This window comes from Dicentrarchus labrax, unplaced genomic scaffold (genome assembly GCF_905237075.1).
Source record: "Dicentrarchus labrax unplaced genomic scaffold, dlabrax2021, whole genome shotgun sequence".
In the NCBI taxonomy this organism is placed as follows: Eukaryota; Metazoa; Chordata; class Actinopteri; family Moronidae; genus Dicentrarchus; species Dicentrarchus labrax.
In genome coordinates, this window is record NW_026136711.1 from 25,198,036 (window position 1) to 25,484,954 (window position 286,919).

The window sequence follows — 286,919 nt, forward strand, 5'->3', positions numbered from 1 at the left end:
TCTTCTTTAATAATTGTTATCATTTCACTGTGTATTGACAGGTGAGACAAGCGGAATTTAGGGAATCTTGGTGATGAAGGGTTCCGATTATTTCTTATTTTTATTTCATATTATTGGATTATAAACACAACCCCCCCCCCCCCCCCACCCCCACACACACACACCGTATTATAGTATACTATAAAACATATTAATACATACGGATCAACTATGATCCATTGCACCACTAACCGACACATACAGCGATACTGATGCTGATATTGACTGATATCTGCTGGCCAATTTATTGGCCTATACCAATAGGCTGATCATTTGGTTCTGTCATGACAAATGTGGTTAACCATCCATCCCTGAAATCAATCAATCCCGGAGAGTTGTAACACAGGGGCAATAGTTCATGAAATATATCAAGTATATCAAAAATATGTAAATTATATAAAAAATATCTATATGATATTAAATATATGTAAAATGTTCAAAGAAATGTAAATATTTATTATTGTACAAAACAAAAAGGATTTATTAAAATTATATCTAATTTCTAAATCAAAATGTTGAAGAAATGCATTACTTCAGTACATTTGACAAGAGGGAATGATTTTAAATGTATTTGTGTTTCTCTGTGTTTTATGTGTCAATGATAGGATGAGTATGTGGATTGTGTGTGTGTGTGTGAGCACACCTGTACGTGTACATATGTGTGTGTAATGGTATCTTTGTATGTCCAAGACAGATGTGAATTGCTGACATCAGGTGGTCCTTACTAATACATTCAGGTGTGCTGATGTTTGAGTAGCCAAACAAACATGCTCATATGCACAGGCATGCTAATACTAGCTTACAAAAGACATACAGACTGAGTGCTGGCACTCTGGCCCCTGTCCTGTTCCAGCTGGGATCTTATCAGTGTGTGTGGTGGGTGGTAATCAGAAGATATAATAGATCAGGCAGCTGGCCGTCCAACCACAATGGAGGGAGCACTGGTACAGCAACACTGCAATCACACTCTGAGCAGCCAATGTGCCCTTGAAATAGAAAATGAGACTGAGGTGGAAAAATTAGTCCAGTCCTGTTACCAAATAATGATGAGTTTGGCCAACCCTGTCCACACGCACCCTGATCTCACTCTTTCTTTTTTCTCTGCCTCTTTTTCATGTTCAGATTGGATTCCACATGGGGTCATTGTCTACTTTAAGGCTTGTATGACTGCCAAACATCTGAAATAGCTGAACTATTGCGTATTCTACCGGACAGCTACAATTTTTAAGATTTCCATTATATCAATCAAACCATTTTTCTTGCTATTTATTTCTGACATATTTAGTTATATTTACTTTAGTTATATTTTAATATATTTACACTCTGTAATTGCCTCTCTATAAAATACTGTAGTGTTCGTTGTTACTCGCGGTGTGCGTGGCCATGCTAAAAGGATTCACAGAAAACAAGTATGGAAGACGGAAGAATGCGGAAGACAACATTATATCGTGACTAACGTGTTGGGAGTTGACTGTCTTCCTGAAACAGTTGCAGTGACAACAACTTTTCTAAACAGAAATTGCTCTTCTTCTGTTGCATTTCTGACAAAAAAGCTGCTTATGGTGTGTTTACTGTCCATGTCCAGTGGTGGACTATTGGAACATTTAATACTAAAATACTATATTAAATGGGCCCATGGGGTAAACAATTAGATAATAATTAGAGCCCACACAGAGTTAACTAAATTATACACAGAAAAATAATCAGTTGATTGTTGAGGTATAAACATACAGTAGGTGAGTTCATAAATCAAAATTTTAAATGCTCAGAGCATCTTTGGAGAGGTCACGACAGATAGTTTGCAAGAATTACAGGCTATCAGTAACCAAGTATATAAATAGTTTTGATCTGTGTCTCTGTTTTATTTATTATTACAAATTGAATATCTTTCTTGGACAGTTGTGAATGAAAAGAACAAGCAAATTGAAGACTTCACCTCAGGCTTTGGGAAATTGCGGTAAGTTATTTTTACTATTTTAAAAATAATTTAGAGAGATAAATAAATAATTAAAATGCTTTAGCTGCATCCTTCCTTATTAGTATGCAGTTTTCTGTTACCCTAAAAAAAACATCTTAAAAAAGCACCATATCAGAGGAATTATGTTCTTTCCTACCAAATCCTTCAGGTACTGGAGTCTAACATCACCTCTAATAAGAGGACAGGAGCAACATGGTGACATTGTGCATTGTGGGATTGTTTCATCTAAATTCTCTTATTCCATCTGCTACAGTGCCTCTCTCCAGGGGTCCACGACTCTGGTGCTGGCTGTCACTGCTTTGCTCCCTGCCTGCCTAAATGAACAGCCCTGCTTGTTACTCAGGGTCACCTTCCCAAGCTACAAGCCTCCACTACCACTGCCTCATTTTACCCTCCGTCTTTTCCTCTGTGTTTTTACTCCTTGTGTTTTCCATCCTTTCTTCACTGTCACACACTTTATCCCTAATACTCTTCATTTCACTTTGACCATGTAATCATCCAAGACTTGAAGGCTGGCTACAAAAACAGCATTACAATAACTGCCTAATATGTTATCACACAATCAAAGCATTGATTGTTTGCATTATCCATCCTTAGAAAGCCAAGAAAAGCTAAATTAACCCAGGCTATGGCAGCCTCTTATTTTGTTTTTTGCAGGAAGGAACAGTAAATTATCTATTGCAACATTACAGCACAGCTCTTGAGGAGAATTTGACAAAACTTTTAGCTGGCGTTAACTCGACAAAAAATGTACTTTATGGGCGCCCGGTTGGCTCGGTGGGTGGAGCTAGCGACCCATGTGCCGGGGCTGGGTCCTTGCTGCAGCGGCCCAGGGTTCGAATCTGACCTGCGACCCTTTGCTGCGTGTCATCCCCTCTCTCTGTCCCCCTTTCCTGTCTATCTTCAGCTGTCTCTATCATAAAGGCAATAAAAAGCCCCAAAAAATACTTAAAAAATAAATAAAATTACATTATGGCAATTAGGGCAGACTGCATAATTCTGAGGTAACAGACAGTTGCAATTTGTTTTGACTCCTGTGTTACCAAAATCTCTCACCTGGTTGCACGACAGGTTTGATAATGCTCAATCCAATTATTGAGGTACCTGTGGGTTTATGTAATTGACTTTAGTTTCCAAGCCATGTCATAAAGTGTGGAGTTGAGTTATGTTGTACTAAAAACAAATAGTATCGAAGTAAATTGTTCCAAATATTCTGATTATATCCCCACCTTTTTATAATATTTAGAATTGTTGTAAGAATTTATTCACACACCATTCAGTTATTTAAATTTTTTATTTCAACAAATTCTACTACAAAAGTTCAGACAAACATACAACAAATTAGAAACACATTTTCACCAAAATGACCCCAGAATCCAATTAAACTCCTAATATTCCCAGTAATTACTAGGATTTCAATTTCTTCCCGAGAGCCGTTTGATTGATCAATGGATCAATACAGCAATTAATCACCTCATTAATTACATCAGGTGCTGATTGTGATCAGGTTGAAGGTCAAACTGCAATGGGAGACAGGACAATGGACACCCAAGTTTCTGGGTCAAGGTTTCCTTAAATTATAATAGTTATTTGTGTTTTTTCCACATAATAGGTGAAGATCGTGTAATGCATTCACTACAGTGTTAAGTGCTTCAGGATACTCAGCCTGTATCACTCACCAAAAATAACACAGTATTCTCATGTAATGGTTAAATAACATATTCTAAATTTTAAATTCATGTGCTGATCAACACCTCACTAATGCACTGAACTACTGGAAAATGTCACATAAAGCACTGTATGAATATGCACTGTATGTATGTATATGTATATAATAAAAGTATTATATTTCCTGGTCCAAGCAACACAAATTGCTTTGCAGTTTGTTTTATGGTGTCTGACTTTAAAAAGAAAATATAAAATTAATATTAAATATGCAAAAACACATAAATGTAGTTCAGCCATTATTGAATGCTGCAGCAAAAAAAAGAAAAAGAAGAGAAAAAATTGTTCTTCCTGAAGCAGAAAAACCATACGATTTCTCAGCTCTTTATCTAGTCGTTGTGCTTGTGTGGCAGGAAGAAACACTTTTACTGGTGCCATATCTCTGGCAGTGTGAGCACTTCATAACTATGGTGGAGTGTTCCTCAGATATAGAGCACTGATATGAAGGCAAAACTGACTGAATTTCACTGAGATAAGGTCCTATCCCATGCTGATATCACACTTTTCACCTTTCTTTCTCTTTCACCCTAACCTCACACTGATGACTTGATAACACCAAGGCTGCATCATAACATCACTCTCCTCCCCCTCCTTCCCTATTCCCCTTTTGTGAAGACCTCATTGTTTATCAAGCACAGACCCGAACGGTGTTCATTTCCTCTGGGCAGCACTCATTGCTTGTGTAAGTTATATGGTTGTTGGCTACTAATTGCATTAGCCCAGCGGGTTATTGAAGCTTTGCTTCACAACTTGTGGTCAGCGCAGAAAAAGATGACCTCAGTCACCAACCCAATCAGTAGGTTGAGCATCATTGAGCACACACAGGCAGGGCGGTGAGTTGTGTGACACAGCGTGGTTCCCATTAGTGTCAGCCACACAGGGAAATATGGAGGTTATTTAGCTCCAACACAGAGATGCAGAGCCAGGATCTTAACATTGAACTGTCGTGGTTAAGAGGCCCCCTGCTCTGTCGACTCTGGATGCTTCCAGGAATGTAGCTTTGATGATGACTTGTCTCTAAAGTTACATAAAAAGCTTTCTTTTTGTATTAACTTATTATTGTTTTATATTTACATAATGTTGTTTTTTTTCTCTGTACTCATCACATCAGCATGGAGTGAAATGGCTTTATAATACATGGGCAGTTTATAGCAAAATGTTTATTTTGTAATTTTGTTTCATAAATGAAAATTCATTGACTCTAAATCTACCAATTTCACCAATGCAAAATAAAATCAGATCAGAGTCTGGTAGGGGCATTTGTGATTATTTTTAATAATAACATTGGTGGGCAGCTAATTAAATTGTATGACTGCACATGGAGGAGGCTGATTAAGAGTGGGGATTCAGAGGGCATGGAGATGACAGCAGGTCATTATTTAAGCCTCAGGCACTCTATCTAGATATCTTAAAATGTGTGAATTTGAAACCACATGGGCACACACTAACACATATAGGTCCACGAGTATTTCATTTACAGAAATATACAGTAACTCATCACGTACAGACACTCTCATTACATCCTTCTTGTTCACAACTCTTTGAATTTGCAATAAAACTTGGGTCAAGCTTCAGAAAAGTGTCTCACTTCAAATGTACAAGTGGGAGTTAGCGATGCCTAATGAGTTCAAAAACACCCTGCTGGAGGCTGGATTTCAAGGCAGTTACAGCTACGCAGCGCATTTATCAGAGATGTTTTTGATTTTAACAGAGCATTTGTTTTCATCCTTTCTGTTCAAAGTAACTAACTGTCACTGGGTTATTGGAGGCAGGAGACCATTCACAGTAAGTAAGAGAACATACTTAGTACCTGATATATGAGAATATGAATTGAAAGCAATAAATATCGTTGTAGCTAGATTCAAAGGAAAACTGAACTTTGGGTTAACAGTGTTGTATAGCATTAGAGATTAAATAAAAGGTGTCAGTTAACATATATATTAATAGAAAGCAAATCACTGTACTGGATGCACCAGAACCTTACGAGGTATATAAGGCCCCCTAAAGAAAAGGAGTAAGGTTATTTTTTAACATGAACTCAGGTATGACCGCGAGACAGTAGATTACAAGGGAATGGATATAATCTTTATTTTCACAGGACTCACTACAGAAGAGCTAGAAGAGACTGAGTCAGGGTGCCGAGGCAATTCCAATTTGTCGGGAGGGTGTCGCTCGTTGGACACAGAGAGTTAATGAGGCGAGGCCCCAAGTTCTAAGTCATCCTGCCACCGCTGCCGATCCCAGACCTGATTACTGTAATGAAAGGAGATTATTAATCAAACACCACTATATATCCACACACACTCATGCACACACACACGCACACACACACACACACACACACACGCACAGATTGAAACTCAGGCATACACGAACAATACAAACACGTATAATAGAGAAAACAAGTGACAAACGAGTGATAGAGAAAATACATAGCACCAAAATAACTAGAGCACACACTGGAACATGACTGAATTGTTCCAAACATCCGTAAAGACTGATAGACTGGAAGTAGTTATGCTAAGAAATACTTTTTTTAGAGTGTGCAGGAAAATGCTTGAGTGTTACACGACTGCCCACTGCAGTCAGGATTTGTTTCCCATGATGCCACAGAATGTAAATAAAGTATTTTTGGGTTCATGTGTCTTTTGTTCCCAAGTCATGGTTTACAGTATGAATACACTGTGGTTTGGATAAAAGATTATTATAATAATTATAATATAATAATAAAAAAAAATGTATTCCTTGTCTAAATGCCATGTTCAGTATGCAGTCATCTTGTGTTTGGTTGAGTTGTAGGTTCATATTTTTAGGTTCACATGATCGGTGTTCTTCTTTGTTTTGCCTGGCTGGTAGAGGGCAGGTGTATTCAGTGCTCATGTGTAGCAGCATTGAAGGCATGGACTAGAGAAAACTCTACACCTGTTCTCCTACTTGTCTTTGGCTGAGAACTGTTAGACGGACTAGCTTCATTTTTGTTTCTTATTGACCCACCACAAACACTTGAATCTTTGACCAACACTGTTGACCAATCGTTAGGCATGTAGTTGAACTAGTTGCTGATGCTAACCTTAGGCCACAGGCCTACGGTGCAGAGTGATCACAGCCTAAACATTAATAAAAAGCTGATTGGCAGTCATGTGGTAACAGTGGTTAACACTACTGGCCTGCAGACATTTCCACCAATTCATACACACATATACCTTATAAAACAAATGTTAATCTATCTTGGATAAAAATATGTTATGTTTGGATAAACTGACTAACAGTCATTTTCTAATTTAAAACCAGGCTGAAGAGCAGTAGTTTACTGCCCTAACTGGGTAAAGTGTTGACCAGCTGTTCTAATCGCCATCACTGATGTAACCACACCAAACGATGATGTCCTGGTGTACCGAGACACCCTGTAGTACACTTCTACATCACTGCAGCTAGTTATGACTAAATAGGCAACAATCAAAGTTAGAAAACACACCAGCTTTTTCCTACTGAATCCTGACAAAAACAGATCTGTTGTGAAATAACCAAAACTCTTCGCAACTTTGGCAAATAGCTTGTTAATGTAAAATTGTATTCCTCATTGTAAAAAGCTGATGAAGAAAATAGTTTTTCACAGCCTTTAACATGCTTTTAAAATATGTGTCTACACAAGCTCACGGCAGAGCTGCACAATTAGTCAAAATATTATAAATAAAATCGTAATATGGCCAAGAGCAATATGCAAATAGCAGAAGCTTTTTGATAAAGGTAAAATGTGTGACAAAACAGCATTATTTGTATTGTAGTTTTGCAGAAATGACATGGCCTAAATCTTGTTCTCCAGATGTAAGAAAATTGGTACAGACCCCAACATGTGTCACATCATTGTGATTTAGTAGTCTTTTTTGTAAAAATAAATATTGTGATGCAAAAATAACCATTCCCACTAATTGTGAATCATATCGCAATTGCAATATCTGCCCAAACAATTAACTTTTTAACCATATCGTGCAGCCCTAGCTCATAGGATATGTTTATCTGGTTTACTGTCCTTCTCCTTGGGGAAAGGATTTACAGTTTTTTGCTGGCTAGGAGGAAGGTCAAGCTAGTTTAAAGATGAAATCTGTTGAAGCCTGATGAAGTCTTCTTGCTCAACAATAATACTGGACAATATTATTCTATATTTGAATGAATGTCTTGTGAAAGTCAGATGCATGAAGCCTTTTTAACCTGGGTAGTTAGGCCTTCTGTGACACGGGAGAGGAATTGGCCTGTGTACAGAGCAGACCGTTCGTCCGTCTGCTGCTTTGCTGCTCCCACAGAGTGCAGAGTTATTTTTCACTGAATTATCTCCCCTTAATGACCAAGGGATTCTAATTAAAGGCATGATTAGGGATCGCACTTAAGCACCTTATTGGAAATTAAGTACAATCCATTCTGCCTGACAGCGAGTTTCTAGAGATACACTTTTGCTGATCACCGTGTGAACAGCAGGGGGGAAGATGCTAAGTCTTGCTTTTTTTGTTTACACTGGCACAACAGGCCAGGCTTGTGGCCAGTTTTTAACCACAGATGTATTGTTGGGATATGTATCTTCACATAAGATAAATGAGACCCCCTCCTCCCCTTCCCACAGAACCATAGAATGGATTATAATACCTTTTTCGCTCTCCATTTCCTTAATTTTCCCTATCCTCCTTGGTAATAAGGATCATGCTTCATGTCTCATCTACGTTATTTCACACAGTGGGTGCAGTCCTTTTTTTTAAAGGTGCAAGTTAAAGTTGTTCAGTTTAGCATCTTCTTTAACTCTTAAAGACCATTTATGCTGACCTGACTCATCAAGTCCTCAATGAATGGCGAACAAGGGTGTAAAAAATAATTTTCAGAACAGAAAAGGGATGAAGATGAACTCTTGATTATGTATTTGGATTATATGCGGAAAAAAGAATATACTTTATTTTAAGTATGCGTGCAGGTTTATGTGTTAAATTCATTCTGAATATCATGCAAGACTGTCTTGGATAGTCTACCTTGCATTTTCTTTTCATGTTCGTGTCCTCTGGCTACTGCACAAAGCCTGATCCATGTACATACTGTACAAACACACACACACACACACACACACACACACACACACACACACACACACACACACACACACACACACACAATGGCTTAAATGAACCTCCAGCTATCATCTAAACACACAACAAAAACAATTGTATTACTGTCTATTGATCTGCTCCATGCAGCAATAACAACTGTAGAGTATTGAGCCACCCTAATTCAGCGATACATTATTTGAAATGTAATAGTTGAGGTATAAAAATGCTTAAAACTCATCTTTTCCAAAAAGATGAGTTTTATGTGTATAACATAAACCTTTTATGGCCATGTACAGCTGTACAATGTACAACATTAATGCTTTAAATATTATTATATTTTATTATATATTTATAACATTTATAATAAGTTGAAAAGATAGAAAATTACTTTTTATTCCAGTGGTCAGTACAGTGAAACAATGGTAACCGTTTACCTGAATCAGTCTTGATGAACATGAGGGCCCTCTGTCATTATTTTCCTTATTTCATGAAAATGTCAAGAAATAAGGACATTGTCTTGATTGACCCCTAACCCTAACCCTCCTGCCAAACAAGGGACTACATACTCAGAATTTTAAAGATGCATGCTCTGCAATTACTGCATCCCTCACTATTCTGACAAAGTTTCTTGAAAAGGTCACTTCTATTCTGTTAGAAATGAAAATCCTATAGGAGAAGATTCTCTACCCTTTTGTAACCTTTACACAAGAAATCCCATTGGGTTGACTCATTGTGCAGTGGAGGGGCTCATAAATCTATATCCTATGGAATGGATGTCTCTAATCAATGGCTTTGGGTGCTTGTCTTGTCTAATCACCTGGTCACACCCATTGATCATGACAGCCGGGTCAGAAGTAGGGAAGCAATTACCAATCACAATGCATGCCAGTAGTGAGCCGTGCGTGCATGTGTGTATGTGTAATTATGTGCATATTTGAAAGGCTGCATTACCAGAAGTACTAGCTGTATGTGTTAATTAAGCTGTGGAAGTAAATGGATTGTGTGGCATTGGCTTTATCAGCTGAAGTGTGGAGAGTGTGTGCGAGTTTGCAAGTGTGTGACAGGAAGGGTCAAATGTTCCCTGAGGGCCACAGGCACTTCTGACCCTCCTACCAATACCAATTTAACCATCGGTTTGTCCATGTGTGGCATGGGGTGGGCTGTCGATGGTGGGCTGTCGCCATGTCTGAGGCTTGTGGATGTGTTCAGGTGACATCTTAACTAAGTCTGCTCCTATCAATTAGAGTGAAGAGGCAAGAGAACACGGCACCAAGGGGAGGCCAGAGGTGAGAGAGGGAAAGAAGAGAAATACAGCGAAGAAACAAAGAAGCAAGACACAGAGCTGCTGAGAAAGAGGTGGGTGTTCAGTGAAACTCTGGACTAACTACATTGGAATTAAAGTGTTACTTCAGTGAGTTGAAGGGAAAAAGTGGCTGCACAAATAATTATTAAACTATGATCTACATTCACTTCACTTGAGATAGTTTGTCTACCAGAGAGCCCTGACAAGTTTCTTTTTTTAACTGTTACATGTCACGCTCAGTACATATCTTGGTCACAGTTCTTTGAAAAGAAAATTGAAGGAATCCTTATCAGAAATGTTTGTTTATGTTATGTGTTTGTGTCAAAAAAGAAATTGTCTGACATACCGTTATCTGGCTTTTAAAGAGTGTCTTCAAACTCACTGATAATCTTGTTTTGGTACATTCATAGCTGAAAACTCACCACCCTTTCTTTGCCATTTTTTACAAACAGTTTTTGGTTGCTGTTATCTAAAATTTAGTTGTTTAACTTTTCCATAGTAACCTTGAGTTGCCCAAACTGAGCTAACTTTACCTCAGGTTGGCTCAGTGAAAGTGGTGTGATGCAAAGTTCTTTATTCATTATTTGTGGAATGCAAGTACTTCACTAGTATTATTGTACAGTCTGTACAGCACAGTCTGTGATGCACATCACGCACCGAGGCCTATTGTTTTCTATGTACAGTCACACACCCTAGCGGTGTTGTGACACATCAGCACATCTCGGCTTCTGTACCCTGACTACTGCTGTATTTGTCTGTCTGGTCGGTTCAGTGTGAGCTACAGGCATCAATAAACGACTCCACCCTCCACAAAGAGGTCGGTGGAATTTCACTGCGGCCGCCTGCAATTGCAGGAGAGAGAGAAGTAGTTGAGGAAGAAAAGTGTTCAGTGGTCACTTTTTTTTATCCCGTTTGAGTTTGTAGGCCTGTGCAGTGAGGTAGAAGTGAACTGTAGGTTGTGTTTGTACAATCTGACATCACTTTTGTGTGGTAATAATAGGTGTAAAAAAGCCCACTTTTGACCAGAGAAAAAAACAATAAATAAAACAGAGTGACAAACAATTTTTTTTAGGCTTTTTAACTTTTCTTACCTTACTCTTCTAACTCTCAAATGTTGATATCAGAATTGGCCTTGAAAACCCAGTGTTGGTTGGGTTATGGTTTATACCAAAGTAGGCCCACATTGCCTCTAGATAAATCCCTGTGGGAGTCATTTTACAAAACAGAAACATTTAATAATATTCTGTAATTGATGTGAATATGGCTGATGAAAACCTTCATTAAATGGTCATTACGGCCCTGCAATGTGAAATCCATGCAGGGTCGTATGATAATGAGAAGACCCTCAAGGGCTCCTTTTGCTCTTCTATGGCAGTTTTTAGCACTTTTAGCACACCATTTCTCCCCTCCTTACCCTCCCACAGCCCTCCAAATGTTGCACTCCATGCTTAGAGTCAAAACATGCTGTTCTTCATCTTGTGAGTCTGCAAAGATGCATGGACATCATGCAGAGAATTTCACTGTAAACATTTGCCCACACACTTGTACATAATGTGAATGTTTGCACAAGACAGCAGTGTCAGATTTTCCAAACAAATTATTTTTAAAGAACAAGAAGACACTTTTTATACTGATTCCTTTTCTCTACAGTACGTCCCGTCTTTGTTCTTCTCCCTTTTTGCACTATAGCCCTGCTTGCAAAGACGCTATTAGCGCGGCTGCTTCTTGGCAAACAAATATGCTTACATGCAAAAGAGAGTGAAAAAAACCTTCATAAATGAAATAAAATATGAATAAACAGACCAACACAGCTTATAATATAAAAGTTGACATCTTAATACATACTGGCCATTCAATGGGTGTTCCATCACAATCAGCCTCAGATATAGATGTAGTGGGCTTCTTGTATATCAGACAGTGCCTCATCAATCTTAGCGGCGCTGTTCCCACAACAAAAAGGAGAGGAAAGCAAATTGCTGTATTTAATTAATGCACTGCCTCCTTTGTTACACTGCTGCTCAGCATCTTTCAGTCCACAGTAGGAGAGAAGAAACAAGAGAAACTCATTCACACCGCGCTGCACACACACAGAGAGCGCAAAAGGGAGAGTGAGAGGTAAAAAGATGGAGATGGAAAGAGGGATTGGAGAGAGAGAAAGAGAGAGAAGGTCTAAAAATGAATGGCCGGGCAGAACGGGCTACATCCATCGGCAAACTTTATAATGAATGTCTAAGTTTGGCAAGCATGATGGATGAGTCGGGAATGGTGTTTGTCACAAATGCAATCTTCTTTGAATCGCTCTGCTGTTTCCCAGTTCAGGGCGAGGCCTTGTGTGCTGTACTGAACCAGCTAGAGCGTTGCCTTAATCATGTCATTAACATTTAATGATCTGACAATTAACTCAATGACTACAGAGCACATATGTGTAAGACATTTCTCATATCAGAGTGTGTAAATGTTAATCTCGTTAGACTTGTTTACAGTAACATATTGTACAATTAAGGCAAAGCCGCAGCATATTCATTTACCTTTGAGTGATGTGTTGTAGCTGTGGAGCTGAAGTGACATAAAGCTTAGATGATGGTCATTTAGCGCCGAAGCACACAGCTGGGCTGAGTGAGCTCACTGTGTTTAGACAGTAACCAGGTCAGTTCAGTCAAAGATTCCTTGATGCTTGAATGGAGACCAAAAATACATATTTTCTTCTAACCTCAACAACACAGTAGATAGAAGTGAATCTCATGTTACTTTGCAGTGAAAGTCATGTGTAGCTAACAACAAAGGGATCTTCAACATGGGTTTAACATACATGGTCCGACCACATGTAAAGACATACACAAAGGCTGAGAATCTTTAATGCATCAATGAGTAAAAATACAGTATGCTAATTATTGCTTCAATTGATTTTAGCATTGAGATGGACTTGATTGGCTGTGTGTCCTGTGGAGTCTGTAGATCAGCTCATTCTAAGGTAATAACATTTCTTATATTCCAATAAGGTGCTTAAAGATTCCTATATTCAGATTATACACTAATGAAAACATACCTATTTCTGCCAATAGATCCTCCTCAATGTTAAACACTGGACCTTTAACTTACAATACTTTGGACTTTTGTTTGACTACACTTTTTTTACAGTTGACTTGGGCTTGATTGAGATAGATTTGACCTGTAAACGTGTGATGTAAAATATTTTAGCAATAAAAAACATCTACTTTCTATATTACGCTAAACACAGATAAGCTTGGATTCATTAGATACGATGAAGCTTAAAAATTGGATTCAAACTATTTCAGCCAGTATCTTTGCAAATGTGAAATGGCATCAAGGAATATTGTTGGTCATCATACTTTCTATCTGAACTGCCCACTGCCACTGAAGAATACGATCTCCCACAGTTTGCTCGGTCTGAAGGACGAACAGCAGGGTCCATTTCTCAGAGATGTGGGTGGCCGGCTGCTTGCGTACCCATCAATATCATGCAAGTATGTTGCTGTGACCTGCCATGCGTGTCCCCTCAGCTTAGATCAATAACACGAACAGATTGTACACCCCCTCAAACCCCCCATCCCCACCTTCGCTCTCTGAGGGATTAGTGTGTGCCTTTTCAACATCATTATCATATATCCCCTCTTTGAAAGGGCAGTGTCAGCTAGACTGTTGGAACACTACAGAAATTCAATTGGCAGGATAAGCTCTATGGGATATAACTGGATAGATAGTAGTTTAGTGTAACTGATAATGAAGCAGTCATTCTAATACATAGTTTTCTAATATATTTCTGTATAATATTGTGACACATTTGTGGGAAAAGACTCTTGTTTCATCATAGTACACAGAGCAGCGCTACAAAAACGAGTATATGAATACAAACAGCAAAAACCAAGAAATAGGAAGTGTTGCTCACACACACTGGGTCAAAAACAACCAAAGGAGATGGGCCACAAACGGCAAGTCTCAGTGGAAAAGAGGACACGCGGGATGAAGGGGGGAGAGAAAAGAGAGGAAGGAGAGGTGTTCACCTTGAGAGTGCTCATCCATTACAGGAAGGCTGAGGCCCGCTCTGTCACACTGTCACAGTGATGCCACCTCTACACCACCCGAAAGGTCACCCAGCACTTCGCTGCACTGCTTCAAACACAAAATACACACACTCCATTTGTGCATTTACAAAAACGCAGATGGACACACTCCCATCTGTCGTCCTATCACTGACAAGTCACTGCTGCTGGCGTGCACACACAAATAAGCACAAATATGCATACACTTTTGTGAGAGGAAGATAGTGTTTAGCTCACTTTTAAACAAAAATTACTCACCACACTTTCTCTGGACCTAGAGTTTGAAAATGTGCTTATAGTTATAGTACTTACAGTTACATATCTCCTCATACTACCACTATTTTATATGTGTTAACTCAGTTAACTCATATAAATGCTGCCTTTTGTTGTTTGTTAAGTTTCAGCTCTGCAATGAGCAATTAGCGCATACTGTATAATGATACTTCTTTATTTGCAATCACACCTTATGAAGATACAGTGAATTTCTATTGATGGAGTTTTGTGTGAATTCCCAGTTTACCAGATTTTACAGCGATCTTAAATATTCCTTTTACACTGAAGTAAACAACAGGGAAAAACTATGTTTGGTATTTGGATTGAATAGCAGGAACAATGGTGCAGCACCACAACACTATGCTGTACATCAACTCCAAATAAATACTGGTGTTTCAGTTTTATATGTCTGTTTTAACTTAAAGCACTAAGAATGCACATTTTGTGTTCAAATGTTTGTTTTTTTCTCCATTGGGTCTAATTACTAGATAGATGCAAACAGTATAAATCTGACAACCATCGCAGGACAGTAACTGGACACAGGACAGGAAATAGCATACCAGAATCAGGACATAAGCAGAAGAAGAAAAGACACATGCTTGAGATGACATCTGGAAGACAGTAATGTTATTGTTAAATGTGTTGTTTATAAAATGTCTGAGGCTACTGTTTACTTAGACAACAAGTAACTAAAGGGATCACAAAAGGTGACATGTCATCAGCATTTGTCATCTTTTCTGACACATAATTTGTGATAAATACAGAATATCTATGTATCTCAGTCCCAAAAATAATACTGTATGAATCCGAACAAACCATTTGTTCAAGACCTGACAACTGTCGCTGTTTATTTTGCATTTCTGTGTAAGTGTTTAGGAATAACTAACACTATTGATTTGTTGGCACCTCTGAATCATAGCTGTCGGTAACAATCAGGTGCTCCTTTCTCACAGACTGTAGTGGCCACACCAATTTGTAACTTTAGTATCACTGCTACAGTAATGGCACAGACACACTAGATTCATTGACTGATGTCCAGGTCCATGGATCCTATTCATTTTCTATGGAGAGCAGGAGATCGGGTAGCATATGAGTGGACTGACATTCATCTTATCTGAATTTGCATAAACACGACCTGACTTTAACTTTATGCAGAGGAAGTCCATCAAGGGCAACACAGCAGGCTCGCAAAACTAAGATTAAACTGTAAAACTAGGGAGTGCTGATCAATTTAGCTGTAATATGTAAAAGTTTATTGACCAGCCGCTATGTTGAAAGCGGCAGATACAAAACCAAGCACCGCCCAAACTAGCAGTTTCGTCACCCACCAGCTGGAGTGCTCAGTGGTCGGATGCATCCAGATGCGTTCTCTGTGTGTCTGCACCATAATTCTGTGGACTGTGCAACTCATAGCTACATTTTTTCCCCCTCTATAATTCACTTTATCATTCATACTCAACTATCACATCAAGATAAAAGCAGATGTTTACAACCACACTTACCTATAATATGTGCAAAAGTGCAAAAGGCAGTTTTAACTGAGAGGTGTAAATTAAACCAACTTGTGCGTATATGTGCTGTTTGTTCCTGTTAAGTTTATACAGTATGTGGATATGTGGAATGTGTGTTGTGACCATATGTGCAACATTATGAAGGCGTGGGTGTGTGTGTTGAGATTTACCACATACTGTCCATGCATCTCTGTTGGCCAGATCACAAATCTGATCACATTCTGTCTTGTTCTTTGGGAGTTGGGGGGGCTACATGCAAATCAGAGGTTGGTGATGATGTACTTAATGAAACTATTTGGTAACTAAACACCAGAAGAAGAATAACATATTGTATATATATAAATGTATTTATGAAAGACTGCACAAGTGAGATAACAAACTTAATGTGACCCCGTCAGAGAAGAGATCACAATATTTTTTTTGGAGACTTTGACTCAACAAATGGAGGCATATACCTATTACATTACCTCCCTCTGCAACTCTTTCACTTTTACAGATTACAGAGACGAGAACATTAGAAACTAAAGTACAGAGAGGGAAGTGGAGGGTTGGAGAAGGAGGTGTGAAGGAGTGCAAGTGAGTTAGAGAGGTGAGAGAGGCTATGACAGACTCACTGCTTCTTTAGGATCTGGAGAGAACAGGTGGTGTTATGATATCAGCGCGGTGCTTTAGAGGCTGCCTAGCACAAATGTTCATCTAAGCGGCCAGTTAGTGGTTACCACAGCATCTGCTTGCAGAGAAAAGCCTCACAGCAGGACATTTAAGATCATCAATAACCCAGTAAACCTGCAGGCTTTCTGCAGTAAGGGGTTCAACGGACTGCATTTTAGGGGTGGTAGGTCCTAGATCAGTGGGAAACCAGTACATTACCAGTAGTCTATTCCTGAATAATGGGAATTTCAATAGTCTAGTTGCCTATACAGTTTGCATTAATTTAAAGGCCATCTGATTATTTATTTTATTATTAATTCTTTCAGATGTTTTATAAATTTAACCTTTGAGGTTTATGATATTGAGGTGTTCCAGTTTCTAGTGGATATCTTTAATGCATCACAGCAAAGTATTACATTTATTATGAAGGAGAGAAGTGGAAGAAGTGGGAATCATGTTTCTTAACAAAATACAAAACAACAACAACAACAACAAAAACCTCCACAATGCCCCCAGTAATCATCTGTTTTGCTGGAAATCACAGATATGTCTATTTTCTCTGCTCTGATTCATATCAAACCTCTCTGGTAACTTGCATCATGATGTCCTCCAGGCAGTGATCAATAGGTTTGTGTGCAGACAGTTTCCATCAGCATCATTAATTATCCATCCAATAACAGTAAATGCTGCCAAGGGTATTACAGTTACAGCCTCACTTTTCCTACGAAAGAGTGGGCATAGATAACACATCACTGATTAGCTCACTGATTAACACAAGAGTTTCCATAGCAACTAATAAATCACTGCTTCAAAAGCCATGCCTTATGGAAATTCATGGCACAGTTGGAATTGACTTTGAACAATGTGACTGTCTGGGTAAAAATATGTATTGAAGGCATATGAAACATTCACATACATGAAACAGTGTCAGCTGTCCATTATAGTTATGAGCCTCTTAAAATGCATGTAGTGTACAGAGTTTCTGAAGGAGCAGTTTATTTTTGAAAGTGTCAAATGCCAAGGTTTCTTTTCTGTCTTCCTACAATATCTGCGCATGGCAACTACGGTATGATGGAAGTTCGGGAAAGATCATGGTTATGTCACAGGTATAGTGAAGGTTTGACAATTACAACATTTGTATCAGAGGTACTGACTTGTCAGATATGGATTTAATTTTTGATACTGGCCAGGGCTGGGATGAACTGATTGTTCTGTATGTCAACCCTAATTTACTTTTCAGTTCCCAGATTTTCCACCAAGAGTAAAGTATTCACCTCAAGCACAGTTTTTGTTACTCGGACACTTGAAGAGTCACAGAGTCTGACTTACTATAACCCTGAAATGTTTTTATGTGTTAACAAGTATGAATGTTTAGAGAGAGACACCAGTTGTCTGTTTTGTAGCTATTCTAGATTCTCTCATCCAGGAGAATGACAATAGCATCAATCAAACAGTCCCTGTTATTTATGATTTTAATGACAAAATCCAACATTTGGTCGACTTAAAATTCTCTCCGTTGCCCCTTAGACAAATTGTCTGGTGCAATCACAACCACTTCCACTGCTTTGCCAAAACCACTCAATTGTATGTCTCGATCATCACCGTCCATAAACCATCCTGCCCTCACCAACTGGGCTGTCAACATAAAATGCCAAGTGCACTAAACCGCCCTGAAATGAAATGTGATAACCTTGAAATCTTGATTGTTTGCCCTACATGTAAATCATAAACACCTGGTCACCTATACCTAAATAAATAACGTGTCCAATTATTTAAGACCAGGTTGACTTATTACCTCTGAATGGCACCAGTACACCTGTTTACTGCCCTGTGGTCGTTTCATTCTGTAGCTGTTTGTGCAACCATGCAACTTCTCTAGTTGATGCATTATGAGGCCTTTAACTTGTTACTGGGCCTCCGGGGAGGATTGGATTGTGAGGACGACTTCATCTTGCATTCCTAACTTGAAGGTCTTGGTAGATTGCCCGTGCACTCTGGTCGAATAGTTTGGAAGTTAAGTTACAGCAAAGGCGAAGAATTCTCCATCCACGGGTTCACACTTAAGTCGACTTCAGTCATTCATGTAATTAAATATCAAAAACATTTTGTATGAGGAATACTTTGTGTTTAAACAGAAACACTTCATTTAAAGTACTTCAGTTAAAATCTGATGAAGATGTACCTGTCATGAAAATTAGGTGATAATTAGGTGAAGAATCTCTTATCAAAATAACACAGAGCTTATTAGATTTTTTTTTAATGAGTTGACTACAGTGTCGTGTTTGTGAGGTTTTGGTTCCTTTTCACTAAACTTGTGTATAGAACAGGATTTAAATTCGCAACTCTTAGGTAAAATCAAATTAAAACACAAAAGACATTTTTGGAGACATACAGATTTACAATAGAACAAACTATAATAGCGTCTGGATGTGGCATGTGTTACACTACAAAAAAGACTTTTTCACGAGTTTTGAAATTGGTCTCATTGTGTTGAAAGAACGGACAGCTTCCGATTTTGTCTGCAAATTAGAGAGAAAAATATTCCGCACTAGCACAGGTCACTTCATAGTGCCAAGCCCAGTCACTGAAAGAGAGACAATGAAATGAATGAAAAAAAGGGAAGAGGAGAGAAATCAAAAACTGTAAGATTACCACCTAATAAATGTCAGGGAACAGCAATTACTGACAGCCCCAGTCAGTGAGACCTGGAGCACCAGAGCTGCAGAGTGAGAGAAGGGAAAAGAGAGAGGAAGAGAGGAGCACTGAGAGAAGGAAAAGGTTAATTGTATCTAAGAATACTTACGACTGTTTGCATTTTCCATCATTCGCCAAGGCCCACCTTAAGGTTCCCTGACCTTTTGTTTGCTGCCTAATGAAACCAATGTAATAAATCACACCGTGACACACCTCTCCCTTCTCTTCTACTCCTACTTGTGTATTTACTGCTGCAGGAAGTCCATGTGCCACCTCTCTGTCTCTCCCTAGTCCTTCTCTCTCTCTCTCTCTCTCTCTCTCTCTCTCTCTCTCTCTCTCTCTCTCTCTCTCTTATTCTCTCTCCCTCTCTGTGTCTCTCTCCCTTTTGTGGACCCTAGGCCTGCATTAATAATGCTGACACTCCAAACGGGGGAGATAAAGGGAAGTGAAGATGGGAACCAGAGTCTCTCAATATGTGCACTTCATCATATACCAGACAGCCTCTGAAACAAGAGGAAGGGGGATGCGATGGATTGGGGAGGAAAGAGGAGAGGGAGGTGTTGAAGGAAATGGAGAGGCTAAGAGATGGAGGGAAATGAAAGGGAAAAGGGGTAAGGTCAGAATGTGGGTGGGTTGGCTGGAAGGGAAGAATGGGACGCCTTGGGGTAAAAAGGTTGATAGGATTATTATAAGAAATGGTAGGTTGTTGGAAAGGTCCTGTTTAGGTGTCATGAGATTAAAGATGGTCACCAGAGCAGTTGGAAAAATGCCAGTTTAAGTCTGCATGTTCCTTAAGGTTACCAGTGATCACAGATACACATGAAGAGGCAGAAGAATTAAAAACCAAGCGGAAGGATACAAAACACACATGTCGCGCTGTTTGTGCGTTTTCATGCAAGCTGTTTTTTAATCATCTGATCTTAAGATTTAACTTTTATTTTCATCAGCTTATCATGACATTAGCCACAGTCACTTCTGTATAATTGGCACCATATTCGCACTGTCAAATGATGGTGGTAAAGATTAATGATGGTGTACTGCTAACAGGCATAAAAATAGACTGGTAGAGCTGCTACACACATCCTTTTTACTTTCTAGGGACATGAGTGGTCATTTATACAGACTGTATTTATCATGTACAAAGTCATACACCGTCAGAATATTAATTGTATAACATTGGCGGTGTGCTTTTGTGCTAGTCAACCAGTGTGTCGTTTAAAAGGTCACATTTTTATTATTGTCACATTATTTTTGTTGCCTTCCTGTGAAAACATTTCACCGAAAGTGTCAACTTTTCACAAGATAAAAAGAGAAGCATTGTTTTAAACCTCATGGCAATCAATTATTGAGATAATCCAATGGGTTTAAATGATTTTATAAGCCTAAGAAGTATTATCTCATAATCAATATTTTAATATCAACAGAGGATCACTACTAGTAGAATGGTTGCTTGTACTGATAAACTCACAGGGAAGTATCACCCAACTCCCAGTTCCTTTATAGCGACTTTCAGCTCAGTGTTTGTAGAACTGTGAAGATATATTGCCAAACAGTTAAATGGCAATGTGAAGATTCAAATAATTGAGATGACAAAATAAATCATGATATCAATCGTGACATCAATACTTTTACAAAACACTTTTACAAATAAAAGGAAATATGCATTGTTTTGCACAGTTTATACCCTACCTCAGAAATAAAAAAATATTATATAATTTGATAAAGAAAATACATTCTGTAGATTTTTGTAAAGAGAAATAAAGGAATCCTTTTCAATAATAATTTATCTTCAATCTCATTTTGTTTAAAAAAATCATGACAAAATCATATTGTGAACCCAGTTTTGTGAACTGTATCGTACCGTGAGTCGAGTGTATCATTACATCTCTGTTTTGGTTTTCTGGCCTACAACTTTACTGTTGATAATATGTCAGTGCTGTGTTCACATCTTGTTTCTGCTGCACTCAAGAGGCCAAAAATCAGTTAATGCAGTTTTTAAAAAATTTAATGCTTCAGTTCAGTTTGAAAGCCAGAATATCTGAAGATCTGGATGAGGACTTAGTTTAGTCTTTTATTATAGTTTCCAAAGATAATCCATTGTCTGCGGAACAGAACTTTGATTGGTTCATAGTATGAATCTTAAATACATGCCAGTGATTTAGTTTTCTGTCCAGCTGTTTTACAATATAATTACTTCAGAAACAATGAACGTACTCTGAGAAACTTTGATAGGAATGAACATGACTTTCTGTAGTGAGGCAGAGTAATCTGTAGAAAGACAACTTGTTGCAGTCGTGAACAAAGACGCAGGGCCATCTGACAGCATTACCCCTGTCATCATCAGCCTCATCACCATCCCCCCTTACAGGGTGTCACGAAGTTTTAACAAACATTTCTACATTTTCCATCTCCTACCCTCCCCTTTCCACAGACACCAAAGGCAGATCTCCAATAAATCTGTTGCATAAAAAAAAAAAGCAGACACTTTGTTTTCAGAAGCAGATTGTTCAGAACTCCCACCAGTAATTAACAAGCAGAGAGACATAGGGAGAGCGAGAGGCAAAGAGAAAGACAGATCCTCAGTGGCTTTAATTGGAACAACATCTCACACCACACAGAAGTGTCGTACCGTTCCCATCAACAGCAGCCCCGTTTCCCTTCGTGCCTCCCTGTGCTCGGCTTTTTCCCACTTCTTTGCTCTGTATGTGCTCGCCTTCAATTAGCACTGGCCAATCAGTAGCCCAATTAAGTACTTTTGTGACTTCCTGCCTCTCTCCTCTCAAGCTGATCAACATTCAGCCATCTCCCAATTAGAGGGATATTAATTAGGATTAATGCGCAAGGGGTCACCGGCCTCCTTTGCATTCATACCTTTGGGAGCGTCTTTCTTATGAAATAGATTTATTGACCTTTAGTGAGAGACACAAAAAAGGACAGATAGTGGGTGGATTGTACACATGTCATCAATTATATTATTTGGTCTCTTTTGTTATTTTTTTTTTTAAATCACCACAAATTTCACCAGAAGTGCTTGTAGCAAAACGGCCTTGACAACCAATGTAAAAGGATTCTCCTCGAGCCAATCCCAGCCAAACCCTCCCTCTTCCTGTCCCTCCTTTTGTGTGCCGCGTTCCTTCACAAGCAGACAAAGTAGAAGCAATGAGTCAAGGCAGCCATGCATGGCTCCTGTGTGCGGCTCTGTGAGCTTTGTTTGAGCTTGAGGATGCTCAATGAGACGCAGAGAGTGTCATTTCTCAGGCCTGTCCCACAGGCTTGCCGAGAGGGCGGAGAGGGGAAAATGGAAGTGTAACAAACAGACTGTTCAATTAGGGGCGGAATGGTGTGAAATTGCCTCCAAATGATAAGCCTCTATTATAGCTGTGGCTGTATACTTGCCTGGTAGGTGAGTAGTTATGTATTATGTATCTCGGGGGAAAAAAACACAAATTTTGGAGACGGTGTCCGCACATGCATCTTTATGGTTATGACAAAACAAACATTATAGATATGGAACATTGTGCAAGTCAGAAAATGTGGTAAATACAGACATTATTTAGTTAGCGTGAGGAGCTCAGTACAGTACAGTATCTTATTGCAGAAGGAATCATAGTGTGTGAGAGTATAAAACCGTGCCATCCTCTATATCATTGAAACTACACACTTGCCATTCTATAGGTACACCAACCTAAAACGAATGCAGTCTACAACAGTACTGCAATAAATCCTACCTTCATGAAGGTTATAATGTTCAGTTTTTTGTTGAAACTGTTATTAAGAGGTGTTGATTCAACTTGAATGGTCATATTAGAGACTGCAGTTGATGGTGTTGCTGAATTGTATTGTGCCATACAGTGAGGTGTTTCTCTTATTGAGACTTCCCTCGTTGATATAAAGGGGGTGGACAAAATAATAGACCTGTCAGTATAACACAATACAACTCAACAACACCACCAACTGCAGCCTCTAAAATGACCACACAGTTGAATCACCTCTAAAACAGTTTCATCTAAAACTGAACATTATGACCTTCATGAAGGTGGGATTTATTGCTGGACCGTTGCCTGTTGACTGCATTTGTTAAAGTCAGGTGTGCCTAATAAACTGGCAGTATATTTAGTTTAAATAAATACAGATGGTTCATGTCATAAGTCCTATCTTACACCACTGTTTATGTGCTGATTTGAGAATGAGAAAGATACCAGGAATTGTTTTTTATTTTCATTATGTTAATCTAATGCTTATATTTTTTTTTACTGAACTTAGTCTATAAAACATGAAATATGCACAGCACAATTTCAGAGAACCCTGGGTGACATTTTCAAATTACCTATTTTGTCCAACCAACAGTCTTAAACCCAAAGATATTTAATATGAAATTATGTAAAACAGATAAAAGCCGAAAATTCCCACATTGGGGAAGAAAATCTGGAAGTTAGGGTGAGAAGGGTTGCGTGTTTAAATTTTTTTTTTAATTATTTAAAGCCAATTACAAAGATAACAGCCCTGTTTATGGTTTCCTCACTCCTCCTGTGCCATACTCAACTTGGGTCTGACATTATGGATGCACAGGCCTGCAGCCACTCCTCTACGCTCATATATCATTGGATAAAGGTTAGGGAACAGAACTCTTCTCAGACAATGGACCCAGGAAAGGGCGCATGTAAGTAATTGTGCAAGGTTTTCTATTTTTCTCACAATGAAGAGGTTAAAATCAAGTACACGACAACTGCGAAGTACTTCTACCTTGAGATAAACAGGCTCATTAACTATGAAATCCGGAGGAGACGCAGCAGTGATTCCTGTGGCCCCTCTTTCCCCCATATCCTGATAGGAAGGTCAGCACTCATGCATCAAGGTTCAACTAACAAGAGTTGCTGAGGGATTACTGCAGAGGCAAGAGAGGAGGTGTAGAGAATGGCAAACTAGTCTTTTAGTTTGCTTTTCAAAATGCTACTAGTTGGATGACATGACAAAAATGTCAGTACCAGAAAGACATAATTTTAAAGCCAGTTTAGCTTTTGTTCATCCATTTATATATTACAGTCAAATAAGCATTAGTTATAAAGTTTTGTTTTTTTAACCCCCTCCTTAGTACAGTTGGATGTTTGACCTTCACTTTGCAGAGTTTGACTAGTTTTCACATTCATCTGCTGAAGGGGGAAGGTTTCCCTGTGGTTACCTTAAATCTGAGTTGTGTACAGATGAGCTGGACTTTGTATAATCACAACTTTTTTTTGGAGTCGATTGTTGTTCAGTATGCAATTGAGATGTGGAAACTTAAAGCCTCCGGTGAACATTTTACACTTTAAAATGGGATTTTCACTGAGGAAGAAGACATCTTGTGTGCAGTAGTTAAACATTTGAAATTAACATATTTACATATTGATATATTCTGGATAAGGGAGGAGGAGAAGAGGTAATTTTAAGAGTTTTTAAATGTTTAATGGAAGTTTTTTTTATAGAAAAGCCATATCAGACAAAAATATTTTACTTTATTATGAATGTAATATTGTTATTATTATTATTATTATTATTATTATTATTATTATTATTATTATTATTATTATATTATGTATTATAATAGGTATTCTTTTATGTCTGAAATTTTTTTCCATTGACTATGGATGTCTAAAAGGATATTATTAAATGTTTGAGTTTAGACCTCTAGTAGCACTATGGAGCTGATTTTCTATGAGTGGATGTCCGTTTTGTATAAGAGGACACACACACACATACACCAACACACAAGACGCCATACATAGTCACACTGTTCTACAACAGGTGGCAGTAACACGCCAAGAAAAGCAGCAGTAAAGACGGGGAAGAAGACAGCAAGCTAGTAAACACTGATATAAATATATTCATATTACTATGAATAGGTGTCCTATATTGTGTGATAAATGCAAATATAAAAGTGTTGTCGATTGCAATTTGTCTATTATACATTACAAAAAAATCTAAATTCTAATTCAACAATTATTTTGTTATTTATTTTTCATGACGATAATGAGTATGATATCATCATGATGCAATTCAACTGAAAGTACATCAGCAGTAATACTAAATTTTTACCCAGCCATATTTTGAAGAATAAATTAAGCTGTGAAGTAATTTACACATCATCACACACAAAGATGTACCTTAAATACCCTCCCCCTTTTTTTTTTTTTGCTGGCACTAAGTGGCCACAGGAGGTGTATCTTAACGCATGTTCACATTGACTTATCCATTCAGCTGTGGTGGTTGCTGCTTGTACTTGACCCAAGTCTTATCTACAAATGTAACAGGGTCAATGTGGTTTATCCCCAGTCAGTTCAAGCACTGTGGGGATTTGGGCTCCACTGCCCTTTTGATATCTTCACCACTAGAGCCTAGCATCAGCTGCCAGAACCCAGAAAAAGAATAATTACATTTTTATGGATGACTTTATCGAGCAGAGTAAAGAGGCTCCCACAGTTACAATGCCATGCAGGTATGATGTTTAAATCCCTATCCTGCTGAAATCAGCAGACCTTACCATTGGTGTTTTTCCTCAAGCAGGTTTCTGACAGTGAAAAATGTCCGTATTCTCAAGCTCAGACTGAGGGAGTGAAAGATGTGTGTGTGTGTGTGTGTGTGCGTGTGTGTGTGCGTGTGTGTGTGTGTGTGTGGGAGAGCTGGAGACAGTTACAGGGAGAGAGGAGGATGTGGATAAAGAGCATCAGAGTGTATGCATGAACCCATAAGCAAGTTGCAACTGTGTACAGCTGCTTACTGTGGTATAAAGACCTGCACAGTGAATTTGTCCAGTTACTGAGCTCCCTGCTTCTGTTATCCTTGATCAATAGCATGTGGTGACTGGATGGGTCCCTGCACAGTGTGTTGGGGGGCCTATCTTCGTCCCCTTACCAGCTGGCCCTCGCAACCCCACCTAAGACTGATAGAAACACTACACATGTATATGTGTATTGACCTGCACACACACATACACACTCCGACACATTGCCACCCGCACCTATCCCACCACACCAGACAGGCTTTTAACAGATGGGGAGGAAGGGGTAAAGCCCCCTGCAACCATTCTGCAGCCACTCGATTGGGTAAGGAGTCCTATGATTTATGGCTGACAGGGTCTTAGTAGTTTTTTTTATGCATTCCTTCACCATCTTTCTCCCCTTCTCCTTTCTCTCACTTGCCATTCCTTTTGTTGATCGTGCTGACATAAGCTGAAAAACCTCATTGTGGTGTTCAGGTTTCTCGCCTGTCTGTGTTGGTGTCCTGATTAAACTCCTCTCATGAGAACTGTGACCCTCCACAGAAACTTATGGAGAAAGAGGCAAGGTGCATCTAAAAAAATTTTTTAATAATGTATTTAATACTTGAGGAAATAAAAATGAGACATAGTGGTTTAAGAGGGAGGCACGTGGTTGGGGATATTTCCTGATGATGAACAACCATTTTATTCATCTGTTCAGTGCCTCTGCGCAGCGTTTCCTTCTACAGCAGGTGTTCGTACGCTTGATGAGCATTAAAGATCAGCATGTTACTGTGTGTGAGGAACGTGATTCAATAAAAAAGCTTATAGCTATGATTACATACATAATACATAGATACATAAATGTCAGATAATTCATAACTTTACAAATGTTGCTGCAGGTGTACTATAATGTGCAATAATTGCTGACTTCACTTGAGGTTTATTTTTGAAAATACTCCACATGTTCCTTTAAAACTGTACTTTCAAGAATGCAGAAATAGCTACATCGCTTGAGTGAGAATTTATGAGTTGAGAACAATTGCGTATCCAATAATTGTGTTTTTCTTTCCAGTCTGCTTCTCTGAATGTTTCACCAAGGTGACATTTTGTCTAGGATTTCATGTAATAATAAAGTACATTGTTACTTTCACTTAATCGATAGGTACAGAAATTGCTTACAGATGTGGAGGCAACATAATCCAAAGGTAACAAACCTAAAGTGCAAGAAAGAGCGAGCCAGGAGTTCAGAGCCATTGCACTGAGCAGCTAATCACAGACATGCGATTGTGCAGTAATAAATGTAACTCTCCAAACTCTGATTACCAGTTGGATGACAAGGGTAAAATCTCAAGGGCAGTAAAGAGGAACGATGATGATGAGGTAAGCCATAAATTGGAATATGTGGCCTATCTTTCTGTCTGGTGCCGCAGATGAGATGGAGGAATAGAGCATTATAGGTCTATCCCCCCTGGAGCTGGAAGGATCAGAGATGACTGTCCACTCCTGTCTATCAGTGTCTGCCAGGCACTGCTGTTTTTGATTCACCTCCCAGAACTTTTCTTTTGCTTCGACTCTCTGGCTTTAATTATGCCTTAGGCACTACTAGGCAGCCTCTCTCCGAGCATAAATACATAAATACATGAGTACAGATAGAAAAACCTACAGACAGGTGGACAGAAAGGCACACTAAGTCATGGGCGACACACGAGCAGGTAAACACAATAAAATGCATCACTGGAGCTGCAAAGAAGAGCGCATTAACGTAAGTCATTTGAATGTAACACAGGAACTGTCAGCTGAGGTCCCAAGGTTCCTCAGTCCAGCCAGTCAGTTAGTCGTTGTCTGGGCTCCACCGCTTCTGAATACCAAGCGTCATAGTGGCTGTCTGTCTTGCCGTACATCTCCCCATTATGAGCTCAGCAACATGTATAGCATACATATGTGGGGAGCACTATATGTATGGGCCATTAACCAGGGACAAGGATCACAATATGATTCGATGGGCAGTGTAGGGAACACGATTCCAACACAGGCATGCAGCGTTACACAATAAATTTTAGATGGCAGGTATTGTGCCAGCACAACTCTCACTGACAAGCAGAGGGAAGAATGCTCCAAGACTACATTATAACCCCCGATCAGACACCGCCAGTGTTTCCAACACCTTCAGACTCCATCATTACCTATTCAGAGCCTATTCCACCCGACTGTCATGGGACTCATTACTCCATTGCTTTGTGAGGCTGCAGACAGTCGCGCGGCTGTGCGGTGGGTAAGAGGGAGGAGGCGTACGCTGACCCAGGGCACAGGCACTGACATGGGGTGTCTATCAACACACACGTAGGGTACACAGGGTTTGACCGCACTGAGGGAGGTTTAGAGGTAGAGTAGTAGCTGTGGACAGTCCACCAACTGTTCAGGGCCCTGCTGGGATCCATGCAAGCGGCATGCATGTGGAGATGTTGTAAAAGGGAGCGGCACTGGTGAGGGGAAATGCAAATGCTTTTCCCAGTAAATAATGAGATAGACAATATTAAAGGATAAGTTATTGGTGGTGACATTTTTCCTTGTGGTAAGATTCCTTTGTCGTGAATATAATGTAAGCAATCTGGAATAGTCAAATCAAGTGGGTATCTACCAAAGTTAGTAATTTATGTACAGAATGTCGTCTACTTGATGAACTATAAACTATAAACACAGTTTGGAAGACCCACTTAATGTATCTTTAAGAGTGTTTCTACAGTAGCCCAGAATGGACAAACCAAACACTGGCTCTAGATAGGGCCTTTAGCGTTTTTCACAACTTTTCTGGCCACCATAGTTTCTCCTACACACTTCGCAGTCCATTGTCGTCCCAGCCCAGGTCGTCAAATACATACGCCAGTGGTGCACTTAGTTGAAATATGAAACTTCACCTCTAGATGCCACAAAATCCTACACACTGGTGTGAAATGTGTGGCTCTTTAATAATGTAACACTGCTTCCTCTTTTGCTCTTAATTCCTAAGACCACAAAAGGGCATTCTCACTTGAATGTAAACATACTATATGTTGTTTTTACTGCTGCTGACATTATTCTTTATGGGGACACTCTCCTCCCCATCACTCACATTTAAATCGTTCCACAGCCAGTATGGACAGGAGGAATGATTACAGCCACCTCTTTAAATGTACATATGTGAGTATTGTTTTAAGAGAGACTTGAAAAAAATTGCGTATCTGTTTTTCCAGTGTGTTCGCATGCACATCTCAATGAACCTGTCTTCCTCTGTGTCTGACAGTGTGTGACTGTCTGAGTGCAGAGTAAAGAGGAAAACAACTGTGGTGTGACAATGTAGCATCAGATAACGAATGAAAAGATTCTCTGATCTTGCTTCTTTCACCTCACTCTTCCTGTGTTCCTCTGCTACTCCTTCTCTCTCCTCCCACAAAGTTCTCAAGACTTGGGGCACTCGGTAAATTAATATCAAACAGCACACGCCTGTCATTGGCCTCAGTTGGTAGAACAAACCAGATATTAACAGTAATAAAAAGAAAGCTTCAAAAGAACAGGACTGGACAGGAGACGAGAGAAGAGCAAAACATTTACAGGGACTTGGTGAGAATAATGTGAACGTGCACACTCCTTATATACAGTACACACGTGCAGGCAACCACAGCCAAACACAAGCTGGCTGCCTGCACACACACACACACACACACACACACACACACACACACACACACACACACACACACACACACACACACAAACGCACACAGTCACAGCCCTGTGTTATATGATCCAGAAAGAGTGGGATAATGGAAAAGCCCTGGAGGTGTGAGAGGATTGTGTCTTCTCCTTAGCTACAACTCTCCACTGTCCGCTGCTTTACAATCCTTCAGACCACTCCACTGAAACCTTCAGCCGAGCTTTAAAACGTTGCTCATTACAGCAGTAAAATGCAGCTAAAAAACATAACAACAACAAAAAAATCATAAAAAGCTTATAAAAGCTTATTTATTTAATCTGACACGTATCTAAGGAGTGGCTGATCAGTTGAGTTTTGCAGTGATCATGTTAAGCAACATCTTCTAATGCTGAATATGAATTTTAAAAAAATGATAAGCTGTTTGATGGTAATCAAAAGAATGCTGCATTGCAAATCCTTGGGCTCAGAGAGGCTTGTGTGATTCAAGGAGGTGATAAGGGATCCAGCTAGCCTCAGTTTAAGCCAGAGGCAATCTATTTTCTGTGCCATGGATCCAATTCCTTTGGTGCTGTATATGACGAGTTCATGATGACATAAAATTAGCCCACCTCAATTAGTGGCACCATTAGTGGCTCATTAAACAGGTGTGCCATTCCTCCATCAGAGACCTCTTTGGAAATGTCACAATATATACACACAGATCAGCTCTGTGCATGGTGGAGACCCCTCTGTCCCCTCTGTTTTTCTGCTTTTTTCTCTCTCTTTTCCAGTCTCTCTTCCTCTAATAGAGATAAAGAGAAAAAAATTAACATCAGCCACGGCCACATCTCAGCCAAATCTCAATCAAATAAAGAGCTAAAACTGCTGTGTTCAGTAGCTAAATACATTAATGAGCTTTTACCACAAGGTGTTAACATGGTAACACATTGAATGCCATAGTCATATTAAATACTCAGGACTGAATGCTTGTTCACAAATAGGTGATTACAAGTAACATTTCTCTCTCAATTTACAAAATAGAAAGAAATCAGGTTGTTATTGAGAACTTTTCAGGCCACCATAACATATTTATGCAATATATGGGCAAAGATACTCTTTTGAACTAGCACATTAAACATTTTTGCACCAGCTGAACATTAAACCAAATATGAAAGAAGAAATGTATGCAAAAAGTAAAGGAGCATTTTAATCAAATTTGCTGTGTTGTACTGTGGTGGTGCCTCTTGTCGTTCTCACTGTTTACATTTATCGCTATAGCCCAATATCACATATAATGTCCCAGTGGTCTTAAGAGGCCAACAGCAACCCAAAACAGTCCCCAAAAGGTAAAAGGTAAAAATAGATAAATGATGGTAGAGGCAAACAAAAGTCACCTTCCTCTGATGGCTGAGTGTGTAGTAGAAGCTGTTGGTTGGAAACAGTTTATTTTTGTGTGTTTTTTTAACTTGAACAATGGGATTATCATAAATACAATATTGATACATACAAATTTGCATAAACTACAAAAAAGATCTTACTCTTCTTAGATTCTGGATTGGGTGTAGCCGCTTCTCAAAATACTCCTCCTGAGCATGTTTATAAGCACGAGTTAGAGTGAGCAAATTCTGGCTTTCTCACTGAAGCAGTTTTATTTGGAAATCTTTTGCTTTCAGGCACTTTTATGATCATCAGTAGTCCGTAAAGTTTCACATTAAGGGTGTTGAGATGTTTTCAATGTCAAACAGAAAAGCTGGGCTGCATTAACACTTTTCATCCCACAACTTGTTAATGGTCACCCCCTTGCTCTCCATTAACATCCTCACACAGCTCATGGAGTTGATGCCACAGCTTTAATAGTCGGCCTACCCCTGTGTAAAAAAAGCACAACTTGAAATACAAGAGGCTTTTGTGGTAAGTAACACAGAAGCAAAGTACTCAGTTTTCCAACTACCATACTTCGTTTTCCACAGCATCAACCCTGAGCTATCTTTAAAAACTGTTAGACAACATACAGATTAAGTACAACCTAAGGACAAATGGTAAAACGTGTGGTAATTGTTTTCTGAGAGTGTTCCTCTCATGTTGGTTTTGTTTCTGAATGTGTGTTTGAGAAGGTGTAATGAGCACGCAGGATACAGTAGTTTGTGTGTTTTCATTTTACTTACATTTAATTTAACATATTTCTCTTCTCTCACGTCCTCTCTGATTTCTCTTAACTCATCACCAACATTCATAATATGCAGCTGTTGCACATTGGCAGGTCTCATCTCGAAGGAAAATCATAGGGCTATGATAGGACCAGCAAAAGTAAATAGTTACCTTCCAATAACTCAAACATAGTATCTTCTATATTCAACAGAAAGGAGACTGCTGTTTACCAGACAACCAGCTCAAGGTTTGCAGGTATTTAGTGACCATTAACAACTAGCTAACTCAGCACTTCTGAAATCCGCACAGTTCACATACAGTACCTCCAACTCTGAACAAACCTAGGTAGTCTTATCAGTCAGCCAGATGGACAAAACATCCTTCACCTCCAGCCTCATCCTCAAACTGCCACAGCCCGTCCACTGAGACGAAAATTATATCAACCCTCCCATCCAACGCCTGGTGTGACAGCAGAATAGCAGATAAAATAGCAGAATGTTAACTGGGGTGTGTAACTGTTATTACTAGTGTAATCTCTTTGCACTACTTGTGAATGAAAAACATCGTTCGTATGGTGTTTTACTTATGGAATATTATATCATTCAAAAAGGTGTACTTTAAAATCTTTTAAAAAAAAGTTTTATAAACTTGTACATTTAAATTTGTATTTTGCATACATTTTTTTTATTTTTGCGTATTCTGAAAGCTGGGTGTGTGGCAATCATCGTCTGAGTATTCTTATGTCAACCGAGAGTTTCATGTTAGCTTCCACCTTCTGTCCACCTTTAATCATTCTAAGGTTTCTACAGATTCACAAAATAGTAATACATTAGATGTTGACTTGTTCTGACTTATTCATTTTACCTGGTTGTGTAAAGTCATTAGCAAGGCAGAATCTTTAAGTTAGCAGCTTGCTAGCTGTCTTGTTATTGGTTGTAGTAGCTCCAAAATACTGATTATTCATAAGTTAAATTTCCTACTCAGTTTCTTGAAAATGTTCTTTATGAAGCTCTGTGTATAAAACCATACGACGTAGTACACCTGTCAAAAGTCTGTGATAACACACACACAATGTCTTGCTGCATAGTTTGTAAAATTAATTTTTCAAGCCTGAAACTAAATAAAAAAACATAAAAAACAGTTTATAACCAGGACACTAAAAGTCCGGACTTGAAAAAGGAAGCCTGCTAAAGCTGCAAGCACAGACGCTAATATACAAACTTTCAACACAGAGTACAAATACAGTACAACTGTGAAAAATGAAAAAGATTTCCATTACAGTGATGTTCACATATAACTTACTCCCTATATTTGTGGAGAGATATCCTCCTTAATACAAACCCTAAATGCAGAATAGTAGCATATGAATAGAATTTTTTGATGTTGGATAAAGACTTTGCCTTTTAGTCAGAAGTTAAATGTCCTACTCAATTTCTGGAGTAAAGTTTTCTTTATAAAGCTCTGTGTACAAAACCATACTATATAGTAGAACATCCAATTCTCTGTTTTACCCTTATTTGCAAAAACATTATGGCTACCTACTTTATTTCTTCTCCACTACCTCCATCTCTTACTGCCTCTCAGCAGTAGAGATGCATACTGTATATACCTCCTGCTGCATTTCAGCCTGCTTGCTTCCCTCCTCTACTCCCTGTCATTCTGATCCCTCTTAAACATGTCAGACTCTGGATCTGCTCTCCAGGGAATCCACCGCTACCAATCTGAATACTGAGCAAAATGCCTGAGTAACAGATGTGGATGTAGGGAGGAGATGGTAAAACGCGTGGTGAAAGGAGCTCCACGTTACAGGGGTGAAAGAAACAGAGTAAGGATGAGGGAGTGAGAAATATAAAGCGTGACATATGATAACTTTGAAAATATGGACACAGAAACAGGGAGGGGATGATTGCTGGCAGGTGATTGTTTTAAAGGGAATGCCTCTTAACAAGCTCCCAGGACGCCATGTAAGGAGAACCCAACCCTGCGCTGATGGGAAGGCACCAAGGAGCTCATTAAGAGCCACAGCCCATCCCTGCTAACCTGCCATCTCCTGCCCTACCTTGCTTCCATCCACTTCTCAAAATGAAGGACAGGACCTGAGCATTGCATACCACTTTGGACAATGCATGCTAATGAACTGCACACATGCTGCGAGGGAGTGTTTGGGCAGACGGTTCTTGGTAGGTTGGTGGTGTCTGTATGTAATCGCTCTTGCTGTAGAAAAGCTGCACTGTTGGTTGTTAGCACTTTGACATTTTGAGTGAGCTTCCATCTCAGGTCGATCATGATAAATTCATGGTCCTTGCAGTGTAAGGCTCTGCCATGGACATGGACTTCATTGACTACATTGTTCAAGGTGGAAGCTGACAGCTGACTGCAGCCCTCAGATTTAAACGAAGAACAAAAATAAGATTTAATTCATAACTGTACCTAAAACAAATAAAAGAAGAATCTTCTTCTTTTTCCTCTTTCCTTACTTTGTTTCCTGTTTTTCTTTCTTTGGTCTTTCTGTAGGCTGTACAGTTCATGGTGTAAAAAATATCTTCTCCAGTCAAAGGCTTCTCTCCACTCATGACTTGCAAACACATTTAATTGCTTGTGCCATATGATGTTGAGGGCTCAAAGCCTTTGTTGTAAATAGTGATGAGAAAAATGCTGGACCATCGTTAGCTGCATTTTGTGTCGTAAATGTGCAATGGGTGTTTTTTTACCCCCTTTAACCACAATACATCAGACAGCCTAGGACCCCTTGTACAGAAGTTGTTATCACATGGACCTTTCAGCAAGTACGCTGTCATGCAGAGGTCAAATCTGCTTTTCTGAAGCTGTTGATTAGTTTTACCAGAAGTAGTGTGACCAACTATTGTTACATGAACTCTTAACTTTAGTCTGTTTCACTTGCATTATTTTCTTCTTATTATTGAGAAAATGTAACCATCATGTGTATATTTAATGAGTATGGTGTGGTTAAGGCACCATTATGCAAGAACTGGTATTTTATGCAATTTGGCGCCTTACAGTTTGAGAGTCTAATTCACTTATGCACCACTGTCGTATGGATACCTGTACTCGGGCATTTGTTATGATTACACTACTTATGGTCAAAAAGTTGACAACTTTGCTAACACAGTCATCAAGCAAGTGAAACAATACAAGACATAGCAAGCCAGCTAAAATTACTGACTAGTCCAACAGCAAGAAGACCAGTTCGCTGTCTGTCTGCAGCCTTTTATTTTGCAAAGCTCCCGCCAACGACTAAAAGCCACTCTAAGATTTACTCTTCTCTGGCAGCCTCTTGCTTGGTCACTTCCTCTTTTTGTCTTCTTAGCGACGTTTCATCAATGTTCTCTGCGGTCTCTTCACAGTGATGTTCTTAGAGGCTGCTGAGCCCAGTTACACTGCACTTGCCCGACTTATGCGCCCGGTTATGGCACAACATCTGTGCCGCTCCACGCCAGCAATCATGGGGCTCCCAGTCCTAACTGAGCTAGCTAGCTGACAGCAGTTAGCAGTAAAGCTATCTGGAAATTCGGGAAATCACTGAAAGTTGATGTGGAGCAGTCAGACTTGCTAACTTACAAAAAGAGCACAAGGATTTAGGCTGTATGAGCTGATGTTTCTGCAACAGTAGAGCCCAAAGAAAAAAGGAATAGAATAGCGGATGTGTATCTGTATATGAAGTCATTAATCAATTGAATTAAAATAACTCATGAAAAATAGTCAGTACGCTCCATCTTTAAATCATTTGAGTCGCCAAGTGCACACAGCTAGACTCGACTGATAAATTGGCTAGGCAGATATATCAGCTGTAAATTGCTTATTGCAGATGCATTGATGTATATGTCAGCCGATAAGTAACAAGAAATGTCGGTACAGAATCTCCATTAGTGTAGTGTGTTTTTCATTACATTGTCTGTCCACCAGAGAGAACTGAAACATGGACTTTTGCACTGTAAAATGTCCCAATCAGTATGTATCTTGATCACAACAAAGAACAAGAATATATCCAGAGGATCTATATCAACACTGTTTGTTTATGTTCAAGAAAATTACTATTGCCTGATAAATTGTTATTGTTTTTTAAAACTCCAGTATCAGTCGGTCCATAATTTACAGGTTATTTTCAAGCACCATAAATTCTTGCTCATGGTTAAATATGGCTCCAGCTTGCTGTTTTGGCATAGCATATAAAATATTTGACTTGGCATGTATTTTCACAGAAATCCTCTGGAAGCTAAACCAGCTTAACTGGCAGCAAAAATACCAAAACATGGGAAAGGTTTCAAACAAACAATGAGTCATGGCTCAGCTCTCATTGTGATGTTCATCAATCCAAAGACATTATAGCTTTGAGCAGTCTGCTTTTATAAGGACAGTCATTAAAACACAAATTTTATTCAATGTCACAACAGTTATATATTCTAAAGCAATTAAGTGCAGTATGTACAGTACAGTTAAACCCCACCAAAGTAACTAAAGTAACCTAAGCAGTGTATAAGTAGTACATTTAGATGGTGGAAAAAAAGGTTAAAGAAATAGTCAGTCTCTTTTCTCCCTGCTTGAAGAGTAATAATGAGGGCCAAGTTGGCACCTAGGCCTGCTTCTGGCTGGCAGCCTAGGGGAGGTTCACACTAATCAGCCTGGTGTGAAGGTATTAGCCTTGCCTGTCTGCTTGGACCGCCTCATTAAACACCTCACCTGATGGGTGCCACCAACCAGAACCTTATCTTAAGTCCCTCAGTTTGGCCTTCTTCTACGCTGAATGTCCCTGACAACATTAGCTCCCTGCAGCATTCACAACCCCTCTAGTCCCAAAGAACTGGAGCCTACAATTGATACATTCCTCCAAAGAAGAGTAGAGTGATATATAGTTCACTTCAGCACTATCGTGTCCTATCTTTATTGAGGCCAGTTTTATTGCAAGTGTGTTAATGAAAGTTTAGATGTATGCATCACAAAATTAAAATGATTTTCTTACACAGCTGTAGAGGAAGTTTGAACATGGGGGGAAAATATAATATTCAAACTGTAATGATGTATTTCATTGCACTACTGCATTGCGTTTGGACTCATTTGAACAAATCATGTGTTAGTTTGGCAGAACATGACGTATATAAAGTCTGCGTGCACTTTCCTGAAGCCAGCTTGTCTGGTGAAACAGTTTAATTAAACTGCAAGAAATATGTGAGTGTGTGACTTTAAGTCCTTGTGTCTGCAGACAAATGTTCACTACTTTGTGTTCGGCGCCATCAGGAGTATTCTCTACCACGAGCATCACTGCAAAGATAGCTCCTGATGTCTCTGTGTCATAGACTTCAGGCAGTCATTGACAGCAAAGGACTTAAATCATAAGTATCATGACTTAAAGTTTATGTAAAAGGTAAATTTGTCTTGTTCTTATTTTTGTAGTATGTCCATCATTCTTTTTGCAGCTTTAAAAATGAAAATGAGCAATAAAATATATAATCAAACTGTCTGTTGTAAACATTCACCACAGTTGACAGACTAGCTTTGACTTATTGTACCATAGGCACTCCTGCACTGAAGGATTATAATAGACATTTTAGATGTGATCACTTTCAGTAAAGTGGTTTAGATAATCCAGGAGCTAAACTGTTGGCTTGTCTACAACCTGTCAGATTTTTGACAGCTCATTTCCTGCCCCGTCAATGTTGCTGCATACAATGTTATCATAACCCATAGACATGAAGTGTAAAATTGGACTACAGAGTCAACACTGTCCTAATACTCTCTGTTTGCCCTGTGTTATTGCTATTAGCAGACATACACAACTGATTTAGTAGTATCAAAGGCAAGAATTGCCTTCATTGGCTCTTCTGTGGTAGTTACAATAAGGAAATCTACATGGGAGGCAAAATCTTTCGAACATCTAAAAGTGTGGAAGTTGAATGATCAAAGGCTTCACCGTAAAATATGGTTGGAAATAATAAAGCAAACACAATGGCAGCCAAGCTCCTGTGGAAGATAAACAAAGAGGGAACTTTCTACCTCTTACAAAATGGTACAATCTAAGGGGAACAAGAATAAGTGCAATCTTTGCCCCCCCATATGGCTGCTGTGGGGAGCTGAGTATTTGCTTTAACAGCATGGCGGATCAGGAGTCAAGTGGCTAGATTCATTTGTTGGAGTGCAGAGGGAGTACTCAGAGTTAGGAGTGCCACAGAGAGAGGAGGAGGGGGAATGAGTGTTAGAGGATAAAGAGAATGGCAAGCCGTAGGTGGTGAGAGGTATATAAGCCTGGAGAGAAAAGAGACAGACAAACAGAAAGAGAGCAAGAGCAACACAGGTAGTAAGAGGACGAGAGAGCAGGAAAGAGAGGCTTCACTTCCCAGTGCTCTCAGACAGGCACTCTTCCCCAGAGACTTCTTATCTACAGGGGGCATCTTTGACTTGATAATCCTCCTCCTCGTCACTTACAACCCTGAACTCCCCATAACACACACACACACACACACACCAACAAACACACTCTCACACTCACACTCACACACCTCTCAACCTCTGCACCCCTGCCCAGGGCCCAGGGGAGTGAAGAGCTACCTGTCATTGTGCCTATACCTCCAGGCAGCTTGTGGGGCAGGGTGGTGAGGAGTGGGGGGTTGTCACTGTGCCCGACTAAGAAGTCACCTTTCGGGGATATGAATCTTAATGAGGTGGGGATGAAGGGGGGCTAGAGGAGGTGGGAGCAGATACATGCTGCTGCTGTTACAGTGTGTGTGTGTGTGTGTGTGTGTGTGTGTGTGTGTGTATTCATGTCTGTGTATGTGTATGTTTGTGTGTGTGTGTGTGTGACAGATGGGGAGTTGTGGAGTGCTGACAGGCCCTGTATGCTTCCTGGCTGCCAGATTATTTTTGGTAATTTATAACCATTGTTGCTTAAAGGGGTTTTATCGTCAATGGTTACTGATACAACAACACTCCGACAACAGCAATGCAACTGGCTCCAGTTGACTCTGGTTATTTGTGTGTTTTTTTCTTGCATTTGTGTAGTCTGGGGTTTGAATTGTATGTGGTAGAGCATAGAAATTATAGGCTTTGTGAGAAGGTGCTGAAAATGTTTTATACCACTGGTTCAAACTATGGTACGTGTACCACTGGTGAAACGCGAGATGCCTCTAGTGGTACACAGGAGAATCTCTGTAAATGTAATAATTTAAGTATAAAATGTACACTATAAAAATACTACATTTTAAATGAAAATATTTGTGTTTCATCTTTTAAATCTTTTCTAAAAACACACTTTTGTGATCTGGCTTTTATGTTAATTTAATTATTTTACTTAATTTTGGCATTTTATAATTATAATAATGGTTATTATTATGTAATTTAAAATAAATTGTGAATTTTCTGTAATATTTTTGTTTCAATATCAGCCTGCTATGTAGTCCCATTCAAGAATGTAGTGCATGCATGCATCCATTACATGTCTCAGACTGAATTGTGCAGTTTGTGTTTGGCACATGGCATCTTTCACATTCCCTTTGACAAATAGTTTTACAGCTCTGAGCACAGATGACCTGGCCACTTTAGAGCTCTGCTTTATATTGCCTTTAACACTCACCAGATTCAGATTAATTCTTTAATGTCCTCCATAGAGGAAACTCACACATCAAAGAGCTGTTTGCCAGACATCTTTATTAGCTGAATTATTAGAACGTGCAAACACATACCTATCTATGTACTCACAATGGATGACAGCTGACTATTAGCTGTCTTGAGGCGTGACTGTCAAGTGAACAGCGCCGTGAATGTGACGGTAAATGAAGACAGCTTAACACACGACTGTTGCTCGGAAATAGCAGACAGCGATTCTATTAGACAATAATGGTCCTGTAGCACCAGACATTCATAGAATCACGGTTTTATTTGAGAAAAGGACAACATGCACCTAAAACAATTCAAATCAAATATGGGCTCTGTAGAAACTGGAGCAATGGCAGGGTCAGACAGGGGAATCTGATTATGTTTGATCAAAGTGATTTTTAGATTTATTTATCTGAGATGTTTTGTCTACTGCCTAGATGGATTACGGGAATGTTATCAGGTGAGTTTGATGTTGTACATCATCTGATGCATTTGGACACATCAGCAATGTAACCTGAGGTCACAGAGTGTTTAGGGTCTTTCAACATTAGATGCACTCACCCATGCCTCCAGGCTAGAATCGACCAGTTCCCAGCTTGTATCCAAGTCTTATCTTTAGTTCACGCATTCCATCTTCATTATTCATGGCAATCCTAGGGACTTTTATATAACTTCTGATGGAATCAGTGGTAAATAAGGTAAATTCAAAGCTAATTTTGGTACGTGTCAGAGGAAAATTGAAGTGAATCACAGCAACATTCATGAAACTGACAGAAGATGCAAAGTTGTATTCAAAGCCAGAAGTACTGTACAGGCATTTTTCACTTCAACTCAAATGTAACAACACTAGAGCCCCATTCAGAGTAGCCTTAGCTCTGCATGTAAAAACTCAGGCCTCTCATTGATGTGAATTAGGCCAGTCAGTGACGCAGCATGGTGCCAACGCAGGGGGCTGCAGAAAAAAACAACAACACAGGATCATCCTGCAAAAAAGTTGAACCAAGCTCAAGACTGCTACAGATTTCTGGGTTTGTGTATCATATCTCATCTATAACTGAAGCAAAGCTCCCACCAACAAAGCCCTTGTGCTGTTTTAACATGGCTGTGGCTCAGGAGGTAGATCGTGTCTTCCACTAATCAGAAAGTTGGCGATTCAATCCCTGGCTCCGCCCCATTGCATGTCGTAGTGTCCTTGAGCAAGATACTGAACCCCAAATTGCTTCCTGTCAACGTGATTGAAAGTTTCTGTTTGTGATGAGCCTTCATTGTATGAATGGGTAAATGTGGCATGTAGTGTAAAAGCGCTTTGAGTGGTTAGTCTAGAAGACTAGAAAGGCGCTATACAAGTACAATCAATTTATCTAGAGGTCAAACTAGAGGAAAAGTCAGGGGAACACCATGGTCATCAGGAGTGTTACCATGTCATCTGTACATTTTCATGGTAATCCAACCAATACTTGTTGAGATATTTCTGTCTGGACCAAACTGGTGGACTGACCAACTGACAGACAGATCCCATCCCATCCCTAGAGTCATGCTGATAGCGGGGCTTCAAATCTCACACCAGACAATTCACATTCTTAACATCGGACCAACTTCACAAAGAGTCATCCACATTGTGACACTGTCAAAATAATTCCAGCCGCATATTAAGTCCTGTCAGACAGACGTAATCAAATCCAATTATACCACTTCTCCCTTTGCTCCCCATTAGTGCTCATCTCCCATTCTCCTCTCAAATTCCCTTCCTGCAACAAAACATTTGAATGACAATGGTATAGTCCTAACACCCGCAACAGGCACACTGCTCATGCTCTTCTCCTGTGCAGCTCTCACCCTCTCTCCTTTCCACACGTTCTCCTTTCTGAAATCGATAGAAAGGAAAACAAAATGACAGGGTTTCATATCACTGCTGTGATACCCAGAGACTACACAGGGAAATGACTATTTCCACACACAAAAGGCTCCATTACTGCCAGGTGACCTCCCGTCATTGTGTTCCTTAACCTCCGAGTTAGACACCCCAGCATCGGCGCTTCAATGTATGTGTTATCACGTGTGTGTCTGTGTGTGTATATGTGACTGAGCGGTGTAATTTTGTATGTACCAGAGTTCCTCATGCAATAGGAAGGAATCTGTCATTCATACTGAGTTTGCTGTCGTGTTTGCAATGACTGCACAGCAGTCTGTTTTTAGCATTAAAATTTCCAGCTTTCAAAAAATGTCAAAAGCATGGCTAATTATATTTTCCTTTGTACATTTAGGCATGCTTGCAATTACTCATAATTTAATAGATGGTTCACCTTATTGAGAAGATAAGGGACTTCATTCTGTAGATTAATTTGAGTGTTTTCCAGCTATGCAATTGTATCTAATTTTGCTTAATTACTGGAGTGTATTTACTGCCTGAGTGTAAGTGCACTAACACACGTGCATGCCTCCACAGACAGAATGTTTTTCTCGGTTGTGTGAACATGTTTTAATTGGCACTGATATTGGGTTGAAGTACTCTAATAAGTAGTGTTTCAGGTCGACTGGTCAGGCTGATTTTGATATTCTTCCTCCATCTTCCTTCTGTTAGACCATGTTTGAGTGGATTTATATTGTGTGTTATGGGGTTATGGTACAGCCTTGGGGCCTATGCCGTAGGCTATACTGTAGCTGACTTGTGCCTCATCAAAAATGTAACTACACGTCAGGACTACGGGGGAAACCATGTGGAGAACATAATAACTGTGACTAGTCAGCTTGGGCTGCTTGTGTTTTTACCCCAAAGTTTCTGATTCAGGTACATACAATGAATTTAAATTTGTCCTCTGCATTTGACCCATCCTATACTCCAGGTGCAGTGGGCAGCTGTGGGCACCTTGGCGGCAACTTAGGGTTAAGTGTCAGTGTTCACTTCGACACATGGACTGGGGGAGCTGGGGAGTCAAACCAACCGTGCAGTTGGTGGACGATAGCTCTACTGAGCCACAGACATCCCTATATAATCTGCCACAGTAAATGAAAGAAAATAAACAAGGAGATTATTCAGTAATGAGACAAAGTGAAATAGAAGTGACCTAGATGTAACTTAAAAGTACATGCATAGCCTAACGTTGTTGTACACATCACAAAAATCCAATTTACATGTAGTTACTTCATGCGTCTTGGTAGATATCAGATATCAGAAAAGCTTAAATGCAATCAAGGAGCATTTAAGACGGACTCCAATCAACTGATTGCTCAAACCACAGTGTGTAAATAAGTGTAAATAGGGCCAATGTAATTAAAGCATGATATGGCCTGGTTATGTGCTGTATATATCTGTTTAATGTTGCAGTGATGCTTGGTGAAATATTATACTGAATTATAAATCAAATCCCAGGCTGTGGATGTCTATAGTGGGGCTTTACTTTGAAATTCTCAGAACCACTTCCTCTTTATTTACTTTTCTCCCCTTCCTCCATCCTTCTGTCCCTCCATCTGCTTATCATCCTTGTTTTTCTGACTTTACCACCTTGTTTTCATGTGCCACCACCTCCTATTTGTCCTGCCCATTTGCTGGTTCTCCTCTACTAACTGCTTCATCCTCCTCCGTTATACTCACACTCGTCTTCCTTACTCATCCTTCTTTACCACCTTCTTCTCCACTTCCGTGTGCTTTTCTCTTCATGGTAAATTGCTTTAAGGCTGGTTAATGGTTAAATGTGTGTGGGCTTCTAGATGCACTTAGTCTTGACTGTAATTTGTTGTCTTTAATGATACATATTACCTCTAATTTGTTTACAAACATGAAGATGATAAACACGGGAAGCCTTTAAGTGTGCAGTTTTGGAGATGATAAAACTTTCTCCTGACATTTGGGGAGGAAAAAGAGGAATAATGATGTGAGGATGATATTTGTGAAAGTAGATGCACTGGGCTCTTGCTCAGAGCATGTTCATTCATTTACTATAACCATGCGGCGACCGAGTGACTCGGAACAGGAGCGTCGCTGCTAAGTGGAACAGAGAAGGAGAGCAGCTGGGCGAAATTCACCTGCCACTTCCAATGTGGATCAGAAATTGCACTCACACCAGCAACCCCTCTCCGACAGTGGGGAAACAAATTTAGGGGAAACAGGAGGACAGAGTGTGCTGTGGCCATACAAATCACAGACAGTTGAATGTAGGGCAGTGATGGAAATGGGAAATGGTCACATTGTTTGAGACCTGCTGTGTTTGATAGACAAGGTTTCATGGTCTACTGAAGATGAAGCAATAGGTGTAACACGCTCAGAAACCAAAGGAGTAACTTACTGTGACGGTCTTTGATGGCCACAATGAAGTATTTTATTTTGTATAATTGAGGAAACATTAAGTAGCATTAGTTTCCCATCTGAGTAAGATTCTGTGTCTCAAATTCCAACCTATTATTCCAATTCTACTTATTTAGTTTTGAGGGAAATGTCATTTCTACCCAAATTACATTAAGGCAACACATTCTTGGTTTTGTGCCACACCCAAGTTGTATGTCGATGGTCTGGGTAGGTAGTGGGAATGAAAGTCAATGCCAGATCTGGCGTTTGCACATTTAGTTTTAAAAATGTTGGTTCCTAAACACAACCATAAAAACAATTGTGCATCAGATACTACAGTAAGTGCAGATATTGTGGGGGAAAAAGGGAAATATGTAATCAGCGAACACTTGCACATACATTCAGTATTAACAGTTTTGCAACTTCGCAGATCTGTTAATTAAAATGTTTTCTCATTATGTTGATTAATTTGGGTGACATGTTTCTTATTTTAATTTTAATTTTTTTCCTGTAGAGTTGATCTCCTTAGTTCGCCTTAGCTGAACCTGGAGTCTAGTCTCTATAGTCTTACCAGATTATGTAAATGATTACATTGGCCAAACAACACTTTCAGCAAGATGGTTGCATTCTAGACATTTTGCTTTGACAGGTACGACCACCTCATTGTGATCATCCAGTCAGCTGCAGACTTACTGTACGTCATACTGTAATTATCAGACACTCCATCAGTCCCTTGTGAAAACTCCCCTTCTCATTACTAATGTTTCCTCTGCATGCAATGACTCTTTGCCTCGCAGGGAGGCAGTGCTGTGTCACTCTCACACTGATAAAAAAAACCACAGAGACTGCAAAAAGCATGCATTTCAAAGAGTGATAACAGATTGCTAGTATACAACATAGAGTCGCACATGAACACGAAGCGGCTCTTTCTACACAGACACTCCTCTCCATCTGTGACAGGGTGCAACAGAGCAGGCCACACAACTCCACCACCTCTGAGCCCATCAGCATTATGTGCCGTTTGGCCAGCAGTCCCAAAAACTGACCAGAAGTATGAGAACATGCCACAGGTGACGCAGAATGTCCGATATCTGAAGGAGAAAGCGCTGCAATGTCTGTGTTTTGATCTGTGGATCAACTGGGCCTCATAGTGTTGTTGGGAGAGATACAGTGAAAAGTAATTCAATTTGGTGTACTGAATAGTGTATACATGCTGTAAATATTTTGACATATATACAGATAGACAAACAGATTAACAATAAGACAGACAAGTAGACAAAGAGCCACTGGGGAACACAAAAAGACAGTTAGCCGGTCAGTCATTCAGACAGACAGTTATCCAGAAGGGACATACTCCATCATACACAGACAGAAAGTCGAGACAGACATTATGCTTATACAGAAGAGACGTTCGCCAGTCACTCAGTCAGATATGTATGACTGATTGACAGTATTATATATAAGGCTACACAGACAGACACAATCCGGCAGACAGACACGCTGATCTCCAAAAAGACAAACCCGCGAGATAGGCGAGCAAACATTGTGCATCCCAGATCAGTTCATTTTAAAGGTCCACAATCAGGCAAGCAGCAGCTGGGACTGGCCATCAGGGAGAGATGTGGGGCCACGCTGCCCCAATATACCCATGCAACATTAATATTTCAAAATTGTTTTTCTGGGAATTTATAGTCTGGCCAGCTTGTGCAGTTGGCCTCCATCACACACAGTCACTTAAATGAAGCAGTCAAGTTCATGTGTTTGCGTAAGATAATGATTGTTTTCCATTTGCTGGTGTATATAGAGTTTAAACTGTGCTGCCTGTATTCCAGTTGAAGAAGTAGTTTGTAATAGTGTCTATGTCTCTGTGTCTGTCTGTCTGTCTGCCTGTCTGTCTGTCTGCATACTGTTATGTTGGTCTTCCTTGTGTGTTTGAATGCAGATAGAGTGAAAATGTATGCGTGACAAAGACACAGGTGTGGTGAACTTGATTTACTTTCTATTAACAACCGGGATAATAAAGCCAATATTATATAAATGATCCAGAATGAAGCAGAATTCACAATGAAATGTAAAATGAGGGCTGCAAATAATGACCATTATTTTCATTACATGTCACACAAACAATTGGTTGTTTTGTCCAACCATCAATGAAACCCCAAATATATTCAATGTACCATCGTATATACGAAAAGAAAATCAGTAAATCCTCACATTTGTGAAGCTGGAAGCAGGAAATTAAAAAAATTAAAATTAAAATTAAAATTTTAGCTTGAATTGATTAGTAATGAAAATAATTGCTAATAAGTTTCCTCTAGATCCAGTAATAGTTAATACTTAAACAATGAATGCATCTAAAAGTCATATTTTGAGCCAACCATTTACTTTCCCTGGTTACAGACTAACTTTAAAGAGTCTGAAACATAATTCTTTACGTCCTCTCTGATTACTTAGAGGAGAACAGTGACCTCATTATCTAAACATTGACAGGACAACATTTTATACATACAGTTGCGGTCAGTGTGGTTGCCAATAAAGGAGAGCTGCTGTGCGCCGTGACGCGCGCATGGACAGAGAGAAAGAGAGAGAGAGAGAGAGAGAGAGAGAGGGGAGGGGAGTTAGAGAAAGAGAGAGAGGGAAATCTCATCTCTCTAAATCAACCAGTCAGTATCCCAAAACACAAGAAGCGCTGATGATCTTCACTGAAATCCCCTCTTTGCTTCCAGCCTTCAAACTGACTTCGTCTCCGCGCAAACTTCCAGCAAACGTCCAGCATGAGCGGAGGCAGACAGCATGGATGTGCCACCTGAGGCGGACCAGAGAAACTGATGCCACCGCTCAAAGTTTCCCTACAGAAACCACTGTGACACTGACTGAACAAACACACAACTTTACGCGTGTTTTCCTGCTTTCCTAATACTTTTTACTTGTCGCCTGCCTGCTTGCTTGGATCTTGCTTGGATTCCGCGGTGTGTCTTTATATGTTCAGCCGGGGAGACGTGTAGTTTTTCGGGGTGGTCCGCTATAAGGAAGGTGACATGCAGGTTCTCGGTTGGACCATAGTTCTCCTCTGCCAGTGGATCCTACAGAAGGTGAGTTTATTATCATCCTGAGGGGGAAAAAACCCTTAATAAAAACCTTATTATTTCCAACCAACCGAGATGTGTGGGCGCTGCGCTTGGAGAGAAACACCTGCCTTCTCCCTTTCAGAGGGTCAGTTTCCTAGAAATCACTAATTTGAAAAGAATGTCCAATAACGTTTTTATCTGGTCACATAAAGATTTTTTAAAATCGATATCAGACGCAGCGGGACCTGGAGATTTCCTTTCCTTTTGATTGTGCCGTATTTCAACTGTATTTGCGGGATTTCGATAAAATCTGGAACTTGATTTAAAGTTCAGAACAGCGGTTTAGACTACAAACAAACCGCAGTAGGCGTATTTTTTTGACTTAATCTTGTTTTGTTAGTTTGAATAAACGGCTGGGCGACTTTTGCCTGATCTCCAAGCGCGCAGATTTCTGCTGTCGGAGCGTTTCCCCTTTACTCCCAGTTAAGCACCCCCCCCTTTATCTATTTATCTATTTGCGCTCCCAGCAACTTCCTCTAATTTTTCTTCAGAAGTTAAACACGCCCGTGGCTTGTTTTATTATCTCGGCATCGCTATGGCAAAGAGTTTGTACGCCTAGTTTGGCTCTGATGCTGCTGCAGCTGCTGATTGTGTGTGGTTAAATGCGTGCGTACGTGCGTGCATGTATGTATGTGCGCGCACATTCATCTTTTGGCTGTTTGCGCATTATATTAGAGTGTATTCCTGATTGCTTTACACTGACAGTAATAATGTAGTTATTATATACAAACATCCACACATAACAGAATACAATGCAATACAATGCAACAGAATACAATAGAGGGCTGTCTGTCCCAGCAGATACACACCATCTGTACTCAGTATGTCTTCAGCCTCAGCAAGAAATGAAAGGGAATAAAAACATGCCCTTTCACCATGATCCTCCTCTTCCTCACCTCTGACTCCTTCATTTTCCTCCTCCTTCCTGTTCCTTTCCTCTCTTTTGTCCTCCTCTTCCATTATGGATCAGTTTACCCTCACTGCTTTTTATTAAAACCACTTACAATATCTACAAATACCCAAAAAAAAAAAAGGAGAAAAAAAAACCCTGACACTGTTAAAGCCAGAGGTTTGAAAGACTTTTTAATTTGCCATTTTTACAAGTCCCAGAAATCAGCCCAGAGGGCGTAAAACAAGTGTTCGTAGCAGAGGAACATCACTTGATGCAAGTGACAAACTGTAGTGTTTGGACTGTACAGAGCTGAGGGAGTGGACGGGAACCTTCACTGCTATCCGATTTGCTTAGTGGCCCACAGTATCCGGCAGTCTCTCAAAAACAAAAGAAATGGTGACAGGGGCGGGAGGGAGTTTGGCATGTGTTTTTAAAAACACCCTGTTGGCTGCTGGCAGATTGGGGTTAGGTTACATTGTGACAGGTAATAACATCCACGCTTCTTTTGAAGATTGAATGCAAATCATTCCTCCTCCAAAGTGGAACCGCTCTGCTCCTCATGAGAGTGCAACTCAGGTTCAAGTATTAGGATCGACTTGGTATTAGATTATATCAGCCACGCTTTTCAGTAATGTGCCATTTGAAATTGTGTTGGATGGTGTTTCTTTTCTTTTTTTTCTGAGGAGTAAGGGGGGATGCAAGTTTGTTTATAACAACTGTGCAGCGTAGATGACACAGTGATTTTGCTGACATAATATGACAAGTTACATCCTTGGGAGAACTATTAGCTTGAGAGATTAGTGGTAAAAGAGGCGGTGAAGAAGTGAAGGCAGGTGAAATATTCACTGAACAGAGAGGAGGAAAGAGAGGAGAGGAAGTCAGCGGAGCGGAAGGAAGAAAAGGTAACATTAACCATCCTCTAACTTAATTTCATGGTCTCCTTGAACAAAACCCACCCTTTAGTAGCCATTTACAGTAACTTAGAGGCCTGTTTAAGTACATGTGTAAGTGCATAAGTGAGAGAAGAGGAGGAGACGGGGAGACAAAGTGAGAAAGGATGAGAATCCTTGCACGATATCTTCAAACTCATTTATATTTTCTGTCCGCATTAAAAACTTAAAACGTATTTTACAGATTATTGTCAAACTGTTCTGAAAAATGAATCTGTGTTTACACGCTTGGATAAGAACATTTTGTGGGTGGGTTCTTACATTTGTGTAAAAATAAATAATAATTGCGTTTCTTGCATATGATGTCCAAAGCTGCAATATTATAATTTTTTCCACCTTGTGCTTTGAAATGATATCTACAGTAACAGCACTACAAAAGAAGAAAAGATGTGTGAAAAGCTTCTTTGCTGTTTTATGCTCCCAGTAGGAACAATAGCATTAGCCGGCATCTCAACCTGACAAAATCCTCTTATCTCCCCCCATAAAACAACTAGCTATATACCCCAGGGATATTACAGCAACTGAGTCACTTTAATTTCATTATGTATAGTCCTACTTCCTTTGCAATCATGTCTTATATATTCTGCATAGCTTTGCATTTCAGTACAGTCTCTGTCCTGGTAAAAATGTGTGTGAGAAACACAACTGAGTGTGTCTTCTTGCCTCTTCGTGCCCACACGTTATGCACTTATTTGCGCTATTGCGGGGGGGGGATACAGAAAAAAAATCAAAGCCATCAGGATCAGCAGGATCGGATGTTTGTTCCACCACAGATTAAACCAGGTGGTTGGTGGTTTCTCTCCCACTCGCTGTCCATCCATCTGTCCATCTGTGGATCATCTAAACTGTCAAACGGCCCAGTTTCAACAGGCAGGAGACACCACTGGTCTGTAATCTCTGCAAATGATATTCTCTGTTCACAAACTGATTAGATATGTAATCTGTTGAATCATGATGACAGAAGCAATCACATTACTGTATATCTATTGCCTCTGAAATTGTTCCCAGAGATCAAAGCATTCTTTAACCTAAAAAAAAAGCTTGGATTCATGCAGTATTTTAATGGATTCTAACATGGTTTGCTTAAGGTTAAGCAACGATCCATTTTTATTTAATTTGTTTTCTCCCCTTTCAACAGCCCTATGCCCCATTTTTGACAAGCCATTACTTTTAAAATGAGTTATCACTTGCTTGGTGCAGTGAATAGTTCCACCTCAGGCTTTGTATTAGCCTTAAGGAGAGGGAAATTTAATTTAACGGTGTGAAGATGTCACATATTTTAGACTAATGTAAAATAAAACATCATTATAGACATGTAGGCTCTGCTTTGCACAACCATCTGTCACCACTGTTCATGTTATAGAGCTCATGTAGGTCTGTGGACTTTCACATAATTCTTGGTGGTTTGAAATTAAAACTTTATTATTATTTAAAACAAAGTTGGGTATCTATAATAACTGCAGAATAATATTATAATTCTCCAGTTTTAAGATCCAGTTCAATCCAGTTCCAGTTATAATAAAAGAGGCAAAAAACAGGCAGAAAAATGAACACTGTGGTGCACAAAGCTCAATTACAAACAATGTGTGCACCCTCTGTTTGACTGACAGCTCAACTACACTTGAAGTTTCAAGAAAGGTAGCATTATGTCTGAAATTATTGATAAGGCGATGGTATTATTTTTAAAGCACAAAGGAAGAGAAACCTATTCAGGAGCGTGAACATGCTGCTGCTGCTGCTCTTACTAGTGAACAGGCCTGTTGAGGGTGTTTGGTTCTCTTCCTGTTGGAGCCACCTGTTCATGTTTGATATGCGGAAGTTAAAGGTGTTCCTGGGTCAGAGATTCAGCTACTATTCATGCATAGCAAATGCACGCTCATCTCTACTTATTTATTTATTTTAAATTGCTCTCGATCGTGATTTCAAAATGTGTGGTGGAAGTTAGATGCTTAAGTAAAAATTTATGCCACACTGTATTGTAATGCAGACAACGTACCCCCTGTGAGTGTTACTTTATTATATGTGTTTTGATTATTTTTACTGATGCATTCATGTGTACGTAGGATTTTACTTCTGTAGTTGTTTGAGGAAAAGATGATTTTAAACATTTTATGTACAGTTGGGTAGTTGTATGTTGTTACATTCCACCACTGATTGCCACAGAGCTACAGTAGGGACAGTAGGCACATACAGTACCTAGTACTTAAACATTGTGCTGTGTGAGTCCTATCTTTTGTATTATTTTGTGTGATGGCCTTCTACTGTAACCACAGCATTGGAATTTGCATTCAAACTGTGTAACTCAACAGTTCTCTAATTAATTTCAAGGGTTTTGTATTTTCTGTCACTTTCAGTGCAGAGGAAACAACATGTAAGTTTAATAAAACGTATTCTGGCCCCGTATCAACCTCCTCTCATTCTGGCCCTGTGCCTCATTGCTATTAACCTAATAGTTGCTGGGAGAAAGACAAGAGGAGAGTGAATAAGGGGTATAGGATCAATTTCATGTCTAAAATAGATTTAATTCAAATAAATCTCAAAGTGCTATCGGAAGTGTTCAAAAAGCACAAAATATATTAGAGGACGAGGTGAGGTAAATAAAGGAGCAGACTTTTCATGTCCAGCCACTTGAAAGTAAATATGCTACACACATTAACTCATTCACTCATTTACTGAAGTCGCTTCTTCACGTTTTTTCTCCAACCAGCTCCTTCCTAATCAGTCTGGAGCAGAGCAGATGTGTCTCAGGTTTAAATGCTGAGACACATCACACTTCTTTAGGCACACAGGAAACAGCTGAAAAGAGAAACTGTGGTGTTTTCACTGTCACATGTAAGTGACTTTGGAACTAATTTAAGGGTTGCTTCCTTAAACTTCTTAAAATCAAGACCCAAATTAGAACTAGGTCCAAATCTGGGCCTACTGATCCGTCAAAAGTCCATCAGTCTGTGCTACATTTTGGATGTAGTTCAGTTTATTGGGAGCAGAATACAAAGATTCAATCTAGAATTTGAGTCCTTCACGTATTAGTTCAGTGCCATTTGCTGAGATTATGAAATTACACTGTTTGTGAAATGCACACAGGAGCTTTTCCTGTGTTCCTGTCTCATTTTGGCCCTTTGGTATTTATTTAGTTTTTGTAGCGCCACCATCAGGGAAATTATTGCAACAATTTCATGAAACTCAGCACAGTTAAATGATCTGTTGGCAGCCTCCACTCACCCTGTTGGTACCATCTCCTGTTATGCACAGTTGTACGGTGGAATAATTGATGTTATTGCTGATTTCCCGCAGTCTGTCAGTCAGTCTGGAGATATTTGCTCTCCTCTTATCCCTGGTCTTAGCTGTTTTTCATAGTTATTTTGAAAGAAATGCTTTTTTAAACAGGACAAGGTACTCACAGTAAGAAAAGAAAGGATTTTGTTAAAAATAAAGTACATTTTTCTGTTTAATTTTACAAACTAGCCTCCAGCTGTCAGAAGAGTCTTGCTTTGGTTTGGATTGAACTAAGTTGTGAATGCCAGATGGTGGGCTTTCACATAACTGCAAATAACATTGGCGATTGGTAGAAGCTTTTATGTTGGAAAGAAAATGGAAATCAGAAGAGCAGAAGCAACCAACTTGAATAAAAACGTGCCCTCCTGTCTCATTTGGGCTCTTGTGGTGTTCCACAAAGCTTAATATAAAACGGTAAACAGTATTTATTTTATACAGTAACAGTTGACAGCAAGATGGCAGTGTTCAGATACAACAAAATATGTTTCCATTGATTTTGTATACGATTTATTACCTTTACTGGCTGAATTAAAGTCAATGAAGTTCTGTGTAATTTTGAAATCGGTGGAACAAAAGGAAAGTTCTTGCGAAGAAAAAAGCTCTTATCAAGGTGCCTGCATATAAAACTTGTCACATTTAACTGTCAGGATGAAAAATCTAAATTATGCAGAAACTGGAGCATTTAAGTGGCTGCACATAGTTGAGAATTGGGTAGTTACTTTAGTTATATAAAGCCTAATCAAAACACTGCAATGTCAAATTATTTTTTTCCACCTTATTTTTGCCCAACCAAATAAGTATACAAAATATCTGTGTACAATGTCAAGGCTGCCAAACTGTGATGTGAATACATTTTGTGTCTTTCAGAAGGTAAAAGTGACGCTTTAGCTGAAGAATATAAAACCAATGTGTAGCACTGTTTTAAAATGATTTGGTTGGTAGGGGAAGCTGAATCTAGTTAATAAATAAATCTTAAACTCTCAACACATCAAATATTATAACAATGTGTGGTGCCACTCGTTTAACAAATAATAATTAAAAGACAGTGGTATAAGGAGTATTTAGATCTTTAATAACTTGCTGTAAAATTAACTTAGTGGCAATATTTGCTGTAACATGTAGTGATGTAGTGTAGAATTATAAACTAGCTACAGTAATGTATAAATGTATATATAAGTATAGTATAGTAAATGTGATCAGATATTTTCAAGTATTGCTAAAAGAGACAATCAATGAAGGCTTTAAGTTGTACTCTACTTTAAATCTTAACATTTTTGAAGTGAATTGAACAATATTAAGCACTCATAATGAATTAGGTGCCAAATGTATAGCAGACATAACTGTGGTTATAGTTTTTAATAGTGAATATTCCCACTACTCTATTTTTGAATAAAGCGCTACAAATATAAATCAGTTATTTCTACCATCCTGAACTTGGCTCAGGCAGCAGCTGAGATGATTACGTGTCAAAATGCATTTACAGTACAGGCTGGTCGTCCATCAGTGTTTCAACAGCACAAGCTTTAACATAAGGACAAACAAACCCTGACCTGTTGCAAGAATTAGAGCTACAGTGAAAACACGGCCAGACAGAGAAAGAAGCAGAACACTGGGCTCCACATCAGACCATGCAACCCGGGTTTCGCTGCCAGGATAATCTGGAGACGAAGGCCTGTGCACAGCTGTTGCCTCAATCCCAAGAGGGTCTCACATCTCAGCGCCTGATCCACCGTCCAGCCTCCGACACAGCTCTCTATGTAACTGCCAGCTTGCGAGGTGAAGGAGGAGGTGGTGATGACGGAGATTGTTGGGAGATTTTTGGTGGGTTGGGATGATAGAACGTGAGCAGGAAGTCTGTGAGAATTTCTCATTGTTCTAGTTTTCGTATCCTTGTAGGCCTTTATTCTGACTCTGTGTCTTCTCTGTATCCTCTGTTTGCTCTCTGTCTTACTGTCTCTCCTGAAGGGAAGGGAAGGAGGATGAGGGCAAAGCAGGCAAAGCATAATATGGAGGTCCAGGTCAAGATAACCACACCTGATCTGTCTTGAGCTGAGCTCTACTCACACTGCAGAACACACACTCACACAGCATTTTAATGCTTCTCCGCCTACCTCAATAGATGTGCTACCATTATTACAATAGTACTGTGTATGACTCACCAAGCCTTATGGAGCGACTATAGAAAATTGCTCCCTGAGAGGAGTTGTGGGGGGCAAAAAAAGGGAATGTCTGAAAAAACGATAACGCCTGAAAAGGAATCAATTTGAAGATATTACTCGTAATCTGTTTGCTGCAAAGATATGTGACATAGACGTGCAAGCATAGTCTGGAGCTATGATAAAAATTGCCCCCAAGTACAGGCATACATGCACGTATACATTCAAGAGGCAAAATTAAGAAATGCATGGTACCCGATCGTTCATGTTGTCAGGACCAAGGTGTGATAGACGAAGAGCTTATCTTAGCTCTTTTACACAACAATTACCATTGAGGTGGAGGGGAGAAAATGAACACTTAGCTGAAGCCGATAAGCGGACATTACAACTGGGTGTGTCATGGCCCTGTAATGCTGTCTGCTCAGAGGGCAGACATCCATCACTGCACCATGTCCTGAACAGAGGGGAAGGGCAGGGGGAAGCTCCACAACTTCATCCATCACTTTTTCAATTTTAACTCAGAGTGAGACCAAAATGTTTGAATTCATTGTTTTGAATATTTGGGCTTCTTGATGTTTTGTGCAGGAGTTATTTACTAGATAGGGCTGAGTGTCCAACCTTTGGTACCAACTCCAATGCACTGTAATTATAACTGAATGTCAGATTTATAATATTGTTTAGTAACTGTTTGGTCAGATAGTTAATGAGTTAGATATTTCTCTTCCAGTTTCAGGCTGTATTTTATTTAGGCAATGTGTGACTGCTTGTTTTTATCCATGGCAGTGGCAGAGCTCTATGGATGGCAATGTCAGTCAGTTGGTCCTCCACTTTCATCCAGACCAAATGTCTCAAGAACTACTGGAAGGATTTGAGCTTACATTTCATACACATATTCATGATCCCATAACTTTTGGTGATCCACTAACTTTTCCTCAGAGGAAATGAAAATATTTGGTGTTTGGTGAAATATCTCGACAGCCTTTAGATAAATTTGGTACAAACATTTATATCCTGTCGGAATTAATTGTTATAGTATTGGTGATGCCTTAACTTTTCATATGGTGCCATCATCAGATCAAAATTGTTTCAAGTACTGTGATTTATGACCGAATACCTGCAAAACTTTGTGTTTGGTGCTGATTAGGAAACGTTAGCATGTCAAGTCATGTCAAACTAAGACAATGAACATATTGCGAGCAATAGCTTCTAGCTCAAAGTAAGTACAGCGCTACTGACACTCAGGTCTCCGACTGGCACTGCTTTGAAAAAAATATTGCCAATCAAAACACTGCTGCTTCAGAGGCGGTGTTTTTTGTTTCTTTTCTTTAGTAATGTATTCAACTATCGGTTTGCCTGAACCTCCACTGGGGTTTTGTTGTTGTTGTCCTCTTTTGCATGACTTAATAAATAAAGCAGAAGAGGGCGACTCTGGGTGTGAAGTGGTCAGCCCTACTTTAGATTGCTCTACTGGTGTTGTTCCACTTTGAGAGGTCCCCAGTCATCTTCGTGATGTGAGCAGTGTGTTAATCTCGCTCTCTCTCTCTTTTTCTGGCTGCGAGGAGCAGAGTCAAGCTTTGGAAATAAATCACATCAGAATGGACGCTTGGCTCCTGATGATGGGCACTGTGTTTGTTTCATACATACATGATGAGTAGCTCGGTTCTCGGCGGGGGCCACCAGTTACGGCATAACGCTGCTGCCCGTGGTCAACACGTTGCAGCCCCCCCTGGGAGAAAACACACACTGTGCTTCATACTTTAGCTATTTAATATAGCAGTGTGTATTCTGATACGTTCACGTGTGTTTACTGATGCAAGAGACAAGCATGTGAACTGAACGTGGTCTCACACAGAGCGCTGAAATGTTGCAGAATCTTAAGAAAACAACAGTTTGTGTGTGTGTGTGTGTGTGTATGTTGTGACGGGTGTACGTCTATATATAATGCACAAAATATTTGTATTTGAGTGTAGCACACATAGTTAGAAGGTATTAGACAGCCTTGGGTTTTCACAATGTCTTATGATTAATAGTGACACACCTAGGGGAGATATATAGAAACGGATTTTGTGCATGTAATGAAATATTAAAGTGTAATCCAAGCGACACCAAATATCATAACTCATAGTGCAGACGGGAGAGAACGCTCAGGGTCAGCTCAGTGTGAGGACCCTGCCACAGATGGGACTGTGGAGAAGGGATTAGTTTTTATCATTTTTTAATATCTCCACCATGGCTTGTAATGCATTAATTCAGACATGCATTGAATTTATTGGAGAACTGAAGCAGGGTGAGAGAATAAAAAAAAGGAAAAGACGTAGGTAACCTAGCTAGAACGGTGACCCCTTTGGTAAGCCTCAGTATGCACTAAACCCTCGGCAATCCCGCTGTATTAATAAATAACACATCCTGCGGAAATCCACTGGAAATACAAGAATCTTGGGGATTTGATGTTGTTTTTTAAGAAGACATGTAATAAAGGAGTCTCGTTTGCATTCTTGTTTGTTCCTTTCAGGATCTCGGGAGCTACATGGGATGCATTATTAAGATGAAAGCAGGACAATGTATTTGCACAAGCTGTTATTTTTGGGGATTTCTTCCCTGTGGACTGTTTGCTCACGTCAAAACTTTCTTTATATATTGGGACTGGAGCTTAATGGAGAGTGGTCAGGAGATTTCGGTGGAAAAGCGAGCACTCCCCAGAACCACTTGGTCACAGATCCCTCGCATTTCTCTCAGTCATTTCTCTGTCTTTCTCTCTCTCACTGTCTTTCATCTTACACCTCTCTCACCTGCCACCTGCCCGTCAAAACCTTCACAATCGAGGCTCTATCTTTCAGTCCATCGCCCCATTTCTCTTCTCACATGCTCTTTCCTCTTCCTCCTCTCCCCTGCTCCCCCCGCCTTGATACTGGTCATGCCCGGCCCACAACTACTTTGCCAGTGTGTCTGATTAAAATGTAGCCCTGGAAGAAATAAAATATGTGAGGAGAATTTCATAGTTTCAGCTTCCAGCTCCTTGTGTGCTCTCATAGCTTGTGCTGGTGGTTTATTTTTCCTTTTTCCTCTCCTGGTGGTTTCTGGCTCAAGTCACCATGTTTCTCTCTGGGTGTTTCTGGATCAAGACATGGCAGTTCTCGCTGCTGAATTATATAAAATCTCTGCTTGGTTTTTAGTTAATTAGCCTGAGCAATGAAGAAGCAGGGGGGATGGGGAGATTGATGGCAAGAGGGAAGGCCTGGTGCGTGCGGAGGCAGCGAGGGTAGACTTTCCCTCCTTTAACTTGGTCCAAATTGGCCCAAAGGAGGTTGCTGGGGAGGGAGTCTAGGTCAGGGCTAAGGAAGGAGAGGAGTACAGAGCAAACTGAACTCGAGGCTGTGTGGGCAAATAGGAACATCAGAAAATCATCTCACATCTCAACTCCCCTCACTTTGGCAAATTTCATTATACTCCTCATGCAGAGCTTAACTGTCAGCGTGTGTTAGAGGACCTTGACATGCATGTTACTACTTTATGCCTTTGATGTTATTACTGATTCTGAACAAGGGCATTATATATTTTGAAGGCTTGTAGCTGCCTGTGAGGATGTTACTAATGTGTGAGTAGGCTTGTAGAAACTAATTTTGTTCACTCACTGCAGTCTGACAGGGCTCGCTATGTGTTTGTTTTGGTTAGAGTCTGCTGGTTGCGGATGATTGGATCCACCTTAAACAATGGATAGATAATTTGCAACCTTAATGGATGAACACATCACTCAGTTGGTGTTTGGCTAGTCAGAACATTCACTTTTCTGAAAACTGAATTGTAGATATATATAATTAGTTTCTCCATACAACTCAATGGTTCATTCGAACTAGTCAGAATAAAAGTAAAGATATTAGAAGGTCCTGTCATATCAGACAAGATTGATTGTTCTGACACTTAAAACAATCGCAGTTTTACATTTTCCTGACAAGCAACCTTTAATGTTTATGCAAGTAATAACTATTCTTTCTTGGAATCAATCACATAAGTAGTGTGATGTTGTTTTAGCGCCTCAAAACCTCTGAAGGAAGAGGATGGGGTGGATTGTTAAGGTGTAGAAACTGCAGTTTGCATCCTCTCTCCATGATCACTATCTTTCCCATTACCTTAACCAATGACCTTTAGGTGAAATTGTTTTTTAAAAGAAAAGCCAACATTGACAAAAAGTCCCAGAAAAATTAAGATTTGTAACATTTACAAGTACATGACCCTCCTGAGCTTCCTGTGATACGATTGAAAGCTCCAGAACTAAATTAAACTTGAGATTATTTTTGTAAAGCACTGACATACAATGTCATGATGCCAATAGATCAGAAAACATATAGGTTGTTTTTAAAATGACAAAACATTTTCATTTTTGTTCAGAGAATTTCTTGGTTTTGTTTAAGCTAAAAATATGGTCCCAATTTACCTCAGCAATTCACCAAAACTGTCATCTGGATAAATATGTGGGGATTAAAATACAGGCAATGCAGTCACTGAATCATGTTTGATTTTACACCTGCACCGCTGTTTAAATTCGGGAGCTGGGGGTGGGAAAGTGGTGCTCAGAATCAAAATATAGCTCTACTTGTCACCATAATATTCTCTTAGGTCACTGATTAGTCCAGGGCCCAGACTCAAAATGGAGCTCGTGAGATTTAGGCTGGAATAACAACTGCCTGTAAATTGGGAAGATTTTTTATAACTGCTGACAACGAAAATTACAGTGTCATCATTTCATTGTAGCTAAAAATTACTTTCCATTTTAAAACCTTTATTTACCACCGGAACTACCTAGCTAACATCAAACAACAACTCAACATTTTTTAATCAATTCCAGTGGAAGCCTTAAAAAAAGATAGCTGGAACTGCAGTCCTCATCACTCATTCTTAGTCACAGCTGGATCACACATGCCCATATCCAAAAAGAAAAAGCTTTCTCTCTGTGTCCTGGTTAGAAAACCGCAGATGGAAACAGTTTCCTGAAGCCTCAGTTCACTTCGCTCACCAGATGTCACCCTCCCCTCGGCAAACACTTGGACCAGACCCCAACCTGCATGTAGCGACATGACCAGTCAGTGACAGTGACATAATGTGGCACCCATAGAAACACACAGACAGAGAATGAAGGTCTAGGAAGTGACAGACAGTGAGACATGCGGAGAAACAGACACATATGTTCCACCAGCGAGAGGCCGATCACCTCACTGCAGAGCGCTGTGCTTCTGTATGTTCAGCCAAGGAGAGTGTGAACAATGTAATGCAGCATAAACAAGGAGGGCAACAGCAGAACAGCGCAACCCCTGAAGGACCAACCAGGGAATGCTGATCAAACTCTTCTTCCTCTCCTTATGACTTTGGGCAGAGAAGTTGGCAACAGTATAACCTTAAGTGCATGTCTGCTGTAGTAAAATATGTTGCATGAGTGACTGCGTGAAGTTAAACTAACTACAGTTTAGGGATGAAAAGACTAATCGCTTGAATGAATCAAGTTAATTTTCAAGCTCTGTGATCCATTTGACTCGTCTTATACACACTGCAGGATTTTACACGTCCTCATTTCTTTCATTCTATTTTTTTAACAAACTTTTCAGTCCAATTTTTTATGTTTAGTGAATTTTAAGTCCAACTGAAAATAAATTGTGTGGATTTTTTCTGCTACAGGATACAGATCTGTTTTTTTCCCCCCAAAAAAGGGAATATATATATTATATTATAGGTGTATAAAGTGTGTTCAGTTCAGTCTGTTCAGTAAGAATACTGCTGTTACTTTATAATAATTTGCATATAACCAACCAAACCAAACCAAGCATTCGTCACTACTCTATCATCTGATGACAGGGACACTTATCAATGGGAAAAGTGATATTTGCACAGGTGTGTTCAGGCAAATGTGTAGAAGAATTAGTGAGTCCAAGTAATTTACTAAATTTATTAAATAGATACTTTAGTCAAGCAACCTTTGTCAGGCATTTCCTATAACAAATAACAATAAGACTGCATAATTATATACAAAGTACATTCCTACAAAGAACAACCAATACAAGTGTGGTGGCAATTTGTTAAATAAAGCATACAAAGTATGATCTTGTCTTTCTATAAGGTTTTATTCAAGTCATCCATGAATGGTCTCAACGCAACCATCACACACTCTTGTATGTGAAAGCACGAAAGAGCCAAGAGTTGAAGAAGCAGTATGGTTGTATCCCTGTTGGAGCGTCACTCTAACACAGTTACACATTCCTGAGTTCTGGGACAGTAAACAGACAAATAGTGTGGTGAGATGATCATGTCCTTGGCTTTCTTCTGAAGTCTCGACATCCCGCTGTTTACTTGGACATAGAGTGCAGTTAGAAACAAGGTTACAAAGGTTATATGCATATAATAGCCTCTTTAACAGTTGAGTTTGGTTTTACAATGACCAGGTCAAAGGGTTGTATAGGTTCTTAAAAACTGCCATTACAACAAGCAATCAAGCATTCCTAAAAAACAACACCAGAGTTAGAGTGGGAAGACAAAACAATGCCCAATTCACAAAAACAAAAATGTCAAAAAACCACAAACACACTTTTTTTACATACCACAAAAAGAGCCAGACTTTTAACCAAACCCCACAATAGCTTTCTAGCTTATGTCTCCTTGTTCTCTTGTGTTAGACCTCAGCTTGCTGAACGAGCTACCAAGCAAACGCCACAAGAAGAAAACTCCTTTTGCATGTTAGACAGTTGATTGAACAGTTTACAAGCAAATGTCAACTTTGGTAAGTTTGGAGGCTAAATGGTGTCCATATTCTTCAGTATCATTGCTGGCTAAACACTGTCTGTTCTTAGCTTGTAAGCAACAGCACGTTTGCTCAGCTGTCAATCGAACACCTACTCAGCGGTCTGATGGTTAAAAGAACATTTATGATGTTCTCCAAAGACATTTTTAGCTTTGTTTTACTATTATTTATTCTTTCTTTGGATCCCCTATAACTCCCACGACTTGATTGACATATCTTCCTTTCACCAATAAAAACAATACATTTGAAAATCATTATTAATTTTAGCCTTAAGTTGACTTTCCTTATGTAGCTCTAGCATATTTTAAACAAAGACAGGCATGTCGGCTGGTCCGCCTCTTTCAGACTGAATATCTGAACAATAACTCGATGGATTGCCATGACATTTGTGCAGATCCATGATGCCCAGATGATTAATTGTTATGACTTTTCTAATCTCCTGACTTTTTCTCTAATGCTACCATGAGGTTGACTCTTGTGGGTTTTTTTAGTGGTGTTTCAGCAACTTTTAGATAAATTGCCATTCAATTTGGTACACTTCACACGTTTGCATTCGCCTCAAGATGAATTGTAATAATTTTGTTGATCCCCTAACTCTTTATTTAGAACACCATCTGGTCAACATTTCAGTTTGTCCGCACTGCATGTTTAGTGTTTAATAGCCAATTAATGTGTGCTAACACTGTAAACTAAGACTGTGAAAATGGTAAACATTAAACTAAATATCAGCAAGTTAACATTGTTAATGTAAGCATGGTGCCATGCTCGTGTATTTGTGGCATTTAGCTCAAAGCACCAGCTTCGCCACAGCCTCACAGAGGCACTAATGTCTTGTTTAGTTCTCCCTTCAGTCCCTCACCACCTTTACTACTACCTCTTAAATGTTTTCCCAACTCTTCTTGTTTTCTAGGTATTCATTTCCTTTATATTTCCTTCTATCAGTCTGTGTGCTTGGATGTTTTCATGTAGTATAGATAAGGAGGCCAGCGTGAGCTCATGTCTTGCAACATCAGACAGAGGAGTATTGAGAGGCCAGCGTCGTGTCCTGATGGCCTGCTGAGCCACATAAATCAAACACATGCACACACAAGGACAGAAAGAAAGAGATTAAAAAGATATCTGTGAGAGATTGACTACCTGCTTGCCTTGTAAAATAGAACTGGCAAAAGGTTAGAAAAAAAAACATACTAGTGTATATACGTACCTGTGCAGTAGTCTGGTATCAAAAATTCCCGTGTAGACCTTGAATGAGTAAACCCTCGCTTCGTGGGCGACGCACAATCAGGATTTATGGCGTAGTTTAGTAGCTGAACATCATTCTTGAGATCGACTTGAGGACTTAACCTTAGAGTAATATCAAAAATGATGTGTCCACAAATTTTGCTCCTACATTATTGTGTGCCTCAAGGTTTATCACATCTTACAAAATCTCATCAGGCAAAGCAATTTGTATTTAACTGGATGTGCATTATTTGGAGATTGCCACATGGAGATTAAAATGAGATTTACAAATGAATGTTGCTGATAAATGTTTTTTGTAATTTTCTCTGATGTTTAATCCACGAGGTCAGTGCTTCCCACAAGCCCCCCTGTGACACCCATATCAATTCTGTAATTCACATTCCTCCCCCACCATTTTTTGCATTTCTATATCAGATACACTACCTGCTACCAGTTATTATCTTTTACAGGACACAGATTACAAAAGGCTTTGAAATGTAATGTGTGTTCTCAAATACTCTGTTTTTGAAGGTCTTAAACCATGCTTTTTGTACCCCTCCTACCAGCGAAACTGCTGCACTAAACATCTCTGGTGTCTTTATGCACATTGCCTCTACAATGATTTCTATTTTGGTAAGAATTGATTTTCATCTGTAATAACAAATGTTCTTTGTTGAGATATCAACACACCCTCCCATTTTCATTTACCACATCTGATGTAGCAGAGATTGGATTTTGTTGCCAAATGGTTTAGTTAATGATTTCATTCTTGTTCTTCATTGATATATCTAACCCCAGTGTCTCCTTCTCATTGTGAAGAAGAAGATTACAATCTGTTACCAAATAATTTTATACTTGTTTTATAGATCACACTGATTGTCATGTTTGATAAAAAGATGTCAATTCTTCAGGTGTCAGATGTTATTTTACTTGTATGTGCAGTAGTAGATTTGTGCTACACTTTTACTTTATATGTTTTGGGGATCCTTGGATACATGTGTTTGTTTTTGTAGGATTTTTTTAAACCACTGCTAATTTTTAAATATTGTGGTTTATGATTATTGGCAAGCACTCGCTATATTTGGGCTTTATATACACAATATAGTTACTGTTAAAATCCATCATTGTTTTTTGTAAACTCTCCATGATACTTTTGAACTCACCAGTAATTTTAGAAAATATTCTGCAGCGTTCTGTGAGTTTGTGTAAAATTAGCTTGTCATCACAAGTGGTTTCATTAATATTATGCAGCGAGAGGCTCTGCTGACAGTTTTCTCAGAGATCTTTGTCATTCATTTTAATTTATTAATCTCCTTTTTTTTTCATTTTTGTTGTTATGTGCCTTGTGCGTCTTTATGGAATAAGGTGATATTTTTTATTCATAGCATTTTAGACTGATGTTTATGCCATATAAAGGATTCATTCTAAAATAGCCACTCGATATATACATATATTAAAGGAAAACTTTTATTTTTAGCTTAGTAGATGAACTCTCCTTATTTTCTTTTCCACTGTTTTTTTCTGTGCATTATTATCATCTAAAATGCTAAATAACTGAAAGCAGTTTGCCACAAGAGGCTGTGATTTACTTTTATAGTACAAGTTTTTCTCTACAAAAGTGGAGGAAAACATAACCAATAATAATAACAACAACAGTTTTCTTCTGCCCAGCAATACAGATTCAGTATTTATTGATTATTATTTGTACAGTACATTTACTGTATCTTACTTTCTAACAGCTTAGAATGAGGTTTGTCCAATCAGGACTATTGTATGTACTGTATTGTATTTAAGAAAGCCAGCTAGAAGTTACAATATTTGGATGACTCCAAGATTTATCAGTTTCTTCTCAACATCAAAGGAAAAGGCTGAGGTGGTGCAACAGCAGTAGAGGTCACTGTAGAAAAAAATCCACACTGCATTTTATTCTGCAGAAGTCTCTAATCTCTATTTTAGGATGATACATGCAGCAGCTTGCACATACAGTAGTGTGAATTATAATTTTATAGTACATTGACTTTGTGAGGATTTGAAATAATTCTGGCACTATCAAGAAATCATCATATTAGTCTAATTTTCAATTGCCAGCTAATTGGGATAGTCCAAGGAGGCCTGTGAACAACTTTACCAAGACCAAAAACAAACTGCAGTGCCAAAGCCAACTGTAATGAGATGATCTGAAAAGCTTAGTTGCGCTTCCTACAGTGGTCATTCTGACACTGCTGGAATGGCAACAGGTTTTAGATTCATATGGGACAGAACACAATATGGTCTACAACATTAAAATGATGTGTACATGTTAAAAGGTTAGTATTTTACCACCTTATTTTCGCCATGTATTTGTGTTTTACAGTTAATTAATTAGGTCCGGTGTTGAGGGAGAATGCTAGGCTACAACGTAATCCTTGCAAGCAACTGCACACTGTCAAATTACATCCATTAAAAGTGCTTGTTTTTGCTACTGCCCGGCTCAGATTGTTATTGTTAAGTATCTGAGAACATTATGAAAAGAACTCTAGAGAGAAATAAAATGTTTTCTGTACCTTTAGCTTGATCCGGTCTATGAAATCTCCTCTGTGGGGTCACAGCATAGGGTCACGGCACCCACAGGGACACCACCATTCTCCTGAGCTTCACAGCCTTGCAGAAGCAGGTTCACCCACCTCTAACTGGTGCCTCTCTCTATCTCTCCTCAAACGCACTTGTAGGAGACCTTCATCTTTATACTCCGGCTCAAATAAATAGGCAACAAATTCAAAGGCCTATCCACATTGTCAAAATCAGCTAAGTATTCAGCCATGACATTGAAAACCTTTTATATAACACTCAGCTGCGCTTTCTGTAATCTAACACAACAAACTCTTCCCGGCTGGCATTACTAGGGTCAGTCTGGTGCAGAGCCGTGTTGTTCCTTCTAAACTAATAAAATCATTTTGAAATTGATACAAAAACAAGTAACTAGGACAAATACTTTAATGTGTGCTCTGCTTTTGGTCTTAGTCAGCACTCGTTCAGCATAATTTTGCATTGACTGTAGCTGATTTATTGTGTTCTTCTTTAAACCAGAAAGGAGAGTGTTACATTAGTCTAGCCTGGTAGTTATAAAAGCATGCATCAGTCACTTTGGAGATGTTCTTCAAATAATAAAATCCTGTTTTTGTGACACCCCACACATGAGCCTTGAAATTAGTTATTGTGTTTACTATGGAGGCCAGTTTCTCTTTCTGAGCCTTTGAACGGATGATCAGTACTTCTGTTTTATCCTGGTTGAGCTGTAAAAAACTTCTGACATCCAGGCCTTTATATCTAAAATGCAGTTAACAAGTGAGTCAGTCAGCCCAGGGTCACCTGGAGACATGGCAATATAGAGCTGAGTATCATAAGCATAGCTGTGGAAAGAGATGACACTGCCCAGGGGTAGCATGTACAGATTAAAAAGTAATGTTTCTAAAATTGATCCTTGTGGTACCCCACAGGTAACCTCATAGTGTTTGGAGTAGTCATCTATAGATACAAAAAAGATTTCTTCCATGAAGATATTAGGTAAACCTGTTTCCAATTCCAATTCAAGACAGGCCAACATCCTCACTTAATCTTTCTTAAGAAGTCAACAGTATCAAAGGAAGCACGCAGGTCAAGTTGCACTAGAAGCAGTTAGCAGTTTTAAAATCAGCGGGAAACATATCAAGCTCTCAGGAGTGATTTTTTACGACAAGAGTGTCTTCAGAGTTACTACTACTATTACTACTATTTACTATTATTATTTCTTAGATTATTTTGACATCATGTTTGCAATATAATTCACAATGAGTGGGAATAATAATTTTTGCATTGCAATTTTAATTTTTGCTGAAAAAAACTATTAACACCATGATGATGTGACATTTGTTGGCGTCTGTACCAAGCACACGTTTTCTTATATCTAGAGAACCAGATTTGTAGTCCAGGCCATCTCTGCAGCACAGCTTTATTTTTCTGTAATGCTGTTTTGTCACACATTTGACCTTTTACAAATAAATGCTGTTACAATTTTCCTGAGAGTTTAGACATCAACCAGGTAAAAAGTTCCAACCTGACATCATCTGTACACGGATATAGGCAAAAGTACAGTGTGCTTGTTCTGCTGGCAGATTTTCTCCCTGAGGAAGCCAGCAAACTCTTTACATTTAGAACCTGGAAGCTTGATACTGTAATTAGTTGTGGGATTTACCAGAGAATCTCCTGCACTAAAAAGCAGTCTAGCAGTGTGGATGTTTGTTTATCAGGTTTGAGAAATATATTTGCAGATGCATATAATTGTCTTTTTGTAATTTATATTTTTATGTATTACTATGTTTTTTTTCATTGTCTGAACTATTCTGCAGTTTCTTTTTAGTTCCATGGTTTGACTATTTTTCCATGGGGCAAGCGTTGTAGTTAGTTATTTTTTGGTTTAATTGAAGCAACTTCATCAACAACTATTTTCATTTTATGGTTAAAATCATTAAATAAGTCTTCACAGGATGCAGCAGTTTTTGGCAGAGAAAACTGTTGAAAAACACATTGTGGTGGACAGACAGAGCCAGACAATACATATAATATATTGATGTTAACATCATATGATATAATTAAATCCAAGGTGTCCACATGTTTATGAGTTGGTATTCAAACAAACAAACAAACTCTTCGGCTCTGATATCTCAGTGGACAGATCATTTAGGAAATATATATACTGTCACTGCAAGAAAACAGGTTAAAAAGGAGCATTATATTCAAAGCCATGAAATGTGCCTAGGTCTACATCTCTCTGTAGATTGCAGCTGTCCCTCCACCCTTCTTTCCCTCTCAACAAATAAGAAAAAGTGTTGCTGGGTGCACCGGCCCCAATCAGCGTGGCAGGTGCATCTGTGCCCAGCTAGGTCTCGGTATAAAAAAAGAGAGTCCAGATTGTGGTCACTGATGATGTCACTGACACAAAAAGATTTGTTTTTTTACGCCCTCATATTAAGAGAACCATGTTTATTTCTGTCTGTTTTGCAGGCAAAAATTAATTTCTGTTTATGGGAACTATAACTAAGTTATTTATGTCTGGCCCCTTTGTAGCTCTGTTGGCAGTGTTGTGTCAATTTGAGGTGATGGGTTTTATTAAATCAACAAGGGTGGTTGGGGTAGGTAGTCATCGTGAAATACATTTTATGTTGTGGGCGAGCACCTGAGAGTGCCTACAGAATGGCCCCATTATATGTCCCTTTTGTAAGTTGGTAGAAAAGTTTCGGACTCACAGTGAAAAGTGCCTTTGCTGCCAATTTGTGCCACCACAGTACTCAACGTGTTTTCCAAGCATGGCTGGAAGCTGTGTGTTGAGGTCCAACACACGCGTGCTGGGAAATGGTGAACCGCTGCAGTGGTTCTGTGGGAGGAGAGCAAGAACTCCAGAATGATCACCAATGGAGGGACGGTGGTCGAGGAACAAGTCCAGGCTTAGCACCATAAAACTGTTTTCCAGCCTCAGCTCAAGATGAGAGGGCGGAGGATTTCCCTCTGTCTTCCCTGCCTGCCTTTGTCACCCATCCGTTTCCACTGATGTCCCCTTGGGTGTGATGCTCCCATTCCAGCTGCTCCCATTTCACAGTTAAAACCGTGGAGTTGTTATAATTATGATTAAAAACATGTCACAGAGTTCAAATTTTAGGCCGTCTTGTTCTCAAGCGTAGCTGAACCGTCCATTTCTTATGAAAATGTCCAGAGGAGCAGCTTGTCCTCAAGTGACTCAGGCAAAAAATCATGTTCACACACAGAGAATGTGTGAAAGTGTTATTTACATTACGCTTAGTCACTTTCACCATCTTCCTTACTTACTCTCTGATATACCCTGCGTGTCCTGTGATTCCCCAGAGGGTATAGCAATGAGAGGCAAGCAGGAAACTCACCGTTACCTTGAATAAAATCACAGATTTCTCTGGGTGTGAACACTGTTGGAAACATTTGGGATAATGTAAGTACACAACTCAACAAACTGTATAACATAGATGAAGCATTTTTAGGCATTTTAATGCAAAAATGTTACATATTATATCTTTAAATGTTATGGTATTTGGTTTAAAATAATATTAAAACTGGTTTGAGAGTAATTGACCAAGCATTATGAGTCCATTTAGTACTTTTATGCTGTCAATTTAGCTGATAATACTTTTATTTAATTACAGTTTTGAATGCAGGACTTTTACTTGTAATAGAGTATTTGTGCTATTTCTACTTTTACTAAGGATGTGAATACTTCTTTAAAGGGTCAGTTCACCCTTATTACAAAAATAAAGTATTCCAAAACATATGTAACTTTGTGATATCAGGATTGCTTCTATTTACCAAAGAAATTGTTACTAGAACACTGTTTCTGAAAAGACACTTTCAGCAGTCAGGCTTTGAGCACTTCCAACATAATTAATTTAGCTCCATTATAATGGTTAAGTGTGAGACATCTCAGCAGCAGAAATCTCAAAATAAGCAAATAAAACCAAAACTGTTTGCATGGTTAAATCTTATTAGGAGCAACCACATTTTTGTGATTTGGGTGAACTGGCCCTAAATGAATATCACACCTTCCTTCAATTTTCCAATTAACTGTAATTTCTAAATTGCATTTGTGCTTATAGATTAAAGATGTAAGTTGCTGAATGGCTAGTTTGTAGAGTTTTGCTCATTGTGCAGAGAAAAACTGAGCATTGGTGTTTTTCCCTTTCCAGGCTTGGTGCAGAAATCAGATTGCTGGAAGTTAGTGTTTGCTCTGCTGAGAGCTTCAGAGTGCAAGATGCATAATGTCATTACTGATTCAGTCAGCAGAGGGGGTTGTCAGGTATAGGGAGGGAGTGCAGTAGGAGGAGGAGAAAGGTGCAAAAAAAAAATCTCAGCTAAAATTAAAAAATGCCACAAAATGAAATAAAGATGAGTGCTCCACTGAGCCACAGACTGAATATAAAAGACAATCCTGTGAAATATACATGGCTGGTAGGAGAGTTGAGCAGAATGCTAAGCTCCAAACTCTACCTGTAACCCACAATACTGGCCCTGATCCTGAGCCCGCTGATCATCCCAGAACATTTAGGGATCAAGTCAACCGCTGCGTCAGTTTCCTGCTCACCTAGGCAACAACAGACAGGAAGACATAGAAGGGAAGGAACCATCTCCCATATTTAATAAGATTTGGTGTTATTTTTCCTTGTCTGTAATGCCTTTATTATTGCAGATTGGCTTAGCAGTGAAAGGTATTGATTGCGAGCCAGAGCCCCAACAGGGACTGAAGAGAAGGAAACGAAAATGGAGGGTGTGGGCTGTTACCAGCAGGTGATTTGTGTGCGTTAAAAAAAAACATGTTCTTTCCCCTGTCATGTAAGGTGTTATTTTCCAGCGTACTTTACTCAAACGAGCGGGGTGCATTTATTTATTTGAATATATCAAAGTGGTTGTACTTCAGTCCCTGACAAACTACCTCAGGCACATTTTTTTCTGTAACAAGACCTGGCATGTAGAGACAATCTATCAGTAACAATTGGTGTATGGTGCATCTAGCAACATGACCAGTGAATGCTAGAAAAATACACATCTATATGTAATATAATCTAGAAGAGGCAGCCTGAGAAGGACAGAAAAGGGAAAGGGAGTCCTTTTTGAGTTTTAATGAAAAAGGAGACATGTTCCATATTGGTTTGGCAGTGTAGATGGTGTTCCTAGTTTAATTATGCTTAATTCAGAGCTGTTCTATCACACCTAGACCCATGTGTGCTACAGTCGGATATTGTTTTAGGCTTTCCAGAAAACCTGGACCAAAAATAATGAATTGGAGAAAGAAAAAAGCAAGACGGGAAGATATATGGAGATGATGAGTGAGTGATTGTGTTTGTGTTCCTATTCTTAGCCTTGCAGTAGGGAAGCAGGACTAATGATGCTTCCTGACCTTAATGCCTAGCACTCAAGGTCAGCCCTCCACTGATGCATCGTGGGCAAGGTGTCCTGGACCGCTGAGGAGCACTGCCAGATTGAGTTTGTTGTTGTTGTGGTTTACTGTGACTTTGCCCCTGAATTTATCACTGTTCTTCCTGAAAGAATAACAGATACAATCACCGAACAAGCAATTTATTCGCCATTGCAGCTCTGGGGAACTACCAGTGCTTGTTCTGCAAGTTACAGAGCTGATTTTTCACAGTTTCTTCAAGCTATGCACTGATAATTTCACACTTATGCTGATGGGAAAATAATGTAAGACAAAGGATGCAGGATTTCCAAAGTAACAGAGTAAGATGTGATTTGACTACCTGGCTAGCTTTACTTATGGTTTTTTCTTGCATGACTTCATCATGAAAATGTACTCTAGATGTACAGACAAATCCAGCAGCTAATTTCTGTTTCTGTTGAAGGTAGTGGAACTTATTCAGTCTCAAAGCACGAGTGTGAAATTAATTATGTCGCAGCATTTGTTAAAAAATAACATGAACATAACTTTATGGCTTCTGTCTGACCTTCCCTGTCTGGATGTCAAAGTGCTGTATGAAGTAGCTAGTTAAAAGAGATAAGAGATATGCGGAGTGGCGGCTCACCACCGCCCCTATGTAGGTAGACCGTTCAGTCATTAGGTGCCCCTGGTCTGCATGGTGATGATTTAATGGAGATTTATAAAAGTAGAATTGTTTCATGGAAGAGAGGCTTGTGACTTTTACATTACTTTTTTTCCCCAAAGTTTGTTGAAACTGGACTAAAAATTTTTTTTGATCAATTATAACCTTTATTTTAATGGCATTTTATGGTGATATTCTCAACATGTAAAAGTTTCTACAGAATGTCCTGAACAGATTTATTGACCAAAGAGCTTAAAAAGTAAAATCCTTCACATTCATTATATGCCCGGCTTGTTATATGCAGATTTACAAGTGAGGTGTGACTGAAGTAATGGGTTGTTTACTTCTGCCTACAACTTGGATTTTAACAAAACCTCAGTATGCAAATGTTAGGTTTCTTCTCAATTGATAAATTTGAAGCAGGTTGTGTTTGCACAACATTCCCTGAGTGTTTCTCTCACCTGTCTTGGAAGAAGGGAAAGTGCATAAAAAAGAAAAAGGGAGAAGGATTTCTAAAAAAGAGAAAACAAAGGAGAAGAAGAATAAGAATGAGGAGCCAGCGCAGAAGAAGATGCAACCGGAGGAAGGCTAAATGTTGACTAGAGGGAGGGAGAGTCAGCCTGTCTCACTTGCTTGGATCATTAATTTGTGTTCTAATTAGCAGGAATGCCACAGTTGGAATGTGACGCCTGCATGAGGACGAGGAGCGGGCGTGTGTGTGTGTGTGTGTGTGTGTGTGCGCTGGTGTGTCTTTGACCTGCCCCGGCTCCAAGTCTCCTGGCTTGTTAGAAATGACAGATTGACGCTCTCCTGCACCCCACACCCACCAGGCCTACCCCACTCCCCTTCCCAACCCACCCATCTGCTCTGGAAGCACGCCAGCTCCTTAGACCCGTCTTGTGTTTGCGCCGTATGGGCGTTTGTGCGCACGCGTGTCAGTCAATTCAGTTTTGTCACTGTAGGTTTGGTTGGACCAGTGGGGGAGCTGGAGAGATTTCTAGTCATGCTTTTATTGCATGCATCGTTTTTTTGCTACTGTGAATGCCAAGGCCGAGCTGGTTTTGTTGATATAAGCTGTTTTGCCTTTTAAGCGCATATTGTCCAAACTGAGGCTTTGCAACACAGAACATAATGTCTTTGACATCTTTCAGTAAATCGTTTGTTTGCTTAAGATGCACATTACGAGTCCTTGGATTCAAACTTACAAAAGACCATTTGCAAGCCAAGCGAAACTATGTATTCAGCTGAAACTGGTTAAGATTCCCACCCACTAACAGTCAAAAGAGTTCTGTGAAAGTGCTGGAATTGACTTCATAGGTCACTATTCATTTCCTGTGTTTTCTCTCTCATTGTGGATAAACTGCTTCACCCAAGCTTTTCATCAGCTGTCCCCTGATTTTTAAAGACCCAGACGGTGCAGTGAGCCTTGCCTCCCCAGGGCCTGAAAACATTCATTTAGATAGTGCCAATATCCAATCTTCCAATACGTTTCTTCTGGACATATCTTTAAAGAAAAAAGGAGGGAGAGAAATGTATCAGTGTTGATATCCTTTGGTCAGTGACATCACATTTATAAAGGCTGTGTGTGCGTGAGGTTCTGGCGTGTGTGTGTGTGTGTGTGTGTGTATGTGTGTGTGTGTGTGTGTGTTTACTGAAGCTATTCCAGTAAAGCATCTAGCCCAGGGACAGAGGAGAGCTGCCCCACACGGTAATTGAACCACAGATCCTGCTGGACTATTAGTCACAAGTCTCAGTCTGTCCAGAGCCTTTTATCGCTGTTGAATCAACACAAGCCGTGTGAATGAGAGCAGGTCAGTAATACAAATGTAGCCATCATAGCAGTGCCACAATTTTCCTTTATACAAATATTCTCCTGCAGGTTCTGTGTACCTGAGAAAAACTGATTTCTTTTTGCAGAAATCACACAGAGCTAGGGTTCGCTAATGTTGAAAAAATATGAGACGATAACAATACCAGATTTTACATTATCATTATTTTTGTAAATTTGGCCATTGTTTGCTATTGTTTTTGAGAAAATTTTACTTCGCTGGTTAATATCCAAGATCTGGGTACACAGACAGACATACACTGCTTCAGAAGGCAAGAAATGAGCAGTCAGATGATTAGACTTTGTTTTAAACTAAAATTTACTTGGTTAAACTTTAATCTACCTTGCTTCCTATGACACACACAGTTTTCCTGTGTAGAAAGGGATAGTTTATTAAAAGAAAAACAAAACTTTTATCTAGATAAAGTGGTTTAACTTGGCTTGTTTACAATGTGCCTGATCATCTGACTGCTCATGTTTCTTGCAAAATTGAACTTTGTTGTTCCACCGTTGTCTCCTGACATTTCATAGTCCATCGAGAAAACAATCTGCAGATTAATCTGTAATGAAAATAACCTTTATGCAGCCATATGGGCATCACAATGATAAGTAGCTTAATTTTCAGATATTTAATTCACTGGTTTCAACATTTAAAGAATAGGCTTCAGCATTAACACCAGATATACTGAGTCATGTACGGTAAGCCTCTCTCTACAGGGTGCACAGATGTTTTTCTTTGAATGTAAGCATATAAGCATCTACGGTCAAGGATGATGTGCATGTGTGTGTCCCTACGCGTGTGTGTGCACATCTGGGTGTTGATATTGACCAAGTGATCAGCCGACGGGCAGCATCCTGCAGGTGGGATGACCTGAGCTAAAACAAAGCGACTGTCGTATCAGGTAGAGAGGGAGGAAAAGAGGAATATTGCCGTCCTCTGTAATGTTTTCTGCCTGATGGAAAGAGAGCAGGCAGGCACACAGGCAGGCCAGAGAGATATAGGCCTACCTACACCAGTGGATAGCATGACACAAATAACCGCAGTGGACACAATTGTCTGTGGAAAGACAATCCTGTGTTTCTCATTTCTGTTCATATCTACTTTGATATTGGGTCTTGGAGTGTGAAACCAAGTTGAATGATGGAAGGACACGTCTCTGGAGGAGGGCAAGCAAAGAGGAAAGAGAGAGGGAGGGAGTGTGTGAATGAATACTTCGGACAGTTCTGGATGAGAGGAGGCACTGACAGTAAGGCACTGACTTTTTGTGTGTCCCAACCTCTGTCTTTCTCTTTTTTCCCCTCTCAAAATATCATTACTGCTCTGTTCAACTCCTCTTGAAGGTTCTACAGAGAGGATTTTCTATGAAGTTCAGTATACTCTAAGCAGTCGTTGGATTGATTAGGTTTCTATCTACACCCGCCCCTCTCTTCTTGCGGCTCGTCCTGAGGAACAGAATGAGAGCAGGGCTGCTGGTCAGCACTCTGGTTTTCTGCGTCCAGATGGTGGATGTGAAAGATCCCAGTTAGGGGTCCCAACGCTGCGTCCTTGAAGCCGGGTGATTTATACACTGGCAAAGGCATCCAAAAGGCAGGAGAGGAGAAAACTTCATATACATTGTGTGCTCAAATGTGTATGTGTTTTCTATCTTATCCATTGTGTAATTTACAGTTTCTTTTAATCAAATTACTCTTCCAGAAATACATAGTGGAGCTAATCTTGTGCGTTCTATGCAAATAATACTACAGTAGTCTTGTCGCTTCAGCCTCAGTAGCAGGTGTGTGTGTTTGTGTGTGTGCATAACCTTGAAGTGAACAGGGGAATGTCGCTGTGCCCTGCTGCCAGCATCTCTGAGGGGTTTTATTCATGGGCACCTCCCACTGTTTTCTCTCCAATTAACTCTGCCATCATCCCTGGTGAAGACACTCTGCCCCAAGCCGGAGAGCCATGTATCCCCTCGCAGGTTTGAGCTTTGCCCCCTAACAGCCCCACTCATCCCCCACTTGGCTGAGGCCCCAAACGCATGAAGAGCATCCTTCACAGCAGGGAAGGAGCAGACATGGAAACACTTAGTCTTTTCATCTTTGTCTAATCATGCTATTACATCCGAAATATCGGCTGACTCCCAAACCAGGGAAAGGGACTGGGAGGCTTGGGGTCTGGCAGAAGGATGAAAGGAAAGTGGGAAGGAAGGATGACTAGAGGGATGGAATAAAGGATCAGGGGTTGAAGAAATTAAGGAAGGAATAATCAGGAGCTGGTCACAGTTCATGGATCGTTGGACGGACAAATGTATGGATGCATGCGTGAAAATAAGGATGGAGGAAATAAGGGAAGCAAGAAAGGAAAGATAAAATGAAGGAGGAAATGGATAGGAGAGAGATAAGTGATGTTGGCCAGATGAGAGATGGAAAATTTGGGAAGGAATGAAGTGTCAGGGTGAGGTCATAATTCCAGTTATGTCATAAATGGGTTGTTGGATGGCTAAAGGGATGGAGAAAAGAAAGGATGCAGCAGGAAATAAATGAAGGAGGGAGAGATGGATGAAGAAAGAGGTAAGAATTAAGGAATGAAAAATCCAGAGCTTGTCATAATTCCAGTCATGTTATGGTTGGATGAACGATGACATGAAAGGATGCAAGAAATGGGAAATATGGAGGGATGGAAAACAGATCAGATATGAATAAAGGAAGGATGGATAAATTGAGGGGTGAAGGAAGACACAAACAAAGGCAGATTGAAATGAAATGAAATGGGTTGTAAGCAGTGAGACCGCAGGTGGCTGGAAAAAAGGGAAGCGAATAGAAGGAAAAAGAGCAGGTCTTTATTATGGTGAGTAACTTTGACACGCTCGCGTTGCGCCCAGTGCCAGTCCATCCGTCATCCAGCTCTCCTACTGATGAGCACTGGAAACAAATCTGAGGAAGCCGGGCTTTATTTTGCCGCCTGGGTGACTTGTCGGAGTCGTCACAGGCCCATGTGTCCCTGTATCCCCCACCCCCCTCCCAACTGAAGTCTCCCAGGCTCAGTTTCACCCGCTGGGAGTCTCTGCCTCTCTTCTCCGTCCTTCTTTCCATCTCGTCTATTCATTATGCACATTTTTTTTCCTTCTTCTTCTTTGCCAGTCCCTCGTGTTTATTTGATTCTTTATTTATCGCAAATGTTTCTGCTGTTTATCAGTTTGACGAGTGAGGGTGTATGTGCGCCTGATAAGTTGCGAAACACAGAGGGTATCAATCACTGTCACTTAGCTGCTCAACACGTCGCTCATGCTGCCAGAGCCCGAGTACCCTGCATCTCCTCCGAACCTTTCTTGCTTAGTCTAACCTCAATGAATTTCAAACTATTTCACTATATAAATCTACGAGAGAGAGAAAGAGTGAAGAGAGAAGGGGGTGGGGGGATGTGGGGCGAGGACAAGTGCTTTTGTGTTTTTGCAATCTGAGTCAAATATATGTTTACACGTTTACAAATGAGAAATCCAGAAGCGCAACGTCAGTTTTTATATTCCCCTATGCCCATGGCAGCAGGCCTGGAGCTACGGCCCCCTCCGGTAGCAGACTTCTGGAACAGTTATTTAGATGAATGATTAAAGTTAAGGCACAGCCAGCAAGAGTCTCACCACTCTTATTTAAGGAAGAATGGGATAGCTGTCATCTTTTGATGCATTGCCTGCCATCCCACATGCAAACGAGACACCCTCACTCCACTGATGCCTCTTCGCTCTTTCGTCCCTCCCTTTTTTCTCCGATCGGTCCCCAAAGAGTTGCCTTGGGTGATTGATCAGGTGCCATGGCATCACTGGAGACATGTGGGAAGTCTGCCCACCCACCTAGCCAGGCAAAATCACTCCAGCATGCTGATCTGATGTGATCAGTGAGATAGGAGGAACAAGAGAGGACTACTGCACACAATTGATCTATGGCCACTGAAGTCCGGCTCCTGAGAGCAAAATCTTCGAATGACTTTATAGATAAAACATAGTGCAGTTTGTAGTCACTCCTTTCGTTGGCTGCCATTCAGCTGATGGCATAGGGAGATGTTAGAGAAGTTGGAGACAGGATATGAGACACCAGCTGTGTTTTCACAGTCCTGTTTTCTAACTGATTTAAAAAAATATATTATAGAATGTAAAATACTTTTCATTCAAGTTGTGAGACTACAATTGACAAGAATCAATAGTTCACTATGATTTTTTTGCAATTTTATTTTGCATTTTGACTCATTTTATTTTGTTTTAATATATTAATATAATACTATTTAATATTCAAGTTGTTCTTAGTTTTGTCATTAATACTGATATATAATGTTGATTTTCTCCACTAATAATTTCCCCACATAATGGCTGAGGGAGTTATTTAAACGAAATGAGTGACCATAACCTCATTTACAGATCATCTTAATTTAACATTTTCTGTGCGGCATAGGATTTCACCGTTATTGACTTTCCTAAGGTCATGTTTTCTCATTTCCAGTTTTATAAAACGTCCATATGAGTCTTTCTTTCAAAGGCCAAGATAGACAGTCAGCATTGTGAGGTATCAGTGCCTAGAAATCCTTAATTACATACAGCATACCTGCCCATGCTCGCTTTCTCGAACAAGTCTTTACAAAGAAATGCATGCATGTTAAAAAGTAAATGATTTATAATAATTGTAGAGTTGTAGTACATAAAAAAAGTATCAAGTCAGACTGGAATTTCAGCAGTCCTTCTTGCTGGCAGTTTTACATGCAAAGCCTTCATGTTCACATAGATTTCCTCTTAGGAACTTTGCTAGCTGCTAGCAAAGTAGAATGGTGGCTTCAGCAACAAGTCTCTTTTTAATCGCATTGTTGCACTGCTGGTTTGAAGGTTTGTGGGATAACATGTATGCTGGCTTGTTTGAGATTTTTGGCTGATTTCCCCCCAGTTCAGTGGATCCTCTGCAGATTTCATTGTATCCTGGTACCTGGTTGGTAACATAATACCTATCATTAGATGGGATTTTATGTTTTGTGAGATTAACATAGCCTACCTTGCCACAGGCATTACTGTATGCACTGAGAGTGGCAATCCGGCCACAAGATGTAAGTTGTTATATCCAGTAAAAGATAAACACCCTACCCCATATTTAGTTCACCCAAAAATGCGCCACTAGTATTTGCACACACTGTCACTTAACTTCTGCTTTAAGGATCAATATGTAATAAACATTAGCCACAGAAGAGGTGCCATCAATACTGGCCCACAGACGGGGGAAACAACTACATAAAAAAAACAAAAACAGATTGCACAACGCTACTGAATGATGCGCATCGGAGGGGATTTAGAAGTGGATATACCCAATGCTGAGTGAAAACTGACTGCGTGTTTGTGTGTGTACACCATTGCCTGACTTATCTGTTTAAAGGGTTGTTGTTGCATTTTAATTTCTTAGTTTTTGGAGGACTGTAGCAGTTTTGTTTAGACTATTACATTTGGGACACAAGTGCTTTCACTGATTTGGCTGTGGAGGCATTGTTTAAACATACATGAATTACAACTCCCACACACAATGCTGACATTGATGCCCAATGTTTTGTAAGCATTGTATGATTATTTGGCAGTGGTTCATACTCACTGGGTGATTGTGATTGTCCCCTGGGTAAATATCTTGTAGGCCTATAGTTTCATAATCCCATCTTGTTTCACAAAATATGGTGTTAACAAGAGCAGTATGGTCTATTTAGGGCAGTTAATCTATGTGAGTATTTAACCTTATTCCTTGTGCTATGGAGGCAGTAGGTCTGTAGTTTTTTCAAAACATTGTGAAAAAACAATGTTTTTGTTTGTGGCAGGCAATTTTGGATTCACTGTGATCGAAATGTTCATTGGAGCCATTTACAGCAAAGTGTGACAGTTGGTTCGGGTTAAGACTAAATTGTGTAAAGTCTGACTTATTTGATCTGAATGAGTAATGGTAAAATAGATTGTTAAATTATGACAATGTGTTTCCGAACACACTATAGCTGTGCTGTATGCTGTATGGGATCTGCAACAATATGTGACCTGACTAGTTACCAAGAAAAGAAGGCAGCGTTTTAAGGAAATATGCTAATTTCCTTTTGTGCCGAGAGAAGATTCATACCAGAATAATAAATATATGGCTACTGTTATGGCCAGTTATCTGAGACAAGCATAAAGAATAGAAACACTGGGAAACCATGTTTTGTTGTCACCATGAGGTTGCCAGGCAACCAGCGGAGACTTCAGTAAGTCATTGCTCCCGGCCAAAAAATCGAGCACATACGTAACCGCCCATCGACTGCAACTACTGTTTTTATATACTGTTCTTGTGCAGAATAAACAGACGTAATATAACATTAATGAGTGAGTTCTAGAGACGCTAGTAGGTCAGTTACCTGGATGAAATATGTAAGTACAGAAAAACATAAAACCCTAATGGGACTACAAACTGGAAAATGACACATTTTTAATTTCTTACTGAATAAGTGTTACCTGGCGTGCCACAATCAGGGATTTCTACATTACCTCCCAGTCCAATCCTCATGGCATCTGCAATATTTTGCAATATTGTCATCATATAACACATAAGCTTTCACACAATACCTTCATAAACCCTCTTATGTAGACATCAAATGGCAGCGTACTCTTTTTCCTTTCTTTCTTTCTTTCTTTCTTTGATGCTTGATCCAAACAGCTCTTTATAGCTTTAGTTGCTGTACTGTATGCTATATTATTCTAAACTTCTTCCTCAAGATCAACCAGAATAGTTTTTAAATTTTGCCACATACATGTGGGGGGGGGGACTTCATCCCTTCTTTAACTGAAAATAATTTCAGAGCTGAGCTGGTCTTCTTGAAACAATATTACAGATATTACTTCTCAAGAAACCTCTGATTATTCTCTATGGGGTGAAGTGATTCTCATTTTTGGCTTATTGCACTCATAATCTCACTGCTTGGCGTATATATATTGTCTTTTTACCTTTTCTCTCTTTCTTCGCACTTTCTTTTCATATTGTCTTACAGACCTCTCTGCTTTCTCTACACTAGTTCTCTTATTCGTTTTCTTCTTCTCCCTTACTGTTATCTGTCTCAGCTCCATTTCCTTGCTCCCTGATACTCCCTGACTCAGTAGCTTTCATTTTCATGATAATCCAGCGACGCCACTGGACTGCGAAATCGCTTTTACTGCCTTTTCTTTTTCTCCTATTCCCTCTCCCTCTCTCTCTCTCTCTCTCTCTCTCTCTCTCTCTCTCTCTCTCTCTCTCTCTCCCCATTTTTCCCCTACTGGTTTATCTTTTTCCCTCCTGGCTTTATTTTGCTTTTTGTAATTAAATGTCATTTTCAGTTCTCCCTTTTTTTGGAAGAAGAAAGAAAAGTTTCTTTTTTTTATTATATGACCATTGTCAAAACAGAGTGGAGTCACTGCTGGTAAAATTGAACATGTTTGAGCCACAGTACCACACTACCGGCACCTAAATATCTTCAGTTGAGCTTTCGCTGTCTTATTTCCCTCCGGAATTAGTTCTATTATTAAAGCAGCAATGGACACTTTGTAAAATTATGAAATGTCTATAGGTTCAACTTTTGTATCTCTCTCAGAGACATCCATCCATCCATCCATCCATTTTCATCGCTTATTCAGCTCCAGCTCCAGCTAAGCAAAGTAGCCCAGACATTCTTCTTTACAGTCACGTCCTTTAACATTTCTACGGGATCTTGCCGTGTTCATAAAGATGGGATATGTATTCCCTGTGAGGAGACCTATGGGTCTGCCCAGGGGTGCCAGGGACACGTCTATGATGTTACAACAACTGCAAATGCCTAAAGCACCCCTTTCAATGTGAATAGCTGTGCCTGTATCCCTCATCCCAAGGGTGAGCCCGGATACCCTGTGATGTTCTGATAACTCCAACTAACCCTCAGACACTCAAACATATACATACATTATGAAATTCTGCTCTTCCCCCTTTAGATCACCTATCAAGCTATATCTTATCAGTGTCAGTTTATCTAAAGTGCTGCTTGCTCTTCATTTTGCACTGAGGCCAAATTGTCTGCCTTGCCTTTGTGTCTTAAAAGCCTTTCCGACCAACCGGTTGCATGTACCTGTTACCTGCTACCTACCTGAAACCAGTTTTCCTGATTTGACTAACTATTGCAGATGTCCTGCTGCTGTTTTTCACCAGTTTCAAACCTGCTTGTCTGTTGCCAACTCGTCACAGCCCAGTGAAGCCAACAGAACTACATCAGGGAGAGAAAGCAGAGATGAAGTCCTATTCCCCTAAATCATTCAAATTTCAGGTTCTGACAACACAACTCATACCTCAGTATGAATGGTTAAAAACTTTAAGTTCAAAACTACAATAAGATAGCTTTTTTATACTTCAAGACGTTAAGCTTTCCACCAGCACATTGAACAGATTTATGGCATTTACCTCTTTCAGAAATGGTGAAGGAGCATTTAAGGTAAATGGTAACTTCAAAGTAAAAGCTGAAGTGAATTCAGCTTTAAAACATCCTATTTTGAAGTAGTGTTCTCCGACTGTTCACAAATAGTTTGCGGCTTCTCTGACTCTTCTAGAAGAAATATTAAGTACCTAAAAAGGCCTCAAACTTCTAATGACAACAAGCAGTAAAGTAATAGAAACAAAAAAAAAACTATCAGTAGCTGGCGTCAGAATCTGTGGTTTATAGTGCGGTGGGAGTGGAAATGTACATTTGACTCTTCTCTGTGACAGCAGATCAATGCAGCCTGGAGCAGAGATAGAAATGAATTGATTGTCACCAATAAAACTCCAATTAAACAAAAGAACAAGCCTGGGAGAGAGCTCCGAGACAAGCAGCTCTCATCTTCTCATCAGTCCTCGTGGGGGGAGGAGGGAGTGGGAGGGTGAGAGGCAGGAGGGGGAGTCGGACGTGTGCTGGGGAGCTGGTGAGCGAGGTCCATTTCCTCTGAACACTCTCGCTATCAAGGAGGTGTGGAAGTTATGGATGAATGTGAGAGTGAGCGAACCGCCGACGGAGGCTCAGACACTCGATAGACAGAGAGAGTGTGAGAGAAAGGGAGAGCAGAGACAGAGGTGCCGCCATTGATCCAAAGCTTCCTTAATGATGAAAAGAGATCTTAATTGTGGTTGCATGTGATAGATCAGGTTTCAGCCTTCAACTCTCGAATTCACCTGACCTTCTCTTATTTAATAAGTTCATGTGAAGCCCTTCAACCGCGCAGTCTCTAAACCACTCTCTATCTGCCAGTATGTGTGTCTCGTCTTCTTTTTCTGTCACTTATGGTCTCTCGCTGTCTGAGCTACACACATAATCTCCTCATTGAACAATCCCTACATTTCATTCTTGCATGTACTTCCAGGTAGGTTATAGGCCTCCCATATAAGCAGTAACTACAGATTCTTTTTGCCTCCAAATGAAGTTAAAGATGATCAATGGTCCCCATTCCTCGAAAATGTACAAGATCTCCTTACTCTCTCCTCTCCTCATCTCACTTCTTCACTAATAACATTTTCTTCACTATCTCCCTCTATCTCCCAAGCTCTGTAATCTGATTGTTCTTTCTATGATTGTGCTGTTATTGAGTTGCCTGTATCATACATATGTATAAGTCCAGCACAATACTTATTCCATCTTCTGCTATGATTTCCCCCAGCATCCCATCAAACAGGAATGTCATTCCTAAATGGAGAAAACACTAATGCCATGTTGAAACAAATAAAGCTTCACTATGTGGGGAACTGTGCAGACTGGGAGTCCCAAATAGCAACAAAAGGGAACCCATAGCACCAAGTAAAGGTCAAGTTTCTTTCTGACTTTTACTTTTAAGTTATTTCTAGTGTGCTGAATGGGTTAAAAGTTACACATTCTGGAAATGATTTTGTATTGTTAAAGGAGCTGTTTTCCGTTGCTTCATACTGAATGTGATAGTAGAGAGTGGGAAGGTAAAGCCTTGGTGTTATGTAGCTTCTTTTGGGGAGCATGACAGGTTACATCTGTGTTTCCCATAAAGTTCAGCATTAAGCTGTGCTTATTAGCCATGCTAGCACTGTGGGTTTCAAAGGATGGCAATGTCAGTTGGGTCCACCACTTTGGTCCAGACTGAAATATCTCAACAAACATTTGATGGGTTGTTATGGAATTTGGTACGGACATTCTTGGTGCTTAGAGGAAGAATCCCAATTACTTTCATGATTCCCTGAAGTTTCCTCTAGTACCACCACATGGTTCACTTTTGTGGCTTTGAATGAAATGTTGCGATGGCGCCACCATGACTTTATTATATTAAGCTATCCTGAACTTCTTATTTATCCACTACTTTGATTCATGAAAGAAAATAACTAAGCACTGTTTATTGCTAATTAGCAAATGTTAACAATTGCTAGATATCAGCATGTTAACGTTGTCGTTGTGAGCATGCTGTGCCTAAGTACAGCCTCACAGAGGCGCTAATGAAATTACCAGATATGGGGCAAAATATTCCTCTCTGTAATTTTAGTTTTTATGCGAATGATACAGAACTTTGTAATTACTTTGATACTTTACGTTCTTTAATTTAATATAAAGATCAATGTCAAACATGGACAGATGTCTGATTATGAACCCCTACAGTAGAGTAGAAGACCAATAAACATAAGCATAAAATGGATGAAATATATACATAATATAGCAGAGGGTAAAATACAGCAGAAGTGATTTACCTGCTAATCGAAGCTTTCATTGAATTACAGTACATTAAAGTTAAAAATGTGCTTTGGGTGACACCATCCACTAAGGCATGTATCATAATGTGTATTACTGTTATTAGTTATCTTATGATTATGTTAGTGACAACATTTTATTTACTCTAGGTGTGTTCCTTTTAACTGTTGGGTCACATAGTGTGAAAATATAATGTGTGTTTGTGTATGCGTGCACCTGTGTGTACTTAGCTCCGTCACCCCAGTTATACCCCTCTGGCTATTACTCTGGAAGTTTCTTCTCACTCATTGTAACCTAACTGAAAAGAGGCCGAGGAGGAAGAAAAACATGGAGCTTTATCTTTCAAGCCGTCTATCTTTCACTGGTTGCGGCAGCCTGATATGACCTTATAGCAAACATCCACTGTTCTGCAAAAAGTCTATAGCTTATTGATTTCATGTCAAGAGAAAATATCTGATATTTCTTCTAACAAATCCTCACCCTTTAAATGGATTTACTGTCGAGCACAAAAAATTTCATATTTATGCTAATAGTAAGTCCATCTATTTATTGGTTTCTGTTGGCATTTTATTACTTTCGTGCCATAGACGAAGAAACCCCCTCTCCATACGCATCTCTTTCCACTTAATCGATGCATGTTAAAGTTGCTGACTGTGTACAGTTGCTTTTTCCCCGTCAGAAAGACTCACGAGGACCTCAGACCCCCATCATAAAATCATTTCTGAGCTTCATACAGTTGACCCTGAAGGTTAGGTTGAGGCTCATAGTGTGATGTTGCCGCTGAAGATGGTTAAGGATTATGATGATGGGGCTAGTTCGAGCTCTGTGCCATCAGCAAGAGAAATGATTAGGACTGCACCAGCAGAGTGTTAGCCTGACAGATGGCAACACATGGAGTTAGCTGACAGCACTGCTGACAGCGCATTCACAGGAAGTCCCCATCTCGCATGCACTGTACACACTGTTTGTTGCTGTCCGTATTCTGATGTTTTTCTGCCATCAAGCGTAGCTTATTCTTACCCATCAATGCCAAAGTCAACTCTCATCACCAATTCACCAGCTTAAAATTGCAAGACCGCTGCGCAGGCTTCCTGTCATGGCACCAAAGGGAGTCAGGGTCTGTAAAAAATCTTCAGTGGGTCATTATCCCAGTCTGTGGTCATTTATCACACCTTTCTTTTTTTGGTAATTCATTCCTCCAGTGGTCAATACATTTTCAGTTATTTTCCCCTCAATCAATCTACTTAGAAATCAGCTCTCCAGGCATGTTAATGAATGGCCAACAGACATAGATACATTAATTGAATGACTGAATACATTAGGAGCTGTATTGAGTGCTACACTGTTGCCTCTACGAATAGCAATATGGAGTTATTATTAGGTTCAGTGATTGATGAAAGATGAGGAGAGCTTTTGCACAAACCTGTCGGTTCCACTGCTCTCGGTTGGAATGAAGGGACACAGAAACTGTCCTTCCATGAGTAGACACAGATCTGATCCTGCACTTAGATGTAAATGGTGTTTTCATTTATTTTATTTATTGGTTTGTTTATTCACTAGGAAAAACATTTTAAATTCCATCCAAATACATCCCCGGGGAAGCACATAACCTCTCCGAGTAGTTGTAATACTTCTCACTGTCAATTCATGACAGCTTCAAGCTTGAAGTTTGCATGTGTACGAATGTGTCTGTGTGCTCGGGTATGTGTTTTAAAGTGTGGGTGTACATATATGCATAAGCATGGGAGCATGGCAGTGATGTGATTGATGAGACATGAAAGAGAGCAGAGGAAGATTTCCAGTCAATCAGCCCTGTGAATAACCACCCAGGCTGTGGATTAAAGGCAAAGAGCTGTCTGAACTAACAAAGGCTCACATCCATTACCTTACATGCAGAGTTGTTTTTCTCTCTGGAGCAACACTGACAACAAAATTAAAGTGTGTTAACAAAAATAGATGGTTTTGTTTTCTGGAATTTAAGAGATGAAACAGCAGCATCTAACAATTTGTATGCTCGTGAAAATAGAAATCATGGGAGGTAAAAAGATCTCTGCAGAGAATGACCCATACAAGATTTAACATTATGATAATGTGTGTAAAAGGAAATGGGACAGAATAGATTTTGTATATTAGGCTGTGTCCGTACTATTGTAAGATTGGATTGGGTAATCTAGCCTCTCTGATTTCTTCAGCCTGGCTTAGAGGCAAAGTGGCCTACTGAGAGTCGTGTATTCTGGCTTTGGGTCAGCAATAGAAAGGAGACTTGTAATACATCTACTGTATGGTGCCAATTGTTCTATGTTAAGAGCCCAGGATCAACTTGCAGAACCCTTTAACTGCTCCATGGAGGCTGCACTGTGGCTGATACCGGGCAGACACTGAAATGAAATGTCTCCTGGAGAATATGTCAAAATACAAATAAATTAGTCTTTGACACATTGTTTTCTTCTTCTTTCTGTCTGTTTTTTTCTCCAGGTCCAAGGCTTGGAGAAGCAAGTGGAGTTCTCAGACCTGGGCCCGGTGGGGTCGGTGATGAAGACTCTTCCATATGGCACAGTAGGAGGAACGACAGGAGGAGTGGTCAAGTCTCCCTACCAAACGCGCATCTTCTCCACTTCCATTGACCAGACACCGGTGAAATCCAAGCCACCCACCTACAGTTTCTTTAACCCATACGACTCGAACCGGAACCAGTCCCTGCTCCTGGACCAGACAGGCTACCGCTCTAAGCGCAAGCCCTCACTAAAGACAGCCATGAAGACCAAGAAGATCTTTGGATGGGGAGACTTCTACTTCAACGTCAAGACCATGAAGTTCAGCTTGTTGGTGACAGGGAAAATTGTGGACCACATTAACGGGACGTTCACTGTTTACTTCCGCCACAACTCGTCAAGCCTGGGGAATGTGTCGGTCAGTATCGTGCCACCAACTAAAGTGGTGGAGTTTGAGGTGCTTCAGCCGCAGCAGCTGCACCCCAACACCCGGCCAGATGTCCAGATCCAGGAGACCCACCAGTCCACCATCGACCCCAAAGAGACAAAGACCTTTAACTGTCGGGTGGAGTATGAGCAAACCAACAAATCCAAGAAGCCCAAACCCTGCCTGTACGATCCAGCTCAGACCTGCTTCACAGAGCACACCCAGTCCCACGCTGCCTGGCTCTGTGCCAAACCCTTCAAGGTGATCTGCATCTTCATCTCTTTCTTTAGTATCGATTACAAGCTGGTTCAAAAAGTGTGTCCGGACTACAACTTCCAAAGTGAGCATCCTTACCTTGGATAAGTGAGTGAGACTGAACTGAAAAGAGAACAAGAGACAATGTTAATGACAACAACAATAATGATAATGATGATGATGGATATGATAGTCATATTGATTACTATGAAGAAGCAGGGGACAGTTTTTGCCTCTAAACTGCAGTGAATTGTGGATATAAATAAAGTATAATCAGAGGTATGGATGATTAGGATATGGATAACTTCTCTGACTTATTTTCCAACTTTGTATTTGCTAACTTCTGTTTTTATTTGATTTTTTTCTGTAAATAATGTACTCAACCTCAGCACACTTACTGTTTTTAGATATTTGTTTCTCAGTGTTATTACTTTTTTGCATTTAGAGAATTTGGTTGAAAACAGCTGGAATCAGTATTATGTCCCCCAAGTACAATGGGAGCCTCTGAGGCGGCTGTGCTGTGCCATCTCTGTGTGGCAGACGTAATGTTATGGTAGACTGACTGTTAATCATCCTCTCAGCTCTACGTTTCAAACCCTGGATATAAGAGAGTTATATGTATGAGAAATGCTATGCTGGATATGCATACAATATACTGTATGAAAAAGCACATTAAAATCTCTTAAACTGTCTGTCTTTTACTGCGTGAATGTTTCTGTTCAGAGCTAGAAGCACAATTGCAGGGCACAATATTCATGCTATCTAACTCAGCAAAGACACTATAATGAACTAAGTTACATTTCACTCTGATTGGGAATTCATGCCCAAGCTTTCTGTGAAGATATGTAATTTTAATTTTCGAAAATATATTGAAGGAACGTTGGTTTTGGATTCAATTATAACATGAAAACCAACCGTGATACATTCTTAAGATGATGATAATGTTTGACTCCTTTTGAGGGAGTTGGTATGTACAGTAATAGAATCCAAGGGAGGTATCGGATATAATTTTTGATTAACTGAAACTGAAAAGAAGAATAACAATTGTATTGGAGGTAATGTGACTGACAGATTTCTGTTTGTTTGATCATGCAAGCAAAGTAAGTATTGCACATCTGAGCAAACATTTTTCAGTTGCACCTAAACCTCCAGGTGGCTTCCTCGGATTTTATTGACTGCTGTATTACTGGGGAAATACTGTTATAATCTCAGCTAGCTAATAATATTTACTTTTTCATTGCTTTCTTTATGCCAAAAATATGAGCTTACGGAAAAATAAAGTAAGATAACGTCACTATTGCTTAAAAAATATGCATCTAGATTGGAGATCAACTCGCCAACCTCTTCCTTGATTAAATGAAACAAACACCTTCCGACTATCTCAGACTGTCTCTCTTCTTCTTTTTCTCTCTCAGAGGCTCTTTGCTCTCCATACTTTTGATCTGACGATAATGGTGCTCAGAATTTCATTAGAAAACACACAGTCGATGCTAATTGAATCTTCATCTTCACTCTGGCTCGATACCCTATTATGCTCTTGATCAATTACATTGAGATGAAGGTCCAGGGAGGTCCATGTATCTTACACAAGTTGCTGTGGACAGTCGGGACACAGAGATTGATGGAGACGCAGCGACCCAAATTCTCTGGAGTTTCCCCTTCTTTGTTACACATATTCTCTACAGTGGCTTGGTGAAGAATCACCAGACTATTTGCTGTGGACGGATCCTTTTGTGTACTCCTTTGTGTGTTAGCTTACATATGTTTGCATGTTTTTATTTATGTGTTTGTCCAGGTATGTTTCCCAGAATATCAATAAAAACATCCAACAAACAATGAAATAAAGTACACAATAGAAAGAGGAGATATTGGGCATGTGGTAAACAATGACACAATATGTACAATATTCTTCTCCAAACCGTGACATGTAAAGATTTACACTCTATTGGGCATCTTTCTGAAGGACATTGACTGCACTCAATAGGTGACACATTCATTAATACATATGGTGATACATTTAAAACATGTAACCTCTTTTAATCTCTATTATGGGAAAAGGTCTAATCGCTGTGCAACACCAATCATAAATAAAATATAACAATCTGGAAATATTCTATTGGAAAAAGTTTTAATACTTGCCCAAAACTTTCTTTAATTCATCCATCCAGAAAATGTGGGGAAGAGAGAGAGATGGGGAACAACAGCTGGACTGGGAGATTTTAGTTCATGATCAGCACCTTAACCCTGTGGCCACACATTATTTCTATTGTGGGGCAAGAGGATCATCAGTTTGAACAGATACTGACCAGCAAAGTCACACTCATATTTATTGAACTCAACCTGACTTGCCTTATGATGTTCAGGGAGGCAAACAGCATCAGTGGAAAACAGAGAAAGCAAACAGGAAGAACTTGAGATTCAAGCTGTGAACGTTCTTGCTGTGCAGCTGAAGTGCCTAAATCAGTTAAAATTGACAAATATATCCTCCCTCCTCCAGATTTACCTCCTCAAGGCAATTGGAGAGCAGTTGTATATGTCCGAGAACAATTTATGGCATCTAGCCTAAATCTAAACATACTGTATATCACCCATGACAAACAATTGCTTGTATCGCGAGCAAGACAAAGGGTTGCTGCATGAAATATTTTTGATTTATCGAAGTTGAGAGGTGTGGTCTTCATTCATTTCTGGCACATGGAAACACCTACAGTACACTACATTTTCCAAGAGGTGTTTAATTTATTTATTATAGCATACTAATAATAATAATAATAATAATAATAATAATAATAATAATAATAATAATAATAATAATAAAAGTATAATAATTATAATGTATCAATGAAAGCTGCTTTCAGTCACTGTAGTCTGTAATCGGTTCAGTCACCATGTGAACATGAAACTGGAACGAGTTCATTCAGAAGATAAATAACTAATTGACACGCTGCTCGCTTGCCTACAATTCCCATCAACCCTTGCGGTAGGATAAACGTAACAAGCCGTTGCTAACAACTTCAAGCAGTCCTTTCGGAGCCTGTCAGCGGTGTGTCGCCTGGCTGTGCTGCTTCTTCTTCCTCTGGCCTGACAACTGGAAACATGCTGTCCTTTGCTCTGAGACAACTCACGCGGGTATGTGTGTCGTAAAATACTGTTTTTAGTGTGTCATTGTTTCGTTGCTGGTGATTTTGAGTTGGGTAACTTAGTGAGCTGGTGGCTCTGTACCGGCTGAACTGTTAGCTAGCCTGACGATAGTGTGGTTCATCCGTGGTGGTGGGGGGGTTAAATTACCCAACCTCCGCTTTAGCAAGGTGTGCACTAAATATTTCCAGCATTTAAGCGCCTGCTATTTTTTTCTGTCCTGTTAGCATTGCACTATTGCAGTGTTGTTAGTGTGAGCTAGCCCATAAGCTAAACTAGCTGTCAGTGCGTGTTACATAGGTGCAGCTGTGTCCACGTAGTGATGCAACAGCGCCTGCTCAGTTTCATCATGTGGGAACAGCACGAAGAAATCATGTGTCTGCACATCAGGAAGAAATAGCTATTTAACCACATGTCTTACATTATGTAGTAAGGTTGATTTTGTGTAATAGCGCTGCTTGGCTTTGAAAAAGAAACTTATTTACTCAGTTATCATCGTTATCCCTGCACACACTGTTTGGACTTAAAGGGGGGTTTGTCTGTAAACTGTTAACTGCAGATAATACAGGAGGATGGTACAATTATATATTAACTAGAAATCAGGGGAACTGTCCCCAATAACGTTCAAAGTGCAAAATGAGGCTGAAGGAGCACCAAGCAAATATTAACCTATACGAGATATGATTAGGAGAAAATTATGAAACAGATAAGGCTTCATTTTTAGTCAATCTTGGGAAAGCAGTAATCATTGTTTCAGCAGTATCAGCAGGTTCTTCATTGTTAAAATATGTATTACTGTGGGGTAGCTGTAAGGATAATGTAAGCTTAATTTTCCTGATATAGAGATTATCCTAATATATGGTGAATGTAAGCTCAAAGGTCCTCATACACTGTCAGTTTATTAGGTACACTTAAGATAAAACTCTTAATATTTAGTTATTTAATAGAAGTGGGATGGGGAAAATACTTGAAACACCTTTCAGTAGAACACAATACAATTCAATAGCACAACAAGCTGTAGCCACCAAAATAACTAAATAAAGTTGAATTAACACCCATGTAAACCCGTTTCAGCTAAACCTGAACAACCTTCAAGTATTTGTTGCAAGGGTTGTTGTTTTAGACCGTAATAGTTTTATAGTTAATAGACTTGAGTGTTGATCCTAATATTTAGTCCACTTTGTTTACATATTGGTATGCAGGAGAAAAAGATACCACAAACACTTATACTATATTCAGTATATGTATAATGTAGATCAATATACATAAAATCTTATGCTTCAGTGGGCACTGTTGATGCAGTGTTAATCATTTTAAATAAATAAATAAAGGTGTACAGGACTCCATTACAGTGTACAGTGAACTCTATTATCAAGGTAAATCCTTTTAAAAAAACCTTCTCCCCTGTTAGGGAAATAATTGCAACCTCCTTGATGCACACATTGTGTTTGAGAAATTAGTTTCCTAGTGCTCTCATTTTTTTTTTCTCCCTAAAATGTTCATAATTTAACGTACTTTTTAAAATTAAAGAAGTTGTTAGATTCGAGAGACATGGGGTGAAGGTGTGTGTGTGGGGGGGCCTGATTGAGAGCTAATTTTGAACTTTATGAAGTGACCCATTTTGGAAATGGTTTGAATTTCATGTAGTTTTTTAGAAACGGGCTTAGCCAAGTTTGTGCCAAAACCTTGTGGCATGTATTCAGACCTAGTTTTATAAATCACTGTCAGTATGTTTGAAGGTTCTTATTAAACGGACCGATTCACATGCTTGCATGCTTTTCCTATTGGTGCTTATTGGTTAAGTGTGCATCTTCATTGAATTTCTAACGGGCTCACAAGACTTCTGGGTTAAGGCATGCGATGTCCTCACAGGAACTGTGTGTGTGTGTGTGTGTGTGTGTGTGTGTGTGTGTGTGTGTGTGTGTGTGTGTGTGTGTGTGTGTGTGTGTGTGTGTGAGATTACAGTCCTTGTACAGATATTTCTTGTTGCTATTGACCCAGATTCTGAGGATTGGTATAAAAATGGTTAATAATGAGGGGAAACTGAACTTTTGTGACTCGGGTCTTATAACAGTATGTTGCTGTGGATATTAATAACTGTGGGAAACAGATTGCTTTGGTCATTATGGGGGTGTTTGCTCCTAAATAGGCCAGTTGCTGCAGGTAAAGGATCCCAAAGTTTCCAGTTAGTTTAAGATTTAAGAATAATCTTTCAATTATAAATATAATTTAATTTAATTTATAATATAATAATCCAATTATAAAAACCTTTTGTCCCGGTACAAGAGTCCAAAAAGAGCAAGCAGCTGTCACTTCTAACTACATTATATTTCCTTTCACTAATTAGTGCATTTCTTTAACAGTTTTTAAACTAATTTTCTATAAGCTATTTTAATTTTTAGCATTTTTAGCCTGCATTTTATGAGAAAACATGCATATGATGTTTGAATTGCATGACATTTTATTGTTCCTGTTCAATTTGAGTCTTTGAATTCAATGTATGAATATCACTTCTCACCAAACAAAGACCTGATGTGTTCAACTTTAATGTATAATGATGGAAAAAGCACCCAGACAATCCCAACTGGGAACCTTTTTTTTAAAGAATCTTTGAAAATGACACACATATAAATTATGTGAAGTGTGAAGATTTTATTCTTGTCAGGTCAGGCTCTGCTCTGTGAAATTAGAAAAAAGGAATGAGCTCAGATTCAGTTCAGCAGCGTGAGAACATTGGAGAACACGCTGGGTGCTGCTATTTACACGGACTGCTGCATCCCTGTACATCCATCAGAAAAGGTTTTTTTTTTTTTTAAACCACTGGTGGTTATAAGTACTGCCAGCCAGAGGTCATATAGAGAACTGAAATCTAGCTCAAAAATCTTTTAGGGCTTGCTGTCCTGAATACCTAGAAATGTTAAGTTGGCAGTAACAAATGCGTCCTTTCCTTTTCAATGTAAACATGCAGAAGAAGTCATAATTGAAAGATGAAGTATAGGCCAACCACAACTAGAAAAGTAAGAATAGTGATGTAACCAGGAAACTGACATCAATTTACACTAAAAGAGGGAAATATTAATTTTATTTATCTTTAGTTATCGTACCAATTATTAATGTTGGTTTTAAATGCTCACAATGCAATTTCCCTCAGAGACAATTTAACTACAATGTATATTTGGTTACGCAGTATTCACATTTCTAACTTACAAAATATAAATTAAATCTTAAATTAATACTAGAAATACTTTTCTGTGCTGCATACTGAAAGATTAGAGATCTGTGTTACAAGGCTTTGTTTTTTTGTTGGTGAGAAGACCTGCTGCCCTTTGGAGTTTGGTGCATAACTCCTACTCAACATGCTTTTTGTTTTTTGAAGTTCTGAGAAAAATCTTTGCAGCAGTCATATTTTTCCCAAAAGTCACACTCAACAGAGGTTGGCTCGGTTGGAAAAGAAGCAAACGCATTTTTGTCTTCATCTACGCATTGCATCAACCAACTGAGTGGTATTGGTGCGTTCAATATAAACCAGCGATAAACCTTCAGAATGTTTTTTTTAACCTACTTTTCAAGTTGGCTCAGAAATAGTTTTCGGTGTCACCCTGAACACAGCCTGTCTGACTTCATCACCTCCCACACCGAAATCACTAAAACTCCAATGTAATGCTTTATACACACCATTTTTTTGACATAGATTAACATAACACTGTCCCAACCAAGGTTTTCTTTAGTTTTTTTTTATTCAGTTTTATTTATTTACCAGGAGCAGAATCTAAACACACATTCTTACAGCTGTTTCATATATATGATTTGTATATATTTTTTCTTCAACATTGATGAAGCAGGCTGGTACTAACTTCAAAATTTAAAGTGTTTCTTGCATCAAGAAAAGACTTGACACACATCAGACATTTATTTAAGCCTTTTTTTGCTTTTGTTTGTTTACATCTTTATAAACAAAAAACTAAACAAAAGTCCTCCAAATTGAACGTATGCATGAGTGCGCATCTAACTGCATTTAAAATATTATTATATTAATTTTAAAACTGCCAAACACATGCTGCATGATGCATATGATGCATCATATTTGAGGATCTGCTGCTTTTCTCTGTTTATTTCACTGTAAATTGAATATTTCAAAACGTAGAGCTATGGGAAATCATACCAGGCAATTTCACTTGCTTCTGATTAACTGAGAAAATGATTGGCAAATTAAATAATAATTAAATAATCAGGATTTGCAGCCCTAGTTTAGTCAAGTTTTCTACACCTACCAGACAGTCCTTTCCACTTTCTTTATATTTATTGTGAACGGGTAAACCCACAAACTGATTTTCCCATTCTCCCAAATGTAGCCTTATCAAAATAACGGTTTTAGCTGTATTTAGGTGGCTTCAACCCAGTTAAGTAGTTCTATTTTTGGACAAACAGTGCACTTGACAGAGACAGTGAGAGAGTTGTGGGCAAAGATGCAGCTTGACTCTATGTCAACGGTAGAGTCAACAGCATGCATCTAGACTCCCTGAGGCACCAGTAAGCCCAGCGTAGAGCGTTTTTTACCATCATCATCTTCACCACAAAAGTTTTGTGGAAAGATTTCAGCATAACTGTATCGTTCCACTGCCTACACCTCCTGAAGATTGGCTTTGTTGCCGGCATCGCTTAAGTCTCAGATTGTCACCCTGACAACCCTTTGACCCGAATAGAGTGGAGTTGCGGTGGACTCTGCCTACCTCCCTTCACGCCTCTTCACCCCATCCAGATTTCTCAGTCTAGTGTTATCCAGACTGAATCACAGGGCAATTTGTAACGGACAGCCCTGTTATTAGTCAGTGACAGGGAAAGAGGCAACTGCGTGTCAGACTGACGGATGCAGCTGCCCTGTTGACACTTCTCTTCTCTCTAACCTTACATATCTTTTCTTTTTTTTCCTTCACTGTTTCTCCTCTCTTGTCCCTTCTGTTTTTCTTCTTACCTGGCTGATTGTTGTTTGGTATAGACACTGATGGACAGCAGTCATCTGTAAAATTGACTCCCCCCAGGAACTGCTTCAGGAAATGGGCAGAAATAATACAGAACTTGGATTAATGAAATGATTTTGTTTCTTCCCTTTTCTTCTTCTCTGCCATTGGTCTTTGGGCACAGATGTTTGACAGGAAAGGTAAACTGCCAACAATTACCTTATCATTGTCAAGCAGATGCCGCACATCTGTGACTCTGCCATTATTCCGTGCTCGGCGCCCAGGTTGATGTGGCCTATCCCGCCTCTTTTCTCACAGCAGAGTTTTCATCAAGTTCACCTTCAAACGACAGCGTCATCTGTCGCCTAAAAATAGTCTCACTGTGACATATTTGGTGCTTGTATCTTGGCTCTCACTTTTCTTGGATCAGCTTATCTTGTGTTTATTAATTAATCTCCCGTAATGGGCTGGCAAATGAGGCAGGGAAGTGAAGAGAGGCAGACCACAGGGACTGACCTGTGTATTGTTTGTTTAAGCCCAGTGGAAGCTGTGGTAGTGATATCCATGACAAGACAAACTAATAAAAACGCCACATGAGTGTTACTTCTTAGCAGCGCATGGTGACATGACGGGGACGGGGCGAGGGTAGAAAAAGGGAAGCAGGGATGGAAGTGGAGGCGTGGAGGAGGAGGGAGCGGTACCCTTGTCTGTTTTGCAGTTGTCAGTAGCGCTATAACCATGGCAGCGTTGGCTTGTGGTGGGTTTTTCTGCCACTGCTTTCCCTGGCCTTGGTGTGTCCCAGCAGAAACGCAGACAGCGAAGGACAGTTCCCGTCAAGATTTAATGACCCGTGTGATTTCTCTGCGAGAAACGTGTCCTCAGAGGCAGGCCGACCTGTCTCCCCCAGGCCCTCATCTCTTCCAGAACCCGGAGGGGGGGGCCCCCTCCCCTTTTCCACCATCACCACTGCCACTGGTGACAGAAGGCCAGAGTAGAGACTGTTCGAAATCGGCCATTAATGTGCCAGACGCCTCCCCTGGTGTGTCACCGCTGTCCCCTCTGCCACCCCAGGGAGCAGATGAAGAGGCGGAGTAGAGAGGATGGGCCGAACAGCGATGGAGTAGATAAGCTATCTGCAAGCTGTTGCTAAGGATAAAACATTCTTATTAACAGTTTTTTTTATTTTACTAAGGATTGTTGCATTGTGAGATTTTGGTTGGTCATTTTTGCATTGTAGAGAAGACTCCCATTTAACAAAATATTTAGTTTTATAGTTTTTGTCTTAAAACATGTTAAAAACTACAGAGTTGGTTTCTTTGCTAGATTTACAATGCAATAAAGCCAGTACAAAAGATTAAGTGCCCAAACTTTTTTTTACACCGCATGGAATAAGCATAAATTGCTTTTTTCTTCATATGGGTGTCCTCAACCAGTCCTGAACATTGTGTTAATTGCTTTTTAATGGCGCTATTAAAGGGAGGTTGTCCCTCACACCCCAGCACACCTGTACAGATGATAACTATAGGTTGGCAGTGGTGGGATTGATCTCAACACAGAGTCATCATCATATTGTTGATTAAATGACGGAAGAGAGCCAATTTGTTCTGAGTGCAATCAACCAGGATTTTTTTTTTTGTTCTCCCACACAGTGCTCTCCTTGTTGATTGGGGTTTATAAAGAGAACTTGAGCACTGAAGGGTGCACATACAGCTTCAATACATGACAATTGTTTAGTGCGTACAAAGATTTTATATTATCTATATATACAATCTACTCTGCAAGATACCTATTCAAAACTTAAGTGTTAAAATAGTCAGAGGCATAGTGCATAAGAACAGTGTTTAACTTGGGGGGAAAAAATAGACAGAGGAGAAAAGTGAAAATTGTATGGACTCCGCATACTCACATGATCAGACATTGCAGCAACAGCAGCAGGAGAACTCGCCAGCCCCAGTCCAGATTAGATAAGCACGAAGTGCTGAATCTGTTCTCTTCATGCCTCCTTCGGTACACTGAGGCTGTAAAAGTCAGTCCCTCAGTTTGTAGAAGTGCTGATAGAGGCATAATTGAATAACCATGCTGATTATTGATATCATGCGAACGCCATTTTCTAATTATACTTGGCTACATATTAAAGTGTATGAGGAAGAGAGTAGGGGACTTGGAATATCTCCTTATTTATATAGGACACATTTTAGTGTTACCTCAGATATGTAAAATGATCAAAAATACATTCTGCAGTCCAATAATGTTCTGTGTAACAACTTTGACAGCTTATGGCAGCCCTCATGAGACCCATTTTAGTGCAATGACCCAGTGTTAGAAAATGTGTTCATGATAACTGTTCTATCTATAAAACTAACATACTCTCAATGTAATTTCTCTATATTCCCCCTCTGTCATCATATCCCCGAACCCTGCAACTTCTCTTCTGCCTGCAGCCACTGTACCAGCGAGCCCCACTTCGTCTCAGTGTGCGTGGCCAGCAGTCCCACGCTGCCACCCGCATAGTGGATGAAGATCGTCCATGGACGGGCCAAGAAAGCCTGGCTCAGGATGACCCCGAGATGTGGAATCTGCTGCAAAAGGAGAAGGACAGGCAGAGTCGTGGCTTGGAGCTCATTGCATCTGAGGTAAAACATCTTTCAGAGACACTGTATGAATGATGTTTTATTATATAATGTGTTTTTGACAGATTAAGTTTGTTTACAGTGACGAGAGATGAGAAGAATGAGCTGCCTAGGACATGACATAAAAAGTTTTCAACCTTGATTATAAACCCACATAGGATGCCAGGATAAATTTGTGTCTAGCTTAGTGGATGTATAAATGAACTGGCTTCCTCAAAACACTTACAGTGGATGGTTATAATTTTTAACCAGGCTGATATACCTGGGCACATAATACATTTTCTTGAACCTCTTGATTGGTCGGTTAAGGACATGATTTGGCCAAAATACTGGCATGGATTTGACATGCTTGCGGATTTGTGTTGCAAAGTAAAAGATTTACTCAATGCCTGTAAGAGCTGGCAGCACCTCCCCTGTATGTTGGCAGTGCAGGTAGCTGAGAATGCCTCATCACCTCTGATTAATGTTATGGCAAAATGGATGAATGAATAGACTTGCTAGCCTCACGGATATCTATTCTTGTTGTATCTTTTTCCCTATTACTGCTGGCAGCATTGACAGAAAAGCCAGTTCAGTAGTTCATTAGGGCTCATACTGTAGATAAATGTAGTATGCACTGTACAGCACAAGTACAACAAAGTATATGGGAATTTAAAATTCATACACTGCAAATATAAATAAATTTTTTTGCTCGTATTTATTCCTAAATTGTCTTGCTGTTGTACGTTTTAATATTTTATAGCAGTGAATTTGCTGGTTTTTAATGTTTTCAGTGGATTGCTATAGGGCAATAACACAGTGACCTTCTGGATCAAACATACAAATGATGTATGACGAATATCATGAACTCTAGTGTTTTATTTTTTAAGAAGAACAAATTCATATCAAGTCATTCAAACTTGGTGTCTGTGAAAGTGAAAACAATCCCAGGATACAGTAGTTTCTGTAAGCAAGAATAATTCAGTTGTAACACAAGCATTTGGGTATCTCTCCTTCTGTTTTCATTCCAAGGCTGGATGGTGTGAAATAGAAAATGTTACTATTCAAAACAGCAGACAAGGTTTTATCTTGTATTGTTCTTTCTCTTTCCTCCTGTTTTCTTCTTCACCACAGTAGTTGTTCAGTGGAGTATAGCGGCCCCCTCTCTACACAAAGCCTGACCGCTCTAGTGTGAGATAAAGCTGATATCTTCATCCTGCCTCCTCCCCACCTCACTCTGCAAGGCACATCACAGTACAGCTCAGGGAGGGATTCCTTGAATGAATAGACATACATTTTTCCACACGTGTCCACACAGACACACTTACACACACTTAAAGACGCTGAGAAGCAAATGCATTTCCTCCTTCCTTTTTTTTTTTAATATATGCGCAATTGTCGGCATGACAGACGGACGCAGCAGAAAGCTGTTACTGGAGCTGTTATCTCCCTTGATCTCTTCTTGGCTTCTAGGTGAAGCATTAGCATAACCACACACACACACACACACACACACACACACACACACACCACCCCAATGAGGAAGAAAATGGAGACTGTACTGTGTGTGTGTGGGTGGCGGTGTGTGTGTGTGTGTGTGGGGGTGTGTGGGGGGGTGTGGGGGTGTCAGACCCTATAACTGGCCAGTGTGTTGTGTCAGGAGGCCGTACCAGAAGGGGTATCCATAGTCAGTTACACAGTCAGGGTCGCAAACATTTGTACAGTATGTATAGGTAGTCAAGCAAAGTTTATTTCTATAATTGAGTGTTTCAGTGGGCTTTATAAGGCCTCAAGCAAATAGCACCCAGTCCTAATTTGCATCTATTGATGATCTAATATGTTTGTTTTATAACATTTCAATGTATTTTTTCCTTATACAGCTGTCAAAAGTAGGATTACTTTAAGAATTAATAAAGCAACTTAATTATATATAACTGTATTAAATGGCTTTTTCTTTTATGCTTTATCATTTAATCCTTAAAATGTTTGAAAATGGTCACAGATACTTTGAGACACTGACCTCTTCAACTGTTTTTCTGACCAACAGTCTAAAAGCCAAAGACATTAATGTTTACCAATGCATAGGACACAGAGACATTTGAAATGTTTGGTCATTTTGCTTTAAAAAACTGACAGAATAGTTTTTTCAGTATAAGTATAAATCAAAAAATGTCATCACCTTGATGGATTAATTAACTAATTGTTGCAGCTCTAGTTTTCAGTAGCCAGACTTTAATTAATATTATAAGTAGTAGTAGTAGTAGTAGTAGTAGTAGTAATTCATGTAGTAAATCCTATATAAAATGTGTGAATGAGTGTGTTTTTCATCTTCTAACACACATAATTATACCCCATTTGCAGCAAACTATGCTCACTAAAATTTGTTTTTCTTAGAAAATGCCTTGCAAAATGATTTTAAAAAAGGCCACACCAATGTATCTCAGTATGGGCAGAAAAGTTTATTACATTATCTTGTATCCTCCAGCACCGTGGCGATAAGCATTGTGAAGTGCAGAGTGTTAGTCTATGGAAGTCCAGAGGTTCAATACTGTAATGATTGTCTTTAGCTGGAGGGGGGATTTCTCACTATCACTTAACAGACTTTAATTTGTGGTCCTTGTCCTTTCTGTCCACTCGTGCCATTGATCTGGGTGTGTGTGTGTGTGTCTGTGTGTCTGTGTGCGTATGTGTTTGCTTGTGTGCGTGTGTTCTTACTACAGAATTTCTGCAGTCGAGCAGCTCTGGAAGCTCTGGGTTCCTGTCTGAACAACAAATACTCTGAAGGCTACCCAGGGAGAAGGTGAGTGTGTTTTTTCAGTCACATCCAGCTTATTAACGCTGTTGATATTCGCTGCTTTAGGATATTTGTACTTGATTTATACTGTGTTCGCTAGCTTGCCCTATAATAGTACACGCCAGCCACACAGCAAATAATCCACAGTCTTTGCCTTGCCAAAGGAGACTCCTGAGGGGATACATTGGAAGAATTTAGTGTCCAGGCTCATAGTTGCATGTTTTCTATTTTCAGTTTTCCTATTTTCTGTTATTTCCCTCAGATAATTCACATTTATCAGCTCCAAACAGAGAGCTGACATGTTTTGAAATGTTTCTCATTTGATGCCTTTGATTCCTGGAATACAAGTCTACCATAAATCTCCCTCCCACTGAATGTGTTTTTAATTTAGATTTTTTTTCCTCCCCACATCCTACTCATCTGCTGTTTTACACTTTAATGTAATGAAACAGATGATCTCATTGAGTGAGTGGTTTGTACAGTAACCATCTGTTGCTCCTTCATCTTTAATTCCACTGAAAAGGTTTAATGAGCATTGCCACTTGAGATGTCCCAGATCTGCTGTGGTAGTTTCGGGTTAACATTGATTGCTAGAATACTTAAAGCAACTATAACCAATACATTTGCCATGTATTAAATGACAATGTGAAAGGGGTCAGTTGTAGTGATGAACCTACAGAGGATTATTATATATACAGCTATTGCTTAGCTCTCCAGCTGTTAACGTTACTGTTTCGGTCCACTCTCACTGCTTTTATCACAGCAGTTAGCTGTTTCCAGCAAAAAAGTTCTGAAAACCCTTTTCAGCACCGAGTGGCAGACAGTCAAAGTTAGCAACTACCTGGTGAACACAGTGAAGCGTTTAGCAGCTAAAGAGACAAACATTTCCCACAGGAGTTGGAATAGACCAAAAACCAAGCTAATAGAGAGTGGATATTTGACTTGCATTCGCTAGGTGGCAGGACTCCAAATGAATGATAATGTTGCTCCGCAACTGATGGATGTGTAGTTTGCCAGATCACTTTAAAAGTTGAAAGCTTAATCCAGAAAGTTATTTGCAGGAGTGATGTATCTGTTACTAAATGGCCTAAGGATGTCTTTCCTCCAACCCGCCCTCAGATACTATGGTGGAGCAGAAGTGGTCGACCAAATTGAGCTGCTGTGTCAGAAACGAGCCCTGGAGGCCTTTGACCTGGACCCAGCTCTGTGGGGTGTCAACGTCCAGCCATACTCTGGCTCCCCTGCCAACTTTGCTGTCTACACCGCTGTACTGAACCCCCATGACCGCATCATGGGCCTGGACTTGCCCGACGGAGGACAGTCAGTAGTCATTGCCACTTTTTATTAATTCTTAATGTCCACCCTGTCACTTTCTCTTACCCTCACACTTTTCTAAGCTGTCCCAGCTTCTTTGTTGGTCAGCATTAGTGTGTCATTTGCAGTACCTGAATCAATGACATGTACTTTTCTTTTCCTGCACATTTTACACTAAAAAATATGTTTTTTTCTGTCATAAATAAAGTTGTATGTAAGGTAATGTAACTGAGTGTTTGTGCTTGCCTGTTTTTCCATCTGTCTACATGATCCTGTTTGTCTCCGCAGTCTGACCCATGGCTACATGTCCGATGTCAAGAGGATCTCAGCGACCTCAATCTATTTTGAGTCTATGCCTTACAAGCTAAATGTAAGTAGAGACCCATACTACTGATATCAACTAACAAGTTGTGGCCTGTCTTTAACAGTAATAAACGCTCCACTTTTTTGGTAATGGTTAGGAAAAGTATCAGCAGCAAAATCCATGAAAATGGGACAACAGAGATAAAAAATGTGTTTATGGTGTTGAAAAAGCTGTGAGGCAGATGCAGGTTAAATAATACATATATAATAGTGTATAATAAATACGTAACAAATTTTATGTTTCTTCATATATTTGTGTTACTCTTTCAACGTCAGACGAGAGGAGTTCCAAAAAAATTATTGATTAATGTCAAGTTTTTCTGGCGTTGGGTGTTCTCAATGACTGACTTTTTAACGGACCATTACATTGACTATTTGTCAGGATCTACAGTCTTCTCAGATGTCTGATTCTTGCCAGTGGAAAGTTCTGCTTGTTCTGCTGCAGCCCTATGTACAAGGTCTCATGTTTCAGTAGTACTATTGGTCATCTTTGCTACTTTGTCAGTTGTTGGTTGAAGTAAGAAATCCCTCTGGTATTTATAGACAAACCACACTAAGACTTTGTGTGAATATGTTGTGTACAAGGTGTTTAGCTCTGTTCTTGCAAACTGAATTCACTGTCATGGTGAATGGGAGAAAACTGTTCAAGATGGAATAAAGACCAGTGTGTAGCCGTACCACCAAAGGGAAAAGTCAGCCTCAGGTACCAAATGTGAAGACTTGGAGTAGCAACTTTCATCTGTTTGTGTTTAACTAGTTCTGTTGAAGTCACTGACTAAAATAACAAGACAAAGGGAATAGAAATTACAAATCAATTAACACAAATATCCAAATTTAAATGTAGAAATAAAAATGTAGTAGAAAGGCTGTGATCCTTTTTTAGGAAGTCCTACTTACTTTTGCACCCCCGCAGGGACGACAGAAGGCACTGGGGGTGGGGATTCAGTGTCTAACTCAAGAAACATCAGCCCAGCAGGTGCTTGGTGACAGGGGGGCTTAAATGCAGATTTTTTTGGTTCTATTACTTTAATATAACATTAGTAATTAATTAGAACATTCTATGCTGTTTTCCACCACCATTAAGACTACCAGGGTCCCCCTATTTTTTTGAGTTGGCATGTAGATATGACCAGTGCATTATATTATAGCGTATATAGTATTTTATTCTTGCGGTCAAAGTTGTATAGTAGTGGCTGTAGCGGCTGATGGATGGCCATGAGAGTCTGCATGTCCAGACCTGCTGATGTATGGGCAGGCAGGACCCCTCTGCGAGAGAGATAATGGGAAATCGACAGGCAGGCCAGCACCACTGGCTCTGTCTTCACAATGAGCAGCTTGATGGAGTGAGGGGGCATCCATAGATGTGCTCTGGAGATGGGAGATTATCAGGTTGTCTAAATAAAGCTCTCCCTCCTCCTTTTCTCTCTTCTTTTTCTTGTCTGTGTCTACTTTATTCTCCATCCTTCCTGTCTCTGGCTTTGTTTTCTGCTCCATCCTGCTTTCCTTCTCTCACCTGTATTGTCTCTCTTTTCTGATGCTTGGAGGAGGAGTGGAGCGGTTAAACCTGGAGAGACACACTGGTCATTTGACTGGCCCCTTCTGACTCCATTTCATGTGACTCTGAAGTACAACGCCAGAACAATGCATTGTCTAACATATTTCTCAAATTGCTTATCTCGGTGAATAGAGCATGAAAAGTCTCCACACCAACCTCTGATCTGTTCAGCCTCATCACACCAGTTAAGTAGATCCCTGAAAGGTTGAATTAGGATAAGTAGGAGTGCATTACCGCAATCTTCTTCCTTGATATCAAAGGTTGAAATGTCTCCCTTAGATAAATTCCTTCCCCTTTTTAGGTAGCCAAAGTACTTCAAATGCAGCTGCATCAAATAATCTTCAAATGGAAAAAAAAATCTCTCTTCCGTGTTGATATGTTTGCTCTTGATCCTCAAAATATCTAACAACTTTTCTTTATCCTCTCATGTTCCTTTTTCCCCCTCTGACCCTTACTCTCCTTCTAATATCTTCATATTCATCCTCCACTTATTTTCTACCCCTCTCCCTCTTTTTCCTTTCTTCAATCTGTCTCCCTCTCCGTCTCTCTGCAGACTGCAACAGGACTTATAGACTACGACCAGATGGAGATGACGGCCAAGCTGTTCCGGCCCAAGCTCATCATCGCTGGCACCAGCGCCTATGCCCGCCTCATTGACTATGCCCGCATCAAGAAGGTGCACATGAGAACTCTCTCTGTATTCAAAACTCACCCAGCTTTCACCTCATCTTTCTCTGTTTGTCTCTGTTTCACTCTTTCTGTCCTGCTACCTGTTTTATTTCCCCTTCTCATCCTGTATTAGGAAGGTCAGACCCAGCGATGTCCTCTTATTTAAAACTTAGTCAGCCTTTTCCACTGAACTGTCACACGCACCTGCTTCCCTTACTGATAGGTCAGACCTAGCTGGGATCACATCCAACCATATCTTCACTAATTTCTGTCCCACAGCAGAGATTAAATACTGAGCAGCCACACACAGTGTCAGCATTTCCAAACACAAACCAAATTTCTAGGGTCTTTCACACTTTCACTCAACAACACAGAGGCTTTCTTCCTCTCTTGCCTACTCATCCGAACTGTACGTGGATACTCGCACTGACTCACACGTACACAGCAGCAACTTTTAACTGCACACTTCACTGCTCTCTTTGACAGTGCACAAGAGGCCCCTTTATCTGTTTTGTTATACCCACCCGCTGATTCACTTCATTCACTCCATGACTGCTTCCCTTTGTTGCAGAGCTCCACTTTAGCTAGTACCATCAGATGGAGTGTCCCACCATTACAGAGCTGTGTTTTTATTAAGCACCATAACTACTTTGCCACTAGGACTGAAGTGGGGCCATATTTTCCCCCTGGCATGTCTCTGTTGAACTGTTCAGTGCCTGGGCCGGGCTCCTCTCCAGATTTTCAGTGTTGTGTTACCTAGATTGGAGTTTGTTTTTTTTAAATTTTTTTTTAATCTAAAATTTGTTTCACTATCGGCATTCATCAGCTACCACACATCACCCTCTTGTGTTCTTTACCCCCTCCAGTAACCCTGCCATCTATCCTGCCTTTTAATCTAATAAACATGTGCTGATCCAGTTTAGATACGAGAGGAAGGGAGATTGTCATGATAATGCATATTAATTGGAGCACTAAAAAGATTGCTTACTGCTCTGATCATTCGCCAGCGAGTCATTTGCATGTTAGCGAGCTATTTATTTTTTGTGCCCTTTTCAATAAATGTTGGCAAGAGACGGTGAGGATTTATTGAATTACACTGCAATATTACGCGCCTCTGAAGACTGCGAACAGTGTAATAACACCAGCTCCAATTTGAAATATCTGCCCTCTAAGATAGGTGCTGCTAACAGATGTAGAGTTGGTCATCAAATTTTAACTGTGGGGAAAAAATGTAAATGTATGTATGTAGCACCGAGAGATTGTATCTCACATTTTTTATCTCAGCACAGTTGGGTCACTGACGACACAGATTAAGGCAAGTTTAAGCATGTAGTCCAGTTTAATAGTAACTATGATATATTCTGAGAACACTGTATATCAGGAATATATTATGCAAATACAGTTCATACATATTTGGACAGTGACAGAGTGTGTTCACAACTATATTGGGTTAACAGTGTAGGACTGTTCTTTTGTACATAGACCCCAATTTTAAAAGATCTGAACAGAAAAGGTTTTCTTGGCCAAATACTGAAATGTTCTTGGCTAGCTAAGTCAATCACCTGACTTCAGTCTGATGTTGTTTTACTTTCTTAAGATCAGACTGAAGGCAGGAACCCACCCTGAAACAAGCAAGAAGGGAAGACTGTGTCGTAGAGGCCATAGACTTCAGGCTGTTACTGACTGCAGTGGTTTTGTAACCAAACATTGAAAAATACTTTAAATTAAGCACCGAGCAGAGTCAGCACATCAACCTCATATTCACTGTTTCATTTTAAATCCAATCTTCTGGAGCCAGCCTAACAAAAAAATGTGTTCCTGCCCCAAGACTTGAGTGACTGCACTTAAGTTCACAGGCGTCAGACAGTAATGTAATTTGAGTCTATCGAAAAATTCAAAAATAAATAAATCCTGTTCTGTATAATTTTTTATCCTAAATTTGTGTTTTAATTTTGTTCCCTCTTTCCCCCCCTTTTCACCCTCAGCTGTGTACCGACATCAAGGCCTACTTGTTAGCTGACATGGCCCATATCAGTGGCTTGGTGGCAGGCAAAGCCATCCCCTCTCCCTTTGAATATGCTGATCTGGTCAGCTCCACCACACACAAATCCCTCAGAGGAGCCAGGTAAGAACAAGTGAAATCTCATTGCTGCTCTGGAGCTGGCTAAGTGGCTCAGTGGCAGTTCATTATTTTTTCTCTCTGTCACATACCTTTTAAAGCATCATGGGAATAGGAGTTATTTTTTTATTAATAGCAGGTTTAGTATTTTGTGATGTGTGTTCCCTCCTAACCAGACAGCTGTTGAGCCACAGGTGGAGGACAAAATTACCAAAGATGAAACCTTGTTTAGTTTTAGTTTTAATAAAATGGTAAAAATGCTTTGTCACTCAATTGCTCTGTTCTGTCCAGGGCTGGCCTCATCTTCTACCGTAAGGGTGTTCGCTCAGTGGACAAGAAGGGGAAAGAGATCATGTACGACCTTGAGGACAAGGTCAACTTCGCTGTTTTCCCCTCCCTGCAGGGCGGACCTCATAACCACGCCATTGCTGGTGTGGCTGTGGCACTCAAACAGGTCAGCACAACTCACAAACTTCAATGAAAAAGTGACTTTATTTGTATTGATGTAACGCTTTATTACCCTGTTCTGCTATTTCCTAATAAGTAATTGTTAACTGGTGAATCAAATTTTACAGTGAAACAAAATCTTACCGCTGAGATGCTTTGGTGCAACTTGACTCAGGAACCTGCCTACGCTGCTGTGGGCATCTGCTCCTTCTCTTTCTGAAGTGTGAACAGTCTGGAGCTTAACGCTGTGCTAGACAGCTACTGAAATTTAATCTGTTAAAGACAGTGGAAAGACACCATCTCTGACTAGCAGCAGAGAAGGGAAAATTCTCTAGACCAAAAGTTCTCAACTCATACAGCTGACCAAAGAATGTTTTTTTTCCAGGTTATTTGATCAGTTATCAGAGGGAACTATTCAACATTTTATCACAAGATGCAAATAAAAAAGACTTTCTAGGTAAAACAACACAAAATGTTTATGTTAAGAAGAAGAATATTTACTTTATTGATCATCAATGGGGATTTTTTTTACACACACATAGGCCTGAAATACAATCTCACACAGGGCTCATGGACACGCGCAAATGTGGAGAGATGGGCGAGTGAAGGGCTGCCACCCAGTGGCGCTCTGAGAGCAGGTACTGCGAAATTCCACCAAGCATGGCTTTATAACGGCTTTGCAATGCGGTTTCGCTCCGTGATCCGCGCGTCTTAAAATAGCCACAGAGCATTTCAAAAGATGGAGTCAAATATTCTTAAATATTAGTACATTTTGTTTTATTGAGCAAAAATCTATCAAATTTAGTGTGAAATTCAATCTGAAGTCTGCACGCAGTATTTCATTTTGAAAATTGACCGGATTTTCTATGTCGTTTCTGTGTTTGACTTCCTGCCAGTGCTATCTGCTCTGTGCTGCTTGATGCGACTGGGTTGCAGCTTCTGTCAAAAATAGATCAACTGTGGTCTGACTGAGCCAGCCAACCTCCAGCGACAGACTGCTGGAAATTATTTTCTTGATATCTCATGAATCCTTTCTTGACCCTAACCCTTAGTGTGTGTGTCTAGGCACAGTCTCCCATGTTCAAGGAGTACATCGCCCAGGTACTAAAGAACTCCAAGGCCATGGCTACAGCTCTCCTCGGCAAAGGCTACACCCTGGTGTCAGGTAATCTGACTTGTATTGAAGCATTTGTTTTTTAATTCCCATCAAGAGACACTGGCTCAGCAAACACCAGAAGGAAACACACAACACAGTCAATCAAGAGAAATGCCCTGTCACAAAATGCAAATTACGCGGCAGAAAAAAAAAAGGGAAATAATTTAAATTCATGATGTGCAAATGGGCTAATGTCAGTGTAGCTGTCCTGTCAGTCAAGAAAATAAAACCAGATGAAAGTGGTCACTTTGTGGTTGTGAGCGAATACTTGAATCTTGTACTGCATTTAATTTGCTGGCCTCAGCTCTTTCTTGATGTAAAGCCTTCAATTGAAACGCTAAAAACACTGGCTTGTCCTGTGCTTACACTGCATTGTGTGCATACTCCTATTTTCAATGCCTTTGTAGATATTTGCGTGAATAAAAAAATAAAAAATAAACTAGAAGAAGAAGAAACTAGAAAAAAGTTATACTGTTACAGTTGATTAAAAAAATTAATGTGTACATCCTCCAGTAAGTTGATGACATTAATGGCTGAGTATGTAAATTTTTAGAGTAATAATATAAACTCAATTGCCAGTTTATGAGCTACACCTAGCTGAAACTAATGCAGTCTAATACAACAGTCAGTCTGCAATAAATCTTACCTTCATGAAAGTAATAATGTTCAGTTTGTGTTAAAACTATTTCACAGAGGTGTTGATTCATTTTTGTGGTCACTTCTGAGAATGTAGTTTGGTGCTGTTGAACTGCAAAGGTGTTTCTGTTATTAAGCCTACCCTCACTCATACACACAGGCAGTACAAAATAATAGAAACAAAGAAATGTTGTATTCTGGAGTGTATATTTGGTACTTATACCAAGCATATGAGACAAATACAACATAACATAGTTTAAACAGTAAAAACATCCTGTTTCCTGCTTAAGTAACCTGAAGAAATTTGCACTTAATCATGATGGCAATACATTTTGCTATCAGAATGAGTGATTATATTGTTTCCTAATATAGTTTTAATGGCATTATCCATTTGTCACCTTCATTGATCATTGCTCATGGAGCAAAAAAGCATATTTTACTCATGTTGTTCCAGAATGTGGTAAAACTGAAATAGATACAGTGTTCAGTTTAACATAAAGCAGATATGCAGATAATCATATATGAGCATGAGAAATGTGAAGCACTGGAGGCCCCGACAACACACTACCCAACAGTAATTCTGCATCATAATTAACTGCGTTCAGTTTCATATCCTATATAAAGCACAAATCTGGTATCATTGGTTAATCCAGATGAAACTAAAGGGGAGGTGGTCTGATCAAAGCCTTAAAAGTGAAGTTTGTGTCTACAAAGCCTCAGACTTTCCTCCTCTTCAAAAGTTTTTACTAAGATGTTGAATATTTCAGGCGGGACCGACAACCACCTGGTCCTGGTGGACCTGCGGCCTAAGGGCATTGACGGGGCTCGGGCCGAGAGGGTGCTGGAGCTCGTGTCAATCACTGCCAATAAGAACACCTGCCCCGGGGACAAGAGCGCCCTGACTCCTGGTGGCCTCAGGCTAGGTAAGGAACACCTTCACATGACACTACATTTAACTTGACAAAGACAGATCTTGCCATACTTATTAGGGGTATGATGACATGTTAAACCTTGTTGTGTTGACAATGTTAAAAAAACAAGAAAATTATGCTGATTTGTATTTTAAAGAAGTCTTAAATCTCAAAACACCTGTAAATGACTGTAGTTACTGATAATCAGGCTTATGTTGGTCAGTAGCTATTCATGTTATTTTTTGGTACATTTACTTTGCACTGAAAATCCTCTCCACTTAATCTGTTCTACTTACTTTTTCAAAATGTAGTTCTGCATATGGAAATGAGTCAACCACCAATTAAGCCACAAGCACTAAGAAGTGATGATTAATTAAGCATGTTTGCGTTTTTAATCATCTTCCAGGAAGTTCAAGAACTCTAAACCCCCCACTGCCACATTTTTAGCATTGTCTTAAGGCGAGGTACTTCACTTATTACCTTCTCAGTCGTTCATTATATTGAGATTTGGACTGCACCTTAGTGACCCATCAGCATCATTGTAGGTTTGACACATCTGGAGTCTCTGTAGATTCATTACTGAAATTTCTAGAACTCCAGGGTTCTGCTTTATTTTTTTTCCAAAGACCATATGGTTCCTGAAGAGAAAACAAACGCAAGAAAATTGATTAGAGACAGCTGAACCTGTGAAAGAAAAATAAGTAATTACCAGGCATTACTTTGTATTTCAAGCTACAGATTTTATGTTCTTGTCGGCCCCAGGTGCCCCAGCCCTGACCTCCAGACAGTTCAAAGAAGCTGACTTTGTGCAAGTTGTCGAGTTCATGGACGAGGGCTTCAAGATTGCCTTGGATGTCAAGAAAAAGACAGGTAAGTCTACTGCGAGAAGGGAGACGCATTACAATGTAGCAGAGTTTGGAACTATGTACTTATTAGAAAGGCAACAAAAGTTCAATATGCTGTATGTTTTATTAAAGTGTTGGATACTGAAACATGAGAGGAAACCAGAAGCCCAGTGCTGATAAAACAAAGGAGGAACAAAATGGAAAGCTGAGCGTTCTCCCTTTGTCTTCTCTGTTGTCTCCAGGAAAGCTCCAGGACTTCAAGAACTTCCTTCTTCAGGACCCAGAGACTGTGGCTCGGATTGCTGAACTGCGCCACCGCGTTGAAGCTTTTGCCAGGCCCTTCCCCATGCCAGGCTTCCACGACCATTAGGCAAGCCAATATAGAGTCAGGGGGGCGTAACAGCCAGGTGGCAGAAAGCTGGCTGGGCTGCAGTGTGCGAGGAGAGGGGAAAAACGTTGTGGTAGTGAAAGGCAGTTTGTGCCTGTGAATTGGGATGACTTCTTCAGTTCCCTTTTTTTCCAATCAGATTTGGGAAACCACCTTTTTTTATACTTCTTTGCAGTCATCCATCAATCTATTCTTGTAAAAACAAGACCTCTGCGTTGAGGTAGAGAAACAATAAACTTGACAGATTTTGTAGAGTCAAAGAACCTATTTTCTAACATATGTGTAAAGATCTTTCTCAGTTTCTCACACCATTTCTTTAATGTGGGTGTGTGGGAGGAAAAAAATAACATGTTCATAATTCAAACAACCTGTCTAACTATGACCAACATCCCTTGGTGTCAGACTCTGACTTGATTAGTGTATAATTAGTTATTATAATAAGAAACACAGAAGAGTCTTAATGCTGAAAAGAGTCTTAACTAATGTCACTAGTGCTGATTATTATATTCACTATGGAGACGTGTGCACGATAGCTAGCTATTGTTATTTTCCATTTATTAAACCAGGTACACAAGGAGGATTCGTGTGGTGAAGGTGTTGAAGTGTTTTGCCATAAAATGTTGTGTTGGTGGATAAAATTTTGTTAAAAATCCTAAATGAACCCAAAATATTTCAGAATGCAATTTTTGAAAGTTACATTATACAGGAGGTGGACTAAATAATTTTGATAGTATAGTCCAATATAGCAACACTACAAACTGTAGTTACAGTTTGTGTGTGTGTGTAAAAACACATTTCATCAAACACTGTAAGATTAAAAAAAGTTGAATTTAATGGGGATTTGTTTTAGATTATATTACGATAAGAATATCCATCTCACGTAAAAATCTATTTTTGAAAGTTAGCTTCTTTTTACGCTGTTGTGATTGCATTGTCTTTTTCCTTCTAGCATATCATTGATGCCATATTTCGAATTGCGTTATTTTTTGTTATGACAGATAACCAAATGGAATAACAGAAATGTCATCCTGGATTATTTCATACTTTCCTTTTAAGTGCGTTTACAAAGAGTATATACTTTTCTATATATTATTTAAAGAGTTGACTATGTAACTGCCATCTTGTCACATATATCTTAAGGTTTCCAATACCAGCTGATTTGTTGTACTCGAAGAAACGCAATCTGTCGAGCAGTCTGCCTGATTTAATTGTCATTTATTTCACCAGTGATGGAAACTGTGAAGCAGCGTGATTTGATTGAGAGTATTGTGTTGTCTATCTGGTTCACAGATTGGAACTGTTGTCATTATCACTGCATCAGTGAGGAAGCAAGATTTTCTGTTTGTGAAATGGTCTTACAGCACAATTGAAAAAAGGGTGTCAGAAATGGTGTAGTTACTTTCTTACTTTGCACAAATCACAGCTTCTAAAGTGAACCAAATCATACATCCATGAGTTATTTCCAGCCAATAGACTAGACTTTGCCAAACACCAACAAGTATTTTACTACAATGTTCATGAATCTACTGTTTTTCTGTTATCATCTCTGATATGTTGCCAGCATTGTACATCAACACAAGTTTGAACTAACTTTCTTTTACAGAACCTTTTTATTAATTAACATTTAAGTAGTATAAGCTGACTCCTAATAAAATACAATAATGCAAACACAATTTGTGTTGTCGTTGATCTTAATATACACCACTTGTCACACTTTGTCACAATCACACAAGTTTAAAACATTTATTTATAAACGATGTGTATGCACAAAAACCGTGCAAGAAGAATGAGCGGTGAGAATTTGTCCACCTCACACATTCTTCAGACTCGGTGTACAAGGTGGTTTCAAGAGATATTTCTGCGGGTGAACTGATGAGGTGGACATGAAATGTAAGTTGAGAGACGTAATCTTAGTAAAACATTGTTTGTTGAGGGTGTTTGGAAATTTCCCTGGGTGTTTATTGTTCTGCAGGCTTCACATTGTTCTGTAAAAAGTTACTCTGAGGTGCATTTATAAACCAAATTTATAATTTATGAGTGATACATTTGATCATTCTTTTAATTTTACATTTACCATCATCTTCCTGTTAATGATCTTTTAAAATGAAACACTTAGTCTGTTTGGATATGAGCTCTATAAATTTATCATTGATCATCCTTCTTATGTTTGATAATAATTATTGAAATATCACTGCGGTCACAGTTTACAGATACATATGATGTGATGAATAAATTCAGTACAGTTTTTTTTGTATAGCGCCAATTCATAACAAAAGTTATCTCAGGACACTTTTCAAACAGAGCAGGTCTAGACCGTACTCCTTATAAAATTATTTACAGAGACCCAACAGTTCCCACCATGAGCAAGCGCGTGGCCTTGGCAGAAACCTCGGACAGACCCCGGCTCTAGGTGGGTGGCCATCTGCCTCAACCCAAACCGGGGAGGTCAGCATCATCTAAACAGGGAACACACATCTACTCAATAATTTAATACCATTCCTTCTAGATGACTATGATTAATGAGTAATAAAAAACAAAACAGTAGTAAGTCGGCCTGTCAGATGCTTCAGAGCTCTTGTTCCCTTACACACAACCTGCACTGGCTGCAACACAAATCAAACGCACCCTCTCTAACAGGGCGGGCTATATAAACTGTTTTCCCTGGGTCTGTTTACCTGTTAACTACCTCCTGTGTCACGGAAAAACGCTCAATGCTCCCACTACTGCTGCCTTTAATGCTTATGTGGAGTTTGTTTAATAAAGAAGCTGAGCTGCCAGCAGTCTGATAATACAGCTTAATGCAGATTTTTGCTTTTGCTTTTTGTGGAGGAAATATTAGTGTTTGCGTTGCTTCCTGCTGCCTGTTGCAGTTCAGCTGCTCTGTAATGTTACAGTGTCACTGTCGGACAATTTAGGACTTTTGCGACTTTTTCCAAAGGATTTACAATCTGCGCAGATGCTGCGGATCACTGCTTCACCAAGTAAGTGTTTAAGTGTGCTTACATGAGATGATTGGCTCTGTCTTCTCTCATGCTTGGTTATCTCTGCTGTATCTATGTTGGACCCATATTTGAGTGATGGCTTGGTTGTCTGCTGGTTCTGTCTACCTGCAGTACTCTGTGTGCAATAGTTATTTGGTTGTTTTTGAGGATAAAAAGTGTTAATGGGGCGAATTTTGGCTTAACTAAGTGTAAAAAACTATTACATAATAATGTTAGAGATCCAAATGTGACTTTTGCTTGCACACATTCACATATTATTTCCTTGTAAGTAAGTAAGTAGGTCAAGTACTGTACTTAGATAGTATAAAGTTGAGGTATTTGAGCTTTTCCGTTTAATGCAACTTTATAATTTTACACCGCTCTCAGAGGTAAATATTGTACTTTTTACTCCACTATATTTGCTTTTCAGATGACATTTTTTCATACCCTCCCTGTCCAGTGAAAACACACATAATTTCAATGTTTGAATTTGTGTTTCTTTGTTGGCTGAGAAACTTCTCCACTTTGTAAAGCTAAATAAACTATTAAAAATGCATTGCCACAAAGCTGAAGGGTTATTTCAGGGTTATTTATGTGAGAAAGCTGACTTTTCAGAGATATGTTGTTCTCAATAGACAGCAACAGGGATGGTGTTAGTTACTTGGAGGATCTGAATACTTATTCCATCACTGGCTTCACAAAGAAGTATTTCAGTTGAAACTGTTGTGTTTATGTGACAGCTTGCTCCACTGTTGTGTCATACTTGAATGTAATGCTTAAATGTCTGTGGCTTATGCTGCTGCAGCCACATTAACTGGCAACCACAACCTTATATCAATGTATAGGTGTTGTCTGCTGCAGTATAACATATTATTTTATAAGAGGTTTGTCTGCTTAAAGGCATTCATTTCAATAATTTTAACATGCATACATGAATACTTATCTGCCGCAGTGTTTTAGCTAAATCAGGTGGATTGCTGTGGTTGGACTTGATTGTCTCTGAGACTAAAAGTTGTGTTTGTACATGAACTGAACACTACTAGAGAACTATACCGAGAATCACTATTGTCAACCAGTAGCTTTTAGCAGTGCAGCTCCCCTCACTGGTGACTGAGTGCACTGTTGTGAGCTTAGCCGTAATCAGTTACATTTACTCCCTCATTAAAAGCTTATTAAAGGACTACGAACGCCACAGACGATCATAATCTGATAACTCTGTTGTCCATAGCTGTTAATCTTATGTAAAGTGCTTGTGTAGGCTAGTTTTGTCCGGACTAAATGTAGCAGCTTGGGCTAGTAACAGACTGAATGGCCTGCTGATATATTATTGGCACATCTGCTCATTTGCAAACTCTCCTGTAACACTGCTGCCCGTTTATGATCATCACTTCACATTTTCTGCTGTGCTGAGTTTAATGGGTGCTTGCATGGGTGAAGACGTCAGAGCCTAGATGCCAAAAATGTATCTACTCTGAACACATACTCACAGTGCATGTTGATGCTTATAATGGTTTAAAATAATATTCAGTTTTAGGGACATGTTGATCTTAGAGTCTTCAAATCAAATGTGGCTTGAAGCAGTAGTAGCCAGACAGCACCCTGCTACACAACTTTGAACAACAACCCACATTAGTTTTCCTGCTACAGCCTCCTTCTTATCTAACGCACAGAAATTAACACGTCTTGTCCTGCACTTGAGCTTGTCTAATGTCAGTTTGCAGGCTAGAATGCTAATTAAACAGCATTTAACAATACTGGTGTGGTGCTCAGTACCACTAAGAACACCCTGATACGTATGAGACAATGATATGTAGGCTGCAGCGCAAGTTTGCTTTCTTGGTCTCTCTCTTGCCAGCTGCTGTCAATGAAAAAGAGCCAACTGAGATAAAAAATATTGTCATATATTGTATTATAAGGTAAAAACTTCGGCTCTTATTATATTTTTATTTTTGCTTCTATATGTTTATACCTATACTATACAACAAATTTCCCCCCGGGTGATCAATGTAATAAAGTATTTCTGTTTCAGATTTTTTTTTAAAAACATGTTGACATTATTTTTGACTACAAAATGGGATTAGATGTAATTTAAAGTTGGTGTCTGTGATAAATAGTCAGGTTATAGTTCATTCACACTAATGGATGAGCCAAATTTGCTATTGCTGAACAATTTGTAAAGGTTGAATATGCGATTCTGGAGAAATCCATACAATGAAAAATACAACAACACATCAAGTAATGTAACTAATGTTTGGTAAAGTTGCTGCTTTGCAGCTAACCTGCAGAGAGGACAAGTTGGTTTCCCAGAGCGAGCACACCAGCTCCAGACAGCGATACTCACAACTCTCCTGTTACTATAACATCAGCACAGCATATCTGAGTAGCTGAAAGTTAGCTGAATGTCTGTGAACAAGTCAATTTAACGTTACCTGACACACAAATCCTGGCTGGAATAACAAGTTAGTGTTGTGTGGCTTGGTCCAAACCACTTTGTTTGTTTCTCATTTACAGAGCCAAGGTTGTGTACAGTGGAAAGCTTGCGGACTGTGAGAAGATATTTGCTGAATTTGAAAAATAATGTATTGGATTAGAATTGCATAGAATCGCTTAATCAACAATCATCTGCTGTGGTACCAACTACATGAAGAGTGAGGGGTACCGACTCTCCTTTTGTCAGATTTGTTAGCGATGCCTACTGAGACCAATATTGTCTCTGTGCATCGGGGCACAGTACTTAAACAGAAGACAATGGTGCTTTCTTGAGTAAAGCTGATAATGGAAACTGCTTTGTGAAGCTACAATATGTATACAAATGAACATGCATGCAATGCCCACAGGCAGCATTGTGTGTACTGTGTGAATTTTAAGGCACCGTTGCTGTTTTTCGTTGGTCATTTTATATAATGGAGCCTTCTCCTCATCATCCTGTGGGGGAGTTAACACAATTTTTTTCATTCCTTAGAAACAACACAGATGAGCGATATCTTTTAGCAGCAGAACGGATCATAAAATCTCTCTGTAAAATGAATTGCTCCATAAGCAAGAAAAAGTCCAATGAAAAAGTACTCTTCAGTTGTAATTGTCATAATTGTACACAGTATTACCCATCTGGTACATTTCCTTATAATGTTGGTCATATATCAAAGCTTTAAAACTCCCCTCTAATCTGCCCTCTGCTGTTATAATAACACACAAAACACACACACACACACACACTCGCAGAGAAATGTGAAATGAAAAGATGATAAAATTCAGTTCCCTTGGTAGCTGATCTGCCAATAAATCATGTCTGTTTAATGGGGAGAGGGATAAATGACAACGTCAGCAATTAATTACAAATGTATCTTCTGTGTGTGTGTGTGTGTGTGTGTGTGTGTGTGTGTGTGTGTGTGTGTGTGTGTGTGTGTGTGTGTGTGTGTGTACAGTATGCATGAATGTACCTCTGTCACCTCAATACCTGTCATAATTAAACCTGGCAGAAGTTGATATGATAGTAAAAAGATCTAAATATAGATAGGACTGTCTGGATGTAATGATGTTCCAAATCATATTTAAACATTCATGACACACTAATGTGCTGAAATTATCCAATAATGAAACACGAGTGCTCCTCATAGTGTAAGAGGCGCCACTTCAGTGCGTGTGGGTGTTGTCTGTCTGTACAGTAATCCTAATCCCTGTCCAAATCCTTCCGTACTGTTGCACCTGCTGCTAGTACAGCTGCTAATGACAATAAATGATAAAAGTCTAACACTTTACTATGGGAACAGTTAGCCAAATGCTGCGCAGTAAGGCCAACCAAAACATTTTAAAGATTGCAACTTTCAACAAAAATGAAATACAAAAAAGACTTCATATTAAATGCTCTGTGCTCCCTCCCCCACAGGTGTTTTCACTTTATCTTGCTATTCTGGTTACAGGTGGGCAAAGCAAAGATTATATATGAGCTCACAGGCCTCCTTTATGCTGATAAGATTGATGAAGGTGGAACAGGAGAATGGGGACATGTCAGTCAAGGGCAGTCTATACACACCCATACGGTCCTAAGAGGCGGTCTGATCAGGCGAAAATTAAAATCACCTGTGTTGGTTTACCATGGGTGTGTAGGGCCTTATAAGCCTGAGTAGTAGTTTTTTTTTTTTTAGGAGCAGCAGCCACAAGTGACAGAATTATGAGATAATGCTTATTGCTAATATGTAATATTAGCCACAATAAGCCACCGCTCATGCAACACCATTGAAGGCAATGGCAGCAAAACTGTACTGACTTGACAAAGGTTTTGTTTTATTGCTTACAACTTTTCATTTATAAGTTGAAAACTGTTATTTCTTTTTGTTACAGTCTCACATTAACCTTACAAATAATAATGCATTATATTTCATTCATTTGGTAGTTGCTTTTGTCCAAAGGGACTTATGCATTCAGACTGCATAGTAACAAGAAGCTCTCTGAAACACACAACTAAAAAGAAATATCAGAGAGAATATGTCACTATAGAAAAAGAGCAGTGTAATTTACTTTAGCTGGTTCATTCTCAGTGTCCTGCATGCTGACTCACTGTTGTGGCCTACATTAACACCTGTGCTTTTCTTACTATGACAAGTCAAATATGCGCTTTGATAAAGGCCTATATTTTAATTTCTTGTTTTTGGCTTTAATTTGTGTGTCTGTGTGTGTATTAATGTAGGCAGTCAGATTGTGCATGCGTGTCTGAAAGAGCCAGTTATACCTATTTTATACACAGATTTTCTTTTTTTAGCATTACTTTAAGTAAACAAACATTTAGTCACACCTGCAGGGAACCTGCAGCAGGGAGCCAATAATTGAAACTAGGTTTGGTTTTTTTTTCACCTCCTCTAACTCGATGGAAAGTCTCTTCGCTCCTGAAGCGATGAGGGATTCCAGGAACAAGACTGCCAATGCAGCATAATTCTTTGTCCTGCTTTTCACACAGTGTGAGCTATTCTCACGCTGTATATTATAAACATGCCGCTGGCATATTTAGGAATTCATATAGGCAGGATGTTACCTTGTACATTTTTCCTATTTTTAGTGGGATGTGCTGTTGTTTTCTTTCTGCATCTATGTGGCTTGCTTGTATTGTTGTTTAGTGATCTGTGTTGGTCAGCTCAGCATACTTTAATAAAGTTTGAATAAAACTACTAGCATGGCGATATTTTTATCATACAGAAAGACGGGAATACAAAACCACCATGCAGCCACAGCAGCTGTTTTCTGTAAATCAATATTTTTCCATCTATTTTTCTTTACATTAATGTCTAATAAAATTTTTAAATGGATTTTACAACTATAGAATAATTCATTTTAACCTATATTAACGCAAAAAGTAATCTTTTAGATGCCCCAATTCAAAGACACAGTATGTTGAATTTCTTGGAAGAAACTTCACTTTGAATTCTCAGTAGACTAACCTGGAAACAATTTTCAAAACCTCTGCAAAGGGACAGCATAAACAGAAATCACTTCTGTGGTCCCTGGCTGTGAAACATCAGATATCAAGTTATTTCTTTGCCTTGTGGTCGGACTACTTTTGCAGAAACCTGCCTATGAAAATAGAATGCTAAAAACTCTTACTTTTAACAAATATATGTTTTAATTCAAAACTCAAAACAGCAACTCTTCTTGCCATTGTTTTCAAGTCGATGTAATGGATCTTTGGACAAAATACACACATAAAAAAAAAAAGACGTTTTTGAGATGTGACACTTGGTCATGGTGGCTGGGAATACTAACACATTTTATTTGGGGGCGGGTCATTTTAGACATTTTGATTTATCTGTATATTTTCTGAGGGTTGGGGAGTTTTTGCCCTTTTAGGCCCACCAGAACACCCTTTGGATGTTTTATGTCTCAAAAAGTGAATATTGTAGTCCTCCATTGTGGAACTGAAACCTCATGCAGATTGTTCTTTACAACCCAACCGTCTGTTGGTGTGCACCGATGGAAATGTGTTCATCATATCATGCTCATCAAATAAACTCTTAGAGATTTTTGAACCTTGACACCTTCTACACCAAGATATTCTACAGTTTTACTTTAGAGCTATTGTAGCAGCTTGTCTTTGCTTTGTTCTGTAGTAATAAGAAATAGCATTCAACATTTTTGTTTCCCCAAAAGATGCTTTTGTGAATCTGTCATCACTGGGTCAGTACACAGACCTTGTCGTCTTTAGATAGAAAATTAAAAGAGAAATGACTATTAAAAGTGGGAACAAAAGCACCATCTAACCTAATAACCGCTCCTTTACAAAAGGTCGCTCCATTTGGAGTTATGGACAAACACTGGTTTGCTCTTTGATTTTCATGTTCCACCTCTGGGAGAAAACATTAAAGGATGAAAGGCCTCACTATCTCCACTGGATCAGTGGATCTGCCCAGGGCCTCGCAACAACAGCCATTACCCCAACGCTGCAACCGTTGCCTCCTGTTTTGCAGCATGTCCTATTTACTTATTTATTCGTCCCTCCTCCACCCACGACTTACTTCTTATCTCGCCCATTAAAATTAATCCTCATCTAAAAATATCTACTCTTGGTCGTCAGAGAGGATGTAATCGAGGAGGAGATGGCCTCTCTGAATCTCCCTCCCTCCTTCTGTCTCACTGTCACTGACAAGTACTCAAGTATCTGTTGAGAAAGTGCTCTCACTTCAACTTCTGAGGTTGAAAAATTACAAACACAATCTGTGTTTGTAAAACTGAGTTCTTAATCACACATTGCAATACTTCGCTGCCTACTGAGGCCTGATTGGAATTGCATGTCTGCCTTAATGTTTGTTGTTTGGAGAAGGACTGTGTTTGTTGACTGTTGCTAACTGTTGAAGCCATATGAATGGAGTAATTTAGCTCTATAGTGAGTTGGAAAAATGACTAAAAGCAGGCAAGCAAAACATGTTATTAGGTAAAGAAAGCTTAGACGAGACATTTAAGAAGGGAAAGTGTGTTCAAGTGATGTTTTAGAAAGTCACATTTGAAGTGTTGGAAAATAAATGGAGAGAGAGTGAATGGCATAAAAACGAGATAAAATAAAACATACGACATAAAATGTTACATATTCTACAAGCTCTTATCTTAATTGGTAAATTGGTTGATGGCGAGCTGCTGGTGTGCGTCATTCTCGGCCTTAAAGTTTTATACTGATACTAACACACTGAGGCAATGCAATCACGACCTGCGAGGTTGTTCAGGTTGGATAATAACTGTCCCACCTCTGTGTGTGTGTGTGTATGTGTGTGTGACCTTGTGATTATGCCCTAGTGTGATACTTTGGCCCGGCTGATTACCTGTCAGCAGGTTTTGTGCATCTGACACAAACATACGCACACACGCACACACACACACACACACACACACACACACACACACACACACACACACACACAAATCATCACCCAGCAACAGACAATACCCACTGGGCAGGTCACACTGTTGCAGGAGGCATATTGCTGTTTAAAAGGAGGACACACACACACAAATAAATGGGGTCCATGCAGGCTCTGGAACATAGATTGTCTATTAAGGAGTGTATTAGGAGAACCCAGGGGTCCGACATTGAGACAGTTTGTGTGCCATTAGAGCGGGATTTTATGTTGTTGTCTGGTGTCCACTGATACTGAGTGAGAGCACACACACACACACACACACACACACACACACACACACACACACACACACACAGACACAAACATTCATCATTCAATAATGAACCCTCTAACATGGGAGAATTATGCCAGCAGGAGGCACATTTGGAGAAACTACTGATTCTGAGTCTTGTCAGTTTCCTGCTCCATGTCTAAGTGAAAATAATGTTTTGGGTTTTTTTTTTTTTTTTTTTTTTTTTTACAGACAACCAGTGATCAAACAGTTCAGTGATTTGTCTCTTTGGACTGCATCTTTCTGGGACTGAAAACTGGTTTAAAAGAGCTCTATGACCCACACGAATATTCATCTCTCATGATTGATTTCTATTTTGGTCCTCTTCATCTGCAACTTCATATCTCAGCATGTGTGCATGTGTGACTTGCTTGTCCCAGCAGTGCTGGATTTGTGATGTGATGAGCTCAGTAAATAATGTTTTTCCCCTCTGAAATTAAAAGCAAGATTTTGGTAGCACATGTATGAGTTCATTAACACAGTCAACCACAAAATATTGGCTGCTCATGGTGTGCATAGCAATGTCACAGACTTTTATTAGTTTAGCAGCAGGGTGGCATAGTTAGCAGGGAGAGTGTGCTTAACCTACAGGACCTGGATGAGGTCTCCTCGACTGTTTGATTTTGTTTGGTTGGTGGATAGTGCCCAGTTATTTTTGTGGCATCTCCTCAGTTGAGGTTCCAATCGAGCTGCACCAATACTAAAACACTGCAGACCACATATTGGTCAGAAAGAATTGTCACTAGAATGATGTAGATGTCCTGCACAGTGTGAATTGCGACCTCAATTTTTTTTATTCACTCAACCCAGATTTAAAAAAATGTCAGCTTGCATAACCACGCTCTGGTCAGTTGGCAAAGTGCAGACATTCATCTGTTTGGTTGCCGATAAAAGTATTTCAAAAGGAAAGGATATCCTAATTTTTTTATGTGTCACATCAAACATGATACCATGGCAGTTTCCCCTGGCATCACTATGACAATCAGCAAAGACTCCCGCCTACACTGAGGGGGTACCAGATGACCAGAAAATAAAACTGAGAAGCATCTGGTACCCAGAGCTCCAGACTAACTTTTTCAACATTGTCAAAAAAATATATGTTAACAGTTTTCGCCGCCCTCACCTTTCCCTGTTAAATGGTGCTCTGATACACTGAAATGAGTGGACCCAGTGTTTATCTCAGTAAGCTTTATTGTCTCTGTTAGCTGTAAACACACTGCAGGACTCTGCTGCCCACCGACTGCCAACTAGCTCTCCTCCTGCTGATTTCAACACAGATTTGTTGTTCACGATGTAGCATTATCAGGGAGATTTAGCTAGCTAGTAGCAAATACTTGGATGGACTGTTTCAGTTAAATGACTGACTGACTAATAAAAGTTAACAAATTTTGACCAGTAGAGCTTTAAAGAAAGATGTTCACTTTGATTTTAAATATCAGACCCTGACACTTGACCTGATCAAAAATTTGAACTAGCAGAAACTTTTTATTGTTATTATTATTATTATTATTATTACTATTATTACTGTAGCCTGAAAATGTCAGGATTCATTTTCATCTTCAATATCCACCCAAAGGAAAATATTTTGATAAGCAGCAGCATTAAATAAGTTGCATATAAACACCACACTGTATACAATCATGCACTAATGACCAGCCCTCTATCTCATGTAATCTTTAATTGCTTTTGTTCACAGTGTTACAGCGTTAATTCAGAGCTGTCCTCGTGAAGAATAAGGTGAGACTCAGGAAATGGAAGACGTTTCACATCACTGAGGTGACAGCAGGAGGTCATGTTAAACTTGGTGCCCCTGGAGTTGCCTGGAGGACCTTTAGAAGTCAGGGCGATCTTTCTTCAGGTTCTTGTAGTCTGTGTTGACGGCCACAAACTGTAGAAGGCAGGAGGAATACATTTAAATCTGTTTTGCTTAAATTAAATTCATCAGCGCTGTCTTTAGGAGAACACATGGAAAACAAAGAGGCAACGGTGAATTTTATTTTTTTCCTCTCTAGTGCAAATATAGACACATATACATGCACACACTCACCCAAACATTATTACACTCATTTACCATGGTACTTTCTATCTACCTTATTTTAATTTTTTTTGTCTTGCTGAATATCTCATGGATGATGTAGTATATATTGTGTGACTGCGTATATGTGATCTGCATACATCACAGCCCTCCAGCCATGAGAAACTCACATTTTTGCACTGGCAGTGATTATTTTCTCCGCATGTATTTTCCTTGATTGGTCTGCCATTAAAACTCTCGCCTCCCCTCTTCTCCCTCCCATCTTTCCCGCTTCCCCCTCCTCATTACGATCATTGTTTGGACTTCAGTGGAATTTCGATGCGAGACCTTTGCCTTGCTATTGAGAATTAAACATGCCGTGTCCTGACCTTTTGTCTGCAGCGACTTTCATTCCACTGGCAAGCAACGCAGCCTTGAAACCCTCAGAAAATGCTTTTTTTCTCTGGAAAACACATCGTCCAGATCTCTTCTTCTGGGACTTGTCAGTTGGTTGTTTTTCTGCTCTATTTTGAGTCAGCGTTGTTAATATTTTCATTAGTTTGTCTGTGGCTCTGGCCTTGTTTAAGAGGTAGGGGAAATTATTACCAACCACTAAAAGCCCCTGCTTCCATCTGCCTTAATTTGTTTATGAAAGACACTGTTGAAATTTTTTTGCCTGCATTGGTTAGTCCAAATGTATTTTGGTAGGTTTTAGGACAGATGATGATTGTGAGATTTTCAGTAAAACGATGCTATTCGTGTCTAGATTAGTTTTCTGGCAGACGTGATTGTCGTGAGCAGGCATGTGGCCCTTCAGTGTGTGAGGGGGGAGTAGTCACCTTGTACTGGTAGGTTGGGTCGAGATTGTTCCAGGGCTCTGGGTTGTTCTTCTTGTCCCAGAGGCTGCAAATGTGGAAAGATTACAGAATAAAGAGAGGAAGAAGAAGAATGAGAAAAGACAGGACATGAGAAGGAGAAAGGCACAGATGACCGAGGTAAAGATCAACACAAAGAGGAATGCAGGCTTGAGAAGAGAAACCAACTGAGAGGTAAACAAATAGGAGGAAAAAGAACACAGAAGGACAGAGACAAAAGGAGATAAATATTTAGAAGTTGTGGAAAAAGACAGAGGTGATTATGAGATGAGCTGAACTCAGCCCAATGACTTGGCTGTGCTCCTCTATTCATTAACCAAAGTCTGGATTTCACAGCGCTCCACTGTGACTGTCCATCCCTCCTCCTCCTCTGGCAGCGCGTCACGCCGCCAAAGCACAAACAAAGAGACTGAGAGACTGATGGCAGAGCGGGTATGTCTCCCCCTCACTCTCCATTACCACAAACACTAGACAGTCTCTGAGAGAGAGAGAGAGAGAGAGAGAAAGGAAGAGAGGAAGCCACTGACCACAGCACTCATCACCAGCTGGTGATGAGGTCAGGCGTTATGGCTGACCCTCAGAACAAGTGGTTCTGTGTGGCCCAAAATAGGACACTGCACATTTACTGCATGCGTGTGTGCAGTCACTGAGTTCAGTGTGGTTGTTGCAGCTTCTGAGGAAATGACAGGTTCATACACCCTGCTGCGTTTGTTATAAACTTTAATTCAACATAAAAAAGCTTTGTTTTGATACTGCAATCAAATTCAGGACAATCACACAGATGGCATTAGGGTTAGCAAATCTGATATCTGAATCCAGTATCCGCTTATGAATCCAAATCGCTTATCAAATTAAATAAGGTTTCACTGTTGATGTAATAGGACCCAATATTTAAATCACTGGGCTGCAGATTTTAACACATCAGAGATATATTTATCAGATATGATGGTCAATAAGTAATGCCAGTGATGTTTTCAAGGTACTATACATAGTTTGTTTATTACAGAACAGTAACATGTTCATTATTGTAACTGTAAAATGTTGTGTACACTATAATAAGTCCACAAGTCTGGTCACATTTGTCATAAGAGACAGACAGCAAGCTAAAAATGAGAATCCTGCTATCTGAATGTTTTGTGCATTGCTAATAAGAACAGAGATTAATTTGCTTTTAATTTGGTTTTATTGCCAATCTGAATCCAGATCCAACAGGGGAACGGAATGGAAGTACCCATCTCTATGTATCCAACGTTTGGATTCAGCTGAAAATAACAGAACATTCTGTAAAATGTCACAGTATCAAAAGCAAGGTGGAAGAGTAGTACAATGGTTACAAGTTTAGATGGACAACACTCTTACGTGACATGAGGTCCTCTTGCCAGACGGATCAGATAGAAGGTGGCCCCTGTCATGCCCAGAGTCAGGAAGAGAAATTGAGGGATTAACTGAGGAGAGGAGAGGAGAGGAGAGGAGAGGAGAGGAGAGGAGAGGAGAAGAATGCATTAGTCCAAGACCACAGAGACATATGAAGGTAAACAAACAGTGGTTGGCTGTGATATGTACCATAAACATACACCTGTGTGAAATACACACACACACATACACACATACACGGGTAGTTGTTATTCCTGTTTTTCCTCTCCCTGCCCTCCTCCATATGCATGAGGCCCAGGCCATGTGTGAGGCAGCTCACTGTCAGCCTGGGTTGAATGGGCAAGGACGCGGTGGAAGAGAGAGCTGGCGCATCTCTGTGTGTGCCAGCCTCTCCTCCTCAACACTATACCTGTCAGACTGAGCGACAGCATCTCACACACACACACACACACACACACACATACACATACACATACACAGAGAGAGAGAGATAGACACGTAAACTCATGCCTATACTCGCACACACGCACATAAATGAGCTAACACACAGTCTGAGCGCTCATACACTCTTTTATTTGATGTTCTGAGCGGTGATGATGACAGGAATTAAAATAGAAAAGCACATTAGGGGGACGGGGATAATGTGATATGTCATCTTAAACACCCAAAGCTTTGCTTTGTCAGTCCTCTCACCGCACTGCATCTATTCGTCAACACTACACTGCCATACATTTCCCGTCTACTTCGCTATGTGATATTGTATGTATGAGACAGAGAGAGAGAGAGAGGGAGAGGAAGTCACACCACTGGTGAACAGCTGTTCTCAGCCCACACAGATCTAGTCAAGCTGTAGAGAGATGACAGTTTGATCAGGTTGAACTGAAGGATGTCTCTACTCAGCTGTATCTAGACATCTGTCTTCTGTCTGATTGTGTTGCCACTTGCCTTGTTGTTGATTAGTAAATTGTCTGGTGATAAAACCTTGATATTCACTACCTTTAAAGCTGTGGAAGAGAGAGATAGAGAAAATATCCCTCCCTCGGCTACATATTCAACCCACTCGGCACATAACTGTGTAAAAACTCCAACTCAGCTGAGCAAATGCACTCAATCAGGGCTGCACCTGGTTTTATGTTAAATAATATTTAACTGAAATAACCTTTTTCAATTATATTTTTTTTAAGAAAGCAGCCTTCTGTGTACCTTTTTTGCATAGTCATATCAGCCAAAGCATTGCATAGAAAAGGTCTATTTTAATTCCAGCTCAAAATTCCATTTTATTGGCCGCCATATTGCCCAAAAATTCTTATATATATATATATATATATATATATTGCCTAATCAAATTGTTGTTTGGTCTACATATTGTAACAAATTAATTACAGTTTCTCAGATGCCAAAATTAACATGCTCAAACCACTCAAAGTGTTTGGTGTTTTTTATTTATAAATGACTTAAATTAATTGATTTGCAGATATGTAGGCCTACTCTTCAACTTTTTTCAACAGTTATCTTGAACTGATCAATGAACCGACTGTTTACTGTATTTCAGCACCAGTCTACTGCGTTAGTCATGTACTGTACAATGTTGGCACCCAGCATGGGTTTTATTTTTGCTGAATTCTCCTTCAAGTATAGGTTCACTATGAACTTCTCCAAGTTAACCATGGAAAAAAAAAAGTTCATAGTACTCATCAAGTTTTCATTGCATACACATACACGAACATGCAAACACACACAAGTGCACACTGCACACATATTGTATGCTGACTGCAGGCGCTCAAGTTCGATCACTGAAGTAAACACAAACAGCCACACAAACACACACAAACAAACACATAGAAGCAGGTCAGCTTTGATCGCACATTCACACTCTCACTCACACACACACACACACACACACACACACACACACACACACACACACACACACACACACCAACGAATAATCAAGACAGGCCTGTGGGTTTGGAGCTGTCCACTCCCCGGTGCTGATATCTTTATATCGTGTCACACAAGTGAGTGTTTCACCTTTTTACCGTTCAGCCTGACCGATATAGGAAGTGTTTTATACTCGCTTGGGTTCGATACTGTTGCTGCCCTTATTACTTTTCTGGTGCACTGCCAAGCCAGCCCTGTCAATCCACGAATTTGGGTCACCCTCAGCATAGCTCTGAGGCAACAGAAAAAAACAAGCACAGACAGCTTCTGTGTGTTTCTTTTACTTTTCTGTCTTCACTTTATTATGATAGTAATAAAACAAATTAACTTGACATTGATACGAAGTAGTTATGTGCAGTCATAGCACTTTGAATGATTCAGATGATCAAACCAGTAATTATAATTGTTTTAATGTTATATGTAACAAAATAATCAAAGTTCCACTTACTAGCTTTTAGAGCGTTCAGCTCCATCTCAAGGTCTTAATTCAGTTAATGGTGCTGGCCAATGTGTTGTTATATGAATACGTTTTGTCTATAAAATGTCAAAAAATGGTTTAAAAGTTCCCAGAGCCCATGATGACATATTATAAGTTCATGTTTTGTATGCCCAGCATTTTTATTTGCAAAGATAGATAAGTCTTCCCTGCCATTCCGTGAATTCAAAACTATAGAATTTGAAAAACCTGTTCCCAATTTCCCAGAAAAGCTATACTCAAAAGCAAAAAAAGCAATTGAACCGTAAAGTCTGTTTTTAGGCCTTGTGTATATATCACTATATGACAAAAGACCTTGATGTTAGAAATAATCACAGCTCAATAGACAAAGGAATATAATGCAACCTACCCCTGGATGTTTCTTCGCGTGTTGAAACATGATCTTAATCATCTTTATTATTCTTCCAACAGAAGAGGCAAATAAGAACTAAATCATATAAAAGGAAAAACCTGACAGCTAAAGTCTGACGATTGTATCCATGTGAATAAACGCCTCTTTGCAGATTTATAGGAAGAGCTGTTTGTTAGCTGAAGTACAATATGTTGGCCAGTACAGTGAAACCTGTTGCCAATCTCTCCCCTCCACTCTGTCCCTCACCCTCCCTTCCCATTGGATGAATGAGAGGGTCAGAGGGGTGAGGTAGAGGGAGGGATGGAGGGGGGTGAGACAGCGCTAATCCTCATAATCACGTCTGTTGAGGACACTGTATGTTTCCACTGAGGCTCATTGGTACTCGGTGTCCTAAAGTGTTTTTTGTTATACAACAACACAACTGCAGGTACTGAAACTCACTGACACAACAGATACACAATGACATTTTCCAAACATTTCCTCATGACAGTGCAGCAGTAGTGCAGCCTGCTCCCATAATGTCTTCATTTTTAGACCTGAAACCCAGAGTGCACCCATTGTGTTGGATAGTTTAATGTTATATTGTCGTTTTTAAAATGACGAGCCACTGTTTTTATGGATAGTCATCACTCTAAAACTTTAAAATCACCCCCCAGCGGCCATTAAATGATGCTGCTTTTGCAGCCCGTCTTGTTCAGTGTAAAGAGGAGAAAAGTAATAGCAGCGTCCAACATGTCCCTCGGGTCGAGACCTTTGTACTAGGCATGATAATGGCAATTGATTAGTGAGTGATGCAGCGCCTGCAGACCTTTCAGGTTCCTGAACAGCACTTTGAAACCTAATCTAATTAACACCAAAATGCTACTCTGTGCAAAATCCACAGGTCATTATTATTCCTTACTTAAGGTTGATATTGTGTTCCCATCATTTATCATGCTTAAGTGGATGAGGTGAAGCGGTTGCATTTTTAGCCACACTAGTGTTGTGGCTCTAGGGATGGCATTGTCACATGTCTGTAAGTCCATCTGTCCACTACTTTGGACTGAGATATCTCAACAACTACTGGACATATTTAAAGGAAGTTTAAGGTCTCCAGAGGATGAATCCCTCATACTTCGGTGATCTCCTGAATTTTCCTCTAGCCCCACCATGAGTTTGACATTTTTTGTTTTTAGTTAAATGTCTTGACAACTATTGGACATATTGCCATGGAATTTGGCACAGACATTCGTGGTGCCCAGAGGATAAATCCTAATAACCTTTGGCGATATCCCAACTTCTCATCTAGCACCAGCAGGTCAAACGTTACACTTATCAGAATGAGCAGAAAAATCATTGGTCTGGACCTGGAGCTAATAAGCAGCATCTACAGCAGACAAGCTACAATGAAAGGACTACAAATAGCCTCAGACTCCACACACACACTACAACACCAATGCAGCCACTTACCTTCAGGCCGCAGATACAGGTCACTTCCATTCAAGACTGAGCAGACTGTGTCGAGCTTTGTGCCTACCTCTATCAGACTCATTAAAGCCTGAGCTGGTTTGGGCACTTGACCCAATCTATTATTTATTTCTGGACATTCTTAGGAAGACTTCAACTTAACCGGTGGCATTTTAAAACTGGCATTTTAAACATTAAACCCTTCATTTTTATCTATCAATGTTATTAAGTGAATTTGTCCAGTACTTTGTTTTATGATCAAATACTTGCAAACTGAAATTAAAAAAAACAAGACCCTGTAGTAACTTTAGTATTTGGCCAGTTAACTCCAGTATCTCCAGTTGCTAGTAGCTAGTGGGATAAAACCCATGTGTAGAGGCTTGGTTGCACAGCTTGCATTATTTGGGATGTGCATCCATTTCCCCAACTTTTAACTTCTGTTTACTGTATGAAAGTTGTCCAATATTTGCGAGTGATTAATTCTGCGGCACCTTTGTCCTGCAAATCTTGTGAGTCACCACAAGTTGTTTTACCTCATGTTTGTCAGTGGAAAGAATGCTATTTCTGTATACCACATGACAAAGGTAATGGGTGCAATTTTTCACTCAGCAAGGATAGACAGATTAATGAAGGTTGATGGGGAAGGAAAGGTGTTCAACAAAAGAGGATGGGTGGAGGGTTGGAGGGGGATGAGATGCATTAAGATGAAAGAGGAGAGAGAAAACGTCAATACATGCTCCCCCTCCCTCATCAGTCTCTTCCATTGTTCCCCCTAACATATCACAGGCCGAGTGTTTTAAAAGTAGAGGCAGAGTGCAATATCCAAATCTGTTTCCCACTGGTGATGTAGCTAAGAGGAAGAGTGGCTTTAATGGGATTTCCCCTAAGAACGGATACAGTAGGCTGGGCCTGTCAAGTCCTGACCCTGCCCCCAACCAAAGAAGACGTAAAGTCACACAGTTTGTTTTTAAGTGTACGTGCAGTGTACCCTTGGTTAGAGAATATTTGAGTGCTTAAGAACATTTGGTGCATCTAGAGTTGACTTATATTTTCTCTTAACAGAAAATTAAGAGACTGTTGCTGCATGAGGCCCAATGATTCCTATATTCAGGTGATTATACACTAATGAAAACATACCTCTGAATATTATATTCCATTTCTACCGATAGATCCTCGGAAATGTTACACACTGGACCTTTTAAAAGGCGTTAATATGTCAGCGCTGTGTTCACAGCTCATTTTAACTGACCTCAAGTGACCAAAAGTAGTTATTTAGAAGAAGAAGTAGAACATTTAGAAACTTGCTTATTTTTTTACCTCTATTTCTTTTTTATATACACACCTCACACAATGAGGTCATGTAACCTGCTGTATACCAGAAATCCACCACATGACCCAACACACACACACTCAGAACTCCTATACATTTTCAACAAGTTTTCTTTCATTCCTTAGAGAGTTCTGAGTAGTCGTGAGTCTCCTCTGTGACATGACTTTGAAACATCAGGAATACAGCAGCGCTATGCAAACTCTGTCTGCCCCACTGTACAAATAAGTGGTGACCCCAACATGTGATCCCACCAGGATAGCTTCCGAATAAGACATGGCTGTGTCACTGGTTTCTCTGTTTGCGATTGTGACTCATGACCGTACAGAGATTGACTGTGACTGTGTTTACTTTGAATTTGAACCTCCTATTTCCACTTCAGATATTGGACACAGGAATATTAAATTTGAGGCCCCCCCCCAAAAAAGGTGAGGTGGTCCCCCAACCCTGATGCATGGAATTTACACTGAATACACACATAAAAAAAACATTAAAACCTTGTTTTTTAATTTACTGAATATAAATAAAAACAACTCCTTTCGTGATTTGGAATCAGTAAGAGACAGTAGCTTTTTACCTGCACCTACTTCAAGAAAAGAGTAAATGTTCCTAATATTCTGTGTATTAAGTGCAGTAGCATCACCTCCTTATATCTTCTTTCACTACAGGAACATGACTCACCGTAACAGATAATATCAGGTGCAAGATGTCCCAAAGCTGCAATTAATTTCAGGACAGACTAACAAAGTTTGGTTGTGAAGATCTTGCACTTGTTAGTCTGTATTAGTATTCTGTGTTTAGACAAAACAGTTTGAGTGGATTTCTTGTTTCATTTGTTAAGACAAACCCTGTTACCTGCATGATCTGTAGGTGTCAGTCTAACTCAATAAACCTTACATTGTGTGTATGTTAACAAAATGCAACTGAACATATTTCCCAAATGCAAAGCTTTGGAATGAATATTGTTTGATCTTGTTTTTCATTGTTTATTCAGGTTCAGCATGAATAGCCTTCCACAGAGCTACATACCAATCTCAACATCTGTGGCTACATACTGTACTGTACTGGATACAGAATAGTTTGAATTGCCATATGGAACAACAATATGATGAATACCATGTTGAGAGCTTTGCAATATCCTCCAGTGGATTTACCTTAGAAACATAGACTGCATGGTTTATATAAACAGAGCAGAACCTTGTGTACAACTGCAGCCAGTGTACAGAGCGAGGACCTTTTTAAAGACCACCAGGCCAGTGGAGTGGTATATGATGGGGTGAGGAGGAGGAGGAGGAGGAAGAGAACTAGGTTTAATTACAATCCAACTAATAATAGTCAGCTGATGTTACTGTGTCACAGATACATCGGTTTTCATATGTCAGCTGTTAAATAGTAAGATATGTTTGAGGATACATAATAATATAGTAATAATACCACAAACACTTAATATTTGTGTTTTTCCCAACTGTAAAATGTCTCACATCTTGGTCACAGTTCTTTAACAACCAAATTTAAAGGATCCTTATTAAACATTTTTGTTTATCTTCTGTAATTATGTAAAAAAAAGAAATCAAAAGAAAATTAATTGACAACTATTTTGATAATTGTTTTAATCCATTTTCAAGCCAAAATGTCAAACATTTTCTGGTTCCAGCTTCTCAAACTTAAGGATTTGTTGCTTTTTTTCTTATATATGACTGTAACCTGAATATTAATGGGGTTTTGGGCAGCTTGTTGCATAAAACAGGCAGTCTGAGTTGCATCTTGAGCTCTGGTTTTGGTGTTATAATGGTTATTCTTCACAATCTTCTGACATGTTATACTTAAAAAACAATTAATGCGTTGATTGAGAACATAATTAGTAGGTTAATTGATAATAAAAGAAATGTTCATTGCAGCCTTCATGCAATAACTATGATATTTTACTGTGGGATAAAATACCAATATGTGTTATCTACCCTAAAAATCAGACTTTACTTGTAATGACCTTCTTCAGAGAACACATCATGTGCGTAGGCCTACTTACCAGAAACAGATCAGAAGCAATAATAGTAGCTGTAGTAGTAACAGCATGAGCTTTGCTGCTTTAACCACACAGAGAGATGAACTTATTTTTTCTTTTTAGAGAAGTCTTGGCCAAGAATTACAGAGCAGAAGATGAGTGGAGTGTACGACATCTGTGGGGAATTATCCATCTGCGAGTGATCTCATTTCAATTCCTAACCATCAGTGCACATGTAAGAAAGTCATAGTTAGACTGTGGCCATCGTTATTTACGATTTCTCAGAGCAGAAGGTGGAAGAGAGTTCTTCTTAAAGCAGAAGGCATTTCAGCTAATAGCCATGTGTGAATGTAAGCATGAAAAACAACACAATCTGTTTCCAAGTTTTTCAAGAGGCATGAAAAATACCAGTCACCTCCACCGACAAATTGTTTTAGTACACACACACACACACACACACACACACACACACACACACACACACACACACACACACACACACACACACACACATTTTACATCTAAACAGGCACATCCACAGAAATGACAGGAATCTGTGTTACCATGGTCTGGCAGGGCGCTTGTTTTTATTATTAAGTGGCACAGTAGCACATTTCAAACCCTCCACTATAAGCTGCAGCTCCCTTCCATCCGCACCACTGAGGTTTGGATGATGGTCACGACTTTGTGTGCCCAAACCCAGTCCCACGAGTTCTGCAATTGCTTTGATGCATTTTTCAAAAGGGCTGTGACATGAATGCCAAAAACACATAGCTTCCAATTCCTCCAGAAAGCACACAGTATCCTCACCATTTCTCCTTTGTCACATTTTCTTTTCCGTATGGGAATTTTTGTAACAATAATATAAGTTCTGTAGAGAGCCCTATACTGTACCTGCACAATGCCAGCTGACAGAATTGTGGCAGTGCTGAAGTTCTGTTTTGGTACGCTTTGTAATGAAACTCTCTTTCTCCCCTCTCCTCTTTCTCTCTTTTCCTCTTTGCCTCTTTCTCTATAATGTTTTGTAGGTTCGACCTGATTTTCAGTAGGTTTGTGTTTATGCAGACTGAGGAAAAACAGGATTACCTGGATGTTATCTCCTCACAATATCCAACTTTAATCAACATTAGCATGTTTTTCTGGTCTTTTTACTGTAATTTTAAACTCCTCTCCCATCACTGTTTGGTAGACGGAAGGATTTATTAAAATCTGCCATAATTAACATCTTACTATTAACAATGGAGCCAATGTTAAAGGCGTTGCTCGTAGTGACAAATCCACAGCTAATTATTGCCCAACTACAGTGCTTTTTTAATATTTTTAACCAATTATTTTGGTTTCTGACCCACAACTCGGCTCTCACAGCTATTTTCAACAAAAGAGCATCAGTACACCCCCTGTACACTACCTGCACATAATTGGCCTGATTCCAGACTTGTGAGTTGCTGTCTTATCTTTACCTTTTTTTTTTTTTCTTTCAGCAGTTCAAATAAGTCTTGTGTAGCTCTCATTGACAGCTGTTTTACTCAAAAAGAGAAGAATGCACAAATGGGGTGTTGGAGACCAATGTGAGCTTCACTACTTCAATCAGAATAAAAACACATTATCTATTATTTTTCCATTATGCTGAAGTGTGAAGGCAGATAAATTCACAGTTTCTAAGGGGTTTTACACCTTTTAATTTTACTGGTGTTGCATTTGCTTGCAAATTTGTCCCCAGCATGTTTAACGCCTGCGTTAGGTTTATTAAGGTAAAAACACGTGTGACAGGTAGAGGCACTGGAAAAGAAACAAAATTAATAGATTGTTTTCCTTCCTCTCTACCTAGTATAAAGCTAATTGAAAACCTTCACTTACTAATAATATAACGTATACCAGCAAATACCGCAGTTTCTTTATTGTACGTGATTTCTAGCACCACAAATTATTATCCCTCCACGGGTGCAACGTGAAGCATGTTAAAAGTGTCTGGCATTGTCAGTAGGGAAACTCTCCACAAGCCTAATGGATTGACTTGAGTGTCATAAATCCTGCCAAATAGTCTAATATCATAATATTAGAGGCAACGTCATATCTGAATATGAGAGGAATAATAGCTTTTCCTCCTTCTGTCTGCAGGTTTTGATGAAAACCTCATTTTATTGCCACAATCATAATGGAATTATCTCCAGGTGTGATGAGGGCATTTAATGAAATCATTACAAAGGATTACTTGCTCTTTTTCATGGGCTTATTAAAAGGGCCTTTGTGATAGGAGGCTGAGTGAGAGAGGCTGTGTTTCTTTTTCTTTTTTTTTCCCTCTCCACTCTGAGTGATTGCGTGTTTGTCAGTCTGGCAGTCGCGCCATTTGTGGCTGGCATAAAAGCCTGCAGGGAGCCACAAGATCTGATTGGGAATCTTGGGGAAAAAAAATAAATAAATACATTGGCTGCTGCAGTGTTGTATTGATGTGTTTGAACGTAGGGCTCTCATTTTCATGCCCTCAAAGCACACATAAAAATGGTTTTTCAATAAACGCTACACTTTGATGCATAGTTTATCTGTTCAGGCTATAATAATGGCGTTTCTCTTTCTTTCTTTCTCCCTCCCTCTTTGTCTTTCTATTTCTGTACATCCTCTTTTCCTTTTTCCTTCTCCTCCTTTTTTCTATCTGGTCCACTTCCTCTCGGGTTTCCTCTACTTCCTCTTCCTTTTTCTCCACGTGTTGTCGCTGACTACCTCTTGCAGCTCACCCACCTTTATTAACCATCATGTGACTTCACCTCTCTCAAGTATTGAACTGTGTTTAACCTGCTCCTGTAAATCTTATTCCTACATTGCCAGAGGGGAGACATACACTATGGATGTTAAGCTTAATGAGCAGCACAGGCAAATCACAGTAGTATTGCCATCCATAATTCTCTTTGATTGAGTCCTGAATTGTAAAATCAATGTCCCCTTGCCCCCTGTTCACTTGTAGTTAATTTTTCTCTCTATGACAAAGCAACTTTGTTTCTTCCCTCATCAACCAGCGGTGGCCTTAGGGTGTCCCATACATCAGCGTTTGATGGCAAATATATCTCAAATTATTCATCTTTATTGTTGTTATTGGCATTGCTGTTATGTCCGTTTTTTCGAAAGGAAAAGTGGCATCCACCAGTATTCTGTAATGGTTATCTCTAGTGACTTTAACTAAAACTGACCATTAAAGTTCAGTGGTGGGAAGTAACCAAGTACAAGTATGTATCCAAGGTCCTATTACTTAAGTTTGCAAATTCTGTCTTACTTTATACTTTTACCTTTCAGAGGGAAAATATTAGGATTTTTACACCTTTACAATAATTTGACAGCTATTTCTGTTTTTTACCCATTACATTTTAGCTTATGATTGTACATAGAAAACATATGAGCACATTAAAAAATATTTAAACTAAAGAAATGGAAGATAAAATTTGCACCACCTACAACTGTAAAATGGACGTGGACATGAAATCAATAATAATATAACACTCAGGTGGGCCATTCTCTGCACTTACTGTGGCAGAAGTCCCATTATTTAGCATTTATATGTAGTATATAAACTTTAAACTAAAATTTAATAAATGGTGAATAACACACTATAATGTACATAATAGTAGTTGTAAGCAGATATAATTATTAGTCATTCTGGAGAAAAATAGTTGATTGTTGAGTCTCATTTCAAGATCTTTAAATAACGAGAGAGAGCTACACAATGTATCGGGTGGCATTTGTTCTCCAAGGTAGTTGCAAAAAAAGCCAAATACCAATGACTTGGGAATGAGACTCAACAATCAACTATTTTTCTCCAGAATTACTGAGCCCACCTTTTTAATATATTTGTCAACAACTATATAACTACTCCTGTGGGCACCCACAAGTAGTGTCCGGTGTATAAAAAGATCATGAATCACAATATAGTAAAACACAGTTATAATATTGAATATGTTTTTATAGGTGAAGTTATATTTCTGACAAATACTGTGCATTGATAATCACTTATATATTTACTTACAGCTACGTACAACTTCATTATAGTGTGTTTATTAAAAGTGTTGCCCTTTTTTCTATTGTATGTACTAATACTTCTGTACTTTTATTTACTGAATAGGACTTTTACTTGTGTTATTACAGTGTAGTATTTATACTTTTCTTTCAGTAATAGATCTGAATACTTCCACCACTAGAAAAGTCAACAGCCCTTTGGCAGTGACACATAAAAATAGTAGTCTTAAAAATATTAACATACTCTGTAGCACATTTTGAACAGCTCCAAAAATTCAGTTTGAATTGAAGCTCTAAATTCCCATAAAACGTACTGTATATAAAGATAAAAAAAATAAAAAGTTGAAGTAATTCAGTAGGCAGCTGAGTGGCTGAGTCTTACTCTGCAGGCCATCACTTCAGCTGACACCGAGGGTGAACAATGGTTGCGTTCACGGCTGTTGTCAAGCTGTGATGAATAGCTTCAGCTAACTGCTAAGGAATAATGCTTAAAACAGAAAATTAATCCAAGTCGTGAATAAATGTATTAAACATTTGTGTTGTGCCTGGTCAGCACTGATCCCAGTTAGCTCAAGGAAGGAGGGAAGGCCGGGGGGGAAAAAAAACAAGAGCGGGCGAGTGGTATAGTGGCACTCAGCAGCTCCACAATACCCCATTAGTCTTCATTTTCAGCAGGACATGCAACAGGGCCCTTACGTCTTGAGGAACAAACTAAAATTTATTGGGTCGGCCAGTTCGGGCTAATTGAAAGAAATTGTCTGTCTGTTTGCTTTCCATTAGGTTTGTAGAGGGTGGTGGGTCGGAGCGGGGTGATGATCTGGGGCCTGAGCTTGTTGCCCTCTGCTCGTCAACCCGGCCTGGTTTCCTGTTAATGGTTTGATCCATGAGCGCCTTCCACTGAGCAGACAGTCTAAGCTGTGGGAATAATTTAAGGAGGAATCGTTTAGGGAGGATTTATGAGATGCATTCATTCTGAAGTGTGTACAGGCAAACAGGCTTCGATCGGTAATGGCAGCTCAGTTGTGGTTTACAGCGCAGTTTCTGCACTTGGTGTAGTTTTGGTTCACTCCTCTCCCAGAGTGCAGACATACTGATTATGACTGATCATCTCGGCCCTGTTATCTTGAAATATTGTTTCAGATGAAACACCAGAAGCTTCCATAAATGTTGATTAGGGATTATAGCTGGTTTTACTGCAAGTGATTAGGTTATTGGTATATTGCTTATCATTATTATAGTTTCGATACAGTTTGAGGCAATTGTAAACTTCTTAGGCTTGACATCTGAAGGTCACAATTTCTATCTTTGTCAGAGTACTTGAGCAAGACATTATAATCCCTACTGATGCACCAGCCAGTTCAAATGACATTTGCCGTCATTGCTATTGTTCCTCTGTCAAAAAGGAAGAATAATTGCAGATAGAAGATATACTGTATACATCGTTCCTCTCTATATAAATCTACAGGCATGACGAGTGTATCGCAATTGGCTGCACTTCCATTAGATCTTGCAGAGCTTGCTAGATCTTCATGTGGCAACTTGAACATCCCAAAAACAACATACTGTAAATTAATCCTATTATTGACAAAGAAACATCTGAGTTCTCCTAAACAAGAGTCAGTTTTTGCATTCATACTCTCTAGAGATAATTTAAGTGGGAATAAGACTTTCACTAACAATACAACACAATGCATGCTTATCAAATGCATCCTCATTGTTAACAAGAGATTTTAGTGGAACGGATTGGGGAAAATTATTCCCTGGCTCCGCATCACCATTGCTAAATGCCAATGTCACACACTATGTATTGTATATGTAGGGAGAAGACAGAATATGATAAACCAGAAGGCAACGCACTGCAGAACATCTACGAAAGCTCTAGAGAAGCCTTCATAGGTGAGCATATCAAATATATGATAAATAGCACCCGGAATATCAATTATATGGGATGCTATAGGACATCACAGTTGCACTCTGCCAATTCTGGATGTAAATATAAACCATGAAATCAAATTATATAGGAGAGTTGGTTGTATTTCATTTTGCATAAAATCTAGGATCTAATGCTGAATATGTTTAATATTTATTGAGTAAATCATTATCAGGAAATCTTGTGTGGAAACAAATCCCATAATCCCATTTAAAAAAACAAACAAAAAAAAAACATTGTGACTCCACTTATGATAAAAGAGAGGCCACAGTTTGACTTAAAAGGGAATCTGTGGCATTAGTTGGACTGAGAAAGGCCAACAAAATGTGTCGCAGTACACTGTATCTAGCATTTGGAAGTATTGCATTAACAAAGCGCAAACTGAATGACCCAGCTGCCTGTTAGACGGGTGACAGGCATTCAGCTAAGTTGCAGTAACAGACAGTCAAAAACATAATCCACAACTGCCAAAAACACTTTGACAACTTATGGCTGCTGCCTCCTCTTCCTCCTCTTCTCTGCCACTGGTTAGATAAACTCTCCGTATGCCTCTCCGTATCCAACCTCACCTCCCTCTCTGCTCGATTATAATTGCTCACATTTAACAGTTGAGCTTCTGAATCCTGAGGAGCAATGAGAATGAGGAGGCAGCACACACAACAACAAAAAAATAAATAAAAATGCATGCATCTCTGGTGGAAATTGACTGGCACCGGTGTTTAAAATAATAAGATGCAGGTGTTGATAGTAGCGACTGTCTCCAGGTTTACTTCCCCGTGGCCCCTGTGGCAGCAGAGGAGCCGTGATGAAGGCAGACAGCTGACAGGTGCTCCAGGATGATGCTGCCATCAGGTGCATCTGCTAAACTTAACTCGGAGACGGGAGAGGAGAGATATGGAGAGGGAGGAAAAGAGAGCGAAAGAGAGAGATGCTCGGGCGAGAGAGCGAGTGGGGGAGAAGGAGAGGAGTGGCCAAAAAATTTGAGGAAAAGAGGGTTAAAGCAAAAAAAAAGAAGAGGATGGTGGAGGATGGTGAGCCGGCGAGAGAGAGAGAGCAAGAGAGAGAGAGAGAGAGAGAGAGAGAGATGGAATAAGTGTGTGTTTGTGTACGCAGTGTGTATGATTGCGTGCACCTTGAAACTTTATGCCAGCCCCTTCCTGTAAAGAAATTCACAGGATGTCTTTGAACCTACGAGGCTGACGGAATAGGTGCCTCTCCGTCTAGACACTGACACTCTGAAGGGCTAACAAGTTTACTGAGCAGGTCAGGAGATGGGGAGACGCTGGGGGAAAGGTAATAAGGGGAGATAATGAGCAGGTGCAGAAAATGATGGAGAGGAAATAGCAAGAAAAAATAATGAAGAAATTAAATAAAAGAAGGTGCAAGGGGGAAAAAGGCAGCTTGTCAGGAAGTGAGTGTGAGTGTGCGTATAAGGTGTGTGTGTGTGTGTGTGTGTGTGTGTGTGTGTGTGTGTGTGTGTGTGTGTGTGTGTGTGTGTGTGTGAGAAATAAGGTATGTGCTGTTGCCATATGTTTATATATCGCTGCATGCATCAGCACTTTGCAACTACTATACACACACGCCTTCCAACTCTTGTGTCAGAAATGCAGTCTGGGTCTGAATATACAGCCATAATGGATTCACTCTGTGTGCTGCTCTGACAGTGGTGACGCTGACGGTGTATCTGACTTTAATAAAAAGGTGCAGCGGGCACAAGTCAGGAGCTGAGGCAGGGAATTGAACCCCCTTGAACCCCTCCTGCTGCAGGAGGGGCCCCCTCACCAAACTCGAGGCCAACCAGATGAAGTGCTGCACTCGTATCACGACTCAGTTCTGGGCCGAGCAAAAGGTGACAGGGAGTGTAACCAAGGAGCTGATCTGCCCCTCTCTTCTTTTTCTCATGTGTGTCTACCTTTCTCTCTCTCCACACACACACTGATACCCAAATGCACAGCAGTGTGGAAGGAGAGGAGCCTGACAGAGCCCAATGCATTGCAGGTAGCCCGACAGAGTGGCTGGGAGCGCTGTCACCAATTTGTTCTTAGCCATGGGGGACATGCAGGGGATGGAGAGGCAATGGCAGCTCCCTGTCCTCATCATGGCTAATGAGGCCCAGGCTTCTCCTTCTTCGTGTGTGTGTGTGTGTGTGTGTGTGTGTGTGTGTGTGTGTGTGTGTGTGTAAGATCGTTTGTATCAGTTCGTGTCACAGTGCTGCCAAAGCTCCTATTCCTGAAAAACCGGGGCTGATATCTGGCACAGACCACCATGCACTCTTAGTTCTCCTTATACAACTCTCCTGACTTGAATTATTTACCGGGCCAAGAGGCGCACACACACACACACACACACACCGAGAGAGAGAGATAAGGTCTTGTTCGAGGCAGCTACCATTCAATACACTGCAGATCTTCAGGGACACCACACCAGCTGAGGTTTGCTCGCTGTGCTGGCTGACCCATCAAACCTTCAAGGAAAGACAGAGGAGGACAGGAGGAAAGGGAGAGATGGCACCATACCTGCTGTGATAAAACAGCCAGAAATAATGAATTCTTATGAGGACAAAAACTGGTCAGTGTATGATGACCTAACCCCTTAGGAAAAAACATGGTGCGCCATCATGGCAGTGCTTTATTTAAACCTTAATCATATAGTTTTTTCAAGCCTTTGTTTTATTGTTTAAGTATTATCCAGGTATCATGTGTAACATAACATTTTTGTAATTTCACAAAATGTGTCCACCGACTTCTTCATTGCCTTCTAGACATCAATCTGTCACACTCTACAACACTTGAGGAGTGATGCTTCTACTTGTGAGATGATGCTTGTAACTATCTTGAAGACAATTACAAAAACATTCAATCTTACAAGAGATGTGAACTGTACGATGTGGTCGTATCAGAGGACTGGAGAAAGAACAGCACTGTACTTGTAGTTCAGGAGCTCCCCAGTGTGGTAAAAAAGGAGAAGTGTAACCAAAGGTGGTGTTTTTACCTCACATACATCAATATATATATATATATATATATATATATATATATATATATATTAGGTGGAAAAGAAATGTAACAATATAATTGCAGTAACAAATACTGAAAAACCTGAGGGGGGAGCACAAAGCAGCTTGGATATTCTAACTGTGTCATCCCTGTGATTTAAAAAAAAAGGGTTGAATTAAAACGTTGAAATCTGCAGTGTCCATATAAAGTAAAAATAATTGTGGAAAAAAAATCTCTGTGACTAGTAAATATGACCTAATTGACTTATGGTACTATAATGGTATTTCATAACAAAAACACACCAAATATAATAGAGAACATCCCTTTTAATAGTTAAATACAGACAAAAAAAACCCCTCACAAACCAACAGTCTTCATACATAGCGATGGAGAGAAGATGGGGAGAAAAAGTGAGGATAGGAGAGGAACAACAAAGTGATATAAGGAGAGAGAGAGAGAGAGAGAGAGAGAGAGAGAGAGAGAGAGAGAAAGACAAACCAACAGTCTTCATCCATAGCTTGCAATAAAAGAAGAAAAGAACAAGATGGAAAGAAGATGGGGAGAAAAAGTGAGGATAGGAGAGGAACAACAAAGTGATATAAAGAGAGAGAGAGAGAGAGAGAGAGAGAGAGAGAGAGAGAGAGAGAGAGAGGGAGGGAGAGAGAGATTCTGCTGATTCACATAACACCAGAACATGGCCTAGTCAGCGAACAGTGGAGGGGAGATCAGCTTTTTCCTCTTGTCCCCATAGGGAACATTCACAGCATTGAGAGACAAACCTGCCTACTGAAAGAGCTTATGACTACAACTTAAAATCCCTGATCATACTTCTGATTGTAAATAAATAGTTTTTAGTTTTAGTTTTCTGGTTTTTGGAATGCACACATATTAAGGCATGACTCTAAATACACTTAAACTGAATTCACAACGACAACTGAGAAAAGACGAGGCATTTCTAGATGAAGGCAATGAGTAAGAATGTATACACGCGTTTTAATTATGGCCATTAACAGTCAGGATGTCTGTTGCCTAATGAGACAGCGGAGGAGTAGAGAAGGGTCATCAGGGTGCAGGCGTAGGTGGTTTAAAGAGACCAGTCTTTCTGAAGTAGCGCACGATGAGAGGTACAGACACCAGAGTGATGCTGATGCGAACTGGAGCAAAGAGCTTGTGGATGGCGTAGGCTAAGACGAACGTGCTCGTCCCTGCTGCCATTTTAGACCGAACGACCGCCTCGCTGAAGCCCAGTTTGCACAGCACGGCCGTCATATCGATCCCACTGGGGAGACAAATGACACAGAAAAGTAGTTAGAAGCACAGAGAATTCACATATTAGCCAATGACTCACATTTTATTCCTACAGTTTTCCTTTTGATTAAATGAATACGCACAATCATAACCCAACATTAGGCTTATTTATATATATTAAACAAACATTAATAACAAAATGAATCAGTAACAATGAGAAGATACAATGGACAAAATACAGAAGTGAAATGAATAAAGAATAAATTTAAATAAGAGATGTTATGATAAACCCAATATATTGAGAATTAATAATAATAATAATAATAATAATAATATTTGGACATTCAGCAACCTCAGCCATACAAACCCTCATGTAATGTATTAATAACAAGACTGTATATAGACTGGGTCTGGGTTACTACAACATCCCAAAACCAACATTTCCAAAAAACTTTTAAGGTGCTTCAGGAGCAACTTTTCTTTGTTACAGCTTAGCTTTTGCTCCCGGATTTCAAGAGATTACATATGAAAGTAAACAAGTAGAGTTCCTCCCTTTTTGGTTCTATGTAACTGGTTGGAAGTGCAAATCACCTCATCTCCACCAGAGGGAGCTGTGTGCAATAAAAAATGTTGTATAATAGTTTATTTTACAGCCTTTTGACCCATTTAAACTGATTAGCATAAGAAGCACTACAAGCATGAAATTACACAAATCAAAGCGGGCTTAACAAGCTACATGTATCACTGCCTTTTGTAGAGTTTTGTAGAGCCGTGGCATTTTCATCTGAGCTATTCGGGGAAATAAATATGTAAAGAATGTGCTAACACGAGGCTTAGAGCCGCTTCAATCAATACAGCATCTCTCTCTCACATTAACAGCTCTGTTGCACTCAGCAAACTTTAGTCAGCTAAATATAAAGATCCATCTGCACCCTGACAACTGTTTGCCCAGCACACAGCACTGTATTAGCAGGCCACATGCCTGGGCACTGTGGCTGCACAGTGATAATACTCAACGGTTGCTAGCTACAGAGTCAGCTTTCACTTTAAGGGCCATTATCAGCTATACAAGGAAATCTCTAAGCTCTCAGATAATCTCTGCCAAGTCTCTCTGGTATTCAAGCCCTTGGCATGTGGCCAGACAGACAGACAGACAGACAAGGGCCTGAAAAATTGTCTGGACCGGTACACTTGCCAAAACTAAAGTTGTGCTGCACTGCTTCAGCTTTCCACTGTCTGTCACCATCAATAGGTTACAAAATGCATGAGATTGTTGAATGTAGTGTCAAAGATTTAAAATGCTGCACGTGCTGTTGTAAAGTTACAAGTCAAAAAAAAAAACAAGATGCAAGGTGAGAAAATGAACTCATGTTTTATTCAGGCGCTCAACATGATTTTAGTGCCCGTGTCTGATTCAGCTCAGTAGTAATATTTCAACAACAGCCGGGCCGGTGTAATGTGGCTGACTGAGTGGACATTTTCAAGAGCCCGTGCTTTGCCTCTCTTTCATAACGGGTCCCATTTGCTGCCAATTTGCACCAGACATATTGCATTCCTATGTGTAAAAGCCGCCCAAGGGTCAGTCATTTCCTGTGTACATCTTTCGGTTTAAAGGAAATGTTTCACTCGGATGCTCTCACACTGCTGGATAAAATCAGTAAGTGATGTTTGATGCGTTCCAGTTATTTATCTTCAGCCTGCTTCATCTGCTTTTATTCCAGGCAGTGATTTCCTACATTTCCCCAAATACTTTCAAAATACTCAGGAGGAGTTTCATGTGTTTGCTTTTATATAATTTATGTGGACTAGGGCTGTGCGATATGACGATCTTTATCGTATGGAGATAGAAAAACGTCCATTTCCTATGTTACAAATTTATTCATTTATTTCGTTGTGTCACAAGTTTCACTCTTCCAGAAATCAAGCACTAGCGTTTACTTACCAACTAGAGAGAGAGATTCGAACAGAACATGGTAAATCGCCAGCTCTACCACTAGATCTACTCCTCTTCTTTTAGAAAAAATGAGAACTGTATGTGGCCATTAGTAGAAAAAGCAATAATGTGATGTTTTGTTACCTGGATATGAGGAGATAGAACATTCCCAGGGACATGAGGGAAATGCAGATGTGAAAGGAAACTCCCACTGCTCCATATTCTTTGAAGACTTTCTTTAACTGCTGGGTCTTGTTGGGTTTTCCTGCCTCTGGCTCCCTCGGGGCATTCAAGGTGGATGAGGAGGTTGTAGAGGCCTCCTTTAAATTCTGCTCCTCCTGGACAAAAAAACAAAAGGGAGAGCAAAATAGGTGGAAGTGAGCAAGACAAAGAAAGATTGTGTCTGTAAGACAGATTGCACATCCAGACAAAAACAGATAGGCGATGAGAATGGCAAAGAGGTAGTGCATTAAAATTGTGTGGATGGTTTCCACTCTGCATACAAAATCGTGACATTTGTCACATTCATATTCCACAGGCCTCCTCAAACTACAAAACTGACGAGCTTCAAGATGGAGATTTTGACAATTTGTTGGATTAAAACACACAAGGCAAAAAAGCTCAAACAACAAACCAATTATTAACTTTAATATCCACTTGACATGGGTTATGTGTTAGGTGTTGGTATGTTGTATACTTTACTGCCGAAAGAAAGCAGAACAAGTGATGACACCAAAGCGTGACATCAATTTGTGACTCTTGTCTGAACAAAACACTTGTTGATAGAGACCTAAAGGAAAGCATTTACAGATGATGTAAAAATTCAATTTATGACCTTTTAACCTTAATGCCAGGGTTACTGCTGTTTGCATTTCCAAGTTAGACCCACTCAGAACAATATCTGGTTACAGAATTTATCAAAACAAATACCAGAATTTCCCATTATTGATGCTCTGCAGAATCACCAAACAAAAGATGTATGTTAAAGTTCAAACTGAGCTGTAACAAACTAAAAATATTTTTAGTTCAGATGTAGGAATGCATGTATCATCATAATGTAGAAATAGAATACTGTATGCTGTGATTGTGTCATCTAGTCCAAACTTTAGGTCAAACAAAGCCTGGACTTTTAGGAGCTTCCTCTATTCATCATACAGCCAAGTCAGCTGATTAAACAGTGCTGCTGTGTAGTTTTAAGTAATTCACTTTATCACTCACCCTTTCACACACACACACGAACAAAGTCTGTCACTCTTTCTGACAAAAACCTACACACAAAGTGCACAAATACACACATTACTCTGTGTCTGTGACCTCCAGACACACCACTCTCCAAGATGAACAAGCACGAGACACAATCCAGCTGTCTGACATGCAGCAGAGAGCAGGAAGGTCACTCCAGTGTGCGCTGGCAGTGAAACAGATTAGTGAACTACAACACAGTCAACAACAATAAGACCACCACTGCAGACAACAGACCACCACAGAGCTCGATGGTGTAGACGTGACTCACAGAGCAGCTACTGAATCTAAAAAGGGAGAAAGCCTGCAGTATGTTCAGAGTACGGCATGTAAATAAACATAATCCTACCTCTGACTAAACCTTTCAGGGCTGCATTTCACAGCAGTATGTTTAATACAGCAGAACATGAATAACAGGTATAACAGTGCTTTAAAAAAAACAAAAAACCTTTTTGATTATTATGGAAGTTAAACTGAAACCGGAAAATGGGAGCTGAGAGGAGGGCATTGTGTCTAGTGGTTCAATCTGAAGTCACGTTGTTCAAATATATTTTCTTCATAGAGGCAGTCCTTCAGTACTTCTTTGAGAAAACAGGAAGTAGCTCAGGCCTGTGTGGAATGAATTTATTTTTAGTCAAAATATTGACATTGAGCCTACAACAGAATACTTCCTACAGAGACTTCTCTAACAGGCAATCTTTTATTATAGTAGATTATACAGTCAAGGTCAGTAGTGATGAGGACAAAATGTAGGCTAAGGGAAAATAGGCTCCTTCAAGATGAACTGCACCTCTCCTGAAAAAAGGTCAGGCGGCGGCAGCAGGTGGTGACAAAAAGCTGCAGTGAAGGTGGAACGTTCAAAGAATATACAGGAAGTCACAGAAATGTTTACATCCTGTTAGATCATCTTTAGGATGCCTGTAGTTTTAGTAGTAGTAGTAGTAGTAGTAGTAATCAACCACACAAAAAATTTGGAAAACATGGTCTTTGCTGTCAGAGCCAATCAGCTCTTAGATCAGGCGACAGCCAGGAGTTTTCCCATCATGCTCTGGGTCTTGCAGTTGGTGAAGAGCAACTGTGGCGCCTGGCGATATGCAATTAAAGAGTAACTTTTAAGTCTTACAAAAATGCAAAAACAAATAGTAGTAGTAATTTGTATATGTAATGCTCTCTAGATTTTCTAGAAGGTTTATAGCTAAAATATATACAGCATATTTATTGTTCCCTATTCAAAAGTGGTTCCATTGATTTGACGTTTATAACTCCTACATGTTTAACAAAAAGTTCACATTTGCTGAGTGCTGCTGGGTAGGTAGGTATAGTTTGAATACCAGTATCAGAAGAGGAACATTAAACATTATGGCAGCAATACAGCATTGTAACGTCTAGTCTGCCTAATCCAAAGAAGAAGAGGGGGAATGACATTTGTGGTACCGGGAAATGGTGGCAGAGTGAGAGCTCTGACTTCCTCCGTGCTAAAGAGTAGCTAGCACGGATCTGACAACCCTTCACCATGTCAGCTTTTGCTGTCAGAAATGTTCTCCACCTCAGCTCCAGCTTATTTATCCCCGCCACGCATTGGGAGAGGATGAGCTGGCGCTGACTCACTGATGAGTGGATACAGATTAGCTGCACTGGCACTAGCTAACAAGCAGCAGTGCACAAAGTTCAGTTGTCTGTGCAGATAAGCAGCTGGCAGTAAAACAAAGAAAGAACCTAGAGATTAACTCCTTAGGTATTGAAATTTGGTACAGAATGACGAGGCATTTTTCAGTACCCGGTAGTACCAAAGCAATTCCGTCTGTGCCACTAAAAGTATGGAAGTTACCGTGCAGTAACTCCATGATTCTTCTATATTGGTTTGAAATATGAAAGCATCCCATTGGTGTAATAATCTTTGAGATGGTTGCAAATGTGACAAAAAATATTAGAAATCGAGCTGCTGTGAAAGACCGATGTAGCCCACTGTCCGTTCACTGCCATGTGACATTTGGCAGTAACTTTAATTTATATCCGTTGAGGCCTTTTGTCGCTGCACTGTCCTTTGTTGGCCTGAGTCAGACAATTAATGAAGAAGAGAAGGAAAAGAAGGGGACAGGAGAAAAACAAGTTGATCTTTTGTCTTGCAAAATTTTGGCCCAAGCCCCCTGGATGAAGCCATAGTGGGCGTGATGTATTCACTGGCCTGCCAACAATTGACAATAGAAAGGCCAGAGCGGGCGAGGGAGCAGGCCTTTTGCTTTTCAGAGGCGAGTCAGGCCAAGCAAAAAGTAAAGGCGGGCAGAACTGTAGGAGGGTCATGTGAGTGAGCGGCCAAAAGGGAGTTGTGTCAGGGGAGGGTGTATGGGAGGGAACAGTGGGACTGCTGTGTCTGATAACAGCTTTTCAGAGGCATGAAGACACATGCAGATATGCTTTTGTCCCAGTGGCAAGCAAACACGGACAAAGATACGCTCACATGCACACACGTACGCAGACAGAATGGGAGGGAAATGTCAGAGGCTCAAGCAGAAAAGAAAAAAAGTTACCGTTATGTGTCAGGCTTGGAAAAAAGTAAAACCGAACAAAACAGTACCCTACTGCAGGAGGCAGCATCCTACAACAGAACGGTCTAATACTACAAATGCAGATGTGGAAAAAGTTGTAGAGAGCTGCGTGAACTCTAAAACCGCTTCAGGTGATTTCACCTCTATAGCTCACTCCTTATCTCTCTGCTTGAGGCTACATTAGCCAATACTAGTGTAACACGCCTGAATATCTTACCAAACTGTTGATGGTGGGGTTGCATTGTGGGTAATGTGGGCAGCACGTTTTGACAAGTAAGAAAAATGTGTGGAATTAGAGAAGATAACTCTACATCAGTTTTTTGATTTACTTTTTTGTCAACTGTCCATTGTGAGTCTGACAACATCATGGTAGTGTAATGCTGAATCGATGAGTACTCTTTTAAGGCACCCAGACAAGAGACAGGATCCACCTGAATCCAGTTTACCTACTCCATTTAAAAAGGCAGTATTGCAATTTACCTACATTAGCTGCTTGCTTGAAAAGTGGCTATTTAATCAATATTTACACAGGAAGTGCATATTGAGGAGAAGGATATTGGCTTGAATCTATCTTTAGATGACCGCAAGACTTTCTCTTCAAACCTTTCTGGTCTCTTTTTTCAGTTTTCCTGGAAAGAAACGTCATTTGAAATCCTGAATTGACCCCAAGCCTGAAAAGATCAAGTTAGACTTTTTTAGCCACATTGCTGAACCCAAACATATAAGTGCATATCGGACAATACACCTGCTAAATATATTTTTTGCAAAAAGAATAGCTGTTTTCATTGGATTACGGTTTTTGAGCAGACAATATGTTAGAGTTTTGGAGCCATGCTAGCGGCAGGATGGTAATGTCTGTCAGCCCACAGCTTTGGTCCAGACTGGAATAAACACCTACTGGATGCACTGCTATAATGGGTACAGATATTTCTGGTGCCAACACGATGAATACTGTAATCCCCCTGACTCTTCCTCTAGCGTCACAATCAGGTGAAAATGTTACATTTTTCCAATACTCTGGTTTATAATCGCATTTCTTCAAAACCTATGACACTCCCATCAGCCTCAGCTGCACTTTGTGACAGTGAGCAAATGTCAGCATGCTAATGTGCTAAACTAAGATGGAGAACATGGCCTGTCATTGTGAGCACGTTAGCATGCAGACATTAGCATTTAGCCTGAGTACCACAGTGTGGCTGTTTATTGTTGTGTAATTATTGCTGTGTTGTTATGTAACAGTGTGTTTTTGGGCCTTCTATGAACTGATCATTGCAGCTTCAAGTTCACCCACATCCCTCTTGCTCTCTGCTGTTGACTCCCCACCAGAGCACATGCACACACTGACTCATTCTGTGACTTTCTATAAACAGGCAGTCAGCAGTAATGACTCTGCAGTTTGAACAGACAGCCGTCAGTGAGTCAGCAAGCTCTCAGCTCTTTAACTGACACTTCTGTAAGTTCATTTCCAAGTTGTAAACGCAGATCAGTTATGCATGGACTCCTGTGAGCTCCTTCCTGCACACGCAGACAGCCCACACAGCTGTGCGCGTCACGCAGTGTTGTATAACAAGCCTGCATGCTGGCTGTTACCTAAAGAGGCCCGGGCAGGCGGGTAGCTTTCTGCATATTTTATGGGGGTTTGTGTTTAATCTTGGCGCCACTGGGACCCCCCCCAACCACCACCACCACCACCAGTTGAACACTATGTGCACACAGACTCGGACCTGTGTGCTCTTATTTAACTGGTCATTGGGGTTAGGCAAACACTTGGAGCTGAATAGTTTTAAATTACCCCTTTGTTGCTGTCAACCGAATGTTCCTCGCCGGGGTCGCGCTTCGTCGTGGACGAGGCTCTGGTCTGCATGGTCCTGGTGGAGCAGCGTAGACTGGAAACCCCCCAGTTACCTGTAAACAAAACATTACCAACCGGCTCTCCTCCGCTGCTGTGGCGCCTGTTCGCACGGACCAGCGGCTGTCTGCCAATATCTCTATTACCGCCTTCACTTTGCACGCGTTTGGAGAGATTCACAGCCACCCGGTCCGAGTGACCCCAGTCCGCGATGACAAAACCAGACGATGAGTCCCGGTTCTGGTCTGGTTGTGGTTGTTGTTGTTGTTGTTTCCGCAGGTGCGCACGAGTTGAGTCGCCACCCCCGACGGATGCACAGAAACACCGGTGTCCCTGAGACGTGTAGTCCTTGCGTAATGTCAAAGTGACGTCCCTCAGTCTGTTTGCTTTAACTTGCACTAGAAACGAGCCCGTTGACCTGAAAGCCTGATCCAGAGCCGCTGCAGACAGCCTCCCCGTGCGACACAAAAACATTGTCCGCCCTGAAACGAGCTCACTGTCGTTTCGGGATTTAAAAAAAAGAAGCGAGTAAATAGTCTAAGAGAACTAATTAGGAGTATGAGTAGCTGTAAACATGCTGCCCTGAGCCCTCCAGCCTCTCTCCGGTCCGCTTGTTGACCGATTATCACCGACAGCCAATGAGGGCTGACGCGCAATCGCAGATAGTAAAGCCTGGAGAGGAGGGAGGGAGTACTTAAAGGTGTAACCGTGTTAATTCCTACTATTGAGTTATATCATGAACCGTATGTGGAGTAAATGTAGCTGAGGGCAATGTGTGTGTTTTTTAAAGTCAGGCAGCTCCTGGTTAAAGTATTCCTACAATAATACATTCAATTCTCTTCAAGTCCAAACTGCTGACTCATTGCTTTAAATGTGTGAAGTTCAGTACACATTTAGTCTATTTGTTATTTTCCCACATGCTTTCTCAGAGATTTTCCTCCATTTCAGGTAGAGAAGAAACAGATTGAGTCTTGAATATTGTTGTTTCACAATACAAACCAGTTCCTTTTAATTCATTGATCTGATTAACCAGGTACATGTGTATCTGAATCAATTGTGAGGAGGAAGGAGGTGAAAGTTGGAAGGCGCAAAAAGACAAAAAAGAAAATTAAACAAACAAAAGGAAACAATTACAAGTTATAAAATCAAGATGTGAACAGTCCATGAAATAGAAAAAGGTAAATATATGAGCATGCTGGAGGTACAACAAAGACTAAAACAACATAAACACACAAAATTATTGTGATAACACAGAATATATAGTTTAACTGCTTTCTCTTATCTTCTCTTTATGGATGTTACTGTGTGTTATGGGGAGATAAGGCTGGTCAAATAACAGACACAGATATTAAAAGTAATTTTTAACTGTCGACGTGATGTTTTTCAGCCGTCTACATCTCACATCTTGATCTTCATAGTAACTATAAAGTAAAAACTACATTATTCCCTCTGAAATGTAGTTGGGGAATAAAGAAGCGTAAAAGGGGAAATACTCAAGTACCTTTTTTAAAACTAGAGTTTTCATTGAACCATTGCCTTTACGTTTCTCATGTGAATTTGCATGCCTATGCAAAACCAGATAGATGTACAAACAAAAAGCCCAACCTAAAAAGGAAGTGGTGGTAAAGCACGAGCTCAGAAATCTCACCCAATGTGAGAAAAGAAAAAACTTTGTTGTTGTTTATCAGAGAATGCTGAAGCTTGTCCGTGGTAACTGTTGCATCATGTGATTCAAAAATGATACTTTAAGATGTAAAAGGGCACTTGTGTGTGACATTTACAGCGTTTTTGTTAAACACGTGGTACAGTCAGAACTGCATCAGCGCGCACAAGGTGGAGAGAAAGGAGTGAGATAAAGAGGGTGGGAGGTTTGGCAGGAAGCCACAAAAAACGTCCCACAGTCTGTGCACCAACGGAGCCTCTGACCTTTTCCTCAGCAAAGCAACAAGATCAACATGTGGGTTGATTTTAAAATAGCTATTTATTTTAAACCTCCTCTTCATATTTGTGGTTGTGTAAAATATGATTTTATTAGTTAAGAATTGGACATTGACTTGCCAGCAGGAGACACCACTGAATGTGAATTTTTAAAAAGGTGATATATCTGAGTACCAGTCAGAAGTATCTTTAATGTGAACCTCTGCCTCCAACAGCCAGAAGGAAGGGGAAGGAGTTCAGTTTAGTTCCTTATCTTTGATATCAGATAATAACTTAAGACAGTGCAGTCAAACATAGAGAATGAAATGGAAAAGGTGACTGTAATATTGGCCAGAAATGTATTTTATTTTAGGTCAGAATTAATGTCTTTAAACTCTATCTTTCTGTAAATCCGGTTTAAATCTTACACCAATATTGATCTCCCGTATTTTACTATATATTATTTTTGAAGTGGCTTGACATGAGTAAGCTCTGATTTAATCATTTTCAGGACAGAAGACGTTTAGACATTGGTTGACGCTGGAATAAATTGGGTTCAACAGAGAAAGTTCTGTAGGATCAAGGTTAAATGGTAGAATCATTGTTTCAACAGCAATCTGTGACTATATTTGAATGTTTAATCAAGTTACAAACCTAGAAATATAGTCACTGAAATGCTGTTGAAACAACACTGCAGGGATTCCCAAGATTAATTTGATTGGTCAAAAGATGATTAAAGAGATGAGAAAGATAGAAACAAATATTTCTGGTAAAGAAAATTCTTATTCATTTGTATTTTTCATGTAAAATACTTCTCAAAAATAATTTAAATGAAACGTCCTAAGAAAGGAAAATGATTCTTTGGTTGAAATGCTTATAACTCACATCTGTATTTATGCCACAGGTCACTGTTTGCTCCTTCACAGGGTGACAAATCAGGCCTGCGTTCCAGTTATAACTAAATCGATCGTAACTTCCAGTTTAGTGCTCTCTGAATACTGGTCAGTGTGTTGTCAGTCTTCTTGACATGTTTCATCATCACATAGTCACAGACGCATCACCCTGTTTCCCCACAATAGTGCCAAGTGAAGCCGAGGCAAACACAGGTTACTTGTTCATCACTCACACGTTCCGAACCTCGAATTCAGAGTTACTGATTCTGTTTCATAACCATCTAATAAATGTTTTTGGGTGTTTTTAAAGGCAGGATCAGTCATTCTGGAGAAAGATTAAGAAGAAAATAAGACTCAACAATCAACTATCTCTGTCCAGAATGGCTGACCCACCTTTAGCGGCTGAGTGTGAGCTTGTGATTGTGTGTTGTGAATATCTAGTGCACCCTGACCTGGCATCCTAATGCAGAAGGAGGAGAACAGACTGAGAACTGCACAGTTGGTTATATATTTAGACACTTCATTGGTGGATGTTTTTCATTGAAGGAAGGAAGTGATGACACTCTGGTGACATACTCAGAAAACCAGTTAATCAGGTTTATCGAAACAAGCTGACTGTTTGTGTAACATTTCCTCCAAGTTGTTTAGAGGTATACTGTTGGGCTTTTGGTGTGTGTGTCTGACTTCAAGTTAAATTGTGTTGTGATGATTGAAATATATTACGTTTCTGTTACAAAATATGTTACACATGTTAAGAGGTTTACCTGCAGTGAAGCATAATCAAGCATTACTTGGATTATTTTGTGTGATTCTTTGGCATTTACCAATTCTTTAATATTTAATTTCACTGGTGACGTAACGTCTAAGATGTGTGAACGTCTGAGAGTTAGTCTGGCGTTGATCCCTGAGTGTTAATCGGCAGGCTCCTATCACCGGTCGGACAGACATCGACTCACTCTACATAGACATCTGAAATTCAGGTCAAATTGTATAATAGGAAACTGAAATCCTGTTAAGTCGAACAGATCCTGGGAACCCGGCAGACGTTCTGACCCACTGAGCCATCCCTCCGTTCATTCTTTTGCAGCTCTGTCTTCTAACAAGCTGGCAGGATGGTCAATAGTTGCGGCCTCTTCCCAGCACAGGCCCACTTTCAGTCTGCCATCCACCCTTCATTTGCATGCCTTCATTATTTCATCATTGCAAACATTCTTTCTTTCCACCCATCCCTCCATCATGGTGGTCAGTGTCTAAGCATCTCCTGGCAGTGATTAATTTTCCTACTTTATCCTCCACACTCGTGACTGCTCCTCGGTGCCTTCCATCATCATCCCTCCATTTATGTGTCCAGCAGGGTGGTCAGTATGTGTCTGTATGCTCTTTCTGGCATCGATCCACCTCGCCCTTCAGTGAAGAGGACTGAAGGACTGGGACCGGAGCCAGCTGGCCTGGATTCAGTGTAACTCAGGCACAATAGCAAAGCCAGGCCACGCAGAGGAGGTTAATGCAGTCCAGATCATGTGTTTTCAGCACCATTGTCCTCCTCTCTGTCTATATGCCTTAGACATACTGAATGTGCCCACAGGGAGCTTCAGATGAAAGGGTGATGACTTCCAACATTTGCTCAAGACACTGTGACACGAGACTGTAACCTCTCAAATCCCTGAGCTGACACATTAGCCAATAAGTACTGATTTATGTGACCACCTAATGTACTGTAAATACTGATAAGCTTCTCTATAAAAGGCGGACAACTATAGCTGTGCCAAAAGGTCACTCCCTTTAAAATCAACAGCAATGAAACTGAAAACTGAAGAAAGTGAAGCAGTGGCTGGTGCTGCTTTCCATATGAACTGACTGAAAAGATGTAGCTCACAATATCCTTAGAGAAAATATAACTTTTCTAAACTATCTTCTTTTCTCATCCCTCTAACCCAACTGTTGTGCGTCTGAGCAATGACTGCTGGGTGCAGCCTGAAGAAACACTGACCCTGCTGACCCCAGAGCCAGTGAATGAGAGGAAGTTCACAAAGAGAGTGGAGGGGAAAAAAACACACACAGAAAATCATTGAAGGAAGCAGTTGATGCTGGGCCAAGACCCTGACAGCTGTGTGGTGAAGGACAGTCCAGCCTCTGCCTGTTTCAGAACAAAAAGGAGCTGTAGAAGTAGAGCAGAGAAAGCAGACGTCTCAGGGTGAAATAAATTGTTTGTAACTATCATGCAGCATTCAAACGTGAGATGCGTACAGTATATTTATCTGACTTGAGTAATAAAGAGTCTGAATCCATTTTAAAGAAAATAATGGTGCTTTTAAAAGTTATGGATCCACTTTTAAAGCAGTTTTTCCATCTACTGATTATTTTCTCAATTAGTTGTCTGGTCTATGAAATGCCTCTCCAAATATCTTGTTACATCAAACCAAGAGTCCAAAATATTCAATCTACAGTGATTTTAAAGAGAAAAGCATCAAATCATCAGACTCGAGAAGCTGGCCCCAGTGGTGTTTGGCATTTTTGCTTGTGTCCAGGCTTGCAGGGCAAATAAAAATAGTAAGGAATCCATTGTACTTCACAACACAAAAGAGCTTTACTAATTCAGAAGAGACCACGTAAAATTCTCAAAATATACAATTTATTCAAAATGTGTTAATGCAACCATCAATATATTCCAGTAATTACAAAATCAGTAGTTTTTTTGTCTTTATAATCTTATCCTTTTTATAGACAATGAGGCTTGCAGACAAACACAAGCTTTGATATATATTCACATATATCATGAGAACACAGGTGACTGTCCCTTTCTAGCTAATACTGACCAGGTCCTAATTTCAAATTACTATTCAAAGTAATCGATTTCATTGATAGGGAGGCAGAGCTGAATTCTGAATTGAAATGATGCAGCAGCACGCACAGACGTGAGCTGGAGTAACTTCAATGAATTTCAGCTGACTCATAACAAGATGATGTCACTGTCTCGGTCACTTCCTAAACAAACGAGGAACCAAAAATAGGCAATGTAGCAACCTTTTTGACTGCAACTTAATTTGTACGTCCTCAATTTGAGTTGGAAAAGCAACCTGCTTTATATGAGAGCACAACATTTATAAACTGACCTTTTGCAGAAATTTGCACAGAAACAAAGTCAACTGCAGACACTGGTCACCGCAAGAGCAGAGGGAAAACACTAAGTATGACAATGACACCGGGGTGCACTCCACTTTACAGATAGATTTTAGACTGCTGGACTACTAAGGGGGGGGGGTCTACATAGACTCACAGCTTCCTCAAACAACCAAATGTCTGCTAATACTGTTCAATGTGGGTAACTGCATTTTCCTATAAGTTCAACAGTAACAACACAGACATGTAAATGCAGTTCATGGGAACAGATAAGGGGGATCCTAATACAAACGTATTTACAAACGAATCTGTACAAATATTTGACACTGTACAGTTGATGTTTTTGGGATAAAGTGGTATTGTGGGTAATCGCATGTTTAATGGGGTTGGCTCTCAAACAAACAAATCTGTATAACGGCAAATAAAGCCTTCCCCAAAGTTTTTAAATGTCCTTATAAGTCGTTTTTTTTTAAATCACGGAAGACTCTTTGGCACTCACAAGAAGATTAAAGGAGTAGTTTGACATTTTGGGAAAAATATGCTAATTTATTGCCAAGAGTAAGATCAGGATATTGGTACCACTCTAATGTCTCTCTGTTAAATGTGAAGCTGGAGCTTAGCACAAAAACTGGAAACAAGGGAAACGGCTAACATGGCTCATTAAAAAGGTTTAAAAAATCCCCTCTAAAGCTCACTTTTTCAAGGCAGATATTCGATGTGTCAAAGGAGGAAAAGCAAGAGTATTTAATAACATTTATGAAGGCCATATTCCATTTAGGTGAGCTAGGTCCAAGGCTGCTGTCACAAAGTGTTTGTGTTTTGATATCTATTTTGAAAGTCCTAAATCTTGCCCATGACAAAAAGCTTCCATATTATTATTTAAAAAAAACGAACACTGAAACTAAACTGAAACAAACCAACTGTCGGAAGGAAACTAACTGAAACTAAACTGAATTAAAAACAGAAATTTGAACTAATGAAAAATACAAAACTATGATAACTCTGGCTGGTTGTTAGCTTTGCACAAAGCCTGTTTCCCCCTTGTTCCAGTATTTATGCTAAGCTAAGCTAAGCAGCTGCTGGCTCCAGCTGCGTATCGAGCGTACAGACATGGGAGTGCTATCGTTCTTATCGTCAAGAAAGCAAATAACCATATTTCCCAAAATGTCAAACAATTTTAATGAAGCAGTTTATATTTTTTGTTGATCCCATGATGCATTTAAGGTGTGGATTAATGATTAGTTGTTGTTTTTTTTAAACTGAGGCAAGAATAGAGTCCATGACTCTCTTCGGAAAACTCATATTATACTTACAGTAATTCATTACATAACATTTACAATTGCTGTTAACAAATACAGTGACTGGGAGGAAATAAAGCCACACAATGGCCACCGGAAAAAACGAAAAACTAAAACATAAACAAATAACATTGTTATTTGTAGTGACACAAATATGACATCCATCCCAATAGAGAATGGCTTGTGTGTGTGATTTTAATAACATGTACATATAACAGACAGTAACCCTCACTTCACTTTATCAGTCGAATGTTTGATTTTCCATGTCAGAAGGTGCTTTACTGGGAGACTCCCCAGCTCATCTCATATTGCATTCACGCTCTCCACACGCCATCCAAATAATAAATACACTCAACTTTAGGAACCATGATGTTTTGTTTTTTTTACACATTACATTAATTTCATAAATAAAGAAATGTACAGTAAATTTCAACCATGTTCTGCTTAAATTATCTAAACGAGAGAGCACAAAGTGGGTTATGCATAAAACAAAGCATGACCTGTCAGTTCAGGTTTGATATGAGAGGACGGTGAGGTGAAGTATAGTCGACAGAATACAGTGACAGTCTCAAACACTAGTGCACTACTATACTCTTTCCTGTTATCTCTCGCTGCAGAAGTACACTTCCTGAAAATTTTAACACTGTTTTATGGCATTCCTTCCCTTTACTGATGCAGGCAGCAGTTTAACATGATAGATACTTCAAAAGAGATGTCACAGATCTCTATTTTTGCTACGTTTTCGCTGTTTCTGATATGTTGCAGTACAACGTGACGTAACGCGATACATGTGGACTGTTCTGCGATGACCTACTTGCACATGACGAGTAGATGAGGGAAAAAAAAAAAAGCAGAACACTGTGGTTTGATAACAATGTGAGTTTGCCCTGCAGGAAATGCTGTTTAATTCCATGATAACCATCCGTATGTAGGATAAAAAAAACTTTCTGTCTTTGTCTCTGAGGGCAGAACATGCACTTTGTACCTTGAGCTCTTCTCTACTTTCCTGATTCAGAATGTATGACCCTTTCCAGGTGAAAAGCTTATAAAAAAAACTGTCCACACCTTGATTCTTAAGGTGCACAGGGACAGCGGGGACAGAATAACAGCTTCTTGCACTCTTTCTATCCATTTGGCATGTCTTGTAGAGAGATTCCATACATAAGAAGGAATTTTAATCAAAGTGGCGTCCGGAGGAAAGAAGTGGCACTGCTTAGTTTCTTTCCTCTTCTCTTCTTCACTTGAAACACGCCTGCATTTGGGGGAGGAGTCACATGGCAGGGAGGTACAAGGATAAGTTTCTAAACCTTCTTCAAGTCAGCCATCTTCTCTGGGAGAAGTTAAAAGGAGGGGAGAGAAAGGATGTCAAAAGACAGGAGCACTCCCTCTTTCCTTCCTTCCCTCTCCTCCCTCCTACAGCACATTCCTCGCTTCCCTGTTCTCTGTGCAAACATTTCCTGTCACAGTCACATGACCAAAGCGCTATGACACGCAGCAGCAGGTCCGCGCCTTCGGCTGCTCTTCCTCCATTGGCTGTTTCAGTTTGAGGAGGGGCGGGTCGCCGCTGGCCGGTGTGTAGTAAACCGCGTTGCCGTTGGAGGAGACCAGCGGCATGCGGGGGTCCTCGGAGTTGGTTTTGGCATCGGTGAAGGAGTCTGTGGAGCCGTTACCTAGGTGACCGTTGAACAAGGGGTGATTCAACAGTTTGGCGGCTGCCCTCTGTTTTTTGAGCTCCGACAGAGTCTGAGCGCGCTCTCTTGGCCAGGCTTCCTCCTGGGTGGGCTGGGTGGTGATGACCCCGCCCTTATCAGACGATGGCGTGTTGCCATTGGCAGGCTGTTGCGGTGGCATGGACGTTGTTGTGGAGATGAGGCCGTTCTGTTTGCTATTGCCATCTTTGAGGATGGTGGGCAGCTTGGGCTTGTCTGGCAGCTCCACAGCCACGACTGGCTTGACCTGCAGGACATCAACAAAGATTACGTTAATCCCGCTATAAGGCTTTTTTTCTTTTGGATGATTAAATACGTGGACGCCTGACTCCTCTGCAGGGGGAGATCCGATATCTTTGATCTGGTGCCCAAGCTATCTAGCTCAAATAAAATGAGATGTAAAGCCAGTTTTTTCAAGAGTTTCCCCTCAGAAATCTGTATTCAATGTATTTTTTCTTCTTTTGTGACAAAGGGTTGAAATGTACTTTTCTGGTGTATTTTTCCACAAACCTGCTCCATCATACCTCCATTTCAGAACATGATTGCCTTTATTTCTCTTAAATCCTGTGTGCTTAATGTGCTTAAGCTTAACAATAGTGACTGCATAACTAGAGCAAGACAGCATTTTATTTTCCAGTAGTGGAAAAGCAGCTGTAGCACTCTTCACTTCAAATACTATGAGACCATGCTGCATTTTTATCTGTTGACTCTACTGTTTCCATTGTGGGTTTCTTCCTGTGTGACTGGTTTTAAGGAAACATCTTTATCTCTGATACACCTACACCAAAATCTGACATTTAGACTCCTGGTGTATGGCAGAGACGGTTATATTCCTGATATTAAACACACCTTCCTATTTGTGCTAAAAATATCTAATTTCATTATGTTGTATATATGAGTTATGTGCAGGAAGTTAAAAAATACACCACAAATGGAGGTTGAATTGTCAAATGCGCCTTTTAAAACTGTAACAGAACTAATTATTAAAAGAACTAGTTACAAGAATAAAAGAAGAATAACCTGAAGACTTACATGAACCACCTGGTTGTTCTCCTGATCAGACTCCTTCTCTTTTTCATCCTCCTCCTCCCTACCTCCCCTCCACACGATGGCCTCAGTCTCGTACTCTTTACGGCACAAGTTGTGTCTGTCGGACAGGCTGGCTCGCCGCACCACTTTTCTGTAGACACGGAGGTTTCCACTGAGTTAGTACAAGTATAGAATGAAACATGGCAACGGATATGAATAAAGAATCTTTTAAGTGCAATTGCAATGCATTACCGTACTGATTTCTAGATCATACTGTCTGGAATTGCTTATACTTAACAAATTAAAGTTAGAGATTAGATTAAGGGAGGCTGATGTGCTCATATAAACAGTGGAGCATGCACATCCAAAAAACATTTACAAAAACTCTGAGAAAAGATCAGCACACTGTACTGATGGGTCCCTTCATTGTCAAGGATTTGAATATTAAATATACTATTAGATTCAACTAAGTGGGAGCTGTAAGTACAGTGTGTCTTGATCTGCTGATCTTCCCTGTCTCTTGTACAAAACAATGCTAAACACCACTTGTAGTAGTAGCAGCAGTAACACCAGCAGATGTCAGCACTTACCCACGACTGCCTGCACTGGACGTTCGCCTACACAGTGAGGTCTTGTGTTTGAGCTGTGACTTCATGATAATGTCGTGTTTGTGTTTAAGGTCCAGCAGGATGGCTCTGAACTCCTCATCCTCACACAGATCTTAAAATGAGAAGGATGAAGGACAGGAGATGTCAGTCCTTTTTAAAATGAAACTGTGTTTGTTGTGCTTCTCTTACAAATAAAAGAACAAAACAAGGATCATAAAAGGAATTTAAATCCTTAGCAATGCTACTAGTCTCTCATGCTGACTGTTAACATATACAACATATATAAGGTCCAGGGTGTAACATTTATGAGGCTCTAATGGCAGAAATATAATATAATATTTATAACTATGTTTTATTAGTGTATAAATATCTGAATATAGGAATTGTTGTGGTTGTTGTTTCTACAGTAGCCCAGAATAGTCAAACCAAACACTGGCTCTAGATAGGGCCGTTCGCACTTTTTGCACGTTCTCGTACTGTAGTTTCTCCCTCATGCTTGGAAGGGGAGGGTGAAGAGAGTGAGGTAGCCATATACAACTATACCACTAGATGCCACTAAATCCTACATATTGGACCATATAGTTGTAAAATTTTACCATTTTCTAATTTACCAACCATCAAGACAGCTAAAAATTTACATTCTGACATAACTAGTAACAGAAGTAGCAAAGAAAAGGTTTAGATTGGCTTTGACAAGATTTAAATCAGTATTTGTAAAACTTGCATTGACTGAATAAGCTGGAAGTGAGACCTTGCTGAGATAAGACATTCATTATCTTAACCTCCAACCAGGTGTATTGATAAGAGAGTGCTGAGGTGTAAATATACCGATGGGGGTTTCCTCCAGGAAGGTCTTCGCATTGAGACTGGCTCCATGAGACACCAGCAGCTCTGCCACATGCATCTGGAACAACAACAAAGCAAATTACGTTAATGGTTTCAGAAACCTTTGCTTGTGTGTGCTTATTGGTTTCCTGCTTCCTGTTATGTTTACCTTACCTGACCCCAGCACGCTGCAGCATGAAGAGGCTGCCATCCATCTGAGTCTCTCAGGTCCATTCGAGCTCCCCCCTCCAGCAATAGCTCTGCAGCCTGCACGTAGCCATTTGCTGCTGCGATGTGGAGCTGCAAGGACAGAGGGGGAACAATGATTAGGTTATTCCAGTTCACAGGATTTGCTATAGATCGGCCTCTGTGTGTAAACTCCAGTGTAGATTTCACACTAAAGCCACAATTTTAAATGTTGTGTACTCAAAACTGCTGACCATATGAGACATCAAAATATTGACTTGCATCCAAGTATGGCGATGTGGGGATGTCACTGGGCACCTTCAATCACTAATGTTTTGTCAAACTAGGTCCACAATAATTGTAAAAAGGCTCTCCCATGATTTCAAACTGATGGGGTGGTGGGTCCTGCTGGAACAGCTCTTCAGCAGTTTATAAACTGAACTTCATTAACAGTTACAGATAAAAACTGATCCTGCCGGCCTGAGATGACCACAGGTATCTGTATGAGGAAACAATTGTACCAGGAGCTATAAATAGAGAATTACTGAGCACCAGGCCAGTCAATACATACTTGTGTTATACAGCCAAACATTCAGCCTCATAGTTCCTTTCTTTAAATTCAAGAGGAAATACCATACTTTACTAAAATATATACTAAATATGACCGTCACAAAATCCCTTAACTGCAGGTGACATGTTAAAATAGTTTTCTTTGACTTTTGAAATTCAATTTGCTATCACAGAGAAACCCACTAAATATTAACATTTCAGAAAATGGAACTATTGATTTTTTGCCATTAAAACTTGCTGACGGATTAATAAACTACATAAGCTACAGAAGCTGAAACATATATATATGTATTTATGTGATCCTGTCAAAGAAAGTGCTGTAAGATGATTTTAACAACCTTAAAGCTACCTTTAGACGAAACAAAGGGATAGAAAATGAACAAGCTCAATACTAAAGGTGTGTTTATTGAACGTTAGGGCTTCTTTTAGGTATTTAGACATTTTTGGGTGCAATTTGTTGTAAGGGCTTAATCAAGATTAATTGAAGGGGTTTTTATGGAGATTTTCTTGTCCTAGCCTGCACATGACTGTGAATCTGTCTGAGAAACCTACAAGCATAATATGAAGCCAGTGCCAGCCTTTATTTCATCTATATCAGATAGGAAACCTGATGATTTCTCAGGCAGGGTTCTTTCATTGCCATATCAATAACCTTACGCCCCACTGAAACTCAAACATGGCTGGTCTGAAATAACAAGCGGGTTAAGACTTCCATCACTGGAGAGTTTGAGCAACTGGTGACGATGCGAGAGAAAAATGCTCACAACATAAGATCCAACATTATTGATCCTCATGCGGAAATTAGGATGTACTATAACTGGCAGAGGAGTATCACAGCCCTTGTGCACTGCAGGGGCTCAGACACATGCTCTTAATATGGTGATTTCCATCATTTTCTAACGACTCACTGAAATACATCAAATGAGGACTGCAACCGAGACGTTAAAGAAAATAAATTAATTCATGCAAACAAAACCAACAGTGACCTATAAAAGGTAATTACAGGCAGCATTTCCTTTTTACAAACTGCAGCCATTGTAATTTAAAAGTGTTCTTTAGCTGTCTCCCAGAAAGCAGGACATGGAGTTTGCTGCCACATGTATATAGAGCACTTAAATTACTGCGTTTTAAATATGTCTCGGTGTCTTTTAAAAGCATCTTTTTCTGTCAGTTCACAATGTTTATAACCCACAGTAGATGTATCTACAGCAAAACATAAAATAATTGGAAAGCACAAAGTGAAGGCTTGAAGTCAGGCTTCATAGAACATCAGTTATATCAATTATCTTTGAGTACCAGACATGTGTAAGTGGATGTTTATCTGAGGTGCTACAATAAGAGGACATCTTTAAAGCATATCAGGAATGTTGAGATCCATCAGTTCCTGGGGGCCTCGGGTCTGTCTGGTTTTATTGCCTTTCGGATGGTGCTGAGAATGAGAATGCAAAGCAGCTAATAGAGGATTTGATGCTTTTGTTTCCAAAACACTGAAAATCATTTCAGGTTCCTGTATTATTGGACCAAACACAGCATCATTACACAATAAAAGCCTCCTCACTGATAAGTCTGCTAACTGGTGTTGGGAAGTACAACTGCTTATGTGAAAAAAAAGTTGCATAAATCCTTTTGTACCTCCACAGGGAGCTGCTCAAAATTGGACAAATTGCCTCAAACTTCTCTTCTCTTAGGACTTTCACTCACTTAAGTCAGCATCGGTTGGGGGGTGAAAATGAAAGAAAGTCTGAGGGTAGGGAGATGAGGGGCCAGTATACTCAGTCAGAACTGCTTGTCAGAGCTAATGTCAGCTTGCTAACACTGTTCTCAATGACGTAACATTTAGTCAGCATACTAATATCTGCTAATTACCACTAACTAACTATCACCGAAGATATTGTTGAGATATTTCCTTCTGGACCAAAGTGGTGGACCGACTGGCATTTCACATCCCTAGAGCCACACTGCTGGCATCACAAATGCCAAAAATCATAATGTCCCTGTTTTTGCTATGGCTTCCTCAGAGCATTTCAGTTTCCTCTCACAGTATCACTAGCAGCCTGTCTGGGGCGTACCCTGCCTCTTGCCCAAAGCATGTTGGGATAAGCTCTCGCTGTCTTATCCGGTTTTTGGCCATCAGTTAAAAGACATGCCCTCTAGGTGAGGTGGAAATTTTAAACTGCTGCTGGGTATGATCGTGTACGGTGTCCGGGTCTGTCTATGTGTGTTGGCCCTGTGAGGGACTGACTACCTGTTCTGGATCTCCCCCTGTGACTGAGGATAGATGTGTTTATAGGATGGATAAATGATTTTCCTTCCATACAAATTGTAACAGAAAGCACTCTATCTTCCCTTTTAACTGATAGATTTGTATTTTTTTTATTTCTTTTCAAATGGTTTCTATCTTTTTAATTAGTATTGTTATTGTCTTACGTTGGATTTCCTGTTTAATTGTTTAATGCATTATGTAAAGCACTTGAAATGTCTGTGTATATACAAACTAAACATGCCTACTAAAATCTGCCTGTCAGTATGAATCATATTATTCTGTTACCTGTGAAAAACATTGCAAATAATTATTTATTCACATGGTATTAATGTAAGAACTGGACTCAGTTTCAAGTTAACAGTGATTTTAGTTGAGTTAATTTATAAAATAAGATCATTTATGTACTCAGTTATTGTAAAATTTAAATTTTTACAGTGTTTTTGGTGTAAATTGATCCTTTGGTTTTTTTTACAATGAGAGTTTGTCACACCAACATGTGTTTCTGTGTTTTTCTCCTCCCAGAGTCTGATCAACCCATTTGCCGCCACAAAGAGATGAAAATCCTGCACATCAAAACAAGGACACAAAATGTATTTCAGTGGAAAACAAAAGATTAACCTTACATAACTTCCTACCAGTTCCAGGTCTCTTCCTCTCGTCTTTGCCAGAGATTTTAATAAGGCATGCTCTAGTTTGCTTCATCATGCTCGAATGAAGATTAACAGAACGCATCAAGCAAGGGGACAAGCAGCTCAATCAGACAATCTGTGGTAAGACTTTAAAGCTTAACAAGGTTATTTTGGGCTACTACCATGTAATGTCCCCAGGCTATTTTCATCCAGTGATTTGTCACTGTGTTTCCTCAACGTAGCTAAATCCCTGATACATAATAAAGACTTCATTAAGGCATCTGACATTATACACTCTACTCAGGAAATTATATGCCAATGATTTTTTGTGCCCTACTTGACTTTTTAATGCATCAGTGGACTGAACTTATAAACAAAACTAATTCACTGACAACTTTATTCGATACACTTTCCCATAAATACTAAAACAAGACTTGCATGTGGCTGTGACTCACTATATAAAGCAAAATAAAGTGTCCTCATATTAGTGCTGTTCTTCTAATAGTTGAGTCAGCTGTTAGTTGATGAGAAGTGTGAGATGAGAGTCTTAGTCTACGCACTTTTGATTAGTCGGCTATTCGCAGAAAACCAAAAAACGGGAGCTGCGACTTGCTACCAGGACGAAAGTATCAGGGGATTGTTGCAACATAGACCTTTTCTCTTGTAAACACATCGCTGCTGGATGTGCTAACTGCTAATCAGCCTCCCAGTGACCATGGCCGGGATCAAACACGGCTTCACAGGGTTTACAGCAGCTCCGACCAGGACTAGACATGGTGGGTTCAGGCGGGGACATGATAGGAGTGTCTTTGGAGCAAATTGATTTATATCTCCACAAGTTTTTATTTTTGTGAAGTTATTTATTTCATGTTTTGAATTGAGTCTGTAATGCTTCCATTTTGTAAATGGAGAGTAAAACCTGAAAAGACGAGAAAGGCCACAAGTACCAGGCTGTGGCTATTTCCTGGAAGCACAACATACCACCCAGTACGTACCAAACTGTGAAAAGTCTCAGCAGAAAAGATTCAATAATTAATTTTTGTGGGCACTGCAAAAGAGTGTATCTTGTAACAGTGTTATGGTCCTGTGTGTACCACAGAACTGAATGCAGATAAACAGCCGTGTATCTTAACTGATAGTATGCAAAATATAAAGCCCACATCAAACTATAACAATGTGTCTCAAGTGCTCTTTTATTGGCTTACCAATGCAAACCTACAACAGCTACAGGTCTCATGAATTTATTATCACATCAGCTAAGGTTTGGTTATTGCTCAAATTATGTCACAGACATCGTCACATTCTTTGATTTTGATTTTTTTCCTGACATATTTGTTAATTCATGAGGAGTCATTATGTTTGAAGCTTTTATGTTTTGTTTCAAATACAATCATTTCTTATTAATAGACATCTTTTATTCTGCAAGAGCAAGCTTTGTGCTTATTTATCAGGTTCATGGTAGATAGTGTTTCATTTTAGATAGCCGTGTCTGTCTCACTCAGCAGCTATGAAACAACTCTTTTGGATTTTAAATACATTTCCAATCTGATCTTTATGTTTGTGCATTCTGTGATAAAATGTAGATTTTTAGATTCTCATAATGAATTATAGTATTTTATTGTATTGTATTGTATTATTACATGTTTATTCCAATCTACTGTTACATAGTTTTTAATTCATGACTGCAGGTGTGTTTAGTGCTGATCACTAACGCATCACTTTTATATCTGCAGAGCGTTTTAAAATCATACAGCTGATTTGCCTTTAAGAAGATCATAATGAGTCTCTAAATGCCTGATTAGCTTTCAAGGTTTTATAGCCTCGTGAGCCAGTGTTGCAGAGCACATAATCATTAAAAGGTGAATCTATAATAAAGATGGTCTCCTGAATATTTACACAGCATTTCCTTCTTCCTCTCAGTGCAGACCTGTGATGCTTGATAATTTGATAAGAGTTGTGTGCGTTTTTGCAGCTGAATCAAAATTTAATAAATCCCAGTTTCTGTGGCAACATAACAAAGGTGTCGGTGCACATAAACTGCATGGATGCACTCAGTCTGGTGTCAATCATAGACTGTATAATAAAAAATGGACGTAGTCTCTGTAATGGCACCCATAGGTATCAGAAGAGTCGGTGAGAAGCTCAGTCACATATTTACTCAATCAAAAAATTAGCAAATATGTGGAGCGTGGGTGGAGTTGAGTGAAGCCTGGATGCTGAAAACAGCCGCCTGTGACGGCATCCACCTGGTTCAGCTTTGAATGTCACAATCCAAACACTGTTACTGACCAGGTAGTTTTAGACTTTTTTTAAAATGAGCTTTCCAGAGGAGGAAAAAATGTCTCAAGAAGTGGCAGTTTTGGTCGTTAATGGTGTTGTTATTATTAGTTCAAATTATGTAAGATGACTAGTATTATATGTGTGTATTAATTGTTTTTATAATGGACCACATTAGTTTAAAGCTCACTGTTTGGGGATAACACAAGCAAACATTATATATGATCTCCGAAGCTAATGAAAACTCACCCCTTCCTCCAGCTGCTTCAAAATAAAAGTCTCCCAGTAAAGAGAACTGCTTCTACTTTGAAGCAGCTGCAGGAAGGGGTGAGTTTTCATTAGCTTCAGAGCTCATATAATGTTTGCTTGTGTTATCCCCAAACAATGAGCCTTGAACTAATATGGTCCATTATAAAAACAATTAATACACACATATAATACTGGTCATCTTACATCATTTTAACTGCTTCTTTGTATGTGTTTATATTGTTATCTCAGTTAATGGTTTTACCCTGTTGTATGCACAAGAAAACTCAAAGTTTTGTACCTTTGTTGTACTGTTTTTTGTGTTTTGTCTGATGTTATGTTAGTTTCTTTATACCCTGATCCTAAGAGAAATTCATCTATTTTTTTAAGAGTTGAAAAGACAATAAACTTGAAAAAAGTTAAAACTTTTTTTTAAACTTAAAAACATTTAGTCAGCTTGTTTTGAATTGAGATTGGTGGAGAAAAAGCTTACCAGTGTGGCTCCCTGAGAGTCCTGTTGGTTGACCTCCTCTGCCTGTGTCAGCAGTTCCTGAATGTCTCCCAGCATCCTCCTCTCTGTTGACGCTCGTGTCTCATTGATCATCTCTTGGGTGATGCCTGTCAATCAAATACACAAGCACAAGCACAACCACAGCGTTAATCACAAGGGAGACAGTTCTTTCATGCCGGTATTAATGTTTGCTCTGTACCAAAAAATTTACTTCAAAAAGTGAACTTCATTTTCTGGATTGACAGATTTTTTAAATCACACTGATGTTTTTTTTAAGAAACGAATAATGGATTCCGTAATAAAAGCTTTTAAAGTTTGAGGTTTCAAGGTAGGAAGAAATAACTTGGACATGAGTAATTTCTAACATTCTGACTAAAAATGAAAAAAAATGTGGATGGTTATAGGAAACTAATTCATTTTCAAACAATTATTTCAATGTTTTCACTTGGGGCACACCATTTGTAGGATCAATACAGAGCTGCCAGAGCAGTTTTTGGATCTTAAATATCTGAGTTTTGATGCACTTTTATTCTGGCTTTTCAACCATCTCTCGGCAAAGAGTTTTGTGGTTTTTGGCCCAGCTGAAGCTCAGGTGATTCTGTCTGTCACAGCTACTCTAAATTCCTCCTTTAATCCACCACCCTGCTGCCAGGTAGGACTCAATACTGTGACCGCCACACTTGACTTCTTCTCCCACAGCTCAGCAGTAATGTCCTGTACTGTCCAGGAAATTTAAAGAAATGACAGATGTCAATCAGAACTGTGACTCCTGTACTCTCGCAGTGTGTGACTGAATATGTGAGTAAACTCAAAGGATGGATGAGGAATAAAGCTACAATTTATTTGTTTAAACATTGTGGATGCCAATAAGATTATGTACATTCCTTCATTAAAAAAGTAATGTTTGAAATTGTTACTTGAAAATGTTCTAACTGTCCTTAAAATGCTGGAAATGATAGCTCAAAGTTGAAATTTAAATATACATTTATTTTCTCTGAAGGAGAATCACCTGAAGCTGTCCACTTTTACTTGAAATTACAGTGATACATCATTATCAACCGATGTTGTCCTTTTGCTGACAAATTGGTATCATATCAGTATTGGTGTACATGTTGTCCAGTATGGAGGAATATGAACAGAGGCTGTGCAGGGATTTACAATACTGTAGCAGCACAGAATAAAACAGAAGAAGCAGCTCTCAGCAATGCCAACTAGAATTGGTTAACAATGTATGTATATGTTGAATTATTTAACATGTTAAAAAATAATAAAAAAATACCTCATATCAAATCCATGATCAGTGAATGTTTTCCTTCTTAACGGTATCGGTCTATAATTCCCATATCAGTTGGGCTCAACTTGAAATAAAAAGTAAAAGTAGACATGCATGCCCTGACTGTGCATATGTTACTGACAGTATTTCAGCCCTACGACCTTTCTCGTGACACTGAGTTATAAATTGAACCTGGGCAAGTGAAGCTGGAGGCAAATCCATCTACTCAACTAACATTTTAGCGTCCAGCCTGCCATTTTAATGCCAAACTCCTGTTTCAATGTCACACTCTCATGGCCCACACTGACATGTGATGGCCAGTAGTTGTGATAAAGGTGCTGAAAAATGGTGGGTGGGTAACCTGGTATTTCTCTCTGAATTTACAATCAAAATCACAGCTGGAGGGTGTTTAAAACCACAGGAATCAGGACGATGACAGTCCCCCTTTGTCGATTTAAATGAAATGCATCCCTCCAGCTATTATTTTCCTCTGTGTTTTCTGTTGTTCCTGCTAGCAAGCATGAATCTCTCTGGTACTAATATTACAAATTTTACTTGCTTGTTTCTGTCATATTTTGATTTAGCTACAGTGATGCCTCACAGCTTAGCAATGCCCCAAAGGAGTAAAGTGAGAAAACTGTCAATATATCACATAAATAACAAAGAAGAGCCTTAAACTGAAAATCTAACTGATCCCACGAAATCCTAAGGAACAAAAATTCTCAAACATCTTAAATCCACATCTATGAACGAGCATGTAGTTCCTAACTTCTCACACTGGATATCAGGTTGGCTGAACTTTAAATATAGCTGTTTTCTGCAATGACGACAATACTTTTAATTAATTATTTCTAATTTAATTTTTAAGATCGGCTCACTGACGGATGGCTGCATACTGTTAATTGTGGCCGAATGTAACAACTCTGTTTGTATCTATTTTGACAAGCTGCTGCTAACGTTAGCTCAGCTTGTTTCTCTGATAACTTAAGATGCAGACGTCCAATGACAAAAATCCCCCACCAGGTTAAAATACAGTTAAAAACCAAGATCTAAAAAGTCTGTCATAAAAATGTGGCTTAAAACAGGATAAAAAGTCAACCACAACACATTCACAAATGGGATATGACACCATTGACAGGCGACCAGTGAACAGACCATTACCTGAATAAAATTTCAGATTTCTCTGAGTTTTAACAACTCAATAAAATATATAACAGGTCTAGTGTTTATCGACATTTTAATGTGGAAATTTTACGTATTATATTTTTAAGATACTTGATTAAAATAAAAAAATGTCCAAACCTCCCTCCCATGTTAATATTTTAAGTCTGACATGAAGTATGTTTTGGGGGCGTTGATTAACAGTTGTACCAGTGACACAAACTCATTCCACATTAGTTCCATTCTCATGCTTCCTTCCCTTTTCACCAAAGATTATAGCTCCAGGAAGATGGAAGAAAGAAAGTAATCCAAATTGAATTAGGGATGTAATAAAGGATTATTTTCATTATTCATTAATCTGTTGCTTATTTTATCTGTTACTACCTAGAGTCTCTAATTTGGCCTCTAGGCAGTTACGAAGTTTAGGATGAAGTCAAATCTTATGTGTGACATCACTAATGCTACGGCCATGTTTATCAATAGTCTATGAGGTTAACTGGACTTCTCTATCCCTCCATTATTAGGGATACAAAATGATATTAGCTGTGCAGCCAGTTTGTTTCACTATCACATTTCCCATTTTATTTCACTGGTTCAGTTCCTAGTAGACATTTCCCCCTTATCACTGCGGCTCATCACAGATGAACTGGGCTCTGCAGGGGGAGGATCAAGGAAGAGCCAGATCAGTCGATGCTGCATATGAAGTGCTCTGTGTGTGTGTGTGTGTGTGTGTGTGTGTGTGTGTGTGTGTGTGTGTGTGTGTGTGTTTCTCTGTGCCCATCCCTGCAGCATCTCTGGAGAGAGAAGTCTTATCCAGCAGTACAGTGCTGAGAACATTTACGGGAGCAATTAGCAGCGCCGCTCTCCCTTTGATAGGCTTAATAATCATTCTCCTCACCTACTGTACCGCTATTTGCATTCAGCAGTTTGAGAGGCCCTATTGTAAGTTGAGAGCCTCATTTTCGGTTGTCTCTGTTTTCCCTCTCCAAGCCCCCACCCTCTCTCTGTCTATGTGAGTTTCTAATATTGTCTCACATCCAGGATGAAACTCACACGATGTTGGTGTCATGCACTGTTACACTGTTTAAACTATCAAAATCATTAACCCTGCACTTGTTTACAATCGGTACTTAACATAACAGGGCTTTTTTGACCTTTTAATTAGTCAGGGAAATATGACTGAGCACTCATGGTGCTCTCCAGCAGCAGCCTGTTTCCACACATCAGTTTTCTCCTGTTTACCACTGAGCAGCTCAACTAAAGCATTTGGGATTTACTATTATGCTGAAGGGCACCTTGACCAAGGAAAATTGTTTGCTGCTACTTCTCTAGCATGTACATATGCTATATCGGCAGCAACCCATAGCCTCAAACATGTAAACAAACGGGTGTGTGCAGATGATCAAGATGCTAGTTTGATTAGCCACAGGTTGTCCTGAAAGTAGATCCCTATAGAGAGCTGAAGTGAAACTGTGAAACCTCTACGTTCTGCTCCAGAAGTAAGAAAACCTCATTCAAAATTGTCATTTACGCTAATAAATAAAAATCCAGCCTTGGAAGAGAGCCTTGCTCAACAGTTTGATATGTGACTCACTTCTAATGTCTAGATAAGGACGTATAAACAGTATTTAATACCGCTGTTTAATATTTCTGATTTTATAGAAACTTAATGAGATACATTACCAACATTTATAAAGCTTACTAATTAATATGTTAAGTCTCGTTTGTTTAATTCATTACGAAGATTAAGTGAAAAAGCAACAATGTTGTTGTGTGCCAGACTATTTCATGGCTGGGAGAAGTTAACTCACTGAAGTTTCTGCTGGTTGCATGGCAACAGCTCCCTGCCAAGAAATAGTCCACGTCATCCCCCCATGAAACAGTAAAATTGTAGTTTGGATGCTGCATTGCTTTTATTATTATTAGTTATTTTGTGTTTTTATGCTTTTAATTGGACAGCGAGAGGCATCGACAGACAGGAAAAAGGGGGTGAGAGAGGAGATGGCGTGCAGCAAAGGGCTGCAGGTCAGAATCGAAACGGGGCTTCTGCAGTTAGGACTTGAGGCGAACGCTCTGCCAGGTGAGCTATTGGGGCCCCCCAACACTGCAGTATTTTAAAGTGATAACAATGTTCTCATCTAACTGTCCACCAGAGAGTGGATAAGCTCCCAAAATGCTCAACAGGAGCCAGTCTGGGCATTCCTACTACAGTATTTCTCTAAACTCAAACCCCCTGCAGCCACAGACTTTGTTGCTTGGTTTCCAACTGTGTGCGCACACGCCTGCCTGTAGATGTAACCGTTTACTAGAAAACAGAAAACAAAACATTGACGGAGCTTATGTTAAGAAGGTTGAGTGTGATTTCACTCCAGTGTAAATAAAGCTGTCTGTCACCCCGACTCTGTTTGTGTCAGTCTCTCTTTGTATCACACAAACACCGACACAAATGCGAACAGATCTAAAACATAAAACACACACAGCGGGTGTTTCCCTTCCCTTCCTCCTCTGATGTGCATGTCAGCGCTGATCTCCTTCAACTTTTCATGTCACACAGATAAACTGGCCGACTGCGGCTGTTAGCAGTGATACAGCATGAAGATACAGTATCCCAATCTGCATCCCGTCGGGGGTGAGAGAACTGTGAATATCTCAGAGCTTCCCCCCGAAGTGTCAATCCTGAAACTCTGCAGGACACTAAGTGCTTTCTCAGGTCACAACCCCGCTGCCATCTTCCTCAACAATCTGTTCCTGCGGTTGACATACTTTTAGGACTGCAGGAAGCTACAAACACTCTCTTATCCTGCGGCAGAGGTTAAGAAAGCTTTATACTGTATGTTAGAAGTAAGGATAGGGTTTGAGGGTCAAACACAGCTGTCAAATGTGCAGAATTGTGCAATATTGAACACCCTTCAGCCAATCAGAGCTTAGCAGCAACAAGGCTTGGTAGATCTGTCAAGGTTTAAATGTCTCCACATGCCAAAAATGTGCGTATTGGTGCTATAGTAAGAGTTACTCTAACACTAAAAGAGTTCTGAGGAACCGGATTAACTGTTTATCTGCTCTAAAATAAGCCGGAACTGTAGCAAGTCCAGCTAATTAGTATACTACCTACAGTGGTAACCAGGCATTACTTTCAAAGCAAAGGAGCACATTATTAACCAACAGTATGAGTTTGTAGGGTTACAGGTTAGGCATGCAGCTTTAGCCTTTAACACAATATCATGCAGTCTACTCTGTATGCATCAAGTAAATATTTCAGCCACTTTTTCCAAGATTCTCATTTTAAAACAATTCAGCTTGAAACATTAAAAAGTCAGCTGAACTCATGGAGCTAATATTTGCTCAATTAGGTAGCTAGCTACAGGTCATCAAATAAGAAACCTGCCTTTTTCTACTTCTAAGAAATAACTAAGAATTTAGTGGTAAGTCTGCCACCGTTATCATTGTAAACTGCATTATGTGCCGAATGAGAACGGAAAGCTTGACAGGAGTAGCAACACTAAACAGATGTTTAGTAGTGGTTAGATCCACATTCAGTTGTTTTAACGGTGCATGTGGTTATTAGGGACCTCTTTAACACCAGTATGACTCTCAGCTTCGCAAAAACATGTACGGGAACTATGAAGGTTAAAAAACCTGTAATGGTAAAATGATAGTGGTAAAAGTTAGCACTAACTGGCATAATTTGAAGAAAGTACAGCACAGCACAGCACATTCCCTCCAATGGAATAATTATGGTACATGGAGAAGCTACTTCATCGTATTTATTCAATCTGTCTGCAGGCATTGTGGGACTGATAAGTTCAAGGAAACTGTTTATGCACCTCAATGTCTGCAGCCGTGTCATCTCTTCAAACATTTATACTCTACCTCTGTTGGCCATAGCCGTCTCAATGATATCCAGTGTCGGGTCGTCTTCACACAGGTCGTAGGGCATGTTCCCATCAGAGTTGACTGCCAGCAAATCTGCCCCACTGTGAGACACAAGCAGATAAATGATTAACACCTACGGAATATACATTTTAATAGGCTAATAAATGTTATAAATTTACAATATCCATGGCTAACAAGAGGAAACGTTTAAATTTGCAAATGCACACAAAAAGGTAAAGATAAAAAGGCTAAAAAAAAAAGGTTCAGTGTGTAACATTTAGGAGGATCTGTTGGCAGAAATTGAATATAATATTCATAGGTATGTTTTCATTAGTGTATAATCACCTGAAAAAAGGAATAGTCGTGTTTTTGTGACCTTCGAATGAGCTGTTTTTACAGAGGGAACATGTTCTCTTTTATACAGGCTGTCACGTTCAACTGCCACGTTTCTACAGTATCCCAGAACGGACAAACCAAACACTGGCTGTAGACGGGTTTTACGGGTTTCAGGTGAGTTTCCTGGCCACAAGAGTATCTGCTGATACCGAGTCACGATCCAGAACATGTATTTTTCTTATTAATACAAGTAAATTATAGCTCTACATTGAATCAAGAAAAAAAGACTTACTTAATGTTTTTATATTTAAATAACAATTAAGGCTATAAAATAGCCTAACACACTCTCTGTAATCTTTTTTGTCTTGTCCCTGTCACCTGGGTATTTCTCTCTCCCTTTAAAAGTGTCCTGCAGTGTTTGTTGCTTCATTTACCTTTACCTGAGTGACCTAAATGAACTGTATTCTGTTTAGTGTTTATTTTTGTCGTCTATACATCTTTTTTTGCAGATAACGTGAATAAATTAGAGCTGACAACGCAGCGCTGTACACAAAAGCTTCGCCTGTGCAGCTGCACTTCTTCCTTTTTAATTTGCTATCGACTTGGTACCGAAGTATCGGTTCTCATGACATCCCTACACTGGTCCTTTAATCCGAAAAACCAGATTACAAAACAGCTAAATATAATTTTGGTGATGTTTTCAGATTTTCTTAAAGGTTTCATTTACATCAGCAATGTTTTTAATCCTCGTAACAGGCCTGTATTTCATATCAGTGATCAGTTGTGAGACCCAAAAAATGCTGAGAAAAAGCTGATCTATAACTCAAAGTCTTGGACAGGAATGAAAAAATAAATCTCTGTTAGAGCACTAATTGATGGTGCTAATTAAATTCCTTCAGTCCAGAACAAGTTGGCCTGCATTATTCAGTGTTTTTTAATCAGTAATTTCACTGCGGATAATGAGTCCAAGTGATACAATGAGGGGCTTGACAGGTCCTGCATGTCAACAGATGGCAGCAGTGTGTCTGTATATTTTGTGTGTGTATGTGTGTTTAATTCAGCCCATCATGTCCACAGTCAGAAACAACATAAGTGTGCACACATAAAGTCTTCAATTCTCTACATCTGTACGTGCCTCTTTGTGTAGATACTGTTATATCAGGGGGTCTAATTAAATACTAATTGTATGATCATGTTCATGTATGTATGTAAATATGTATGTATGTATGTATGTATGTATGTATGTATGTATGTATGTATGTATGTATGTATGTATGTATACAGTACTTATTTCAATTCAGTTAAATTCAAAGGGGCTATACTGGCAGGAGAAACAGACATTAACACTACCAAAAGAAAGTGTGAAATATATGTATATACACATTAGTAAGAAAACTAGTGTGTGTGTGTGGGTGTTTATTATTCCATATGTTCAGGGGTGAATGTGTCAGCATAAAGAAATCCTCTACAGATGTTAACCTGGGTCACTATTATTGAATTATAAACCCTAAGCCATTTACATAACAAAGACGGCTAATAACAACTCAATCTGTGCTATTATTGTCCTGGGGCTGACAATATTAGCCTTTATTAACTTGAATTGTATATTATGATGATATGATCAAATCATGTTGTACTGAATTCTGCTGTCTAAATTAACTCCAAGCAAATTAAAAAGCAAATTAAAACTCTATCATATGTGATTATCATGCATTTGTCATATCATATAAATGATATGTATAAATATAGTTAAATAATATTGTGATACTGATTTTAACAATATCTGCCTGCCCTCATATGTCCAATGCTTCTTTCCCACAACTGGAAAAAGTCCAAGACAATGCTATTCGCCCACCCATTTTCAAATCCTTGTTGTTGTGAATGATTTCTTTATTACAATGCTATGTTTGTTTTCTTGCTACTGCTGTTCCTCCACTGCCAGGTGCATTACCATCAATTTCCACTACTCCAGGTTGCACCCTCTGTTGTTTTTGGAACAGAAACTAATTTCTCTCGCCCAGAATTCAATTAAAAACAAATCATTCACAGGTTCCTACATTTTTGCCTACAGTGTCCCACTGGGGACAGTGGGTGCATATATACCGAAAGATTTGACAGCACAACAACAATGTTCCTGTTAATTTAAGACTATGGTGTTCGTACAGGGTTTACAGCTGATAATCGCTCCAAAACTACCCAACTCAATAAAACCTCAGATGATTTTCTTTCTCCCCGATGAACATACAATATAAGATGTTTTCAGACCAGTTTTGGGGACTGTCCATTGCATAGCTCCTCTGAGAATTATACCTTCAGAGCTTTTTCTTCTGCTTGCATTCGCACCACCAATAGGAACAATAATAAAAATAAAGTACAAAGTACAAAATTATAAATCTGGACTAATCACCGCACAATTCACTGGAGGTCCTTCTTGAGCTGGGAGAGTACCTGCTCTTAAGTACAAGCTTAGAAAGTCCCTCAAAACGCTGTTCTAAAAACTACAATTCCTAGTCCCTGCAGTGTGGACACAAACAAAAAAGGGGGACGGGGTCCTCCAACTGTTCTTAAAACTATGAAAAAGTTCCTCCAGTCCAAAACCGCATGTACTATACTTAATTCTTTCTTTCCCCTATAAAACACTGCAAGAAACCAGGGTGTAGTGTATCTGTATGTCTTACTGTGCAATAAGAATCTTGACCAGCCCTGCATGGCCACATGTAGCAGCGGCGTGCAGCGGCGTCCACAGCTCGTTGTCCTGAGCGTTGACACTCGCTCCTCGGTCCAGCAGGATCTTCACCATCTCCTCATAGTTATCGATACAACACTGTAGTGAAAGAGAGGACGAGGGGTAGAGTGAGACAGGGAAAAAAAGACATTTGTTTACTCTTTGATGCTGTAATACTTCAGTTTGAGTTAGATGGAGGGAAGAATTGTGACAAGGTGAAATAAAGTGCTGTTTGTAATGCAATCATCAAGTAACATGAGAGTTCTGGCGACAGTTCCCTCTTGTTTGGAGGAAAATGAAATGCCGGCTGAAAAGGAACTAGGAACTTTATTATTTTCAGTCTGCTGTAGCATATAATTCATACAGTGAGTACTAAGCTGAGCTGTATGCCTCGGCACTTTAATCACAGCAAGAAAGGGATGAAAAGAGACTCATTTGTCACCAAGAGCACAAATGAACAAGAAGTGCATTGAGAAGACAAACTGTATCTCTTCAAAAGTCCTTTAATAGCATATTGCAAAGTGCAAAACTGAGAACACATTAAGCCAATTTGGACACAGTCTTTCTGACATCTCACCCATTGTGTGGGTTGTTCCTTGGATCTGAGACAGAACGGGAAATGCAACTATAACTCACACCCATTCACAGAGGCAGGGAGACAAAGACAGAGAGGGACAGAAAGTATTTTCCTTGTTAAACTTGGGTGTGATTACAGGGTGGGAAGGAAGGTTCATTTTTTCCATGAAAACCATCCTCCAATCTAGCTGCTGTCAGCAACAGCAGTTTTCTCCATCAGAGCTAATTGGTGTGAGCGTGACAGTGCTGTGCCGCTGAACAAAGACAAATGCGTCCGAGAAGACGTGAAAGAAAAACAACAAGGAGAGAGGCTGCAAAGAGCAGACATGAAGTCAAAGAGATTACTTTGTCACAGTAGGAGGGTCAGATATAATCAGAAAATTGAAGGATTTAGAGCAAATGTCTGAAAGTGGCATTTTACCGAGCCGGTGTTATTATTTGCGTTGGTTAAGTTGTAGGATTCAGTCTGATCTATCACGTTACGTTGTACCCTCCCATCGCTCCAGTAGAAATGTCATGAAAATCCTTTGTTCCCAATAACAGCTGCAAGAGCACCTTCACTTGTGTGAGAAGCCACTGGAATGTTTTGTCTCTGTTTTGAAATGTAAATGAAACATCTGTCATGATGAAATGTAAAATCTCCTCCGACAAAATGACCGCTGTTAATTCCATTATGATCCAACCCACTGAGAGTCCTTTACTGAAGATTTAAACAATGAGAGGGAAATGAAAGAAAAAAAAGGTTGATAATAAAAAAGGAAAGAACCAAATAAATAAATAATTTTGACAGCTGCTTATTCTGTTAAAGGTTCTGGGAAGCAGCAGCCTATCCCAGAATGCATTCAGATCCATCCACCCTGGGAGGGTAAATAAGTTTCCAAGTGTTTACAATGATCCATCCACCCTGGATCATTCTGTTTCTAGTTCGCTCATCATCTTTGCTATAACAGAAAAATGATGCAAACTGACATAAATCATTATTAATTATATGAACCAGAGTTGAATCAATTAGTCAGTTTTTGATCATCGATTAATAGTTTGACTTGTTTTTCAAGCAAAAACTCAAAACACTGTCTGATTCCAGCTTCTGAAATGAGAATATGTTCTGCTCTTCTCTGTTTCATGTCATTGCAGATTGAATATGTTTGCGTTTTGGTCAGTTGGTTAGAAAAAATGAGAAATTGTTTTTAGACTAAATTATTAGCCCTGATCTATACTTATTCAGGAAATACACAACAAGAATCCAAAGGCCTTTTGTTTTCATTTTAGTATTACTCAACTGATGAATAGAGTTGATATTGAGGACAACAGGATGTTGGGTGCCCTGGAACCATCCTTCCTCCAAATTTATGTTGCACAAAACATGATTGTTGATTTTAAGTCAAAAGGCATGAAGTAACCTCTGCCATCTTACAGCATTTAACATCAACATGAATTCCATGCTACAGCTTCAAAAGTTTTAGGTAACAAATAGTCCGAATGTAAGCTACGAAAATTATGCATCGATCCAAAATAATTGTATATTAAAAGACAAAATATCATATTAAAAATAATACAGGGCAGGTAGTAGAAGTGAGGGGTAGCAAAATTTGTTTAGAGCAGAGAGGACAAACTGAAAGTGTGAAAGTGAAACTGTGAAAGCATTAATCAACAACCTCACAATCCCTGCAGTTGATGCGCTATTGCTAAGATTCATCATTATTAATCATTATTTAAGAACTAACATGCATGGATAAATGAGCAGATTCACTGAAACTTTTCCAATCTAGTTTTCCAATCTAGCTCCTGTCCTGTGGGTTTCTGTTGGGGTTGTACTGCTGACCCAAAGCCTGGCCCACTTTTTTTAACGCAAGAAATAAATCACATTGCTTGTTTCATCTGCTGGAGCCTCCACATGAATCTGACAACATCAGAAGTGTTACAGAAATGTTGCCTGGTGCTATAACATAACAAGGTGATTTGGAGAAGCTGGTAAACATCTGTTGTGTTCAGTGACAAACGTCTTATAAAGAGTTTATTTTCCTCTAGAAGTTGAGGTGTGCAGAGAAGACTTTTTTATTTTCTGTGGATTTACATAGAAGATGAGCTGAAGTGCAATCTCTAGAGGTTTCAAGTATCTGAGAACAGGAGCAAGTCAAACAGTAATACAGAGAGAGGCACGAACATGAATATAAACTAGCAGGATGGAAATACCAAGAAATAGAAGTGGTTGGCAGGTTCAAAGACAGACGACAGTAACTTTGGAAACAACAACAGCAGATTCTCTTCTTCACCATCCTATTGATATTTTTAAAAATTTAGACCTTTTAAGTGATTTTAGCGCAGGAGAAAATGACTCTACACAACTTTATACACAACAACAATTAAATATACAAGCAAGTACATAACTATTCTTGTAGTAATGAGTATTGAGTGTTTAGTGTCATTCAGCCAGCAAGAACTGAGCACAGAAACCTATTTTGTGACAAGGTGAGCAGATGTGACTGTGAGATGATTTAGTAGAAAAGACAGTCAACTTTGGTACCATGTACCATGTCTCAGTCACCTGTACTCCATCTCTGTCTCTGCCTTCCAACTGCCTGAAAGATAATATTAATCTGAATGCTTAAATAACAATAAAAAAAAAGAAAAGAAATACAAAGACCACATTGACGTAAGGAGAAAATTTTTTGTGTGTCTCTGGAGTTTTGTAACTTCGACTGCCAAGGCTACTCAGATAAGGTGGCTGTGACAGGAGTATGTGGTGGGGGAGTACATAAATTAATATACAACACAAGAGAGGAAATGAAATTACTTCACAGATGCAGAGGACAGATAGCAGGAAGACGGATAAGAGGTGCAATAGATGCATTGAAAACACAACCGCTGACTGACTGGAAACATTACCGGCTGACAAACACATCCTGTGAGCAACATTTTAGTCACAGTGGGAAGTATGTATACGTGGAGATTAGCAGATTTAAGGCCTTTTTACACACAGTCCAACATTTCCACATGATAATTGTGTATTTTTTCTTGAACTCGAGTTTGAGTTTTACATTTAGTTTAAATCTAACTGACCACTAAAAGCCGATCAATACTCAGCTACGGAGCCACTGTTTACATGATGTGTCCCAAAGAAAGGGAAAGTCTGACCTGCAGATAATTTTAGTGTCTGGAATGTGACAAGTAGGACAGCAGATACAGATCTGAAAGTAAAGCAGAAAAAGCACATGGGCAATATGTGGCCTGGTTACACATCTCTAAATCACTGCCCATATCTCAAATCAGTGTGCTCATTAACAACGGTTTCCCTGGTTAGATAAACAACCGACCCAATTACACTCTTTAAAACCCTCCTTTAAGGGAGGGTTTTGCTGCTTCATCTCACTATAACCAGTATAACCAGTATCTTTTGGTTGTTAACAATAGCAAACTTCAGATACTAAATGACATGACTGAGTCAGTTCACCAAATGCATTTATTTCTTGAGCTTCAACATATTTCAAAGATCAACCATTCAGTGATTTGTTTCTCAAAAATAAAATAAGATGAACACAATTGTAAGACTGAATAATAAAGTGAAACAAATTGTTTATTCAGTCTGAATATCAGGGTAGATGATCTGCAATTTACATTTATTGCCAAAGATTCTGTTCTGACCTTTTTTTCAGTAGAAGATGTTAAAAGATTATGAAGAAATCTCTGTGATATGTATATATGAGAAGGGAAACTGCCACATTTTACTAAAAGCAGGCAGGCAGCATGAAAAGTAAAAAAGAACATGAAGGCTTCAGTATGGAGATCCTGGTCCCAGTCACGGAACATAAGAGGATGTTCGCTTAAGGGTTTCTCTTTTTTCTGAATCTTTGCACAAGATTTGGTATGAAAGGACCGTGTGCATGAAAACCACAACCTTTCAGTATAAATTCAGTTGGACTTGGTGTTAAAGGCCTTTACTGTCAATGATGTTCAGGTAAGAAAGGTGAGAGACATAATGAGCGAAGTGATATTCAGTGGAGGCTGGTTTATTTGTGTCAGCAGTAAGCAAAGAGCAGTGAAGACAACAGATTCTAAGGCAAAGACAGAAGAGGATGAGTCACACATTTTTTTTACCATGAGTGTGTCGGTGTGTATGACGGTATTTAAATTGGCAAATTGTACATCTCGTTACACGGAGATGGTAATGCAGAGAGCAAGGATTTCATTTTCTGTCTGAGTTTTGTAATTGGCAAGCTTAAAGATATAATTCAGGGGAAAATGAGTGGCCTCATAAAACTGACAAGAACAAGACTCTTAAGAGACATACAAGCTTGTCAAAGACATCCGATACACTGATGGAGTAGCTCACATCTGAAGCTCCAGCCTTCAGCAGTGATATGACAGATGTCATCAGAAAAACCCAAGAGACCGCAACCTACACAGCAGTTAACAAATAGGCTAATCTCCTAACCTCCTTCTGAATAAACCCACATACTTTGGGCCGCCGGCTAGCTGACAGCCAAGCTAATCTCTTAGTTTTTCCTCTGAAAAGAAATCATACATACTTGCACCCACAAGCTAACTAGCCACTAAACTAAACTCCTAGCCACCACCCTTCTTGTCTTGACAACAAGACAATGAGGCAAGCAAGGAAATAATGTGCCTTTCATGAAAACTATTCACACAAGAATGGGAGTGACAAAGACTCAGATTATGCCTAACGTGGCTGGTGAACAACAGCAACAGTCTTTCTGGGAACCGTAAGTGGGCTGAGATGACTGGACTCCGAGCTGAGTAGCACAATGATGAGGAAAAAACTCCGAGACTATGACTGAATGGCTGAAATTCGATCAGGGCTAGTGCGACGAGGGCTGTCGGTGACAGAGCTGGCACTGTGACTGAAATACTGAGGGGTTAAGTGAGCAAGACCAAGAGACCAAGGACCAGGTGGCTGAGAGTACAGCTAAGACTGCGGGAGGTTAAAGGAAACTCAAAATGCCAAGTTCAACTGTTGAGAATTAGACCTAAAATGCTAAATAAATTGAATCCAGGCTGTGACAAGCAGCTGGAATATGGTGGACGATTTCTGGGCTCAGGTACAGCTTAAACCACTGTTGCATGACATTTTCCTGCCTCTCCTGTCACTCTCCTTCACTTACTGTCTAACCGGGCATCGACACTTAATCACATCTCTGAAAAATAAATGAAAAGACATGACTAAGAAACAATACAGGTGCTAACAAAGAACAAGTGACGGATACAGAGGTATTACTGAACTGAGTGCAAGAACATGGTACTGAAAGGTTTAAAGTCCTCAAGAGGCTGAAGTAATGAAGATGTGAATGACTGATGAAAAGTCTGGGATCACACAGATATGTGGTCTCACAACTTCACAGCTCAATTCCATTACAGGACAAGTTAAAAGCCCGTCTCAGTCATCTCTGTACAGTCTCTGTCATTTCTGCATAAATATTTGAGAGGCCGAATCATTGAAGTAAATGTTTTTAAATGTGACTCCAGCACTCAGTTGATGTTCTGGGTCATTGTGCCCACTCAGCCACACCATCCTGGGGTTCCTGAAGCAAAACGCTAGAACTCAGAGCCGGATAACAGCTGTGACTCAACAAAATATGGGACAACATTAGGTGTGGTGGTGTAACTGCCGATACAGGCGAGAAAAAGAAACTGGGTCAGGGAAGCTATACCCTGCTACTATATACGAGATCTCCCCCTTTAATATCGCCGAGCCGTGAATTTGTGGCCTCTCAGCGGGGGACCCGTGCTGTTGTGGCTGTGCTCAGTAGCCAAGCCAACCAGGGCCAACACAACCACCCTCAAACCAAAGCCATGTCTGAACTGATTGAAACAGGCGTGTCAGTTATTGAGATTTTGTAGGTTGTAAATGGCTTTGGAGATCACTTTTTGCTCTCACTCTGTGTTGAGTTACTGATAATACAAACAATTCCTGCTGCTACACATCAAAAGCTGTCTCCAAGCAAACCAGTGGGAGCTCTTATTGTGAAGCAGCCATATAATATGCAACCTACTTAGCAGTTAGCAGTGCTATTCTTAAGAAAGTACGATTAAGATATGGATGTATTCTCATTTCAGGAAGTCAAGTGAAGGGACTGCATGGTCTGAAAGGAAGGTAAGATAAATGTCACACTTTTGTTTAAACAGAAATAACTTGACAAAGAATATATGTGCATGTGTATGAACCTCTGAAGACATATCTAACATATATACACACAGAAACACACACACAGAAACACACACACACACACACACACACACACACACACACACACACACACACACACACACACACACACACACACACACACACACACACACATATGTGTTTCAAGGCAACGGTGTGCAGTTAGGTTACTTTTCAAAGTAGTATAGTTCTCAATGACAGACTTTTATTGTGGTGTAAAATAAAGGTCAATGTTGGTCAATGTTTTTTATGAACATATCCACTGATATTCACAGCCAAAGGACACGGACACATTCTATGGGCTAAAGAAGCCCAAGCCAACAGTTTGGATCAATACAGTGACTAAGACTGTGCTTGCTACACAATACAAATGTTCTGAACAGATACGGTATAAAAACAAATAAAAAGAGTGTTTATTTTTTTGTTATTATTATATGTATTTCACTCAAATGCTCTCTCTAAATGTTCAGCATCCTTCGGATTATTCAAGTATCCCCACAGTGCACACTGCTTTATTTATAATATAATGTGCGCTCAAACTTATCCAAATAGCTGGATGTCACGTTACACAGAATCTACCCTTTCACTGGACAATCCTGCTTTTTCTGTCCTCTATTTTGGGAGCCCCATGTTTCCAAAACAGCGGTCTCAATTAAATGAAAGAGGAGGTTGTGTTTTTCATGCAGCACTAATGACGGTCTGACCATGGCCTTACACACAGTCATCTAAACATACACATGCATGTTTAACCTTGTCATTGAACAGAAGGTCTCCATTCATCCTTCACATGTGACATAGACAGCTAAAACTGATATGTTCTCTATCAGGACTGAAACTGTCAAGGTGCTCTCATGAAGCATTAACTTCTTCTCATGAAATAACTTAATAAACATTGAAAAGCGTGTGTGTGTGTGTGTGTGTGTGTGTGTGTGTGTGTGTGTGTGTGTGTGTGTGTGTGTGTGTGTGTGTGTGTGTTCTGGCACTTACAGTCCCCCCTATTGATTGATGTCTCATATCAGTGAGGTGAGACCAACCCTAGATACGTATGACATCTAATTTAGGGAAACATCAGCCCCACTTCTCTTCATTTATCTCTCTCTTCCATGTGATACGCGTGTGTGTGTACATGTATGAATTCCCCACATGTTTTTCTGTCTGTATTGTCTGCCCCCCCCTCTGCCTGTGTGTGTATGGGTGTATGGCAGCATTTTGTCAAATCAAAAAAAAAGGTGTCATCTTGAGGACAGTGTGCAGTCTGACCCATCCAAATAACAGATTATCGGGTACACACACACATTCAAACCTGAAAGGTCAATCTGATCTCTTGGCGGCCAACAGCCCACAGCTTTTAAAACACCAGCCACGCCGGTGGTGACTGATGGACTTCAATTTTCTCTCCCCCTGTTCATTTCTCTGCCTCCCAGCAGGAGCCTGAATATTAGGCTTTGAGCAGCCGAGGGGGAAAGAGAGACGGCTGTGTTAGCTGAGGCGGAGCGAAAATAGGCAGGAGAGGTGAAGGAGAGAGGACATATAAACTGTCAGAGGTATAGTTCAATTGTAGAGAGAGACAAATGAGGAGAGGGGGCCAGGAAGGATGAAAAGCAGGGAAGAAAGTGAGGTAATACATGAGTATCACATCCTTTTGAAATGGTTTAAGATGAAGAGCGAGCCTTCAGGGAGTCAGATATGTTTTTATTTTACTATAAAATTTGAGTTCTGGGGTTAAGGAACTATTAAGACTGTAAAAATCTCCTTTTCCGCCCACAAAGATGCTGTCCAGGATTTAATGTGGGTTTAGGGGTGAAAATTCTGATCTCTTCCAGCGACTGACATTTCAGTGTATGGGGGACAAACAGAGCAGTTTGATGCTTGTTTGTGTTTACAGATTGGGATGTTTTCTTCAGCGTCTCCAACCTGTAGTAGGTGAACCAGTACGGTCAGCAATTGCAGAAGCTTTGCAAACAGCCTTCTGTTTGAGTAATCAAACCTGTGGATGGATGACTTGTCCAGAAGAATGTGTTCATCTGAAGGAAGTGCAGGGGTCGGTTTCAGAAAGATATTTTAAGGCTGGTCTGTAGTGTTAAGGCCTGTCTTAATTTGATTAAACAGATGAATCTAATGCAGCAGGTTATACTTATTTTAGGTCCAAAAAGTTCCCCTAGGCTAACCCAGAACAAAGAGCTAAGTTTCTATGGTAACAATCAAAATTTGACTCATAATTTGTGGTCTGCTAACAATTTTGTGGAGTGAATAATGAGAAGGGAAAGAGAACCCTGTTGGAGATATACAGCAGTGAGAACATCATTCAGTCATTTTCATTTGTCCAAAGAAACTAGAAACGATCCTCTGAGTGGTGAGTTAGTAGAAGTACTGCCAGTCCTGCCACATTAAGAAGATACGGTATCTGTGATCTGCTACAGGTCTGAACTGCACTCAGATTTTATGTTACTGGTAAGTTTTTTTATCAGTAAAATGTCCTTTTAACTGTTGAATTCCTCCTAAAGGAAAACATTTTCTGCTGGAGTGAACAGAGCGGTTTGATGCAGTTACTCGGTCGGCCATGTTTTTAATTTTTTGAATAATGTCTTTTTCTAAACTATAATTCATTGCACATCAGTCCTACTTAAGATAGTCAAGAAATAAACAGGTTTGTGCAACAAATGAATTAAGACGTCTATTTGAAGTCTGACTGTTTGAGTATGAGATAAGCCGGTGCACTGTGGTGACAGGAACTCGCTAAAAGTCAGAGGAATGAAGGGGAAAAAAAGTTTTTGGTTGGTTTGTGAACAAATGAGACATGTAATGATCAATTATTTACACAGACACAAAGCAGTTTTGAGTGAGAAGTGATTTGGAACATTGATTTGAATGAGGTGGAGGCTTTGATTATCATGCCAGAAATGGCTGTAATTAGCAAGTGAAAATAGGCCTGATCCTCTATCAATTTCCTACATCAAAATGGACTAATTTCCCCAATACTGAACTCATTTCCTCACTATTATAAATCATTTTTTCAGTGTCAAAAAACCTCAACACATTATTCTGCACAAGGCCTTTAATTCCTAAAGCTGCAAACTAATCACACCAGGAAATTATTTAATTATAGACAGAGATGCTAATGATAGAGTAATAAAAGTTTAAAAAAGAAGACACACAATGTTTTACTGCTCCACAGAAGCAAAACAAGGAATACATCACACAGCGTGAAAGTACATTTTGTAGAATTTTTTTAGTCTTTGGTATTTTATGTTGAATCTAATGTCGAAATTCAGCAGTATGTCTTAAAGAAGGGTGTGTTCTTTCAATGCGCATCAAAATGATACAGAAAATAAGCTTCATTTTGCTTTCTCTTGTCCTGTTTACTAGAAAACTAATATTTTGTGTAGCAGAATAAAAGCAGAAACCGATTTTTTAATATATATAAATTATTTACCTTAGTCAGTTACTCAGGAAAAAGCCTTGTAGACGATCTGTTGTAAAAGCAGTTATTTTTTTCTTTCTACTGCTATTTGGTGCACGGTTTATAAGATATTCTGTGCATAAACTTCTAAATGTCATGTTTAGCTGCCTAAGGAGATTATAATTGAATTTAAATTGAGGATGCATCATGTGCAAGACTTCCCGAAAATAACTGACTACATCACTTTTATTTCCTTTTGCCCACAGCAAGCCAGCATACGCTCCAGTCACTGTGACTCTCAATAAGCGGCTGTATGTGAATTTATTTCTAAATTATTTCTATAAAAAAGCCTGAATCACTAGTTAAAGTATCAAAAGGTGTCCCAATATGTGTTTTTTAGTCTAGTTTATCAAACAACAGCAAGACCTTACATAAGCACTACTGGGTCTTTAGTAACCCCAGACCATATTACACACTTTCTATTTCCCTCATTTAAATTAGTTCGGCCTTAATTTCTTAAGCTATTTGTTATATGTTAACATATGTTACCAGGAATCATGTAATGCTATGAGTGAAAATGGACTGCATCTACAGTATATAAAGCTTTTATCCAAAGTGCTTTACAATTTTGCCTCTTATTCACCCGTTCACACACCGATGGCAGTGAACAACCATGCAACAGACTGGTCAAACCAACTTGCGGTTCCAGTATCTCGCCCAAAGATGTGAACATGAGGAGCCGTGGATCGAACCGCCAACCCTGCTCTACCTGCAGCTGTCACCAGGAGACGTCTTGCTGTGACATGCAACTAACTAATCTAATTACTTTACATCATTTGTAATTTTCAGTTTGAGATAAGACACAGATTAGTTATTAGAGACGCTGTTTCAGGATGCCATCTGAGAGAGAACTCACTGAAATCAAACAGAGAGAAAAAAAAGGTGTAGAGAGACAAACACAGGTAGAGACAGTCGGACAATCTTACCTGATGCAGGGCGGTGAGACCGTCTTCATTGCAGAGGTCTGGACTCACATTGTTCTTCAGCAGGTAGCGTACTGGTAGAAAGAGAGATGGAGAAACACATAAGTGAAGGTGGAAGTCTAAACTATCTAAAAATAACAGAAAAACATTTCTCATTTCCCATTTTTTCTACATCCTTTTGCTTAAAATAAAACTATGTTTCCTCTAACAAATTTAACCAGATTTAGAGACCTCACTTTACTGCATGCACTAATAAAATGCTATTTTGTGGCTGAGAACTGAAAGAATATTTGGTTTAAAGTCACAAGTTGCGAATTCAGAGAAACAGATGTTGCATGGAGATAAGGCTTTCTAGTTATAATCAATATTTCAGAAAGAAGGCTGCTGTAAACAAACAATTGATGCAGGATAAAAGCAAGATGAGATTCCATACAACCCAATTCCTCCTGATTGCTCACACAGCCCGCAGGTGCACCTTAACTTAGCCTTTTGTTACCCAGTGACATCACCAACCAATCAATCTACAATCCATTAATCTTACCGCATCATCGTGATGCATCCCTGCAGGAACTTCAATCTCTCAAATTATCAGCCTGCCAGGATGTTACCCAACTGACCTTGGAAATATGGATGGATGATGAGTGAGGGGGAGGGTTGGGGACGGAGGATGATGTAATGATGTTTGGGATTACACTGCCTCACAGTCCAAACAGATAAACCCTACCGTCCGGACCTTAATTGACAAAATATCAGCTATGACAGTGTGCACACTGGACAGCTGCCTGACTGCTAACGCTGCTAAACCTGCCGGCCTGAGCAGGAAGCGGCAGTGGCACAGAAGGCTACTCTCCACGTCATTATTATCCCCAGTTTTTGGCGGTGCTGCCAGCCGCCTTTATTTCACAGAGACAAAAAAAAACAAAAAACAGAGCGAGTGGGTAAATCAGGTTATGACGCTGAATGCTGAAAGAGAGATGAGAGAGATTTGGGATGATAATGATCACATCTGTCCCTCAGTATCACAGAAAAATGGTCACAGAAACATGAACTACATACACCACATGTATGCGCACTAGAACACAAAGCCAGAGGGCTACACACATAGACACACAGCTGCAAATTCATTCAATAAAGCACAGTACAGTACAGACACTGATGCAACCACAGCCAAGCATTGGTTGAAGTCAGAAGTAAAAAGTAAATGCTATATGGGCGGCTGTGGTTCAGAGGTAGAGCGGGTCGTTCCTTAAGCGGAAGGTTGTGGGTTCGATCCCCGGCTCCTGGTGCCACATGTCGAAGCATCCTCGAGCAAGATACTGAACCCCAAATTGCTCCCGATGCTGTGCATCGGTGTGTGAGTGTGTATGAATGTTAGTTTCTGTTCGATGGACTTTGCCATCACTGAGTGAATGTGTGTGAAAGTGTAAAAGCACTTTGAGTGACTGGAAGACTAGAAAGGCGCTATACAAGTACAGGTCCATTTACCATATCCCGCATTTATATACAGTATGTTCATATATCAATCTATGAAACTGTTTATTGTGCTTTCATGAATAATAATAGTATAATTTAAAAAAAGATGCATAAGTCGATAGACAGAATATATTTTTGATAATTGATTGATCATTTGAGTCAGTTTTTCAACATTACTTTTTTTGGACTGCTGGCTGGACAAAAGAAGACATTGGAAGATGTCACCTTGGGTTTCCAGAGTATTGTAATATTCCTCTTTCACTATTTTCTGATATTATATAGACCAAGCTCTTCACTGTGTACTGAAAGCAACATGTTAGCAGCAGCAGCAGCTTCAATCCTGTGCCTGCTTTTACACAGGATGCATTCAGGCAAAAGTATTGAGCATAAATCACCTGTAGTGTTTCGGCAACGCTAGGAGCCTAACACACGAAATGCATAAGAAACCTGAGAAAATGCGAGCCACTACGCAGCCTGTTTAGGGATCTAGCTTGATTAAAATAGACGCAACATCGTCAAAATTAAACTGTAAAAGTGGGAAGATCTATATGTCAATATAAAATATATAAATGGGTGCAGGTCCATGCACCCATGCCTACACTGTATTATCCATTTATATAGCTCTCTGTTTTCTCTACATGCAGCTTTGGTGTACCTGGCGCGCAGACACACACACACACACACACACACACACACACACACACACACACACACACACACACACACACACACACACACACACACACACACACACACACACACACACACACACACACACACACACACACACAAAACCAAGCATCTATTGCATGAGAAAGTCAAGTAACTTTGGCAGGAGTTGCACCATCTTTTGGCAAAAATCTTTCTAAAGTTAAGAACAGTTCGAGCTCCTAGAGGAGAGCACATAATAAGAACAGCATTTTTATGTGACAGCTAATAAAGACAAGGGAGGGAGGTTTGCTGGAGGGGCAGATCATGACAACGATATGAATATGAATCAAAACTGAGCAGTAGAAAGGTTAGTATTTATGCACAGCGGCTGTATTGTACAGTTGCCTTTAAGTGAGATGGATTTTAGGACTGTTTGAAGATAATGGCTGCTGGTCATTATGGAAACACATTGTGCAATCCACAAAATGCGGCTGTGGGAGTGCTTTTTCTACAATAAAAGTAGAATGATGGAAGCGCAGCCATCAGCAGCCTAACTCTATTATCCCACTTCCTGAATCCTGCATCTATTAGACCTCTGTTAGGCTGCTGATAAGCATCACTGTCATCATCTAGCTGTGATATTTGACTTTGCCAGAACATTTTCAGTATTATCACCATGCCATCTACGCAGGAACTCTGCAGCAGTCACATGTCCAACATCAGCTGTTGTTGGAATCGAAGGCCACGAAATCAAACAAAATGAGCTGCTGCAGAAACCAATGGTTCACAGTTCGTGTGCTCCTGTAAGAGCTAAGTGAGGAAAAAAAAGTGAAATATTACAGCAAGTGCTGAGAGAATTGGACCCAAGGTTATAAAGTGCGAGCTCAGTCTGACTGCATCCAATAAATGTCACGCGCCATTCTCTGCTTTCCACTGTGGATTTGAAGTGCAGTGTTGTACATGAACGGTGTACAACCTGGATTGTAAACAACACATCTCGGAGGAACTACAATACTAACATAAGCTGCATCGTCTGTAGTTTTCTTGTAATTGGGTACAGAGGTGTTTTTCTGTCTTTCAGAGTCTTCAGGGGACCTTCTAAATGTCATGTTTAGCTCCCTAAGGAGATTATAATAGAATTTAAATTGGCTTGAAAATTGCATTCAAATGAAACGAGTTAGGAGGATGCATCAAGCACAAGATTTCCTGAAAATACCTGATTTCATTACTTGTATTTCCTTTTACCCAGAGGAGGCCAGTGTATGCTGCAGACACTTGTGACTGTCAATAAGTGGCTGTGGTATATGAATGCATTTCTTTATTTTAAGTACGTAAGAAGCCTGAAGCAGAATACATAAGTTACTGCACTATGAGGTACTCTGAGATACGCCTAAACACAGGCAGCTTTTTGAAGAACATGTCTGATTTATCAAAGCATAATTATTTCAAAAAAAAAACTTTTATATCAAAACATTACACAGACCCTGAATAGCTGAAAAAAAAAACCCACCTAAACCTGCTAAAGAATAAAATGAAGTTAAGAAACAGTTTAGTCTGTCACTTGAGAAAGTCAATGCCACAAACTGATGTCAGTATAATAATTAAATTAGCATCAAATAGATTCAGGCACTGACATTGGCTGCAGTGACAAAGCCAGGCCAGTTGTACAGTTATCATCTAAGCTTTCTTTTTTCATTTGAGAGATTAATAAACCTGATAAATCCATATGTAATTGTAGCATTCAGGATATAATTAGACCTCTTCACTTCCTGTCAACAACATTGACAATGTAAATGCAATATGCCACTAATTCATACAATCCACTGTTGCCCCTACAAAAACAGATTTAACCTCAATTATTTGCACTTTCCTTCTCCTTCCTGCTTCTTAATGTACTGTAGCAAATGAATTACTACTGCAATGAGTCACAGTCACAAGTTGATTTCAGGTGGTAATGAAAAGATTTTTTTATCGATTTTTGAGAGTAGATGTTCACATTTTTTGCCCCTATACGGAGAGATTGTCAGCTACAGTCGGGAACACGGGAGCTGGTGGCAATTTGTAAAAGAATGCTTCAATAATACAGATACCTGCGATAACCTTAGCTTGAAATAGTTAAACCTGAATAAATAAATATTTTAGAACCTCTTTTATAACTAATGTTTTCAGTCTTTATTTACCGAATATTTGAAGCTTTCAATAGTTTTTTGTATTGTTGATAAAATGAAATATGGCCACATGAAATGTTCAGTCGGCATCTACCTTATTTTTACTGCCATGTCATCAGCCTGTCAACCAGCACCATAGCTGCAAGAGCTTCAGCCTCAGACACAAGATCAAGGTCCTATATGCATACACATGCTAATGACATTCTCATGTCTGAAATCAGACAACCACATACACGTACACTGTAAAATGTGAACACACTGCATGATGCTCCCACCCATTCCTGACAAAGAGTATTTTTTTTTAGTAAGAAAAAGGTCATGCTCAAGGACGCTGATAATATATTATATACATCCAAAACATCAGCTTTGGTTCAAAGCCTGTCTTGATACAACTTTTTTTTTTTTTTTAGGCACAGCAGGTCCGTCAAGCTTTGGGTTTTTTAATATGCCGTAATTGTGTTAATGGGGCTGTAGTAAGGGAGATACAAGGCACTGGGCCCTGACAATAAGGATTGCCTGATTGCCCCAGGCGAGTAAAATGCCACAACGAGCTAGCAAATCTCGCTACTCACTTGTTCGATCGGACTAGTATTAAAAAAAGAATTAAACCCTTTTTTTTTAACAGAGCTGACAATGGAAGTGGCAGTACTGACCGGGCACTTGGCAGCGGGTAGAGACAAAGTTTATGAGCTTAAACACAACCGAGCATTTCTGTTTCCTGGAACAGGAGTCTATTTGGATGGCGTTAGAGGATGTGGGTGAAACTTCATCTATGTATTGCGCAGTTTGCCTAAAGTTTGAAAGCAAGGCAGATAACGTTTCATGTTTTTTAATTCACAGAGGAGCTCCTCGTGTGTTTGTATTTGTGTATATAGATTTTCCTCTGCTGCATGCTGGCCACGCACACAGCGACGTATAAACACATTTGTTTTGACACCGTTTGCATCAGAAAAGTAATCAGAAAGTGACAGTTGTTTCACGATGTCTGAAGTCAGATAGCTCTGCAAGCTCTTCAGGCTACAATTTAAAATATGGATACCGGGGTGAGATTAACAAATACACATGCAGGCAGCAAGGACACACTCACAACCACCTAACAGCTCGATATTTGATTGGTATTTAGGCCAGCGTGCGCCAAAATATATGCACTGGTGGTGAATTGCTTGGAGTGAGGGTGTGCGCTGATGCATTAGTTATGATGAAATAGATTTGAGTTATGATGTGTGATGAATCTGACGATGAGAGTGATGTGATGGCAAGCAAGACAGAGAGAAGTGTAAACAGCTAGAGGAGTAAGGGAGAGAGGCTCAATCTGGAAAACACATTCATATAGCTGTCTTCTCGCTTAATATTTATGAATGTTATTATTGTTCTGTTTTCCACTCTCTTTTAATGCATATTTTATGTTGTGTTTTGTAGTTAGATTTTTTCATGTTTGGGTGGAATATTTGTTTTTGGTTTTCAATGTTTGGTCTGTCTGAACCAATTTGTGTAAACAAAGTAAATAAAGTCCTCATAAATACAAATGCTCTCTACCTTTGACCCAATTTACTGCAGTTACAATACGACAGTGTACATGTGAAAATGGGTATCAGGTGTGTATACGACAGTACAGAGTACCTATGGTGATGGTCTCCTTTATCATGTCAAAATCGCACAGTAGATGCACACAGTAACACAAACAAATGCATCAATACAGAGACAACTTTAGAATCAATTTCTGTATTTGTTCCTTATTCTTTTCCATTGGAAAAAGCGTGGGCAGGCATTATCACAAACAGCAAAACACTGCATTTTCTAATAACCACAAACACTTCTGCACACGTAACATGATGCAGTGTCTGTCAGTGAGCACAGTCAGTTCATTTTTATGACTTTTTGTTTGGCTTTATCCTGTCATACAATTTTGTGTTGTTATACGATGTATGGCTGTATGTATATGCGCTGTGGTGACAGAACTCTCTAAAAATCTGTCATAAAAATCTCCCAGGGCAAACCTCTAAGTGGTCATCTGTCACACACACACACCGAACAAACTCGCATAATGAGACAGTTTATCCCTCCCTGCTGAAAGATTGATGGCTGAAAAATTCTGGTTATTTTAAATGAAAAAAGAGAGAGTGTGGATTAAATACAAAACAAAACCAACAACAACAGCAAACAAACAAACCCCTTTTAGAAACATTAACTAATTTGGAACAAACATTCTGTAATTACCAAATCCCTTTCTGGACACATTAACTTACACAAGGGAGAGAGAAAACCTCATAAATGTTACTTAATTACAGATCCAAACACTGTTAAAATGCCAATTAACAACATTTATCAGCTATAAAAGAGGTCGGGCGTTAGCACTTTTACATGTGAGATTACAAAACAACTAATGCTGCCTTTTCACGGCACACTACAGTTGGACTCAGCTGTATTCGATCCCGGTCCACTTTTGTAAGGACTCAGCCTTGGTACATGGGCTGTGAGCTTTACATGGTGAGCTTCCAGTAGGCCCCTGGATCACCAAAATGATGAAGATTTATTCTCTGGAAGCCATGAATATCTGCACAAAACGTCATGGTAATCTATCCAGTAGTTGTTGAGATATTTCAGTCTTGACTAAAGTGAATAAAGTGAGATTGCCATCTGTATAATCAAAATTTGAGAAGCTTGAACAAGTTTTAGCATTTTTGGTTGATTAAAGATATCATGAATATCAAGTTTGTTGATATTATTTTGTATTAATTGACTCAACAATTTGAGAGACCAATCTACAAAGTGTAGATTGGTCAGAAAATTCAGCTTTGCAGCAGTATTTGCAATAATGATTTAGTTCATTCAAAGTCCTTTTTATGAAGAAACTGTGTTATTTTACCTCCTGTGTAGCTCATTAGCATGTAGTCTCAGAATTAATGACCATTGGCACCTAAAAATGTGCAGCTTCCTTTTATCCCACCCATAGCATATTAGTTTTATGATTAAAGGAAAGGGGATCCTAAAGAATATATCATACAATAAAAATGAGAGTGTGAGGGGTAAAATGTTACACATCTCACAGACAGATACTATGGCACTAAGAGCTACAGAGAAAAAGTAAAATAAAGATGGAGCTGGAGACACAAACCATGAATGTGATTCCTATCTGTCTGTACCACCACCCTGTGGGACCGAGCAAACGCACACAAACACAAAAATCTTTAAAAAGCAATCCATTACATCGAGGGGTCACCATGGTGATTATCTACCACCACAAAAGCCAGTAGCACAAAGCAGCAGAAATCCCATGCATGTCTTCCTGGGCTGGTCCTATAAATTCCCATCGAGGGAGGAGATGGAGCTGGACGAGATGCTTCCCAAAAGATAAAAGATACATCAACAAACAACAGCACAGGAAGAGAAACCCACCCTTCCTTCCTGTTATCTTACTGTGCCTCCACAATACTGTGTGTGTGTGTGTGTGTGTGTGTGTGTGTGTGTGTGTGTGTGTGTGTGTGTGTGTGTGTGTGTGTGTGTGTGTGTGTGTGTGTGTTGGAGATGGAAACAAATCCCAAGTGAATGAACTTGGACTATACAGGAGTTATTTAGGTTGTACTGTGATTACTGATTACTTACAGTAATATGTGCTCCGAACTGGAAGCAGGGCCATGAATATCATGAATAGTAATACACTGTAAGTTTTCTATAGTTTTCTAAGTCTGGTCTTATTAAAACTGTAAATCCTCTTTACTGTAGTGTACATCTCAACAAAGCAAAAGTGACGATTAAATATTTTACAGAGATGTCACCAGTAAAGATCTCAAAGGTTTATTACATTTAGAACATAGTTTTATGAGTCTGTAAAAAACAGTTTCAGCATGAGACTCCGTGTGTAACGTATAGTAGACAAATCAGTCACTAAAATTAAACTGAATTTAAATTGTTTAGTAGGTCTAAAAGTTTGCAGAGGTCTTTATTTGATACCAACTCAACCCTTTTTTTAGTAAAGTTGCAAAGTAAGAGAAGCAACGTGTTCCAAAAGTATTTCTTCCTCATTCTGAATTTCCATTTCAGCTTGTTTTAATCGTCAGTGTTACTCAGGACTGATTTAACCACCCTGTAGGTTTGTGTGATGGCCACCAGTTTTAATTATTTCAACTTTCTGTTTGCGTTTCTGAGAAATCATGTCTTTTTCTCTCAGTGGACGCCTATGAGCACTGGCTGCCGTATAATTATAGAGAAGAAACTAGTCAGAGACATGGAGTAGAGCTGCTGCTAATTCAAAGTGCTTTGTTGTTGCAATTGTAAGATGCAGATTGTATTATCATTCTTATCAATGTAATCTTTACCTCCCATGTGCCAGTAGTGAAGGGGAGGGTGAAGCGAGGAAGTTGTGATCTGCAGCTACATTTTTAGATGCCACTAAATCCTACACAGTTGACCTTTAACCTCTAACTTTATGCTTTTATGTATACAGGCTTATTTTACGTTTGACTGTTCATCAAAGCATGTAATATCTTCTAATATAGTTGTTAATGGTGTTTTAGTGATGATTAATCCAGGAGAGCTTTATGCCCATCACCGCTGTAGAATTACTTCTACTGTGAGTAAAGGTTGTGTCTTAAATTAATGGAGCATTAACTTAAACTATCAGGGGTGCCTGAAATAGGCCCCCCACATAGCCACTCTATTATTATTAAACATTAATTGCAAAAGGGATGCAAGTGACATGATAATTTTTTTCCCCCGTCAGTATCCTGTTGTTACATTATTATTGCCTTGTAATCAGCAGCCTCTAATTGGACAGAAAGTTGACATATTTATTCTGACAAATCATTTAAACGGCACTTAAATGATGCATACAATCCAATATCAGAGCTGCACACGGCATCATTAACTATGAGCATCAGTCAACGTTATTTGTCTGAACAATATTTGTTAATGTGGACTTACATTGTATTATATATTTATTGACAGTGAAGGGCCACATTATTCAGATGACCACAACATTAGCTGTCTTCCCTGGAACTTCCCTGGAAAGTTTGAACAATAAAAGAAAAGAAAAAAACTGTGAACTTGTGAGATTGAATTATAAATAATTGTCCCTTCAAAAGCCTGGTTTGTGCTGTCATCTATCACACCGTACAAGGAGTTCTCACAGATCACATCAGATCACATTGTGAAATTGAGTCACTTGTACAAGTACTATAACCTTCCATCTTAGCAGTTGCACAGATTAGGATCTTTCAGAGTTCATTTTAGGATTCATTTTATGAGCCTACTTATTCGTGTTCAGGAAATCCCTGGTAGATGATTGATGAGGGAGCCTCACATCTCAGCATATGCATGCACTGATTCTCGGATCTACAGGATCAGTTGAGAATTTTAAAAATCTCCAGCTGACATAAAAAAAAAACACGATACATAACACCTGTATATCTCTTATCAAGAAAAAAGAACATTTTGTTGCAAGATGAGCGTACAGCACAGTTAATAGCATGGATGTTTTCATTGTCTGGGTTCAGCTCAGGATGCTGACTCATACCGATCCCCCTATAAGCTCATATCTCACAGCCAATGATCACTGATAAGGGGGAACGGCCAGTGAAGTGAGGATCAAGTAAAGATTGTGATATGAGAGGGGCTGTGTGCGTTCAGATGCAACGGACTCCAAGAGGAGAATTGATTTTCTTTCAAGAGTATCTCTCTTTGCTATATCGTAGAGGCAAATATTTGTTGTGCAGCAATAATAGCTGCCACAGAATCCCTTAAATCTCACAGACTAGCTGATACATATGAGAGAGAATGGTTTATGTAATACACCTAAAATGTCACTGTGGTTTATAATCCCTCTAAAACAGTGATATGCTGGCGAGAGAGCAGATTCTAATGCACTGCAGGCAACACTGATATTTCACAGGCCTAAGTACACCATAAAACATTTTAAGATAGGTCAAATTAAATACAGAGACAAGGGTGATACACTCAAGGCTGCTCCCAGTGACCCCGTTAAATTAAAAGTCAAACTGAAATTTAATTCTCCTCACTTTAATGAAATATTTTTTTCCATTTTTCAAAAGAAGGTGAAGTCATTTTTGTAGGTATTTTTGGAAACAGCATCTTATCGCCATTAAACACATAACTTTAGCTATTATCCATTAGCAATGTAAGCCATCTCTACAGAACACTCTACATTTGGGAGCACCAATCATGTTAATTTTGTATTCTGGTTGGAAAGTGGATGTTAGTAACATTAGGACTGATTCAAATTAGGCCCTACTCTGCATGCATGTTTTCTTGCGTTTCCTATTTTTGGTGATTACAATTCTGACAATATCAAATCAAAACCAAAACACTGGATAGACCTCTTATTTCTTATCAAAAAATAATTTTAATTCTATATGTAAGTGTAGGTGTATAAACATACATATATTAGCATGTATAAAAAGATTTTCTGGAGGCTTTTAACCCAAATACCATACAGAGAAGCTGTTTGTTAACAAACTTAATTTAATGAGTTTTGTTAATGCCCAGAAGGACATTTATTCAAAGTCTAAAGAAAAATGAATTAGGTCTCATAATAACGAAAGAAAAGTTTATTTTACCAATTTGCAGGTTGATGATTTACAGTGTGATTACAGTTAAAATTGGGCTCTTTTTCAGCATTTTGAAGGCACAGTATGTGGAATAATGTTCCGTTCTTTGAATATTTCTCATTCAGCTCACAATACTGAGGTAACTGATCGAAATATTGCTGGTATTCATTTCTATCATCATTAGGTTTTGCCACGACCTCATTTCATTTGCTTTTCACTAATTTACTGCAAATGGGAAAGGGCTGATGTAGCACACATATTCATCAGTGTGCATCAGTTCCCACAAATGAGATACGTTCATCTTAGAACAATCAAATATCCCTAAACATATCAACAGTGCAGCAGTTTTCAGAATATAACATAATAATTTTGGTCCAACCACTCTTCAGGCAAGGTGGCGTTCTCTGCTTTCCCGTCGGCTGTGCAGAAAGTAGGCCACTTGGCACGTCCATAAGTAGCAGCTAAATGACATTGGTTTTAGTAGGACGTTAGGAGAGAAGATCATTGATATAATTAGCATTCCACTGTGTGTTATAATTATCATCCACATGATGAGCTATTAAGGGACTTTAATTGTATGTTACGCTGCTTTAACAGATGTAGTTCGATAGCACAGCAGGGAAGGCAATTGGAAGATACAACAAACTGTGGATTTGGATGCAGCCGGTGTTCTCTGGGTCACCGTGAGCAAATTAACACTGAAACAGAATAAACACAATATACTCAAATGATCCCAGGTTTTGATTTGGAAAGATGATTGGAACTCAATCTAAAGCCTACGCAGCGATAAAGCGTCTCTTAATAATGTAATTAACAGACAAATCCTTCAGGTGGCCGCTGACATTGTGGACACACTTACAAATCCCAGGCATAGTTTTGTGGCTAGCACTATGAGGAACAAAAGCTCATATCAAGACAAACACCTCATCAGATTAACTCTAAATCCATAAACTCCATCTCAAATAATGGAACCTTTTCACAGTTTATTTCCATACAACACTGCCAGTGGTGTCTAGGTTCCTTTTAAGCTTTGAGGCATATCTGTTTATGTATATTCAAACTAATTAGGTCAAAGATAACACTGATGGCATTCATAAATAGCTGTGACAGAATAAGCTACTTCCCATCTTCTTGATGCTAATAAAGGTTGCTTACGTGCATACATACACAAGGTGAAAGTCTATAGCCTTGTTAGTTGCTCTGTGAGGTTGTACTTGGACACAGCAATGTGTGGAGCTAAATGCTAACTGGCCCGCAATGTTCAGCAGAGATTTAGAATGACATTTGCTAGTTAGGGCTTAACACAAAGCACATCTGAGGCTGATAGGAATGTCTTTGTTTTGCAGGTATTTGATCAAAGAGAAAAATGCATCAGACAAATGAAATACTGACAGTATGATGGCATTAGATGAAAAGTTATGAGGATTGCCAAAAGCGTCATCTGGGAATGTCAAATGTCATCATTTTGTGCCATCGAGTAAAAGCTTTGACCTGCTGGTGGAGGTAGAGGAAGTCAGGGGATGACCAAAGTCAATAGGATTAACCCTCTGGAGACCACAAATGTATGTACCACATACAATCCACTATATAGCTCATGAGATATTTGTATGTATTATCTATACAGACTGACATACCAACGTTGCCATCTCCAAAGCGATGCCACAAGTGTGGCTAAAAATGCAGATAAAACAAAACATTTAAAAGATTAACTTTTGCTGATCATTTATTGTAGCAGACCTTGGGCATTGTGACCAGGAACCAATCTAGGCTTCATAATCAGTCACATCAGTGCAGAGTCACATCACATTAGGTACAGAAACACGGTGAGAGGAAAACCCAGTTAAAAAAAGCATACATTTTACCAAGCATCTCAATTAATACTCTTCCTCTCAGCAGCAATCTTCCAAACCTGAAGCCAAGCTGCCATAAACTACATTAACTACTTTAATTGAGTTCCAACTGCTTCTTGCAGGTTTCACTTTATATTATACAAGCCTAGACTGAACAAAAAAAACCTGCTACATGGTGTTATGGAGACACATATCAGTATTGTTTGCCTCTGTAATACTCTGGATTATGCAGCAGTGCTTCAGTATGCTCGCTAAAAGGCATTAAGATAGCAAGCTTTCACTGATTATGGTGAAAGAGAGGGAGGGGGTAAGAAGTAAGACAGACTGCTGGGGAGTAGCTGTGTGACAAAGGGAGCTCCTTTTTAATGACAAATTAAACACAGAGCTCAAACCCAACCAGAAGACCTGAGTGACATTTTCGTGTTTGAGCCAAGCAGCAACACTTCTCAGTGTTACAGAGGAACTCCACGTACTTTGCACATCAAAGTCTGTCTACAGCTCTTGCACTGTAAGGAAAAAAGGTTCCATAAAGCCTTCTTGTAGCTCCAGAGGGAGCTGTGTGGTATCTGATAAACTTTGAGTTTAGTTTTTTAAAATTTAAAAAGGTAAAAAAAATCCGGGGGTAAGAATGCATGGAATAAAAAACAGACAACATATCTGGTTCTGCTGAATGCATTTTGTCATCATGAGTCCGTCAATGTTATAGAGGCATAATGCTAAATCATTGGAGTACTCTTTTAGCATTTAAGTGTCAGATGCAGTTCCTTTAACTTTCCTTTCCATTAGATGCTCTCTCTAAAAGAACTCTGTACTGAAGTCAAGTTGGAGAAACTGCCAACTTTTCTCTCAATCAATTCTCTAGAGCTAATTTTACTTTACAATTTGAAAATTTTAAGTATCTGAGGCTTAAAGATGGGTATATTTTTAGCCTTGATTGACAGCTGCTCAGACTATAACCTGCTGTAGTGGTTGCCATTTGTTCATCCCAGCTCAGCTCCACTCCACTGCCCACATTCGGATTTTATGGTTTCGCTAATAACTGATAAAAATGGCAGGGAGTAGAGTTTGGTTATTATTAGTATTTTATCAGATTTAATCTGCTTTCTGACCCTGAGTTCTCTCAAATCCTAACAAATTCAAACTATTTAGGTTTAGTTTTCTCGATGTTTAACTTACAAACCTAATACTCCAAGGTCTCGATCACTTCAAAATGTATATGCTCAATCGTCTTCATCATATTTGTCAAATAAACACTAAACTAACAGTTCAGTTGCAGATCTGAATGCTACAATTTTGGCACTTTTCCGGTTTTTCAAAGCATTTCCTACTTCAAATTATCACGCTGCATTAAATCCCCAGTCCACAAGTGTCTGTGTTTAAACACATACAATTAAGAGGTCACTCACTGTGCTTCTAGGGTTTAACATTATCAATTTAAGTGTTGTTAATGACACACGCTGCCCCTGTTTGGTTTGGTGAGGCCTAATCCTCGTTGGATAATCCAGAATCCTATTGCAGGATTTGCTGTATGGTGGAGGGCTGTTCATTCACTCTGAGGGGGGAGGTGGGTGGGCAGGTGGGGAGACACTGGAAGATGTTACAAGGTGGTTTAGGGAGAGTGGGGGAGCAGCAGGGTGCTGAACAGGCATTCAGGGGATTGGATCAAGCCCGACTCGCACTGCCACTTAAACGCCTTCAGCCGGTCAGCGTACGAGCAGGTGGGCTTCAATGTGTGAGCAAAGCTGTTTCCCTGTCTGCATAACAAAACTATTCAAGTGAGCACTGAACATTTGCATGTGTGATACACACAACTATACCAGTTTAGGTTGCTTTTACAGATCCACTTTAACTTAACACAATAAAAGATGGAGACTGCTCAAAAATATAGATAATACTGACTCAATAAATCTTTATAACCATGTCAGTTACATCCATGGCATTACTGCTACACCCATGACGGTTATGTCCACTTACATCTTTATTGATAACGTTAAAATATGACAGTAACAAATAGAAATGTTTGAAAAACTTAAAAATGAACAATAAGAATGAATGCATGATAAAAATGCATTCGCTTTTCCCCACATTTGTGCAGTCCTGTTGATAGGGACATACATATATTAAATCTTTTATACACATATACTATACATCTTTTGCTTTTGTCCAAAATTACTAGCTGCTGGTCCTGCTTGGTTGCACTACAGTCCCCCCACTTACTTATAACAGCGACAAGTAAATAAATAAATGACAAAATACATTGTTTCTTTAATAATAAACACATTGTTAAGGTTTGCAAACGAGTGTGGTCCTGCTTTAAAAAAATAAGAAAACTGTGTTTACTGTGGGTTGAAAATGGGAACGAATCTCCAGTGTTAAAGTCCAGTGTTTTGTTTACCTGTTAATCCAGCCTGACCTCCTCACTACAAGGACTTTGTTTGTCATAATTACTGCGGTCAACAGAGGGATTTTTTATCTGAGAGTTCGGCCCTCAATATAATGCTGAAATTATTCACAGATAACTAATATTTGTTCAATATATAATATTCACTTCCACGCATGACAGTTTTACTCAAGGGCGAATTAGACCCAACAGCATCTGACAGTCTCCCACATGCTGTCCCATGCAGCAGCAGCAATGATGATGCACAATTTGTGCCTTTGCAGCTGAGTAGCTCTGGGCCATGGCTGCCTGGACCTCTCTATGTCTGCCTCAGTTACCATGGAAATAGGAGTTAACTTGAGAGTCAGGGCTCTCCCAGGAGATTTGACTGATGTGGAAGAGGGGAGGAGATGGAGAAGATCTCAGTGAGCTCGCTGGCAGATTATTGTTAAGTGCAGCACGGTTCACTAAAGACTACATCCAAAAACAGGCATGAATAATAATAATTATAATAATAACAACAACAACAATAGTATGGCTCATGTAAGCTGTGAAAAGAGGCTAATGCACCAGAAAAGATTGTACATGAAAAGAAGAAAATGAGCGCTGTACTGAAAGTAGAGCATTAGAGATAGTTAGTGAAGTGAAGTGAAGTTCAATAAATGAACCTTTGTTGTTGTGTGACAGTCACACGGCCAAGAAACATGTTCAATTATGAAGCTAAATAAGCCAAAATCCTAATAATTTCACGGTCCAATGGATACTGCTCTTTCAAACTGACTGACTACACCAACCCCTGACACAATAAAACCAACTTTTAAACTGGACACAACATTGCACATACTAGTTCAACCAATCACACTACTTCCACTTTTGTATTTTTTACCTTTTTTCTCAGTTGAAAAAAAATCCCAAGTGATGTTACATGACCAGTGATGAGTCAGGCCCCTCTGCCCAGGCTGACGCACGTGAACTAGCATGGCGGGGAGGAGACAGCAGTGCCAGTGTGTGCCAGGCAGAGCAGCAAGGCATGCGGGAGCCGAGTCTGACGAGCCCATAGAGGAATGTTCATTTAGACAGACAGAGCAAGCAAGGGCCGAAATAGAGTTTTGTTGACCTGAAGGCTGCCTGAGACTCCACGTAAACTGCCCTAATCACAAAGGGTTGACAGGAAAGTAAAGACAGAAGAATATCAATTTTAACTGTAGCAACGGTGAGGATGACAGCTCATTCGAAAAACACAGCTTCTAAAATCCACTAATGTCAGGAGAGTAAGGCTAGTCCTCCTAATCACAGACGCATTCAGAAGATACTACACAGACGAGAATACATTTTATCTGTAGTCCTCAACCCTGTGATTGTCGAGGCTCGAGGCATGAAATGCCAAATCCCACTTAAGTAATCAACTGCTCCGAAATATCACATAAAATCAACAGTGATCGCACAAGAGGAAAAAGCAAAAATGCAAAGAGCTGGCAGTGAAGGAGCCTTGATTTGGCCTTAAGTGAAGTGGCTTAATTTTGTCACCAGGAAAGATGCAAGGAGGGTACAAATGGTCAAACTCTTCTTATGCTTGAATGACTAAAACATTCAGAAAGAGCCATATGGCATCACACCACGTCAGTAGTAAATCCAGTGAATGCAGACATTTTGCTTGATAGATTTAATTAAAGATCTGAGTAATTTAATATCTCAGTGCACATATGAACTCACTGCCCAACAAACTGGTTGAAAGCTGCTGCACTATGGTATCAGATTTTATTATTCAGATCCTTTAGTCAGTGTTCATATTTAAGTATCAAGTGGGTGGTATAACTAGGGCTGCAACTAACAATTATTTAATTGCATGATATTTTTGCAATTCCTCAAGTAATTATTGCCAACTCTCCTTTTTTCAGTTTATGATCACAAAAAAACATTCACATTCAAGAAGCTGGGGTCAATTAATTCCAAGCATTTTTGCTTAAGAAATTAATTAAATGATGAATAGATTATCAAATTTGTTGCCAACTAATTTTCTATTCATCAACTAATAGTTTCAGCTCCAGTTTAACACGTACAAGATGACAGATATGCACAAGGAAAATGTTTGGAGTGAAGCAATGTTTACACATAGTTTAGAAGAAGCGCAACATCTCAAACTGTAATATCTGTAAAATGTGAAATAATAAACTATGGTGGCCCTGAAAGCTCACTGCACTGCAAAGTGAGAAAACAAGACCAAATACAGAAACTCTGCATGTTGCACAGAATGCAAATTAGTTACAAAACAACAGGGGAAACTAAAGAGTGATGAACATGCCTGCCGTATTTAGTATCCCCTGATAATTATGTTGTTTTGTAACTAATTTTCGCTGTGTGAAGAGATCGTTCTGTGCAATCTGCAGCCTTACTGTATTTGGTTGTGCCGTCTGTATTTGTAGTGCAGTTCTGTGGTTGTGTTTACTTTTTCTAAACGCTGCACATGTGCAGTCTAAAATTGGAGTGCGTTGAACTCTCTGAGCCACTGTAACAGACAGAGCTGTAGTTCTTCCTTTCTAGGGGTTCTATACACACACCTGTTTCCTAACAGACTGCTCACCCTTGTTGTGATCGGTGTAATGACACATGATGCACAAGAGACACTGGCCAGCTTACACTACACAGTTGTCAAAGGTCAGAGGTCGCATCAGCTTAGCTGAGCATGTGAGTAAACATGTGAGTAAACAACCTCCTGTTTCTTTGCTCAGCACTAGTTAGTGCGCACTGACTCACAATTGGCTTTTTAAAAAGACCTTGAGCAGAAGTTTATTACATATTTGTGTGTCTAGATACACCGTTATGAGAAAGAGGTTACGGCTCGGTCACAAAACTAATCAAACAATTTCTTTTAGAAGATATGTGAGGCCTCATAATCAATATTCATTAAACAGAAGAAAAGAAGAAGAAGAAAAAAATAGGACAAGGAGACGGAGTACACATTAAATTCTGCCAGGAATGAGCCCCTGAATCACTTGTCGTATCACTGGTCTTTATAATGGATCAAATGTTTCACAGTATTTGAAGGCACTTGAAAGAAGTGGTGGATAACAAGCTTCAGGCGGCTTTTATTGGCTGGTAAGTCTGGTTCAAAAGTCCATCTTTTTATGTTGGGAAGTGCAAAGCGTTTGAAGTTTACCAATTCTCTTTTGTCTTGGTCCAACATTAAACTAACACAGAGCGCAGGAACACTGATCTTTTTGCAGAGCGACCTACATCACCACTGCGCAGCACTATTTGATTTTAATATTGTGACCTGTGATTATTTACCCCCTTTCATGTGCTCAGCTCATTACTCTTGTAGAAAAAAAACACTTGTTCGCCTCTGATAAGTGTGACTGCAGAGAAGCTAGTTTGTTTAAGGTGCTACGTACCATTAAGTGCATTCATCCAAAAGTTGTAAGTTCATTCCACCCAATCAAACAAGAGTATCTTCTTTTTTTTTTTAAGAAATGAGACATCATGGAGTGTGGATGTGGAGCAAGAACACAGACTGCTACTGTGATTAGCTGGAATTATTTCTTTCATTTTGTGAGTACTAGCTTCAGCAGCACTAGAAGAGAGTCTTTAAAGTATCGACCGCAGTTTGGATACAGTAGTTTTTTTAATATCACCTTAAAAATAGAGACGCTTCGGTACACCTCTTTACATATCGACTTTGCATATCGTCCGAGACACTGATACATGTGTGGTAAAAAAATGTATGTAATTATTTCTTAACAAGAGTACTATAAAGCCTGTATGATTGCTATTATTGTTATATTGGCCTGGATCAGGTTAAACCCTTGGTCAGAGTAGGGCATGTGATGACTTCATTATCCTGGGGAAAAAGATGGCAAATGGGCCTCTGATGGGAGTAGCAGGATCCTGCAGGATCCAATACTGGATCCAATACTGGTGTCAGTATTGGAATAACTCTGTTTAAAAATGCAGCAGCTGAATTTGTTTACCATAAATACGATACATACTACAACACTGCGTAGTAGCTGTATACTGTGTAGTAGGTGTTAGTCCTGTATTTTGGATCCAAGCAGTCTGCTACTGAAGTTGTCCAACCTCCTTCAATCACTTACAAGAACACTTCTTTCACACAGAGAAGGTCACTGACTGTAGATCCACCGCAAAGGTCCTAAAGTGTCTGTGCTTTTCAATCTCATTTCCTATCAAAGTCCATGAGAGAAGTCAGTTAAATATCTCCATTGGCATTTAAAATCAGGAGCAATGGTTTCCTCTATAGAAAAAAATACATAAATCAGAAAGCTGGAGTTGGAATGAAATGAGGAGTGTGAAAGAGAGAGAGACAGAGCGGACATCACTGTCAAAAGGTCAGTGTTTTCTTGACAACAAGTTGCATCTGGTATGATGTATTCTTGTTGCACTTCTTTTCACTCTGCTCTGTCTTTGTAATGCCACTCTGTTGCTACCATATGCCTGAGAGCAGCTAAGGGCTCTGAGGAGAAGGCCTTACCACTCTAATAAGACAGACAGTGAAAGAAGACAAAAGCTCCACTGAGACCTAATTTTCACTAGAAAGAGAAAAAAGGAGACAAAACCCCATGCGAATTCTCCTTCGAATTGGCTGCTGGAGTATTTTTTCTATCCTGAAATCTCGCTTTATTCCCCCTCTGTATTTATATGGAGATGATATGGCAGGGGAAAAAAAGGTGGTGAACCAAAAGAAAAAAGCCACAATGCTAAAAAGGGACTGTGGGTTTAAAGCGTGGCTTCTCAAACATCAAGTTACAAGTTATGATTTTAAGTGGGGAATAAGTGGCAATTAGTGCGCTGGGTGTTGCCACGTGAGTGGGTGAATAAATAGAGACCATGGGTGGGAAACACTGTAAAGCACAGACTAGATTCAGGGAATGGGCTCTGTCATTCTTACTAGTCATGTTCTCACAATTTTTGTAGGAGACTGATACGACAACCTCTTCCATAAATTATCAGTCTAGGGCCACAGGTCTACAGTGACACTGTGGATATCCAAACAGTGAGTTTTGTCTGTACTACTGCCCTTCTGTTTTACACATTTTAAAATGAATTTTGAATTATTTAGGTTGGAAAAACAATTGCTTACAGCTACAGCAACATGTGTACGATCCAACAGACACCCTGCCCCCTTCCCAGGTGTCTGTTCACTATCTTACTTCTTTGGATACTTCATTGCTTCATCCCTTTGATTGGCTCTTATCTTTTTGAATTATTTATGTATACTATAAAATGCACTTATTCTAAATTGCTACATTAAATGCCTTATGAAGCACAATGCACCAAAACATCAATACATAATAAAATGACTCATAAACTTCACAAAATGAAGTTTGACTAACATACAATTTAAACAGGAGTTAAAGAACTATAACCACTCAAAAGCACAAAAGTTTACACTCAGTAGTGATTCTTACACTGGGTAAATTGACTGTATTTATAGGGCCATTAAATTAAGAGTGGTGTGAACAGGTAAAGGCAGCAGTGTATTTAATGATCGAACAGCTCCACACATGCTTTTCTGACATCAGAATTTGGGGGTCTGTGTCTGATAATTTCTGTAGCTTTCAAAAAGCTACAATCTGATACTTACAAAGACGTCATGCAGTGACTGGCCAGCTCTGCAGGGGTGATAAAGGGAGAAAAAGAAACTATTTTTAAAGACAAACTTCTCTCTCTTGAGCTCTTCTCTTTCATTCACTCACTTCAGTCACTTTTCATGTGAACCAAAGAGTGCAACACTATGTCTGAAAGCCAAGAGAGACCCTTTTTACACAACATAACAACTACTCTGTTTCTTTCTGTGACAGCAGGCTTTTAATTCCACCTCCAAGTGTGGTTGTTTGACTTTAAACTTGACTTTAAACTTTAGCAAAGTCAAACACGTCGTACAAAACCATTAACTGTATATAATTAGTGGAAAGAGGTTTCGAGTCTTAAACCTGAATTCTTTCTGATGGCCAGCAGGGGGCTGCTCTACGGGCCGCAAAACAGAAGTCTGATAGTACTGAGTCTAATGGGTAAATAACCATACTTCACACAAGTCATCTATAATCTATATCTACATCTATAAAAATTCCACCGCAAATGACCTACCATATTTCGCCAAACACAGAGGTCATGTGATAATATTAGTCCCGTACGAATCGGTTCATCTCTGTGATTTGGGGTCGTTTTTTTATTTTTTTAATGGTTTTTTGTGTTTTCCGCGCCTTTTTTATATAACACACAAAAATTAAAAAACCGGTGTGGTAAAATAAAATAAATATTTCAAAACAACTATTAAATTTTAAACCAACCAAACCCGCCCCCCCCCCCCCAACAAAAAACCCCGGTCGAGAATTATGGAGGCTGCGTTGGCAATTATAAATGAAAGTTTTGACAGCATTTTGGGTGCAAATTCAGGAGGCTCATCTAGGTACACAGCATGGAGACCCATTTGCAGAAAGAGCAAGCTCAAATTCATCAGAAGAGCGAAATCTCGAAAGATGATTAGATGGATTACATGCATGACAGCATGCGGTAAGGGAAATTTTTCTATCTATTTAGGTTACGCAAAGTCTTGACATCATATCCGGGGGATAATGTCAGTAAATTCAAGTTAAAGCACAGACTTCGCTTATCCCGTGCGAATGCGCCGCACGAATGGGTAATTACTAAATCACATGAGGTCCCCAGGTAATTTTAGTCCTGTGCGAATAGGGCTTTAGACAACTTCATCAGACAACACACTGGGGTAAAGAGGAAATTTCAGGTCAGCATGAGTGGACTGTCCTTTCTGACCCCAATGGCTGCTCCTCTGCAGGATAGCAGTTCTCTGGAGAGGAGAAAACCTATCAGTCTCAATAGCCAGAGAGCTGCACAGAGAGACACTGAGGTGCTTCGCAGTAATTTCACAGCCATCAAGCCTCATCACAGTGAGGGGGCAGAGGGTTCAGGACGGTGGGAGCCGGAGGGCGAAGAAATGGGCTCAGACTCAGGATGCATCCCTTTCCATCCAATCCTCTCCTACTTACCCTTCCCTCTTCAGTGTTTCTCTGGCTAGCAGACAAGCACACAGAGACACATTTTTCTGGAAACACTCACTAAAAAAAGGTTTATTTAAGTTAAGTCAAATATTCACACAAACACCTTTTTATTTATTCCTCCATCTCACAAATACAACACATTTGCACACACACACACACACACACACACACACACACACACACACACACACACACACACACACACACACACACACACACACAAACTTCAGCTCGAGTACACATTGTGTCCTCTGTGGCTTTACTATATCTGAATCTCCTCACGGCCTGGTGACCCTGCTCCCGCAGCGTCCAGTGAGGAAGTTATAATGACAGGGACATTGTAGCTCAAAGAGGACAGAGAACACACACACACACACACACACACACACACACACACACACACACACACACACACACACACACACACACACACACACACACACACGCACACGCACACGCACACACACACACAAATATACACACTGAAACACAAGCACATAAACATACACACCTGAACTGTTCACAGATCCTATAGTTTAAATAACACTATCGACATTTCAAGCTACAGTGAGGCAACAAAGTACACAAAAACAAAAACAAATACATCCATAAAACATACCCATCCACACACATATACAATCTTTAGCGTGCGCTCACACACATACCCTCCGGCCAACCCAGTGGCTGCAACCACAGAGAAGACAGAGGAAACATCTCACTCGATCCAACCAATCAAGGATTAAACAGGCGTGAGTCCAGCCAATCCAACCTCTCATCTTATTATGGCCTCAAGGCTGGCAGAGTCAGCCCGGGGTCAAAGTCAATCACTCTCTACGTTGTTGTTTTTATTTCTCCCTTCCTTTCTCCTCGAGAAAAGACAAGATGAGAGCTCCTTTTATTTCTCAACACATCTGTAACTTTCCACTGCCCGTGCTGGCTCTGCTCGTCAATGTTTTTGCAGATGAGTGCTCTACATTTAAGTTTTTATTTATGAAAATTTATCTTAACGTAAAAGTTTCTAAGATGCTCAAACTCATTTCCATCATGATCTACATTCAATTTTCGTACTATTTTTACACAACCTTCTGTGAAATGACTGTACAAGAGAATGCATGACACTGTCACATAATATTTTTGCAAAGAAAGCCCAGAGAATGTGATTAGTGTGCCTTGAGCAGCATAGCGTGTGGAGTCAGGATGCTTGATAAAGCATTTGGGGACCAGAGGGAATGAGAGAGGAGATTATCAGGCTCCTGAGCTAGCCAGCTGCCACTGGAGCTGTGTGGGCAACACTACACCCTGTCTCCCTTTTCTTTTTATCTCCCTGCCTCTTTCATGGTCACCCTCATTAAACAGCACTGATAGCAAACGTTTCTATGCCCAAGCACCATCAGCAGTAAGGAGAACTAACAAAGCTTCCACATATCAGTAATTCTCAAAACAAAGCAAAAACATCTGCTATCAATGCTGCACACTGAGAGACCCTGACTGGTGTATTTATTCAGATGTACCACAACTGTAAAATGTGTAAACAGTCATGCTGAAAATTAACAAGTAAATATATGTTTATTATTTACATAACTGGGCTTCACAAACATGGGGGTTGAAACTACCAAATTACTGATGATCTTTAAAATTGAGTGAGTGATAATCGGCAGAAATTAAGTGTTAATATCAGCAGGTTAACATGCTCACAGTGAAAGTACTCTGAAAGTGTGTAGCGGGTATAAGGGTTAGCATTTTAGAATTCTAACATTTGCTAATTAGGACTAAACAGCTGAGTTTAGTTTTGTGGGTATAAGGTTATAAACCAAAGCGCTGGACACAGTTTAAACTAATGATGGCGCTAGACCAGAACTCGGGATCAGCAGAGTTACTACATTTAATCCTGAGGGATGACAATCCATCTAATAGTGGTCGAGATAATTCAATAAAAACTACAAGCATGAACTAGATGAAAAGTCAGAGGATCACCAAAATCATTAGCATTCATCCTCTGGGGATCATGAAAGTCTGTACAACATTTCATGGAAGTCCATCCAGTATTTGTTGAGATACATCAGTGGTGACTAAAGTGGTAGGCAGCCATTGCTAAAACATGTAAAATGGTGTATATGTAATAACTACAAAGCTTTAGTGAAAAATTGTAAATTTACATATCTACAGGAACAGTTATTTCTACTTATTCAGCCTTCTGTATCACCATGCAAAAATCCTGCACTCACACTAAAATATGTTCTTTTGTTTAGTCAAGGCTACTGGCTGGACAATCACCAGTTGAGATACCCGCTTAAATCATAAAACTGATTTCGATTTTACAAGCAAACCAGGTAGCCTTCAAAAGTTGTATAGGGATTGGCTGTTTTGCTGGAGAGGTCAAATATCTTTTATGTAAAAAAACAAAACTAATGACCCAGTCCAGCCTATTGCTTCCTGTGTTTTGTCTCCCCTTTCAAAACTAGATAAAAAGCACACAAAACATTGCCCTTTGGCATGAAACTAAATTAAATAACATTTTAAAATCTTAACTACATGGAATGTATCGATAATAATTCCTTGGAATCTGCTGTTGATGAATGTTTCTACAGAAAACCATCCTTGAATGAGAGCATACAGTATTGTTAAATACTGTATGCTCTCATTCTTGTAAAATACCTTTCCAGGAACCGACAGTACATGAGTAGATGCTGCATGTTCCTGGCCACCTCAAACCAATCTAAAGAATTACATGAAGCACGAACAGCCACAACATCCTGCTTTAAAGTCTCAGTGGCTCAGCAGATTTTCTGGGAATTACACACCTCACAGCAGTGCACGACAAAGACCTTTTAATGCTGTTCAAACCATTTTTCAAAATCTTCCACACGACAACAACTCTATTTGTGTAATGAGGCAGCAGAATCAGCATAAACAGCAACAGAACTGAGACATTTCTTTAAAGTATAAAAAGAGACTTTCCTTTTTTTCCTTCCTTAGATCTCTATTTAGGTTACACATGATGGTAGAATCCAACAGCCCATCCAGATAACACAAACCCCAAGACTTCTCCTGACTCTCACTCCAGCTGGAGTTTCAACATGCCAGTTCACAGTCCATCTGCATGCGCATATGTGTGTGTGTGTGTGTGTGTATGTGTGTATACGCAGTGCAGAGCTGCTTCTGCTCTGACAACTATTGTGGAAATATTGTAGCCTTTTGGCTGTTTCAATATCTGTAAAAACAGCTTGCAAAGCAAAGAATGTACAGTAGAACACCCACATGCTGTGTTTTATGATAAAAAATGTCAAGTTAAAGTGAAGTTAAATTAGATGTCATCTCTACATGATAAGCAGCCTGTTATCATTCCTGCATCACTGACACACTGTTAGCACTGCCACAGCATCATGGGACTGTTTGTACTGAAGGAAAACAATTATTATCTCCAAATAGGGGGGCACCATCCGTAGAAATTTTAATTAAAAGACTGGCAGAGTTTCATCTCAGTGTGACAACTTCATTATTTCCCAATGATAAAACAGTCTCCTAGCAGAACAAATTCAGCTCGAACAGGGTGAGTTCCACTGGCAGTTTAAGTGGGCAGGCCCAGCTAATGGTTTTCCTGACCTTGGCATTTTGATATCCAGCTGAAGTAGTGAGGTGAGGCTGAAATTAGAGTAATTATTCAAATGTGGCGTCACTGAGCTTTGTGCTGGGTTTGACTCTGAGCTTATGAGAGAAACCCTAGCACATATTTTTTGTGCGTTGCCTTGTTACGATAAAACTCCAGTGGTTATATTTTTTGTGTTAAGAGTGCTTGTGTAGTCTGTGTCATCATTTTCACTCCCCATACATCTACACTTGTACTTTCTAATTTGCACACATCGTAAATATTCTTTATTGCCTACCTTCATCTGGATCGTTCCTGGCTGATGCCTCCAGAAGTGCCACGCTGGCGGCAAACGAGACATGCCTCTTGGACTGCTGGAGGTTGTTGGCGTTGCGTCCCTTCTTGTCAGCCTTTCGCTTCTTGTTTTGCATCTCCTTCTCGTACACAGCCCATCTCTTTAGCTGCTGGGTACGCCGCTTCTGGGCCGCCCGCAGCCTCTCAAGGCTGGGCACTTTGTCCAGCTGCTGCAGCTCCTGGATCAGCTCCAGGTGGTTAGCCATGGCGCTGGGGGGCAGAAGTGGATGATGGTGGAGGGGTGAAGTTGAAGGGAGGAAGAATGATTCTAGCGAGGGCTGCACCTTCGGCCGTGGCCTCCTCCCGTCACCATCATTATCATCCTTTCAGCAGCAGTGAACGTCCTGAGTGGGGAGACAGAGACAGAGAGGCTGAGCGGTGTTCATGAAAATATCAGCCACAAACTTTGACATTCTGAAACTTTAATAACTACAACAGTAAATAAAATGTGGAAGTAGTTTGATGTAGCGCAAGACTTTCTAGTAAATCTTCTGAAAGATGCCCTGGGGAAACATTGACATTCAAAAGTGAGAATTGGTCAGATGCACCACAGCAAACTGCACAGAGATGCAGTTTGGTGGCCTAGTTAGAGAGACCCAAGTTCAAACTTCCATGCAGTGCTGAATTCCTGTCACATGGTTCGATTGTCTCAGTCTTTAGCCTGTTGTGTCTCTTTGACGCCAAAATATGTACATAAAATCATCAGTTTCATTTCAAATCAAGGTGAAATAAAAATGAAAGCAACATGTTATTCTCATTATGACTCCATTTTATTCCATTCGGACTCCATCAAGATGATGCTTTAAGGGTTATGGACCAATGTAACTCCATGAGAATGCAGGCCAATTTCTCCATTTCTATCTAAATGGCTGAGCATGGGTTGCTGTCTCAATTTTCCATTTGCTTTGTGAGCCGTTATAGACCTCTCTACCATCCTCCATCAAGGTTAACCGCTTCCTGAATGCTACAAGCAGATGCTAGTATGATGAGAAGCTGATAAAGAGAAAAAAGCAAAAAGTACTAGGGCAGTGAGCTGAAGCGGGGATTTTTCATGTCATCGTTACCCTGATGTAGCCTGGCTGGCTGTAAACATGAACAAATGTCTTGTTTTTTTTTCTCTCTCTGACAATTGAAACCTACAGTGACAGTGAACCAACAAAAAACAGCTTTGGCTTCTATTGTTTTTAGAGAAAGCAGCATACTGTTTGTTCAGTGATTCTATGCAACCTCTACAAATAATAATGTAAACAAACTTTTTGCAGAGCCATAGACATTTGACATAAACCTTAATAGAGTTAAATGCGGTAAATACAGACTAAATCCAAGCATACAGTAAAGTAGGTAGAAAATCTGCACAGTGATTGAGCTTATTCAGACCACTTCCTTTAAACAGCACTCTTAACAATGTACAGACATTTTATTACAGTAGCCAGAAAACCCTCTACTGATAAAAGTGCAGCCCTTCCCGTCACTTAGCATGCAAACACATACACACATACCGAAACGAATTTCACTTTATACGTTTTCTGTTGCATGAAAAAGTATATATGCAAAATATGTTTCATGCATAAAACATGTTTTAACTTACTATTTCATAAATGCTGATAAATATTTCCTCATGTCTACAGCCCATCACTAATGAAACCCTGGAGTCTCGCAGCATTGCCTGATTAAATGCTCCATACTGCAATGTGCTACTACATGTAGTCCATCTGCTACTGACTATGTTTCCTTTGCAGCTCTACAACAGCTACATAACTGCTAAAAACATGGACAGGAAATAAGCAGTACAATCACTTCCTACAGCATCACTTTCAGTACGTGTGTGCAAACAGAAGCTGTCCGTTGGCAGCCAAGTGAACAACTCAAAAAAAAGGTATCCGGACACACCAATAAGACGAGCTAAACCTTACTGTTGCCCCACTGTTGAAACCTTTACATGTATAAAACCTTTCAGCACAGCGATGCATGTGCGCCTTTGAGTTTCCTCTTTAACAGAACGTATTTACCAAATGACAAGGGGAGACCGAGACTATGACAGCTTGTGTGAAAGAGGCATGAGCTGGAAATGTGTTTAACACAGCGAATTAGTTTACAGCAAATGATTTGTAAAGACTGGGTCAGGATCCAAAGGTCGATCACAAGAGGATTAGCAGCAGGGTCTCAAATTATTCTGGAGGAATTTCAAAGTAAAGCTGTCAGCAATTTTTTTCCCTCCCTAAGTCGTTCAAGGAAGACAGACGGCAGATGCAGAAGTACCGAGCGCTTAACAGTCTCTAGGCATGGTTTAACTTGTTGGTTTGCATTATAGTCTGTAAAAATTAAAGAATTCTTGGTGAGAAAAGAAATGTGTGCCAATAGAAGCTAAACAGCAGTTGGTTTAATGGAGATAGAAAATATAGAAATCAGTCTGTGATGTGCAGTGCAATATTGATGTGTTTTTTTTTTTACTAGGGCTGCCCCGCAATAGTTGAGTAAACTAACTAGAGTTGAAGGGTTTTTACCCCGAAAATCCACCGGGCACAGCTTTAGGACGTTGAGTCTGTGATATTCAAATCCCACCAAGAGCGTTTCAGAAGCGGAGCGCCTTCAGAACATGTTGTCTGCCCAACGTTGTTTACTTGTTTATTTTGTTCTTAAAAAGGATACAAAACAGTATGTTTCTTTGCTTCAAAAGATCAACTTCAAGAAAGTCGGGACTTATTTTTTCCATGTTTTGAACAATGAAACTCACTGTCTCAATACACTTTACAAAAAGAAAATGAATGCAGAAAGAAAAGAAAATCTAAAATGTATAAAAACAACTAATAGGTTTTTTTAATGGTTATTTACAGAAAAGGGTGTAAATGAATAACACCAACACTATCACACAACACAGTTCATCACACTGACTATCCATCAATATCAAGCAATAAATGTATCTGCACCTGTATAGTCATCATACCCAAGGTAATAACAATAAATCTTCTAAAATTTCTTGCATGTAAATATATTCTGAAAGCACTGCTAGTTATCACCAGAATAGTGTGATATTAATAACTGTGGTCATAAAATATTGTGATATTGTTTGTTCTGTCAGTATCACCTGTTCCTGACACACTGCTCCTACTAATAGAGACACATCCATTCAAGTAATGACATGAAACAGACCCTTCAGCTCATCTTAATGCACTGTCAGTGCTAAAACAGGAAATGCACCATGCTGGGTAATAAGGAGACTGCTTGGATGATGTGCAAAATAAAGATAAAGGTTATGAGCAACGGCACATACAGTACAGCACCCGTGCATGTGTTTGTCTGTGATTCTGTCTTTCCCTTTCAATCTTTTAAAGAAACTGCAACTCAATCTGATTTACTCATATCATACTTTGCAACTAAGCAAACATTATTCCTAGTAGTTTTAAGGTTTTTATTGCCTTATTTTGTCAGTGAAATTAAGGTTTGGTCAGCTGAACTGCAGCCAAAAAGTCAACCCACCTTCTCTGGTTTATAGGAGCTGAGACATTAGCAAAGCAACTGATGAAATAATAAATCCACAAAACCAAATAGACATGGCTCCACACAACTGAAACACTGCTGCAGAGTTACAAAATAAAACCATAGCCAGGGAATAATAAGCATTTGATTTGCAGAGAGGTATCCATTACAATTGTCTAAAAGGACTCAACAACTTAACAAACAGTCTACATTTGTGTAAGCTGCCATGATATACAGTATGTGCGATAATCAGAGGTGTATATGAGGGCACATCTGAGTGCGTTATCACCGACATGATTACAGATTAATAAACACTGGACAACACTCTGAGGTATCAGTATCAGTATCAGTAAATAAATAAGGGTCAATTGAGACAATAACATATCACATTTCCACTGAGATGATAAAAGTTTTAACCAATAAGAGCCATAACTTCAACACACAGTGGATCTGATCCAAGGAAGGCCAATTAACAAACTGGGTCTGAGAACAACTAAACCGCTGACATCTCAAACATTTTACATGAATTTTACCAAAGTTTACTCTGATGCACAATGACTGATTCCAGGCACGGCGTACCTCTCTCTCTCCCTCTCTTCTCTCTGTGAGATGTGAGTGCAGCGGACAAAGTGAATTAACTTCAGACAGAATGTGTGACAAACAAGGAACGTCCAGTGTTTTCTTTAGCGGCCTTTGATGGTCAATGGCATTAGCTCCTCAAATATGAAACCCAGGAGCTACCGTTGATCAAATCAGAGGAATCAGAGCAGACGTAATGATATTCACACACACACACACACACACACACACACACACACACACACAGACACACACACACACTATGTCCAGAGGCAAAAAAGCAACTACTGACAAAAACAGAACTACACAAACTAACTAGTTCTGCGTTAAACAACAACTGATAACCATACAAATTCTATTATGCTATTTATGTCTTATGAAAACTTTGGATTGCTTTTTTGTTGAAAGCTGCTACAGATAAACTTCCCTTTCCTTGTCTTACCCAGCTGCATTCATGTGAAAGTTTACAGCGTGCAGATAATGAGCAAATGCGTAATTCCGCTGGGAATAATGAGGACATGCCCGCCCCAGTTTTCAAAATCCTACTTTTGTCCCCCACTTTTACAGTCTCAGTTTGATTTAGTCTCTGAAACCTCTCTACCAGTGTCCTCTGGCTGTTCCGGCTATTATAATACCAAAGAAAAACTGTCAGAGACAGTAAAAATGTTTTTACACTCATCTGTGTCGCCTTTGACTCGTATTCAAAGAAACCGCCCACTATTCATCAGAAAACTATCTGATTGACTAAGCACAGGCGGCCTGGGATCTGATTTTGACGGCTGATTTTGACGGCAAACAAACAGAACAATACATAATAATACATCCGTGGTAAGACCTTAACCAATTTAAGCCTAAATCAGATTCAGATGATCATTTAGGTGAAGAGGACCAGGACAAACAGCATTGTAGGAGATTACAGCAGGACGTTTCAGAGTGGGGTTGTATGAACTACTCATCCATAGTCAGCATGTCACCTACAATACCGCCTGGGGGTGGCGACCGGCGTTGACCATGGATTGACCATGGATGAGTATTTCATACAACCCTGCTTCAACGTCCGAACCGTCCCAGTGAATTGTTGTTAATTGATAATGTTCGTTTTCATAGAAAATGAAACCCACTTAAGTTATGAAAAGGAGACTAGTTTTTCCCATTTCACACACTTCATAACACTGGAGAATGTGTGCTGCAGGGAGATACCTCAGGTAACGTTACAGTTTATATCACTGCATCCACATAAATAATACAGTTGTGGAAAAGGGTCCATATAGTGTGTGAGAGTGCATGAAATAAAAAGTGGAACCATAGCATCACATTTCTTCCCTTTGATCCCACTTTTTTTTAATATATCGCTGTCATGTAATTTAGCGGTCTATTTAATGTTTTATGTAGGTCAGGAGAAGATGTGACCAGTATCCTGACCAACCACAATGCATGGTGGATGCCTGGAACCAGTCTGCCTCAAGACTTACTCACTGCAAAATGCATCGAATATGTGTATGGTTGATTATAGGCCTCTGCAAATCAGAGACATTATTCAAGCAAAACTAGAAAAAAAAAGATGACTCAAGGTTCTCAAATGTGAGAATGAACAACTTCTTTTGCTCTTACAATGCAGTAAATTCAATATTGTGGTTTGAACTGTGAGTGTGTCAAAATAAGACAAGTGAAGACATCATCCTGTGCTCTAGGCAGAGGTGTGGACTCCAAGAGCAAATAATTAACTGAAAAAATTACTGGCAGGTGAATTGATAATGAAATAATTGTTAGTTGCAGCCCTAGATGTCACACACTGTGTATATTATCAGTACAGTTTATCAGATAAAGAACTGTATCTCAATGCAACCCAGATGTTTTATTGGATTAAACATGATTTTTGATCAAGGACCACACATTTTTTTTAATAAAGAACCCTTGAATTGATAATGATAATATAATATATAATATATAATACTGTCATGAACCTACAGCAGTATGACTCAAGGCTAGTTTGCTGCTGCTGAGCTTTCTTTGCTGTTCTTATTTAAACTTTCTGGTTAACAACTTTGTTGCCCACTCATGGAAAATAAAAATCATCATTAGCATGACTTTTCCAAGAATTATTCTTTAGACTGATAACCATTTTCATACCCTCCCACGAGCACCTAAACTCCCCAAGACCATGTAAGTGAAAAGGAAGCTTGTGAAAAACGTTGCTTCCTTGATAGGAAACCAGTGCCTAAACAAGTGTGCAGCAGTTTCACTGCTCATCACATGCTGCCAGCTTAAGCTTTTATCAGGCTTTATTCTGGGGGCAATGACAAAGGGGGATATTTACAAAGAGGTTTCCCTTTCACTATTCAACTGACACCTTTCTGACAGTTGAGGCAATTCATGTAATTTAAGAGGGAAGCCCTCATGCAGATATAGTCTTGTTTCTATAACATTAACAACAGGTAAACTGGAAAATGAAATAAGCACAGCCTTTGGCATTTTTTAAACAGCTGAAGATAGAAGAGAATAAATCATTTGTAGCCCCAAGGGGAGATTATCTTGCACATTTTCATCAGTGCATGAAAAACAGACAATGCAAACACTCTGTGTACTTGATATGATGTCCTAGCAGGAGGCGAAGACAGACTGTTTGAAGATATGTAAAACATGGGAAACTGTGGGCAACTGTAAGCCCTCTAGTGATATCACAGCCGGTCCCCGGGGCCAAGGCAGCAAATCACAGATTGACCTCAATCAGCTCCCAGGCTGCAGATAAGAATGTTACACTGCACTCGCACTTTGTTTTTCACATTTTCACGGAAAAAGCACAACCTAAATTTTATACCGGTTATTTGAAAAAATCAGGATAGACAATGCAGCTGCTGCTTTCAATAAACACTATTCATGCCCAGAGTAAGAATTACTAACAATTCTTCCAGTTGTTTGTGTTTTTATTCAGGTTATAGTTTTCATAAGTGGCCAGCTGCCTCTGTGTCACTCACACTGAATAATGTACAAGCGGTCTGGAAATGCTTTCTTACTTACTTGTAAAAACTTTATCTGCTGCTGACCTGCCAGACCAGAACATTAATAAAAAGATATATTATGAAAGGCACAGATGTAACATAGTCTTCTATAAAAACAGCCCCCAGTGTCCAAGGTAAACATCTTAACAATTAACTGTTATTAGTTTGGGGCCATTTACTGTATCTCACTGGACTAACTGCATAGAGAAACTGGAGGAAACAAACAGGGTATTTTGGACATTTCCCTTGTCATGGCCACCTGACAGGTCTGTGACTGAGCATTAGGGTCCGTTTTCTCACAGCAGTGTGTGTTTCCACACTCATGAGAACCAAATATCCTCTCAAAACTCAAACTTTGGCTGTTTTTTTCAGTCCTCACTTTATTAAATGATCTGTTAGATTAGAATCAGAGGCACATTAAGGTTAGGCATGAACTGCTGTTCAAGTCAGGAAATGAATGCTTGTAATAGAGGCCTAAATATTATAGTGTGTGCATGTGTGTCGAGTAGTGCTGACATCAGCTTTAATTCACTAATATCTCCACAAACCAGCTGGATTGAGGTCATTCTGGACTTTCAATCATCATTATGAAGGTGATTTGGCACAGAGGGCAATAGACTATAGATGTAGAGTACAGATAATGGCACCACAGTACAGCACATAATACACCACAGGCAGGAATTCATCTAAACCTCGTATTAATATTTAATTACGCTGCTAGAGTATTTTCCATTTTCACTCATTCTGCTCTACTTTACATCTGTGTTGCTCATTTCCCACCTCAACCTGTATGTACAAACATGTTTGTGAGCAGCATGGAGAAATTTATAAAATCTTTCAGTTTGACAAAAACAATCTCATCTCCACTTACTAGCTTTTTTCAGAAGCTTTGAAACTTATCACACTGCCTTCATCAGCAAATACCGTGTTCTCAGATTATGCCATGAAGATGAATTTTATGACATGCGTGATCAGTAGCTGTTAACAGCATTACATTTTGCGACCGGTGTTATGGGTGGATTTTGAAACGTATTTGTTGTTTAAGCCTTAATGACCCTCATGAGCATGAAACAGTGGAAACTACTTTTACTGTTTCATCATGTAACGTTGCCATTTATCTTTATCATTCTTTAGTCAGCAGATCATTTTTAATTTTTGCAAGGGAGTGATGGAACAAGGAAAAGCAGCCACAGTGAGCTGTTAGATGAAGAGCTGCAGGTGACAGGCAGCACACCTGCAGCACCACAGCACTGTGACCCAATACTGCGTGAGAGCTACTTGCACTTTCTGAAACATGAAATCAGGTCACAGTTAAGTTGTTTTGACCGACAGACACACCAGTTACTCTTCTGTCGCCTTTCTGACAAAGTAGCTGCTCAAGGAGTGTTTGGTGCGGTATTAAACTGCACTTGCTGTTACCACAAGGAACCATAGGTATTACCAAATCCACCAGGACTGAAATAAACGGAGCTGCTTAGTCGCCTTTTACACATTCAGTGCATGAAAATGTGAAAAAAAATCTAAATATCAGTACTAAGAAAACAGTGGCAACGATATCAGAAGTTTCCACTCAACAAAAACCCAGGCAGGAGCCAACTGTATGTCTTATCTGTAATTAAAAAGGCTTTATTAGCCTCACAATCTAAAGACATGCGGTGCGGTCATTGTGAGTTCATGAAGAGCTGAACAAGTCAACAGAAAGTTAATTCCCAATGCATGAAGGCAATGCAAGGTAAGCAGTCTTATCTATTCATTTCTTTCAAACGGCTTTTGAATCAATTTGAATTTTCAAGCAGAAGTCAGTCACTTGTGTTTAATTTTTGTCTGAGTGCCAACAGAATCAGTGTCTTAATGCAGACTCCTTTTGAGAGGGAATACATTAAAACTAATGGACTTGATGCTCACAATGAGGCCCAGTGGACCAAACAAATCTTCCCTCTTAACACCTCATCAAAACATTCTGAAGGCGAAAGCTAAATATTACTCATCACTTCCTTTTATTTCATTTATTTTAAGAGAGGAAAAGATAAAGATTTCAATTCAGCTTGAATGGATGCAGTCCGACTACAAAAACGCCGTCGATGATTGAGTTCAATCCGAGGCTGAAAAAATTCTGGTCAAAAGTAAATTTTTATGTTTCTCATGCTAAACACGGACACCTCTTCATTTAGCAGCTGACAAAAGATTACCTCAAATGACCATATATTTTGAAAGACTGCCCATTCACACACTTTAATCCATTTATCAATGTCTAATGTCTTTAGAAATGTCCCCGCAGCCTATTACAGATACTCTTTTCATAACAACAATGGTCATTTTTCATTCGGTCCCGAGCAGATCATCTCGACGACCAATTACTTCACCTGTTTAACTTCTGACTGTGTCAAAAATGAGGTCAAAGAAGTTTCACAGCAGTAGGAGCAAGTTGCCAAAATTAGAAGACTCCACCCACTGAGGCTGTGACCCCGTCAATCAGCAAGAGCAAGCAGAAGAGGAAGAAAAGGGCCTGAACCAGAAAAGAGACGACGTGTTTGTGTTCTTGTGCCGCTGGTGAATCCTGCTGTGCTTTCAGAGTCTTCATCATCTGCTGTTACGAGGAGACGAGCTAAGGCTGTTATCAGTCCATGCCTGGCACGAGCAGATGCAAAGACAGAAATGTACTCAAAGAGACAAGACACACAACCAGGCAGCAGGAGGCAAACACATCTGGGAAAATGTCCGCAATAAAACAGAATATAGCTGAAAATGAGTAGTTGAACTACAGAAGATTAATAGGTCACAATTTGGATGGCTGAAGGAGTTAACTGGCAGCCATTTTAAGAAATGATTTAAGTTATTTATCGAGCGCAAAAAATAGAAACAAATAAACATTTAACAGTCATTTGCAGCCCTGGAAGGAATTTACTGAAGAGTCTCTGCACATTACGGCTGCAACTAATCAACTAACCACTTTGTCTTTATAATGTCAGCAAACTGTAAAAGATGCCAAATCCATGGTGACATATTCAAATGTCTTGTTTTGTCCCACAACAGTGTGACACCCGGAAGAACTTCAGTACACAGTGATATAAAACCAAGCTTTTTTTTTTTTTGCTAGAAAAGTGATTCAAACAATTAATGTTTTCGCAGATTAGCTGCCAAATTGCTACAACGACTAAGTAATCATTATCATTGCTTCGTCTTTTCTCTACTGTATACACAATAATAATAAGTAATACACAACTGTCAGCATACACAATAACTTTACACACACACACACAGACACTCTCTCTGCACTCTACATCACCAATAATGTCAGTAACAGTGCATGACATTTAGCAGTGAGGAGGCGTGTGCTGTGTCAGGACGCTCCGCATGGAGACACAGTGGCGGCAGTGTCACACACAATAGGCCAGTGTGTGTGTATGTGTGTCTGTCTGCATTTTATCTACATGTGTGTCTATTCACGTGAGTTGTACAAACCCCTCTATGTCATGAGAAAGTGTGTGTACACTGTGTTCGCATGCCTGCTCGTGAAACTGTGGCCTCAGCAGAAGGACATAAAACTGCGTCCCTTCACTCTGCCCTCTCCCATAACCATCCCGACCCCCCCGCCCCAAATCCGGACCCATCATGGCCCCTTAGTCCCTGAGACCCCGTGTTCCAGGCCAGTGCTTATGTCTCCAGGTCCCACTAATTCATTTAATCACCTACTAATACCAAAGGCCCGCCAAGCTGATTAAAAATCCCACTGAAACCATTTGGTCAGATAGGAGTTACAGCTGTTGTACAAGTGACCCACACCATCATTCACTGCGCAGATACAAGCACTTCACTTCCTGCAGAAACCTTATATTACTCCAAGGTCCTTCATCAATGGACTGACTTGATTTCAGGGTCGTAAAAGACAGAAGACAATTTCACTGTTAATTACAATAAAAAAAAGGGGGAATTTATTACAAGATTTCTTCAAGGCCCTGATGTGAAATGAAAGACTGAGTGTCGTGCAGCTGCGCAAAGCTTCTGGAAGACTACAATGGGATTATTTTGTAGAGACATTTGCAATGAAAGAGCTTGATCCGATTTCATGTTTAAAATGAGCAATATAGCCTCTTGGATTGAAATAAAATGACTTCTCTCTCATTTCATGATGTAGCCGAACTATAAAGGCTTTTGGAGAGCAAGGGCCCGTTTTGATTTCACAATTGAGTCTTACCAACGGGTTAACGGCCTCAGAGACTAAACCAGACCCATGACATTAGGCTGTGCAGTAAGTGTTAGCACACTGTGTCTGCCACTGGTGAAGATGAAGGCCTCAGCTGATATATTAAACTCGAAGACAAATCAATGCATAGCCCACTCTTTGCATACCAGAAGAGACTCGACAATGTGTGGCATTTATCACATGCTAATAGGTGCTTAAAGAATGTAGCACAGAAACATCTTATTATGTTATCCTCATAAAGACGGCGGATAAGGACTCAGTCATTCTCCCAAGCCTGTGACTTTTACCATTAACCAGATCTATATGGTACGCTGCCATTCATTTCCATCATTTATGATAATAAGTAACAACTGAGAAGAAACAGGACAAATCTAAAACCAGTGACAAGCCCTAACATGACATACTGCAATTGAGAATTTATTCAAATTAGTTGGAATTCAAGTAGAGAGGGTGAAATGGATAGAAGAAACTGAAAAAAAAGGTTAAAACATCCTAGCCCGGCATCGCCAGACTAATTTGCAAATGCCGGAGGAATTCGCAAATTAGTCTGGAACCTCTCAGGTAATTTTTCGATTTTCAAGGAGCATTAGACCAAAACCAAACCGTGTGACATAGCTCTGAGCGACACATGTTGGGGCAGTGCTTGGTCTGCTTTCAAGCAGAACAAAAATAGCAGCCTGCTCACAAACTTTCTCAAATTACAGCTAAACAGTACCCTAAAATGTGTTTCTGGAAGACTAACCCAATATATATTATATATATCTATATATAGATATATATATGGATAGATATAGATATATATATATAGATATATCTATATCTATTTATAGATATAGATATATATATAGATATAGATATATCTATATCTATATCTAGACTGGGAACCACAGATCTAAACTGCTATATTTGGAGATAAAAGTGAGCACACCTGAAATGTCACTAAAGGCGTCCTACTGAAACCCCCTGTCCTCCTACACTTTTCCACATCATAATTGGGGTAGACAATAAACAGAAACGTCCACGCCCACCTTACGCAGTGTTTGGCAGGTTGTGTGTGGAGGTGAGAAACGAGGCAGGTTTCGAACTTCTCTTTCAAGCTCCCCCCTTTTTCATTCTTTCAACTATTTTTGGCATTTCCTGGAAAGATGAAAATGTGCGGCATTATCCCCGACGTCTCACCTTCAGCTATGTCCGTTCGGAACAATTAGAAACATTTCTTCCTACGCAAAGATTTGTCTAGGTAGTTCTATTCAAGCCTCGTTCAATAATCACCGTGCAGGCAAACCTTAAAGTTGTTATTGTGTTCTTGGTTGTTTCTTCTGAGTGAGTAGGCTGGAGGTTGGTTTTAAAACTTGAATGATAATCTCATTGCTCATGCTTCTTGCCCTGTTGGACTGTGATAGCTAAAACTATGAAAAAAAAGAGTTGTATTAAAGTTATAATAAACCCGAGTTATCTTTTAATGATCAGACCATATAATCAGCTCTTAAATTTATGTCCCGACCCCAAATTTCTGAACGTTTTACCCAAATGTGCTCATTATCATACTCCAGCAATTATTCTGGGCCTTGAGCCAGTGTTGAAGAAACACTGCACAAAAGGCTAAGGACACAGCACATGGCAATTAAAACAGGAAGCAGTTGGGTTTGACTGCTACACTCAGATCTGACATCTGACCTTTCTGACAACCGCAGCCATTAGCCGAAACACGACCCCTGGCCGTGTCAAACTAAAGCCACTGAAGTCAAACTGACATAACGCAGGTCTGTGTTCAGAGACCTGAAAAGACACACACACACACACACACACACACACACACACACACACACACACACACACACACACACACACACACACACACACCTTAAACAGTAGTACATCCACCCTGTGTAGAGCTTTAATTACTGCTGCAGTTCACCTTTATACAATTCTGTTTTATTCTCACATTAAATTATGTCTTTTGAATGACGTAATCAGATTGCAGTATTATAATTTTCACTGTCCTCTAATGTCAAAACATGTGTTACATAATGTCTTGACGCTATACAGTATATGTTCCTTTTCCCCCTAATTGTTATATGTTAATCTTTTAATCGGGCATTATGCTGCTTTGCTAACGAATAATATAGATGGTTTTCATTCATTTCTGCTTCATGTTCTCTAGTTTAAAGCCATGTTTCTCTTCATTTCTGACATGGATGTGGAAATAAGCACATAGAGGGATTTCATGACCATCAACCCCACCATTATTATTTTATCATTACATTATAGTTTCATTTTTTCAACAAAAACAGTAAAAGGGAAACCTTCTTATTCAGTGGCAGAGAGGCGCAGAGGAGTGGAAAGAAAAAGCAGAGTAGCAGCTGCTGCTGTGTGTAAACAGATAAACAGAAAAAAGAACAGGCTTCAGTGAGCCATAGAGCTCCTCGAACACACACACACACACACACACACACACACACACACACACACACACACACACACACACACACACACACACACACACACACACACATACACACACATACACACACACTTGGTCAAGGACTCAGATGTTTAAAGTTAAAAGAAGATGCCTTAATGCATGTTTTGAGTCAAATGAGGCAACAGGTGGCCTCTTGGTGATCCTTGGCTCCCCTGAGCCAGACGCTGGAACACCACAGATGGCTGACACTTTGCTCTGGTGCCTTTGCTGAAATTTATTGGAGGAATATCTGAACACACACTTAATTACAAGGTGTTTTTATATAAACATGCCTGAGTATAAAGTTTTTCTATACTAGCAGTGGTGCAATATCAACACAAATAAAACGGCTTTCAGTGTTTCCCCTAGAATTGAATGCACCAGTACAACCCTAAGACGATGGCGTATTGATGCTGCACAGCAGGCAGACTGCACTTTCCTCATACATCTTCTCCACTCCTGTAGCCATTTACCACGATGGTAGCTTGTACTGTCGACTAAAGGGCTCAGTGAAGCCTCTTCCTTCCACAAGGTTTAACAGAAGCATATCTCCAGTCACCAGTTGTTATGAGCCGGCTAACATCCACTGACCTGATAACATCACAACGGCGAATCCTAACACAAGCTGCTACTGATCTCCAAACGAGGAATTGAGGACTAGCATTATTTTTGCAAGTAAACAGTTTTGGCCCGGTGGTTTTTTTTATTGGAAAAACTGACTTTTTTTTATACCTACCTACAAATATAAACAAACTTCTCAAAAAAAGTTCTGAAATGCTAAACAGACAGTTTGACGTTTTGAGAAACTCTTTTTCACTTCAGAGTTAGATGAATAGACCGATACCACGCTCATGTCTTTATGGTAAATATGAAGCAAAAAAAATAAATGGCAAAACCCAGCCACCAGCACCTCTAAGACTAAATAAAATGGCCTAAAACTGGTGACATTTTGAACTTCATGGTTCATTCTTGACCTCGGAAACAGCAGCTGACTGAACAAGCTTAGCTCAAGGTCTATTTACTCATTTAACGTGTTGTATCTTCCCACGAGACTGCTGAGATCCGCGTCTCTTGAGATAACTTGTCTTAAGTCAGAAAGCATGTTGTTGTTGCAGCAGTGCACCACTTCTCCATCTTTTTCTATTCAGTCAATAATCCAGCTCCTCTCACTCTCCATCTTCTTTGCCCATCAAGTCTTTACTCCTCCATCCCTTTCTCCCTCTGCGTCCTCCAAGAGGACATTTTTATTCTGTCTGGATTACTTGTCCTAGTTGGCGCTAGGCGTGCTGGTGGGGAGGGAATTTATTTCCTCCGGTGGAGCCTTGATTTAAAGCACTCAGGTCAACTTGATTCTGGGTCATTGTCTCCCCTGTCGTAATGAACCAGGGCAGTGGTAGACAGCAGACTGCATATCCACAAAACCAAGGTGTTGGTATGCTACTGGATACCACAACTGGCCAGCTGCATTCAGAACTGAGCCAAAAAAACTAGCTTTAGTTTCTGTGCCCAAAAGTAATTCAATATTTCATAGTGACAAACATGAAGCAATACACTCAACTCAACTCATAAGCACCCAATTTGTATTAGCTTATAGCCACATCAGCCGTTTACTTGATGCTTGTAAATACTAAGCCAGCAAATCTTGCAGCAACTATATTTCTCTGCCAGCACTGATCCTGCAGGGCCTACTGACCAACATGGAGGTGACCAACATATTAATCACAGCTGGCCCTGAGTCCACATTATACTTCCTGTTAACCTAATTCATGGTTATACTTTGTCCTGCCTGACACAGCCAGGTCAACACTGCACCGGGACCAGCAGACCCGCCATTGTACTGCCATCAGCTTTTTGCCAAGCTGAACCAGAACGTGCCTCAAATGACCTAAAAATAAAGGGGGTCCACAGACAAATCCTGGGGGAAGGAAAGATCCAACCAAGTAGCAGCAGTTTGTCCTTTACTGTGTTTTTAAGTTCCAGTTATAGATTATTATTCAGTGAATGTATAACACTACAACAAAATCTGTTATTGTTTGACGTCATTACATTTTTCCTGTTTGCTTGTTGCACTTTCTATTAAAAAAAAGTCTATCTGAAGTTTCTATTTTTCTCCTGCTTCTCCATCATGAGGGAGCGCCTCAGAAAAATAATGCTAAATATACCTCATCCTGTAACGACAAATACAGCCTCAACAAGCCATGGCACTCCATTTTCATCAAGTTGCATAATGCATCTGAATGTCTGACAGGCCTGTTTAAGGACACATGTAGGTGTCACCAATCATTACTTAGGCAGGCATCCAATACTAGACCTAAACTGGTACAAAAACAACAGTAGAAATGATCTGACACATTCAGTTAACAGACCTTACAGTCACATAGCAGCTGAATCATGGAGGAACAAAACATCATTTTAGTGGGAGAAATTCAAAAATGAGTTCAAAAGGTGAATTAGAGAAGAATGAAAATATGCAAAAAATGTTAAACAAAAATGGTCATACTAAAACCTAAAAAGACAACCTGCTGTGTCTCAAATAATGAGACGTGCTGAGAAATGTTATCAGTCTGATGCATCTATCTGCCCTGTCCTTGGTGCGGTGTGAATAAAAATGAAGCTGTACAATGTGGAAGAGGAATACAACAAAAACAGTCTCACACTTCAAACTGATTCATCTTCGTCTCACAATCGACCATCTGCCCAAAGTGGAAATGATGTGAGGAAGGGCAAATGTAAATAAATGGCGGGTAAACTGAAAAAACACAAGGAGAAGAACCAATCTCATGACATGTTAAAGTGCAGCGAGAGATAAACACATTCTTTATAAAGTTTTGACAGCAGGCATCTAAAAAAGTAGAAATCAAGGTCCACTTTTTTTGTTTCTACAAACCAACAACACAAATTCCTATTGTCTGGATTTTGCAACCTTAAGTCTCCTGAAATTACAGCCAAAAAACGTGAAAGTAGGAATGCTTTTCTTTGTTTAATATAGATAGAAACAATCATTAGTTGACTAAATAATCATTTTACCACAAGATCTTCTATTTGTAGCAGAGACACAAAACTTTGTTAACTGACAGACGCACACAGAAACATTTTCCATCCCTGCACAAAGCAACCAGAGTCAGCAGCAGGTCAGACTGAAGCATCAGATTACCCAGCAGACAGTGTGTAAACTGAAGGATTTACAGCACTCTTACTGTACACCTCGTAAGCTTCTTGTTTATCTTCGCTGGTGGAGACTGCGGTTTCTTGTAGGGAAATAGTATTTTATCACGCGATTTACTAAATGAGATATATACTTCAAAAAGGACATGAGGTCAGAATCAGTTCTATAAACTCAGTGGATTAAACCTTATCACAAAGAGGAAAAAAAGACAAAACTGTGATTAAAATGGACTCTGGCAAACCCTAAAGATGACCAAACGGCTAATCATCCTCCCGGTTATCACGTCTAGAGGCAGTCCTGTCAAGTGCTGCGATGTGTTCGTGATTTTCAGTTCCCACTCAACGTTTCATTTCATGTTTGCTTGTTTTATTTCATGTAACATTCAACAGGAGTTGCAGTGTTTTTAATGTAAGACACTGTAGCAATTTCTAAATTGATGACCTAGTAAGATTACCAGCAATCTTCTCCCACCGCTCTGGTAGGAGCGAAGCAGCGACATTCCCAGCAAAAGCATGCAAAAAGTGACGGTTTCCTGACTTGATGGTTTGATGTAGAACGAGTGAGTCAGCGAAAAGAGATCAAAAGGAGACACGGGAGTTTTCTTGTAAAAAACTGTTTACATTCAGCATTATTTTAAATTGTGCATTGTTTACATACATCAACTCTCCCCACGTTTAGTGTTCTTCATTCGAGTTTTTTTGTGATTGTTGCGGGCAAAAATCCTTGATTATGCGGCACGTTTTCTTAAAAAATGCGATGGAATATGCGGGATATTTATGCAATTTTATGCAATGAAATTGCGGGAACTTGCAAAAACTGCGGCTTCATCACGGGGTTTGCAGTTTTTCGATCATGTTCACGTCGCGTAATTACGTCACTTCATAACGTTCTCATTGAATTATGCGACCGCATAATCACGTTTTTCTAGAGGGACTGTATTTAGATCAGGGGTCTCAAACTCAAATTGGCTTGGGGCCACCGCTGGTATTATGTCATAGGAGAGCCTTTTTAGTACCACAAGAAAGTGCAATATTTTTGCAAAAAAAAAAATATAAATATTTCTATTACTAACATCACAATACAAATTTCTATACATCTCATATTACCCTTGTATATTATCTTTGTAGTTTGCAACCAACCATCAAATAAAAGGTCCTGAAACCTGCTCTGTTATCAACCGTGTGTATTTGCAGCACCTTTGACATTTGCCATATTTGGCACCAAAAATAGAATTGTGTCTTTATTTTAATTGTTTATGAAGGGTTAGTTTAAATTGATATTAAACAACTACAAAAAATACTTTAAAACATGATAATCTTGCAGGTCTGGAGGGCTGGAAATGCCACGTGGACCAGCAATTTCAGACCCCCGACTTAGATCATTGTAATAGCATGAAACACAGTGACAGGAACATGTATCACCCCACTCCATGTGCTCCCACGTGTACATGAATCAAACAAAATGAGGATCCACTCATAAAACATTGCTTCACAGTGCTAGGGGTGGAAAACAAAAAGGCGCCTTTAAAATCTTGCATTACCCTGTCTCACAAGCCAGACACCATCTCTTGTACGTGTGTTGCATAATCTACTCCACACAGGTGCTTTGTGTAGTCCAACACATGACGCAGACTTTTTCCATATAGATTAGAAGACCTATGTGTGAACTCCTGACCTACTGTGAACTCCTGATTTTCTCAGATAATTTAAACTGAACTGTTGCAGGTTCCTTTTGTGTAAGCAGCTTAAGTCTTCTCATCTAGACTCAGTCATCTGAATTCCTGTCTTACAGTCCATTAGGCTTACTCTGAAGGAATATAATTCACCTCTTCTCACCAGAAGGCACTGTGCAGTAAAGATTCATGTCCTGCCATGTCCAAATGATAGTCTAATTATTCTTCTGTAGTCTGAAGTCTCCACTTGCTTGCTGTATGATGGCTCCTTTTTTTTTCCTTAAGATACTTCTTTTTTTTTTTTTTATAAATGGACAGCTTTTATTTCACCTGCCCAACAGGATCCTATTGCTTTGTGTTACATCAGCAGAACTGTGCACAGGTCTAAAAAAAAGTACAACTTTCAAAGAGAGACCCAGAGCCTCCAGTCGGGGGTTCCCATTACCCCACTGATCCCATTACTGCAAGTCAATTTTGAATTGGATAAATGTCTCAACTGGTTGTTTTCTGCATATTTTCTTGCGTATATGTCCTTATAAAAAGGCCTAAAAAACCTGGCCTGCAGCCTCTCTGAACAACAGCAGCAGCCCATGTTTATGGTCTGCTGTCCTGTCCCGGTTCTGGGTGGGGTTATTCGTCCATCTGCTCCACACTGACATGAGCGATTCGTGTTTATTTTAGACCAATCTGTCTGTTTATTTATAAAAGGGTTTGACCACAGCACGCCCAGGCCTCCAGGTTCTAACTACCCCCCTGCTGCAGTCATCCGGTTCTCTCTATCTCCAGGCCAATTCAGGAATATCCTCTGTTTTTATTTCTCTTTTTTTTCTGAATTGTTCCTCCTACTCTTTTTTTTTCTCCATCTTTTGCTTCTCTCTCGCTCTCCCTGTCTGGAGCTCTGTCCCACTGTTGAGTCATTTCGCTGCCTAATGATGGTTTGAGTCCCCGGCTAAGACCCAGCCAGAGTAAACAAGGCTTAGACTCAGCCAGCCTGCAGTAAGTGTCACTTTTAATCCACTATTGAACCAAGATGGGTGCACAGTGAGCCTGCACTGTCCCAGTAACTGCAGGCAGCAGCAGAATAAGAGTTGCACATGCTGATTCCTCATTTTACTACGATATCAAAAACAAAGATCTGCCTGGATTTGTTACTTTTTAAAAAGCAAAGGCAAACAAAACAGATGAGAGTACAGTTGATCTCCACAATCTGGTCTTCCTGCTGGACGGTTTGGTGATTCTCAGTGAGCGTAAGCTGAGTGAGCTTACGTATCACTTCAGGTTCTGTTTTAAAAAAGAGAGGTCAGAAGGCCAAATAAAAAATGTGTAGTCACACAACAAATACCTTTTATGGATCAAAAAACTACTTTCCACGGACTCCGATTCATTTCCGATTTAATGCAGTAATAACTTGGGGGGGTTGACGCTGCCAGTTTAGTTTGAGTTTGGGACAGTTCACCTAAAATGTAAACACTTTCCAATCTCATGCAGGGACTGAGAAACTGCACCTGAATGCGGTTTGGAGGATCAGTTCCTGTTTAACTGTTGTATGGTTAGTGTTCAAGCAGAACGCAATCCGTAGACCAAGTGGAAAACAATCCTGTGCATATGGTAAGACATGCGAGCCCACGATGCCACACAATATGATCTTCCACGTCAGGTCTCTTCTTTTTTTTTTTACTTCTTACTTCAGCCACACTTGCTTAGCTAACCCAGATTAAGATAAATTTAGTGTGAAGACAGCATAATTTTTATGTGACATAATGTCTGGTGTTTTGTGTCATTCTGGAAACAACACAAAGGTTTGCTAGTCATTCTAATGCAAATTTGGATTCAGATGAATGCACAGTCACAGATAACCATTGCATGAATATGCCAGATTTTTCCATTTAGTTTGTTGCAGTAGTTCATGATAAAATAGCAAAAATATTTAAACAAACAACTAACTTTTACATTGTCCTTGTGTTTATTTCTTTATAATAAATGTATTTGAGCTGTTAACATGTTTTTAATAAATCCTGCTGACAAATAAAACCATAACTTCCTTAGTGGAGGTTATTAAACTACAGGACATGTCATTGTGTCAGAGCTGATGCAATAGAAGGCCGCAAACTGAACTTTATCTGTGCTACCTGTTCCTTCTTTAAATAATTGCAGCAACTGGTACTGATCAGTTAAGACGCATGCGGGAGCTCACCACCGGCATCATGTCTAGACACTAATACACTTAAAACATTTGGCCCTTTTGAGGATTCCTAAGCTTTCAGACAAACTTGTACTCACACAAACCGATACAGCTGTTTACACTTTGAAGGGAATCCTGCACTTAAGAAATCAGAGCTGAATAGCATCGGTTCCCACTAGTTTATAAAACCTTAATGGGCAAAACATTAGTGGTTAACAGAGCGTGGTGTGTGTGAGCAGGAATGTACGTGTGTGTGTGTGTGTGTGTGTGTGTGTGTGTGTGTGTGCACTGAGGGTTTTTAAGCACAGTGAGCCATCCTCAAAAAAGGGCAAAAGAAATGACAGTTGCAGACAAATCTATGCTCTCACTCGCACACACACAAGGCTTATATAGAGAAGAAACAACACCAAGGGCACAAACCACAAGATATAGACACACACAAACACACACGCATCGCGCAACTGCAGCCTTGGCACGACCAGGCACAACCAAGCACCAGAGTGGGAGGACCAATGGGTGTAGAGTGCAGACAGAAGACAGAGCAAACCAGACATTAAAGGCCCCATCTCAAACAGCAGAGGGAGAATTCATAAAAAACAGCCTTCAAAAAGCATACAAGCATACACACACACACACACACACACACACACACACACACACACACACACACACACACACACAGACTATTTCAACAACACTGTCAATGTTGGCTGAATATTGCCTTTGAAGTTCAACAGCTGTGTTCGTCTAATCTAAGAGGCATTTTGTTCATCAGGAGAGCAGGAAAAAAGCATGACTCCTCATAGACAAGTATTTTAGAGGCCTCGTATACAGAATCTGGAGTGTACGAAGAATAGCTGGAAAGCAACGCTGGTAAATCAAATCATTTCATATACGAGTGACCATGTGCTGGTTTCAAATTAGACGAGAGAGAGGTTTGCTTGCTGTACTTTCCACAACAATGTGAGGAAAAAACCTTTACAATGCCTCCCTGGGTCAAACGCCTTCCTGAACACAGAGTGCAGGCCACAAACTCTATGAGCTCACTTCCTGTTCACAAAAACATCACTGGCCCTGATTGGTGGGTCTGCTTCGAAAGACACAGTCTGCATGAGATGTTGGGCTTTACGAGGATCTATTGGCAGAAATAGAATATAATATTCAAAGGGAAGTTTTCATTAGTGTATCATCATCTGAAAATAATAACTGTTGTGTTTTTGTTACCTTAGAATGAGCAGTTTTTAGCTACAGAGGGAGCAGGTCCTCTTCACATGGAAGTTGCCATGTTGAACCGCCATGTTTCTACAGTAGCCCAGACCAGACAAAACAAACACTGGCTCTAGATAGCGTCATGGCCATCGTAGTTTCTCATTTCAGTCTGGAGTTTATTGTTATTATTTTAGACCAACTTTTAATTTCTATACATATCAAATAGGTCATTAATGACTCTGTAATGCTTAAATGTATCTAAAACCTCAAAAATCACTAAATTTGAACATACATGCTTTTAACTGGACAGTGACCATTTGCAGATTAAGAGCCTCACAAATGGACACACACACACACACACACACACACACACACACACACACACACACACACACACACACAGAGCTGATCGATTGGGATGAAATGGTGCTAAAGCTCCTCTCTGCAAAACAATGATGTTTGTGGTTTTATCCTCTCAGCGAGTGGTCACACAAGGGGTTCAGATATCCCAGCATCCATCAGCAGGGGATCCACCATTATGTCCACTGATCACTTAAGTATTTACACAGCCAAAAAAACCCACTTCAGAGACAATCTGAAGAATAATTTGCATGCCCACCGGATTTAATTTGGTATTTTTCTGCCTTCAACTAGAGCCAGATACGAGGACTGCCACACATTTTACAATTCACGACCGTGTCAGTACAAACAGAGACAAACACAAGAAATGGAATGATGTTGTCTTTGTTGCCACAAATTATTTCTCCTTTTCTCCTGTCGGATTTTTTACCTGAGCAACCAACAACACTGTGTTAATACTGTGGTATTAACTCCGGAGCCAAACCTACAAATTTAAATCAACATCCAAACTCAACAGGTGTGTATTTGTAAGAAACTTGATTACAAAATGGTCAAGAAATGGGGCAGCGGACTTAAAAGTAGCCTTGATAGCTGCCCTCAGATTTGCCGGTCTCAGTATTAAGACCACAGATTAGCAGGCAGTGCCCAGTTGCTAGCTGTAATCAGAACGCTGATCTAGTATAATCGCTTTTTCAATAGTAAGCAAGCACGCTGGTTTCACGCACGGCTCAGGGACGACGTCTTAAGCAGCAGGAGGTCAAGGAACAGATTTCCAATTCAAACTAAAGAAAATAATAATAATAATAATAATCATCATGGTAAACGGAAACTGTATTTCTTAAACAAAAATATCACTGAACAACTTATGTGGTGGTTGTGTGTCATCATTGACTTGCTTTGATGTCAGTCACAGACGGCGCCCAGCTCCACTCCAAGTCGTATTTAAGGATAAAGTGAAGCTGGCGTCTTTCAGTGTGCCTCCTGGGCCACTTCTGTTTCAATATTTTATGAGCCACAGCCAAATCACCGTGTCAGAATAATTAAACATCAGTTAGGGTACACAACTACAGAGAATATATTCTGGAGGCAGCTCATCAGTGAAGAGGGCGCACTGAAGGAGAGCAGTGGGGTTCCTCGGAGATCAGAGACAGCTCACTCAGACACTCTGAGGAATCTAATTTTGCCATTACACTGTATACAGCCTAATGATTTATTGTCTGAAACACCAGAGGAACTGTTGGTTGTAAAGTGGAGAAGTAGCAGATACGCAGCTTAGCACCGGTTGGAAACATCAATCTTCCAATGATTACGTTGACAACCTGCAAGAGATTTTTCCTTTTAATGAAAAAACTTAACGTAGATGATGGCTGGCAGCAAACACTGATCAGGCTGCTGTCAAGAAACACCAACAGCAGTAGCAGATGAATTTGTACCCAAACCCTTCTTGATTGTGGGGCTCTTACTCGTGTTCTTCCTCCCTGACAGAGGACAACTGCCTCCTCGCCAAAAGTGTTGTTGCTAGGTTTTTAAAATGGGCTTTTCCTGCTACCTAAACTACACTTTGCCTCCGTGCACTGTGATCTGCACCTTGTCTTGAGCTCTTACTGCTCATCCTGTATAGAAAAGCTTAGCGGATAAGAGGCCAACCATGAAAGTCCCCGGTTTGAGCGTCATCAAACGTCTGTAATAAAAAGCATAAAAATGCCTGAAAAGTCATTTAAATAATATTCAGATAGCCTGACAGTTTAGATTGAAGTGCCATGTTGGCTTTTATGCATCTTCTTTGCAGTGTCAGAACATGAACTTCACGTCAAAGCTGAAACTGTATAATCAGACTGGTTCAGCACTAAGCCTTGTGCACACAGACATGGTTTATGTAATGAAACAGTACAGTCTGGATGTTTGTGATGCAGACCTGCAGGTCGTTTTTCACGCACTTGCACAGATACTCTTCATCTTGTGTATATTTCTACGTGTATACTTGCGTGTGTGTGTGTGTGTGTGTGTGTGTGTGTGTGTACAGTGTGTATGCATGAAGACAGATTGTACTGTCTCTTTCTCCAACAGTCCATTTCTAACGTGAGCTGACAGCCGGTGCAGATGCTGAGAGGAACAGCAGGAGAAAGTGCCCAGGACGTCTCCACACATAAAACATTTAAAAAGGAAGGGATACCAGCTACCTTAACAAAGTGTGCGTGTGGCACAAAGTGAGACGCACAAAGGCGATGGTGTTTTCAACCTTTTGTGTGTGTGAACAGCCTGTAAACTGCAGCTTACAGTTCTGATGACACCTTGGTACTACGGATGTCACAGATGTGTAATGTGACCTAGTCTGTACTGTAGTGCTGATGTGATGGGTTGTTGTCAGCAACCATTGTGATAATTAAATATCGATACCGTTGAACTGTAAATTACAGTTAGTAGAAATAAGATAAAAGTAGCCTACAATCAATATTCAAATGTGAGAACATGCTGCTTCTCTCCGTTTTATCATTGTAGATTGAATTTCTTTGGGGTTTTGGATTGTTGGTGGGAGTTGTAAATATGTTATCTGACATCTTTCAGAGTTTTCAGGCATTTTATAGACCCCACTGTTAATAATCAGCAGATTTGTCGATTATAAAATGTTAGCTGCGGTCCTTCGAGTAAATTGCTGGTTCCAGCCTCTCAAATGTTTTTATAATCATTGTTAATTGAATATATTTGGGTTTTGGTTTTAAGAATTATTATAATAGCCGATTTATGTCATTTATCAATAAAAAATGTCAAATATATGCTGGTTCTAGTATCTCATGGGTGATGCTTTGCTGCTTTTGCCTGTTTTATAACTGCGTTTTGGACTGTTGGTTGAATAAAACATACAAACGTTCACTATTTTCTAATATTTTATAGACTAAGTGATTAATCTGTTTTATTAAAAATAAATGTCTGCAGCCCTGACTCACTAGCTGAATCATGCAGAACCATACAACCCTTTTTTTCCCTACTTAACCAAAAAACTGTCAAACATGTTGCACACAAGAAAAAGGTCAAAAACTGAAAAGTGTGCACATATTTTTCCATTCAAAAGTTTAGAATACGACACCTCGGTTTATAAAAAGCTCTCCTCGCTCCTGCAGAGTGACTTACAAAGTAAAAAAAAACAAAGTAAATCTGTTTCAAAACTGTTGTCCAAGTGGCAAAAGTAGCTGCTGCAGAAAACGCTGTAGCGGATGTCGGAGAGCCATGTGTAACATTACAGCGGTGTAATGGCAACATCCCGGGGAGGATGTGGAAGCCGCTCTGCTAATCTCAAACCGGGTAGCTGAATATAAAGGCACCGACAGCGGAAACAAGCGCTTTAAACGCCGCTTTAATTGCGGGTTATTGCGGCGTTTAGTGACTCCCGAAAGGCGTTAAAAAAGTGAGCTAGCTACAAAACTGCTCCAAGAAGGAGTCGGACATGCCTCTCCTCCTCCTCCTCCTCCTCCACCTCCTCCTCCTGCCTGCCAGCCTGCCGCTTCTTCCTCCACTGTGAAAAACCCCCTTCTTCCCCCTCGTTTAGTTAGAACCAGTCAGCGACTCACCCTTCAAAACTGGCAACATGTCTAAAATTTCTGCACTCACCTCAGTCCGGGTCGAGGTGGTCACATGGAGGCGAGAGAAAAAGCGGAGAACCCGACAGAGATATCCTGGAGGTTTAAACTTGTCCCGTTAGTAAAGACACAGCAGGGCTGCTAAGAGAAGCTTAGAGTGTGTGTGTGTGTGTGTGTGTGTGTGTGTGTGTGTAACTCTGTATAAATGTGTGTGTGTGTCTGCAGAGTCTCTCTTTCTGTCTGTCTCTCTCTCTCTCTCTCTCTCCTCTCCAACACCAAGTCACTCCTAGAGGGCGGGGCTGAGAGGGAGGAGGAGACTGAAGCGCACTGTGTATGGCAGGGGTGCACAGAGTAGTAGGGGCCCCTTGACACCAACAGGGGCCCCCCACTACCCACTACCTATACATTTTATGAGAAGTTTTATTTTTATTGGATGAGATTTAAATTTGTATTCATTTTCTTTAAAGGGGAAAGTTCCACATCTTGTTCTTAGTAACACTGAAACTTTCCCACCCCCGTCAAGCATAAAAAGACACTTTTTTTGCAATATTTAACAGGATTAATAGAGTTCCTTTTAATTTATTTATTTAATTTATATTCAGTTTTTTAATGCAAAAAATGAGAAATCACATAAAACAGGCGCTTTGCTTTGAGGTGGAAAAGTTGTATCCATTAAAACCAAATGCGACAAAGTGCAACTCAGACTTTGAAAATAAAAAATGAAACAAAGAGACTAAAATAGCACCAGATAAAAACATCAGATCTGTGTGGCACAATGACTCGTTCCTCACATTAATACATGAAAAAAAAACAGAAAGGTCATATTTCCATCATATTTTCTACGCTGTTTTTTTCCATCGTTTGAGGTTTGACTGGCTCTCTTTTAATTACGTCATCTTCAGCCCTCTTTTGCAATGACATAAAAACACCAAACTAATTAGCACCACCAACTGTTTATCTTCATGTACCAACACCTAATATTCACCCAATGGTAGTGGATGGAAACACATTCATTTGCATGTTCTTTTGTCAATTAGTTCTGAAATCAGAGTTCAAACTACCACAGTATGCTATGAAACATTCGTAGCATTCGTGATTTGGTGTGCATTTTTGAACTTTTCTCCCTGCTTCTATATTCTTCATGCTATGCTAAACACCTCCTGGACACTGAGAGAAATATGTGTAGGCTTGCATGAGCCAGTGTTTAATCATTCAATAACTCTCGTCATAGGTTTCCAAAGACAATATTTTTCCACAGACTTTCTGTTTAATTTTTTGCAGTTTTTTTCTGGCCTCTATGCTCATGAAGTGTCAAAAATACACTGAGACTGAAAATAAAATTATTGGTTCATCTGCACCACCTCTCTAGTGAGACAGTAGACTTTGGAAGAAAGTGCTTCACTGAGTCGTCTAAGATTTCTATCCCACTCTTTGGGATTTCTTCTTTTCTTTCTGTATCTTTTGTCTCTGCCTTCTTGTGTCACCTTTCCTTTCTAAATTTTTCCTCCTTTTTGTCTTTACTCCCATGTCTCCTGTCTTCCTGTGGCCATACATCGTGGTATCCCATCAAGTGAATCATTATTCTGATTCTGCAGAGATCTGACTCTTGGTACAAGACAGTGGTTCTTCCTGTAATGCGGGGAAATGCAAGCTAATGAGACTGACAATTCAAATTTGAGCTATTTTTGGCTGTGCTAATAAGATTAGTGTATAATAAAGAATAATACATAGAAAAAGACTAAAACAAAGATAAGAAAAAGATTAGAGATGTAAGGGAAACTACAGAATACAATTGTGTGCATGCTGCAAATGAGAAGGGTGACGCAAATGATTCACAGAGGACACTGTGCTCCTAGAAATTTCATTCATATGCAGTTAATGGCAGCTGCAGAAAGCATAATGCTACCAGAGCAGTTTATGATGCTCCGTCTTAGGATGCTTTCCACAGAACCAAAGTAGAAGGTCTTTAGGATCCCCAGAGAGACTCTGAATTTCTTATGCTGTCTGAGGTGGTAAAGGCACTGTCTCACTTTTCTTGTCTCTTTTTAATAATGAATCATTTAGTGGTTTAATTACTGGTATTGTCCAGTAAAGATAAACACTGTCTCTCCAGTAGGCTCCTGGGGATTCCTCAGGAAAGTAAGAGTTTTATTTTGACACGTTGATCATTAAGAGCTGTATGCTTCAAGGCGCTTTAGAGCAGAGAAAACTGACCTCAATATGAAGACGTCACCAAGCTTTTGAAACATAACAGGTAAGGAAGTCAAGCTGCAACACTCATAATAAATGAGCCTCATGGGAAACATAATGATCATAACATTTTATTACTGCATTGGTGCCTCAAGATGTAGGCTATAGTATGTATGAAAATGTGATGATATCCAAACTTGGCAAACAAGCAAGTATTCACATATTGACAGCTACACATGGATAAAATGGGGAAATAAAACTTTCAACATACCGGGATCTGAAAATGTGGTTGATGGAGTGAAGTATTTGTTCATGCACTCCCCTTTCTCCTCTTAACCCTAATCTTCCTGGTCCCAAGACAGCTGGAAGTGGTGGGCAGGCTTAAGACTTTACCCTTTACATATTTCATGGATTTGCACTTGCCCCACTTCTACCAAGAAGCAGAAAGGAGTGGTTATTTTGTTGGGAGCGGCACGGCTAAACAAAGCCCACAAGTAACAGTTAAGAATGAGGATTAGGAGATGCAGTGTCTCTCAAGTTGGCACTTAGGTTTGGTCTGGAGCCATTTTAAAGAGAAGCAGAAATACGCTTTCTCACCAAAAATGAAATGAGAACCAATGTTTTAATGGTAAATATGAAGCTACAGCTTGCAGCTAGTTAGCTTAGCATAGCCTAAAGACTAGAAACAGGGGAAACTGCCAGTTTGGCAGCCCAGGAAGTCACTTTTTACACTTGGATAGAAAGATGTTATAGGGAGTTTCAGAAGTTCTGTTATGTGGGTTTTTTGTTACCTTTGGACGGAGCTAGGCTAGTTGTTTCCCCCTGCTAAGCTAAGCTAAGCTAACCTTCCTCTGGCTCTAGCTTTATATTTAATGTACAGACATGAGACTCTCAATCTTCTATCCAAGTCTCAACAGGACAGCGTTGAACTACTCCTTTAACTTTGTCCAGGAGAGGCTTGAGATGCTGACTGTAATATTCTTGAAAATGATTAATCTGATCATTAAGTGCTGGATTTGAAAGTGAGTTTTCAAGTCAGAAGCTTTCCATCATCAGTTTTTATGGCAGGCAGACAAAGAGAGACACTGTTGGCGACTAACGAGACGAGAACACAGAAAGAAAATATCCCATACTGCTGCAGACCTCCTCTTCAAGAAGCCTTTTCTGGAAAATACAATCTTTCTTTGTGTGATGCTATTAAAAACTGTATTATAAATCTGCTCCACAATACACAGCGTGTCTTTCTGCCCTGCATTGATCCACCCTCTCCTTTATCTCCTCTCTGTGGTGAAGACTGGATCAGTGCCAAGTAGCTGCTGTGAGCAATGAGCCCATGTTGTCAAGTCGTCCCATTAAGATATTAGCACATCAGCGAGGATGGAGTATATGCTCTTATTATTAACCCACTTTTTGCAATCAATGGTATGTCAATCAGACTGTTATTCATCACAATGTAATTTAAGTAAGTATTCATGTTTTGCTCTTTTGTTTTTAAGGGCGCTGCAGCTTATATTATTGACCCGCGTCCTGTGGTTAACAGCCCTGAGTGAACAGACAGGGCTGTCAATACTATAATAGGCTTTACACTGATGATACTTGGGTATTGAAGTGGGTGTAACTTTTCACCAGTTCTGTGCTTTGTTTTCTGTGCAAAGTGGATATAATCCCCAGAACATATGCTTATTTTTTACATACAGTAAAAAGCAGTGGTAATGTAACTAAGTACATTTACTCAAGTACGTCCTTTACTCTTGAGTATTTCAATGCTAATTTATTCTTAAATTCTTAAACTAAAATATGGTTATTTTGTAGATTCTGGTTTTACACACATTATCAATTTATAAAATATGATGCATTTTTGTAGATCAAACTGTGTAATAGAGTATACAGTAGTACAGTACAGTAACTTCTGCTTACACAGTAATACGTCAGTAGCAGTAATCCTGTAATGTAATAATACAACACCACTCTCCTGAATAATGAGCTCCTTTACTCTCACGTACTTTTTGCTGTTGATAATTACATTCTTTTACTTGAGTAATATTTTTAATGCATGACTTTTACTTGTAACATTTTACATTTTATTTTTTATATTATTGCTTAATTAAAATATCTGAATACATCTTCCACCACTGATGAAGTAAGCTTCTAAAAACAGATCCAGGTCTAAGTGTGACATTTGGGCTCATCGTCCTTCAGAAAAATGAAATAATTTGGGCTTTTGTATGATTACAGATACCGAGACAGTTGTCATGACTCTTTCTGTCCGTCTGAACATCTTTTAAGGTCCAGTGGTAGTAGGAGGATCTATTGGCAGATATAGGATATAATATTCATTGGTATGTTTTCATTAATGTATAATAATGATATTTTTTGTTATCTCATAATGAGCTGTTCTTATCTACAGAGGGAGTGGGTTCTCTTCAACAGAGTATGCCATGTTTCTATAGTAGCTCAGGGCAGACAAACCAAACACTGGTTATAGATAGGGCCCCCGAGTTTTGCCGCCACTGCAGTTTCTCCTACACACCTCCAACGGGAGGGTAAGGAGAGGACAATCAGAAAACTACACTGCTAGATGCCACTAAATCCTACACACTGGTCCTTTAACCTCACTAGGTATCATTTTAAAGCAACAAACTTCCATTGAAGTTTACTGTGCTAATGTCTCAACTTTAATAATTATTTCTGTGTTGTTAAAAACAGAAAGTTATTTTATATACATTATATTCATTACATCACACCCACCAACTATAGCTGTTACCAATCTAGGTGAGCTAGCTAACGTTACATCCTACCCGAGGAGGACGCGATTAATGTTTACATTCTGCACAAACACAAGCCTCTGGAGTTAAACTTAACTTAACTTAACTTAACTTAACTCAACTCAACTTAACTGGGTCATAAATAGCAATACAGATATGAGTAAAAATATTTATTTTTAATTTTGGGGTGAACTTCCTACTCCACTGAAAAGGCCATTCTCAGTGTATATGTGTATTAAAGGCTTCAGGTTTTCACATCACACTTGTGTAAGTTGCATATTGGACCAAGATTGGCTTCTAATGTATGTACATGTGCTAAACTCAGATGATCACGGAGAAACGTTCCCTCTTCAGTAGATTAATGTGAAAACAGTCGTAAGTAAGTCAAACTCGGCACATGCATCATTCTGCACAGTGAAGCTCAAACATCTTAGTGAAGAGACAATAAGCAAAATGCATTTTTGAGTGCAGGGGGACACTAAAGACTGCATGGACCCTCAAAGCAATGCACTTGAGAACACGTATGCGTCATAGAGATGCAAATGTGACAGTTGCAAATGACACATGTTGTCTCTTAGTTCATTCAACTAGCAAATAAGAACACTTTACTGGGACTGAAAATGGAGATAGTGTCTGCTGTTGAAGAGGGGTGTATCTCCCGCGGGCAGCAGCAGTTTTCAATAGCAGACAGACTGAGAGATTTGAATGAACCGAGGAAGCAACAAGAGATGAATATAAACAACTTATCTCTCATTTCTCGTTACTCCCACAGACTATCTGGACTGCCCAGTTATTGAAAATGTGTTTTATTACCGTCCAAAATCGCTTTGCAGAATGCAATACAATTTCTATTTGTATTAAAATAATACTCCACACTCACTTTATCCAGACTGCTGGAACTCTTTTTGGCTGTGGCTTTTTTTCTTTACATTTTTCTACTAACAAGAAAAATTACATCAGCCGTTGACCTAAAAACCTGAAGACTGCCTAACAACATTTTTTGCGGTCTTAAAAATACAAATTTCTTTTTGACCAAACTTCTGCTGTGCAAGCGATTCTTCTGAGAACTGAGAAGATGGTGTCATCATTATGGCCCACGGAAAGAGAATCCACAAATAAGTGTGTTTCCTGGGAGCACTTACTCTAGGTTGGTACCTTGTCGCCAAGTGCCTGCTCATGGTGGTACTGTTAGGTCTCTGTAAATAATGTTATAAAGTCTAGACCTGCTCTATTTGAAAAGTGTCCTGAGATAACTTCTGTTATGAATTGGCGCTATACAAATAAAATTGAATTGAAATTGAATAGGTTATTTGCATATTGCTGATGTCTCAGTTGAAGGGAGGAATCATGAATTTAGCAGCTGGAACAACGCCACATAGACACATAAAAGAGAGTTGACTTTGGTCTTGGACCGTTTGATTATTTTCCCCCCTTTTATTCTATTTTAAACACTTTAATTGATTTGTTGTCATCCACAAAGTTATCATGAAAGGATTTGTCAGTTTTTCCTGAAAGTACAAATTATGTTTGATGGTGAAATGTCCTCACAGGAGTAAGAAATACTCTGATTCTTTACTTAAAAGCAGCAATACAACAATGTAGAAAAAATGGTAGAATAACTGTACAACTAAGAGTTTTTCACTCAAAGTCCTACCTACATCAGTATTATCAGCATAATGTATTGAAAGTATCAAAAGTAAAACGTCTTTTTTAATTAAGTTGCATGTCACTGTTGTAGCTCAAGCTGAACTACTATAAATAAAAATCTTAGTCGTCCACTAGTCAAGTGGTCTTTCACAGTTCAGGGATATGTCCCTCTCCAAATGGTTAGAAGACAAATCTGGGGGTTGTGAGATGATTAATGATTAATGGGGGTTCTGCTACATCCACATTCTGGATAATTTTTGGATAAGATGGATAATGTTTGGAGCTCATACAATGATTTGAATTAAACTATCTGAGAAGTTTAGAGGGGAAATATGTCTTTGTGAAACTGCTAGGACCTCAAACACAAATTAGACACAAGCCAAAGAGATTGGGAATTATATACAATATATTTATATATTATCATATTTGTTTCATGTAAAATCTTTATCTGAAAAGTAGCTGCAGCTGTCTTATAATGGAGTGAGGTAGTGGAGTTGCTGTATAAAGTAGCATAAAGTTCATATACTTAAGTAGTACAAGTACCTGAACATTGTACTTAAGTGCTTGAGTAAATGTACTTAGTTACTTTCCATCGCTGGCTGCAGGTGGGATATTCACTCTGGCTCGGTCTGATTCTGTCACTCAGGGTATCGAACTCCTCTCCAATCCGTCATAGCAACCAATACATCACACTGAGAGGAACAATAATGTAGCTCTGAAATAAGACCTGAAGGTCTGAGCGTTCTTTTGGAGGATTTGACAGTAAACCAGATTATACCGTGACTCTTCTTTGGCAACATAGTGTCATTCTCTTTCATCTGAACTGGCAACAATAAAAAGAATTTCTCCTCTGGCCTCTTTTTCTTCTTGGCATTGTTTCGCTGTCGCATGCATTTTGTGCCAGTGACTGCGAGTGCCTAAAAATGTAAATCTATGCGTAGATCATGACTAAGAACTCTTCACTGTTCTGGCAGTTACTGTATGAAAGTTGCAGGTCCTATTTCAAAGTGTGCAAAAATGACACAGCAGCTTTCCAAATCCTAAAGCACCCACCAACAAAAATAGCAGAGGGGTAATTCACTCTCTACTGTAGGCATGCTGCGGTCTGATTCTGCAGCAAAGCTTCTGTGGGACCTCCACAGGAGTGCAGACACTGACAGTGCAGTTTTAGTGGAGCTTTGAAAACTTTCTTTTAACTCTAAAAGACAACTGCAATGTGAAGCATACTCGACCAATGTTCACTGGACCATACAGTATTTCCAAAAAGTAAGGATAAGTGAGAAGAAAAGAAAAATCCCTGTGTGATCCCCACCCACACCAACCAATCTTTAAGGTCCCTCAAGCAAGGCAGTTACTCCAAAATACATCTGGTGCAACGCTCCTCATTCCCTCAACCACTTTACAAATGAATCTGGTCTCTTTCATCGCTGCCTTAGCCTTAAAAGTGTAAACAGCTCCATGTAATACACAAACATTTGATCAAAATCAGCATGAACATTTAAATCTCTGTGGGATAGATCAAGAGAAACGAGTCTGTTTGAAATGAATGTACTTAGAATCCCTACATCTGTTTAAAGAGTGAAAGTTAATACAGAAACATGTTATTGGAAAAACCTACAGGGAATGGCTCTCTGTTGGTAACTTGTAATAACAAAAGGATGCCTTAATTTTCCCTCTTCAGTGTTTCATACAGAAATACAAGAGCTTCCTCTAGTGGTCTGATTAGGAAATTACATATAAAAATATTTGAAACAGATCAAACTAAATGCAGTTGAACAGTATAAATATATATGTTGCCACTATATGAGACATATTGTATGCAATGATTTGCACTTACCATCACTTCCTATGCACTTTTATGTCCTGTAGGACATTTCTTTATCGTCTCTCTCTTTTGTAGTACCCACATTATGACACAGAGCGGCGCTGGTGTGGTGTTATACTAAAGTCAATACTGCACATGAACAGCTCTACCTACCTCAGTAACTGAACAACATCTGTTATAGTTTGTTGAGTAAGAGAGGAGGAAGAGCACTGCTGTCGACTGCATCATGCTTAACAAACAGTATTAATGCTGAATATAAATGCAAATGTGCAACATCATGGACATGGACTTATTCTGTTCAGTGGGTACACTGAATCCATCATCACCTATTAATGCCCCTAATTAAATATACTGTATACTCACAAAGAAGAACATGTATATAGATAGATAGAAGTGAAAAGTTAGTTAATTAATATTTCAAGCTGATACACAGATGTCAATTATGTTAATTAATATACCATATATGTGCTCCTATTGTCGTTGTTGTTGTTTTTCCTTTTAAGTGTTTGATTACATGTTTAAATTGATTACACATTTTAAAATGTATGGTCTTCATCTCAGGTGTTTGTTATTTGTCCTGCAATGGTCAAGGTGAGCAATTATTAATAGTATAATAGGATTTGTATTCTAAATTAAATGAACCCAAACATGCAAAAACACTGCTGTGGTTCTTTGTGTTTGGTTGCATAGGGTTTCTGTAAACACTATACTCCTCACTCTTAGATAATTACTACTACTATCCTTACTACATAGAGATACATTTATCAAAAATAATGTTTAGTCCAAACCATTGGAGTAGAAAACAGTGGTCACACTTTGCACATTTTACAACAAAGCTGTACAGTTTTCATCATTATTTTATAATTTTGTAAAGGTAGCAGAATATCTGACATAAATTAGTTTGAGCATGAGTTTACTCTGAGTTCTGACTGAGGAATGGGTTATTGTTAGGATCAGTTTCAAAATGATTATAATTGTTTTATATAATTATGTAACTTCTCATTCTCAGTTTTTTTTCTCCCTATTTCATTTAATCTTTCACATCATCGAATTCCTCCATCAAACGTCATCACAACTCGTGCTGCTGAGTTCACATCCCGCCATGGATACTTTGTTGCCCTGTTCAAATCAGGGTTAATCCCAAAGCAGGATATTACCGTGAATTAAAGGAGAAGTGGTTAAATATAGCAAGCAATTTCAGCCCTGCTTGAATAGTGTCTATTGTCTGTGAATTTATATAATCGCCTCACTCATGTTGTTCTTTGTAAACTAAAAGCAGGGGGGAAAATCCACCATTTTAAATAAATACAAGCTGTGGTAAGCTGTGACAGTACAGTGCACTTAATCTATACAATAAGGGCAGTGATGAAAAATATTTGTTTACAATTTATTTATTCATTTTACTGCTTAAGAAGGTTTTCTTTGTGTTTTAAGCACAAATCTTGTGAATTTAGCTTGGTGACATTTTCCTGTCAGACCTAATCATACATGTTATCCAAAAAAGACACAATTCACCATCTTGCTTCTTTATTATGTACATTATTAATATGTGACACACAGCAAGCTCATTAAAATGACTATATATACTTGTGATTCAGCAAACTGTTGACTCAGTCTTTTCACAGAAACAAACACAAGCTTTTAATCACAGCAGAATATACTGAACCACATTAGCAGTGCAGTTTTCACGTGCTGTTGCTGTGACGTGAGACAGAGAGAGTAGGACAGCAGGTGTCTGGCCCTTTTCCCAGGTCTACTACAGTAAAGCAGCTGAGGGCTTTAAGGAACTTCGCAATCCAGCTTAATGCACACATGTCAGTATGTAAGCCACTGTGAGCCAAACCTGAGCATCAACGTTTTTTCTGTTCAGCGCAAACAAGGTATGTAATGTTTTCCTCTGACAGCAAGAGCTCACGTGTGAGTAATGGCTCAGTGGAGGCCGTGTTAAAGGAAGCTCACCTGATCATTAGCACAGATAGGGTTCCTCGCTTCAGATAGAGTTTCAATCAGTCATTTGTCAAGCTTGCTATGCACTCGCACATGCACACACACACACACACACACACACACACACACACACACACACACACACACACACACTCCCCTATGTGCAGGTACAAATATGCATGCAATTACCAAATACATTCAAACGCTGTATGCAAACGCACAGAAAAGGAGGTGGAGTTATGAAAATAAGCTCAAACTCGTTCTGTACAGACCCTGCTTTGAACCTTTCCCCTAACTTGCATGTCAACTGAAAACCATGTATCTCCGGACATCTCTTCAGATAAACCGATGGTGCATTCATACAATTATCCTATGTCTAAGGCTATAATACCTTCTGACAAGACTAAGAGTCTACAGCCTTGCTAGTGATTCTGTGCTGTGCTTAAACACAGCAGTGCTTTGAGCTAATTTACTAATTATCCAAGGTTAGCATGCTAACACACTGAACAGAGATGGTGAACATGCTCACAATGACAACACTAATATGCTGTTGTTTTTAATGTTTACCATGTTCACCATCTCAATTTAGTAGGTACAGCTGAGGCTCGTAGAAATGACATTATGTTTTACAGGCATCATAAACCAACCTCATTGATAGCACTAACGCTTCATGGCAGTCTATCCAATAGTTGTTTTCACTCAAAAACATGAACGTGAACCTCATAGTGGCACTACAGGAAGTCAGGGGATCATTAAAGTAGTTAGGATTCATCCTCAGGGAACCATGAATGCCTGTACAATTTGTTTTGCCGATCCATCAGGTAGATATTAAGATATTTCACTGGATAAATGAAAAAAAATGAATAAAAATGTTATGGCAAGCCATCAATCTTGAACAGTGGTGGAACTTTACTATCGCTTTGGAGCAGAAAATTCATTAGATTATCTAAAATTGCAGTGTCATAAAGTTTAAAACAAGGCTGTTTTTCTTATTACATGAAAAAATGACCTTTTGGGGATACATTGATTCATTGCACAGCAACAATTCACACAAAGTAATAAACCAAACATTTCAATAACATTTCTCATCTGACACCACACATGAATTGCCTCCACACTGTCAGAAATTTCAGGTTGTGCTGTATTATTGTCTCCACCAAGGCCTTTCAGCAGGGGATGCAATCATCTGCAGGCATATTCTCTGTCTCCATGGAAACGCAGAGCAGCTGTAGGAGGAGTGGGCCAACAGGAGGGGGAGCAAGCTGATGACCAGGAGGCGTAGCCTAGTCTGAGCCTCATGTGGGTCCCTGAGATGAAACAATGGCAGGAAGAGAGTGGGCTGCTTTACAGGTCCTCTGTGCTCTCTCTCTCTCTCTCTCTCTCACTGTCTCTTTCTGTCGATCTGTGTGTGTTTCCCCCTCATATTATCTATCTGTCCCACACACACACACACACACACACACACACACACACACACACACACACACACACACACACACACACACACCCCTGGAATGAACTGGACTGTCTGCAAGAAAGCTGAGAGGACAATGAAAACAAAAACAGGATGCCAGAAAGAATTTATCTGTCCAGGAGGAATGATCTTTTCACCTAAAAACTGCAACTAGACACAATGTAGGAGTGGAATGAATGAGTCAGGCTGCGTTGACAGTATGTTAGGAATGGGATATCTACAAATAAATGACTCCTGCTGCATCACTGTGTCGACAGCGCAAGGGATTTATTTCTGAGAGTGATCTGAGAGTCGTGAGAAGTGAACAGGATAAGTTGATTATAGGCACAGCTCATATTGACCTGTTTAACAAAGTGGAGATTAAACTTCCATTAGTTGTTTGAGGAATTTATTCAGTTTACTAAAACCCACTCAAAGCCAAATCCATAATATGAAACCTTCACCCACAAACCAACCATAACAAAACAAGACGGAGCGTCTCCAGCCATGATAGGAGCGGCTCTGTGGGACTGAACTTAGGCGACAGGTGCTTTGAGTTAATACATCTTAAGTGAGGGTGTTGGCAAGCTCGCATTTTCCAATTAGCACTAAACACCAACTACAGCTGAGGCTGATTAGTTAGTTTTACAGGTATTAGTATATAGTCAAGGGATAATCAAAGTCAGTATAATTTATCCTTTAGAGACGATGAATTTCTATACAAAATGTAATCTCAATATGTTGAGTAGTTCTTGAGATATTTTCGATCCAAAGTGGTGCATAGGCTGAAATCGCCTTGAACCATGGCCCCTAGCACGACAAATAATCCACAATGTTGAATGAATTGTTCTACCCAATTGTGACTGTGTTTAGGGAAGTGGTAGTCTAAATTTGAGTCACCCGGGGACTTGTTAAGGCCATTTTAAAGAGCTGATACATTGTTGATTGTGAGCTTGAAGGTTTATTATTGACCTTGGAAAAAGCAGCTGGACAAAACATTCTTTGCAGAAGGTGAGCTTACTGGAAATGTTCTGTCTTTTAAATGTGTCTTCCAGTAAGTGAACGACTGTGTTAAGAATTCTGTCACATTGTGTTGTTAATTGACCTACTCACGTTTCAGTAATATTATAGTTATTACAATATTAGGCTACTTTTATTGTCACCCTCACATCCTTGGATTAATTTGTGTAATTGTGGAGGAAACTAGATTGAAAGATGGAAGCACTTACATTACTTTGACTTTAACAAACAAAACTGGATTTTAAGTCTGAACTTTGAGAAGAAGGGACACAGTTACCAATATCCTGGGGAGTAGCATAAAAGTAATAGAACTAGTAGTGTAACTATTTTTTGTTGGCAGGGAATAATAAGAGTAATGAGTAATGAGTACTATATTAAATTTTTTTGAGTTACTAGCCGAACACTGCTCAGATTCAAGCTAGTTGGAGAGCAGAAAAATAAATAAATACATTTCCCATTAAAACTGTATCCCCGCATCTCTCACATTCTCATATTTTAATCTCATTTAACATTGGACTGGCCTTTTAAAAAAATTGTTTATGGGTTGACAATTGCAGTAAAGTCTAGCTGAGCATCATTTTCATAAAATAAATAAATAAATAAATAAATAAATACCAGTGACGCCATATTCTTCAGCGGTCAGATAAACAGGTTTATTAAACAATGAGTGGGCTGTTAACGTGAAAAATGGTCATGTTGCACTGTTGTTGTGGAGGCCGGCGTGGTGACGTCAGGCGCAAGGTGCGAGAGCGTGGTCAGCGGAGGAGAGTGAGCTCCTCTCGTGCCATCTGTTTGTTTTCACTGTGTCGCAGAGAGACTCATCAGCGGTGCGTTTAGTTACATGGAAAAACCTTCTGCCGGCGCTCAGTGGAGCCTCCTCATGCCGCCGGTGTGGACGGTGTTTCCCCAGGTAACGTGAAGTGAACAGGTTCAGCTGGTGGATGTCTTTGTTTGTCAGTTAGCTTGCTACCATTTTACAATTTCTTTTTTTTTTTTTTTTTTTTTTTTTAATATTTTTTCTTTTTTTTTTCCTGATCAAAGACACTGATGTAACCTGGTAGAATTAGAGGCAAAATAATTTACTCAGGTGTGTTTTTATTTTATTTTTATTATTTTATATTTGTGTGTGTGTAATTTTGCTTTGTGTCTTCTCCCGTCGGAAAGCGTTTCTGGTTGCTAGGGGCCTGTTGCTATGGGCGTTTTTTTCTGCATGCATGTGCAGCTGTGTTCTGCACATTGTGTCTGCTGTGACACAAATGTAGTTAAAAAGTCAGTGTTTCCGTAGATTTAATTGCAGTTTATCGGTGGTATATTACGCATGAAGGTTTGTTGTAACAGTCTAAACACCGTGGCTCGACCGATACTCGCTTTTGAGGCCCATACTGGTATAGATAGATAGATAGATAGATAGATAGATAGATAGATAGATACTTTATTCATCCCCAAGGGGAAATTCACAGTTTCCAGCAGTATCCACAAACTGATAATAGTAATAATAATAATAATAATAATAATAATAATAATAACAACAACAAGAGGAGGTCAATTTAGAAGAACTAATAGAATAAAGTAGAATAAATAGCTGAATAACGAGCATGGGGCTGGTGTCCTAAGGTGCATGGTCAAATACAGTGCTTGAAAGGCCTAAGGTGCATAAGTAGTGTCAGTCAGTCAGTCAGTCAGTCAGTCAGGTGTATATTGTTATTTCATGGTATTGATACATCAGTACTATATATCAATTATTTTTGCTACTTAACGTAAACAAACACTAACATATGGATCCCTTAAATTTGGGTATGTCAACAAGATCTGACCAAGAAACTTTTAACTACATGTCAGTGAATTAAAGGAGTTAGATAAAATGATTTGTTACAGCTGCATTTCCAGTGTTTGTCATTAGATATTATTGCAGTAATCCATCTAATCTTATTTAAAGGTGATGTTTGCTTCAGTGTTGATATGATATGCTTGACTATTACTTTTTAGTGCTGTTCATTTTTGATTATTTCAAAAGGAAGAAAAGATTCTTTGGTCTGCCTTTTAGGAGTTTTTGTGGATTTTACGCTATTTTTCAGCTCACTGTCAGTAGTTCACCTTTACAAGAACACATGGCCAATGTGATTCTTATAGGTAATTTTAGAAAACGACTACCCTGTTATAATACTAATACCTAAAGAGCTAGGTCAAAGGGTCTGTGCTCCCAACTCTAAATTGTAAGTCAGTTCAAAGTAGCCTACTACTGGTCTTGTAATCCACTTTTGCTCCATATGGTGAGAGTAGAGCAGATATTCCAGCTTTCATTACTAGTAGCTTAAGCCCTTCCCAGCTCAGGTAGGGCAGCTGCAGTGAGTGACTTTACGAGAGGACACCTGGTTTGTTTTTGTTGATATGAAATAATGTAGTAATAAAATGTAGTTGCTGCCATTAAGAGGTGTCAAAAAAGGACAGACAGTGTTTTGTGAAATGGCTCAGTGGAAGAGATCTGGAGAAGGAAGTTAGTTCAACTTGATCATTAGGAGAGATATGGTTACATGCTTTCAATCATTTATCATAGTTGTTATGATCATGTCTGTGTAGAGATTCAAATTTCGGTCAGACGTCCATATACGGACCAAATACCAAATATCAGTGGAGAACATGCTCACTGCCAGTAAATATAACAATTATAAAGTGTTTAATATGTCAGCTAATGTGTCACAGTGATGTACTGCATGAGTGCTGGGTGGTAGGGAAAGAGCAAGGACTTCATCGCCACGTGTTACCATCAGACCAAAGGTGGTCATTATCTTTCTAAAGCATGTATCTTTCATGCCAGCCATAATCTCTTTAACAAGTCTGAAATATACATGAATCTGTGCATATGCGGCCGTCGACTGTTATTATTGAATACTGGGTAGTGAGCAATTTTGTTGAATGTTATTTTTCACACAATTAAACTCCCTGAAAAGATGAAATCATGCCATAAGAACATTTTGACGGAAAGAAAATATCGGTAATTAACTGTGATGGCATTGGCCAATGTGAAGTTATTTAAGATCGATTTTAGAGTTGTGGATTTTGCAGAGCCTTGCAGTGGAACATATTTTGAATGACGCATCAGCATGTTTATATGACCGGATGATTGAAGCTTTCTCCAACTCACCTCCCATCTGTGCTTTCAGAACAAGTTCAGCTACACCCGCCCAGATGAATTAATGTGCCAAACTTTGCAGCCATAAATAATGATGAGCGGAAACACCCACATCACTGTGGGTGCAATGCAGGAATTCAAACGCTACAGCGCAGTCCTGCCTATGTGTATGTATACAATGAAAACAACATGTGCATGACTTGTTTTTTCATCCCATAAAAAAACAAAACGTTTTTTTATTTAAAAACGTTTTTTTTTTAATTTATTTATTTTTATTATTTTTTTATTTAAAACGTTTTTTTTTACTCATGAATAGAGTGTTCACTACAGATTTGCACTGAACTATATTTTCACTGGTTTGATCGTGTTGTGGTCATTAGATTGAGACAAACTTGCATCAGCTGCATCAAGTGACCTTCGGCATTTGATGACACAGTTTATCACAGTACAGTCGACTCTTTGGTTTCTGCGTGCTTGTGTGTCTGCACACGTGTGAGCATATACAGTATGCTGCCAAGTTTTTAACTGTGTGTGTGTGTGTGTGTGTGTGTTGTGTGTGTGTGTGTGTGTGTGTGTGTGTGTGTGTGTGTGTGTGTGTGTGTGTGAGTTATTGGTATGAGTGACATGCTGCATCATTCTGGCTCTGTGTCACCATTTGCTTGTTAGTCTGAACCATCTGGAAGTGTCTCGGCCTGAGCCACATTTTAAACATGTAGCAGATTCTTCTGTTAGGATTTTTCTTTAAACGACATAGGCTACAGTTCTTTTCACATCCTCCTACCCCTCCTGTTTTATCCTCCTCTGTCATCATTTGCCCTCTTTTTGTTATTTTTTCTCTCCCCTGCATTCTGCTCTGCTCCACTTTCCTGTCCTCACCTCCATTCTCCTTCACTCCACACAGGCTCTGTGCTCTGCTAGCCAAAAGGTGGATGAGCAGGGCATCAGGCTAAGCTGGCTGTCACATGCCATCTGCAGGGTCACACGGAGACATGCCATCACGTTCTCCACTCTCTTTTTTCTCCAGGCATGCCTGTGTGCCAAGGAGGGATGTCAGAGAAGGCGAGAAAAAGGCCTTGACTTTTGACATGATTCAAGAGAAAAGAAAGAAATGTTTCAAGATGGCTTTGGTTTACTGCAAGAGAAAAGAGCAGAGACCGCAGAGACCTCTCCATAGTCTAAAACAACGGAGAAGAGAGAAGTGAGAAATACATTGTTGTGAGTAGAGAGAGAACTGAGAAAGGTAAAATCCCGTGAGGGATTCCTGTGGTCTCCCTAATCTGTGCTGATCTTGTTAGAGACAAACCGAGTGGGAGAAGTGACTGGGCTAACTGCCAGGGAGCTGAGCCACCAGCAGCATAGGCTACACTAATCCCTCCAGATATCTTACATTGTGCAACAGAGAGGAGACTAATTTGATTTCAGCCACACCAAATGAAAATGTTAATTGATTCTGTATTTAGTTATATCCCGTACGGCTGGATCTGTTGTCTAATTGTTTGTTATGACATGAGAGATTTTTTTATGGAGTAACTGTTTTGTTACCCTTTTTATTTTAGTGGAAACATTTGTTATAAAATTATGTGCAGTTGATTAAAGCAGTGAGGCAGCTTCACTTGGCCACATACATACAATATATGTAAATATATACAGAACATGGACCGAGGGCACACCATCAGGGCTTCTGAAGTGAAAAGAACAATACTGATATTGAGCTTGTTTGCAAAAGACATTTAGAAAATATAATATTAGATAAAATATAGTATTTTTGTGTCTACAAGTCGCTGCTTCAAGTCCTTTTTGTCTTAAAAATCATGCCATTAGTGACAAGTACATACGTTAAAGCAGGAGGCCACCCTCATCCGTGACTCTGCACCACTTAGTTTTTGTGGACTTAATGAACACACCCACCGTGGGAATTCATGGTGGATCAGTAGAAACCTGTCCTACAGTTCTACATATTAAATAAACTGCCATGCTATTAATAGCTTCATAAATAAATAAATAAAATTAGCCAATATTTCCTTTCAAATGAAGTAAATTAAATGTCACATTATCAGTTTTATAACATTAAGTAACTCACACATGTTCCTAAACACTGTATGGATTTCCTATAATCTTACACTTACTCGAAACTGCTGTGGTACAAAGTCAAATCCACTCTTAGTAAATCTGATTGAATTATGGCGCCATGGTAGACCAAACATCTGTCTTAGCTCAGTCCAGCACGAACTAACCTTTTGTGCTGCAGCCCACTTGTGTTGAGATCCAGCTAAAGGAGGAAGCAGAGGACAGCCCAGGAGAGGGTGACCGTGCCTGCCTCTGTCATCTGGGTGTAAAAGTACTCTTTTCAATTGGCAAATCAAAAGTGTTCTTTCTCACACATTCGCTGTGTGTGTCAAAATACAGATACAAAAAGGCAAGACAATGCAAGACAACTTTGAGGCAGTTTAATATGTTTGAATTGAGGTATATAAAGGCATTTATTGAGAAATAAAGTATAAAAAATAAAAAAGAAGGATTTTAAGTAGGTAAAATTGTAATAAATGTTAATATTTTAATTCCTATGCACAGAATAATGACTACACTTTAAGTTATACCATGTTTTAGCTTTTGAAACTGGTCCTGCCTGACCTGTGTTATCTGGAGGACTCATATGATAAACATTTGGTCATAAACCATGTCTAAAAGATAAAAGAGGACACAGATTTAATTATAGGTTGTTTGAGTCTGCCCTACTTTGCCTTGTGTTCCTCCCTCTCATAGATCTTTCCATAGTTCAAGAGCCACTGTTTTTGTCTGAGACCTCGGTGCTGCTCATTGATAATAAACCCTGCTGTAAATAAGTGACAATTGGATCATGGCATTCAGTTACGGATGAAAAACATGGAAACAAAAGACCAGAGGTCAAGTTAAAGAGAACAGCAAAATACCTGTGTTGATTTTGAGTGAATCAGTAAATGAATAAGTGAGCATGTTGCCACTAATACAAAGGACCTTTTTTTTTCCATTTTTCTTTGTCCGACTTGTGGAAATGATGAAGATCCAGTATAACTTTAGTCGAGCCAGCCAGCTGGACAGTCATTCGGACATGCAGCTGCTGTGTCCTCTGCCCGATCCATTCAGCTCCAGCCCTGTCCATCCAACCAGCCATTCAGACACTCTGTGTCCCAGCCCCAGTCAGCTATTCAACCACTCAGCTCCTCTCCCTCCCTGGCCCCCCCTCCATGAAGACCTCCTTTCCTGCCCCAGGATGCGATGTAGCAACGTGCCTACCAGCGCAGTGAGACCGTCCTTGTTCTAATGTGTTTGTGCGCTGAAGAGATTACAAGGAAGCAGCTTGCCAGGGGCAGGCAGCTGCTGTTTCCTACAGGTTGCAGCAGTTTGGGGGGGGGACAACAGCAGGATGCCCTGGAGGAGAAGTGGCTCGGCGGCCGCCCTGCTGCTGCTCTCGGGCAGGACCATCGCACGGGCCAAGGCCAGGTAGGATCAGGCCTCTGCAGCCACTTGGCTGTTGGGACGAAGCTCATGTATGGATTACTATTTGGCTGATTTGGGAACGGGTGCTGAGCAAGATTGTATTATTAGTTTTCTTCTGTGACTGTTTGGTCTTTGATGGAAAAGCTGGTTTTACTGGCATTGCAAAAGTTTCAGTTAAATTGTTAAATCATAGTTTTTAGTTCCATGTTTGGCTGTTCTTGGTGCTATTTTGGAAAACGTTTAGGGACTGTGTAGACTTACTGTGATTCAAAACCATCTCTCTTTGTGTTGAGTATTGTCTATAGGACAGATCCATGCTGTGACAGAGGTTAAGAAGAAATACTTTCTCAAGGCTGTGTGAGCAAACTTGAATTCTCTGCAAGCTAAGAGGCTTGCAATGGCATTCAGCCACAGGGATTAAACACTGTGTTGCTTTCAACATTAGCCGCTTTTTTAACTGGATTATTGTATTCCTTAACCAGAGTTGGTGGTTGGGGTTACTTTATGTTATTTCCCACAATGCTGCTGCTATAAACATAAGACAACAGTTTGACATTTTGTCCATTCTTCTCTCAGAGTGGATGGCTTCCTGTTGTTCATCTGAGGCCCATTCAACAAGAAACAATCCCAACACTCTGACATTTTCAGTTGCCCCTGTTTTCAATTGTCTGTTTACAAAAGTAGCATGAAGCACGTTTTGTTTTGTGGCTGCGCTTTATAACGTGCTGGCAAGGTGAAGAGTATTATTAGCAGGTTTAAAAACAAACAGGACAATGCTGCTCTTCCGCTTGGTTCTTTAGGCAAAACAAGGAAGCCCGGGAAAAATAGACTCAAAGCTTTCTATCTTTCTCTTTATAACCTGTGCTCACAAGGTATTCCATAGTGAAGTTGCTGGCATACTTGAGGTTGTTTTTAGGTAGTATGATCTGAGTTGCTGTCATATGATAAACTGTAGATGTTGATCTAACTGGTTAGGCTTTTTCTGATAAGCTGCACAGCAGGTTTTCATGGTAGTGCATTCACAAAATTGTTCATCAAGCTTTTATTAAAACAGACAGAACTAAGTCATGCATTAGCAGACTATTTAAAAACACACATCTCTGTCTCAGTGAAATGTGTGAAAACAGAAGGCTAACAGGTTTCACTAAAATGACCCAGGTGTCAAAACCAGTGGAATGTTTTTCTCATATTTCTCCGAACCTTACCGTGTGTGTGTGTGTGCGGCTCTGTATATTTACATCCTAAGCTGATGTATAGGTTGTCGTCCACATGACAAGAGAGAATGAAAGGAGTTGAGTCAGTGATTTGGTTAAGGGGTTGGGGGGTTACAGTGCTACTCACAGGCAATGTTGACAGACCTGTTGAACAACTCGACATACTTCCTCAACACTTTCTCCCTCCGCCGCGTGCTCATACATCCATACTCAGCCACCTGATACTTATTTATGTCAACTGTGTAATAGGCCAGGTATGAGGTTGAACTAGGATGGTAGTTATGATAAGATGAATGGTGCAATAACTAGCCTGTCTTCTGCATATAAGGCATGATTTGATTTAAAATACCGCACCACGTCAGTTGCTGTCACACTACAAGTATGCGCTGTGTGATTTGAGATTACCACAGAATTTGAGAGAGGAGAGAACATCTTCATCCTTTGATCTGATTGATTAACTTAATTCTTAACTCATAAAGTAACAGCAAAGCAAAGAGGTGATAACATGCCTCGTCTTTTCAACAAAGAATCCTTGATTAATTAGCTCAAGTTTAGTTGCAAAAGACCAATAAAGTACATGAGGTGTACCTGTGAGTGTACATTAAGATTAGTCATCTTACACTTGCATGGCTAGAGGCTTCATTTTTTTCGTCCATTGGACCGTTTCCTAGACCAGAACAAGAACTATCATTATGTTACAACTTAACTAGTTTTCAGAGGAAGTTGATGGCCATCACGTATGCGGGCAGGGTGTGTCACCTCGGAGTTGCGTGGGAGGAGACAGGTGTGAATGATGTGTTAATGTTCAGAGAGTCGTCACTCCCTCTTGCATTCCAGCTCTACTCAGCTCACAAACATGCCACACAGCCCCAAGCCTCAGTAAAGTCTTCCAGCATCACTTCCTGTCACTGCACAGAGAAACTGGAACAGCGGACAGATTTGCATCGCACTCACATGGTGTACAACCACTAGGACTGGATAAAGCTAGGGTTTGTTCTGGTCTGTAATTCCTGGATTCCTTTAGCATTGTGGATATGGGGGGCAGAGAGGAGGTAACGCTGGACAGACTCGTTTCCGCCATGCCGTTTTCACACACCAGGTTGAACCGTTTCAGGCTTCGTCCTGCCAAAAGCCCTGCGAGGAACAAGCGTGTGAAACCATCCTTCTACAAGAAAAAAGCCAGGTATGTGTGATGGGAGGGAGTTGGAGCTGGATCAGCAGAATAAAAAATCATCCATGTTTTGGTGAACGTTTGAGAGTTCTGCTTAAAGTGAAATCGTGTAGATAGCACAATTTCAACTCTAGATGGTTAAAAACTAAAAATAAAGTGTAAGCGTGACATCATAAACATGTCATTCAAACCCCTGCAGCTGTGATATGTGTGGTTTATGCTGTGGAGTTCCACAACCCTTTTTTAGACAGTGACTCTATTTTGACATTTGTTCTAACATTTCAATTGACAATTGTGTGGTTGTTTGCAGACAGACCTTCATTTGTGGGATAGATTATTTTGTGAAAATAATTCTCAAATAGTTTCATCATCATCCATTTAATCTAATAGAAATTCTTTTGGAACTGAGTGAAGTTGATGTGGCTGCTGAGCAGCAGGATCCAGAGTGCACTGCTGTGAGGCAGCTGCCTGCAGACCTCTGATCTCTCAGACTTGATGTATTGTATCCATTAGAGTAGCAGGTTTTGAGCACATGTTATGGCTTTCGACAGATGTGTGTGTGGTATAAAGTGAGCCAGATTTCGAAATTTATGGAAAATAACAGCCTTTATTATGTCTCTATTTCTTTTTAGGATATCTGTATCACATTTCTTCCAAATCCAGACTTGAGTTATTGGCTGATGTTGAGTACTGATCAGATGGTAGATGCTGTATTTTCTTTTGCTGCTTGTAATCTTGGGGAAACTCAAAGAGAGCATTCAATTCTTATTTATAAGTGGAGACATTTTGTACAACTTTCTTTTCAGGTTTATCCAAATTTGAATTACACTGTTGAAGACTGAAAAAATATGCTGCTACAATCTTAATGTGACTAAAAACAGGATTCAAAGTGGATCCGTCTAGAGCCGAAACAATTAGTCAGTTTATAAAAAATGAGTCAACAACAACTGGGATGATTGATTAATTGTTTTTCTTTTTTCAAGCACATGCATCAAACACTGATGTTTTCTGGTTCTCAGGTGTGAGTATTTGCTGCTTTTAGTATAACACCTTTGGGTTTGGTCTGCTGGTTGCACCAAAGCTGCAGTTTGGAAAAGAAGGGTATTTTCCTCACTATTTTCTGACATTTATAGACGAAACACTGATTTAAACAAATAATTGAGTGACTTGTCTGGCCAAGACCTGATGCCTTCAGTAATGTCAGTAGCATTGCAGATTCCAATCCAGTGCATTATATCCATGCATCATTTAATTTATGGTTTAGTTAAGTAATTACATGGTTTTGATATGTTGAGGGAGGACGTTTGTCAAAAAGCTCATAAAACCGCTGAAATTGTGGACGTCTTTCTAGTAAAATAAAAGATTTCACCATCTTATTGCTCTACTTACATTACACTGCTATAATGCATAGTGGAATGCCACCATACTTCTTTAGAGAACAGTAAAACAATAGCATGACTCATTCTTCTTTAACATTTGACAGTGTAATGAAGAAGTAGTTATAGTATAGTTTTATGGGATTGTTGATCAACATATTGTTATAAAAGACCAAGAAGTGATTTCTTTAATTTCACTGTTCAACAGATTTTTTCCCCAGCCACGTTAATATTTCTCTATTTGTCTGCACATGGACTAATATTACTCAATGAGAAGTTAATATAGGCCTGTCTAGCATAAAGCTCTACATAGAAATTACAATTACTATCACTGAATTAAGTACCTATTGAAACTCAAAACTGCTGTCACCCCCCCCCCCCCATGAAACTGGTTTAACACACCAAAACATTGATCTGGAACAAACCCGATCTGATCTTGCTTAAGCTGACTTGCAGTTGCTGTGAACGTGCACAAGGAACATTCTGAAAGAATCTCACAAGTATGATGGGTATTTTTCTCTCGGTATCATTTCATTGTCTCTCTTCATTTATGTTGGCGTGATAAGCCGTCTGGCATTCCTCAGAAATGGACTATGTCTCTCGAGATTTGCCGGATTGAAGAATGCGACAGGACCGCACACCGATGGAGTGAGTCAGATGACCACTTCCTGTGTCTGTGTATCACCGGGTCACATTTCAATGCTTGAGGGTGCGAGTGAGTCTGCAGTGTGTCCCATTGTTGTTAGAGAACAGTATCCTCTGTTGTTGAGCGCTACACAGGAAAAGCTGGCTGCATTTTCCCTGCTTGTGTTTGGAAAAGAATCTGAGATGAATTATGATCTCTTTCTCTCAGATTGTCATTGGCGTTATTTCTTCCATTGTTAGTGCGTTACATTTGTGTATCCCTGTCAGCAGATGAAGGGGTGTTACCCATAGCACAACAGATCTCACATTCTTACAGTGACATCTAGTGGACCTACAGGGTATTATGCCTCCAGGACACATTTTGCAAGAACAATAGAGACCCCCCTTTGTGTCCGCTCTCGCCATCTCTCTCCTCACTCCGGCCCTCCCTCCATCCCACTCCTTTTGTCTCTCCTTCTCTCTGGGCTCTCCCCGGCTGATTCATCCGCCCCGCAACGCATCAGTCTTCACCGTTCCTCCTGTGTTTGTATGTGTCTTTGTGTTTCTGCTCGTTTGTTTGCATGCATGCGTGTAATTTCTTTACGTGTGTGTATGTCTGTACCAGAAATCCCAGCCCCACCGAGATGAGCGTGGAGCCCTGGGCCAGCCCGCAGGACCAGGCAGCCGCTGAGGAAGAACACAGCACGCACACGGCATCCTCCCAAGATCAGGAGCAGCACCCCGACAAACTCTGCCTGGACTCGTTCTGGAGTGAGGTGGAGACCATCCGACAGGGGAGTGGCTATACAGATCTCGACTGCAGCAGGAGAGACTCCAGGCAGTCAGAAGGTAAATACTGCAAATCCCGTGCTGATAGATTACACACTGTAGAAGCTTACATAGAAGTCACCACGAGTTTATGTGATAGAATTACGAGCCATCAGTGTTTAACACAGCTGCCACTGAAATCCTCCATGAAATGATGCATTTGCCATGGCAACATATCAGGTTTCTTCTCATGCAGCAAAGTAGAGCTCATCACCATGACAACACTATCAAACACTCTGTGGCAGGGAGTGTTTTTTGTGCACAAGCCGCTATTTGGCTTGTGCACATTAATGAATGCTGACTTGACAGGAATGCTCTTTTATTACGTCCATTCAAAGTGTCTTTTGTGTTTATTCTACCCTTTAATAGATCCTTTTGATGTTATGTTAAACAGAAACACTGTTTTAAATTAATTTTTCCCTAATGAGTAAACCCTCAGAAGTCTGGATTTTGGTGTGTAAATTGTGTGTGTGTGTGTGTGTGTGTGTGTGTGTGTGTGTGTGAGAGAGAGAGAGAGAGAGAGAGAGTCTGCATCATCATTATTGTGGTAGCATAAACAAAATTCAGTTTTTCCTTTTGCTATTAAATAGGAACAACTTACCAACTACTAGCGTGTTTACAAAGTGAAGATTTTCACATCATTAAATTAAAACTGGTTGCACCACACAAATGCATAGAGATTAGTTGTTACTAAACTAAACATTTCCACTTATTACCGGCCAGGTTCTAACAGTTTTGCAAGTAACTATATTAACTGACAAAACTAATGTTAGCTTTCTAATGTATGACCTGTTTACAGTGAAGATGCCTTATGGTTGACACATATGACCTGACACTGTTTGGTTAATAATCACTGGGAACACTTTAAACTAAATAAAAAATAACACAACATACCACTAATTATAAACCTTCACGAACCTACTTTATACATACATAAAACACACATAGTTCTCCATCTACACATGTATAAATAAAACTAAATCCTATGTACCATTTGTGGGATTACACTTGTTGTGTACTTACATGTGTCTGTTGTGTGTTATGTGTCTCAGAAGGTGAACAGGAGGAGCAGTGGTTGGCTGATGCTGGTTTGTCGAACCTCATCAGTGAGGACAGCGAGGATGTAGACAACGTGGTGCTGCTGTCGACACTGACCCGGACTCAGGCCGAGGCCGTGCAGCGTCGACTGAATTCCTACACGCTGTCCCTCCGCAAGAGGAACAAACCGCGCGACGTCCGTGACGTCTTCAACTCACCCATCGCTCAGGTCAGGACTATTTCAATCCTTGAGTCCCTGCTGGTGTAAGGGAAGTTGTTCTGTAACTCACCACGACCTCTGACGTCCTGGTGGAGGAGGAACAGTAAAGAACACAAATTACTACTCAAAGGAAAATGCAAAAGCACTTCATGCTGTAAATTCATGTGGTTCTAAATGTACAAGTGCTTCATAACATATCATGTTACACAACTTTACATTACGCAGAGCCTGTGTGAGTCAGGGCTGCATGCAGTAAAATATAAAATACCCATTTCCCTGGTGACTGTCAGGACTCAGTGAGGGATTTTCTATTGTTACAGTGTATTGTGCTGTCATGTTCCTGTGACGATGAAGACAAATCACATGTAAAGGCCATGTTTGTCCTTCCCATGTGTGTTAGCAGCCCTGAGAAGGAGACAAAGACGCTGTTCCTCTGATCCTTATCAGTCCTTTATCAAAGGAAACACTCTTTGTATCCATCTCCTCACGGGACAATATACAACACTACTTCGATTCCCAGTGGTTGGAGAAAATATTACAGGAATGGTTCTCTCAACTAAGGTTTTGTAAGAAAGTCTTGTATATGTTTGTGACGTGTCAATAAATCCTTTTTCTCACCAGAACCTTCTGCCTGAGTCCCAGCATAGTGAAGACCTTGCCCAAAACAGCATGGCATCGGTCGCCAAAACACCACTATCAGGTAAGAGCTACAAACTGTAGTATTATTACAGTGAGCCAAAATTTAAACTAGTAAGTAGCTACACTAATTAAAAATACAAAAAGAAATGATTTAATAATGAGAAAGTCTGGTGAGCAGCTGAGGTTCTGAAGACGGATCAGGATCAGGCCACAGTCCTATTATCTACCGTCTAATTGGTTCAGATTAATCCTCCAGATAATTCCTCATCTCTACACGCTGCTCCTGGAGAAAGCCCCTGTCCTTACAGTACAGAGTTCCTTTGCCAAATCTCAGTATTTTAGAGTAATATTACAGTTTTTGTTCTAAGAAAAAAAAACAGGCAAGACCTTACAGAAAGTGCCTCATGTGCCTGCATTTCTGAAGTTTACAACAGGTAAATCTTTAGTTGTTGATGTTTTAGCAGTAAAGTCATGCAGCAGGGAGACATCTGTAGTCAAACAACAATGTAATATACACATCTAAGATACAGTGTCATACTGTTACAGATCAAGTAACACAGTGACAGTGACATCGGTAGTAATTTGGTCTTGCTTTTTTCATGAGAATAGTTCTGAGGATACCTCTGCCAAATGTTGTTTTTTTCCAGATGCATTGTTCTTCCATTACAGATAAGCTGTAGATAAGAGATCAACAGACTGTGTGTGTGCAAATTTCCTCATAATTGTGGATATTTTGTTACATTTCTTCCTCATGTTCCCTCATGCTGCGTGCATTCAAATAAAAAATTTGTGGCATGTCTACAATTGACTTCCGCAACTGAACTAATAGGTTGTTGTTATCGTTGTGTTTAAGGGTGTGTTTCCCACTCAGCTGTGACGCCAGAGCATCAGCGAGGTGCTCCAAAAGAGGAGTTCTTCATCACCGATGTGGCTTACTGCGAACAGGCTGTCATCTTCTTCAAACAGGCCAAACTGCCGCAGAACAACAGCCAACGCAGAAAAGAGGATGGCACCCTGCCAGTAAGCACCAAAACACTTCCCTGTCTCCTACTCACTTTACAGGGAGACTGCAAGTCCCTTCAAACTGTGGATGTTTTAAAACTGTTATTTCAAATGGGGGATTTTGTAAACGTTCCAGTTAAGTCATGAAATGGGAAGAGAATTTGCAAATTGGGCATAAAAGGGAAATGCTGACAAGTGTTTCTCTGGTTGTATTTCCCTACATTAATTTCTTTTGGTGGGTGTGAAAGTACATCTGAACATCTATTACAGGAAAGAGGATTTGAATTATGCAGTTCTAGGGAAGGCGAGGTGCATAAAGTATATGATAACCCCTATTAACAGTTTGTTATGTGTAGTACCAGGATGGTTACCTTGGTAATGTGGGTTTTCAGCTACTGTCTGTTAAAGTCATTATAAAGTTAAGACTACAGTTGGGTACAGGATGACTCACACACACTACTGACTGTATGGTCATCTTGTAGTTACACCTTTTGTTCTGCAGTACTCACTAACACACAATTATTCAAAAAGATTTTGTATGTTTTTGTGTTCTTGTGCTAAAAGTGAGGTCATTTGGTTCACATTTTGCTTCGTTTGTAGCTGTGGATATAATTGGTTTTGGTATTGGTATTAGAACTTATTGGAAACATTTAAGTTGTTGCAACTGATCAGGAAAAACAAATCTCAGTAATATAGGTATTTAGGACATCACTCTCCATTTCAGTCTCTAGCCCAAAATAGTTTGGTTTTTGGGTGAGTCCAGGTTTGAATTTTCATGTAAGCCTGTTAATACACACACTCACACACAAATGTTACTGTAAGCCAGTTCTAATCGGTCCCTATTGTTAGACTGTTAGATAACAGGGTTACGCAGAATAAAGGAATGAGGGAATTAGCTCAAAACAAAAGAAGAGTTGTTGTGTCACAGAGTCCAGTAGATTTATGTTTCTGTTTCTGGCTGAATATGTTTACTCAGCAATTAGGAAGGATTTTTTTTTTTTAATGTTTATTGTATTATTAATTATATATGCATTGATACTGTTGCCACATTTTATTAAAGAGTATTAATTAAAGAGATGACAAACTGATGCACAGTAGATTATAATGAATATGATGTAATGATTTGACACTGTCGCCATTTTCTTCTCCTTTCCTCTTCACCCTGTTCTTTGTCCCATTCTCTCTCTTTACCTCTTCACCTCCACTTTCCACCTCTCAACTTCAATCCCCCCCTCTTCTCACTTTCCTCTCCGTCCGCTCTCACCTTCACAGCGGGTGATCTGCCCCAAGTGCCGTCTAGGGGTGACTCGTATTCAAGATCTCTCCCACGCTGACATGAAGAAAGTGCGTCAGTTGGCTCTCATCGACATGACGGCGCTCTGCGACCTCTTAGAGCTGGAGGTCAAAAGGCACAAAACCGGCAAGAGAAAAATCCCAGGTATGGCTGCACTGCCACACGCAAAGCCGAGCACTTTGCAAACAAGGAAATAGACATGCTGTAGTATCTTTTTTTAGACACTAACATTGTTTATTTGATGATGATGATTTGATTGTGAGCCAATCAAATCAGATGGAAACAATGACTCAGACTGGCACTTGAATGGTTGTCTGCGACACTAGTTCTGCACAGACTGTTTCAAACAGGTCTAACGTCAATTTATTCTCATGTGATGTATTTGATTCATAAAGACTTACAAACTGAGAGTGTCTTAAATCTAAGTATGCGCCTGTTTCTATACTAAATATTTTACATAGTACCTGTTTTCCTGTACATATTCGCGCTGAAAATCAGACTAAACTATGGTGACACATTCATTAGTAATACATTAATCGACCATATAATTTTTGGGTTAGCCATAGTTTAACACACTACAGTTGCTGTATGTCGGCTCCTAATACACAGAATTACACAAGCAGTGACATGGCCGTATGGATGTTGGCACACACACACACACACAACGCAGGAAAATGTCTCCGTTATGCATCTGTGGCTAAATGTCAATGTAAGGCAAAGAACAACTGACTGACGCTTTGGTCTTTCACAGAGAGCACGCTGTTCGGGGTGCCGTTGGCCACGCTGATGGAGAGCGATCAGAAAATTAAGCCCAACACCTCGACTCCTCTCTTCATGCAGGCAGTAAGAACCCGAAATACATCTGTGTCATATGACATTAAAAGAATAACACATGAAGAAGATAATTCAGAACACTTTTCATCCGAACTATCTGTACTGTATGTGGGCTTGTGGTGTTAATTGAGGCAATAATCTAAATGTGCCTAAAATATATCAGATCTGCTATTATGACAGATGACAGCTTGATTCCTTTTAATCATATTTTTCTCAGCACAAATTTATCTTTGTTGAACCTACAAACAACGACTTTAAGTAGAACACATGAAACAACCTCAGTGTCCTCTGAATGTGAAATGCTTTGACCACACCCTGTATGTAGCAGCAGTTACTGAGAATAACCAGCAGAGGTGAGCAAGAGATTCTTATCTGCTGATGCCTGACTCTCTGCTAATGTCTTTCTCTCTCCTTCCCCTCTCTCTCTCTCTCTGCAGTTGTTGTCGTTTTTAGAGAAGAAAGGAGTCGATTCGGAGGGGATCCTGCGGGTTCCAGGATCTCAGTCCAGAATCAAGGTACAATATTCAGACCTGTTTCTGTCACACAAAGCCTGGCACCTGCACCAATTTATTTAGTTACTTTTAACTTTTAAGCCTTTCAAGCCTTTTATTTGCCATCCTAAGTTTAAAGCAAAGAAATGAGAAAATATTCACAATCTAAAGGTCACCCAAAATATTGACACTGTAAAATGTCAGAAGTTCTTGAACAACAGTGAAAATCAAACTGCTTTGAGTTTAACTATAGTTGACATTTAGAAAAACAACGTCCAGAGACAAAATCAATCATGTTTTTCAGCTGCTGCTTCCAGACTTTATGATGCTGTATTTAATTCTGCACATGCACATTAGATGGTGGATCAATTTAATCAAAGCAGGCAGAAGAGGGCGCCATTTAGCACTTTATGGAAAAAAACAGGACCGATTATAAGGACGGATCAATCATGTGGATGGACAAAAATCAATAAGCATTTAGAGAGAATTAACTAAACTCACTATTTTACTAAACGTATTATTTTCTTATCTTTACGATATGGTTATTATTATATGGATATTAGTTTTATAATAATAATATAATTTATAATATTATATTACACCATTATAATAGTATTACCCCCAAAACCTAATTTTACTAAATCAAAATACAAATATATTTGTTTTTAACCTATTTGATAAAAGTGGAACTATCAATGTACCATTAGTTGTGGTACACCTGTATTTTCGGTTCTGTCCCAAGTTCATGAAGGATCTACTACCTTCAGCATAGTCTGCCATTTTGTTCTGTTAGTAGAGCACAACATCCTTTCTTTCTGACTGTAGGTACACAAATAGAGGCATATGAGGCTAATCCAAACCTCAAACTCCTCCCTGAACAATTTTTAGTTGTTTTTGGAAACCTCTGTTAGCAACAGGCTGGCAGATAAGAATCAGTAACACAAGGTAATGACATGGTGAGTTAATTTAACACTAATGTGTTTTAAATAGCTGTTCATCTGTGTGAATGACAAGCAACATATCAAGATTTTATAATTTAAAATAACTGACACTTTACATAGAATCACTAAAGCTGATTATTCATCAGTCACAATCACTAACAAGTCACAAAAATGACAATAAAATAACTGAAAAGTGTTGATTAACTCAGTGATAGTGTTGGTTTTTAGTTGTCTGGAAGATCTTTGTTTTCTGTCTGCAGCTGCTACAGCAGAACTTGGAGACCAACTTCTACTCAGGGCAGGTCAGCTGGGATGAGGTGAGTCCAAACGACGCTGCCGCGCTGCTTAAGAAGTTCATCCGGGAACTGCCCGCTCCTCTGCTCACCACCGAGTACCTCAACACCTTCAGCGCTGTCAGAGGTCAGCAGACACTTTACGTTGCTCCAATTCCGAAATATCTATTACAGGAATCTTGTGTTGTTATTGTGTAGAGTGTGCAACATTTTAATATCTTGTTAGATTAATGAATGTGCAGACAGTGTTGCCAGTCTGTTACCTAGAGACAAGACATGACTAATGTCTATTGTTTGGATAAAAGACCTTACAGTTTCAGGTTACGTCAGTATTAAATCACACAGCTCCTCTATAGTGCAGTATGTCAGTATGCTGATGGGTGTGACTGAGTGCATTCTTTACATGTTTTTAAACCTGGCCAGTTGTGTATTTACTGTATAAAACAGACATACACAAAAATTCCTCTCCTCCACCTTCTCCTCCTCCTCCTCCTCCTCCTCCTCCTCCTCCTCCTCCACATGACTTCAACAATCTACTGCCCACTTTTCCAGACAGCTCAGTGGGGTTCACATCATAATTACCTAAGTCTCTTTACCATGATGACAAACACTGTGTGATGCTTATCTCTTCTGCTCCGGCTGAGAAATCCACATTAAGATGAACAAGTTGATAGCCTTTTTAAGAGGCGTCCCCGTACTGGCACAAATGCATGCAGCACAGTGACAAAGCATAGTAAGAGAGCTGCTATTTTCACATTTCACCTTAATAAAAGACTGTATTGATATTAATATAATCTGATTGATGACTCGCTGTGTAGTTTGCGAGGAGAATCGGTGCAAAGTGATAAACGACATGTGACCACAGAGACATAAGCTTACGGACCTAATGGCCAACTGTCACAATGTCATTAATCTTTAGGTATCCCATTATTCTCAGCCAAACATGAGGAAATGAAGAGTATGTGTGTGTGTGTGTGTGTGTGTGTGTGTGTGTGTGTGGGTGTGTGTGGGTGTGTGTGTGTGTGTGTGTGTGTGTGTGTGTGTGTGTGTGTGTGTGTGTGTGTGTGTGTGTGTGTGTTAAACCTGTCTTACCTTTGCTCCTCCTCCTTCAGACATCACAGAGTTGAAACAGAAACTCCACATGTTGAACCTGCTCATCCTGCTGCTGCCTGAGCCCAACAGAAACACACTGAAGGTACACACTGAAGAAACACACACACACACACACACACACACAAACACACAACACGTTGACAGTGTACTTCATGAAAGAGAGACAGACATATTTATCGTCCTCATTTCAGCACATTGGAACCAGCTGAACACATACTGTTGTTTGATGCCAATCATTGTGTTTTAATGCACTCAAGTAACCTGATTTTTTTGGTTTCCGGCAGTACTCTGATTTGTAAAACATCACGTAGACATGAAACCAGAAACCCACATTCAGGATAAAAGAAACACTGTTAAGACAGCTCCATTTCTGCTGAGGAAATCTGCTTCAGCCGTGTGAACATCTTTAGTTTTAACAGTAATCCGTCCAGGTTCTTATGTACATTGTTTGCATTGGTTAATATTTACTTTACAAATTAATATTTTACACATGAAATAGAGTTAATTTTAAAATATGATACATTGTTGTAGATGTACCAACCAAGCAATATATAAAATATTTAAATGAGCTTCACTTTGACTAACTGCAACAGTCAATGCTCATAGCACAACAATGACATGAGTGCCAATGGTCTGATATAATATGTATAACCCTCACAGGGACCATTTTCTGTGTTTATCTTCTTTACTTTTGATACCTTAAGGACATGCTGTTAACTAACATTTATAACTAGTGTTTTTACAGTGTGCCTTTCATGAAAACATACCTCTGAATATTATTTTCAGTTTCGCCGCGAGAGCCTCCTAAATGTTACACACTGGACCTTTAATTAAAGAGCGTGTAAAGAGTGTAAAAACACTGGAGAAGATTTTTACAGAATCCATAAAGGCCCCCAAAAGTGTTGAGATGAATTATGTTTTTAAATCTATATTGAGTATTCTTCACCACACCCTCCATGCTCTTTTTATGGTTGTCAGAAATCTAGACTTCCATGAAACTTGACATACCGAAGCACTGTTTCATAATGCATTACCCTATTGTTCTGCTCTTAATCCACATTTTAAACCCTGTGTTCTGTTGTATAATGACTCACATTAACCATGACTCATTTTCACCATCACAAGTGTGCAGTCAGCTCCGCTTATAGCATCCAGGAGCATAAAACCCACCTGAACTAATTACTTTGACTCCAGTGGAGGCAGCTGAAACTTACTGTGCATTAACATACTTCTCAGTAAAGGTGTTACAGATGATTCAGATACTGTGAAAATTCACTTTACTCCACTTTGTGCTTCAGTTTAAGTGCCCTTTCAACATTGACACACTGTTCAGGTGGAAGAGAGTGTCTTTTAACTCTATAAAAACTAGAATAAAAAATTTATTCCACAAATGGCTGTGAGCATTTGGTTTCACGTATCTGTATGCATGTCTCCATCTGTGTGTCCTTCAGGCCCTCCTTGAGTTCCTCAGTAAGGTGGTTTCCAGGGAGAAGAAGAACAGGATGAACCTGTGGGCCGTAGCGACCATCATGGCTCCCAACCTCTTCCTCCACAAGGCCGTCCCCAGCAGACTGACTGAGGGGGCAGAGAAAGGGCATGCGGAGAAGGCAGCTGATGTTATGAGGCTCCTCATCCGCTACCAGGAGTTGCTCTGGACGGTAGGACCACCCACATATTCAGCTTCAAGAGGAGAGGATTGTTGGTTTTACTAAGCAAACATCAGATATAGTGTAATATTTTAAAGACTAAAACCATTTATTCTGTGAAATCTTTAAAAAGTTTTCTTAGTAATAAAGAGTAATCAAGCAACACTCATTACAAAAACTTGGTATTTTCTATCCCAGTTGTCCAAATACCAGTCTGACAAATAGTTGTACTACAGCAAGTCAGCCTTATAATAATTATTGTTAGCATATTTCTTGGTATGAAAATATAACCATCACAAATGTTCCTTTTTTTTTCAGATCCCTAATTTTCTCATGGGCCAGGTGCGTAAGCTGAATGAGAACAGTAACCGGCGTTACCAGTTCTACGATCGCCGCATCAAGAACCTGCTGAGGAAGATCCACACAGACAGCCGGGAAAAACCTGATAAGAACAGCTCAGAGGTTAGTGCTGTACAGTACACGTGGCCAAAAGCAGTTTGATTTTGGCACTAAAAAAATATACAATATAATTACACCCATAAATGATTTTAACAAATCTCAATTCTTTTGGTAATTTTGTCGACTAATGCTGAGATATTTGTGAAAAGCACAATAATATATCTACTGTTAATTAAGCTTGTTGTACACACTGTAATACATGCTATTGTTTTGTTGTTGTTATGTTATAATGGTGATAAATATTCTTTAACTCTTGTTGTTCTATAGCTGTGCCGTACAGTGAAGATCCAGGTCGGGGACCTGGTCAGCAGCACCATGGAGTACCAGCTCACGACAAACTCTCGAGCCTCAGACCTTCTAGCACAGTTTCAACGCCAGTCCCTCCGCAGCCCTGAAAATGGAAAGGGCAAAATGCGAAGGTACGGTACTGAAAGTGTAAATACATGCTGACTTATTCAGAATTATCTTAAACATACAAACCATGGCCTCCTTGCATTGTAAGATGATGATTAGTGAATCTGACTTCCAGAAGTTTCCACACAAAACGACTACACTTGATAAAGACATAGCACATGTAGCTGTTGGTACTCATAAAATACAAATAGGTCTTTAACATGAAAGGGATGCAACATGAAGCCAGTGGCCATTTAATTTTGTTACGTAATGTGCTTAGCAGTGAAGTTTAAAAATGAAATTTGATGTGTTTTAGCTCCCTTTGTGTGAATTAAGGATGATAAATAGCTAATGGTTGTATGTCTGTTAACAGAAACGGCTCTGTGGCGTATCCAGACTGTGCCCTATATGAAATCGGGGGGAATATTGGTAAGTGAAAGTGTCTGCACCGTTTTCTCTGGTTGGAGCACTACTGACATTTGCATGTCTTTCTGCTCATTGAGCTGATGAGGGTAGCAAGGTCTTATGTAATGAACTATGCAAGCGCCAAAGAGAAGTAAGCGGTGCATCTGCAGTTATCAGAGCAGACAAATGCTTATTACACACATGTTTGTGCTGTCACAGGAGAGATGACACAGTAAACAGTGAAAAAAAACCTGTTCAGTTCAGCTTTGTAATGTAAAACTTCTCCTCGTGCACGTTATTCTGCACAAGACTATTGACTATAAAAGTTGGATACTTAAATAAATAATCGGAAACTATCCAAGTTATAGCTTCTCAGTTGTGAATTTCTCTGTTCTGTGTAACTATGAACAGTTTCTGGGAAACTGGGATGGACATTTTCCACAATTTTCTGGCAATCAATGAGTCAAACAATTAATCGATTAACTGAGACAATCGATAATGAAAATAACTGTTAGTAGAAGCTGTAATTGATACATAAAAATACAATCTACATTTTTTGTTGCTTGCTGCAAAACCTTCCAACAGTCGAGGATTTTAGTAATTTTCTGTGTGTTTTCTGCAGGTGAGCACTGCCTAGATCCCGACACACACCTTCTGGATTTGTACAACAGTAACCATGGAGGAGAGTGGGTCATCAAACTGAAACCCAACGCCAGCAGAGGGCTGTGAAGGATGGACAGAAAGATCAGGGAACAGCTTGCTCAAAAAGGACAAAAGCAAGAACCTAAAAAAAGATAGAATCCATGGAGCCCTCTCGTCCTTCTTGTCCCTTTCATCCTTGGAGCAACAAGCGAAAGGGAGACAGATGGACAGATGGAGGAAGCAGAAACAGATAGATGGAAAATCTGCCAGGAGCAGAGCCTAAAAACTGTCTATGATCAGATGGACACACATTGCCCTCTTTGTCTTTCTCTCTCTCTCTCTCCATCTTCCTCTTCTTTTTCTCTCCATCATTCCTCTCCTGTGTTTTACTGCGGGGCAGCGACGCTGCAAGCAAAAAGCTGCTGACGTGACTCATTACTTTCAACAGAGAACCTGCTGCATACAAAACAGAGGAGAGATGAGAGAAAGCGAACGGCTGGGCAGTTTGGGTCGCCATCTTTTTTCATCTCCAACTACGAGCGAGCAGATGGGGATGCAGAGCACCTCTGGCTATAGAGAGCCAGAGTCCCACCCCCTTTCTCAGGCCAGCCAGACAATGTTTTTCAACTGTGGGTTTCATTCATCAGTCTTTTGAAAGACCTCAAACATGTTTCAGGAGCCCTCTGCCCATATTCTTGGATGAATTAGTGTCTGAACCTGCACTGGACATTTATTCTGAGATACAGCTACTAAATGGACCTCGTGGTGAGATTGTTCTCCCAACAACTATTTTATTAACAACAACTTCAGCTTCAGTGACTGAGCGGTAGAGGCAGAGAGTGTAGATACCATAGACTAATGGGAGCTGTAGTTGTTGAAAGCTAACAAATCATTTAATATGAATCTCAAATTAACCGTCAATCAGTGCGTTTGCGTGCATTTCAGTAACCAGGTTAGTCAGCGAAAACCAGGTTATGCTGGTAATCCTGGTTACTGTAAATCCAGTAAGCAGATTTCTGGCCACCCCCAACCTTATTGTAGAAGCCTGGCTTACTGATTAACTCTATTAGAAGACCGTCACTAAAGTGCATTAAGTGCATGCACTGACTGACTCCATTCAGCCTAGAATATGGACAGAAAACTCTAGTATCATGTTCTCATGTTCTGCTTTTTTAAAATTGTATTAAACCCTGAAAACCATCAACGCCTGAAAATGGAGCGGGACTTCAGCTCACTTACTGACTGATCAATCAGGTAATCAACTGACTGATCCTCCTCATTTGCTGGTTGTCTCTCTCCATTGGCCGCTTTTCAGCTCAGACATCGTGATCACAAAGTAAACAAAGACTTCTCTGTATCGGCTCCTTTCTTCGTCTGTGCCATTCAAAGACGGAAAGAGACCTAGATGAACTGATATCCCCTTGTCTGTGAAACCCCTTAGCTCTCCTGGGCCTTACAAAAAATCCATGGACTTCCAAGGACTCCTGACCTGTACATAACAGTGCTTAAAGACACTTTTTTCTTTTCGATACCAAGGGATTTGGTGTCGCAACCTCAAGGACAGTTATTGCACCTCTAAAGGGAGTTGTTAAGGAAACATGTCGAAGCTGGTCTTCAGTTCTCATTTTTAAACACATGAATGGAGCCGAAAGTGCTGAAGCGACTCTTGGGGTTTACTGGGATTAATATTATTTATATGAATGTAATGCCATTGTTGCTTCTGTATTTGATGAGTATTCTGTAGGCTAGAAAGACTTTAGGATAAAGTGGAGTTGCTGCACTCAGTGTAACAGTATGTTGTGTTAAGACACCCATACTCAGTGTGGGAATCAGCAGTGTTTTTGTACATATTTCCTCATGCTAAATAGTTTTTTCATGGATCTCTTCACATCTGTTTCTCCTAAACAGTACCGTAAGATACATGTTATGTGTAAACATTGCTCATTGATACACTCTGCTGTGAAGAGGCGCTGATATCACTGCAGTCGGACTGTTTCTGGTGATTGTGTGAAGTACTCCTAACACATGCAAGCAGCAAATGAATGTGTTTAACATTTTGTGCCGATCGTCAGATGTGAATCATTTTACTCCTCGCAATCGGAGCCATGTTGGTGCTCCGCAGCCATTTTGTGGGAAGTGTCTCGCACGCCACACTCAATAGATGGAGTAATGACAGCCGGCCCGGGAACCGGCATCCATCAACACCCTCTGCTCCATCTCTGTCACCTCCATAATGGACCATAATGGCAGTGTGGTGCATGCATCAGAAACACGCAGAGGAATCACATTTCTTTGATAAAGGAGAAGGTAATAAATGGCTGTTATAAATTCTGCTGCCCTGGACCTGACGACAGCAGCGTTGTGTGTGTGTGTGTGTGTGCACGCATGCATGTGTGTGATGAGCTTCATTACACAAGTCCAATTGGCCTGTCCCAGGGTCCCAGGCACAGTTCAGTGCCTCGGCACAAAGCGAGCTGATGAAACCGCCTTCTGCTGACAATCAGGAGAACTAGGTCACCTCTGAAGCAGGATCCCAGAGGGCAAGCAGCGCGAGTCCAAACACCCCGAGGAGCCGAGCACATGGACACGTATTGTCTAAACACACATGACACACGACGGGCACACTGAATGACATGATGTGGAGTCACCAAAACGTGGGGCGGGGGGAAGTTCACACACTGATACACCGGTTTTCTATTGACTGTTTGTGTTTGTACATATGTGAATGTGTTTGTGTGAAAAAAAAGAGGAAGCTCCCTTTGGGGTAGATATCTCTGGAACAGTGTTATCTACAGTATATAATTACCCGAAGAGACTAAATGACGGCCAGTTATTGGAATATTTGTTTCCTGTCGTGATCAAAGTGTGGTTGTGGGCCTCTTATTGTCTTCATCCATGTCCAGCTTTTATTGTGAAAATTTGAGACGTCTGTCAGCAGACGTCAGAATGTATATTTATGCCCTTTACACAAGTCATTGTTTTTAATACTTCTGTGAAAATACCTTAGCCTTTGCTGTAGAAATAAAAAAACTTTTGAAAAATGTCCCTTTTTGTCAATAAATGTGAATCTAATCTTGTGCTTAACATGATTTATTCTTTCAATATGGGTTAATGGGTGTGGCAGAAAGATGGTATCAACAAAAGCATCGTTCATCATTCCTGTGAATCTGCAGTTGCATCACAGAAAGAAAGAAGCACAAACATACACACATGAGAAAGGAGAAAATCTGTAGTGAAGTATTGGCTTATTCTACTGTTGTAATCAATAGAGAGATTAACCTTGTAATGTGTGCAGGTGAAGAGGCCAGTGCTGCTCAGTTCCTTGATTAATCAGCGCCTTCGCTCCTGGAAAAACCATTCGCAACTAACTGCCTCATCAACTTTGATTATTCAAGGTCTCTGCGTGTCCAAACGGCCGCTTGAAAGACAAAAGGAAGTAAACCGATGTGTGATACAGCATTCGTTGTTTTTTCTCTTCCACAACATTAAAGCTGTGCGGCTTGTATTTTTAAAACATGCAGCATGTGGGGAATTAATTACAGTGGTAAATGAAGTGTTTAAATCCAAAATGAGATATTAATTATTTGGAAAATAGATTATTACAAAATGAATTCTTGCACAATGGATTTAACATCTTTAGAAAACTGATTTTTGAGCATGTATTTATCTTCTCCCTCAATATAAGCACATATATCTGTTTTCTGGTGAGCTTCATCATACCTCCCAGACATTCTCAGCACCGAACATGAATCACACCTTTTTGAAATGTGACTGCTGTGTTTTTCTGCGTTAACGCTGTATGTTTGGTCCTTTTTCCAGTCTCATTCACTCTTTTCTCCCAACAGCAAAATCACTAAGCAAACCAAAACCCCATCACCCCCTCCCCAGACAGAGCAGCAGCAGCCAGCCTGCCAGACGCAGGCCCCTTTGGCCTACTGCAGATCTAAATTACTGTAATCAGTGGATGAAAAGCAATCAGCAGCCTTGTATGAGCTGCTGGCAGAACGCCTGACCCCCGGCTCTTTCCACCAATCAGACCGCTGCGTCCCATTCACAACTAATCACGACCTGCACTCACTGCTTCCCTCACATTTGATGGAGGAAGCGCTCTTCTCCTCCTTTTGTCTTTTTGTGCCGGGCTGACCAGAGTCGTCCGGATTGATGAGGGATGACGGCGTGAGATGAAGCTCTTTCCTGTGCTTCCATGGTGGCAGCCATGGTTTCCCTCCTGGCACCAGCTGTAGAGGCTCAAGTTTCACTTTCAAATTTAGACTCTCATCTCTGCTCCTAATGTTGTGTTCAAGTGAGGAAGGAAACGGATGGAGGAAAAGAAAAATGTAAAGGTCCAGTGTGGAACATTTAGGAAGTTTTATTGGCAGACGTGGAATATAATATTCATAGCTACGTTTTCATTAGTGTATAATCACCTGAAAATAAGACGCTTTGTACTTTCTTCACCTTAGAATGAGACGTTTTTATCTATAGAGGGAGCGGGTCCTCTTTTGCAGAGTCTGCCATGTTTAACCGCCATGTTTCTACAGTAGCCTGGAATGGACAAACCAGACATTGGCTGCATTTTTTGCGGCCACTGTAGTTTCTCCTACACACTTGCTGTATTCAAACAGTTGCAATCTGCACTGATCCTTCAGCAGATGTGCTGAAGTAATCACTGAGTGTCTGAGTGATTGGATACTTTGTGCCAGAAGGCTTGATTACCAGGTTCAAAGATGTTGTGTTAAATACTCATGGCAAAGTGCAATTTACACTGAGTTGGGGGCCTGAGATGCCACTGAATTGTGTCTGGTAATATGGGCGCTGAAATGATCTGAGTGACACACATTACACATGGTGGGTTTTGAAGGATATTATTTTTTAGGCTCAACTTTGCTTGATTTAAGGTAAGCATGCATATTCTATTTATTCTCTATTGTATATTTGAACAAACACAGACAACACACAAAAAAAAGGATGAAAAAAAGGTCAAAAACACAGGTAAACAAACAAGAAACACTTATTACTCACTGAATTATTTTCACTGAAGCTCTTCTCACTTTCAAATATTAATACAGTTTTAAAGACATTCCTTATTCTTTACAGTAGAAGTAATGTTCTGCAGTTTTGTTGCCTCTAAAGTCCCTGAAATCTTAGATAAAAAAGTTTTTCTCACAAACATTTAAATATTCAGAAACAATAAAGGTTCAAGTTTGAGGGAAAAAACACATCCTTTAGTATTATTTATTATGATTTGAACATACAAAAACTTGGGACTGTGTGGTTTGATCAGATTTGATTGACAGTGACCTGGAAAGATTAGCACACAACCAACAAAATGTCATCATGTTTTGATTTAAATCATGCTCAATTCTGATTGGTGCACAGAGAAAGGTGACCCCACCAAGCCCCGCCCACTTCAAAAGATAAAGATAAAAAAGGAAAAACAAATAACTCATGAAGCGACTAAATCTGTTCTAACTTTGGCAGAAAATGTTGTTTTCACGTAGGACTCCATCACTTGTAGTATGACAGTGAAAATAAGTGTCCAGAGCCCTTTAACCCTTTAACATGGGAGCACAAGAGAGTGGGGGCAATATCTCATCTTTGAAACCACCTTTAAATCAGACTTAGAAGTCCCACCCTCCACTCAAAAATATGTTTTACTCATTGTTACTTCTCCTGGACTTCTTCTATCATGAACTGTGCTAAGTTTGACACTAGGAGGTATAGGTTTGAAGCCTCGAGTGCACAAATACTGAAAAAGGACTTAAGTAGGAAAAATCTTATGTCTACAGATAAAACCTTTGAAATTAACAAAATTTGCACATGTTCTTATTTAGGAAAAAGGAGTAGATACAGAGCTATTTTGTCTGTCATGCACAGATTATTACTTAAAGCATTAGTATTTTTATGTCTTCAAACATGTCTGGACCGGAGTAGCTGAATGACTAAAGGGTGTGAAACCGGACCAACTTTAGTGAATAACAAAGAAAACAAGAAGGAAAATGGGGGCTGGAGGGAGAAAATAAAGCTTATCTGCCATGAACGAGGATGCCGCCGTCTTTGTCACATGACACCCCCCCCCCCCCCACACACACACACACCTCCCCTCTTATCTAGACTCTCCCTTTCTTACCCTCTGCCTCTCCCCTCATTCTTTCCCACCCTCTGCTCGCCGCCAGGGGTGGATCCCAGCGTTTATCTCTACCATCCAGCCCCGGTGTCTCCTAGCAACCAAGCACGGATCATTTAACTGCCCCCTACATCCTGTTTTATCCATCCAGTTACATACAATATGCCAATTTGCCAACTGCCTTTATTCACATTTTCTGTGCTTTTATTTTCACCTCTTGGGCCCTGAAACTACCCTCTGCGTCTGGTTGTTGGTGTGTGTTTTTTTTTTAGTGTAGTGTAGTACTTGTCTCTCTGGCTTGGAGCACTCAAACCATATCAGTGCCACACTTGAGGCAGACAGACAGGCGGGAGAGGCTGTTCTGTCAGGACGTGTCACTCCAGGATCCAGCAGGTGCACAGAACACACACTAACACACACTAACACACACTAATGCACAATCAATGGGGGGGGGCTTGGCCCTCAGTCTGAAAGGCCCTCGCAGAATCAATTAGCATTTAAATTAATGAAGCGCGTAATGAAGAGAGCGCTATCTCTCCTGCAGAAAGCCGACAGACAGGCGGAAAGCTGATTGTGAATCTGCGTCAGGAAGACACACTGAAAGGAACATCAAAGATATTCAAATAGCCACTTCGTCCCCCTTTTATTTTTTTATTTTTTTGAAGGAAAAGTGCTGCTTTAAATAGACCTACAATATGTATGTAGAGTTAATATAATCACATTTCCATATAAAAAGTGCCATTAATAAAACACATAATTAAAGATAAAATGATTGCATGGAAGAGGACGGTTTTTTATCTTTCAATATCCATCAGTGCAAATATGCTTAAAGGAGGCTTCTTCCGGTGTAGATAACCCTAACTGATTTAATCAAGCAGATGGGAATTTGAGCTCATTTCAACCATTCAGAATATATTTCTTAATTTAGAAAAAAAAACTATATTCAATATCTTTCAGTCACAAAAATACTATTGTGTTGAGAAGGTGAGGCAGACTGGTACAGGGCCCTGAAGCTCACAAAAAAACTGTAGAAGATTATCAGAGACAAAAAAGTATTAATCCCCATGAATAAAGAATACAGTGTAATATGTTGTATGCGGAGTGTAAAAAATAAATAAAAAGCTTTATATCTTTCCTTGGAGCACAACTGAGCTGCAGCCTGTATTCATCATACAGCTCCATTGGCTGACAGAGGTAATCACCCATATACACTGAACCCTACTGCATTAGTTCACATATTAACACTTGTAACTTAGCTGAAGCACTTCAACCAAGTTAGCTATGATGAAAGTCAGCTGCAGCAAGACTGGTGCTCAGTAATGGGAAAAAAACATTTATCTAACTTTAGTCATATAATTTAGCCTAAAACAGCTTCTTTTGCTCTATTTGGAGCAGGTTGTCAAACAGTGAAAGGCTCTTTTTAAATTAGCTGACTCAGTTAGTGTTGATATTGGATTGTACTGCCAGCAATGGTGACTTAAAGCTCAGACATAGTTTCATTGTCAGCTGCAGACGTGCACTCGGTTCCACTTTTTAGTCCAACTGAGGGTCCATGTCGGTCCGGCATTTCACACATTTCCTGATCCACACTCCATTCCAGTTGGTGGCTATAATTCATCAAACGGTTGCCGACTGCCAAATGACTCAAGAAGAAAAATTATACCTATTAAGTATGAAAATGGTGACCGTAAGCTCCAGTGTTTGTTGTTTTTGGCAGAAGAAAAATGCAAAAAGAGAAAATGTAATGTGCGACCGCAGCACAGTACATTGGTGCTTTAAGCATCCATTTTTATTTGGAGCATGCACAGTCGGCACGCTTGCTTTGCTAAGTCTTCGTCTTCATCTGGCTATGTTTTGGACTGCGTGTGAAAAAAAGAAAATGGGAATTGATGCACGCTTCCACAAATGTTATTTAAATATTAGCAGTTAAATAGTTTTGTGGCACTAACTCTGCATTCGGGCACCATTAAACTTTTGCAAAAGAAGAATGTGTAACACGATGATGTGATTCAAAGCAGGCCAGTCAAACATTGTGTCATGTATTAACTTGAAGAACATTACAGTCTCCTCACTGGTCCACAGAGCTCTGAAGTTTTTGTCTGCCATTATTTTTTGTTACCCTTACAGTGCCAGATGGTTTGTTACACAGGACAATCTGTGAAATGGTCGTTGTAATCTGTTGGAAAGGGGGCAGTGGGTGAAGGTTATTGGATGAAACATCAAACGTCTATCTTCAGGCAAACTTCAACCAATCAGATCAACAAACCTTATAACACTATACAACCTAGCCAGACACACAGTTCTGTCAATTGTTCTTGTCTGTGGTCACCAGTGATGTTAGATACTGAAAAAGCCCTGGACCAATTGCTGCACAAACATCAACAGAGACAGCTCATTATCATAGTCTATGAGTAAAATTGGAAAATTGTTGAGGATATAAATCGATACAAAATACTGATAAACTTCATCAACTGATTGGAGATTAACAGAAAAGTATACCATAATATGTATATATTTCTTCCACTACAATAGAACTATTAACATAATGATATTAATATAATATATACATGTTATTCAATGTATAATATACAATATTATTTATGTTTTCATTTTAATTTTTGCCACATCTGATAACCTTTTACTGTATTTTGTCAGGTTTCAGTGGTGTGTCTGAAAAGTGCTGCTGGCGTGTTTGCGGCTGCAGCAGCTTTTGTGGCAGCTGATGATGTTTGTGACACACACACACACGCACACACACACACACACACACACACATACACACACAAACCGCTGGCAGCGCTGCTTCATTCACATCGACAGACGCTCCATCCCCTGGGTCAACAGACACACACACACACACAGACAAACGGTGACACTTCAGACTGACAGCGTGCCTCACACCGAACAAATCGGACTGTGTGTATTCACAAACTGATGCTTCCATACTTCAGAGAAGAAAAGGAGGGTCTCTGTGTGTTTCTGTGGGTCTGCGTGCCAGCGTATGCGTGCTGACAGCAGCTACTGAGCGACACACAAACCTTATCGCTACAACACAGTGACAATAGAAAGCTTTTCGCCCAAAGCATCACAAACCCCACTGAGGGAGGGGAGAGGGCTGTTCTTCCCCTCCTCAACATGACTCATGGCTCAAGACACCCCCGCCACCTCCTCCCCATGTGTCACTGCCATCAAGACTCCCACCAGCCCCCCAACACCATTACACACACCAAACACACCCCAATACTGTACATCATTATTTAAGTTGACATTAGTTTTCTTTTGCTTCTACAATGTCTTTATCTGTCACGACAACAACATGACCTGCGTGTCCTCCACATCTGAAGAGGAGAGGAGGGGAAGAAAGGAAGAAAGGGGAGTAATGTAGAGGAGAGAAGAAGAGGAAAGAATGGGGGAAGAAAAAAGGGAAGGAGAAATGGATAAAGGAAGGAAGAGAGGAAAAAGAAAGCAGTAGGATAGAAGAGGAACAAAGAAGGTGAAGAGAGGACGAAAGAATATGGGATGAAGAAGGGACGGGTAGGAAGAAAGAAAGATGAGGAAGGAAAGTATGAGCGGAGAAGAAGAAAGAAGGAGAGGAAACAA

The 286,919-nt window shown here is 39.7% G+C and overlaps 6 protein-coding genes across 9 annotated transcripts; 3 read left to right on the forward strand and 3 right to left on the reverse strand.

Moving 5' to 3' along the window:
• The first annotated feature begins 46,374 nt into the window (after positions 1 to 46,374).
• LOC127372403 (neurexophilin-2) lies at positions 46,375 to 87,145 on the forward strand. Its single transcript, XM_051416071.1, has 2 exons — positions 46,375 to 46,855; positions 85,755 to 87,145. The coding sequence occupies exons 1-2, from the start codon at positions 46,802 to 46,804 to the stop codon at positions 86,559 to 86,561; spliced, it is 861 nt and encodes a 286-aa protein (XP_051272031.1). The 5' UTR covers positions 46,375 to 46,801; the 3' UTR covers positions 86,562 to 87,145.
• A 2,283-nt stretch (positions 87,146 to 89,428) lies between these two features.
• On the forward strand, positions 89,429 to 112,028 carry shmt2 (serine hydroxymethyltransferase 2 (mitochondrial)). The gene is made up of 12 exons (XM_051414876.1): positions 89,429 to 89,582; positions 96,991 to 97,182; positions 99,879 to 99,958; positions 101,072 to 101,272; positions 101,555 to 101,636; positions 103,738 to 103,860; positions 105,839 to 105,978; positions 106,264 to 106,426; positions 107,485 to 107,584; positions 108,979 to 109,134; positions 109,885 to 109,992; positions 110,210 to 112,028. Exons 1-12 carry the CDS (start codon positions 89,550 to 89,552, stop codon positions 110,335 to 110,337), a joined length of 1,506 nt encoding a protein of 501 aa, XP_051270836.1. The 5' UTR covers positions 89,429 to 89,549; the 3' UTR covers positions 110,338 to 112,028.
• A 10,638-nt stretch (positions 112,029 to 122,666) lies between these two features.
• LOC127371728 (NADH dehydrogenase [ubiquinone] 1 alpha subcomplex subunit 4-like 2) lies at positions 122,667 to 128,282 on the reverse strand. Its single transcript, XM_051414711.1, has 4 exons — positions 128,057 to 128,282; positions 125,256 to 125,341; positions 123,861 to 123,924; positions 122,667 to 122,895 (listed from the first exon to the last, which is right to left on the reverse strand). Exons 1-4 carry the CDS (start codon positions 128,096 to 128,098, stop codon positions 122,839 to 122,841), a joined length of 249 nt encoding a protein of 82 aa, XP_051270671.1. The 5' UTR covers positions 128,099 to 128,282; the 3' UTR covers positions 122,667 to 122,838.
• A 13,788-nt stretch (positions 128,283 to 142,070) lies between these two features.
• On the reverse strand, positions 142,071 to 151,230 carry fam210b (family with sequence similarity 210 member B). 2 transcript variants are annotated; one of them, XM_051415553.1, is made up of 4 exons: positions 150,727 to 151,230; positions 150,524 to 150,636; positions 145,088 to 145,281; positions 142,071 to 143,041 (listed from the first exon to the last, which is right to left on the reverse strand). In XM_051415553.1, exons 1-4 carry the CDS (start codon positions 151,052 to 151,054, stop codon positions 142,825 to 142,827), a joined length of 852 nt encoding a protein of 283 aa, XP_051271513.1. In that variant the 5' UTR covers positions 151,055 to 151,230; the 3' UTR covers positions 142,071 to 142,824. The 2 variants fall into 2 exon arrangements, with proteins under 2 accessions (XP_051271513.1, XP_051271512.1); XM_051415552.1 differs by having other exon boundaries at positions 150,524 to 151,230.
• Positions 151,231 to 156,000: 4,770 nt separating this feature from the next.
• Positions 156,001 to 241,367, reverse strand: ppp1r16b (protein phosphatase 1, regulatory subunit 16B). Of its 2 annotated transcripts, none has more exons than XM_051414396.1 (11): positions 241,147 to 241,367; positions 215,173 to 215,572; positions 189,173 to 189,243; positions 177,983 to 178,128; positions 174,966 to 175,069; positions 168,644 to 168,768; positions 162,154 to 162,279; positions 161,983 to 162,058; positions 161,137 to 161,266; positions 160,550 to 160,697; positions 156,001 to 159,764 (listed from the first exon to the last, which is right to left on the reverse strand). In XM_051414396.1, exons 2-11 carry the CDS (start codon positions 215,432 to 215,434, stop codon positions 159,291 to 159,293), a joined length of 1,662 nt encoding a protein of 553 aa, XP_051270356.1. In that variant the 5' UTR covers positions 215,435 to 215,572; positions 241,147 to 241,367; the 3' UTR covers positions 156,001 to 159,290. The 2 variants fall into 2 exon arrangements, with proteins under 2 accessions (XP_051270356.1, XP_051270357.1); XM_051414397.1 differs by lacking the exon at positions 241,147 to 241,367 and adding an exon at positions 216,817 to 216,968.
• A 19,020-nt stretch (positions 241,368 to 260,387) lies between these two features.
• On the forward strand, positions 260,388 to 280,271 carry LOC127371531 (rho GTPase-activating protein 40). 2 transcript variants are annotated; one of them, XM_051414387.1, is made up of 15 exons: positions 260,388 to 260,572; positions 265,580 to 265,803; positions 266,835 to 267,049; positions 267,662 to 267,740; positions 268,533 to 268,699; positions 269,954 to 270,119; positions 270,727 to 270,818; positions 271,247 to 271,324; positions 272,502 to 272,661; positions 273,647 to 273,729; positions 275,099 to 275,305; positions 275,612 to 275,755; positions 276,020 to 276,171; positions 276,519 to 276,574; positions 277,173 to 280,271. In XM_051414387.1, the coding sequence occupies exons 1-15, from the start codon at positions 260,496 to 260,498 to the stop codon at positions 277,277 to 277,279; spliced, it is 2,007 nt and encodes a 668-aa protein (XP_051270347.1). In that variant the 5' UTR covers positions 260,388 to 260,495; the 3' UTR covers positions 277,280 to 280,271. The 2 variants fall into 2 exon arrangements, with proteins under 2 accessions (XP_051270347.1, XP_051270346.1); XM_051414386.1 differs by lacking the exon at positions 260,388 to 260,572 and adding an exon at positions 262,514 to 262,966.
• Positions 280,272 to 286,919: the final 6,648 nt, after the last annotated feature.

Coding starts and splice junctions, on each gene's coding strand:
- ppp1r16b (XM_051414396.1), bottom strand. CDS start 215,434: ATGGCTAACCACCTGGAGCTGATCCAGGAGCTGCAGCAGCTGGACAAA. Junction 178,129..189,172: donor GTCTCACCGCCCTGCATCAG/GTAAGATTGTCC, acceptor CTTTCACTACAG/TGTTGTATCGATAACTATGA. Junction 160,698..161,136: donor TCCAGTGCAGGCAGTCGTGG/GTAAGTGCTGAC, acceptor CCGTGTCTACAG/AAAAGTGGTGCGGCGAGCCA.
- fam210b (XM_051415552.1), bottom strand. CDS start 151,054: ATGTTTTTGTGTCGCACGGGGAGGCTGTCTGCAGCGGCTCTGGATCAG. Junction 145,282..150,523: donor CGGTTGACAGCAACAAAGGG/GTAATTTAAAAC, acceptor TTTTTTGTCCAG/GAGGAGCAGAATTTAAAGGA. Junction 143,042..145,087: donor TTCTATCTCCTCATATCCAG/GTAACAAAACAT, acceptor TTGTCTCCCCAG/TGGGATCGATATGACGGCCG.
- LOC127371531 (XM_051414386.1), top strand. CDS start 262,818: ATGGGGGGCAGAGAGGAGGTAACGCTGGACAGACTCGTTTCCGCCATG. Junction 265,804..266,834: donor AGACTCCAGGCAGTCAGAAG/GTAAATACTGCA, acceptor TATGTGTCTCAG/AAGGTGAACAGGAGGAGCAG. Junction 272,662..273,646: donor CACCTTCAGCGCTGTCAGAG/GTCAGCAGACAC, acceptor CTCCTCCTTCAG/ACATCACAGAGTTGAAACAG.
- LOC127371728 (XM_051414711.1), bottom strand. CDS start 128,098: ATGATTAAGATCATGTTTCAACACGCGAAGAAACATCCAGGG. Junction 125,342..128,056: donor ACGCGAAGAAACATCCAGGG/GTAGGTTGCATT, acceptor TCCTCTCCTCAG/TTAATCCCTCAATTTCTCTT. Junction 122,896..123,860: donor ACCCAACCTACCAGTACAAG/GTGACTACTCCC, acceptor TGCCTTCTACAG/TTTGTGGCCGTCAACACAGA.
- shmt2 (XM_051414876.1), top strand. CDS start 89,550: ATGCTGTCCTTTGCTCTGAGACAACTCACGCGG. Junction 105,979..106,263: donor AAATCCCTCAGAGGAGCCAG/GTAAGAACAAGT, acceptor TGTTCTGTCCAG/GGCTGGCCTCATCTTCTACC. Junction 109,135..109,884: donor TCCTGGTGGCCTCAGGCTAG/GTAAGGAACACC, acceptor TGTCGGCCCCAG/GTGCCCCAGCCCTGACCTCC.
- LOC127372403 (XM_051416071.1), top strand. CDS start 46,802: ATGCAGGTTCTCGGTTGGACCATAGTTCTCCTCTGCCAGTGGATCCTA. Junction 46,856..85,754: donor GCCAGTGGATCCTACAGAAG/GTGAGTTTATTA, acceptor TTTTTTCTCCAG/GTCCAAGGCTTGGAGAAGCA.